Source organism: Gorilla gorilla, chromosome 2 (assembly GCF_029281585.2).
Source record: "Gorilla gorilla gorilla isolate KB3781 chromosome 2, NHGRI_mGorGor1-v2.1_pri, whole genome shotgun sequence".
Classification (NCBI taxonomy): domain Eukaryota; kingdom Metazoa; phylum Chordata; class Mammalia; order Primates; family Hominidae; genus Gorilla; species Gorilla gorilla.
Window position 1 is genome coordinate 116,208,886 of NC_086017.1, and position 288,358 is coordinate 116,497,243.

General features: G+C 36.4%; 1 protein-coding gene across 2 annotated transcripts; it reads left to right on the top strand.

Annotated features, from left to right (window-relative positions):
- Positions 1 to 14,522: 14,522 nt before the first annotated feature.
- On the top strand, positions 14,523 to 224,142 carry ALCAM (activated leukocyte cell adhesion molecule). 2 transcript variants are annotated; one of them, XM_055383240.2, is made up of 16 exons: positions 14,523 to 15,273; positions 167,887 to 167,987; positions 171,806 to 172,025; positions 179,526 to 179,590; positions 181,123 to 181,210; positions 182,174 to 182,356; positions 187,505 to 187,632; positions 189,166 to 189,298; positions 192,751 to 192,863; positions 194,660 to 194,795; positions 194,901 to 195,038; positions 197,641 to 197,769; positions 199,656 to 199,694; positions 199,983 to 200,100; positions 219,070 to 219,182; positions 221,715 to 224,142. In XM_055383240.2, exons 1-15 carry the CDS (start codon positions 15,201 to 15,203, stop codon positions 219,155 to 219,157), a joined length of 1,752 nt encoding a protein of 583 aa, XP_055239215.1. In that variant the 5' UTR covers positions 14,523 to 15,200; the 3' UTR covers positions 219,158 to 219,182; positions 221,715 to 224,142. The 2 variants fall into 2 exon arrangements, with proteins under 2 accessions (XP_055239215.1, XP_055239216.1); XM_055383241.2 differs by lacking the exon at positions 199,656 to 199,694.
- The last annotated feature ends 64,216 nt before the right edge of the window (positions 224,143 to 288,358 follow it).

Sequence of the window (288,358 nt, forward strand, 5' to 3'; positions counted from 1 at the left end):
ATGTAGCTTCATCTTATCACAAAAAATAATTTATATTTTCGATCCCCTCTTCTTCTCTGGGTCTCTGAATATATATGTGTGTGTGTGTGCATGTGTGTGTGTGTGTGTGTATACACACACATATATTTATACATATATACGTATATAGTCACAGATGTGTGTGTATATATATATATACACATATGTAAAAATACAAATAAAGACAAAAAGAAAGAAGGAAGAAGGGAAGGGAGAAATTTTCTATTGAAAGAAAGAAAGGTACACACATATGTTGGTCCAGTCCATCTTACAAGTCATACAATGTATCTAGTACAAACATTCTGATAAGGAATAAGCATATCTGTGGTGGAAACCCAATAGTAGGGTTCTTCGAGTCTCTAAACAGACTAGGGGCAACAGAATTCTTCTGTATTTGGGTCTCCCTGGATTACTGAAGACTTTGCAGGGCTCTTTTAATCACCTCCTGAAATGCTGGTTTCCTTCCTCCATCCAAGAGACTCGACAAAATGGAACTTGTCAACTGTGCTTACGGCAATAAATCTCCTTTCCAGCATTTCTCCTGACATTCTAATGCCTTCCTGAACATAATCAAAAGGTCATTTTCCACCTGAATTCATCTTCTCCAAGCTGCCTTATATTTCTACAAATCCAAGTTTCAACAAGTTTGATTTCATTCCTTCTACAGTATTTTATTTGCTTTAACCAAGCTAAAAATCCCACTGTCACCCTATGTTGTACTCTAATAGCTTGAATGGGGATTATACTTTATTGGCTGACTGTATAATGTGGATACATTTTGAAAGCTGAACTGCTCCTTTTTCTTGAATGACAGAGAATTAAATCCTACCTTTCAGATATTGCCAAAGGATTTCTTATAATTTTGTTTCCCACATCAATTCAATAACTTTCTATGTATCAATTGTGCAGAGATCAGCGTTCTCACCTACATACAAAACAATCCCCCAGAAGCCCTCAGACTTGAACAGGCCTTTCGCTGTGCAATCCACTCAGCTGTAGTCCTGCATTTCACAACCCTGTCCACAGTTTCTAGAGGAGCAATTCAATTATTAGAATTTGCGAACGTATGCATTCTTGATTGCTGTGAATTTCTTTTTAACTAGAAACAGTTGTATTTAATTTTGGTAGGTTCATATTATTGATTTAAGTGCAATCATCGTTTCTAAACAGCACTATCAATAATACAGTGCCATTTATAATATACGTTTATTGGGGTGGAGGGTACCAGGAATATCCCCAGAAAAATATATGGAAAAACCTTGGACTTCGTCTTGCCAGTGATAATGGCAAGAGACCGGCCTGTATTTGCTAATTTTGTTTAACATATTTGTGACACTCATTTACCTAAGTCAGTCTGTCCACTTCCCTGAAATGAGTCAGCGGCTTATTATTTATTAACAAGGCAGGGCTTTGGCCTTTCACTTGGAGGAACAGAATCCCAGGAGGATCTGCGGGAACCGCAACCTGACCAAGATCTCCTCTACACAAAGGCAGGAGCCATAGTTTACCCGGGGGCCGGTGTCGCCTCAGCCTCCTCCGGGAAGGCTCCGAGACAGCGCATCCAGAGCTAGAGCGCCGCCCACCCAGCGGTCCTGGGTCAGCTCCGCGGGATGCAGGACAAGGGTCCTCGGCCATCGAAATCACTCTCCGCTCATAAAGACACGTTTCCTTGTAGAGGAAGGATTGGTGTACCATTTGGGACCCTCCCAATCCCCCAGAAGTATCAATGGCCCTTGCTCCGAACCGCTGGGTGCGGAGACGCACGAGAGAGCAAGCGCCCGCTGAGAAGAGCAGCGGAGAGAAGAGGAGAGAGAAAACCAGGAGGGAGAGACTGAGCCAGCTTCCCCGCCTGTCCGGTCTCGGGACCAAACGCAACTCGGGCTGCTGGGCCCCGGAAGGACGCAAACCTCGGGCAGCAAAGGAAAAAGACCTCCCCCTCGCGGGCCCTGGGGCTGAAGGAAGAACTCGGTTGGAGGAAGGGAGGAGGAAAAGGAAACGCTCATCTTTTCCCGTTTTGTTTTTTGTTTTGGTTTGGTTTGATTTTTCCTCCTCTGAGCGCAGAACAGAATCAGCCGCGACTCTGGCTGGCCTGGAAAGCATCCATTATTTAATGAAAAACAAGAGATCATTTTTTTTCTTCTTCTTCTTTGAAATAAGTTCAGCAGCACTTCCCTCTCCCTCTCCTCCGTTCTTCTCCCTTGCCCAATTTACTCTCTCCACCATTTTTACCGTTCCCATGAAATAATTTTCCTCAGGTTTTATGTCCCGTGTATCAGGTTTTCATCTGCTCAAATGCCTTCAGAACATACTATTCCGCTAATGTGGACTTGCACTCCCAATGTTCCAGTCCTTTCCAGTCCAGGGATTTCTTTAATAGGTGAGGTTTGTCCTTCCCTTCCTTGGCCCTGTAACAGGAACACACATTTTCATTCCATGCCACTTGCATTCCAACCCCTTGCTGAGTTGCTATTTTGCCTGCAGGCTCTCAGAGAACATCAAAGGAATTTGGCTTTGACTGTCTTTAGAACCTGGGTTGGTCCCTATGGTGGAGCTGCTCTCTAGATTTGGAATCCGCACATCTTCACTCTTTTCTTTAAAGCCTATTTCAGTCCCCAGCAATAAAACCATCTAAAATGCTGAGGCAAAGCTGTGAAGGAGGTTAGTTTGACTTATATTCTGCACCTCCAACCCAGCTCTTGCCATTTTCTCTCCCCCATCTTCTTTTTTCCTCCTCTAATTTCTCCTCTTTGTTAGAACTTGAGTTTCTGGCATCCCAAAAGTTAATTCAACTTCCTTGAATCAGATATGAGAAAAGAGCTGGAATTTGACATTTCGGCTGTGTTGTAAAGTTGTATCACACAAGCATTCATTCAGCAAACATGCATTGAGCACTTACTATGGGCTAGACATTTAGAAGAGGCCAAGGTGCTAAAAACATAAATGAGGTTTCTATTGCATCACCTTCTCTCCTCCCCCTGCCTTACTATCTCTTCCATTATAGCCATCTTTATCATCACCATTTTTTGTAATATTAACTAAGTCCTTAATATATGCCGGACATTGACGTAGGAGCTTTACATGTGTTTTGTCATTTCAATAATATAAGGATTATCTGAGATCAGCAGCATATTAGCTCCATTTTGTAGGTGAGAAAACTGAGGATTAAAGAAGCGAAGAAGCTTCCTCAAACGCACACATCTAACATGTGTTGATGCAGGGGGTTGTAAATCAGACAGTCTGACTCCAGACCTGTGGTACATCCCTTCTAAGGAGTCACTGCTTTAGTGGAGGTGTCAGACTTGTAAACAGATAAATATATCAAAGAGGTAAGTGCTAAAGCTGTAGAAATACAGTGGCAGCAGTGACTAACACTGCCTAGGGGAATCAGGAAAGGCTTAACAGACAATTTGACATGTGAGCTGGGTCTTGAAATATGAGTGGGAGTAACCCAGTCAAAGGGATGGGAGTGGGAGGTACATTCAGGCTGAGGGAACCACATATGTAATTAAACAGTTGAGAAAGGCTGCCATGGTATGTTTAGAAAACAGTGAGTGAAGCGTAGAGTTCATGACAGAGTGTTGTGATATGTTTTGTGAAACCAAAAAGGGGCAAATATACAACTAGGGGCAAGAATGTCAAGGACTTTATAGATCTTGCTATTAAGTGTAGCTTTCATTGTGAAGATTAAATGACTCCAGCAGAGATTTTAAAGAAAGGAAGTGACATAATCAAATTTGTCTGTGTCTGTCTGTCTGTTTGTGTTAAGATGAGCAGGGGAAGTCTGGAGAATAAAGAGAAGAGCCAGATGGCAGGGACACTGGTTTTAAACTTGCTATATAGATATGAGAGGTGATGAGGGCCTGGGCTGGGAGTAGTGAAACTGGAAAAAAGGGATTTTTGCTTTCCAAAGAATATTGGCAATAAGACTTCTGTTTCTGGAATAAAAGGCTTTAGGTACAAAGAATTTCATTCAGAACGAGGAGGCCTCTTAAGAGAGCACCAAACCAGCCCTCTTCCTTTTATAGGTATAGTTAAAGTCTATGAAGCTTAGGAAGATGAAACCATGCAATCAACTAGTGGAAGAATAACAGCCACCTTTTATTCAGAGACTACTATTCACACATTTAACATTCTTTAATACATTTGACCCACATAACGACTTTTCAGGGTAAGTACAAAGCTACTCTTAACTGTGCTCAACAGAAGAGGAAGCTAAAGTCAAAAAGTTGATGAAGGCTACACAGATAGAGACAGAACAGGGATTTAAAATTATAGTTATCTAATCTCGCAATTTGTGTAGTTTTTATATGCCATGTGCTGAGATTGAAATTTAGGCATCCTTACTCTTAAACTCTGGTTCTCTTCACTAGTCATTGATGCCTTTATACTCTATTAAATGCATTTCAAGCATCACTGGGCACACATCCCTGACTGTCTGCCTACTCTACCAATATGCCCTAAAGCAGAATTTATTATGGATTCATTGCCTACCAAACACATTAAACAAAATATGATGATGATCTTTTTTAAAACTTGAGGGGTTTTAATGGTGAAAGACAGAGCAAATGTAAATGATATTAACATGCAACTACAGACATAGATAGTCGAAACTTCCTATGGCTTAGACATGAAGGATTAGGGGCTATTGAGAAACAGCTAAGGTTTATCAGCACTTTCCTGTCCCAGTGACTTTGCATGTATTATTTTATTTGAGAAAACTGACTTGGAGAGGTGAAATAACTTTCTCAGTGTCACACAAATTCTAAATAAGTAAGCCAGAACTCAAACTCCAGTTTATCTGACACCAAACTCAGGCCGTTATGCACTGTGTTGCTGCTGTTACAGTGGCCAGTGAAGACAAAAGTCAGCTCCATGGACCGTATTGTACTAATAAATGTTTAACAACCAGCAATCAGAGAAAAGGCCTTTATTTGTAGTATTTGGCAATTTCCAATTTCTGCAGGGCATAAATAATGCCACAGTGGCAGATTTCAAGCTGCCAACATGACATCACTGGAGGCTGCATTGAGAAGAGATGTGCACAATCAGCTCTGGAGAGCCTCCAGCATGCAATTGTACCATGGAGGAAGAGATGCTGGAGCAATATTTTAGAGGCAAAGTGGGAGAGTGGGTAATTTTTGGAGAAAGCTGGGATAATGAATAAAGGCTGGAGTGGGGATTGAATTATTCTTCAAATAATTCTATTTGAAGAAGGTAGACAGATTAAACTAAGTGTGGTTAGACCAAATGAAAAGAATGATTTAGGATTGGCTGAGGGCAGCTCCTTCCTTAAAATGACCATTCCTAAGAGTTGGCAATTTTCTTGAAGAAGAAGACCAAAATATTGATTTATTCCATCTGAAAATGTTTGTAGGCACTTGTTTTGATGACTGCAAAACCTGAAAACATACCTCAAAGATTGAAATCAGGAATAGTTGAATACAAAAGATTAACTGATATGAATTTCTGGCTATTAATCTACTTTTCTGTTTCTTTATAGCAAGGATGACAGCAAACTGATGAAGTTGGTATATTGATGGAAAAATTTATAATAAAATTTAAAAGAGTAACTCACCTTCAAAACCTGCTTGTATTGTCAAACTGTTTGAGTGTACCTTATATTGACCTTGTATCCAGGGGAAATAAATGTATTTGCAAATACTTCAGATATCTATTTTGTCACTTTATTTCACATCTTTCTAAGTATAAAACAACACCAGTGCTTCCGTTATTCCCCACATAATTAGATAGTGCATAGGATAGTAAGGAGAAAAAAACATTATCTGGTACCTGCAAATAATGCGCTCTTTCCCTCTGAGCTGATAATCTAGCCCTTTAAAATAGGAAAGGATGAAAATAAAATTAGGTTTCCCATGTTGCAGTATATTTCTATTTTCCCCCATGCTAATCAAAAGGTCCCTGTTGTGCACAATATGGATGGAAAAGCCTATTAGTCCTAAGAATCAATTAAAAATAATATAAGGAAAATGAAGTGGATGTCTGTCATTTTTGTGTGCTCACTGGGGAATGACTTTCTGTCCCTGTGATTTTGAGGTGCTGTCAAACATGATGCCCTCCTGCTCCCTGGCTACAGGGGTGGACACAGGATCATGGTACTGGATCTTCTTGTTCACAGTAAATTGCTCAAAAAATGGACCAAGCCAATCAAACCTCTTCCATGAAGTTTTCTCTGTCTTAAGGATTTCAGTTTCTGTGGCTATAAGCTCAGATCCTCAGGTAACCATGTTTTCAGTAAAGAGGAAGGCGGGCTGTAGCAAAGGAAATTGAGAAAATAAAGACAACCAGAGGCACGTGGAGCTAAAACGTGGAAAGAAGGACAAAGACCCTTGAAAACTTTGCTCAAATGCCTGGCTCCTGCTATGCTTCAACAAATACACACTTCTGGAATTCCTGGTGATTTAAATCAGTAAGTCCCCTCCTCATCTTTTTGTTTTTTTTTATTTGGAGTTTCGCCCTTTTTGCCCAGGCTGGAGTGCAATGGTGCGATCTTGGCTCACTGCAACCTCCGCCTCCTGGGTTCAAGCAATTCTCCTGCCTCAGCCTCCCATGTAGCTGAGATTACAGGCGCGCACCATCATGCCTGGCTAATTTTGTATTTTTAGTAGAAATGGGGTTTCACCATGTTGGTCAGGCTGGTCTTGAACTCCTGGCCTCAGGTGATCTGCCCTCCTCGGCCTCCCAAAGTGTTGGGATTACAGGTGTGAGCCACCGTGTCTGGCCCCCATCTTTGTTTCTTTTGCTTAGGCTGTGTAGAGTTGGGTTTTGTTGCTTTCATTACAAAAACCACAGAAAAAAAAAAATCCTTACCTGAGGACAAACTCCTGCAGGCTGGCTGGGATTATACAAATAATGTCTCCTTAACTTTTAAAATAATGTCTCCTTAACTTTTAAGAAAAGGGGGAAGGAGGTGGTAATGGGAAATTACTAAGAGCTAAATTTCTTTCTTGGCCTATATTCTAAGATAAGCTAATTTATTCTATTTTTGTTTCTCTGACCTATGACTCATCTCTCTTTGGACATCTCTTTCTTTCATTGGCACACAGACCACAATACACTCACTGCTCATTCTTTCATTCATAAATTATCATGGCTTTATTATTTAGCTCAACATGGTAAGTCTTAACAAAACGGGCCAAAGATAAGGCATTAAGCTGGGAAGAAAAGAAAGGAGAGAAGAGATGTTGATCATTTTCAAACTGGAGGGACAAATCATCACTAGGAAAAGTTACTTCAACTTAAATTTCACAGCGGGGATTTATGCAGATGGGGTAGAGCTACCTCAGGATAGAGTAATTTGGGAGTTTTTCTGAGTCCTGGGAAGATCTCAGGAGCTGGAGGCAGTAGGAGGGAAGGCTTGAGAATAGAAGATGACTCAGCTTCTGGTGTGGGACAAAGCTACTGATGTGAGTAACTAAGGCCCACCTTCTCAGTCTGGCTAAATGATGTGATTCCCACCCTGTATGTGCATCTCAAGCTTCCCCTTGGCGTTCCTTTAGCTTCAGAGGCTACATCTAGTGTTCATTTAATCCCGGCCTCGATATTTGCCTCAGTCCTGAAAAATCCAAGGAATAAACTTGGACTATGCACTTTTTGAAATGTCTTTGATTCTAGAAAAATTATTTGAGAAGTACACCATTTGTAGATTGTGTGTGTGTGTGTGTGTGTGTGTGACAGGGACTGGCTCTGTTGCCTAGGCACTATCACAGTTCATGATTCACTGCAGCCTCCACTTCCTGGGCTCAATCAATCTTCTCACCTCAGCCTCCCAAGTAGCTGAGACTATAGGTGCACACCAACATACCCTGCTAATTTTTTGTTTGTTTGGTTGGTTTTGTAGGAACGAGGTTTCCTTATGTTGCCCAGGCTGGTCTCAAACTCGTGGGCTCAAGAGAGCCTCCCAAAGGGTTGGGATTATAGGTATGAGACACTGCAACTGCACCAGTTGGAAATTCTTTTCTAATTGTATACATTAACCACTCTTGCACAGGATGTTTCACTCTGTAACTTGGATGCCATTCTCCATAGTAAGACAAATAATTTTCCTTATGAGGTATATCAGTTAACTAGTTTTAACAGCATTTTAAAACCAGAAGCCAAGGTCTGAAATAATTTCATCTACCTCCTTACCATCTAGAACACATCACAGAATTCTGGTGATTTCAATGAAAGCATATACATGTTTATAAATCTTTTTATGCATTGGCTTATATAACTGTTTTATATGTATTGCATTTTCTCACAAGCTTTTCACCTTGAGGTACAATTATTAAGTGAATTTCTTTCCCTTACAAAGAAAAGTAAACACATTAAACACCTCCACGTAGTGTTAAATGCTGGACATTAAATTAAATTAAATATTTGTCCTATAGCACTGTTAGCTGAATAGGTTATGAATCATCTATGTTTGTGGAATACATTGCTTAGAATTATAATTTTGCCAAATTCACCCTGTAAAGAACAAAGTATAAAGAACACTGAGGCTTAAATTCTTTAATACTTAACTAAGTCTGTAGACTTTGCAATATTGGTACTGCATCCATAATCATGCCTTATTGAAATGTTATACAGAACACCATTCAGAATGTTTGCTCTGAAAAGAGTTTGGATAAATGTTCCATATTTGAAATTGATTAATGGTGTCTGATATGCATCCAGTCTTCTTATTATCCCAAGAATTTGACTTAAGTTACAGGGTATCTTGTATATTTACCCTACTTGAAAGACATAATTTGCATTTAAACAAAAGTGGTACCCATAGCTGTGTTAATTTTGGTTAAGTGTTCTTCCTCCCGGGACCTCAATTACCTATATACTCATATAACATATGAGGTAGTTACAATATTCCAGTGGTTTATCTAAATGTCCTGGAAACCCTTAGAGTGTCTACAGGAGGAGGTGAAACCTCAGGCTGCTTATCAAGATTCAGCCCAAACAGCCCCACCTCTAACAGCTTAATAATTACCTTGCACAATAATTCATGTATTCATGAACCTGACTTTTTGAATCCAATAGTGTCTACTATGTGACTATTTTAAACATATGGAAGAATGTAAAACAGACACAAACTTCTGTGCTCATTGAGATTTCATTCTAGTAGAGAGACAGACAATCAAACTACATGAGTTAAATGGATATTATGCTATATGGTGATAAACTCTATGGAGAAAAATGAAGCAGGAAAAGGAATTTGGGGGCTGGGACTGACAGTTTAAATACTTGTTTATGGAAGGCTTCAATGAGGAGGTAAGCTACCGTAATAACTTGGGGAAAAGGGTTCCAAGGAGTGGAAAGAGCAAGTGCAAAGGCACCGATGTGGGAGTACACAAAGTACATTTAGGAGCAGTGAGGAGACTACCATGATTTGAATAAATTGAACAAGGGGCAAATATAAAACTGGACTTCAGAGTATGCATGTATTAGAAGAAAAAGGGTTGCTTTTAAGCATTGAAAACAGTTCACTTAAGATACTTCTAAGGCCCTGAAAAGCATTAAAATTCTAAAGTTCTTGCTTATAATATATGATTAGTGATCCTTGACTCCATGTTATTAATACTTCTTTTTTTGTTAATCAATAATAGAGTTTTTGCTCTTTAGGGAGCAAAAACATACATTTGTCCAACCATCGTTTGTTAATACTTTCCTGTGAACTTAACTATCTTACTTAAGAGGAAAATAGTATGGAAAATTGGGGCCTAGTAATTAATTAATTAATTAGACTTTCTAGAAATCCATTAGGTCCAAGGTGACTTTTTTGCTTTAGAAAATCAAATATATATTATTTTCATATTTTTACAGTCATTATATATTCACCTCATATTCCTGAATAGAACTATTGCAGATCATAATGGGTAATAAATATATATCAAAGAAATTAGAGATAACTCTGGTAAACTTCTTGAAAATATATAATTCAAGTTGGAATTTCTTTTAAGGCATCAAACCCTTAAATAACCATACCTTGAGTCATTTTCTACTTACTCAAAATGAAAAGACCTGCTTATTTCAGTTGAAAGTGGGAAAACTTTGAAGAGAAATCCTCAAGTTAAGGGGTAAACCCAGACTCTTACACTTTTTGTATGTAAATTTATACACTTACTGAAATCACCCACAAATTATGAGTTTTTAATACACTGAGAGTTTTTGAAATTCATTTAATATAGTGTAAGTTTCATAGTCAAATAGCGTAGCTAAATTCTTTCTTCATTCCTCATGTCTGAGACAGGAAGGAAAATGACTAAGTGGATTTCTTGTTCAACTGAAATAGCTATGTATTTCTTTTTGTACCCAGACTGAACATTCTGTGAAATAAGAACATAATGTTTATCATAGACTTTGAAAGTTTTTACTCTCCTGAGCTTCAGTGATATGTCTTTATTAGCTAGCATTATTGAAAAGGTGAGTTGCAGAATTGTATTAATTCATTGACAGATGATACTGTTAACAACTGAAATTAAACAATAAAATTCAATGGACTTGGGAAGAGATATACCCAGAGGTCCTCCATGTGTATTTAATACAATAACTTTAGAAATCATTTACTTAAAAACAACTTGGAGTCTAGAATAAAACAGAATTTTATATTATACAGATGTAATCTCTGTGCCCCTTTAGGATTGTGTTTCTTCCTAGACTTAATATAAATCCCACTTAGGCCTTATTTCAATCTTTGTCATCAGTATATTAGCCTAAGCCCTAGCTTGATCACCTAGAACCTTTACTAATCAGGTTTCTGTGCTCAGCATGGGCCACTTTGTTTTATTCTAATTGATGGCATATAATTTTAGTACAGCCTTTCTTCTGTAGATTGTTTCCTCACTTTATACTTCATAGTTATCACCTTGTTGACTAGGATTTGACTCATTCTTTTTGCCTTTCCTAAACCTTAGTCTGCCTAGACCAATCATTGAAGACCCAATGGAAACCTCTTTCATCTTCTCATATCATGAACCCTTGTAAGATTGTTTGAAGGCTTATATTCTATTAGGTATTTTTTCTCACCACTTATCATTCATTCACAAAAATTTATCAAGTGTCCAATCTATTTTTAAGTATGGCTGAACATGCATTCACCGTAGGTGACGGTTGAAGGAGAGAAGAGTGAATCAGATTTGTTGCATGCTCTGGAATTGCATACAATTTTGTTCAAGGAGTAGGAAGGCAAACAAAACACAATGGTATACAGTGGTAGGAACAAATGTTCTCAGCTTCCAAAACTATCTTTGTTGAAATTTCATCTCCAGTGGAAATTTTGGCAGTGCTGATCAGGGGAGAAAAACTACTTCCATTCTTCAAAGGCACACACAATTGACTCGGCTATGTTGTCACATACTGATGGGATTAATATTTTAGTACAGGGAAGGGGTCCTGGCCTGAGCCTTGGGAATCCTGAGTCCTGATCTCAACAGACCGTAAGTAGGAAACTTGCCTCCGGTACCATGTCACTGCTTTTGAGCATATCATCCTGATTGATGATGAATTCCTTTATACTTAAAATACAAAGCTCTTCTCATGTCCCAGGTAACGTGAAATTTTTTCCCCCTGGATAAATGTTATTCATTTTTCCCTTTCAGCAAGATGTACCCTTATGATGCTCTGATGCATGACTAAACTATACAATAAATATTATTGGAATACTATGTATTCTCAATTGTAACAAAAGTGACTGTGATCTACATGTAGCTGGAAACACTCTTCCTCTCAAGAATTAGGTAAGATGGATCCAATCCCACATTGACTAGATTTTGAAAGATTAATTTGATTACATTACTTTGTGGAGCTTATATTTTTATGTTTATTTCTAACTCTGAGCTCTTGCTTATGCTATATTATTTCAGTTTAGAAGTGGTCTTGTCATCTGGTATGCACTGTATCTGGCCTATGCAGATAGGGTGCGCTGCTTTATTAATAAATTTCCTTAATGAAAATGTGTGTGAAAGGATGAGAGAACTTATGTTTAAATCAATCGCCCCACCAAAAAAGCCATACATTTATTGCTATGCATTCTTGATAAGCAAAGTGGATAGTGATGAGCAAAGTAGATAGGAATTCAGTTCAAGAATCAGAATGCCTGGGTAGAACCCTGGCTTTACCATTGCTATGAATCATTGTGTGACCTTGGAAAAGTTGCTTCGAGTCTCTGGGTTTCAGTTTCTTCATGAGTAAAATGAGGATGAAAATAGCAACTCCTTCAATAAATTTTTATGAGGGGAATACATCTATTAATTCATATAAATTGCTTAGAATATTCTAACATGTAAGTGTTGCTAATAGATCTAAAGACCTTTGAACATTTCTAAACTCATGCTTTGTATTGTTGCCTTCGTCCCCACTCCCAGGCCAAATTTCTATTTTCATGGTTATTATTTTGTTTAATATAGAGCCGTTTCACCATTTTTTTTAATGACCAATAGCCTTTGGAGTTACTAGTCCAAGTGGCTTATCAAGGCATTTTCCTAAACTAGGACACATTCCTTTCTAAAAACAATTCTGGAAGCAGTGGACTACACATTCAAATATATATTATACATATGCACATATATATATGCAGGTGTTTGTGTATAAGTATAATATGTACATATTTGTATAGTCAGTTGCTCCCAGAATTCCACGTGTGTGTTTGTGTGTTTGATCTCATTTGATCTTCACAGCACTCCCATGAGGCTAGCACTATTATCACTTTTTACAAGAAAGGAGACTGAAGCTTAAAGAGGTTAAGTGAGTTGACCAAGATCATACAGTTAGTGTCAGAGCCCAAATCAGTCTTCCTTTTGCAAATCTACCTTTAAGCAATTATGCTGTATTAACTCCCATCGTAAAATAGAGGAGATCAGATAGAGGGTTCGCGGACCTAGGTTAAATATATTGTCAGGTCGATTTATTCTAATACGCCCCACTTACAACCACAGTGAAAAAAAACAATTCCCTAAAGCAATTCTACAGGAGTCCATGGAAATGCTAGCATTTCAGCCAAGCTTAGCTCAAGGAATATAGAGTTAAAAGGCATTTGCCTCCTAGCGATAGCCTTCCTGTTGATTCATAAGATGCAAATGAAATGTTAATGTTTAAACCAAGTGGGAGAAACTACTTATTTTGAGAGGAAAAAAATATAGTATAAAAGCTCTACTCTAGAATATTGTTAATGTAAGGAGAACTGGAAGAACAGGACAAGCAGGCTTTTGAGAAAAATCACAGCTGAAGATAGGGCTTAATAGTTTAGAGCACGAAAAGATAAATAATTTTAAAAATCAGTGTGTGAGTGTGTGTGTGTGTGTGTGTGTGTGTGTGTGTGTGTGTTGCGAGTCTCCAATCTCGCTGGTAACTCGCAGTTTTCTGATGAAAGTGCAGTATGTAACGATTACTAGTTGGCATCCTCTGCTGGAGACCAGTCTCACAAAAGGGTGACCCTGTGATGCACGAAAGGCTATTTAATGCCCCAGCGAAGTGCTTCAGGGACCAAGATTTTATTATTCTTTGGTGATGAGAGTTGTGATCCTGCATCCCTGATTTAGAGCCACTTAGGGCTCCGACAGCTCCACCCCGGTGTTCTAGAGGAAAATCTTCCTTCATGCTCTCTGCCTGATTTGAAAGCAACACAGCTTCCCGATGTTCCGCCTGGGAGGTGGTTCAATCTTTAGAAATTGCGTAAGAAGCCTGTCCATCTGCTGGAGTGCCTGGCTTTCGGGAACGGACCAAGACGGACTTGGCTTTTAATCTGAAATAATTTGAGGATTTTCTGTCTATAACTTAAAATCACCGCTTAACTCAAAGTAAAAAAGTGGCACTCTCTCTAGAGGGCTTTTGTAGACATTGGGAAAATCCGTATGACGAAGTACGGTTTAGAAATTCCGGATTTAATTTCCCCCGGGAAAAGCAAGTATCTTCTGTTGGTACCGGGCAGTCGACTCATGTAGTCTTCCTTTAAAACCAAGTCTATGCCAGCCCGGTGTGAGGGGAGTGGTGGGGGTGAGCAGGGGGAGAAGAGAGATTCGAAAAGTACAGGAGGAATCAGTCCAGTACAGGGGTTGCCCCTGCCAACCAGTAGCTATTCCTGTTAACTCCCAAGAAGCAAGTTTCCACCTTTGCCACTTCCTCCTGCCCTTTCCTTTTCCCTTCACTCCCGCTCTTGGACCCAAGGTTCGCTCCCCGCCGCCACCGCCCTGCCCCACTATTCTCTTTACAGGACAGAAGGCTGCAGCAGCACGGCGGAGAAAAATCTCTGAGGAATGAGTCAGTGGGATGGGCGTATGGGTGGAGGGAGAGGGCAGTCGATTTTTAAACCTCAGCGAGGGTGGGTGGGCAGTTGGAAGCCAGAGGCCTTATCACTGGGGCGCTGCTACATCACAGAAAGTGTTAGTCGCAGGGCTCTCCCTGGCGCGCGCGGCTCCTGTGCTTGCTTCTTATTGGCGGACCTGGCCCTGGGGGCGGAGCCGCGGTGAAGCCCCGCCCACCCGGGCGCCAGGACCGGGGCACGCGGTTCTCACTGATCCCGGAGCTGGGCTCAGGGCTCGGACTCAGTCCTGCAGCGCCTCTAGGCTGCGGATCCGCGCTTCAACCACCTGCTTTGCGCTGCGTCCGGGGAAGTGGGGAGGAGACGGGAGGGAGGGAGGAGGCGGGGAGAGGAGGAAAGAGGCAGCTTACACACGCCTTCCAGTCCCTCTACTCAGAGCAGCCCGGAGACCGCTGCCGCCGCTGCCGCTGCTACCACCGCTGCCACCTGAGGAGACCCGCCGCCCCCCCGTCGCCGCCTCCTGCGAGTCCTTCTTAGCACCCGGCGTTTCATGCACATTGCCACTGCCATTATTATTATCATTCCAAGACAAGGAAAATAAAAGAAGATACCAGCGAAAAGAACCGCTTACACCTTTCCGAATTACTAAAGTGTCTCCTGGAAAGAGAGGGTCGTTGTCCGCGGAGGAGCAGCCGAAGGGCCCGTGGGCTGGTGTTGACCGGGAGGGAGGAGGAGTTGGGGGCATTGCGTGGTGGAAAGTTGCGTGCGGCAGAGACCCGAAGGTGCAGCGCCACAGCCCAGGGGACGGTGTGTCTGGGAGAAGACGCTGCCCCTGCGTCGGGACCCGCCAGCGCGCGGGCACCGCGGGGCCCGGGACGACGCCCCCTCCTGCGGCGTGGACTCCGTCAGTGGCCCACCAAGAAGGAGGAGGAATATGGAATCCAAGGGGGCCAGTTCCTGCCGTCTGCTCTTCTGCCTCTTGATCTCCGCCACTGTCTTCAGGCCAGGTGAGCAAGGGCCTGGGAGCAGCCCCAGACAGACGTTGGCCTGGAGCAGTTTCCTAGGTCCCCGTCCCAGCCTCGCACCCCCGAGGCAGTGCGCCCAGGCGCGTGGGGGAGGTAAGGGGACCGCTGTCCCGGCACAGAGCTGTCCCCGGGCTCGGTCACCTGTGCCGCACGTTTGGGCTTGGCTGGTTAGCTCAAGTTTGGGCATCAAGCTGGGGAAACTGGGTGAATCTCCAGGAACTTGGTGCTCCGGGGTGGGCAGGATTCGCCTGACGCTCTCCCCTTGCCCCTGCGGCTCCCAGCTAGGCGGCGGACTCTTGCCCTCTGACAGTTCCTCCTGTCTCTGGGTATCCAAGTCCACGTCACTGCGCCCCGAGCAGTTTTTCTTTCGCTTAGCTCTCGGATGAAATAACTGCCGGCACTTTTTCGTGATAAATCCCCTAGTAACTTCCCCTTGGTGAGCTGAGGAAGGGATGGGAGGGGTAGAGAAGGAGAGGACTTTAATCACCTCCCCCCGCCCCCCTTGAGAAACCTGCTAAAGCTTAAAATCGTGGTTTCAACGTTCCCCCCTGCGGTCCCCGTCCATTGTCTGGGCGGGTGGTGAGTGAAAGGGTGACCGCAGGCAGATAACACAGCCTGAACAGGAATTAGTAGGTACGTCTGGGAGACACCTCAGTGAGAGGCTTGTGAATTTCCAGGACCTGCTCATAGAGCCTCAGTTCTCAGTTCTGTACTGAGTCTTGGAAGAGAGAGAGAGAGAGAAAAAAAAAAAGGCAAAATTCCCAACAACTAAAATATCTCGCGGGAAATCCCTTTCCACACCCTCGGGGACGTCCCCTGGCCCTGGTATCCTCAGGCCCGCCTGGCGGCTGACACAAGTTGTTCTAACAGGGTATTCCGTGCGCTCACAGTTGCCTGACAGAGCAGCAGGTTCCTTTGCTCCCCTAAACTGAAAATTTAGGGGATTTTTTTTTCTTTGAAGTTTTTTTTTCTATCCCTGCGTAGACAGTTGCCAGTTAAACTCCTACTTCCTGGTATTTTGGCCTGTTTGTTCTTAGTTTTTTCTTTAGCTTTTATCAAAGAAAAATCTCACTTCCTTTTATCCGTGCACATCCCTTCAGCTGTCGGCAAGCTCAGGTCACAGAAGAGGTTTGAAAGCCTCTGAATCTCTCCCAGGAACTGGCGGGGAGAGGGGTTTGGGGGCCAGAGCCTGAGGAAGAGATTACAAGTGTTTGCGAGCTGCTGCTGCTGCTGCCGTTGCTGTGTGTGTGGGCGGGAGGAGTGCCCTCTCCAGATCTCTTTATTAAAGTTACATTTCTGGGTGAGGTAATGAGCTCACCTGATCTTTCTGAGGCTGAGGAAAAAAAAGGTGTCTGCGTTCTCTGACAAATCTCGGGCTCTGGGGCGGGGACTGTGAAACCATAGTTCAACCGGATTTAAAGCAGGTGTCCTAGTGTAACAACGCTGGGGAGGTAGGTGGAAAGGCGAGACCCCCTTGGGCCTGGCACAGTGTGGATTTCACTTTTTCGAGATTCCACTGTCCGATGGAGGAAAGGACACTTTGGAGCCAGGGAATGAGTCAACAAGGGAGGACAAGGGTGATGTCGGTTTGTAACATGCAAACGTCCACACGCCCACAGTTGGTTTTCCGATTAACCCCCTCGAGACTTGGAGAATGTAATCTCACCCTCGTCCACACCCCTGACACAGGCACATAACCAGTTTCCTTTTCTGTGCCGTCACAGGCGGGTCACGTCGCAGGATAGGTTTTTCTACACATTTAACTGCTAAAATGGGGAAAGTTCCGCTTTCAGACCTCCTTCACGGTGGTTCTTTTGGCGCCACAGGCTCGTGTGTCCAGGGGGCACCGAGCTGCGCGCTTTCGGCGAGCGGCTAGCCCCGGCTCACCGCAGCCAGCCACCGTGAATCTGAGGATCCGATATCGGCCCTGGACCCTCAGATCCGTGGTTTCGGTGAATTACCGAGCTGGCATTGCCGAAATTCTCATTGCAGTATCAGTGTGTTTTAAAAGGAAAGGTTACAGCACTAAAGGCGCCGTGTCTACACTGAGGAAGCAAGTCTTGGACAGTAAGTGCGCCTTCTTCGGAGCCCTCTGCATAGCAGAGCCCGGTGGGGGTGCGGTGCCAAAGGCCGGCTTCATTTGAGGGGGGTAACTGACTTCCCTGCCGGCCACTCTTCATTTCCGGAGCAGTTTTAATAGTGTATGTCCAGTTGTAGAGGTCAAAAACTCGAGTTTGTGAAACTGCTTCCCCGGGTCTTTCGGCTTGTAGTCGCTACAAAGTCACTGATATATTTTAGGCGTGCCACGTTACCTGTTGAAAGGAGGAGAAAAATATATGAACCACGAAAACTGAATTCAGAGATAAAGGCAATGAAGTGTGTGTTCATCATCCGAGGTAGCAATATTCTCATTATTCTTGTAGAAAGAGCGTCAGCCTGTGGTGACATTTTGTATTGCTTTAAAAAAAAAAAAGGCTTTTCTGGATTATTTACAAGGAGGTGGGGCGCTGCAGTTAACTCTTTCTTCACTTGGGTCATCTGTGTGAACCCGTCTATGGGATTTTTCATAACTACTCACTGATCTCACAGATATAAGATTCATTCTAAGACATAAGCACACATAAAGCTTTCTTCAGTGGGATATTATGTTTGAAACATATCAATTGATCTCAACAGGACTTGGGAAAGCATCAACTCAAATAATGTCCTTTCAAAGACTATTGATGTAGGACTATTGAAATTGATTAATTTAAAAACTAAAAACTGTTTAACAGCCAATATATATATATTTTTTCCTTAAGGATTTATTTAATCCAATAGTAATTTACAATTTAATGGAGCATTATTTGCAGTAAATTGCTTTTCTAGGCTTTCTTCAGGACATCTACCTTCAGGCACTTGAGCAAGTCATTTAACCTTTTTGAGCTTCAGTTTTCTCATACAAAATAAAAAGACAGACTAGAGGCCTACTCTCTGAAATGTGTCCCAGCTCAAAAACTCTTTGTTTCTGAAGTCTTAAGGTAAAAAACCAATTTAGGCAGGCAAAGTCATTTTTCAACACTATTTTTCTAAGGATCTCAGTCTAGACAAAATTCATATAAATTGTATTATTAGAAAAGTATCAGTAGACCCCAATTTCTAATTTCCTTTTTTTTTCTACCTTTAAAAATTCATGATAACATCTATGCTTACTCTTTCCAGCCTTAGTAGGGAAAAAAAAAAAACATGAAGGAGAGAAATTAGCCTTCCACTCTCCTGGGAAAAGAGGACCCAAAAGTAGGAAAGGATAGTAGGCCTCAGAAAGCCCTGCTAGAGTAACCCATCTCTCCTGCAAACCTGTTCCTATATAAACTGCATACATAGTACCTAGAATGAGATGTAAATGATGGTTTATGCTTAAATATTCATATGACAAAGCCTCATATTGTACATCCTAAAGTTGCTCAAAAAGTTGATTTGCAACATGTTTGTAAATGCAAGACAGAAGGAAATAGAAAATACTAATATTTTTCTATTGTTTTAAAACTTGTAGAAATCCAAAATATCTTGTCTTACCAGATTCCAAACCTTTTCTGACTTTGTAAAAAATTCAAACTAGCTTATCTTTTTTAATAGACATTCGGATGAAAATGCATGTCTACCATTGACTTATCAAAAAGGAGAAAATTAATTAAATAGTCTTGTGTTATTAGTAAAATTGTATATTGTAGTCAGTATTCATGTGTTCAGTTTCTAACTATGTCATGTAAGAATGTTGTGACCTTGGGAAAATTATTTTTCTGCTCTTACTTATTTCCCATCTGTGAATTTCTTTCTGTGCAATGTGTGGTTCTGATTGTGTTGAGATTAGTAATTCCCTTGCTCAGCATTTCAAATTTTTTAAGTAAAACGTGCTATATTAATTAAGGCTTTTATTATATTGTTAATAGAATAACACTCTTTAATTTGTTCCACTTAATTATCACTTTTATCATTTTATTAAAATAATGGACAGATGTTTCTTTTTTTTTTTTCTCTTTTTTCTTTTTCTCCGTCAAATTTTCATGCCACTAACCATGGGCCTTTGTAAAACTTAATACCACCTAAGTTGTCAGTATTACTTGGTGTAAGATGGCAGCAGTTTGTCAGATAGTATTTTAAATGCTTTATAATCACCATGTTTTACATTTCCAAACACACTTCTTTCTGTTCTGGCCATTTATTTAGCATAAAACACCATCAAAGAGTTCTAGCTCCCTGAAGGTATTCACTCAAGTAGACACATGCAATTTATAGCCCAGATATGCAGAAGATCCACTTAGGTATAGCTATGATAGAAGAATATGTCTCTGTCTCAATGTATACATAGAAACTTAAATGCAATTTCTCACAATGTGTAAATTTTATTCTTCATTGTTAAGTTTTCACAGAGGCTCATCTCATTTCTTACACATTATGTGTGTGACACATGTATGTGACATATGAAGAATGAACTAACTTACTGGAATACTAAAGAATGGTTTCTTGGGAGTGGTGGGTGATAACATTTATTTGGTTATTACTTTTGGATTTCAACTCAGTTTATTTTCAATAAGAAATGGAAAAAAATCCATTTATACTTTTGATTACTTTTTTTATTAGGGTAGAATTTTCCTTTCCTTGTGGAGAGTAAATTCAAGACTAAAACAGATATTCTATATTCAGGAAGAGGATATTGCAGGCTATTTGGTAAGGTTAAATCTAAATCCTACAATTATTATAGTGTCCCTACAGTACGTAAGTCATTACCATATTTTTGGAGTTACTGATATTTTCATGCAGCTGATTTCTCTGCTTAAATAATAAATTTTACATTCTCTTTTCTCCCTTATTATTGAATAGAATACCTTATATATTTCAGATAGGCCTAGTTCCAAATGTGCTATGGTATTCAGTAATTGTTTTATGCTAACCTATTATCATAGCCCATTACTGTAGTCTATGTTCCAAGAATGAAATTAGCTTTTAATGCTTCCTCTCTTATTTATCCAGTCAGTTCTCAATTATCCATTCCATTGAAGGGGAATTCAGAGTTGCGCACAATCCAAAACATCTTCTAACCAAAGGATTACTTAATTTGACTTTGAGTTGAGGTACTTCAATGAACATGTCTATACTTGTCTGGTCTAAGAATTCATAGTACTTCAACACAATGAAACTAAACTGCTGGGGAATAGGTTAATCAGAAATTAGACAGCTGTCCAGCTTCTCCGATTTGCTTCTCTATTACTGTTTTTATTATTGTTTTAGCTCTTTTCTGTATCACTTAAGGAACTGATGCAAAATCTTGGCCCATGTAAGACTAAAAACATCTATGAGATGAAACTAAACCTTTGCAATCTTCTCAAATCCTATAAATATTATAGACCCTTGATGTTCATTCACAGGAAAACATACTATGACCATGGCAATTGCTGTAGTCTTCTGGCCTTTGCTCAATGACACTTCCAATATGAATAATTTGTTTAGCTCTGCAAAATCACATTTCAAGTTTTAGAAAAATTTTACCCTCACCTGGCCCTTTTTCTTAAGCAAGTTTTTTATTACATCATATGAGTTTCCATGAATAAATGAATAATAAAGAAATACCTTTTTCATGTTATGAGTTGGGTTAGCAGCCAGGTAGGTTGACTCTCCAGTAGGATTTTCACACACCTGCTTTTAGAAAAAAAAATTACTACTTATAATGGATTATCGGGTTACAGTAAACAGTGAAAACCAGTAATATCAAATCCATAAATGTTAGGAAGATTGGAACTTGTAATTAAAAAAGACTTTATTTTTGATTATTTTAACTTATTATGATGATTTCACTAGAGAAGTTAACTGAATTTGTAGATTAAGATATCAACCAGCACTCCAACCCAATGTTTTCTTGAGGGAGATAAACCTCAAAGATACCTTCACCTTAGAAATTGATATAAGTAGGTTTTTATCCTCTCCATCTGTATAGTTTTAGAGAGAGTCTAGGTTACCTTATTTGAACAGTGAAAGAAAAAAAAAAAAACTTTCCTGTACTTACTTGCCTTTGGTGCAAAATCAACATTGGAATGTTGATAATGACTAAAGTGAGTCTTAACTTTTCCCTTTTCCTTTTCCCTGTACTTGTCTTTGCTGTAGTTTTTACCACATTGTATTATGATATTGGTGACTTTTTTCAGTTGAACATAAATTTTTTGAATACCAAATATCATCTTTGTTTATGTATCCTTAAGTCTAGTTAAGAGCTTGACACCTAGAAGCTGCTTCACATTTTTTCTTTGCATTAAATACAGTAGAAGCAATGCATATGTAGAGAATTAAACTCCATATGGCAGCACCTGACATTCATGGATTACTAAGAAATTTTCTCAAGGAGTTTGGGAGTTGAGGATATAATATTCCTCACTGAGAATTGAACTGGAAAATAAAACCATCATGAAAGAACAGAGTGGGACAGGCCATCAAGACCTGATGGTACTTTAGAAGTATTAATGAAAAACAAAAAGAAAAGAACATGTATATTCGTAGAGGACCTGTGATTAAGGATGAAAAAGACTCTGGTCATTGGAGAAACACAGAAAAAGTAGAGGAGTTGGGCCAAATGTGGTTATTGAAGCTATTATACTTAATGAATCCAAACACTTTCTTTTATGGTGAAAGTAAGTGGCCCCTCTAACTGGCAGACATGACTTGGCCAGTCTCCTTAGCAAGTATACCTTTTTGTTGACATAGATAAAACTCATTATAAGAACCTAATTCTGGGGCCAGGCTCAGTGGCTCATACCTATAATCCTAGCACTTTGGGAGGCCAAGGCGGGCAGATCACCTGAGGCCAAGAGTTCGAGACCAGCCTGGCCAATATTGTGTAACTCCGTCTCTATTTTTTTTTTTTTCTTAAAAAAGAACGTAATGCTCTGAATATTCAAGTCATATAGTAAACTTTCCCATGCTGGAATTTCATGGTCACTAAGAAATCTTCTAATTATAATGTGATGTTTGTTTTTTGTTTTTGTTTTTGTTTTTGTTTTTGAGACGGTGTCTCGCTCTTGTTACCCAGGCTGGAGTGCAATGGTGTGATCTCTGCTCACTGCAACCTCTGCCTCCCGAGTTCAAGCGATTCTCCTACCTCAGCCTTCCAAGTAGCTGGAATTACAGGTGCCCACCAGCTCGCCCAGCTAATTTTGTGTATTTTTAGTAGAGACTGGGTTTCGCCATGTTGGCCAGGCTGGTCTGGAACTCCTGGCCTCAGGTGATCTACCTGCCGCCGCCTCCCAAAGTGCTGGGATTACAGGCATGAGCCACCGCACCGAGCCCAATGTGACTTCTTATATAGCCAGTTTACAGTCAGAGGATGCACTAGCTGGAAGAGAAGCATTGTATTCCCTTGGCAATAATTGCTCTTATGTATACCAATAAGCTGGTTTATGAGTTTGGCTAGTGAGAATTCATCCCTAAAAGATGGGAAAACGTTTGGTAAGCAGCCAAAAGAAGCTTCTAAGTTTTCAGGGTTGAAACCTGCACATTGAACCCTTCCAAATTCAGCTTGTTTGTGGTACAATCAGCTAACCATTCCCCAGGTGACACCTATGGTGTCATTTGTTGTCAACTTCTGTGTTACCTATTATAGACATTTATTTTCTTTCTTTTATATCTTTTGGTGCTATCTTGCTTAATATGCATATTATTAGTAGGTTGACCATTCATTCATCTTGGTATACCTAAGACTGTCCTGGTTTATGCCTCATGAGCTGGTACAATTATTAATGGCATCCTTTTTCATTTTCAGAAGTGCATTTTGCATAACATATCATACAGGCTCCGCAATAATTTGTAACTTGTCTTTATGTCTTGGAGTACTTCACTGTGATAAATGCACTCTTCATCCTAACCAAGTGCATATTTTTAACCCATTTAAATTTAATTATCAGCTACAGTGAAATATCATTAATGGGTTATATGCCCCTTTCATGTCAGGTATAAGAAAGAAAGATGTGAGGTTGTAGCCTCTGAAATTCCAGAATGTTGTGGATATGAAACGTTAAGGATCCCATGGTTTGGAATGGAAACTAAATTGACCTCAGATGCCAAGGGAATAATTTTGTTTGAAATTCACCTGGGAGCTACACTTAGCTACGGAGTTATTTAGGGAAGAACTATTTCAGTATGAGCTTGAATTCCTTTTGCAGCAAATTGTACAACTCCCATTCTGTTCTTCTATGAGATTTCTCAGTAATCACACTACCAATTTTGATCTTAAAAAAATCAGGGATGTTGAAGGAAGCCCCAGCATTCTTCTGTACATGCAAACTAAGTTGTATCAGTCAGAAAAGGCGACCTGATGTGGCCACCAACAGTATGGCTAGGACACGGTTGTAGTCAAGGGTGTGACAACAGCAAAGATGCTTATCGCGGAAACTTTGACCCTGTATTAACAATTTTCACCTTCTAGATCCTTGGGCAAAACATACGGCCTTTTGAGAGGCTCAAGCAGTGTTGAATAAGAATACTTTCACTTAGAGCTAAAACCTTAACTCTCTCCAGAGTTAAATTATGGAAAGTTCAGTGTGTGTGAGTTTGTGTGTGTTGGGGGCTGGAGAGGAGAGAGAAAGACAGAGAGACAGAGAGAGCGAGAGAATGAATTCTGAAGGATTAGAGGCATGCAATTTATTGTCACAAGTTAAAATATGGTAAAAGAAGGGTTGTTGGAAAAATGAGAATGTTCTTTTGATGTTCTTTTTGTTTAGCCCCCCATTTGAGAGCTGAAATAAATGAAACCACAGGTTAAGAGATTACCTAAAATCCAGTAGCAAATTAACCACAATTCCTAGTGACATGTTTTCAGTTTCATTTGCACCTAAACTCATAGATTAAAGGTTTTGACCTGTAAAGAACCTAAAAATTACTTAACTACTTGACTAAGGTCACATTGTTGGCCAATCCAGAATTAAAACTCATGTCAATTGATCATTCAGCATATATAACAGCTTTCAACAAACATTAATGGAGTGCTCAATACGTACTACACATTGTGCTTGAGGATATGGAAATAAACTAATTACTATACATTCAAGATCCTATCACTCAAAGATGTTATGTTCTCTCAGGGAAACAGATATCAATTAATTAACTATATAACTATTTGCTAGAAATTTTGGTAAATGTCACAAGAACAATGAACAGCATTCTACAACAAAGGGGCCAGATCTAGTCTGGGGTTTAAGAGAAACTCAGAAAACGTCTAGCAGGAAGTGATATCTGAGCTATGTGCTGAGGAATAATCTAGCAAAGGATGTGGGCTGAGGAAATAACATGACTGAGGATGCTAAGGTGGTAAGAAACATGGTTTCTAACTCCTGGAGGTGAAAATGTGCCTATCCCTTTTCAGGAAAACTAAAGAAGTTTTGAAGGTTGAGGCAAAAACCAAGGATTCCTTGAAGTTGTTCAAATACTTTCCTGCAATCTCCCTAATTGACTTGCCAGTTGTGGGATCTACAAGAGGATGTCTTTGTCTTACTGAAATATTCACATATTAGTAAATATTTGTATGTATACCTCCCTACTTAAAAAATAAAGTGGAAACATATCATATACATCATTTTGTACCTTTCCTTTTTCACTTAGCAGTACATTTTGGAGATTAAAAAATTGTCTCATAGCAGCACCTATAGCTCTACCTCATTTTTAAAAAGCGTGCATTGGATTTTACTGTACTATCATCATTAATTTAACCATTTCACAAGTTCCTGGAAGTTTAGGTTGTTTCCAATCTTTCATTATTACAAACTAGAGCAGTGAACATCCTAATACATGTTATTGTCCATATAAGCAATTGGTGGCAGTTGTTGGTAAAATGTCTTGAAGTGAAATTACTGAGTCAAAGAAGATGTGTTTTTCATTTAGAAAGAAATTCTAAAATTACTGCGCAAAGAGTACACATCTTTAAAAAACATCCCAACAAAAGTGAGATAATGCCTCTTTCTTAAACTCTCTTCATAAATCTGTACTATTACATTCCTCTTTTTAACCAGTATCATAAGTTGGTTTTCATTTATTTAAAGCTTATTGGAAAAGTTAGAATTATAGGAGTAGTAGGCATATACACTCACATACAAGGCAAAACCTATATTGGTGCCTAACTTTATTATACATGAGATTGGGCCAGAAATGGGAAAAGACAAGTATTTACCATGAATTTTTATTATTGTTCTTTCTACATAAGATTGCTCACTTTTAGAACATAAACTGTATAATTATAAGCCATCACTTCTTCCATTTTGTAAAATTAATACTCTGTACAATCAGGATTAAGAGACAGCCACATTTGAGCCATAAGTGAATTTAATACTGCTTTTCAACACAAAGAAATGGTTTCCAAATATTTGTATTAGTTCGTTGTAGGTACAGTATACATTGTATGGGTGGTCTGACTAATGCCACTTTGTAAACCCTGTATAATAGTCATTACTAAACAAACTTCAGTTATTTTTAAGTAAATCATATTTCGAACAATTATTCCAACAAGTTTAAGGCTTAAGTAAATCATCTTTTGAACAATTCTTCCAACAAAGCTTGTCAGAATTTTGTATAAGCTGATAAAAAGTACAATATTTTACAAATATTTTTTAAAAATCAGTGCCACCAAATATTTTTCACCTGTAATTTTTTAACCCATTAAGGAAAGTAGGAATAAAATCTATTTTAGTCACTTTTACATAGAAAATAGCAGGATATATATATATATGGTTTTGAAAAATTATATGCCGAAAGTAATATTTTTAAACAAATGATAAATATTCATAATGGAGGTAATGTTTGTATGCACATACTGTAATTTCATGAGTAAAGCAGTTTCTGCCTGGTATTTAGTTTAGATGTTCAAATCTGGGGCACTTATACTTTATTCTGCAAGCATTTTCCCTACCTGGTGATAGGTACGACACTTTCTAAGAAGAATGTTTATGGTGATTTTAAGGTATAGGTTTTATATTTTTGCAGAGATGGGCATGGATCTAAGTATGAATAACAGTTTTGATATCAGATCTAAGAGTAAAATGTAATTTATATTTGGATTTACTCCATTACATAAATCCCCTGTTCCACCCAGCCTCAATGGATACTGGCTAGTTCTCAAATAGTTTTTTTTTTTTTTTTTTTTGAGAAATGCTTGTTTAGTATAAGATTAAATAGCTTCTCTTATCATACTAGAATGGCAAATACATATCTGTTTATTAAAACAAAACCTTTATCCACTCAGCTGTTTTCCTCTTTGCTGTTAGAAAATGCCACCTTTCTAAAAGAGATTATAAAATAGTAAAAAAGGAGTAGGGTTTCAGGGTATGGTTTGGAGGTTATCATTTTCTAGAATCCATCCAAAGTGTTTGGTTAGAAATGATTTGAACTGCTTGAGTAGTGATTTGATGGTAGACAGTATGGCCGTATCTCCATGGTATTAGAAGACCTATTCTCTGCTTGATCTTCATGAACTGTCTATGCTCAGACTCCAGACTGTCAATGCATAGCATAGATTTCTTTATATAAGAGCTCAAGAGCTTGGGCTATGGATCAGAGCATGAGTTTGCTTTCTAGCTTTTGTCTGTTTTTTCATTTGTTAATTGAGGATAGCAGTATTACCAAGTTCATTTGGTAGGAATATTCAAGAAGGTAATGAATTTATATTATGTTTGTCAGTGCCTGGCACATTGTAGACACTCAATCAAATAATAATCATTATGAATCAGATTTTTCAGTAACCTAATAATATCAGTTATTCACATCAGAAAAACTTGTGAAATACTTCATTTTACTGATTGAGAAACATTTCAGTTCCATCTGAATACATTTTGGGCTTCCATAACTAAACTGAAAAGTATATTTTATTAGAATGTTTCATAATCTCAATGAATGTCAAGTAACCTTTCAGTTTTATCATCTCAGGAAAAACAAAAGAACATAATTGAAAATTATAGCTTTAAAATGTAATTTTCCACAAAAAAAGAGAAAAAAACACGTTAAAATTATAAAGACATATGTAATGCACTATATTATTCTCAGAAATTGACATTATTATATGTGTTTCTGTAATTTGAAAATATTAGAACTTAGAAAAATTTCCAATTGTTACAATGCTGTCATTTTGATAATAAAATTATGATTTTAAATACATTATTTCTCAAGTATAATTCAATAGAGGGAGCTCCACTGCTTTCCTTTTATGAGCACTGTAGGATGCTTCCATTTATTATGATTTTCCAATGACCTCCAATTTAATAGTGAACATTATTAAAAACCTATAATTTTAATATTAAGGATATTTTGGAAAGTGAATAGTATCCTCTTTCTATTCATATAATTCAAAAAATGCTTCCACAAATAATATGTGTTTTAAAGCCCCAGTTCTTAGTTCTTTGTACCTTTTGCATAATAACTCACTAGACATGATTAAAGTAGGTATACTCTTGAGAAGCATACTTTAATACACCAAGGCATCAAAAGAGAACAAAGTTCATTTCTAGTGATAAAATAATGCATGTTTTCATATTAATTTTGTGGTAGCTATTAAGTTAAAACTGTTATATATTTGAATAGTAGACGAAATCTTTTAAAATTACTCTGCCTAGATTTTTAACCAAATGGTTACAGATTTCCACATGGAAATGGTCTTCTTCCTTTTTTATTTTCTCATATATTCCCTTGATTTAGGTAATCCCAAATTGTATTTTCAAGCTAAATTGATATTCATCATCTTATCTATTATTACTTTACCTTTTAATTTTGTTATGATGAAAGAAGTTGTTGGGTTGATTTTGTTCAAAAATTTATAATTTTGTCACAAATCCACTAACATGGTTAAAAAATTTAAATAGTTTCAATTTTATAAGACATCTCCTAAGATGTTTCTACATAAGGGAGTTATCCACTCTGTGTGTGACCCTGACAATTCATTTACCTTTTATGAGGTTCATTTTTCTCATGGAAGTATTGTACCATGTGATTTCTCCACAGCTCAAAAATTCTAAGATTCAAAACTATATTTTGATTTAGAAGAAGAGTATGCATGCACACTTGTATGTTTGAGTCAGTGTTGAGCAATAATTTTACCTGAAGTCTAATTAAGGAAAAAAAATTCAATGATGGGCCTCATTTTTAAATTTGAAATGAAAATGATTTTATTACATTCTATAGAAAATTGTATAATATCACACATTAGACCTCCTAATTTATTACTAAAATTATATCAGTAAATGAAATGGTCCAATTCTCTGGTATATTTAAGAATTGTCAACACAGAAACAGATTTAAAAATCTCATATTGAAATTAGATTATCTGTCACGATGGCCATACTGGGAAGGGAGCTTTGTGATAAAGGCCTGTGGGTTCTTCATCACAGTTTTAACAAATCACAATTTAAAATACCTTTTAAAGTAAGTGCCCATTTTATTGTGCTTACTTTCCATTATAGATCAGAGTTTGAGAATATGGTGTCTGTAGCCAAATTGTTTAGTTTTGAAACCTGTGTCTCCATTCTCCAATTTCCCAGTTGGGTGGCATTGGGGAAGTTGCTTAAACCCTCTTCTGTCCTAATCTATGCAATGGGAATAATAGCACCTATCTTGTAGGATAGCTGTGAAAGTTAAATGAATTAATACACATAAAGTTCATTAAACAGTGTGGTTGTCAGTAGCAAGCTCTTAAGAGGTGTTAGTATTATTCAAGTATTTAAATAAATTAAATCTCAGTTAATCTTTCCCACTTCCCCAAAATATGATTATACACCCAACTGATTCACATAGATATTATACATAAAGAAGAGAGGCCACAGGTTCAGAATTATAAAATTGCCAGCTGTAGCTCCTCTCCACTCTACCTTTCTTTCCACTCAAAAAAGAGAATCTGAATGAGAGTGATGTCATGTTTTTTATTGGGCGTAACCTTGAATCTACTCACTCTGTAAAACAAGCCATTCACAAACTCCCAAGACTTTATCCATTAATTGTTAGTATCATATTCATTATGTCATAGTTCCCATCTGATAATGAAACATCATTGCATTGCAATCTTGAGGATGAAATATAAATTTAAAAGTGAATTTGAAGCTAAAAGTGAGATGCTTTGCAGCCTATAGTTTACAGTGTCTAAAAGCAATTGTTTTAGGTCATTAGTGTAAGTAGGCCATAGGTAACAGGAGTATACAAGTGACTGTGCTCGAAAGACATTTATGTAGACTCTGTAGATTCAGAGTCTACACAAGAATAAAATAGGGCCCAGTGATCGTATTTTAAGAAACCAAAAGAAGTAAACATTTTCTAACATATTTCTCAAACTTGTTTAGTCCCTTCTAATCTTTTCTCCCCTCTGCCATCAGAGTGACATAAGATCTAAATCAACCCTTTTTTTAATTGTCACATTTTCTTTTATTTTACTTTTTTTATTTTTTCTTTTTTATTATTATTATTATACTTTAAGTTTTAGGGTACATGTGCACAATGTACAGGTTAGTTACATATGCGTACATGTGCACAATGTACAGGTTAGTTACATATGCATACATGTGCCATGCTGGTGTGCTGCACCCATTAACTCATCATTTAGCATTAGGTATATCTCCTAATGCTATCCCTCCCCCCTCCCCCCACCCCACAACAGTCCCCAGAGTGTGATGTTCCCCTTCCTGTGTCCATGTGTTCTCATTGTTCAATTCCCATCTATGAGTGAGAACGTGTGGTGTTTGGTTTTTTGTCCTTGCCATAGTTTACTGAGAATGATGATTTCCAATTTCATCCATGTCCCTACAAAGGACATAAATTCATCATTTTTTATGGCTGCATAGTAGTCCATGGTATATATGTGCCACATTTTCTTAATCCAGTCTATCATTGTTGGACATTTGGGTTGGTTCCAAGTCTTTGCTATTGTGAATAGTGCCACAATAAACATACATGTGCATGTGTCTTTATAGCCTCATGATTTATAGTCCTTTGGGTATATACCCAGTAATGGGATGGCTGGGTCAAATGGGATTTCTAGTTCTAGATCCCTGAGGACTCGCCACACTGACTTCCACAATGGTTGAACTAGTTTAGAGTCGCACCAACAGTGTAAAAGTGTTCCTATTTCTCCACATCCTCTCCAGCACCTGTTGTTTCCTGACTTTTTAATGATTTCCATTCTAACTGGTGTGAGATGGTATCTCATTGTGGTTTTGATTTGCATTTCTCTGATGGCCAGTGATGATGAGCATTTTTTCATGTGTCTGTTGGCTGCATAAATATCTTCTTTTGAGAACTGTCTGTTGATATCCTTTGCCCACTTTTTGATGGGGTTGTTTTTTTCTTGTAAATTTGTTTGAGTTCATTGTAGATTCTGGATATTAGCCCTTTGTCAGATGAATCAACTGTATAACTGCTCTGCTTATACACACCCTCTCAATCACCCTTTCTTTGCCTGAATAACGTGTATCCCTATCCTTCAGAACACAGTTTATATGCCATCACCTCCAGAAATTCTTCCCTGATCTCTCTAAGTTGCCTGTCCTCTGTAGTTCCAGAGTCCATTTCATGTATTGCCTATTTATTCTTCTCTCTCTCCCTTAGTGAATTTTTATGTTCCTGGAGGCAGGAGCTGTGTCTACTTAATCTTTTTTCTACCCAGCATCTACTGATACATGGTACATTTTCGGTACATACCCATGATGATTGAATAAATGCATTAGTCAAAATTAGATTTCTTAGTCTACTGATACATAGTACATTCTCAGTGCATACATGACAATTGAATAAAGGCATTAGTCAAAATTACATTTCATAATTATCAATGAAGCCTATTTTAAACAACAACATATAATATTGTATGAATAAGAAATATCTACATTGAGAAAATTGTTCAATTTCTTTTAAAAATTGAGGGAATGACAACTCTCCTAAAACATGGTCCTAAAAAGAATTTGCCTTATTCTACCCATGCTATGCAAATTGAGTGTTAAAACAAATGGAATAAAGTTAGATTTCTTCCGAGTGCCAATCCAAGTTAACATAAGTACTCTTCTTGAGTTTCCATAGATATTGAACATAGTCTGTTCATTAAATGTGAGATCATCCTGAGAATTATAGAAATTTATTTAAACTAATTTATTCTAAAAAGTGTAGTTTTGTGAAGATACTAAAACTACTTTTTCTCCCACAGGATAATTGTAGACGTACATTCAAAATAGAAGTAAATGAATGGTAATATTAGTTCTTCTATTTTTAATTAATAGATTAAACCTTTGGATCAGGGCATTTCTCATAATCTAGCAGAAATAATATAGGAAAGACTTCATAAGCAGATTGATCAGTCATGCAGGCAGTATTTAATATATTTGTACCACTGAAAATATATCTGTACTGTGGACCATGTCTTGAATGCTCTTAAGAGTAAAATATCAGAGAAAATTTGGAGAAAATCTGGTTTTATTTTTACAAAACTATTGACTATTGAAAGAGAACTTTAAAATTCAGTCACTAATTTAACAAAATTATATAAATTTGAATGATGTTTCATTTTTACTGAAAAATAAACCTTGTGCTCTTGAAACCAACATATCATTTTAAGAAATAGATCTTTACTGATAAAAACAGTGCAGAATTGTATTTATCACAGATCTCATTATTCAATGGTACTTAATAGCTGAAAACTTAATAGTTTTAAGTCTGGTGTCACTTCTCTGGACAAAATAATCTTAATTTCTTATGATCTTTCAACTTAAGTCCTTTTTTATAAGCTTTGTTTTATTTCCTTACTTTACTTTTGATCCTTCCCAGTCCTTCAGAATTTTAACTTCTATATCATGGTTTTACTCTGCCAATTCCCGTATTACCTTCCCAATTTACCTTGTTAGTAAATTTTTACTTCTTTGGTCTCTGAGGCAAGCTGTCTTCTGAATTCTTGCCCAGAAATTGTAAGACTTTTCTAATATATTATTAAAAATACTTGTCCAGATAAACCAATATAAATACAACACATTATCAGTGATAACTCTCGTTTATTAAATACCTGCTGTACTCCATGTAAAATAGTACTTTACGAAAGAATGGCTAATATATTTGTATAACCAATTTTAAGTTTAAAAACTGTGACTCTTTTTTAATTTTTTAAATTATAAATTGTAATCTCACTTTCAGCCTTTTAAATATAGGACTTTGAATGCAGTATAGTTTATGTATCAAGAAGTAGCCAGAGCAAAGACATTATCAAATAAAGCCAAGTAAACAAGACTTTCTCTTTGTTGAAATATATAAACCTAATTGGACCATGTCAGTGATCAGTTAAGATTCTGGATTAATCAAAGAGGCTACATGACAATTTTTTAAAAAATCTTTTCTATTACTTGAAAAAATGTCACCCATTTCTAAGACAAATACTGTCTAGTTCCTGGATTCTTGGCATGTAATCTAGGCTTCACATTCATGATGTTGTCACCCAACAAAATAATCTTTCTACAAACATATAAAAATATATGGAGTTCTCAATTTTCCATGGAAATAGAATCTAGGGTTAATGTGGTGAAATAATTTTCATCATTAACAAGCCTTATTTTAGTATATGTAAATAGGATTAGATTGAAAAGCCAAGTTTTATAGTAAAAGATGTGATTTCTGTAAAAGAGAGTATTCTGTAAAAGCTGGAGGACAAGTGAAGCTTAAAGGAGCAGCTTGTACTGATGAGAAAGGGGAGAGGAATGAGTGGACCTCTCTTCAGAGAGAAAAGAAAGATAAGATGAAAAGCCAGCATGAAAAGGAACTTGCTATTTAAAATTACAACAAACTGTTTATGTGGACCAGTAGCATCATGATGTAAAATAAATTTTCTTTACTGCTTTGCCATGATGCTTAATTGATAATACATTCTAGTAAGCCCAAATTTGAATCTCTTCTCAATAACTAACATTCAGTTTATTTCTTATTTCGAAGTGGGAAGAGCAATGGCTGGAAAGAAACTTCCTACAGAGAAATTCTGATGCAAGTATGTCTTGAAATCCAGAGCATTTTGGTCCAAATTTAACAATGTGTGTCAAATTTTACAACAGCAGATGTGAATTTATGGTTCTTTATTAAGTTTTAGGAATTCTGAATTGTATTTGTCTGCTTAATTCTATAGCGAAACTAAAGCTCAGTTAAATAGTCTAAAGAATGTTACTTAATAGTAAAATTACATAAATATGCCATGCACATGTTGGCTTTCAACAGAGTGCATTTGAATATATTCAGATCTGTGGTGGGTGCTGAAGACTTGTCTATATAGGTTCAGTTCCATAACTGAACCAGTGAGAAGCTAGAAAACCAGTGTTTTCAAAACTACTCCCTCATGGGTGAATGGAGCACATACTATTGAATGATCTGCTCTAAACTTAGGCATTGGTGGGTCTGAAATAAGACTTGGGCAGTGAGCATCTGCTTCTCTTCACTCGAAGAGTTGACCTTCCAAGACTATAGAGGAAGTTAAAATTAAGAAATGAGTATAAGAGAGACACAAGTAGGTGACTTCTCAAATTCTGAAAAGGGAAGTTCGGGTAAACAAATCTGAAGGAAGAAGAAATTAATATTAGAAAAGCAGAGTTAGGAAGACAGAAGTGAATCAGTAAAATGTCTTTTGTTAGAACAGGTGCTTCTACATCTGTTTTGAATCAACTGCACAATGGTTTATGCATGGGCCAACTGAATAGAAATACTCAAGGCCAGCATAAATGGATTTGGTTCCAGTTACAGATTTCTTTGTTTTGTTTTGTTTTCAAAAATAGAGCCCAATTAAATCCATCCTCATTGGTTGTAGACATTACCCTAAATGTCTAGTGTGTGCAAATGTTTCTCTGTACCCTACCTTCCTATCCCTATTCCCCATGGGTCCCTAGCATTAGACCCTGCTTCCTGACAGTCTAGACTTGGGCTTGTCATTATACCACCATATATATATATATATTTATTTATTTATATATATGCAGATATATATATATCTGTAATTGTTTCCTTAGTGAATTGAAGGTTTTTTCATTTAAAATTAAATTTGTGTGGAAAGTATATTCTTTCCCATCAAGTTAGGAATATTTAAAAGAAGCATACATGTTAGATGCAAAGCGCTAATTCAGGAAAGACCAGATAACTAGTATCATTATATTCTTTTTCCAAGCATATTCCCCAATGTTTGGAATGCTGTTCTTTTGATCTTAACTCTGTCATCTGAAAGCACCCATCAAAGGTTACATGAGCAAATTACCCAATAAACATTATTTTTCCAATAGTTTCAGTCTCACCCTACTTAAAATTATATTGAATGTTCGTGACAGTTCAAATTGACAAATTTTCAGTTTGCCTCTTCTTTTTACCCCACGTTATTCTCCAAATAGAAATCTTGAGATTTTTTCCACAAGATAAATCTTTAGAATAACTGAGGACTAATTTATATGTTCCACAGCAGTCTGTAGTAGTCTCACAGGCTGAGCGTCCAAATGAGGTTGCTGCTACAGGGAAGGGCAGGCGGAAATAGAAATAAAATAAATAATCCTTCCCACCCTCACACACACACACACTCACACACACAATCAAGAAACCATCAAACAAAGCTCAGAAACATTTCAAACATAAGATCATCTTTTACTTTACTTTTTTGTTGCATGTTTACTTTGCCTTCTGGAAATATTGCACAATCTATTAGCTTTTTCTCTTTAGATGTTTGAAGGATACAGAAGGTACTACTAACTTAAAAAAAAAACATTGATTCTCACAGCAGAACCTGTGTGTACTTGTTCACTACATACCTACATTGTTAAATATAGTTGCTTCACAAACAATACAATAAGAAAGAATTTAAGAAAACAGATTCTATGTAAATAGTCTGCTTCACTAACTCTATTATTTAGTGATTAAACGGAAAAATATTTAGTATTGAGTGTTGGTTCATCATTGTTGAATCAGTAACGGTTACCAGGATCATTGTCAAGTTAATAATTGAGACCAGGAACTTCCTTCTTGCTGAGGGCTTTTAGTAGTGATCAGTGGCAGAGGGATATGAAAGGCTGGAGAAGAAAACAGGAGACCCAGTCCTGCCTTTACCAGCAGCCCTGAGATTTTGGTTAATCACTTCATATTTCTGTTCTGCTTCTTTGCTTATACAATGACATTAGGCTACAACTGAGTGGGCTCCCTTCCGTGTGATTGTGAGACTTTATTCTACTGCCAAATAAAAATAATATTTGCATTATCTCTTTTTTTAATATTTGCACTTTTTTGTTCTCATCAGTATCCATAATGAAGCACTAAGCATGTAACATTTTGCAGATTGAGATTTCCCAGTCACCGTGCACCATAAATAAAATAATTGAGACATAGGAATAAAAATGCATTACAGTATAAACAAGCAGTAACAGAGTGTGGAAAATAAAAAGACAAGGAAGTACAACCTCTCCTCTGTTTAACACTGAACAAAATTTTCGGGAGAGTATAATGTTATATTTATAATATAGAGCAATTAGATTTGGTTCAGAGAAAAGAAAATGATTAAACCTATAGAATACAGTTGTTGTAAAGAAGGGAAAAGACCTGGAGAAGGAAGAAGTAAAAGGTGAATTAATAGCTGTGATGAGAACACTGATCCATGATTCTTCATCTCCACAGACAACCGTCCCACAACAAAAACAAAACAGCATGCAATTGCTGAATGAAAAAGCTAGTTCCTCAAATTTGAAATGCTACTTTTGAGGAAGACTCAGGGACTTCTACCTCTTAGAGTATTACAAAATGTTATACATATACCATACTCCAAGCAGAGATGTTCTGCTGTCACTTTAAACTTAGTTTAGTATAAAAGGATGGTAAATTTGGTAATAAATTTAGTAATAAATGCAACATTTTTCTTATCTGTAACTTAATAGGAATAAACTAACTTAAGATTCCTTCTGGTTCAAATTCTTTATGATTTTTTATTTTGGGGATGTTGGACTTGAAGATTCACTAAATATTCGGTTATAGAAATACTTTTCTAGGAAAACTTATTAGGGTTAAGAAACCAGATATTTTTCTTTTAAAAAAATACGTAATTCGTATATTTTGAACTTAATAATTAGATTCCAAATGGTCCTAATCACACCCTGTGGATCTTTAGCTCTTGAGGATTCAAAACTATGAGATTTTACAATCACGTTTTAGATAGTAAAGATTGAATGAGTATGTTAAGGCTTTCATGAAAGAAAAATGGAAGAAAGAATAATTGAAACAAGTAACTTAAGTGGTGGGCAAGTAAAATCTGTAAGCCAATTTCTTTGTCTGTAAAATGAGGAGAATAATAGTATTTATATGAATTCTTTGTTGAATGAACAAAGTGAGATAATTTTTGGAAAATGATGAGCAAAGTGAATGGCAAGTAGAACAGACTTCAGAAATGTTAGCTATTTATTATTTACACAAGAAAAGTGGAAGGTGTGGTGTACTAAATATGACAAATATGACACATTCAAACAGAAAAGAGGAAAAAATTTCTGTTATGTAGAAAATTATCCCACTACAATTTTCTTTATCCTTATTTATTAAAAATACAGGGATGAAAGTAAGAAAAAAAGATACGCAAAACAGTGTGTGGTATGTTTGCTTAAAACGGAATGTGTTTTGAAACACACAAAAGCATATACCTACTTGTATGCTCATATATGCATAGTTTTGTTTTTTTTTTCTAAAAAACACACAGGAACCTTAATAATGGGCATCTCTGAAAGGGAGGCCTGCGAATATGAGATAGGAGGGAAGCCTTCTTATTTTTTAAGTATATGCTTTATCTGATTTGAATATTTATAATGTGTACATTATTTTAAAATAAACTACTAGTGCAAAATTAGTATTATTTTTTATTTTTTACATTTAATTTTATTTTAAGTTCCAGGATACATGTGCAGGATGTGCAGATTTGTTAAATAGGTAAATGTGTGGCATGGTGATTTGCTGCACCTATCAACCCATCATCTAGGTATTAAGTCCCGCATGCATTAGCTGTTTATCCTGATTCTGTCCCTCCCCCCTACCCCCTCAACAGGTCTCATTGTGTGTTGTCCCCCTCCCTGTGTCCATGTGTTCTCATTGTTCAGCTCCCACTTTTAAGTAAGAACATGTGATGTTTGGCTTTCTGTTCCTGCATTACTTTCCTAAGGATAATGGCTTCCCACTTCATCCATGTCCCTGCAAAAGACATTATCTCATTCCTTTTTATGGCTGCATAGTATTCCATTGTATATATGTACCACATTTTCTTTATCCAGCCTATCGTTGATAGGCATTTAGGTTGATTCCATGTCTTTGCTACTGTGAATAGTGCTGCAATGATCATACCTGTGCATGTATCTTTATAAACAGAATGATATCTATTCCCATGGGTGTATACCCAGTAATGGGATGGCTGGGTCAAATGGTATTTATGGTTCTAGGTCTGAGAGGAATCACCACACTGTCTTCCACAATGATTGAACTAATTTACATTACCACCAACAGTGTAAAAGCATTCCTATTTCTCCATAGCCTTGCCAGCATCTGCAGCATCTGTTGTTTCTTGATTTTTTAATAATCGCCATTCTGACTGGGATGAAATGGGATCTCATTGTGGTTTTGATTTGCATTTCTCTAATGATTAGTGACGTTGAGCTTTGTTTATATATGTTTGTTGGCTGCATAAGTGTCTTCTTTTGAGAACTATCTCTTCATATCCTTTGCCCACTTTTTAATGGGGTTGTTGGGTTTTTTTCTTGTAAATTTCTTTAAGTTCCTTGCAGACCCTGGATATTAGACATTTGTCAGATGGATAGATTGCAAAACTTTTCTCCCATTCTGTAGGTTGCCTGTTCACTCTGATAATAGTTTCTTTGCTGTGCAGAAGCTGTTTAGTTTACTTAGATCCCATTTGTCAATTTTTGCCTTTGTTGCAACTGCTTTTGATGTTTTGTCATGAAATCTTTGCCCATGCCTATGTCCTGAATGGTATTGCCTAGATTTTCTTCTAGGGTTTTTGTAGTTTTGGGTTTTACATTTAATGCTTAATCATCTTGAGTTAATTTTATCTGATGTATAAGGAAGGGGTCCAGTTTTAATTTTCTGCGTATGGCTAGCCAGTTTTCCCAGCACCATTTATTAAATAAGGAATCCTTTCCTCGTTGTTTGTTTTTGTCAGGTTTGTCGAAGAGCAGATGGTTGTAGATGTGTGGTGTTATTTCTGAGGCTTCTGTTCTGTTCCATTGGTCTATGTATCTATTTTGGTACCTGTACCATGCTGTTTTGCTTACTGTAGCCTTGTAGTGTAGTTTGAAGTCAAGCAGCATGATGCCTCCAGCTTTGTTCTTTTTGCTTAGGATTATCTTGGCTATATGGGCACTTTTTTGGTTCCATATGAAATTTAAAGTAGTTTTTTTCTAATTCTATGAAGAAAGTCAGTGGTAGCTTGATGGGAATAGCATTGAATCTATAAATTACTTTGAGCAGTATGGCCATTTTCACTATACTGATTCTTCCTATCCATGAGCATGGAATGTTTTTCCATTTGTTTGTGTCCTTTCTTATTTCCTTGAGAAGTGGTTTGTAGTTGTCCTTGAAGAGGTCCTTCACATCCCTTGTGTGTTGTATTCCTAGGTATTTTACTCTCTTTGTAGAAATTGTGAATGGGAGTTCATTCATGATTTGGCTCTCTGCTTGTCTATTGTTGGTGTATAGGAATGCTTCTTATTTTTGCACATTGATTTTGTATCCTGAGACTTTGCTGAGGTTGCTTATCAGCTTTGGGGCTAAGATGATGGAGTTTTCTAGATATAGGATCATGTCATCTGCAAAGAGAGACAGTTTTACTTCCTCTTTTCTTTTTTTGAATATCTTTTATTTCTTTCTCTTGCCTGATTTCCCTGGCCAGAACTTCCAATACTATGTTGAATAGGAGTGGTGAGAGAGGGCATCCTTATATTGTGTCGGTTTTCAAGGGGAATGCTTCCAGCTCTTGCCCATTCAGTGGGATATTGGCTATGGGTTTGTCATAAATGGCTCTTATTATTTTGAAGTATGTTCCTTCAATACCTGATTTATTGAAGGGATGCTGAATTTTATCAAAGGCTTTCTCTGCATCTATTGAGATAATTATTGTGTTTTTTTTCCTTTAGTTCTGTTTATGTGATGAATTACATTGATTGGTTTATGTATGTTGAACCAGCCTTGCATCTGGGGATGAAGCCAACTTGATTGTGGTGGATAAGCTTTTTGATGTGCTGCTGGATCAGTTTGTCAGTGTTTTATTGATGATTTTTACATCAATGTTCTTCAGGGATATTGGCCTGAAGTTTTCCTCTTTTGTATTTCTGCCAGGTTTTGGTATCATGATAATGCTGGCCTCACAAAACGAGTTAGGAAGAAGTCCCTGTCTTTCAGTTTTTGGAATAGTTTCAGAAGAAATGGTATCAGCTCCTCTTTGTACCTTCGGTAGAATTCAGCTGTAAATCCTTCTGGTCCTGGTCTCTTTTTTTGTTTGGTAGGCTATTTATTGCTGCCTCAATTTCAGAACTTACTATTGGTCTATTCAGGGATTCCACTTCTTCCTGGTTTAGTCTTCGGATGGTGTATGTATCCAAGAATTTTTCCATTTCTTCTAGATTTTCTAGTTTATTTGCATAACGGTGTTTATTGTATTCTCTGATCGTTGTTTGTATTTCTGTGGGTTCAGTGGTGATATCTCCTTTATCATTTTTTATTATGTCTGTTTGATTGTTCTCTTTTTTTTTCTTTATTAGTCTAGCTAGCAGGCTATTTTATTATTATAATTATTATTTTAAAAAACAGCTCGTAGATTCATTGATTTTTTGAAGGGTTTTTTTATGCCTCTATCTCCTTTAATTCTGCTCTGATCTTGGTTATTTCTTGCCTTCTGCTAGCTTCTGGGTTTGTTTGCTTTGGGTTCTCCAATTCTTTCAGTTGTGATGTTAGGTTTATGATTTGAGATCTTTCTAACTTTTTGATTGTGGGCATTTAGTGCTATAAATTTACCTCTTAACACTGCTTTAGCTGTGTCCCAGAGATTCTGGTACACTGTCTCTTTGTTCTCATTGGTTTCAAAGATCATCTTGATTTGTGCCTTAATTTCATTATTTACCCAGGAATCATTCAGGAGCAGGTTGTTCAATTTCCATGTAGTTGTGTGATTTTGAGTGAGTTTCTTGATCTTGAGTTCTAGTTTGATTGTAGTGCGAAATTATTGTAACAACAGTATTACTACCAAAATTGTAGACAAGATACATCTTCTCACATAGTAATTTATTTATTATGAATTGAGAAATTAGGAGTTTTGGTCATAGTTCCTATGAAACTTTAGGATAACAGTTGTGCTCATTTTTATGTGTTGCTTGTTTCTTTTCCCCTTCGTTAGGCTTGCAAATTTTTTTCTTATTTGTTACAATAAACCTACAAACATATTGAAATTAAAATGATCTTTCATTTTTATTGCCATTCTTATATTAGTCTATGTTTAAGTTAAATCACATTTAAGATGAAGTTGCATAGTTTGCTTCTTGATTGATGTTTTGAAGTGATTTGCAAATGTAACAATGTAAGCCTAGAGGATATCTACTAAAAAAAAATCACTCAAACATACAGTTAACAGAAGTGCAAATATTCTTCAGTAGAAATAAATTTATACATGTTATGGCAAGCAAGTATGAGAAGAAAACATACCATAAGAGGAATTTAAATTTTGTACCAATAATTTTTTGACACTCAAGATTGTTGAACCACACTTAATAGAATGGATTATTTTAAAAGCTGTGGCATAGTATTTCTGGAGAAGTATTTCCTAAATTCTTGTGATCCAGATAATTAGACCACAACCAAATTAATTTTATAATGGCATATACTTATACTCACTCTTAGAATTCACAATAGAAATGAGCTTTGCTAACTCCTGGTATAAAGAAATTGTTTACATTGTTTAACCTTATGTCTGACTTGAGACATTTGGAAAACCAGCATTTGGAAAGCAGTGTTTAGAAGTAAAATATACTACATGAATGAAATACAGTGTCTAGATTTAGGACTATTTGATGTCTGGTACCTTCTATAACCATAATTCTTCATTATAAGTCAAAATACAACAGAAGAACAAAACAAATAAATACAAAAAGCCCTATTATTTATTTCCATGAAGATACATGTAAGATTTCCACATGATTTGGAATTTATATTATCTAAATTTTTATTTTAAGCTCACTCAAATATAGATAATTGCAAATTTGGAAAAGCAGTCAGTAATATCAAAATACTGTTATTTTGTGCCTGTGTATTTTTACAAAATATTTCGAGTCCATTCTTTCAAGAGGTTCACATCAGTATTCAAGTACTATGGTACTTTCACTAGTAGCCAAGTACTATAGTACTTTGACTAAGTATGATAACAGCCTGTAAGCCTCCTAAAGCTGAAAATATTAAAATTTTATTCTTAGACAGTTGAATCCACTAATACAAAATAATTTAAAGTAATTGGTTAATTTTGTTTACTTCGCATTTTACTTTGCTATGTGTTTCCCTGACATATGACTCACTACCTATGTGTGTCTGTGTCTGAGAAGGACATACATAGCTACGCGGAAGGGACATGCGAGGGATGAGGGAAGCATAGGCATGTTGAGGTACTTATCTCCTGCAGAGCAAACACGTCATGATCTGGAAATGACTGCATTTCCTCCCACGTGCCTAGGCTTTTCTGAATCCCTGGTTCTCTTTTCAACAGGCCCATAGAAATGTCTCTGCTTATTTGTTGTTATTTACATTTACCAAAACTGTAGGGATTTCCTTAGATGCCTTCCAGCTAGTCTGGCTTTATAAATCAGACCTATGTCCCAATGGAATTTTAATAAGTTTTCACTATTTTTGGGAAAACACAGGACATGTAATATATTCCATAAACTACTCCTGAAAATATTTTTTTAATTTCAGAGTTACATTGTGTTTAGTACTACACAACTCCAATTTTCTCCTGCAATCTATAGATTTATTGACATCTGCAAAATTGTTTAGGCAGAAAGGTGGTTTCTTTTTCCATTTTAATATTAACTGCAGCCATAAAACAAGCATGGCAAGCCAATGACTATATTTTGGGAAATTTTTTAGATAATTCAGTAGCTTACACAAATTGCCTTTGTTTTTTCTGAGCCTATTATAGCAGACCTGTAAGGTTTGGTTCTATGTATTCATTTTTTCTACTAATGTGGAAAGTAGTTGTAGTTTTATAATTGGTGAAATAAAATGCAAGCAAGGTAATAATGACTGTATTTCACGGAGTAATTTCTAACTTTATAACTGTAAGCACAGTAAATAAAGCATGTACCTCATGCCATAAACTTATTCTCAAAGTTTATCTTAAGTTAATCAACATGTATGATTTGACTTTTCATCAAATGACCGCCCTGCCAACTTATTAACAAAGGATTTCCGGTATTAAAATTTTTTGGCAGTTATTTTGGGCCTTTCAAGATCTTTCCATTAAAATATATATTTAGTGACCACAATGGAATATGTTTTTACTCTTCAGGTTGTACAATCTTCAATGCAACTTTTTCAGGAGGATGTTTCATACAGTGTCACTGTAATCCTATAAAGTATAATATGAAGATTCCAGAGTTTTTTGTCCTTGGAGAGTACACAGAAATAGAGAAATTCACAGCAACAAATGAGCTCTTATTTCTTATATCCAGAGATGTTTTCTTACTAAATTGTTATGTATGTATACTCATGTGACATATTTTTTCTGTTTGATGTCAAGTGATTCTTTTACATCAGCTCTCCATTTTAGATTATTCCCATGAAAATATGCTTTTCTTTTACTATTAAGTTAAAAGCAATTAATTCAATATGACTTATGACACCATGTTATTTAGGATATCTTATTGCAATGACAGGAATCAACAGGATCTAGCTTAAGCAAACATGGGGGATATATAATGAGGGAACAAGAAGTCTCTGTAACAGAGCTATAGTAAGATATGCATCTCTATAATGAAGCTAGGACTTAGATCTCAAGAACGAATTTAAATTAAGGGCATGAAGGCTGTCAGTTCTGTCTGTCTCAATTCCTCAGCTCTTCTTTCTTTTCATTTGCCTTCTCTCTTTCTGAGACTATCCCATTTTGATTCTAAGGCCGTATGGCAGCCCATGTCTCCTGGATTGAGTTCTCCTCCATTTAATAAACATAGTTTGCCTAGTTCTGAATTCACAGGGAAAGGTTTCTGATTGGCTTAGCTTGGGTCAGGTATCCATTTAGGACCAGTCAACTAAGATTGGAGGAGGGGAATTTGATAGGTTTCTGTGCAATTTCAAGAAGCCTTGGGATGTGCTAATAAAGTAGACTGGGCAAGCAAAATAATAACTGCCTACTATAGCATTTTTTGCTTAATTAAATTAATATTTATTAGACACTCATCATAAGCAAGTTATAACTGTGGTGCTGAATAAATGAGTAAAATACTGTATCTATATTCAACAATTCAAGCATGTGGCAGCTGTGCAAATCATTGGAGTACAGTGAAGACAGAGAATGGAGCTTAGTGATGATCATAAGGAGAGAAATAGGAGGTTTAGGAGCTAGGAGGTATGATCTTCCTGAGAACCTTTGAAATAGAAGAGACCTGAATATCTGTGGAAGCCAAAAGGAAAGAAGGATCAGACTCAAAGGGCAAAACTGAACTTGGAAAAGCACAGGGATTGATTGGGCAATGTCTCAAACCTGGAGAGACAAAACTGAGAAACGGGACAAGATTACTAGAAACTTACTGGACTTCTTCCTAAAAGGTAGAAACAAAAGATGAACAAAAGCATTAGTACAAATTGAGTTTTTAAGTAGAATTAATTTCTAGTGGATTTAATGAAGTTTTGGACATTGTTCAGCAATATCTACTATCTAACAGTAAAAATATTGTGGAACCATAGCTTCCCTACTGCCCAGTCCTCTGTCTGTCCTTGATGTTCATGGTGTCAGCGATAATTGGGATGGTTAACTCTGCAAGAAATATTTAGGAAAAAGTGATTGCCCTCTTGAAGGTTACCATACCTTTCCAAAGACCATAGCCTCTGGATTCGTTTCTTAGCAGTTTTATAGTTCCTTTGTTAAATGTTAGCATGTGAGATAGTAATTTTTCATAAAAAGCATATGTATACCTTTAGGTGGCATGAAAGTGTTAACTATCTGTGGACTTTTATCCAATTTCAGCTTATGGTGACAGGTTTCCTATTGTAGATGAATTGAATTAATTTTTCAAAATAACCTTTTTTTGCGAGGCTGTATCAATTGGTGTGCTACAGTTAAAATGTATTACTTTGCCTATTTCCCATTTTCTACTAAAGTTTATAATTCACACAAAGAAATACAATAAAGTGTGTCTCCTGAAATTGTGCTTTGTGAAATGATGAGGCCATTACTCTGCCTTTTGAGATTAATAAATTTTTCTCTTGGCATTTGTTCCCTTATCTAACTGGCAATGTGAGTTTAAGCTTTACAGATAAATATTATACTATTGTTTTAAGTTTTGATTTTTGTTTATTCCTTATAAACATTACTTTTGAAAAATAAAGTGTATCTTCTGCAAGTTGTACACATGTATATATGAAGTAAACCTAGTCAAAGTGCTTGAGTTGCTTTGTAATTCAAAATTATGTAAGTACATTATGTTATGTTGAATAACAAAAAAGTGATAACTGTAAGTTTAAATGGGTGACTAAATTTAAAAAATAATTTATACCAAGTATAGAGATAATAGATTTAAACATATCAATTTAAACTTATAGCTATCACTTCTTGTTATTTAACATAACATAATATATTCATGAATAGGTAGTAGATTCCATTTTTCATGATCAATCTTTCCTCAAATAACCCTCCCTCCAATTTTCAATAACAACGAAACACAACAAATTAACCACTCATCCAGAAATTCTAAACTATTTACGTATAATGATTGTCACATACCTTTTTAAAGAACACTTTGTTTTCCAAATATAATTTGACTAAATGCAAATAAGAACTGAACCAATAAAATGAAGCTTTTAAAAAAATTGAACTTCTGTTTGATAAATGGAATTATTTATTTGACAACACTAAAAATATGTAAAATAATGGTTTAGAATATCATTTTAAATCCACTTTTTAATAAAAGCTTTCTTAACTAATTAATTCAACAAATATTTGTTGAGTGACTACCATGGGTTAGCTACTGTGTTAAGTTGGATGCTAGGGATGCAGTGATAAAGAAAACATGGTCCTATGAAGCTTTGGTTTTGGTGGAATGGTGGTTCTTAAACTTGCACGTGCCTCTCAATCACCTGGAGAGTTTGTTAAAACATAGGTTGTTGGGCTTGACATCTACAGTTTCAGATTCAGTATTTCTGAAGTGGGGTTCCAAATCTGCATTTCTAACAAGGTCCCATATGTTGCTGATGTTGCCAGTCCTGGGACCACACTTTGAGAACAGCTGTCCTAGAGGAGGCAGTGCTGTCTATATACCAAAACTTCAATTAGCCTATGCTGTGCTGACCCATGCATGCCCACTGCAGCTCCCCCTCTTTCATTTTTTTTCAGAAGAAAAAATGCTTTCTGTAAATACAATCTGGTATGTGGATAGTGCACAAATTATATACTTGCTTATCAAATTACTGAGAAATTTACAAGGTCAAGTAAATATAATTTTCAAAGACAATGCTACCTTATTTAGCCTAGTGAAAATGTATCATCAGTATTATGGCCTGATTTTCAATTTAATCATCACTTTATTTTAACATAAAGCTTTTCTTTCTGATCTTTTGGTAGCCATCCAGTTTTCCATAGTCTTTTAAATGTGATGGCCAGTGGTTCATTTATTGCAATAATTAAGATGGATAGCAGCATGCCAGCTGGAATGACTACACTTGTGTTTATTGTATAAATTATTTCCTTAGTATAAAAGCCTCTTTTATGGCTTTTGCTTTGGTCATATCTTTTGTACCCTAAACCATTAACCATAGCATGTTTAGGAGAGCCATTTATAAAGAAGCTGGTAATATTTACCAATTTCTAATCACCATTAATTCATGTCTACATTTTTCTTAGCACTGGAGATTGCTTGTTGCTTTGTTCCTCCTGCCAAGAGCAAGAAAAAAAAAGTGTTCTAACCCTTCTAGGACTCATAAGCCTTTTTTTTTCCTTCCTTTTCTTTGATTTTTTTTTTTACTACATTCACACTTCTTTTATTTTGTTCTACTCTCATCTCTTTTCCTTGTGAATCTTAAGTTACTTTGGTTAGTTTACTCAAAATACATAGAAATGCATCCCCTAATGTGAATTTCTTATAAGGCATATTTGAAATTCCTTTAAAACACAGACTGCAACTGATTTTTGTCATTTTTTTAAAATGCTACTTGAGTTTGGTGGTCTTTTGCATTTCAAAAATAATTGAATTTCAGTTTTAACAGAAATTATTCAGATATAGTTCAGACACTGATCATTTCTGTATGCATCATAGTACCCAGCAAATTTCAGTAAATATTTGCTGACCTGACTTTTTTCTTTACACTTTAGCTTCAAGGAAATTGCATGCCTGTTACCTTTCTAAAAGCTAGTGCAGTGATTGTTGGTATATTTACAATACTCATCTTTCCTTTTAAACTTTGTAAGTTTGAAAGTATAAATCAAAATGTCATATTATATCAGAATATAAATTTTATTATTACCCATATATCAAATAACTAGTTAAAGCAATTCAGAGTAGTTAAGAGGGAACATTTAGTGGCAATAAATGTATATTGTTGCATATAAATATACATATTAGGCCTAGATTTATTGTCTACAATTCTTTTAATTTCTTATCAGATTTCAGTATGAAAAAAAGTGAATGAAATAAGCAAAAGACTATATCCAGTTACTGTAACTAATGCTAATTTTTAATCTCTTAATGGTTTAATGTTATATCCTGATGGTTTTATGTTTTTTGACCAATCTTTCAGGCTATCCTTTTCTGACCACTCAAACCATGAAAACCTGCCCTCCCTGGAAAATCCAAGAGCCAGTCAGTTCCCACAAAGACAACAAGAGCCACTCTGTTTGGAAAACTTTGGCTCTTTTTCAGCAGTCACCATTGGACTCAGAATACAGAGCATTCTTACCCACTGGCTAAGATTAACTTGGTTAGCAGACAGCCTACATCCCTTCGTATAAAAACTGTTCTTAAAAAGTAGCAAACATTGTCCTAAATTTCCTTACCCCATCCCTGACTATCATCACCTACTTTCTGTCACTGACTTGTTAATACCTTTATTGTTATATACAGATTGTATAAGTTGTCCCTACCTGTTTTTAAATAATTGAGGTTATAAGCATAATAGTTGGAAGGGTTAACTACGTTGTCCTGTTAAGGCTGATAAAAGGGCATAGATGCTTTTAAACATACACAGAAAGAATGAGAAAAGCAGATAGCCCTTGTATGGGTCATTAAGAAGATGATAAAGTATTTTTCTTATAGCATGTTTGTGGGTAAAGTATTTGAAAGCTTCTAATCTGCCATTGATAAAACAGATACTTTACTATTAGGTTTTGAAAAATGCCTTAAAAAATCTGCTGCAAACATCATTTAATATGTTATTTAACTTATAAATAACAAGCAGAAACCTAATATCTTCATTTTTGCAGGTATGAAATATTTTAAAAGAAATGTAAAATAAATTTTAATTTTATTCATTGATACTGTGAAGGAGAACTTTAATAGACTGAGCATAATGCATCATTTGCATTTATATAATGATTTTACCACTGTCATTTTAGAATACTATAAATTTAGAAGAGTAATACAGTAATAATAAGAATTTTTAACATTTTTTAGTCTCAGGTTCAGAGATGAGTAAAAGACCCTCAGGACATACGTAAAGAGAAGAACTCTTTCTAGACAGAAGTGAAGAAATATGAAACACTCAAGTGTAAGATTCCCTGAAGATGGAATGATGGTAGTTGTGTTGGAAGTGGTGGTGGGATTTGTTGGTTGAGGGAAGAGAAGAGAAACTAATCTATTGTTCAGAGATGGGGTTAAGTAGACCAGGGATTAAATTTCTACTCAGTTACCAGCTAGTCATTTGCCGTTGAGAAAGTTACATCAGTCTTTGGATACTTTAATTTCCATCTGTAAAATGGGGAAGGTAATACCTGTTTTATAAAGTTAGTGGCATAATTAAATTTTAAAAATGTGTGTTAAAGCATTTTGTACACAAAGTAGGCACTCAAGAATCGAACTATTACTAAAGACTCTTACTATTAAAGAAAAGCAAAACTGTATTATAAAGGAAAAGCAAACAAACTCTGGACAATCAGAATTATACCAGAAGTGTATTTTCCATGGAAGTTGAACCTAGATTAGTGCATAACAAGGAACTGCTACAGGCATTGATCGTTTCTTAGAAATTGGCTACTGATTCCATAAGGAACACCCACACCTTAGTAGCTGATGATCCCCTTTTGTGTGGAATAGAAATAACTGTAAGTAGACAATACATAAAAACTGAAATTATGTGCTGTCTCTGTAATTTACATCTAGTATTTGAAAGATCACCACTGAATCTTACGAATTTTTCTGACTCCTATACACAACTACTTGGGAAGTTTCCTTAGGGGCTGAGACACAGGAACAACACAGTAGAGGAGCAGTACAAAATGTTCAGGAGAAGATAATAGTCAGATAGCATTGTCATAAGAAATACGCTGTATTTTCCACTAAGCTCATGGTTGCTCTCAGTGCGGTTGTTTATTCATTCATTCATCCAGTAAATTTTTATCAAGTGTTTATATGTTATCAGCATGGAACTACCAACACCTGAAAATACAATAATCACTAAGATAGATAGAGTCCTTGCCTTTGTAGAACTTGTAGTGTGTCTAAATTTTTTTTTTAATCATTCTGACTCTTTTAGAAAGACTACTTCATATTAAGTTGAAGAAGTTGAGTAAAGTTGCCACCCCCATAGTATAGCCCTTTTAATGACCCCGTCTTTCTCATTATTAAGGAATGTCCATGTGACTTAGGTGTTCTGAAGCAAAGTAAACTCCTCTAGACTAGTGGTTTTCAGCCCTGACTGCACTTAGGATCATCTTGGAAGTTTTGAAAATATGAATAATTGAGTCTAACCACAGACAATGAAATAAGAATTTCTAGACTTGGGGCTCAGGCATTAGTATTGTTTAAAAGCTTTAGAAGTGATTCTAATGTGTAGCCATGATTGCAAACGACTGCTTGAAAAAAACAGAGAAGAAAAATAGCAACCTGGGATAGTGCATGATGACAAACAGGAAGCAAAGTGAGTGATAGAAATAACAATCATGAAGCTTTACCAAACATCCCCATCATAGATGTCAAGATAAGGCTTATACAGAAAGTAAATAAAACAGCTTACTCTTAGATAATATAGTGATTTCATTTATACTCAATGGAAATATTCCATCAAGAAATGTCCCAAATCTAGATACTTTGTCATATTATTAGAAATGTCGATATTGCAACTAGAAGATGGTGGATAGGAGGCAGGACTAGCTTGCGGCTCCCACTCAGACAGACAGAGCAGTGTGTGGAGATTCATTGTGAACCATTGCTCCAAGAACTACAGCAGGAACATACCAGGAAAGCAGAGAGAATCCACAGACCCTTTGAAGGAACTGTATCACTGCTGCAGGCTCCATGAGATGCTGAAAAACTGTGAGTCAGCTTACTTTCTCAATGGGGAGTCTCGCGGTTTGGGGCAAATTCTCAGCCCTGGTCACCTGCTGCATAGAAATAGACTCGGTGCTGTTGGTGGGGCATGGTGGGAGTGAGACCGGCCTTTAGGTCTGCAGGCTGCATGGGAGTGGGGTGAGGCTCGTGACTGCTGGCTTTCTCCCACTTCCTTGGAGACCTGTATGACTCAGCAGAGGCAGCCATAATCCCCCTTGGAATGTAACTCCATTGGAGTTATAACTGCACCCCCATCCCCCATGGTAGCCACAGCAAGCTCTGCCCAGGAGAGGCTGAGTTCAGACACGTCTATCCCTGCCCCTACCTAGTGGTCATCCTCTACCTGCCCAGGTAGCCAAAGACAAAGATCATAATCTCCTGGGAGCCCTATAGCCCTGCCCACCATCTGAGAAACCTGAATACTTAACCAGGTGTCCCTAGGGCAAGTTTGCATCTTCTCTATAGGATTGCAGCTGATGCGCTTCTTTTTTTTTTTTTTTTTTTCTTAAACGGAGTTTTGCTCTTGTTGCCCCAGGCTGGAGTGCAATTGTGCAATCTCAGCTCATTGCAACCTCTTCTTCCTGGGTTCAAGTGATACCCCTGCCTCAGCCTCCCAAGTAGCTGGGATTGCAGATGCCCGCCACCACGCCCAGCCAATTTTTGTATTTTCAGTAGAGACGGGGTTTCCCCATGTTGGCCAGGCTGGTCTCGAATTCCTGACCTTAGGTGATCCACCCACCTCAGCCTCCCACAGTGCTGGGATTACAGGTGTGAACTGCCACACCCAGCTCTGATGTGCTCTTGAAAGCATCACCTTCTGGCTGGAGGCCAACAAACACAAAATCAGTGCACTAAATAAAAACACAACCAGGGACCCTTATGGTGTCCACTTCACTCCCCTGATACCTTCACCAGAGCAGGCTGCAAGACCTGAAAACGGATCACATCACAAGACTCATTGCAGACACTCCCCAGTACCAGCCTAAGCTGGTAGCTCCACTGGGTTGCCAGACCTAGAAGAGCAAAAACAATCATGACGGTTTGGCTCTCAGGAAGCCCCACTCCTAGGAGAAGGGGGAGAACACCACATCAAGGGAGCACCCTGTGGGACAAAAGAATCTGAACAACAGCCCTTGAATCCCAGATCTGCCGTCTGACATAGTCTACATCAACGAAAAGGAATCAGAAAAACAATTCTGGTAATACGACAAAAGAGGTTTCTTCAACACCCCAAAAAGATCATATCAGCTCACCAGCAATGGATCCAAACCAAGACAAAATTATCTGAATTGCCAGAAAAAGAATTTAGAAGATTGATTATTAAGCTAATCCAGGGGCCACCAGAGAAAAGTGAAGTCCAACTTAATGATATAAAAAACATGATACAGGATATGAAAGGAAAATTCTTCAGTGAAATAGATAGCATAAATAAAAAACAATCACAACTTCTAGAAATCAAGGACACACTTAGAGAAATGAAAAATGCACTAGAAAGTATCAGCAATAGAATTGAACAAGCAGAAGATGGAACTTCAGAGCTCAAAGATAAGTCTTTTGAATTAACCCAATCTGTCAAAAACAAAGAAAAAGAATGGAAAAAAAATGAACAAAGCCTCGAAGAAGTTTGGGACTATGTTCAACATCCAAACCTAAGAATAATTGGTGATCCTGAGGAAGAAGAGAAATCTAAAAGTATTGAAAACATATTTGAGGAAATAATTAAGGAAAACTTCCCTGGAATTGCTAGAGATCTAGACATCCAAAGACGAGAAGCTCAAAGAACACCTGGGAAATTCATTGCAAAAAGATCATTGACTAGGCATGTAGTCATCATTATCTAGTCAAGACAAAAGAAAGAATCTTAAGAGCTGTGAGGCAAAAGCATCAGGTAACCTACAAAGGAAAACCTATCAGATTAACAGCACATTTCTCAGCAGAAACCCTACAAGGTAGAAGGGATTGGGGTCCTATTTTTAGCCTCCTAAACAAAACAATTATCAGCCAAGAATTTTGTATCCAGTGAAACTAAGCTTCATAAATGAAGGAAAGATACAGTTGTTTCCAGACAAACAAATGCTAAGAGAATTTGCCACTACCAAGCCAGCACTACAAAAACTGCTAAAAGGAGCTCTAAATCCTGAAACAAATCCTCAATATACACAAAATAGAACCTCCCTAAAGCATAAATCTCACAGGACCTATATAACAATAACACAATGAAAAAAAAACAAGGTATTTAGGAAAAAAATAGCACGATGAATAGAATGGTACCTCATATCTCAATACTAACGTTGAATGTAAATGACCTAAATGCTCCACTTAAAAGATGCAGAATGACAGAATGGATAAGAATTCACCAACCAAGTTTCTGCTATCTTCAGAAGACTCACCTAACACATAATGACTCACATAAACTTATGATAAAGGGGTGGAAAAAGATATTCCATGCAAATGGACGCTAAAAGCAAGCAGGATTAGCTGTTCTTACGTCAGACGAAACAAACTTTAAAGCAACAGGAGTTAAAAAAGACAAAGAGGGGGCCCAGTGGGGTGGCTCATACCTGTAATCCCAACACTTTGGGAGACCGAGGCAGGCAGACCACTTGAGGTCTGGAATTCGAGACCAGCCTGACCAACATGGAGAAACCTTGTCTCTACTAAAAATACAAAATTAGCTGGGCGTGGTGGCACATGCCTGTAATCCCAGCTACTTGGCAGGCTAAGGCAGGAGAATCGCTTGAACCTGGGAGGTGGAGGTTGCAGTGAGCCAAGATCATACTATTGCACTCCACCCTGGACAACAAGAGCAAAACTTTGTCTCAAAAAAAAAAAAAAAAAAAAAAAAAGACAAAGAGGGACATTATATAATGATAAAAGGACTAGACCAACAGGAAAATACCCCAATTCTAAATACATATGCACCTAACACTGGAGTTCTCAAATTTATAAAACAATTACTACCAGACCTAAGAAATGAGATCGATGACAACACAATAATAGTGACGGACTTTAATACTCCACTGACAGCACCAGACAGGTCATCAAGACAGAAAGTCAACAAAGACACAATGGACTTAAACTATACTTTATGACAAATGGACTTAACAGATATTTACAGAACATTTTACCAACAACTGCAGAATATACATTCTATTCATCAGCACATGGAACATTCTCCAAGATAGACCATATGATAGGCCACAAAACAAGTCTCAGTAAATTTAAGAAAATCAAAATTGTATCATGTACTCTCTCAGACCACAGTGGAGTAAAATTGGAAATCAATTCCAAAGGGAACCCTCAAAGCCATGCAAATACATGGAAATTAAATAATCTGCTCCTCCATGATCATTGCGTCAACAATAAAATCAAGATGGAAATTTAAAAATTCTTTTAATTGAATAGTAATAGTGACACTGTTCCCGGACCAAACTGAGAGTTGGGCTGTTATTTCTCACAGCCCCATAATGAGATGCAGATAAACTGGGGAGGAAGAGAGTTTTTATTTCTGTAACCAGTTACAGGGAGAAGACCTGGAAATTATCACTAGACCAATTCAAAATTATAAAGTTTTCCAGAGCTTATATACTTTCTAGGCTATATGTCTATGTGTAAGTGTGCATTCGCCTAAAGACACAGTGATCAACTTGTTTTAATCTGTAACTAAGGTCTGAGTCCCGAAGACCTTGCTCTGGAGCCTCAGTAAATGTCTTACTTAATCTACGTGGGTCCAGATACTGGGGTAATTACCCTTATCTTGTCTCCTGCTAAATCATGGAGGTTTGAGGAGTTTTTCAGACCCCCAATAAACTTGTTTGTGGAGGTCTGGGAAGTTTCTTCAGACCCGCAATAAAACTTTAGTCCTAAATGGGTCCTATTAAGAATTCCTTCGTTATTTTGTCATGCTTTAAGGCCCAGGAAAGGCCTAGGCAAAACACTTGATGGCTTTTTGTTACATCCCAGCCATTGTATAAGGGCACTGGCTTTTAATATTTAACTTAACCACTCAGTCAGTACTGAAACAGCTGTTAGTGAGACCTGACCTACCACAACACAACCTATCAAAACCTCCGGGAAACAGCAAAAGTGGTGCTAAGAGGAAAGTTCATAGCATAGAATGCCTACATTGGAAAGTTTGAAAAAGCACAAATAGACAATCTAAAGTCACATCTTATGGAACTGGAGGAACAAAAACAATCCAAATTCAAACTCAGCCGAAGAAAAGAAATAACTAAGATCAGAACACAACTAAATGAAATTTAAACGACAACAACAACAAAAAACAATAAAAAGATAAATGAAAAAAAAAACTGGTTCTTTGAAAAAGTAAATAAAACTGATAGATCATTAGCAAGACTAACCAAGAAAAGGAGACAGAAAATCCAAATAAGCTCAATTACAAATGAAACGGGAGATATTGCAACTGACACCACAGAAATACAAAAGGTCATTCAAGACGACTATGAACACCTATACGCACATAAACTAGAAAATGTAGAGGAGATGAATAAATTCCTGGAAACATACAACCCTCCTGTGTTAAACCAGGAGGATACAGAATCTCTGAACAGACCAATAACAAGCGACAAGATTGAAATGGTAATAAAAAGAAAATGCCAACAAAAAAAAGTCCAGGACCAGATGGATTCACGGCTGAATTCTATTAGACATTCAAAGAATTGGCACCAATCCTAATGACACTATTCCAAAAGATAGAGAAAGAGGGAATCCTCCCTAAATCCCTCTGTGAAGTCAATATCACCCTAATACCAAAACCAGAGAAGGACATAACAACAACAGCAACAACAACAAAAAAACAACAGATCAGTATCCTTAATGAACATAGATGCAAAAATTCTAAACAAAATGCTAGCAAACCAATTCCAACAGCATATCAAAAAGATAGTCAACCAAGATTAAGTGGGTTTCATACCAGGGATGCAGGGATTGTTTAACATACATAAGTCAATAGATGTGATACACCACATAAACAAAATTAACAACAAAAAATCACATGATCATCTCAATAGATGCAGAAAAAGCATTTGACAAAATTCAGTATCCCTTTATTATTAAAGCCCTCAGCAAAATTGGCAGAGAAGGGATATACCTTAAGGTAATAAAAGCCATCTATGACAAACCCACAGCCAACATCATACTGAATGGGAAAAATTGAAAGCATTCCCCCAGATAACTGGAACAAGACAAGGATGCCCACTTTCACCACTTCTTTTCAACACGGTACTGGAAGTCCTATTCAGAGCAATCAGATAAGAGAAAGAAATAAAGGGCATCCAAAGAGGAAGTCAAACTGTCACTGTGTGCTGATGATATGGTTATATATCTAGAAAATCCTAAAGACTTATTAAGATCCTAGAACTGGTAAATGAATTCAGCAAAGTTTCAGGATACAAAATTAATGTACACAAATCAGTAGCTCTGCTATATACTAACGGTGACTAGGCTGAGAATCAAATCAAGAACTCAACCTGATTTACAATAGCTGCAAAAAATAAAATAAAATACTTAAGAATATACCTAACTAAGGATGTGAAAGACCTTACAAAGAAAACTACAAAACACTGCTGAAAGAAATAATAGATGACACAAACAGATGAAAACACATCCCATGCTCATGGTTGGGTAGAAACAATATGGTGAAAATGACCATGCTGCCAAAAGCAATTTACAAATTCAATGCAATTCCCATCAAAAATACCACCATTATTCTTCACAGAACTAGAAAAAAAAACTTAAAATTCATATGAAACAAAAGAGAGCCCACATAGCCAAAGCAAAAAGAACAAATCTGGAGGCATCACATTACCCTACTTCAAACTGTACTATAAGGCCATAGTCACCAAAACAGCATGATACAGGTATGAAAATAGGCACATGGAACAATGGAACAGAATAGAAAACCCAGAAATAAACCCAAATATTTACATCCAACTGATCTTTGACAGAGCAAACAAAAACATAAGGTGGGGAAAGGACACCCTATTCAACAAATGGTGCTGGGATAATTGGCAAGCCACATGTAGAAGAATGAAACTGGATTCTCATCTTACCTTATACAAAAATCAACTCAAGATGGATCAAAGACTTAAATCTAAGACCTGAATCTATACAGATTCTACAAGGTAACATAAGAAAAACCTCTCTAGACATTGAGTTAGGCAAAGACATCAAGACCAAGAATCCAAAAGCAAATGCAACAAAAACAAAGGTAAATAGTTGGTACTTAATTAAACTAAAAAGCTTTTGCACAGCAAAAGGAACAGTCAGCAGAGTAAACAGACAACCCACTGAGTAGGAGAAACTCTTCACAATCTGTACATCTGACAAAGGACTAATATCCAGAATCTACAAAGAATTCAAATAAATCATCAAGAGAAAAAACAATTCCATCAAAAAGCGGGCTAAGGAGATGAATAGATAATTCTCAAAAGAAGATGTACAATTGACCAATGAGCATAAGGAAAAAAGCTCAACATCACTAATTATCAGGGAAATGCAAATCAAAACCACAGTGCAGTACCACCTCACTCCTGAAGAATGACCATAATCAAAAAATTAACAAATAATTGATGTTGGAATGGATGCAGTGAAAAGGGAACAGTTTTATGCTGTTGGAGGGAATGTAAACTAGTACAACCACTATGGAAAAACAATGTGGAGATTCCTTAAAAACTAAAAGTAGATCTACTATTTGATCCAGCAATCCCGCTACTAGGTATCTACCCAGAGGAAAAGAAGTCATTATATGAAAAAGATACTTGCACATGCATGTTTATAGCAGCACAATTTCCAATTGCAAAAATATGGGACCAGTTCAAATGTCCATCAGTCAATGAGTGGATAAAGAAAATGTGACATATATATATACACACACACCATGGAATGCTACTCAGCCATAAAAAGGAAGGAAATAATGACATTCACAGCAACCTGTATAGAATTGGAGACTATCATTCGAAGTTAAGTAACTCAAGAATGGAAAACCAAGCATCATATATTTTCACTCATATGTGGGAGCTAAGCTATGAGGGTGCAAAGGCATAAGAATGACGCATTGGACTTTGGTGACTCAGGAGAAAGGCTGGGGAATGGCAAGGGATAAAGGATGACACATTAGGTACAGTGTACACTGCTCAGGTGATGGGCACAGCAAACTCTCAGACATCACCACTGAACAACTTACTTGTGTAACCAAACACCACCTGTTCCCCAAAACCTATAGAAATTAAAAAAAATTTAAAAAGAAAAGAAATTTCCTGTCCTAACAATCAATGAATTATTGTATCATATATTGCCAATAGGAGCTAAACAACGAGTTTGGGCCAGATTGATCTGTATTTTCTAATAGACTTTATTTTTTAGAGATGTTTTATGTTCACACCAAAATTCAACAAAAGGTGCAAAGATTTCCTATATATCCCCTTTTGCAACATGTGCATAGCCTTCTCCATTATCAACATGCTCCATGAGAGAGGTACTTTGTTACAACTGATGACCCCAGCATTGACACATTATTATCACCCATGATCCATAGCTTACATTAGGGTTCACGCTTGCTGTTGTACATTATGTGAGTTTGGGAAAATGTATCATGACATTTATTCCTATCTTTAAAAATAGGAGTACCAACCGGAACTTGAATTTGGCCCTTGTATCTTTACAATGCTTGTTTTATTTTACTCTCATAGTCATCTTTTGATGCTGTAACAGAACCACCTGACTACCCATACTATTTGCAGGTTGTCTCCAAGATTGCCAATATGGTTCACCCAGAATTAGCACAATGGGAAAGGCAGGTTGGCTAGGCCACCTTAATAACCACAAAGACAAATTGTCTTAAATTAGAGGAAAAAAGGTAGTGTCTACGAAGACATCTACCATAAAATCTATCTGAAAATTAGAATTGGTTTAAGGTGAAGTAAGTCAGAAGAGTTAATGTCCATTTCTTGTTCATGTATGTGTGTATGTTTGAGTCTTTATGTAGTACCACTCTGAGTGTTTATGTAGTTATGTGGTACTACATAAATACTCAAACGTATACACATACATGAACCACCATGCAATACCACCATATTGTCTGTATCTCTGGGGATATAGGCTTTGCTAACTTGTTTTATGATCCACTGTTGATACATTTGTAAATCTAAATGCTAACTCATTTATTCTGTTTACCTTTCTGAGGCAGGCAGGTTCAATTGACTTAACAGCAGGCTAGCAACTCAGAGACTGTGAAATCTAATCACATTTTGACCCATTCTTAAATTGCTTCATCTGTGAAAAAATGTTTGATGAATGCAGTACTCTCTTGTGAGGGTTTGTATGAAGAATAAATATTAGAAATGATTGTGGGGCACTTTGAAAATAAAAATTGTTATGAAATGTTAATTATATTCAAAACACCCTTTGACATCAACTTACAGAGGAAAAAGTGTAATTTTTCCCATTGTAGACCTTTTTAAGGAATTCCATATTTGGTTTATCCCTAGAATTTTCTATACTTGTGTGTACCATACTTCTCCTAACCCATTAATGGAGTTGGTAAACATCATATAATATTGAAAGATATTTCTATTAGATGAGCTTTCAATTATTAATGGTAATGGGAGAACATTAATGCAGCTCTTACAAAATGACAGACTGTCAGAAAGATCTCAAGAAGAGTGAAGGGCCAGAGAACCTAGAGTCCCTGATCTGTATAAATTTGCTGCAGTATCTTTATAAAGTGGATAATAATTGTGTTAGAGATCATTTAATCAGGGAGAACCCAGCTTAACTGTGCAATTAAGAAGAGCTGGGAGTTAGGAGGAGGTGATCCTCAATATATTAAGGCATTCCAGTTCACTTCTGGATGTCCCACTTGGTAAAAGAAAGTACGTTTTTCATTGCCTAATAGCAGCATCCACAGCAGCAGAAGTAGCAGTAGAAATAGCAGTAGCAGTGATAGTAGCAGTGGAAGTGGTAGTAGTAGCAGCAGCAGCAGCTGGGATAATAGGAATAGTAACAATGGCATCAGGAGCATTAGCTAACATTTTATTAACTGTTACTATGTGGCAGGCACTGTTCTAACCTCTTTACACGTTTCCATTCATTTAATTTTCATAACGCTCTTTGTAACATGGGTAATTCCCATCTTAGGGAATACTGTCTATGAGAATATTATTCATCAAAAATGAGCAAAGGGACAAAGGGAGAATAGATATGCAGTGCTCAAAGTTTAGAGATGCTGTGTAGTCATTTGAAGAGAGCTGAACAGGACTTCTTCCAGCCTAAAAGACAACAGAAATCCTCAGGTGACTAGGCACCTGCTGCCATAGATAGCTTCTGATGTTGGAGAGAACACAGAGAAAGCTCTACAGTCCTCTGTGTTTAGGATCCTATAACCTAGAAAAGAAGTATAACCTAAAATTTAGGAGGAGAATATTTTTATTCTAAAGATGAAAAGTATAAGAAATGATTTAATCACATATAAAAAATTTATGTTGTAAACAGGAGCAAAGGGGGAAAAAAATCTCATACTGATAAGGGCATTTTTGTGAACTGAAACAGGTTGCTGAAGGAGGAAATGGAATCTTTTCCCCTAGAGGCATTCAATGTCAGGACTAGTAGCATCAGGATAAAATGCTATAAGTAAAACCCTGAGAAAGAAGGGATAAACCTCTAGAGTCATTTTCAGGTCTATGGTTTTATAAAGTAATTCTTAAATGTTTAATATATTAGAATGGGAGGAATAGATCTATGTGTCCAAATAATTAGGACATTGGTTTCCTTCAGGATTCTGTCTTAATAACCTTGAAGACTGTGGTGAAACAAAGAACATCAAGGTCAAAAAGAATTAGAAACAAATGTGCTTTATTCTCATTGTGAACTGATATGATAGATAATACTTGAGCTATATAATTATAATTAATTTGAAATGCAGTACTTGAAATTTAAGCAGATGTATTCCTCTCACTGTAACACTGTTAGAGGTAAAATAAAGAAGAATAATTTTATACTCAAATCTAGTAAAATTAGCGATCCATATGGACTTCATTTTATGCAAATCATTAATCTTGTATTTGCACTTTTGCGTTTGGGAAGTAGAAGAATTGTAATTCAGAGTCGGAATGTTGAAAGTGTAATATTGTTTCTTTTGCACGTGAGATGATTTACAATTTTAAGTGTTATGCTCTTCAGAAGAAAAACGACTTACATTGAGCCCCAGAAGTCAACATGAGCAGAAAGCAAATGACGTTTTGTTTAACTTAAGAAAAAGTTTTCCTAGCCACCTAATTTTGGAAAATACTTGGAATATGTGTGAATAAAAATATAAAATACATAATGTTCATCCAAAGGGCTTAACATTTTATATTAGATACAAAATAAGAACTGATGGGTGTGTTAATAGGAATATTAAACAGAATTTCTCTCAAGGAAAGATTTTAAAGTAAATGATCATAAATATTGTGCCGATAAATCACTCATCATATAATAAACAAAACATGATTAAATATTTATCTAAATTTAACAGCTTTAGATGCTTAAGTTTTGCTTGGGTTCTATTAATTTGTGCATGTAGTTAAGAAATATACCTTGCCATTCAAGTAGACCCAGTTCTAAACAAAAGTTCTACCACCAACTAGCATAGTGAGACGTGACCTTGTACAGGTTAGTAACATCTCTAAGTTCTCCATTTCTTCGACTGTAAAATGTGAATAATGATGTTATTTATCTCAGTGTCCTTGTGAGGATTAAATTAATTAGTGAATTGAGTGATTCATACAGTGACTGATGTTTGATAGGTGTCAGTGGAGATAACATTTTGTAATTATTATATATGATTTAAAATGCATGTGATAACACCATATAGTTTAGGTTATATGTATATATTTGTACAGTATTTCTTCTGATGTTAAATTTCTGTATACATTTGCTTGTAAATAAGAATAGAAAATAGTGTCTCCATCTTCTTTCTACACATTTGCACATCTTTCCAATCTTACAGACCTGGGTGATTGTGCTGTAGGCTAGAATATGCGCAGACTCTAGTCAAACATACTTGATATCTACTTCCTCCTCTGGTGCATAGTAGATGGATGTGGGATAAGTCACCTAGCCCATTTCTGAACTTCAGTTGTAATCTGTAAAATGAGATCATTGATAGCTAACTAATAGGTTGCTTGGAAGTACAGATATAACAAAGTCAAGAATCTCCATAGTTGACATAGAACAGACTTAATACTGAATAAGTAAAGTGTCCACAGCTGCTGTTATTGCAATGTGTGTTTGTCCATTAGAGGCCTCCTTTTAATTACACTTTCTTTCAATTAAATAATGCAAAATAAGGTAATTAGAAAATAGTATGTTTAATGTTTTTGACTAAAGTTTTGCACTCACTAAATGGAAGAATAATTAGTTAGGCCTAATATGGTCATGTGCCATGATGTTATTTATCAAACATTATTTAGTTCCATTTAGCAAATTTAATGCCTACTATATGCAAAACATCATGTTCAATGCTGGCAAAGGGGAATGATGAATGTTAATAAATTAGATATAGTTCTGCTACTTAGTGACTTAAAATCCAGTGATTGACAGAAACACTGAGGTTAATTTACGGTTGTCAGTAAAAGTATATGAAGAAATGCATAAATGGTCGAGTGCAGTGGCTCATACCTGTATTCCCAGCACTTTGGGAGGCTGAGGCTGGCGGATATCCTGAGCCCAGTAGTTTGCCACCAGCCTGGGCAAAACAGATGGAATGATGAAATTCCATCTTACAAAAAAAAAAAAATGCAAAAGTTAGCCAGGTGTGGTGCTGCGCACCTATGGTCCTAGGGAGGCAAAAATTAGCCAGGTGAGGTGGGAGGATTGTATGAGCCCAGAAGATGGAGGTTCAGTGAGCCAAGATCATGCCACTGCACTTCAGCCTGGGTAACAGAGCAAGACCCTGCCTCAAAAACAAACAAACAAAAATAAAGTACTGTGAGATAGAATAGGAATACAGATTTGTCTGAATGGAGTGAATTGGAAAGCCTCCTTATGCAAGTGACCTAGAAAGGAAGAGGAGGCTGCTATGAAGTTTAAATGCTCTCTAGAAAACAGCATGAACAAAGAAAGACTTGGATTTGAGAAAGCTCAGAGCATGTTCAGGGTACTGAAATGTAGGGTGCTGGTGTGCTTATATGTATGTGCGGTTATGTTTATTTGTGAAAAATGAGCTAAGGGTCAGAATATAGGTGGAAATAAATTTTAAAAGCATAAGTTATAATTATATTGAAGAAGGACTTGAATTCTAGGCCACGGTGTGTGATCTTATTTTGTATATACTGGGAATACATCAAAGACTTTTGACCAAGGAAATGAAAAAACCCAATTTTTATTTGAGAAAGATAACCCTGATGCCATTGTTTAAGATATGTCTGCAGAGAGTGAGTTTAAAGCTGGGAGAGCATTTAGGAAGCTAATGTGAAGATAAGGGGAAAAAGCAGGTATCGTCTGACCTAGAGCCTCAGCTGTGAAAATAGAGCTGACTCAAGAGATCTATGCCAGCGTGGATAGTTTGGCCTCCTCTGTTAAACAGTGTTTCGAATGACTTGTACGTCTAGCAGCCTGAACATGCAGCGTAGTCCTTTTTAGAGCACATGTTGGAAGAGTTGATAGATGTCCATTTTCCCGTGCTTATTTACTGAAAGACTCCAGGAAAGGTACCTCAATTTGCTTTCTCTGTAAACATAATTACTTGCTTTCATCCCTTTGGTCTCAGAGAGTTTTAAGGATTAATTAGTTGAGATGAAGTGCCTCAAAAAGAACAACTATGGAACATATGGTTTTCCTGATACAAATAAATCTTATAGATGCCTCCATGCTGTCTTTGGAAGCCCAGCAAATAAAACACATGCAAAAATTGTGTAAAGTAGAAGATAAGCTGAGATCAACAAATAATAAATCCCCAGCATTAGCTTTTGCATAGGAAATAAACATTTCTGTCCACTGACAACAGCTTTCTTTTAAAGGAAAACAACCTGATGATCAGCCGCAAGGCCACATTAATATCAGCCAAAGAAACATTTATTGGTTCTCTTCTGGAAACCATAACAATGAGCATGTTGCATCAAATTGGTCACATATAAATTAGTTTTTTTGAATCGATAACCTTTTATTTATTGCTGTTAAAGTGATATATTTTTCCTAAAATATTTTTTTTCTTTCTGTGCCCTCTTTCTTTTCAAGTTACCTCCACAGATTTATGTCAAAATATTATGTTCATTATACTTTTGCCAGTGGCTTGCTTTGATGCAACCATAAATGAATATCATTACACTTTACAAAAATAATTTATTTTCTAGGCTTTGCTGTCATGCTATATGTAGCTTGTATAGTTAAAACATAGAGAAACTAAAATATTTTGGGGCCTAAAGAAAGTTTATTGTTTTGTTTTTGGCTTTTTCAAATTGACATTCTCCATTGTATCTCTATAATTTAAGGCCACCAGGTATGACATGCGCAATTTATTTGCTAAGACAAACCAGATATGCTGGATAAAGCTCTTTGGGGCAGTCTTCCAACTATCCCCTTGTCCCCAAATTCAGCCCATTTTTATTAGCTTCTATCTGGCTCCTGATTCTTTGCTGCATCTGTCATTCTCAACTTGACTTTGTTCTTTCTCTTAAGGATAAGGATAAGTCTTAAGGATAAGACTCTCCTTATCACTGTTTACATTGAAGAATACTTAGTCATTAGGATGTTTCTGTAAGACTTTATACCCTTAAGGGAAGACTTTAATGTGCCTGAAGCTGTGTTTTTCCAAATGTAACATTTAATATCTCCTTAACACTCTTTTAATACACCCTATATAGTTGGCATTGCTACATTCCACCTATGTGATATTGGTCAATTTACTAAACTTTTCAGTTCTTAATTTTTCTACTTATAAAATTGTGATAATAAGAATAATTGCTTCAGAGCATTGTTGTGAGAAAATTATATATAAAATCACACCATAAATAATACATATAATATACTTAGCTCAGTTTATGGATCACAGTAATAGTCCAGCAATTGCATATTATTATTATTGATAATAGTAACCGTTATTATGCAATTGCTCCATATTGCTCCTCATCTTGTGTTCCCATTCTTGATAAATGTTACCACCATTTGACCAATTTTTAGACCAATGTCCTGAATTATCATTGACACATCTTCACTCATCTTATTTCTATGCATTGCCGTATTCTTAAGTTCAAGCCACCATCATTTCTTCCTTGAATTACTGATAAATTCTTCCTTGAATTACTGATAAATGTTAATAAATTAGATATAATTCGTTTTCATAATTCCTTGAATTACTGCAATAGCTAACTCATCTCCCTACATTTCCCTTGCATACTGTGCAATTCATACTCATAATAGAGCTGGAGAGAATTTTGGAATATTTAAGTCTGATCATGTTACCTCTTGCTTAAAATGTCTCAGTAGCCTCTCATAACTTCTAATATGAAGTCTAAAATCCTTGATATAAGTTATAATAAAAGCCCAGCATGACATGTCCTTTGCCTAATTCCCCTGTGCCATTCATCTCCTCTTTATCACCTTTGTACTCAAGCTTTGGCTTTTCTGAACTTTTCTTATTTTCAAAAATGTCCCCCAGCCCCACCTCCACCCAAGACATTCACACACCCCATTTCCTCTTCCAGGAAGGCTCTTGTGTCCCCTGGGTAACTTACTCTTCAGGTCTAGTGACTTTTTTCCAGAAGCTTTCCTGATATCTTTCCATTTCACCCCACAGCTGACTTATTAAAATTTCTAGAATTTTATACTTTTACATTACATTCTCTGTGTTGTATTCTCTTATTCAGGGTCTGCTATTTAATTTTTAAGGTCCTTGAAAACAGAGACAATTTCATTGTTTTCATCAGTTTGGTCCAAGTATATATAACATAGATGAAAAATAGATATTTTGTATTATATATATTATATAAATAATTGTTGAATGAGATGAATAAACTATAGTAAGAAGATGCTAGGCTTTGTTAACCATTCAAACCTAAGCTCAAATCCCAGCACGGCCACTTGCTACCTCTGGTACTTTGAACAAATTCTTTAGCCTTGTTTCTTTGATTTTGTTTTGTTTCAGTCAGGAAATTGTAAGATAATTATAGTCTCCTCATTATTCTTGTAAGAGTAAAATAAGGAAACATGGGTAAAGCACTTAACATAGAATATATTTTCCATAAATTTTACTTCCTCTTTTTTTTCATTTATAAAGTTGTTCTTCCAAAGCAGTAGTATTAACATTGAATAGTGTAAAGCATTCATGCCATTTTATTGTATCTTCTCTTAGGACATACAGAAGATAATTTGGTCCCTCTTGTCAATATTCTTGGAGTGATTGATGACAAACCATTTTAGTGTCCCTAGAAATGGAGGACTTACTGCCCCTTTTTTTCAAAAATGAATATTCTTTTTTTTTTGGCTATAATCTGAGGAGGAGATGCAGTGATCTAAAGGTAAAAGTATCAGAAAAAAAAATTGTCCTTTTGCTGACTGATTTGAGGGATGTGATTATGTAGTACATTGATGCTGACTCACCCTGAGTAAAAAATTCGTTACATTCTCATTTCCTCCTACTAATATATGGCTGTGGTCTTTCTTACAGAGGCCTTTAAATTCACCAAGTATAAGCTCTAATGAAAATCTTGTGTATTTTTAAAATGTCTCTTACTTGATATGTAAAGGAAAACAGAACAAAGGCATTGAAGAGGTAACTCTTGGTTTTAGGAATATTAAAATGCAATCTTCACCAGCTGTCCATTTTTAAATTAGATTTCAGTTTTTCACATGGGGCACTGTGTGTGTTGGTTAGCATTGGAGTAAGAATTTAAATTCTTAAAAGCTTTGAAGTTAATTCTGTATTAAGAAACAACTGAGAGGTTGAGTATAGCACTATTTCTTCCTGAATCTGAGATCAAGCAGATGTGCCTCTTTCAATCAGTTTTTACTACCAAGAGATTTAAAGCAAAGAAAAAAAAAACAGTTAATGACAGTTCAAATTCAATTAGTAGAGTAACGTGTTCTAAAATGGAGGATTGTAATGGTTGAAGAATTAGGTTATGTATTTCTCCTGGTGTGTGTCATTTTGTATTGTTTTGTCTTGCCACTAAGTTAATTTGATGCATTTCCCTCAGAATTTGGGGTAGTGGGGTGTTTACATTAGAAGGCTGTGACCAAAGTAAAATGAGGGGTGAAATATGCTTTTAAAAATATAGAACAAAAGCAGTGATTGATACTATAGATCTTCAATTTTACCTTCAGGTTCTATAGTTTTCCAGATATTCACTGTAGGAAAAAAAAAAAGACTTCTGGTCACAAATGGAACTTTCCTGAGTTCTGTTACTTTCACACCAAACCTCAAAACATTTCACCGAATTTCTTATCTTCCTACTCTTTCATTTCTACCATTTTCTTTCTTTCTTACAAATAAACCTTCCTTACCCAATCCCATTTTCTGTGCTTTATTTGAGCAATTGATACATCCTACTTTCTTTTGATATCATTTTCCTTTGCCTCCAAATACCACTGCATCTATGGGGTCTCTGATTTTTATAGCTTGTTAGAAGAAGATGCTGTATTATATAGAATAAAAATTATTATATAATACCTATGTATACAAAATAATAAATTCCCCCATAATTTAAAAATAATGTAGTATTATAGTTTAAAGTAGGTGCTCTTCATCTACTTCCTGAAACTCTACAGTGAGGCCAAAGGAATTGAATTTAAAGATAATTCTGGAATGTCTATAAGTTAAATAGACTTGATTTCTGAGTCACATTCAGATTGACGCCACTTCTTTTCATTGCTGCATTTGAGAAAATAGTGTAGAAACAGGTAGATTCTGACTACATAAGACATAACTAATAAAAGTGAAAACAAAGAACAAAAGTCAGGGAAACACTACTGGTTCTAGAGCACGAATGGGAAAATGAGGAAGTACATCAAGAAAGGGCTAAACTGCATTCACCTTGACAGCTGGTAGAGGTGATACGCCAAACTGCATTGCAGAGAACATAACAACTGCACGATGTTTCAACAGTCATTTTGACAGGGAAAGTCCAGGGACAAAGAAGGAAAATGAATATAAAGAGCAAAATTTTGTTAAGCCTTGAAATAGAAAAAATTCCCATAGGGAATTTTTAAAAAATATGGCAGACTAGAAAGTATTAGTTGTCCCAAAGGAGTCTTATTTTTCCAATTGAAGTAGCTGCTGCTTATCTGAAACTTAACAGTATGTCGTGGCCAAAATAAGCAGGTGGTTATAAGAAATTAAATTTCCCTGGAGAATGAATGAATAATAGTGACATACAAGTAATTATAGTATCACATGATTCACATTCTGAAGAAGGTCAAATAATAAACATAAAATTCAGTTCCATCTGCCAACATGAATACTTGTTGAGTGCCTACTGTGTGCCTGGCACAGCTAGCTTCACGGTTCTATCTAGATATATAGATGGAAGACGGGTGGGTCAGAGAAAGAGATAAAGCCTTTATATATATACAAGCACAAATAAAAAAACTGTTTTGGAATTTTTGCAGAATTGCAAATGTTACTTCATATTTTAAAGTCAAAAAATAGCAAATATAAAACACTTAAAATTTTTTTCTAAAAGATAGTATTTCAATTTTACCATAGAGAGATGGTTGCCTTATCTAACGTCTTGAAAACAGCCACCCTTTGATGTTCCTCTTCCTCTCTCTCTTCCTTTCTCTCTTTATCCCTTTCTTCTACGCCTTTATTAAAAAAATGGTCTTCTCAGTATTTTTTAACATAGAATTCTGCAAATGAAATAAAGAACATTACTTATGTAGGCACTGAACACATTTCAACGTTTTTCTTTTTAAAGAAAATGACAGGTTCTGCACACTGGTATCTACTAAAAATGAACCCAACTTTGCCTCTGAGAATGTTACTGTGAAGACATGCTGCATCTAAACTTCAGCCAAAATATGCTAATTAGAAAATGAAGCTGAATGAATTGCTTTGCTAGATGAGGTTATTTGGAATTATATTACTGAATTTTGGAAATTGTGTGTCCTATCAAAGAATAACTTCTGTCATAATGTCTTCCTTAGCTCACAGGACATTTATTAATGCCACTCCTGGTCCAGTCAGTTCAGCCACCGTTTAGAGAAAGTCTACCATGTTCCAGGCAGCTACCAGCTTCTAAAGATCTAGAGACAAATAAGAACCAACTTTTCTTTATGTTTCACAGAGTAGCAGAGATGACAAGCATATTTACACCTAATTATAATGCACAGAGATTGAGGGTTATAATGGAGATATTGCTATGAGAACAAAAATGAGTGAACAATATATCTTGGTGGAGGTGCAGAAGGTATATTTACTGAAGAGAGGGAAGTAAAAAGAGGGAGATTTGTAATCTCTGAGGAAGAGTATTCAAGGGCTTAGACACAGTTTGGTTGTATTTTAAGCAAGGAAATCAATGATGGATTGGTAAAAAGTTAACTCCGGGGCAACTTTTTTTAAGCATTGGTAACCTGTGAGAAAATGATCTATAGTAAATATTTCTTTTTATTCCTCAGGCAGTACTTAAAGCACTGTTTTTAGGAGTTAGATGTTTTCCTTATACTATTTTTTTAATAGTAGTGATAACCCTCTCAGGTAAGAGTTGTTAACTTTTTTGTAGAGATGAACAAATAGATTCAGAGAGAATGAGCAAGTGGTTCCATTTACACAGTTAATAATCACCACCAATTGTCTGTCTGATTGAATTAAATATAAGAGGGAAACATATAGAAATGAGGAGATAAATTGCAGCCTTGATAGAAAAGGAGAATTGTGTTTGTGCTATGGTTCTTTTGTGGTCCATAGCAAATTAATTCTTTGTGATGAACATAACACTGATAATACCAAATTTCAATGACCACATATTCAATTCATAATAAACATTTATTATAAATGCCAACAAAATTGGTAATTTAAAGAATTCTCTATTTTTAAAAAAAGAAGACAAATAGATTACTTTTAATTATATCTAGTCTTTTCCTCAGCCTGTTCTATTCTGAAAAAGGCTTAAGAAGGAAATGGTTCTGATAGAAAAGAACTACCCTGAAATGTGGATTAAGACTTGTCACCCATAGAAATCCTAGGTTCCACAGCTGTGACCAATCCATGGCATTCAAAGTGGATCTCTCAAGAAGAAGCACTGTAGTTAAGAAAATTTCTAAAAGAATTTTGTTCATTCTTGAGTCAAAACTTTGATGAGATTAAAACATTTTGTTCCACTTCTGGGGTCTCAGTGTTGAACAATTTTAGCCTCTTTAAGATGAAAATACTTTTCTTGAGGTTTTTAATTTTTTTTTAACTTCAATAGCTTTTGGGGTACAAGTTTTCTTTTTTTTACATGGGTGAGTTACATAGGTGAATTCTGAGATTTTAGTGAACCAGTCAGCCAAGTAGTGTTTATTGTACCCAATATGTAGTTTTTTATCCCACAACCCACTCCCAATTTTCCCACTTGGAGTCTTCAGGGTCCATTATATCACTCTGTATGCTTTTGCATACTCACAGCTTAGCTCCCACTTATAAGTAAGAACATACAGTATTTGAGTTTCCATTCCTGAGTGACTTCATTTAGAATAATGGCCTCTGGCTTCTTCCAAGTTGCTAGTAAAAACATTTTTATGTTCCTTTCTGTGGGTGAGTAATATTCCATGGTATATATATACCACATTTCCTTTATCCATTCATGGGTCGATAGGCACTTAGGGTGGTTCCATATCCTTGTAATTGTGAATTGTGCTGCTATAAACATACCTGTGCACATGTCTTTTTCATATAATGACTGGATAAAAGTACTTTAAAACAACCAATGATTCCAACATTACTTCCAGTGGTACTGGTAATGCATTCAGGCAGAAATTTTTTTTTACTCCTGGATTTTTATCTGAACTAATGCACTTTTTGTATGCCAATTGCCAATTAAAGTTTCTGATTTTTTGCATTGCCCCTGAGATATTTTATAGCCTTGGGCAAAAAAGTGTACTCTTCCAGACCACAAAGATAAATGGAGAAAATAGTGCCTTTGCTTAATTTATGGCGCTGTTGTAATCATTTAATGTGTGCAACATGCTAAATGTTGTCATTATGGTACAGTATTGGATTTCTTTGTTGTATTATGGAGCAGAACATTCAATAATAATAAGATAGAACAGCTTTCTCTAACAACCTGTGTTCAAGCCACTGATAATAATGAAATTATGCCAGACAAACTTATTCTCCAACCTCTTCCTGAAGAGTCAGTGGGATACAAAATGTTTGAGTGAGGAAAAGCATTAATGGACAGAAAGAAAGTGTAGTCATTACTCTGGGGAATGACATAGTTGAACAACTGAACATGCTTTTCAGAAATGATTACACTCATAACTATCAGTTGTACTAGTTCGGCTTTGAAAATACAGTAGCTATCCCATTTTACAACATAATGTATAGTTATGTCATATAATTTTACTGGAATCTTCTAATGTAAGTTCCTACTGTTAGCAGTGAAAGAAACAGCTGGTCACAAGTACATTGTTTGAAAGAGCAAGATGAAATAGAAATTTTGTATAAGAGATGCACTCCTGTAATGTAGATGGTGAATCAAAGTCTTTAGAGTAAGTTTTATTGCAATAATTTATTATAAACATTATATTATAATGTCTTTAGTTCACTACTATGATATCCTTGGTTCTTTGAGAAATCCTCTCCCTCCCACTATTCAATAAAAATATCTGATGCACTTTTTCAGGGCTTATGAAAACAATAAATATTGTGACAAATGACTGTTATCATGTCTATGGCGTCTCATTTGAGTACAGATTCTTTTGGTGCAGAACAAACAGGGCCAATGACTTAACATTAGGCTTAATCAGTTATCCTAGAAATTTAATATTGAATAATTCTTTAATTTTGGGTAATAGTTAATCATAGTTACTAGGCATTTTTTTAACATCTGTTCTTTCAGGGAAAAAAAAAAGAAAACATCATATAATCAGGTCTTCCTGAAATTCTGTTCAATGTGTTTCTGCCTAATTCTCCTCCAGGACTCTGTTTCTTTAATGACCAAGATTTCTTTTAGATGAGTATTAAATTCTTTGAGTTTGTAACGCAACACTTGCAAATATTTCGCTAGAAATTTATACACACACATCTGTCATTTTATTCTACAAATTGATGTTTTCTCATTCTATAACATAAGGAACTCAGTATTTAAAGTTCAAAGCAATCACCACTTTAATAAACTCTTGAGCTTGTAGTTGAAAGTTCACACACATTTTACAGAAGAGAAACACAGCTAGAGAAAAGAGCCTAATCATATAGTCAGTAACTTAGATTCATGATGACTATTCTCTCTTGAATTAAATAAGCTACCCTTATTTGAATAGTTTGGGGGACATCTAACTAGTATGTTTTTAATGTATATTTTCATTAACATTTCAGATTACTCATTCATTCACTAACATTTTTGGTACATGTGCCATGTACACTATTCTAGATATGTGGGGTTTTTTAGTGGTTAAAAGTGTCAGGTTAGAAGCCAGATATTATTTATTAGGAATTTACTTCAGCTCTCCGTTTTGTAATTTCCTTGTGTCTGAGAAATTGTATCTACTTTGTAGGGTTTTTGTGGGTATCAAATACATAAAAACATGTGTAAAGAATAAAATGAAGCCTGAGCCATGTTATGGTATCAAATCCTAGATATTATTAATTACTGTATTCTCATTTGATCCTCACAATAAGCCTGTTGGGTAATTATTATTATTCTCATTTTGCAAGGAGCCATGCTATCCTAAATTATACGTCTAAGAAATTCCAGAATTCAGATGAACTCTTAGAATAGTCCGAATTTCAAAATCATGTTCTTTCCATTACATTGATGACAGGACATTTCAGGCAAAATAAATATTGTGAGCATAAGCATATTGGTGTTGGAATCAGAATGTTTCATGGTGGTCTACTGAGAATTTACCCCTCTTGATTTTAGAGTTGTGGGTAGGTAATGTTGAATAGTTGGATGGCCAGTTTAGAGACAGTCTGAAAAGACAGGCATTATAATAGGAATTTGCTGAGGTTGACATTTGAAGACATTGATTATATTTAGGTATGTCTTAAGATGGCAGGAAAAGATAAATCTGTTTGGAAGGGGACAAGATTAGCAAGACAAGTGAGGATGATTTTGTAGGAATCTAGGTGTGAGGTCACACAGCCAGACTAAAATGGTGTCAGATAATAAAACCATGTCCAGAAAACCATAGATATTTATAAGAAACAAATGATATGTTGATAGACTATAATAGGTGAATAAGAGGAAAGAGTACCTTACTTTCTGACTTGAGAGATTGGCCTCCTTCACCTTGTAAATAAATCAAAATGGAATACATGCTATGTGTCTGCCCTTGTGTTTAGCACCATGCAGTAAGTGGTAGAACTAGAACTTAAACTCTGTAGTGTTTTGCATGAAGGTCCTTACTCTCAATTTCACTATACTGCCTCCAACCTATGAGTGCCATTTAGCTATTTTGATTCTCATTCTACAGATGAGAATAGGGCTCAAAGATGCCTCAGGTTGTCTTAACAATAGAGTTATCAGTTGTAAAATTCAGAACCTTTGAAATCTTGTTTTGTACTTCATTATTATTGAGTTCTTTTATAGTTCTTTTAGCATAAGTGTGAGTCTCTATGAAAAATTATTTTATTTACTTGAGGTTATGCTGTGCCATATGTTTGATGACACATTGGTTCTATTTGCTCTGTGTGTGTGCCTGAGTGTATGTTATATACCTAGGCTTGAGCAGGGCAGGGGAGGCAAAATTTCATCATTGTCCAGAGTGGAACCTCTCAGTCTTTCAAAGGAGACTCCTGCACTGGAGATGTCTTATGCTTTTTGCCTTTGCTACACACTTCTGATCCCGGAGAAATGATTTTCATTCTCCAGCAATGATTTAAAAAATAATTTGTCACAAAAATTAAATAGATTGCACTGTAAAAATCATATAATTACTCCTGTAAAACTACAGATGAAAGCATGCACAGAAAATTATAGTGGAAAGTTTTTAATTAGCTTCTGATTAACTGTAAGCTTATGTTTTAAATGTACCATGCAGAACTTTATAACAAGTGGGCATAAATTAAATAGCCACTAATATGTATGTAGCAAAAACATTAATACCGCTGCTACTAGGGATTTTCACTGGCATATTTTTAATTTTTTTTTTTTTTTAGTTTAAAGTGGAGTCGATTCTGTAGAGTTGGGTTATCAATCACATGATCATTGAAAGGGCAAAATATTTTTTTCACAACTTGTGCAATAATCTTTACCTAACTGGCTATGTGGTTGGTGATTTGTTCCTCTCTTAAAGAGCGAACAGGCGCTCTTTCACATGGAGATGCTTACATGATTTCATGTATATTCTTAGTTTTCATGGGAGACCTATCCCTTCAGTAGAAGGAAATGCTAGCTTTAGGTCACAGCAAAACTAAGCTTTATTTTTCCCATTTTGTCTAGTCTATGTGTCACATGTTAAAGTTGTGAATTGGACACTTAATTTGGGTGAGAGTCAGGGTATTTTTCAAACTATATTTAGTGACTTTAACTTGCTGAGTGACCTAGGACAAGTCATCTAAGCTCTCTGGGCCTTAGTGTTCTAACTGGTAAAATTAGAAGGTTAAATTAAATGATCTTTTTACCTAGTGTCAAATCAAAAGAATCACATTTCTATATTAATTATATTTTTAAGGTTGTTGGTACCTAGGTTATTTTAATAGTATCTTGGAAATAAAACATTCTTATATTCTTTAAAATGTACATATAACAATTGTACATATTTATGGTATGTACCGTATTTATGGCAAAATGTGATGTTTTGATAAATGTATAAATTTTGTAATGATCAAATCAGGGTAATTAACATAGCCATGACTTTAACATTTATAGTTTCTTTATGATGAGAATATTAAAAAAGTCTCTTCTAGCTATTTTAAAATATAGAATACATTATTGTATTATATATCATAATAGTCATCCTGCTGTGCAATAGACTACCAGACCCTATCCCTCCTATCTTACTGTAGATTTGTACTTGTTGACAAGTATCTCTACAAGTGTTTTTCACAAAGAAGCCCCTCAGTATTCTGACATGAGGAAAAGCAACGAACTTGCTTTCCATTTATGCAAATTAGATTGTTAACTTCCTATGCAACTAGGATACTTCTGAATTAGACTTTGCATTTCTGAGCAAAATACCATAAAATTCTTAAGCCCAACCAGAAATCAATAAGATTTAGATCCAATCCCTAGCCACCACAGCTTGGCAATGATTATTATTTATAGCTTTTCGTTTATTTTAGAATTAACAGAAAATGGAGGAAAGAACCTAACAGTTGGCAAACAGAGTTCAAGAATGTATGTTATTATATGTTTTGAAAGGGGCTTTCCTCCAAAATGTAACTACCTTGAATATGTTAAAGGAAGTCTGGCCAATGTAAAACAACCACTTGCTTCAAATGTGAAATGTAAATTGGCATATACTTATATTGTTCCTTTGGACATAAATATGGCTATGATTGCCCCCACCCCCCAAAAAAACAACAAAAAGGAATCATAGGAAACAATTTTTAAACTTATTTTCAAATTTTTTTTATTATTGATTAAATAAAAGCACAACTTAACAAAATATAGGCAGTCTTGTACTTTATATACGATGATCCTTCTGGGGAGACATGGAAATTCATCTGTCTTCCTCAAGCCAAGTGGGACTGTTCTGTCCTAGGAGAAGGGATTTTTAAGGAGTGGGGAAGGAAGGGGAAAAAAAAGGAAATCCTTTCCTTGTTGTCACCACTGCTTACCCTTTTCAAAGAACTATCTTCGGTTCTTAGAAATCCCATGCCCAGGGTGAAAATGGAGAGAAAGGAAACACAGGAAGAAGAGAGTATATATAGAGAGGGAGGCCAGGGAACTAGGAGAACAGAATGAGAGGCAAGGTAATCTCTCTCACCCTTTTAGGAAAGGACTCTCATTGCCTGTGCTCCTTCTTTACCTGACAAGCTGCAGTTGCCCCTACCTCTACTGTTGCTTTTGTTCCTCTGTAATAAAGAGGTAGAGAAGAAGGGAAGAAGAACAGCTGAAAAGCAGAGAAAGGAAAGAAGAGTTGGCAGTGAAAGGCAAACTCACAGATTGCTTTAAAACTTCCATGGCTGCCACTTCTGGCCCCCTGTCCCCACTGCTTCATCACCATGGGCTGAAGCTAGCATTTAAAGGAGGAGGAAAAGAGAGAGGAATCTGAAGACAGGAAGCTCTAGTCTCTTTCAGTATCCACTGTGTTCTTCATCTACCCACCCCCTCCCCTCATCTGACACCTTGCCTAGGACAAGGGCTCTTAACCCCTGAGCTTCCAGTAGTCCGTAAATGAGCTGCACAATGTTTTTTACTCTGTGAAATTGTAGGTAGAGTTTGGGTGTATTTGGGGCGGGGAGGGTTCATAGAGTTTCTCCGATTTTTAGATATACTCTGGACTTCATTTGGGCTCAGCGTAACCTAACTCACCTGTGCTTTTTAATATTCTTCTTTGGCTTCCATAGGCTCTTCTGAAAACCTAACCACTATATGCACAAAGTTCTTACCATTGGAAAACACCTTTAAATGATACACAGAGAAAGTTTCCAGAAAAATCATTTCAAGTTTGGAGAAAACCTATTACACTTTTTAAAATAAAATAGGAAATAATAAGCTGGATTAAGGTAATATATATTTGGCTCCTACTCACATAAAAATTTTGAAAAAGAAAAAACATGTTTAATTTATTTTTTAATTCTTCATTTGTAATCACGAAATATCTGAACTAAATATTTGAATCTCTACAAAGGCTGGGAGTTGCTATGTGTTGTTGGGACCACACTACTCTCATATCCTGTGTAAATACCTCATGACTGAGTAAATATTATCATGCAATTTTAGAATTAGAAGTTTAGATGTTTTGACCTAAAGGTTTTCCAGGGTTAAAATATCCTTCTTACAGAACAGTGATCCTCTTGAAGTTTAAACAGACTGGAAACAATAAAGTCTAAAAAGAAAATCATGCACATCAACAATTTTCTTTCTATCTTTCAACTTTAATTTTCACCCTTATAGCCCTAAACCACTAATTTGAAAAGATTTTTCTAAAAGTTCATCTTTCTAATATATCATAATATTTCTTTTTTTCTGGCCCTGGAAGAGATTGAGTACTCTGTATTTTTTAAATACTATATATAATGGATATATTATAAATACTAGAAATGAGTACAATACTATTATTTAATTTTTTGCCAATTTCATGAATGAGGAAACTAGATATTGAGCAAAGTGCAAAGAATAGACATTACAGTCCTGACCTCTGGTAAGTATTTCAGAACTGTCACTTTCAAAAGGTAATTCAAGAACACTGTATTTACATATCTCTCAATAAGTTCACTATTTGCCTCTCCTATAGAAACATGGTAGTTGTTGTGTGAACCATTATCCAAAGCAAAGTTAGATCAATACTACTGAAGTAAATAAATTGAAAACTATATTAAAACTGAAAAATGTGGTTGTGAGGACATGCAAGAAAAACAATGTGGTGCTACTAGACTGGAATTGGTATGAATAAGCCCTTTAAAAAAGAAGAAATGAATCCTTAATCTTTATGCCTTAGTATCTTACATTTCTCCATTAACCTTTGATAAAACCATCATATTGGGCACAAAAGAAACACAGTCAATGAATTTTTCTTGATATTCTTTTTTACAGGAAAAAAATCAAACAATGTGATTCATTATAAAACCCACGGTCAGAATCAATAATCTATGCCTTTATATCATGCCTGTTTAGATAATAATTATTAAGCCACCATTTAAAATTTTTTAAACTCGAATTCCATCTGCAAAAAATCTATTTTGCTTTTAAAACTTAATATTAGGTTTCAACTTTACTTTCTGTCATCCTTCTTTTGGTTGCCACATCAGTAGACTCAGAATAAAAGCATCTGCCCAAAGCAAATACACTGGAGTTCACTGTCAAACAGAGATTCCCAAGAAACCAAACAGAAAAGGAATAAAAATGAGAAGCATGTTTTATTAACTGTCTTCTACACCTGCTTCCTTTATCTTTTAGACCTGCTTACCAAAGCCCATTGGATATTTTGATTTTTTTAAGCCACAGGCATATGAACTAGCTTGAACATTTATAGTATCAAATTATTAAAGGTAATGACCTGGTATTTAAAAAATGATGTTCCACATCTAGGGGATCTCCATGAAAGCTTTTCAGCTGAATAAAGGTTATAATTGTTAAACAAATTGGTTATTTATTAAGCTAGCACTATAAACAAAGAGTATTTAAACAGCTGGTATCCCTGTGACCCTACCTTTAATCTTCTCCAGAGAAAATGTGACAAGAAGTAATATTTAACAATAATTTTAGAAAATGTAATGAACACCAATTGATTATGTAACTTGCATTTTATTTTCAAAATTACATTAAAATAGTATGCAACTATTCATTTAAATGCATTTTAGAATTAAAATGAATTATTTTCACCTACAAAACTTATGTTTAAAAATGAGATAGTACTGGTTTATTATTGATCTACATTAAATTAGTAATATGTTAAAATTCATTTCTATATCGTAATGCTTGGAAAATTATACATTTTTGAACTTTTTAAAGCTATGCTTGAAAGTTCAAGAGAGCCTTACTCAGTAATGAAAGTTAAACCAACAAATTAATAATACATAAACCAAAAGGTTGTTTATAACCAGTCCTGCACAATTTTGAATCTATGCAGTAGAGCAATGTATGATAATTTTAATAAACACACATTATATCAACACATTTTCATGGACACTATATTTTTAAATAGAAATTTAATTTTGGAATATTTTTAAATGTATAGAAAAGTTGTAAAACTAGTACAGAGTTTCCTTATACTTTATACCCACTTTCTTCTATATTAATATCATATTTATAGTACATTTATCACAATTGAGATAATATTGATACATTATTATCGACTAAAATTCATACTTTATTCAGTTTTCTTTTTTAGTTTTTACCTAATGTCCTTTTTCTGTGACATTTACATACCATTTATGTTTAGTCATTGTGTCTCTAAGTTCTTGGCTGTCACAGTTGTTGAAACTTTACATTTTTAAAAATAATTTTGACAGTTTTGAGGGGTATTGGTCAGGTATTTACTAGAATGTCTTTTTATTTGAAATTGTCTGACATTTTTCTTATGATAATATTGGGATAACAGTCATTGGTTTTTGGGAGGAAAACAACAGAGGCAAAATGGCATTCTCATCACATTAAATCAAGGGTACTTACTGTTAACATGATTTACTACTGTCCTTGATCCCCTGGCTAAGTTGGTGTTGCCGTATTTCTCCACTATGAAGTTACGCTTCTTCCCTTTTTTCACTTTGTGGTCTTTAGAAGGAAGTCACTATGCAAAGCTCACACCTCATGTTCCAGAAGCTGCTTTTCCAAGGAGTGAATATTTATCCTCCACCCTTTTGAGTGTGGAGCATTTACTTAAATTGTTTGGATTTATGCTCTGCATGAGAGACTTATCTATTATCTTCCATTTTAAAATATATTTAATCATCCTATCAGTATGGACTCATGAATATGGATATTATTTTATACTATGAATTATAGTCCATTACTACTCTATTTTGTTGCTCAAATAGTTTCAGACATTATCTTTTGAACTACTTATGGTTGGAAGTTCCTAGCACAATGCCAGAAACATAGTAGATGTTAATGGTAATTTAGTGTGAACCTAAACTTAGAAATATGCTCATGGGCCATTTTTTAATTTAAAAATAGAAAGTATACTCTATTAAGAGGTACTCGATCCCTAATTGCAAATCCCCACTTATATCCTTCGAGAAAAAAAAAAAAGAGACATGGTATATAATTTAGATATTGCCACAGTAATGTGGCATTGTATACAACCATGAAACTCAGCAGCAGACAACAATGAAAATGTATTTAGCTCATGAATCTGTCAGGGTAGGCTGATCTGGGTTAAGTTTGGATGACTTGGACAGGGCTCACTCATATGTGTATATGGCAGAGGTGGAGTGGTCACAGGGGGAGTCATCTGGAGCTAGTAATGCCTCAGATGACATAAGTGGAGCAACTCAGCTCTGGTCCATGGTTGCCTCTCATCATGAAGCAGGACAGCCTGAGCTTGTTCTCATGGCGATGAGCAAAGGCAAGTAAGCAAAATGTGTAAGTGCTTTCTGCTTGTATCCCATTTGCTATCCTTACAGTGGCCAAAGGACAGCATAAGGTGAGCCCAAGTTCAAGAAGTGGGGAAATAGACTGTGACTCCGTGGTGCCAGAAACTGCAAAGTCACATGGCAAATATAGTGTCTACAGGAAAGGATAAAGAATAGAGACCATTAAACCAATCAATCTACCATGCATTAACTATACAAAGGAACGTGTCTAAGCTCTCATGGGTGTGTGTTTATTATTTTTGAAATCAGTTTTCACCCTGTTTTTTGTTATGAATTATGACAGTGAGTGGAAGTGCAGCATTATCATTAACTATGTCATATTTCAGAAGCTGTTCTTCCCAAACTGACGACCAAATCATTTAAAAGTATGATAGTAATTTACTTTTCAATTCTGCACTCATTTTAGATTATAATGAAATCTTACTGAACAAATGCTTTTTAACAGTATGTTTCCAATATGAATGAAGATTTCATGCAGCAAAACTTGAGCTGTAATAATGAACAGGTCTGAGAAAACGAAAGAATAAGCTAAGCCTATAAATCTCTTCCATATACATTTATGACAGAATTAGACATGTGAATACTCTATTCTTAGAAAATATTCTGTAAAGCATAAACTCTTACTTATAATGAGGTCTCCATGGAAATACTCTTTCAAATAGAGTTATTGACAATTGCAAAATATACAACTTGCAAATTTTTCGTTTTAGGGTTTGTTTAAATTAAGCTTTAAGAATTCATGCATATCAAATCCTATTTTTTTCTGTAGAAAAATTCAAATAAAATCATCTGAAATAAGTCCCCTTTTTCTTAAAACATTTGAAAATAATGTATGAAATGTAATTAAACATGAACTTCAATGTTCATATCTCAAGTTCTAAATACAATCCTGGAAGAAGCAGTTTCTATTACACTTCCCATAGAAAGCTGCTTATGTTTGAGGTAGCATTTTGTTTTGAAAAAGATGTGAGCTTCAGATCCAGGAAGCTCTAGGTGGATATTCCGATTTTCTCTTTTGTAAAATTGGTTTAAAAGGTTTTTGTTTTTTTAATCTCTCTGATCCTCAGTTTCCTCATCTGTAAAAAGGAAGTAATCTGCCTGCCTCATATGGGTTTTAATGAGAATTAAGTGTTACATAAAATGTCAAACTTAGCACAGCGCTTCACACATAACAAACTCCTTACTAACTCCTTACTCCTGCCTTCCAAGATGTACACTTTTACATTTACTTACTTAGTACTCCACTCCAATAGTTTTCTATTGCATAATAGAATGCAAAATGCATACTAGAAAGGAAATTGTCCTGCAGAGTTTCAGCAAAACAAATGACTGGCACAAACCAGTATGTTATTACAAGGATTTATATACACTCTTGTTCTAATCATATTCTGTGAAACGTAACAGGAGCATATATTAACCAGCTTAATATAACCAATTTTCCAAACTAATATCAACAGTAAAAAGATTTTTAGGTATATTAAGCTGGAGAACTTTGTTCAGAAGACTTTAAGAAGTGGCCATATAGGAAAGCAATCAGGATTGCAAACATTAAACTTTAGCATAAATACCACTTGTTCCTCCTTTCAGAGACAATGAAAACTCTTGCTTATGGCTATAATAATCAGGCTACAAGGATTTCTAAGAACTGTTCTTAGTTTAATTTTTCTGCTATTGCCAGATGCTTTTCACCATTCTAGGTGCCAAAATCCTGAAGCCAAATTTAATAAAGGAGAAACAGGCCTAACTGATAAATGGATGTTCAGTGTGCGTTTTCCAGTCAGAACTTGCCTTGGCTTAGTGGAACATTCTGGTAGTTCAGGCAAAAAGTGTTTCACTACAAGATCCTGAACATTATATTGCATAGAATATTTGAAAACCAGTGATGTCCAAGTCACTAAATTCTTCCTTTACTTCTTTCGGATGGGACTAAAGAGAAGGCATAGCTTGACCTTGCTTCTATCACCTTAAGAAATATATGCACACTCTCAAGCTGATACACTGAACACTGGATTATAGACAGTGCATTTAAATTTTGTAATGGATATCTGAAGAACTAGTCAGAGGGATTGAATCTACCAATTAAAGTCTGTCCCACTGCAAAAATAGTCCTCCTGGGTCTGTTGCCAGGAAGAAGACTGAGTAATTAAGATCAATGCAGTTTTTTTTTTTGTATTCTGATGTCCATCCCCCAAAACATCACTTATTTCATTGTCCCACCAAGGGGGATATAGGAAAGGGCTTTCTATCACCTTAAGAAATATATGCACACTCTCAGACAAGCTGATATACTGAACACTGGATTATAGACAGTGCATTTAAATTTTGTACTGGATATCTGATGAACTAGTCAGAGGGATTGAATCTACCAGTTAAAGTCTATTCCATTGCAAAAACAGTCCTCCTGGGTCTGTTGCCAGGAAGAAAACTGAGTAATTAAGATCAATGCAGTTTTTTTTTGTATTCTGATGTCCATCCCCCAAAACATCACTTATTTCATTGTCCCACTAAGGGGGATATAGGAAAGGGCTTAATTATAAGACTGGTCAGAAAATATAAGACAAAGGTATCCTTGACATTAAGAATTTCATGATTCATAACAACTTTAAAATATTGTCTATCCTCCATATGAAGTGACTTTCCCTTTTAAATTATTTGGTATTTATGGAACTAATAATGTGTTGTGCTAACACAGAGCTTTTCATCCAAGAACTTCAAAGCACTCTTTGTCACATTCTGTGATCATTTAGTTTGACTATAAAATATTTTATGATTAATATTGGAGTGAGAAAACATGCAGGAAAACAAAGTATAATATTGGGGGAAATTTCAAATACATAAGATTTCATCCTAACTATTTTTCTCAGTTTTCTGTAGCCCATGGTAAATTAGGATGAAATATGCTTGCACTTAAAACTTAGCTTTGCTAACATCTGTTTCTTTTAAATTAGATTTTAATTTAAAATGGCTTGTCCTTACTTCAAAAATATGAGATTATTTTTCCTCAGATTTTGAGTTTTTCACTAAAAATCTTATATATTAATATATGTAAATGTATTCTACATTGGCCTTTTTATCCTCTTGGGCAATTACTAAAGTAATTCATAGACCTGTTCTTACTGGTAAGTAGGGATAAATTAAATTTGTCGGGACACTAAAGTAACATTAGATAAATTATGTTTCACTGACTTAAAGACAGTTAATTCTCTAGAAGTGAAGCCGTTTATTTCTTAACTCATGGGTAAGTTTATATTGGAATTTTGAAGGTGCTCGTGAAATCATTGTTTAAATGAGGTCTTATTTAGTTGAGCACCTAGTGAAATTTCTTGCCATTTCTCCCAGTGATTATACATGTATATGTAAACTGTCAACCAGTTTCTTCACGTAAAACGCATCCTAAACTTAATATTTTAAAATCCTTATATATGTGATTTAAGAGCAAGCCTCTGGAGAGAAACTGTTGTATGAAAATAAGTGAAATCATTGTTTGGCTTGCTATATTATAGTCTTTGCCTATGCTACTGATCAATGATATGGCATCAGGCAATTCCTTAACTTTCTTCAACTGTAAAACAAGGGCATACAGGTTAATGACTCCTCAGGTCATTTTAGGCTTCTATATGATTTAATACATGATCACTTTCTAAAATATGTACTTTTTTATCTGTTTCTAAACCATGCTTATGGTTGTTTACTACTGACAAAAATATAAGATTAATTATAACTGACTTCATACCTATAGTCAGCAGTGCTGAAGCAACCAGTGACAAGTCATACAACAAAAAACGTGTCGCCTAGAGCTATTAACAGTAAAATAAAATCCACTCTTACTGCTTCTGAATTTAAATCCGAGTACGTTCCTGAGTAAATAAAAGGAGGACACAAACCCTGCTGGACGTTTCTGAGAGCACATTATGACTGTCACTATTTTCTTTCCATTGCTATCATATGACTCAATGTCAGCACAGTGCTATTCATTTTTACTCTTTACAGGGCCATAAGTAATTGATAAAATGGTATTGGAAGATTCATTTGTTATGATTCTTTTAGTAGCAAGTAATAAGACACTATCTCAAACTAGATTACATAAAAATGAAATTTATTGGGTCACATAAAACTTAGAAATAATGGGGTAGGACTGGCTGCAGGCCTAGAATCCAGAGCCTATATGATGCCAAAATGCACATCTTACCATTGCTTCACTTGTGTATTAGTCCATTTTTATGCTGTTGATAAAGACATACCCAAACCTGGGAAGAAAAAGAGGTTTAATGGACTTAACAGTTCTACATAGCTGGGGAAGTCTCACAATCATGGTGGAAGGCAAGAAGGAGCAAGTCACATCTTACATGGATGGCGGCAGGCAAAGAGAGAGCTTGTGCCGAGAAACTCCCATTTTTAAAACCATCAGATCTCATGAGACCCATTCACTGTCACAAGAACCAGCACAGGAAAGACCTGTCCCCATGATTCAATCATCTCCCACCAGGTCCCTCCCACAACATATGGGAATTATGGAAGCTACAAGATGAGATTTGGATGGGGACACAGAGCCAAACCATATTAGTTTGGTTTTCCCTTGTCTTGACTTCATTTGGACAACTTGTTGCCGGTGTATTTTAGGATGGCAGGGATTAAAATCCATCCGTTCAACAACTTCAGTGTAAACAGTTTATTTTATTTTATTTATTTATTTATTTTTGAGATGGAGTCTCACTGTGTCGCCCAGGCTGGAGTACAGTGGTGCGATCTTGGCTCACAGCAAGCTCTGCCATTCTCCTTCCTCAGCCTCCTGAGTAGCTGGGACTATAGGTGCCTGCCACCACACCCGGCTAATTTTTTGTATTTTTAGTAGAGATGGGGTTTCACCATATTAACCAGGATGGTCTTGATCTCCTGACCTCGTGATCTACCTGCCTCGGCCTCTCAAAGTGCTGGGATTACAGGCGTGAGCCTGTATTTAATTTTTTTTTAATTAATAGTTCTAGCAAAAGTTCTTCAACTGAGTCTTCTTAGTTTAGTGTAGCTCACATGTCCATCTAAATCAATCTTATGATTCAATAAGATGGACTCTTTCTTCTGGCCAAATTAAGCATGTGCACATCTCTTGAGCTGGTCAGGGTTGGAGTGGGGAACGAAGTCAACTTTCCTGAACTGCATAAACTGAGTACTGGGGAGGAATGATGATGCAATGACAGTCAGGGTGCTATTCCCAGAAGGGTGAATGACTGCTAGGTTATCACAAGCAATAGATATCCACTACAAACAAAAGTCAAAGAGGAAGAAAAAGAGAGTCAGAAAGGGAAGGACCATTCTTTCAACAACTGTATTTGAAGTGTTACCATGTGTCCTGTACACTGAGAATACAGATGTGAACAAAACAGACAAAAAATTCTTGTGTCCTTACGTGGTGGGAGACCACCACGTAATCTGGTGGGAGAGACAGCGTATATGTTGACCTCTGGCAAAAATATTGGTGTAAAATACTTCATCATGTGGAAATTATTTGGATTCAAATATTAGGTCTAAGACTGGATTTGCTTGGTTAATTTCTCACTTTCATCCTCTATAATTTTGAGGAGCTCAAAGTTGCTAAAGTTTTTTTATTTTACTTACAACTGATTGTTGCCTATAACAGAAATATCTAAAAATGTAATTATATATTTTTAAACCTATATCATCTATTATAAGTAATTATTTGCTTTGATTATTTTTCCTATACCTTTTGGAGAAATCTTTAGCTGTTTTTTTATAAGCCTTTCCCAATTTCTGAAATACTACATGTTTCTATGACAATAATAGGACTTCATGGCAAAAATGAGATTAAAACATTAGGACATTTCATCCACAATAATTAATAAGGAAGAAAAGCTTAATGCATAAAGATATTCTGATTAATTCAACTATATTACACGAACCCTTTGGTACATAGATGGTAGGGAAATCCAATTAGCTATAATATTTAAGAGACTGCTGTCCTAATACATATATCATCTTTCTAGGATAATAGCTTCTTCCTCTCATTGTACATTTTTTTTCCTCCAAAGGAAGAAAAAGAAAATAATCTAATGTGGAAAAGTTTTTCTTTTGAAATCTACCCCAAAATTTATTACAATGGTGTAAAACTCCTTTTAAAATTTTAAATGTGTTCAAAATACCATACTTAAACTATTCTATACAAATTAGAAGCAATTTATTTTATAGCTATAAATAAGAAGAGATTCCTAAAATCTCATACTTTATAGTGGGAAAATGTATATTTTTATCAATCTTAAATTTAGGCCACATTTATATTTTAAAGGAAATGGTGTAGCCTAAACTCAAAGTTTATTTGTAAATAAATAAGTCTCTTAACAATCACTCCTATGATGTAAAATCAACTTGAAAGCAAGAATTTGCCCTCTGCTGCCCACTAATAGCCTTTGCTTTCTAAACATTTAGTCATATCTGTCATGTCCTTTAAAAAGAATGTGATCTTCCTTAAAGTATGAGCTTGATAGTCCAATTATTGATCTTCTGCTACTGGGTATGATGGAGAATCCTTAATTTTTCACAGACTATATACTGATCTAGTATATAGTCTACACTATATGTTTGTACTATATTATACAACTTTATACTATACTTAACATGTTTGCTTTTTACATAATTCCCCCATATTGCTGACATAATCTATTATTCATAATTCGGACTCCTTGGCATTTTACTTACTTATCTTTATACATGAGGGACACAAATAATTTTATTTTTAAAATGTTAGTTAAGCTTTTAAAACATCTCAGAAAAACATGAAAAATCTCTATAATTCAATAACGTATTTATTCAGTATCTACTAGGGAGGATTTAATTGATAAATGTTAAAAAGAAAATATTTCACCATAGAATAGATACCAAAATTATATGATAATGAATTATCTAATTATTATGCAAACATTTTATTAGGTATATAGGTTTTATTATTTTCTTGAAATTCTCAATACTTGAATTTTACAAGTGTCACTGGCAAATGTAGACTAATGACAAAAATGTCAAATACTTGTCTCTGTGATGAAGCAATCATGTTGCTACAGATATTGTATAGAGACATAGCCCAGATGTGGTGGCTCACACCTGTAATCCCTGCACTTTGGGAAGCTGAGGATCTCTTGAGCCCAGGAGTTTGAGACTGCAGTGAGTTAGGATTGTGCACTGCACTCTACCCTGGGCCACAGAGTGAGATCTTGTTTAAAATAAATAAATGAAGGAAGGAAGGAGGAAGGAAGGAGGGAGAGAGGGAAGGAAGAAAGAAGGGAGGAAGGAAGAAGCAGAAATAATGTTATAATACTACAGACGAAGGTATATGAAATCAGGGTGGTAATGACAGTTGCAAAATAGGTGAAAGCATTTGCTCTTCCTGCCAGAGCAAGATGGTTGGGGGGCCTTAGACAGTGAGTAGTCAAAATTGGAAGCAGAAACTATGGCTTCCTAGTTGCTAGTAGCTAGGGTAATGAGTTAGAGAGTTAGGATTAATGATACAGGATTTGTATTTCTCACTAGTCAGGATCCAAAGAACTTTAGAATCATTAATTTAGAGTGGGAAGTGTAACCAGGTCTCAGAAGAAATTCTATTTAATTGTTTAAGTTATAGACCTATACTGAGTGCAAAGTTCCATAGTGGTGATGACACAGAGTGGACTAGAATCCCAGAGCAGTCATTATTTGAATGGTTTGTGCAATTGACATATGCCTCAGTTTTTGTTTTGTTTTTTTAACCAATAAGCATGGAAAAAAAAAACCTCCTATGTTTGTTTCTTATTTTTCATATATAGAAAGTCATATGGAATACTCTTGCTATATGGTAAGTACTCCACAAATTACAGTTACTAGGCTACAGATAAAGAAATGGTCTAATTTTGAAATAAGCTTATGATCTTTTGGAAAGTAAGTACCTTATATTATGGGAATTGGGTATGTGAATAATCGGGGCTCAATATGAAATTTTGAAGTTCTAGCATTCTAAATTGGAAAATTGAAGCAAGTGTTGATCTGAAATCTAAAATGTCATGTGCACTGAGATCAGGATACACGTATTCAGAGAGCAGAATGAATTCAATCTCAAGGCAGAAGGAGTTAACTTCTGTGGCCTATTTATATTTCTGAAGGAGTCTTCCAGGCTGAAGGTCAGGGCAAAAAGTATAGTCATTTCTTGGAGTGCAAAATCCCTGTGATGCAGACACTGTTCTATTTGTTGTTGTCATTGTTGTTACTGTTGTTGATATTTGGCTATAACGTAAGAGGAAAAGTGTGCTTATAGAGATATTTTCTGTTCTATTCTGTGAATATCATAAAAAGTAAGGTTAATAAATGTTATAAATGAATTCTGTCAGAAAACACTTTATAAAAGGAAAAATCTCACTTACACGCCATCCATTCAACAATATTTAAAGCCCACTTAGTATTTACAAGGAACTCTACTAATCAATGAAAATTAGCGTGATCAGGCTAAAGCTTTTGAGGGGACCAGGAAAAAACCAAGTCAGAACTAGAGAAAGCACCTTGGGGAAGTTTGGCTATAGAAATACAAAGGCATAGCATCTAAGTCAAATGAGGCGCAAAGAAGTCAAGAGAACATGAACCAGGAAGGGAACTCTCCTCCTAGGAGGTGGCACTTGAGAAGAGAAAACAAAGAAAGCATTGGTTGCACAATTCTAATGTCGATAAGCAAAATATTCATTGATTATCTACTGCCCGTCTTAGAATAGCACAAAGGGCCTTTTCAGGCTTGTCTTATTTTGCTTAAATTTTGAGGTTGTGATGAAGTTGAAGAAGGGAGGATGGACTTGGAGAAAAACCTCCAAGTTATAACTTCTCAAAGGCAGTAATTGGAGAGTATCTCCTCTTTGTCCCTGATTCAGGACTCAGCTAAGGCCCAGCAAATGGGAAACTTTCTTTTTAAAAAAAGCCAGTGTAGTGCTGGCAGTCATTAAAGATTTGCTGAATTACTGACCTCTTATCGCCCACATGCCCTGGGGAATCTGTTAGCAGTCCACCACCTCTTGTCACTAATCAAGATCCCTTTATGTTAACACCTCCCTTTTAAAAGCAAGTCAGTCAGGAAACTTAAGTAGATTAACACTTAATCATTAATTACCTCATGGGATAACCAAACAAATTTCTTTTCTGTTTAGGCTATCTCTGATCTTCTGCCCCAGGATATATTTTTCAGGCATTGAAGGACTGATGTGAGTTACTCTGGTAGTCCTGGCACTTAGGGTCTTGGTGAATCTGCTTGGGGAAAGGAATGAGGGCATGGAAACAGGACAGAAAGGTGAAGCTAGAGCAGAGAAAAAGCACGGAAAAGAAACTTCAACTGATTTTTAGTTTCACCTAGGATATTTCTAGGACTTAGAACCTCCATCCAAGAATGCCTGAGCTAATGTAAATTAAGATCTGACTTTATGTCTTGGTTCTACACATCAACCATAATCACTCCATTAACAGAGTATTTGCCAAAGGCCAATGGCACTTCGTGACCAAACAAGAAGAAAAGGAAATATGAAAGTTCTTAATATATAACTTTTCTTGTGGGTTTACATTTTCTTTTTTTTTTTTTAGTTCTGAATCAGGTAATTGATTCAGTTTTTCATGTTTGCACAGTTTATTTAACTATGTTAACTAAATGGTCTGAACAGAATAGTTGCTTCCATGGCTTAAGTTACTGGTTCAGTGTCTATGGCAATGCATTAAATCAAGTTTCTGCTCCCAGTTTTATAAAAAGGAAAATTGACTAGATGAGAACATTGCCACCTTATTCATTATGTATAGCTCATTAGTTCCCTTGTCAACTTTCCTTTGCTTTTAAGCAATTGAAAGAAAAAGTCTTCATGGATTTTTAGTAGGAAACATATGGAGCTGTAGCTCATCAGTAATGTGTGAACTTATATTTACAGGTGCAACTGACCTTGACTGTGCATCCTTCCCAACTTAATTCTTATAAATCCTGTAATCAATAAGTGAAATAGTATTCCATACCCTTCATAATTCACCTTCCAATGTCTGTTTTTCCACACATCATCTAAGCTTCTATAAAACACTCTTTTCCCCTGTAATGGACTCCAATCCTGTTTATAAGTTTTATAAATAAGAGCTTAACGTTTCTTCTCAATACTTAGAAATGACGATAAAAGAATTAGTTGACAAGATTGGTATTTTAAGAATTTCAGCTCCACTTAAATATCTAAGTGGATGCTGCATTTTTTCAAGGAGTTACCCTGAGTGGCAATATATTCATTCCAAGAGTGTTGCCTTTGCACATAGATCATTGCAGCTATCCCTTTCAAATAGCATTTAGAATCTATTTTCAGATTTAAAAAAATAGTCTAACATTAGTTTTAAAAAATAACCAAAGGTGTTTAATGCACACCACTACATATTATTTCTTTCTATATACATTTGTGAATTTATTGGGAAGAGTAAACAACTGGAGATGTGTCAATGCTGGGTTTGAGATTTTATATTATTAAGTAGAGATTATTACATTAGAATGAGACTAGAACCAATCTATCTTGGGCCTTTATACTTCTTTTTTCTCCCTCAGGTTTGAGGTATCAGGACACACTTAGGGCCCTGTTACCTTTTAAACATAATATGGGCTCAAGTAAAATAAACTATTATTTTCAAAACATATTAACGCATTATAGGATGTTAGCCAAGTAAATTTTTATACATATTTATTTTACTTTAAGTGAATATTTAAAATACTTTTTCAGTTTGTTTCTTAGGATAAGTGAGAAAAATATCAAATATTTGAGAGAAAAAAAGATTTTTAAAAAGAGCGAGAGTTACTCATAAAAAATGAGTAAATTCGGCCAGGCGGGGTGGCTCACGCCTGTAATCCCAGCACTTTGGGAGGCCGAGGCGGGTGGATCACGAGGTCAGGAGATTGATACCATCCTGGCTAACATGGTGAAACCCCATCTCTACTAAAAACACAAAAAATTAGCCGGGCGTGGTGGCGGGCACCTGTAGTCCCAGCTACTCGGGAGGCTGAGACAGGAGAATGATGTGAACCTGGGAGGCGGAGCTTGCAGTGAGCCGAGATCGCGCCACTGCACTCCAGTTTGGGCGACAGAGCGAGATTTCGTCTCAAAAAAAAAAAAAAGAAAAAGAAAGAAATTACATTTAATAAAACTGATTCCTTCAACTTTAAATACATATACTTTTTAAGATAAGGTCTCTTTTTGTTGCGCATGGTGAAGTATAGTGAGTGTAGCTCACTGCAGCCTTGAACTCCTGGGCTCAAGGGATCCTCCCACTTGAGCCCCCTGAGTAGCTTGGACTACAGGTCACCATGCCTGGCTAATTTAATTTTTTGCGTATAGAGATGGGGATCTTGCTATATTGTCCAGGCTAGTCTCAAACTGCTACCCTCAAATGATCCACCTATCTTGGCCTCCCAAAGCCCGGGGATTACAGCGATGAGCTACCTCGCCCAGCCAAGATTTTGTTTCTATTTTGGGTGCACCCTTTATAAGAGATCAAGTATACCATTAACATGTTATGTGTATTACTTGGAAAATGAAATGGAAACATTATCCGTTCAATCACTAATTCTCTCAAGAAGACATGCCTATATTCCCAGGGGCTAAATTATGTATTTTTTCTAACTGCATTCCTAACTCCCCAGCTTTCTCCAGATCCTGATATGTCTCCTCCCTGTTCTATTCATTTCCATTGTGTTGAAAACCATACTCTGTAAGGCGCAGTGTGTCTAACTGAAGTATATTATGCATGCGAGCTTTCCAAAAGCTGAAAAAAATATTGAGAACCAATGAATAAAACCATAGGTATCTAAAAGACATTGAATAATAATAAGAGATATACAATAGAATTTAAGAATTCATTAATAAAAAGTATAACTGGAGTTTTTCTAAAATAATGGACTCTTAAACCAGTAAAATATTTATCTAATTTAAAATGGTTTCTTTTAAATTATAATAAAACATATACATGTAGGCACATCTTATTAAACAATGGACAAATGTAGAACTAAATTTCATTTCCACTTAAAAAGGCACAGGCAGGTTTCAAATGGTTCTGCATATAAACTTGCTGACATGAATAATTTTAAATCAGGCCAGTTATAACTTTCATTCTTTGAACTGAATTCAAAACTCTCTTACTTTTACAGTATTAGAGAGATGAATCAAATGTTTCTATAATGCCTACTTTCATTCAATCCACACCCAATTTTAGAGGACTGCTGTCACAATGCCAAAAAACATAGACTGAAGTTTTAATAATGTTTCTTATATGATAAAGAAATTCTAGGGTAATTTTATAGCACAGTATAAGTGCTGAACTTGTGTTATACCTTTCAAATAAAAGTAACCACCTCTAGTTTCTTAAAGGGCCCTTTAAAAAAATGCATGGTATGTCCATCATAGAGCAAGAAATGCCACTTTTTATAATATATTCAAAATGGAGGTGGTTATGATTCCTTTTACACTGGTATTGCAATTCATTTTCTGTTAGTAAGCAAGAATATTGACCAACTGTATTACACTCCGTTCTCACACTGCTATAAAGAAATACCCAAGACTGGGTAATTTATCAAGGGAAGAGGTTTAATGGACTCACAGTTCCACATGGCTGGGGAGGCCTCAGGAAACTTACATCCATGGTGGAAAGGGAAGACGCACATCTTACATGGTGGCAGGAGAGAGATAACAAGCAAGAGCAAGGAAAACTGCCTTATAAAACTACCAGATCTCATGGCAATTCTCTCATTATCACAAGAACAGCATGGGAGAAACCACCACCATGATACAATCACCGCCCACTTGGTCCCTCCCTCTACACATGGGGATTATGGGGATTACAATTTGCAATGAGATTTGGCTGGGGACACAGAGCCAAACCATATCACCAACATAATACAAAATCAATTTGAAAGGACCTCAAAATACATCCTAAAATTTGTTTCAAAGATGAAAAAAAACCTTAAAATACCATGACTTCTGAATCAGGGTAGTTTGCAAGGTGATTATCTTCACAATTAGAACCAAAATGCTTAATAATACTATTTTAGTTTGTGTAAAACTTTAAAGAGTATTCATGCTCTTCATCTCCCTATTTCTATCTTTTTTAAAGAAAAGCAGTCAATTAGTTAAATAATCACTAATGCAGTTTTATATGATAATAAATAATGACACCAATTTGGATTGTCTTAACAAATCTGAACAGTGACTTTTCTTTTGAGAATTGAAAGCATCCCTAGAAACAAATTTGCCTGTATGTTTAATGACTCATACATTCCAAATACATCCAGGAGACAATCAACAGTTTATCTGATGTATGATATATAAAACAAATTATTTAAGTGAACTTCATTTATCTTAGTCTATATGATATAATCATAATGCTATTTATAATGAGCTCAAATAGCAACAGGAAAATATTGGAGAAGTTAATATTGAAGAAATAAAATTAATCAAGCTGTCCTACTATTCAGTTTCTGAATATATGTTATTGTTATGTAAATGTTATATGTAAATGTTAGTTAATACATGAACAAGTAATTATCAAGAAAATAATCCGATTTATAATAACTAACAAAAAAATCTTATGGATAAATTTAACCAAGGAGGTGAAAGATTACTACACTGAGAGATCAATACACTAAAACACTGAAAAACATTGATAAAAAAATTGAAGAAGACACAAATAAATGGAAAGATATTTTGTGCTCATGAATTAGAACCCTTAATATTGTTAAAATGTCCATACTATTCAAAACAATCTACAGATTCCATTCAATCCCTATCAAAATATCAATGAAATTCTTCACAGAAATAGAAAAAAATACTCTAAAATTCATATGGAACCACAAAACACCCCAAATAGCAAAGCAATCTTGAGCAAAAAGAACAGATCTGGAGGCATCACACCACCTGATTTCAAAATACACTACAAAGCTAATAGTAACTAAAACAGCATGGTACTGGCATTAAAACAGACACAAAGGCCAACAGAACAGCATAGAGAAGATATAAATAAATTCATGCACTTATAGCCAACTTATTTTCAACAAAGGTGCCAAGTATACATGTGAAGAAAGGACAGTCTTTCAATAATTGGTGCTGGGAAAACTAGATAGTCACCTGTAGAAGAATGAAGCTAGATGTCTATCTCTCACCATGTACAAAATCAATTCAAAATTGATTAAAGACTGAAATGTAAGATCTGAAATTATAAAACTACTGGAAGGAAACCTAGGAGAAATGCTTTGTGACAGTGGTCTGGGCAAGGATTTTTTTGGATAAGACCACGAAAGCACAAGCAAGAAGAGCAAAAATAGCAAAATGGAATTACATCTAACTTAAATGCTCCTGTACACCAAAGGAAACACTCTACAGAGTGAAAATAGAACTTACAGAATGGGAGAAAATATTTGAAAACTATGCATCTGACAAGAGGTAGTATACAGAATATATCAGGAACTCAGCTCAATAGCAAAAACCCAATTAATCCAATTTAAAAATATGAAAAACACCTGAGTAGATATTTCTCAAAAGAAGATAAACAAATGGCAATGGGTATATGAAAAAATGCTCATTATCACTAATAATCAGGGAAAAGCAAATCAAAACCACAACGAGATATCACCTCACTCTGATTAGAATGACTGTTATCACAAAGACAAAAAATAACAAATGCTGGCAGATGTGGGGAAAGGGAATTCTTATACACTGGTGGAAATGTAATTAGTATTAGCTATTATGGAAAACAGTATGTAGGTTCCTCAAAAAATTAAAAATGGAACAACCATAAAATCCAGCAGTTGCACTATGGAGTATAAATCCAAAGAAAATTAGGTTGGTATGTTGAAGAGATAGCTGCACTCTCATGTTTATTGAAGCTCTATTCATAATAGCCATGATATGGATTCAACCTAAGTATCTACCAATGGATGAATGGATAAAGGAAATTTGGTGTATACACACACATACACACACACACACACACACACACACACACAGACACACACACACACATAATGGAGTACTACTGAGCCCTAAAAAAGAATGAAATATTGTCATTTGTGGCAACATGGATGACACTTGAGGACATTATGATAGGTGAAATAAGCAAGACAAAGAAAGACAAAGGCCTTCCTTATTATCTCACTTACATGTAGAATCTACAGGAGTTGATCTCATAGAACTAAAGAGCAGAAAAGTGGCTCCCAGAGCTGGAACGTGTACAAGAGGAAGGATGGGGAGAAACTGAGTCAGCAGGTACAAAGTCACAGTTAGATAGGAAGAATAGGTTCTGGTGTTCTATTGCACAGTAGAATGACAATGGTTAACAGTATTGTATATTTCAAATAGGAAAAGAGGATTTTGAATGTTCTCGCCACAAAAAAAACGATAAATGTGCGAAGTTATGGATATGCTAAATGCCCTGATTTGATTTTCACACAATGTATACATGTATCACAACATCACACTATATACCCCATAAATATATTTATTATTATGTGTCTCTTAAAAACAAAATTTCAAAAATGGTAATCTTGTTATACTAAGGTTTCTGAAAATGTAAAGAGAAATGTGATATATATATATATGTTACTCCTTTAAACTTAAAGAGTAAAAAATTAAAATCAATGTATCCTAAATACTAAAAAAAAATTAGAATGTTTAGCTAAGACGACAAGACGAAAAAGAGTAGTACTTTTAGTGCAGGAGTAAATTTCAGAATTTTAGAGATTGTATTTTTAAAGGTAAATCGCTACCTGTCCTGTTAAGAGGAAGCTAAGACAGATACTGTGGTTCTCACCTGTAATCTCAGCACTTTGAGAGGCCAAGGCAAGTGGATGGCTTGAGCCCAGGAGCTTGAGACCAGCCTAGGCAACATAGGGACATGCCATCTCTACCAAGAAATACAAATTAAAAATTTAGCCAGGCCTGGTGGCATGCATTTGGGGTGCTACCACCCAGCTACTGCGGAGACTGAGGCAGGAGGATTGCTTAAGCCTGGGAGATCGAGCTGCAGTGAGCCATAATCATGCCACTGCGCTCCAGCCTGGGTGACAGAGCAAGAACCTGTCTCAAATTAAAAAGGTGGGGGAAGATAAGTTTGTGTTTATAGCTTTGTAAATATAATTCTGAAACTGTAGCGTATTTTTGACAAGTGCTTTGCTTTTGTTATCAAATAATGCTGGCAGTGGAATGAGGCTCATGACATTATTATCAATAAACACATAAAGAAAATAAAAGGCTATACCTATTTTTCTTTCTAATGTTCTCAAGAGTAGGCCAAAAATATAAAAAGCAAGATAGTAGAGGTTTAGTAAATCTGATTGTATTGTTTTCATATAGATCTCTAGATTTCTGCAATTGGATGTGTTTAACATGAAACCTTGATATATGATTTCACTACCAACAACAACAAAAAAGCAGTTGGGATTATGATTTCTAATGGTGTGGAAACCCTGTTTTATAAAAATAAGACACATTAGTTACTTAAAGTTCATCTGAACCTGAACTGTAATTATTTCAAAGAAGTCCTGAAATCATTTTGGTCCTGATTTAGAGGTCTTCTTTGTCTTTTCAATTTAAAGCAATTTTCATGTATAGATTTTTACCACATTTCCACCTTTTATAAAACCCTAAAGAATATCAGTCACTAACCCTACTGTAGTAACTGATCTGATATTCATTTAAGCTAAAACTTTAAGCTAAAAGAAAATAATTAAATTTGTTTGAGCTAAAAAGAATGTCCTTGCATTTTTTAGTCTCCATTAAAAAAAAAAAAACACTCCAGTAATCTTTTGAATCTTTTTTCAGCCAACAGCTCTGTAACATCTTGCCTCTATACATGATACTGCCTTTTTAGCCAATTCCAACCTAGAGCAATGAGTAACCATGGCTCCATCCAATTTTCCACATGACATCTGTGGCAGTAGAAGTATTAACAGGACTTCTCTCCTGGAGAGCTTTGCCTTAGGAAGAGCTTAAATTTCTGTAAGAAAGTCACTGACACAGGAATTCAGTCAGGACTCTGCATTAGGACTAGAAGCTGCCAGGGTTCAGATGCTGACAAGGCAATGTTTCTTATCTCTGAGATTTCGTGCCCTTCCCCCATGAAGCTATGCTCCTCCAGTCTGGCAGGGAACTCGCCTATGGACAAGAGGGTGACAGACATCTTTTGATGATGAGCATCCACAGGCACAGGGAACAGACTCTTGCTATTCATTGAGCTGCACAGCTGTGGCAACTGGATTCTGCCCGGGTGTCAACAATGGGGGCAGGGCTTCAGTTTAGGCAAAAGGGAAACAGCTTGAGTATAAATGAACTGCTTTTAGGCTCTTTGAATTTATCTTCCCCAGATGCCCTGAGATTTCAGATCCACTCTTTATTTTACTAAAACTTCATAGCTGTGAAGTGACCATCTTCTCTGTAGGCTCACATGGAAAAAAAAAACAAACATGTTTCTACATGGTAAAAGACATATTTGCATATTTACATATGAATATATTGATGGATCCTTGGCATTAATGATTCTACAACTGTATGTTCTTATTAAACTCTGGGTTCAGCATAAAATAGTTTCTTGCTGATTTATCTTCAGTGCTATTGTATGGTCTGCTTGGCTGCAGGTTGTATAAGATGACAAAGCATTGATTTAGTGAATTTTTTCACAGTTTTGTGAGCAAAAAGCTTGCATATTTAATAAGTAAGTTATTCAAATCTTGAAGAAATACAGGCACATTCTCCAGGCATTTTTAGAAAGAAGAGAAAGAGAATCTATAGTAGGTGGCTATTTCCAACTAGGCAAAACGAAAAGCACACAAACAGTTAACTCAACTGTATAAATGAATATGCTAATGAATGCATAATTTATCTCTGAAGAAACATATTTATTGTTTCACTATTTGATTAGATGGCTTCAATGTTCAATTAATCAGTTACCCTTCAATATCATTCCTGAGAGCTGCTTAATTAATCTGTTGCACTGCCACCCTATTCATCCTATTAGCAATCCCTCGTCCCATTTCAAATGACAAAATCCAGGAACTGTGCCACGTAAAGACTTTATGTCAATGTCAAGTGAAGGTTGATAAGTGGCTGGCTTTTTTTCTTTATTAGGTTAATCAAACCAATCAGCTTTATAGGATTTACATTTGTCAGAAAATGTTAATGAGTTGAAACTAATGAGAAATAGAGGGGGAAAACCACCAAGAGAATGGTGGCACAGTTTATACACTTCAACAGCAGTATACTACTTTCATTAAATAGATTGTTTTATCCTCGTTTTCTAAATGATGGATTTAAAATGTCCTGCTAATTAAACTCAAACTCGTCTATTATGTTCTATATCGCATCTCTTACTAACAAAGGAAGCACAATAGATACACATTCATATGTGTCTTTGAATCAAAAAGTGTGCTGTATGTTTACTACTTTCTGGGCACTATTTCTTCCATAATGTTATTAATAATAGTTCTAATAATAGTTCCATGAAAGCTTACCAGTTTGAAGGTGCTATGTACATAGTAGAGTAGATTTCAAGAAATGGTTGAGATACCCCAAGACTTAAATCATGGGTTGAGTTCTTTCCTCATCTGTTTCATTTAAGCTTGAAATATCTCTCTTCTACTTCTCTTTTCTTCCTTTTCTCTTACTATTGTCTGATACTCTGGATAATTCCTCAGCATTACTCCCTTTGCTCTCCAGAGCAGGGACATTTTGATAGGAGTTGCAGCACAAATCTCATACCACCTCCTTTACCTTCTCAATGTCCTAGGCCAACTTTCATTTTCACCCACTACCTCACATACACACACTCCTTAGCATTCTCAGAGGGATTTAATACACTTTGAATCAATCATCTGTTACCTTAAATAACTTCCAAAGCAAACAATAAGGTGTTGTTTCTTTAATTGTATGGGTGCCATAAGTCTCTTTGAGAAAACTAATGATAATAATAGTAATATTTGTCGTATACTTGAGTACTTTTAATTTGCCATGCACAACTTTAAATTCTTTTTTTCTATATGTCTCAGACAGAATAGGTGGAGTGTGCAAGGATAGATGGTGAATATGTATTTTGGTAAATTTGTAGAGAAAACGAAGAAAACATATAATTCACTAAATAATGATAATATCCAATGTCTGTTGGGGGCAAAGAGCCTAGAATGGACAAAAGTAGTATGTAAATTTAGAAGAGTGGGAGATCAGATTTAAGGCATCCTGAGGTCAAGGTATATTTGGAGAAAAAAAATACTATTTAAACTTCGTTCAAAAGAATGACGTAGAGTTTTAATTAATCAATTCCAAACATGTAGAGGGAGAATTAGGATGGGGAAGAGAAAAAGTACACCCAAAGGAGGTAGGAAGGGTGAGTGTAAAACAGGAAAGACAGAATGAATAGAAAGGATAAATAGAAATAAGAGAGTGGAAATAAATCCAAACAAGTAAGTAAACAAAATAAAGGAAAAAAAAATCTGGGCATGGTGGTGCAACCCTGTAATTTCAGCTACTTGGCAGGCTAAGGTGGGAGGATTGCTGTAGCTAAGGAGTTCAAGACCAGCCTGGACAATATAGCAAGACCCCATCTTGAAAGAAAAAGAAAGCAAGGAAGCAAGAAGAAAGGAAGGAAGGAAAGGAAGGAAAGGAAGGAAGGGAGAGAGGGAGGAAAGGAGGGAGGGATAAAGATGAAGAGATAAGAAAAAAAGAAAAGAAAGCAAGAAAGAGAAAGAAGGAAAATGGAATAAGCTGTCCTGTTAAAGCACAAAGACCCTCAGACCGCACAGAAACAAACTCCAGCTATGTCATTTCTACAAGAGACTAATTAAATAAAACACAAGAACATGAAAAGTTTGAATGCCAAGCCTAGAAAGAATATGTCAGGAAAATATTAACAAAAAGAAAGCAGGTCTACAAAACAAAACAGACTTTGAGGGGAAAAAAAAAGCATTAAAAAAGATAAAGAGAGTCACTAAATAATGCTAAGAGGTTCAATTTGTTAGGACCATAACAATTGAAAACTTTATTTACTGAATAGTACAGCTTCAAAATATATAAACAAAACTGGTTTGATCTATGAAGAGGCATTAATAAATCCTTCACTATTTTAATACAGCTTTCTTGATTATTGGCAGATCAAGTATAAAACAATATTGGCAAGGATATTTGAGATTTGAACAGCATAATTTAAAAGCTTTTAGGACACTGCGTTGGTTTGCCACCTTCCCCAAGTCCCAACTTCACCCTATATACACTCCCATCACTCTTGTCCTGACTTTTTCATTGGCTTATCTCAGGGTAGTCCTTGATTTGGGTCTGCACCACAAGTTGTATTATCTGCCTCTGGTTTGTGGCTTTACTCATATTCTCAATTTTACCTTCATAGTTTCTTAAGCAAGATTTCTCCCTTCCAGTATCTTAGTGAAATAATTTTTTTTCATTTTTTGATTTTTTTCTTCCAAAAAAAAAAGGATACATGTGCAGAATGTGCAGGTTTGTTACATAGGTATACATGTGCCATGGTGGTTTGCTGCACCTATTGACCCGTCCTCTAAGTTCCCTCCCCTCACTCCCACCTCCCAACAGGCCCTAGTATGTGTTTTTCCCCTCTCTGTTTCCATGTGTTCTCATTGTTCAACTCCCACTTATGAGTGACAGTTGAACATGCAGTATTTGGTTTTCTGTTCCTGTGTTACTTTCCTGAGGATGATGGCTTCCAGCTTCATCTATGTCCCTGCAAAGGACATAATCTCATTCCTTTTTATGGCTGGATAGTCTTCCATGATGTATATGTGCCATATTTTCATTATCCAGTCTATCTATTGATGGGCATTTGTGTTGGTTTTGTGTCTTTATGATTGTAAATAGTGCTGCAGTAAACATACTTGTGCATGTGTCTTTATAAGAGAATGATTTATATTCCTTTGGGTATATACCCAGTAATGGGTTTGCTGGGTCAAATGAGATTTCTGGTTCTAGATCCTTGAGGAATTGCCATACTGTCTTCCACAATGGCTGAACTAGTTTACATTCCCACCAACAGTATAAAAGCATTCCTCTTTCTCCACAGCCTCACCAATATCCACTGTTTCCTGACTTTCATAATTGCCATTCTGACTGGTGTAAGATGGTATCTCATTGTGGTTTTGATTTGCATTTCTCTAATGACAAGTGATGATGAGCTTTTTTTCATATGTTTGTTGGCTGCATAAATGTCTTCTTTTGAGAAGTGTCTGTTCATATCCTTTGCCCGCTTTTTGATGGGGTTGTTTGTTTTTTTCTTGTAAATTTGTTTAAGTTCCTTGCAGATTCTGGACATTAGACCTTTGCCAGGTGGGTAGATTGCAAAAATGTTCTCCCATTCTGTAGGTTGCCTGTTCACTCTGATGATAGTTTCTTTTGCTGTGCAGAAGCTCTTTAGTTTAATTAGATCCGATTTGTCAATTTTGGCTTTTGTTGCAATTACTTTTAGCATTTTTGTCATGAAGTCTTTGCCCATGCCTACATCCTGAATGGTATTGCCTAGGTTTTCTTCCAGGGTTATTATAATTTGGGATTTTACATTTAAGTCTTTAATCCATCTTGAGTTGATTTCTGTATAAGGTATAAGGAAGGGGTCCAGTTTCAGTTTTCTGCATATGGCTAGCCAGTTTTCCCAGCACCATTTATCCAATAGGAGATCCTTTCCCCATTGCTTGTGTTTGTCAGGCTTGTTGAAGATTAGATGGTTGTACACGTGTGGTGTTATTTCTAAGGTCTCCATTCTGCTCCATTGATCCCAATGTCTGTGGTGTTACCACTACCATCCTGTTTTGGTTACTGGAGCCTTGTAGTATAGTTTGAAGTCAGGTAGAGTGATGCCTCCAGCTTTGTTCTTTTTGTTTAGGATTGTCTTGGCTATATGGGGTCTTTTTTGATTCCATATGAAATTTAAAATAGTTTTTTCTAATTCTGTGAAGAATGTCAATGGTAGTTTGATGGGAATAGCACTGAATCTATAAATTACTTTGGGCAGTGGCCATTTTCATGATACTGATTATTCCTGTCCATGAGGATGGAAGGATTTTCTGTTTGTTTGCATCCTCTCTTATTTCCTTGAGCAGTGGTTTGTAGTTCTCCTTGAAGAGGTCCTTCACATCCCATATTAGCTGTATTCCTAGGTATTTTGTTCTCTTTGTAGAGATTGTGAATGGAAGTTCATTCATGATTTGGCTCTCCGCTCGTCTCTTGTTGGTGTAAATGAATCCTTATGATTTTTGCAGAGTGATTTTGTATCTTGAGAGATACACAAACTAAAATTGTGTCCTCAGGATACAGCTTTAAATTCTATATGTTTATTATTTTATTCAATTTTGTGTTCAAATCATCCTATGTGCTATCATTTTTCCCATTACACAGATGAGAAAATTGAGGCCCTGGGAGATTAAATTACTTGCTCAAGAGAGCACACCTATTCTATTAAAAGGGAGATAAAATTATATTTATAATTTTTAAAAATATAATTCTGAAAACTCTAGCAGCTTTTTGACAAGTGTTTTGCTTTTGTTGTCAATTAATACTGTTACCAAATGATACTCTTCTTAATTTATTCATATCCACAGTGACGAATTGCACAAAATTATCCAAAAGATTATTAGGTAGGTCTCATTTAGTGGCAACCAAGAGTAAACAAACTATTTTAAGCAAAAAGATAATTTCTTGGCATGAAGTACTAGGAAGTACAAGTGTACAGATGGCCTTAGACATGGCTGGATCTGGGTACTGAATATGTAATCAGAATATTATCTCTCCCCATCTCCCCGCATGCTTTCCTCTGTATTAACTTCATTTTTAGACAGGGGAGACTGAGTAGATCACAGTTTTAGGAAGTCGACCCTGAATCGGTCTGCCTGTGTGTTCCAGTCCTATCTAATTAGAAACAGAGGTTACAAATAAGTTCTTCAACATTGTTTATTTCTCAATAGCACCTAGAACAGTATTGGCACATAGTAGATGCTCATTAATTTTTTTTTTTTTTTTTTCTGAGATGGAGTCTCGCTCTGTCCCCAGGCTGGAGTGCAGTGGCGCGATCTCCCATCACTGCAACCTCTACCTTCCGGTTTCAAGTGATTGTCGTGCCTCAGCCTCCCGAGTAGCTGGGACTACAAGCACCACACCACAGCGCCCAGCTGATTTTTGTGTGTGTGTGTATTTTTAGTAGAGACGGAGTTTCACCAGGTTGACCAGGCTGGTCTCAAACTCTTGACCTCAAGTGATACGCTGGCCTCGGCCTCCCAAAGTGCTGGGATTACAGGCGTGAGCCACTGCACCCGGCCTAAATGCTCACTAAAATTTATTAACTGAATGGCTTATGTGAAGAAACTCTTGTTGAATTACTGGAAGAGGTTAAGGCAAACACCTGTCTTTGATAATACTTATTCTAAAATGTTATTTATAAGCTTGGTTATATGTATAGTGAGATTTTACCAAGTTATGATTTGTATAAGAAAACATTTGGCCGGGCGCGGTGGCTCAAGCCTGTAATCCCAGCTCTTTGGGAGGCCGAGGCAGGCGGATCACGAGGTCAAGAGATCCAGACCATCCTGGCTAACACGGTGAAACCCCGTCTCTACTAAAAATACAAAAAATTAGCGGGGCGTGGTGGCGGGCGCCTGTGGTTCCAGCTACTCAGGAGGCTGAGGCAGGAGAATGGCGTGAACCCGGGAGGCGGAGCTTGCAGTGAGCCGAGAGCGCGCCACTGCACTCCAGCCTGGGCGACAGAGTGAGACTCAGTCTCAAAAAAAAAAAAAAAAAAAAGAGAAAATAAAACTTTTATTAGAGATAATAAGTTCAAAATATAAACAGGTAAGGTAGAAATGGTACACACGAATAACAAACATAAAAGTACAGATGGAACTGTGTTAGGAGGCAGGACTCAACTCTGGAGGTGGAGCTCAGATACCAGACAAAATTGAGGACTAAGACAAGGACTGGGCGGAAGTAGCTTTCCTGAAGACATGCTCACCAGTGTGCCATGTCAGTTTACCATTGCAATGGCAGCACCTGCGAGCGACCACCGCCTTTCCAGGCAATAGCCCGATGACCCAGAAGTTACTACCCTTTTCCGGGAAATTTCTACCTAAACCACCCCTTGATCTGTATTAAAGTAAGTAGGCCAGGCTTCACACCTGTAATCCTAGCACTTTGGAAGGCCAAGGCAGGCAGATCACTTGAGGCCAGGAGTTGGAGAACAGGCTGGCAAACATGGGGAAACCCGTCTCTACTAAAAACACAAAATTAGCCAGCCCAGGCCTGTAATCCCAGCTACTCGGGAGGCTGAAGCATGAGAATCGCTCGAGCCTGGGAGGCGAAGGTTGCAGTGAGCCGAGATCGCGCCAATGGACTCTAGCCTGGGCGACAGAGCGAACTCCATCTGAAACAAAACAAAACAAAACAAACAAACAAAAAAGTAGGTGTAAATGTGATTGCAGACCTGCCCTGAACTGCTACTCTCAGCACACTGCCTGTGGGGTAGTCCTGCTCTCTGCAGGAGCAGTCACAAGAGTTGTAACACTGCCAGAGCTGTTAACACTGCTGCCTCGATACAACTGTTTTCTTCTACCCTACCACCAGCTTGTCCTTGAATTCTAAGGCTGGACAAAGCCAAGAACAGTTGCGGACTAAGCTCCCCTGTCCTGCATCAGAATGGCTTCAAAAGTTACAAATTGTCAATGACAAAATGTAAATTGACACTAATAAGTTAATCACAAATTTGAGCCCTTAAAAATGATTTCAATGTTATATTAGGAACAAAGCTTCCTTTCCTGCTGTTTTTCTATGTATTCCCAGAAAAAAATTCATAGTTTGTGTGATAATTCTTTATTCAAGCTTGGCTAAAACTTATAAGCAACTACATAGAGTTACCTTGGACTCTTTATCGTTTAACATGTGGATGTAACATTCAACCCAAACTCATTCAAGTACAGAAGGGTAATGTTTTCTTAATATTAGTACAGTAGAGTTCATAGATAGATGTTTTTGGCTATGTTATATTTTGTAAAATGGCTGTTTCTAAGACAAATGCCTAAGAGCTTCTGCGTATAATGAAGCCATAGTCTTCAGGTAAAAAAGAAAAAAAAAAAACCCTCGTTAGGCAAGTTTTCTCTTTATCTGAAGGTTTGTAAGTTCAAAATTAACCATTTGAAAATGATCAGAAGATTTTAAATTAATGTACGTTTTTATGTAGCACATGCAAAGCTTAAACTGTTTCTTAGTGACTTAGGAGTGATCATCATGACTATTAACTACACAGAGATGCTGTCCTAGGCTCTTTTCAGGCATTTATGTTGTAATTCATGGTACTGCTACTGTGAGTCCTCCACCCTCCATTAGAGTTATTTATTTATGCTCTGCCTTATGCTAAAGGACTTAATATTCCTTAAAATACATCTTAAAAGATTTTTTTCTGTGTCAGTTTGCTAAGAATAATGGCCTCCAGCTCCATTCATGTCCCTGCAAAGGATATGATCTTGTTCTTTTCTGTGGCTGCATGGTATTCCATGGTGTATATGTACTACATTTTCTTTACCCAGTCTGTCATTGATGAGCATTTAACCAAATACTGCATGTTCTCACTTATAAGTGGGAGCTAAATGTTGAGAACACATGGACATATAGAGGGGAGCACTCTGGGCCTATTAGAAGGAGGAGGGTGGGAGGAGGGAGAGCAGGGAAAATAACTAATGGGTACTAGGCTTAATCCCTGGGGGATGAAATAATCTGTATAACACACCTCCAGGACACAAGTTTACCTGTGTAACAAACCTGCACTTGTACCCCTGAACCTAAAAGTTAAAAAAAAAAATTTTTTTTTAAATGTTAAGAAAATGAAGAAATCAGGACACTGATGAATTAAGTAGAATGAATAAGACGAAGCTGGGGACGATATTAGTACACAAAGTACATGTTGTGAACTGCTGCCCATATGCTGGAAGAAGGCACACATGACTAGCAAGCCCCAAAACAGGGAGATGTCAAATGGGCTGCAGTTGTTTGTGTTCAAAGGTGCAGAAGAATCAGAACCATTTCTGACACTGAACAAAACTTCCCAGGGTCTCCACAGCTTCCCACATGTTCTCTGTTTTACCTGGAATGTCCTTCCACCACTCTCCACCTGGCTAACTCTTTTTGAAAACACTGTTCAAAAATCCCTCATCCGTATCCTGAATGTTTAGTTATCTTTCTCCTCCATAGTGTTGAAAGCTCCTCAATGGAGCTTTCCACTGGAGCTCCTCCTAATAAACATGCTCATTATAAATCTAAAAAACTAGTTTCTTAGAGCTATTTTTATAGCTTTTCCTACTGTACACACACTTCAGGGGGAAAAAAAACCCCAGCTTTATAGTTGAACTAACACAGTGCAACTTAACACCTGCAACTAGGGGCCTCACTTCATTCAGAGATATATTTTAGCAGGATAGATATATTGCAAATCATTATACAACTGTAGGAAATTATTATTTCAACCAAATACTTGATATGTGTTAAGCAATGATGAATTTGAAGTTACTTTAATGTATCTTGAGAACAGTGATTCTATGTTGCTTCTTTAAATATGGAGCAGTTTACTTTCCTGTCAATGGAACTGGGTATGACATTGACTTTTGTAAGGTACGCAGGCATGCACCTGTACCTGGGCCAAGGGAGATCCTACTCCAGCATGCAGAGAAATGTAAAATGGCTTTAATCATGCCGGAAATAAAGGCTGCTCTAATTGGATGTTTTGTCTTTGATATTGTCTCTTTCCTTGATTAAGCTATTAGCTATCACTTCTTACAACTCTCCAAATACTTACATACTCAAAAATTTCCATGTGTAGTGTAAGTTAGATTAGTAAACTAGATATTTAAGCTTATTTTAAAATTATCTAAGTAAAAATATGGTGTACCTCATATAGACCTAACTGAATACATTCTGATGAGTATGAGATGGTTAAGGTGGATATTAAACCTGCTTTTCTGCCTTGAGAGCTCTTCTACCACTCCACATCCAGTTACTCAACAAGCTACACCATTTCACTTCTGAAATAGCTCTGCTCCTGTTTTTTAGCTGTCTCTTTATTTGGGGGCTTATATCATCTTACATGGCATATTGCAGAAATACCCTATTTGGTCTCTCTGACATTACCCTTCTAATCCAACCTTTACACTCATCTTTTGGATACCTTTCATAAATGCAAATCTTTCTATAAATACCTAACAACCTTGGAATAAAAGCCAAATTCTTTTCTCACTCAGTTATTCACACAAATTTTTGTTACGTGTCATGCATTGTGTTGGATGCTTAACAACACATGCAAAATCTTTCCAGGATTGTCTCCCTTGCTTCAACTCCCAGCTTTCCCCCACTCGTAGTCTATGAGTACGTTTATTATCCAGAAGTATGAACTCCTCCAGAATGCAGAATATTCTCTCATATTTCCAATTGTTTGCATATTCTGGTTCTTCAGCATGAAATATTCTTCCCTCCTTGTCCTTTTAAGGCTCATCTCCTCTGTAAAGACTTCTTGTCACTTCTTCCCATCCTTAGGCAGAGATAGAGACTTTGTTTTGGTGCTCAAATAGCCATGTTTTCAATACTTGCATGATAAGTTTAATCATGGTGTTTGTAACTGTTTGTGTCCTTGCATTATTTTTTCTAATACATTGGGAAGACAGGGGTATTATCTTGTTCATCTTGTGTCCATGACAAATACTACATGTTCAGTTAATGTCTACTGAAGAAATTACTGAGTTGTCACCTGCCTGCTTTCGGTGGGCAATAAATTGATGGCACTACCATGGTCCAAGCCCTATTGTATGTCACGTTTATTTGCAAAATTGCCTTCTACCTTCCCTTCTGATTAGATTGTAATCCCTTGAAGATCAGGGAGTTATTACTCATGTGATACCTAGAAAAATGCTTAGCATGTAGTACGAACTCAATCCATAATTACTGAATTGAATTGAAAGTACTCCAACAAATTTCCATGTAGTTTGTTTGAACTTCTAAAATGATGACATCATTGCTGTGTGATTAATAAAGACATTTAAAGAAGGAATTACAGAACTTCCTAGGGAAATCATTTCTCCTCTTAGTTCCCGCTCTCTTCTGGTTTCTTACCCACTCTAATAGACTAATTAGACTTGCATAGAGATGAGACAGCAGGCTGTGGAAGGGAAAGCTGTATAATGCAGTAGAAGTACCATAGAAATAAAAAAATAAATTGGATTTTTTGATGACAAAAAACGTATAGAAAAAATTGCTGGAAACATTAATTCAAGAAGCATCTAGGTGAGAGGAAGCAGAATCAGAACTGTGTTTGGGGAAGGAAGCAGTCAAAGTGAGGCAGTTTTGACAGTATGTGGTGGATAGTCTCTCTGGTATGACTAATTGAGAATTGATTGTGCATGCAGAAAGGTTATGTTTTATTAAGGGAAACCTTTTTTCCCTTTTGTCGTTATGAAATCCACTCTTCTGCAGATGTTATTCCCTTCCCATACTAAACCCTCATTAATTTATAATTCACCGCATTGCTTTAAAAGTGCTGCACAGATTTCCTGTTTCTCTCACATGCAGTGCTTCTAATAGAGAAAGTCAACTCAGGATATAGGTTGAAATGCTGCTTGTCTTGAGGGCTGCATGCCAGACTTGATGGTGCCAAAACATTTCACCAATTGTCTCTCAGATCATTGTAAAGGTTTCAAAGTGCTATTTCATAGGCTTTAAGAAAGTGAATTTACACTCTAAAACAACTCTTTCACTATTGACTGTAAATTGACTCTGGTGTTTGGAATCTGGAGTCAAAGTCAAATGGTTTCCTGGTGGGATTCTGTTAATTTCAAGGACAAGAACTCACAGAGAGAAGGGTACACTTTCTTCAAGTGAAGATTCTGAGGGCAGAGGCAAAAGAAACACAGAGAAGGAAATGAATACCCCTTCTCCCATCATAACTCTTCTCTCTGCCAGTAAATTTGACAGAACTTGGGAAATATTTGGGTACAGAGATGTAGAAAAATAAGTGAAAATGGCTTTTCAATTTTTAATTACCGAACATGCCATTGGTGAAGATAAGAATTAAAGGAGGATTAGTTTTCACATTTCGTTTAATTGATTACTACTTTACTGATATATAGGAAATAAAATGATAAATTGACAATTTAGATATATGTTTTCAATTTAAACATCTTGAATATGAAATGCTTAAGAGATATATAGATAGACGCTTCAGGACTTTTTAGAGATTTCAAGTAAATGTGTGTGTGTGTGTGTGTGTGTGTGTGTGTGTGTGTCTGCATGTGTGTGGTGTGCAATGGGGTGAATGTATTACTATGAAGTATAATACAGGGATTAAAATCTCACATATCTCACATGTTCCAGACAGAGAACATACATACATAAAGCAAAACCAGGGTGGGGGCTGATAGGAATATGTGGCTGGACAAAAGGGGCAGTAGCTATTAAGCTCTGGTTGATTACTGACAAAGAAGAATGCAGGCCAGTGTGACCAAATTTGGTGTTTTTCCAAGAGAAACTGGAAAACTATATTTTTGTTCGTTCAATGTCACATGAATATCTGCAACTAAAAATTGAAATTTTATGATGTCCAAATAAAACACATATATAAGGCAAATTCAGCCCCACAGGATACTAGTTTGAGACCTCTGAATTAAAGTCTTATTGGGAGTAAAAGACACGTAACATGTTAAGAAATTGAAGAGTGGTCTAAGCCATTGCATAACTGGAAGTCAAATTAAATAAAATTAAGTGTCAATGGATAAACTTGTAAGTATTCTGGAAAGGGAGAGATCAATGTTGGTTTAGGTTTAACCAAAATTATGTGAAGAAGTGGGGCTTTGCCTGAAACTTGAGGAATGATTGGCTATCATTGGCAATAAACAAGGGAGAAATAGAGATGATGCTTAGGGAAGACAGTGAGTAGCTTATTCTTAGTGGAAACAAAGAAAGAACTAGAACCATTTCTCCTAACTCCTGGTTTATTGTTTTATCTTCCATGTTCTACCACCTCCTATTTGATCTTGGATAAAACAGGGATACATAGAAATATTAATTAATTAAGCAAATATTTATTGAGCACCTACTGTGTGCCAAACACTTGTCTAGGGTGTAAGGTACAGTATATGTTAATGCTGTATACATGCTTTCCCACATAGGGAAACAGGTCAGCTCCAGCTTTTTTACATAAACATTCACACTAGATACACTTTAATTATTCTAGAAGGCAGGGAAATTATTTGAGAATTTTCATAATCCTGAGGAAATATAGTAAAAAATAAAATTTTGAATATGGACATACTATATCAAGAGCAAATAGTTGTGCCAATATTTCTAGAAGCAAATGAGTGTTAAACAATATCTTGTTTATCTAAAGCTAATAAAAATTTAGAAATGGGTAGCCAAACTAAAATAGCAATTTGATCAGCTAATGAACACATTTCATTCAACAGCCATTGAATGAGTACTTATCATAGGGACAAGTATTAAAATCAATGTAAGTAATATTATTATACTTTGTTCCTTGGCTCTTATGCCCTTTGATAAGGTGGCATGTGGATTTGGAGAGAATAGAAAAGAGAAAAAGAACAAATATTTTGAGGAGGGTGAAACTGATGTGTGCCACCCCAAATCTTTGATTATATATTTTATGTAGCATTTCATTGTATAAAGAAATAATATACATGTATAAATAATTTTTTAAAAATTGGATTTCTAGTTTCAGCAAATGCCTTTATGCTCTTTTTAAAATATGACAGTCTGGTTTACAATTGAAGTACATTATGTATCAAAGGACCCATATTTGACAGTGTACAAAGTTATGCGTTTAAAAATAATTACACTGTTAACCAATGAATATGAGTTAGTACTGGGAAGAAAAACTTTATTCAAGTGTTCATTGCCCATAGCAAAGTAAATTATAGAACAGAAAGTTAATAAAACATCTAAGTTGATGTTTCAAACTCAATATTACTTTTAAAACATCATCAAGCAGTTGAAAGCCATGCCAAAGGGATTAGTTAAAGGCTAGGTGACTGAATACAATATATGTACTTACAAAGCTTTCATTGCATAGTGAAATTCTGTTCAAAAAATACTATGTTGCTGGCCTAACCTTTCCATCTGTTTCTCACAGTCTTCTTATCCAGGCAGTTTTCCAAGACATACAGAATATTAGCTATGCACTCTCTAAATTTACCTTGAGAGAGATCAGATCCATATCATACGAAAAATAAAGTGTCAGCATGACCATCTTAAATCTGTATCTTGGATATTATTTTTAAAAGCTAGTCTTTCATAGCTAATGTACTACATAACAAATACAATACATTTTAACCTTATTTTCCTGTGCACCTTTCACAAATCCATACTGCAATCACGAAAAGGGATACAAATCAATATTCACTTAATAATTTTGATTAGAAAAGGTATAACCCAAAGGACCATTCCAGTATTGAAATTTCAGTAATATTTCACCTCTCTCAGTCCTATTTATACTGCATCAGCACAACATTATCTCAGCTAGCAGCCATTAAGATGGTTTTCTCTTTCATGTTGATGCTCTTGCATACATTTTACAGACTGCTCTGATGGAATTTTTATCTTTGCAAATGTATTTCCTAATTTGTCTATTTCTGTGTCCAGTAAACTTTAGTCTATAGACTAAGAAGTCAAAAGTTATAGCTACCTTTAAGTTATATAACTTTAGAGACAGAATTTTCTACAGTGAGAAATTTAACATACTTTCTTAAGGCATTTTGGTGAACAATAAAACTTTCTTGTTAAATTTTTGCTTTGCAATTTACAAGAATTGCGAATTTGGGGTGATTAGAGAAAAAGAGGATTATTCAATGGATACCACCTGCATCATAAGGCTAGACTAATTCTTTTGAAAGGTTAAAATTGACAATTACTGTCAATGATCTTTTGTCGACTTTTGGAGGTAACACAGATGTCTAGTACATTTTTCCCAGTGAATGTGTTATAAAATTTAACTGTAGGGTAGTGAGGCTGTGGATTCAGAGACATAATAAAGCTATTTGGAAATCTGGGAGATTTTGTTTTGTTACAGAAGTATTTTCCCTGAAGTCCCTTAGTCAATAGAAGGAATGCAATTTCCTAGGAACTGCAGATTACTTTATATGGGTGATTGACAATTTATAAAACTTGCATCTTTCATAAAGAAGGTTTTTATATTGCACAGATATTTTGTTCACCACAAGCAAGATTAAAATAAGCTAATGAAATATGAAACTTGTTATTTCACATTTAGTGACTATGAAATAACTGCTGCTCTCAAAGAACCAATCTGTCAACCTCCAGAGGACTAAATAGTGCATGGGACAGGGGACAGTCATAACTTAGCTAGTCAAATGCATTTTTTGTCTTGTCCGACTATATTATTAGATAGTATTGGTAAAATTAAGATTTTTTTAATTAAAACTTTTACTAAAAGCTTCTATTTCAAGGAATTTTTGACTATGAAATGGAATATAATGGATCAAATTTTTGAAATAGTAATAGGTTAATATTTTTATATTGTGCATAATCCTGGTTCCCAAACAGATAAAATTTCTATATACAAAGAGTTTAGTTATGGGGGGCAAAATGAAAACTTTAAAAAGAAATATTTTCTATTTAACAAAGACGTACAGGTGACTCTTAGTTACTCAAGGCAGGACAATCTCAATCCACAAAGAGATTGTAAGTGTGTCTGAGTCAGGAACCTAGTTTTTCCTTTATATTTTCTCCTTCATAACTATAAGCATATTAGGACAAATAACAACTTTTTATTGCATTGGGGGCTCTTGAAATAATGTAGTATATTTTCTACCGTATAGAAAACTATATTTTATCATAAAAACAGAAAAGTTTTAGCAAGGAGTAATCCTTCCCAGAAGACTGGATCTGTTGATTAACAGCATTTTAATGTGAGGACTCTATCTTTGCAAAGTTAACTGCAGATAATATTATGGTGGAATTAGCTGACAAGAGATGAAAGTATAAGACAACAGTTTGGTAGAGGAAATATTAGTATGCATGCCATCCTTGAAGAATATTTTAAAAATGTAATTTGCATAAAGATCTTAGTGGTAGGATTTAACAGATTTTGACAGATGCATTCAACGGTGTAACCAACAAGCTAGTCAACAGATAGAACATCTTCATCACCCAGTCTCTTTCCAGTCAATCTCCCCTGTACCCAGCGCATAGAAAACCAGTGCTTCCGTTTTTATCATCATAAATTGGCTTTGTCTGAATTTCATATAAATGAAATAATATGGTATATACTTAGATATTGTGATAATGAAATAAATGAGAAAAAATAGTATCACTTAGAAGTTAGAAGAGGCAAGGAAAGTGTTGTCAAAATAGAAAAGGCTTGTGTATATTGTTCATGAGCTCAAGGAAAAAGATCTGTGGAGAGAAAGAGCTAAAAGATTCAAAAGCAGGCATAGCAATGATGTGATTTTGAAAGAGTAAAAACATCTTTTCTGAATTGAAGGTAACAAGGTGTGCAAATATAAATTCATAGTGGTGTCAGTCAACACTGTTACATGACCTTTTTCAGAAAATTCTGAGCTGTTAAGGAGTAGGTTCAGAAGAATCAGAAGACATGATTTAGTCAATGTTAGTCATAGGCAAGATGGGTTCAGCAGAAGATCAGCTGTGGAATGATAATTAGAGCCATAGTAAAAATACGTAGAGAAAAAGAGATAATAGTAAGGATTGAAGGAATGGCATTTACTATGCATAAGACATTTCTGCTCACTGATTATATGTTGATTGGACTAGTTTGTTACCAGTTTTAGCACAAAATCTGAAAGTAGCCCTCTCTAGCTCATACTTCAGTTCTCTTTCCAGCTTTAAATAATTAACTTGTTTACTTGAATCTATCAAGGTTGATAATCCTCAGCAAGTTTAGGAAATGTTTTACTTCTCCTCCTACTGGTTTTTTTAAGTTTCTACTCCTACTGGTATTGTAGATAAACATTAGTATGTATTTGTTAATAAAATCTTCTTTCAAAAAATTTGAAATTTTTACAGTTTTTAATCCTTCACAAAAGTATCTATATTTCAGATTAAATCTGACCAGAAGTCTAGACCGCTGTGCATTGCCAGAGGTAAATAGATTCTGACTTTAAACACGAGGAATGGTACAGCAAGAAAAAGACAGTTGTTGCCGTAGAAGCAGCTCTACAATGACTTCACTAACAGTGATGCTAGTTTCTAAATTGTCATCTACTCCATAAAACATTAATTTTGCATTCATCTTTTATTGAAAGCAGTCCTTATACACAGTTTCTATTTTAAAAATATCTATTTTTTAAAATGTATTGTACCATTTATTTTTTGGCCCTTAAGTTCTAGCTCAAAGATCATGATGACTTATTATCCCTGCTCCATGATTATGTCTTCTTAACTGCTCAACAATTTGGAGGAGCTCCTGTCCTTGTGGGTCTAGATTCCCCCGATTTTCAGTGCTTGCTCCACATAGTAAGTGTCTTTCTGTGCATCTTGAATGTTCTCCAAGAAAGCGTGGATGAATAGGCCAGTGTCACTACATGCTTAAGTGCAAATAGCAGCCATTTCAGCAATCAGGGACAAGAGATCAGGCAAAAGCATTCTTTAACATTGTGCGATCTTCACATTTTTATTTAACGATTACTGATTTATTAAAGCTGCATATGTTCAGAAGATTCTGTTCCTTTTACAAGAAGTGTTTAAGTGCTTTTCTTATATCAATTTGTTCTTTCTGGAATTTTTTTTAAATCTTCTCTTCCCAGCTTCATTAGTTATCAAAATCATTCTTTTTCATGTGCCAGGATGTGGCCCAAAGGTTAACTTGTCCATCTAACTTAATCAAGAGGTGACTGTACTCTGGTATCCCTGAGACATGCAGAATTAAAAGGTTATAAACCCTGAATGTTTAGAACATTGTTTCAGCACATATTAATTAGTGACAAATGACCTGAATTGATTCTGTCTATATCCAGTTCAAATGAGCAAGCAGATATTTGACTTTTAGCTTCTAATGCTAGAAGCCTGGATGTTGGATTTTTTTTTCACAAGGAGACTCAGTGTCTAGTTTCAACAGCTTGAACAAGTTAGGCTTTTGATTTTATCAGTCTCACACAGGGTGAGCAGGCTCTGCAGAAATGACTTACATTAAGTAAGGCTGTCAGAAACTGATTTATAGAGCAAAATGGCATTTTATCAATTTGCAGGTAGAAGAGAAAGAGAAGGGACTTTGCAACTGTGTAGAATGGAGTTTAATTCTCAACTTTACCACTTAATAGCTGTGTAACTTTGGAGATGTAATTTAATCTCTTTAAATTTATTTTTCCCATTTCTAAAATGAGTATAATACATGTTCAGGACTCTGGTGAGAATTACATAGGCTAGTATGAAAAGTGCCTAGAAACCTCTCTGGAATATACTATGTGCTAAGTAAATATTAGTTTCTTTTTCATCATTTCTATTGAGAACAGAAATGTTTATCTAGTAAGAGCTTGGTGCACTTGTGGGTGGATTCCTTCAGAATGTCAGCCTACAAATTAAATAGTTATTTCGTGAACATGGAATTACACAAAGGATGATATTTTCATCTAGTACAGGATTAATGGATTGATCTTCTTTAACCTAGAAATGTCTCTGCGTGGATTGCTGGTATTGAACATTATCAGCCTTAAAGAGCCTCACTCATGGAGAATGTGAGAGGCACACAGGGAAATTTTGACTATACGGCGCTCCTTTTTAAATACTCCTAATGAGATGTTAACTTCTCATATTATAATCTTACTTAGAAGATGACATTCTTAGTTTATTTGACTCCTAAACTTTTGGGACGAGTACTTAATTAGAAAAATATTATAGGATCTTCAATGAGGTTTGGAGATACCTTAAAATTATCAGAAGTGATTAGGGTGTGGTTTCTATATTTTCATGTTGGTTCTTACTGACTTTAATTTCTGATGATTTTCAAACCCTGAAACTTATTTTGTATCTTCAGTGTACATAGTCAAAATTACACTTAAAAACAATTAAAATGAGGTATCTCATTTTGCAAAATAGCACTGTGGCTCATGTAATACTATACATTTTTACCACTACTGCCTTCAAGCACTTATAAAACTTCTTTCCTCATTTTTCATTTCTCATGTTCAGTATTTCAGTTTTGTTGACAACTGAAAATGGGAATCAGATTTGAGGAATCCCTTCAATGTGTTTGATTTTTGCCCCATGAAAAAGAAGTGGTAATATATCAACTCTCAAGAAGTTTAGGCAAGTTGTGGGATGAAGGCAATAAAATCATAATTATAATATCATGTGCTAACGTGGAAGAACAAATTTTGAGTGTAGCAATAGGGGAACATCTGATTCAGACTAAACATGTACCTGCAAATTAGTCAAGAAATAATGAGACAATCTGTTACCAAACTCTCGGCTTTGCCGTTCTCTTTCTCTGGCACTACTATGAACCAAGATAAATAATTATACAATATGTAATAAAGCCACCTTGTTAATTGCCACTTAATAAAAATAAATTAGTAAAAAGTTTGGTTAATCAATCATTGGTTCATTGGTTGCTTGAATAGTAAGGCTGAGATCTGATGGCACGGCTTTGATGGTCCACATTCTTCCCAAGTGATAAATGGTAAACTCTTCTTTTAATCATCAGACTGTATTTATAGTCTTGACTAGCATCCATTCAATAATATTAATTTGTCATAAAAGAATACAGAATATGCATCATTTTGTTCAGGCTGTCAGCACTGCAGGAAAATCAGCTCACACATATGTCATGAATAAGATGGTGGTTTCATGTCCCTGGTTGGCAGTACACGTAAGGTTTCTGGTATAATGTACTTTGCCATTTCTATTCCCTTTTTGAAAAAGAATTCCTTACTACCAAGGCTGCGCAGGTCCATATGCAATGACCAAGAGTACATAAAGATAATGTCCAGTTCAGTTCAGTTTTGTGGTGTGTTTGTATTTAAAATGTGAAGTAGCGTGTCTATATGCATTCATGTTTATTTGAACAAATGCTGTAAGTCCCCTGCAACCTTTTAGTTAAGTATTGTATTTTTCTGCACTAGAACTTTATTTGATTTTTATTTTTCTGATTTCATGTGCTATTTATTTATTAATCTTGATCATGAATGCTTATGTTTGAGCATAGTTAGATGCTTTAAAATCCATGCATAATAATTCAAGCATTTGGGTTTCAAAAGAACCAGTTCCTTTTGGTTGGTCATTACCTGTTTACAGTTTCTTTTGATTGGTCATTATATGTGAGCATTGTCCTGCTTCTTCATATGTGTATCAATTCTGTATCATACACTGGATATTGTGAATTATTATAGAGACTTTAGATTCTGTTATATTCCCCCAACGAGTATTGCAGGTTTTTTGTTGTTGATACTTGTCTGTTTAATAAGGCAATCAATTCAATACTTTGTGACCACTGCGGTAGGCAGCAGTTGAAATTTCTAGTCAGATGTTTTAGCCTTAGTATTTTAAGAGTCTGTACTGCACAGTTCAGAGTTCTGCTAGATATTAGGTAGAGTTTACACACAGCACTTGTCCTTCTTCTCCCTCCAATTCTCTCTTTTTCAGTATTTCTTCTCCTCGCTTTCCAGGTGCTATGGTGGTTCCAAACTCTATTTCTTTTAAACCAGTGACACCATGAACATTATTTATATAAATTGAAGGCAATGGAGACAGACTAAAAGTAAACAGAAAGTAGAAAAAAATTAAAAGTCAAAACCTAGAAAATGAATGGCCCTAGGTGAGTTTGGGTGAGTTTCTTGTTTTTACAGGATTTTGTCTGAGGACCAAATAAATAACTAAATGTTTGTACAAAATGTACTATATATACATATTCATTCCACAATTTGTAGCTTAGAATTTGTATCTGTAGGGAAGTTGGTCTATTTGGAACTCTGAAAGCAGAACTCCACTCCAAACTTTTTAACTGCTGTTATCACCTTCTGGAATATGTCCTTTTAATATCCCTCAAATTTATTTCATATTATCCCAGTTTATCAAACATTTAGGACCCAATTGTAGTTGTAAAGGAATCTTTTTCTTACCGTTCTAGCTGACAGTGCGATCATCATCTCATATTGGAGCTTAAATTCCCTGGCGTACTTCACCTCTCAGAGCCCCAGTTTTCATATCTATAAACACAGAAATAATCATTCTTACCTCATAGGGGCATTATCAATATTAATAATACAATATTATGCATGTATGTATGGTATATTGTATATTAATATAATATACAACATTAACATAACATACCATACCATACACACACATTTATATACACACATATACATATATGTGTGTGTATGGTATGTTATATTATGTGTGTGTATATACACACACACACACACACACACACACACACATTAGCATGGTTGATACCTGGTAACTATTCAGCAAATTATGGGTGTAATTATGGGTTTAACGTCTGTCTACAATTTTTACTTAAATTGAAAGGCATGCATTTTTCAGTTGCTACCTAAAGTCTCAGAAGGCTGCAATCAAGTATGAAGGCCAAGACGAGAAAGAGTTTATGCATTTACTTGATAACTCAAAAAAAACACATATGGTAAATTATTCTTTTGTGCCACAGTAAATACTGAATATATTGGTGTCAAGCAATGGCTTAATTAATAGGATAAGCAACCATGTTCATAGAAGTTAGGAAACAAGTGTTTAGGGGTTAAATTATAATTAAAATAATTGACCTCTTAATAACTGAAAATGGTCTGTACCTAAAAAGTTGGTATAAAGTTATTATAAGTACGATTAACTATCATTCATCAGCATTTTGTAACACTCAGATTTGAAAGAAAGAGAAAAAGAGAGCGATAAACAGGATTTATTCACAAGAGAACCTTCTGTGGCATTTTTTGAAGATTAGAAATAATCAGTTCTAACTCCTAATACAACCTATAAGTGTAAAATAAGGATTGATATTTAGAATGATGATTCTGAGTTGCACAATTTAACTCATCAAATATGTTCATTCTCTTCCATAGATTATACTTAATAAGCCAAGAAGGGGATTCAATCATTTTCAAAAGATTTTTAATAAGGAATGAAATTTTAAAAATGTTTTCCTCCCTGGTTTACTTTAAATTCATGAGGAAATTTAATGAGTCAGATCATCCCATTTCCAGAGCATTGCACTATTTGTTAGGGTATACTTTTTTAAACCTCCAAGCTGCTCTGTGAAAGGTTACATTTATTTTTATGCTAATTTCCTGTCCTTACACTCAACTTCAACTGCCAAAAAGGAATGAGACTGAGGAAAGGAGAAAGAAAACAATAGGAGAGCCATTTATTCTTATACATGTAGGTCAACTTATTGGTTTATCGTCATTTAATTTGAATATCGCTTGGAAGATTTTATAGTGTGGAACAGATCAAAGTTGAAAGTGTGGGGAATAAATTTTTTTATTATTCAGTGACTAAATAGTTCTTTTTTGGAAGCCGGAATTTAAATCCAGTCTGGTCAAACTGTTAAAAGAAAAAGAAAAAGTAAACATAGGAAAAGGAAATTTATGGGATGGAAAAATGTCATTTTCTAAGAACTTCTTGGTTGTAAAAATCCTGATTATTATCCCACAAAAAAGTGCACAAATGGAAAATGGGTCCAGATAAAAGGGGTCAAGTTTAGCAAGACAAATTTGATGGTGTGGAGAGCTTCCACGTAAATACGACTTCATTTTAGATTAGTTATGTTCTGGGGTGATGTTTTTTATGGTGAGATAGCTCACAAAATTGGTGCTGGAGCTGATCAGCTGAGAAGTTATAAGAAAATAATTCATTTTGTGTTTTTTAATGATATTTTTGGATTAATCATGAAAAACAACTTTTTGGTTTTTTTCAAATTTATTTATTTTAAATTGACATAAAATCATATGTATTTATCATGTACATGATGTTTTGAAGTATATATGCATTGTGAAATGGTTAAATCTAGCTAATTAACAAATGTGCTACCTCACATAGTTATCATTTTTATGGCCCAAACCCTTATACATCCACTCTCTTAGCATTTTTCAAGAATACAGTATGTCATTATTAACGCTAGTCCCCATGCTGTACAACAGATCTCTTGAAGTCATTCCTCCTAACTATAAGTATGTATTCTTTGACCAGCATCTTCCCAACCTTCTCTCCCACTGACTACCCCAGCCTCTGGTAACCACCATTCTACCGTCTACTTCTGTAAGATCAACTTTTCTAGATTCTACATATCAGTGACATTGTGCAGTATTTGTTTTTCTGTGCCTGGCTTATTTCACTGAACACAGTCTCTTCCAGGTTCATCCATGTGGCTGCAAATGACAGGATTTCCTTCTTTCTTGTGGCTGAATAGATTATCACCCTCATGTAGGCCTAGTTTTTTTGTTTTTGTTTTTTTTAGGCAGTGCTACTGATGCTCATTCCTTTATGAATTAATTTCTTTATTTGAACTTTTCTGGTTGGGAAAGGCAATATACATAGGAATATACTAATACACTTCTCAGGTATTAGTGATTTCCCTAATTGCTTCCTTTTATGGAAGAAGACAGACTGGGAAAGCTTTAAATTCTAAAGTTTAAGTCTTTTAGGCTTGACATGACATCACATACCCCTTTGGAATTAATAGGAAGACAAGTTGCCTTGATAATCCTAAGGTTATCATTTCTGCTGTGAAGCAGGACACCAGCAGCTAGCACCCTCTTAATTGTTGTATCAGCTTAAGTGTATGTAACTCATTTCCTCTTATTCTGTCTAGAACAAAGAAAAACAATGTGACAATATACCTGTTTTATGGGTCTAGAAACTGAGGAGCAAATAGGATTGTAAACATGAAAAGATCATTTTCAGGCACTTTCTTGTTCCAGGCAAGGAACATTCTTGTACGGATTGAGATGTCTGAAAATCAAAACACTGAGTAATTTACCAAAGGTTATATTTCAAGTAGTGAGAGCTAGAACACACATTCTCAAGTACAGTGGTATTTTATTGCCACCAACTACTGTCTGATCTTCTCAAGATTCCTTAACTTTCTTATCTGCAAAATAAGGACAAAGATAAACATATTTAACTCAAAATATAATTAGCATGATTAAATGGAATAATGTATAAAAATGATTAGTGGTGCTGTGTGTATATAAGATAATAATGCTAATAAGGTGGGCCCATAGTAATTTTTTTAATAACTATTCTCTTTTAATACAAAAATATGTACTGCAAGACTCACATGTTGGTTGGAAATTTCCCTCAAATCACCTACCGATTACCCTTGATTTCCCATTGTTTTTAGTTTCTCAAAACTAATGAAATGAAATATAGCAGAATGTTAACCCATATAAAAATAAAGGGTACCCAAATATTGTAATGTAAAAAATATATATATATTCATATAGTAGAGCCAGAAGTGGAGTTCAAGCATGTTTAACCAAATAATAGTTTTAATTTGCAGTTCAATCATGGGTTCAAACAGCCCATTTTTGGACCACAACAACATATATGTCTAGCTTACTTTAACTACCTTACTTCAAAAAGTCTTGATGTTACAAGAAAATACCTGCTTTTTAACATCCAGCTCCCTTCTACCAGCATGTTCTTACTTCCTCCTTCTCCAGCCTGTATCCCATGGTCTTTTACTATAGTTAGATCCTTACAAACTATAACTCTCTTGTCCCTTTTATCTTCCACTTTTCTTACTTAGCAAACCCAAACCTCTATAAATCCAGCTATCTGCCTACCCTAGGCTTAAATACAAACTGGTAAACATAGCTGGATAAGAATTACTCAAGTATTATGACAGGTTTCATACAATGTGCATGACCATAAATCTCAGATTAACACACACCACAGCTCAGAAACCCTGCAGTCTGGCTCTAGTGAATTCCTTTGTTATATGCTTAGAGTTTCTCTCAAAGCACATTATGACTAAGGAGTGTGTGTATAGGGCTCCCATCCACAGGATTTCATGGCACATTCCATCTTCTACACCACTCTAACCCACTGAAGTCCTAGAAAGGTATTTAGGTCAATTAAGCCACTAGACAATGTGAGCTGCTGATAATAAGGCGGAGCCAGACAGTTTGTTTGTTTTTTTTTTAAAGTTAAGGTGGCTGCCTTCTTGTGTCTGTCACATCTAATTATTCAAAAGATTACTGCCAAGGTCGAGCCATGCTTTTAAGGGTCAACCACTACATAATTACCAACTCCATCATTATGAATATGTACCTGTGGTTCCATCAGTGCCTGTGGGTCTATCACTACCACAGGTAGTAGCTAAATTTTGTAGCATTTGGTTTCATTCTCAGTAACTGGGAAAGTATCCTTTGAGGTTTTAGCAATTACCCAAAGCATATGCTGTTTTTCCAACAACATCAAATAGATTATGTAGACTTTGTTACAAGAATTTTGATGCTGTTCTGTTACTTGCCCTCCCATAATTTTGAATTAAAGATGTAATCAGGCACTGAATAGAACTGTTGATATGCACTGTGCATGTCAATCCTCTCTGTGTTATGCATGAAGCAACTTTGTGTGTTTGTGTATGTGGTCTGACTTCTTCCATAAAGTTATTCTTAGACTAGATTGAGGTTTTATATGAAAAATTTTATGAGAATATATTTTTTCTGGTTGCATGAGAGGATGTTCAGTCTGATTAAATTGTCCCCAGAACATGAGGTTACTACTTAAGAGATTTACCGTAACCTTATGTAACTTCATTCATTATTGGTCTAATTTGCTAAAAAGCTCTGCCTTTACTGACAAATGGAAATATTCAGGCTTAAGCCTTTTCTTGCGAAAAAAAAAAAGAGAGAGAGAGAGCGAGAAAGAAAAGAAGCTTTATTATCATTTTACATTCAAGGGCAATCTCTTTTTTTTACGTAAGAAAGTAAGTGAGATCCATCTACTACTTTGAAAATGAAGAAAGTTGAGATCATTGACAATGAACATACTATAATTTTAAATTAAAAATTTTAATAGTTTACTTATTATAATTTATTTATAAGAATTACTGTCTTTAAACTACTATTGGCTTACTAGTTGTTGTTTTTTTGTCACATATAAAATGCTTTACTGGTTCCAGTTAGTATATTTATTCAACTGCCAATTAAAGATTATCCCTGTGTAAAAAAAAAAATGAATAAAACAAACAAAAAAAATCTTCCTGTAGCAGCTCAATTTGAGCAAAAAAAAATTTAATTATCTAACAACTATGTGGTTGAGATGTGGCTGGTGGGTTCATCTCATCATACAGTTCGAATATATAGCCAGCGTCACCCATTTAGTCCCTGCAGTGGCTGAAAACCTGGCAAGGCTTTTTCTAACCTGCTTTTCTCCTTGAAGATATTTGCTTACATTGTCAATGGGCTAAGGGTGTTGTTTTGAAGACTGGATTTTGAATTTCAACTGTCAAGCATAGTCTATTAATGCAGAAGGTTTTAAGTTTATAGTTTCCTCAATGAATGCATTTTAAAATGGTACAGATTACTCTATATAATATCCTCCATATGAATTTAGTTTATATGCTAGCAAAATTTAAATGAGATTTAAAAAATATTCTGGTTGCTCTGAGGAGAAATCACTCAGGTAAATCTAGGAAAATAAAACAGTAAATTGCAATATGCGTTCTGTTCATCTGCTTCAGTTGTGTACTTGCTTGAAACTAATTTGCTGGCTATGTTATCACTTCCCTTTAAAATGGTCTTTACTGAGTAGAGAAAATATATCCGTAACTTTTCGTTAATTGGCGCATAAGTTTTAAACACAGAAGACTTCATCACGAACATATAATTTGGTAGTAAAATTTTTTTTAGCATCAAATGTAACTACTTTATAAATTTCATGCTCAGAAAAACATTTGATTATTTGAATAAGTTTAAGGAAAAACACTTTTTTAATGTTGTTTCTGACTATTTGACTAGTTTTTAAAACTGGTAGCTCATATCTGTCATCGCTTCTGCCAGTTTCTCAGGAACTTTACACGCTTGTGTACACCCTTTCCCTCTGAACTGGATCCTGGCTCCCATCATGCTCTTAAATGTCCCATTTAAGATAAAAAATAGATTTCCATAACTTTACCTTCCCCAACTCTTCTATCACCTTCTTCTTTCTTCCTCTTTTACACCCAAACTTTTTGTAAATAGCTATCTATAACTGCTCTTATGTCCCCACATCCTCATTTTCTATGCGTACCTTTCTCCTGAGGGTCTAATTCTATTTCAAGTTTCAGCCCTCCACGAAAATGATTCCTCCTAAGACCAACAATGGCCTGTATTTCTAATCCAATGGGATTTTTGAGTTTTCATTTTCATGCCTTCTCTGGTGCATTCCAAGCTATTGATGATTTCTTCTTTGAAACACCTTGTTCCTGTCATCCAACACAGGGCACAATACTGGTTTCTTTCCTAATCCTGGGTTTCCTTTGCTGCTCACTCATCTACCTACACTTCCAATGCTGGAATTCCTTGAGCCTCCGGCATATGTTTCTGTACCAGCTCTCTTCTTCCTCTAAATGTTTTCATTCACAACCATGACTACCATTGTTATGTCTGTGTTAATAAGGCTCAAATATATACCTCTAAACCTAAACACTTCACTCATGTCCAAATCTAAATTTTTCCTCAGAATGTCTCATAGTTTTTGCCTAAATTTATTATATCCCAATAAGTACCCCATCTTCTTTCACAGACTTCTGTCTTTTCCATCTTCGCCATCTCTTTACTGGTTCCAGTTAGTATACTTTACTGGTTCCAGTTAGTATATTTATTCAACTGCCAGTTAAGGATTATCCCTGTACGAAAATAAATACAATGAATAAAACAAACAACAAAAAAAAACATCCTGTAGCAGCTCAATTTGAACAAAAATTGTGCCATCTCAGTAAGTGGCATATCCACCTTTGGTTGCTCAAGCCAGAAACCTAGAAAACATTTGTTCACTTTGTTCTTTCGTTTAGTCTCCACAGACATATACAATTTCTTCCCATTTTAAGTACCATGTCTAAAATGTTTCAAATGTTGATATGGTTCGGCTGTGTCCCCACCCAAATCTCAACTCCAGTTGTATCTCCCAGAATTTCCATGTGTTGTGGGAGGGAGTCAGGGGGAGGTAATTGAATCATGGGGGCCAGTCTTTACCATGCTATCGTGGTGATAGTTAATAAGTCTCACAAGATCTGATGGGTTTATCAGGGGTTTCCGCTTTTGCTTCTTCCTCATTTTTCCTCTTGCCACCACCATGTAAGAAGTGCCTTTTTCCTCCCACCATGATTCTGAGGCCTCCCCAGCCATGTGGAACTGTAAGTCCAATTAAACCTCTTTTTCTTCCCAGTTTCAGGTATGTCTTTATCAGCAGCATGAAAATGAACTAATACAAATGTATATGTATTTTAGAAAAATTGAAAAGGAAAATTCCCTTTTATATTTACCCACATATTTACCTTTTCTAATGCTCTTCATTTTTTTCAGAAGTTTTGAGCTCATTTGGTATTAATTGCCTTCAGTTTGAAGAACTAACTTTAGCATTTCTAGTAATATAGGTATATCTATATATATCTTTATTTTGCTTTCATTCTGTGAAATATTTTTTGTTGAATACATAATTCTAGCTGGATTGATATTTTTCTTTCAGTGCTTTAAAGATGTTGATTTATTGTCTTCTTGCCTCAATTGTTTCTGATTATTCTCTTCTATGTAATAGGTCAATTTTCTCTTGCCCATTTTAATATTTTCTGTCTTTGTTTTTTAGAAGTTTGACTATGCTGTGCCTAAGTTTGGCTTTGTTCTACTTAAACTGCTTGGGATTTACTGAACTTCTTAAATCTGTAAATTTGTGTCTTTCACCACATTGGGGGAAATGTTGGCCATTATTTCTTCTGCCCCATTCTCTCTCTACTCTCATTCTTGCATTGAAGACATTTATGTTACAACTTTTGATATCAATGCTCAGCTTCCTGAAGCACTGATTTTTTTAATGTTTTTTCCATTTTTTATATATAATATGTTTTATCTCTTTTGAAGTTTACTGATTCTTCAGTCATTTTATTCTGCTATTAAGTTGAAATATACAGTATTAGATATTTTAAATTTTACTCATAGACTTCCATTTGGTTCCTTTATTATAATTTCCATTTCTCAGTAATATATCTTCTGCATGAATTCATTATAAGCCATTTTTTCCCTTGACATCATGAGACTAGTATGGTAAATATTTTAAAATAGTGTGAGCTAATTCTAACATCTGTGTCATCTTTGGATCATTCTCCCTTGATTTTTTCCCCTGAAAATTGCTCATATTTTTCTGTTTCTGCTACTATCTAGTAATTTTTTATCGTATCCTTGACATTTTCAATGTTATGTTACCACTTCTTGGGATTCTGTTAAATTCATCTCAAGAGCGTTGAATTTTGTGTATTTGTTGTAACAGCCAATTAAGTTAGATTCAAGGCTGCTGTTCTTGTGCAGCAGCTTAAATTTTTGTTATGTTCTTTTAATCTTCTACAGGCTTCTTGGAGTCTGTTCATGCATATATGATTTGAGGTTCAGACAGAAATTTGGGGAGAGTTTATTTACAGAATTTTATGCATTGCCTCTATAGTTCTCTCCTCTCCAGGATTCCCCCTTACAAAATCTCTAGTAGCTGAGGCAGCCCCTCTTCAAGTCAGAAAGTCAAGATTTTTTAACAGAGATTTTAGTTATCTCCATGACTCCCAGTGCAGTCCATACACATACACAAACACACACAGAAACTCACCAGTGCCATTCTCTTCTTCCAAGAATTGACAACCCTATAATAGAATCTTCCACTGGTTATATTTCAGTGCTTTTGAGCAGTTGTTTCTTAAATTTTTTCATGTGTTATAGTTATCTGTGAGAGGATCAGTACAATAAGAGCTTTTCTAGTCATTACTAAAGGTAAAAACTAAACTCTGCAAATATATTTTAGCCACTTTGTATCCATTTATAATACTTAAAGAGATAATAAAAAGAAAGGGTTTTGGAGAAGAAATCTCAAGATTGTGATTTTTTGGAAATAAATATTTTATGGGAGGCATGAATGATGATTTAGATTTCTCTGAGCTTATAATAAATAACCTCAGATTGGTTTGGTTTTTAAGTTCTAGAATTAACATGTATAACTTTCCTAGTGCCACTTATCACCCTTCTATTTTATTGGTGTATCATCAAGCCAGTCACTGAACATTTACAGGTTTTTAAAAAGAATATATTGTGTCTAGTCTATAACAGATTGAGGAAACAAGATAGTAGAGCTTGATAGAAGTATATCTAAAATGATAAGTATTTTCACAGTAAGATCACAGGAAACTCTTCTTTAAATAAAATTCATATTCTATCTGACTTCAAAATTTTCATTATGTTTGGTAAAAACAAAACTAGAAAACATTTCTTGTAGTTTGTGTGTATGCAATATTTATGACTTATGGTAATTTTCTCTTCTAGTCATTCATGTTATTAATAGAAAAACCTTACTTACAAAATGAGGCAAATATATACTACAGGATAAGGTCAGAAAGTATAACTATCTAAAACTGGTACTAACAAAAGTCAGCATGGTGAATGGAGATAGTTTATTTTTTAGTTGATGAGTTTAAGAAACCTTCCTAAATATCATCAAAATAACTACTAAAATATCATACATAAAATACAATATTTAAATTGCTAATATTTTAATGACATGAAAGTGCTTGGAGCACAGCAGAAAGCAAATGGAACATATGAATTTCTGGCTTTTTGCATTATTTTCTAGAAAGAGAGACAATGAGCTTCAGACATGCTTTTAGACCACTTGACAAAAATTATATGTATACAAACATTGCATATGAAGTCTGCTTCAGCTTGTTAACATTCTTTATAATGACCATCATATACTATGTATTCTGCCTGCATGCCTTCATGCAACTTGCCAGTTCATTCACATCTGTTTGTCAGTTTCATGATTTTTTGGAAAATTAGCTGTTGAGATTTTGAATTAAATAGCCATTCCCTATGAACTTACATGGTGTTTATCAGTCCCTTAAAATCCAATTACACATACTGTTTATGTCTGCAAAGCTTTGAACCATACGTTATACTGTGGGAATTCAATTTATTTGTGACCAGTCTACCACTCCCTACACACAAAGCACAAATCAAAATAGGTTAGCCTTTATTTATAGCATCTTTACATTCCTTAGTTTCCATCCAAACAATCTGAATATACACATTTTGGCATAATCTGTTAACAAACAAATTAATGATGCCCCCCAAAAAACACACAGTTGAAATAAGAATAATTTAAAAGTTTATTCATTCATTGTCCTCAAATTTATGTGGATTACCTGAGGTCTGAAGTTTGAGACCAACCTGGCCAACATGGTGAAACCCAGTCTGTACTAAAAATACAAAAATTAGCCATGCGTGGTGGCACGTGCCTGTAATCCCAGCTACTCGGGAGGCTAAGGCAGGAGAATTGCTTGACCCTGGGAGGCAGAGGGTGTAGTAAGCCGAGATCACGCCATTGCACTCCAGAGCCTGGGCAACAGAGCAAGATGTTGTCTCAATAAATAAATAAATAAATAAATAAATAAATAAATAAATAGATAGATAGATAAATTTCTGCTCTAGCTGGTGTTTTTTAAAGCTCTTGATGCTGGAGTGTTTGTGTGTCAGGTGTGTATGTTTCTGAGTGTGGGGTGTTAATACTGTGAAGTCTGAAATATTTTCTAAGTGGTGGTTTGAGAATGAAACAGAATTCTGCACCTTTGACTCAACAGAAAATCATAGTGCTCAGATGCAAGTCCCTCCAAAGCATGGCTTCACCATGGCAGTCATCTGGAATTGTTGTAGGGACATGCTAGGCTACCATGTAGCAAAACAGATCTTGGGGTGAGAACTTTTCTCTTCCCCATCCATAGCAGAAAGCTAGACTTTAGTTTTTTTAAGCTTTTATTTGCTATTACTTTGAACTCTGTGTAAAATCTATGTAAAATTTCACATAAAAAGTATTTTCTGAGAACAATTTATCCATGTTGGGAAATGCTTAGTAGAGATATAAGTACTATTGTTTGTTTTCCTGATCTTATAAAGTAATTCAGCAGAATTGCTTTCTAGGGGATTCTTTCCTTTGTTTCCACTGTAGTGGAAAGAAGGCACCAGAGAGTGAAATCCTGTTGTCTGATTGATGAGATTCTGTTCAGGCTGTGACAGTGCATAACTCCTCTCATTGCCCTATCTGTTGACCCCCAGAGAGGCTAAAAGTAGCACAACCTTGGGATATAAGAAGTTTTTTGTTTGGTTTTGTTTTTTTACTAGCACTGTTTACAAAAATAGGAACCTTCAGCAGCCTTAGGGTGAAAAGTGAAATGTATCTTTTACCCAGAAAGTTAAGGAAAAAATTGGTGGGGTGAGATTGCTTAATGGGGCTAATAAAGCAAATGCCACTAGATTTAGCTCCTATAGAAGACACATAAAAATATTTTGTTTCCCCAAACCAAAAACTGAGTCCATAACTATAGACTATAATCAACTTTTAAATCTTACTCACTGATTGCAAGCAGAACCAGGGGAGACTTTGATTATTCACAGCTTAATGTTATTTGTCTTCCTATACTGGAAAACAACTGCAATTTCATTTTTCACTGATGGAATTGATGGCTTATTTTTTAAACTTCTGTTTTGAAGCATAGAACATATGTAGTGCTGATTATAGGTCACCAAGTTAAAAATGTAACATTCGGTATTGAACGACTTAAAAATAAGTAAAATGAAGATTAAAGATGGTATGTCATTTTAAATTAGTAAGTTTTTCTTATCTTTTATAAGAAGACTAATTCTACAAGAAGTCCATAAATACAATTTTAAATGATGTCCTTACAAAAAGGAACCAAACCGAGGAGATTTTGTTGGTTGAATTTCTCCACATATTACATTATGTGAATTAAGACAGAGTTAGGAATCAGAGGTTTTCTTTTTTGGAGGAAAACAAATAAGTCGAATTTTTTTTAAAGTTATGTTTTTCCTTATCTGTTACTTAGGTATTTCCTAATTTTTTCCTTATAAAATCATAAAGGTGTTATTTGAGCTATTTGGCCAATTCATTAAAGATAAATAGTCTATATGTTTAATTTCAAAATGAGAATTACATTTATTCGCTTTTTCACTATTTACTGAATTATATCAGGTAATTTGAGAGTCAACAAAAGTATTATTTAACATATTTCATAGCTGTAGACTACTTAACCCTAAAAAGAAAGTTTAATGGAAAACAAATTAACAAAAGAGCCAAGAAATATTACTTGAAACCTGATCATTTTCCACTAATATTAATTCGTATTTTATTTTATGTTTTTTGAGACAGAGTCTCCCTGTCGCCCACGCTAGAGTGCAGTGGCACGATCTTTCGTCACTGCAACCTCTGTCTCCTGGGTTCAAGCTATCCTCCTGCCTCAGTCTCTCAAGTAGCTGGGACTACAGGTGTGTGCCATCACGCTGGCTAATTTTGGTATTTTTTGTAGATATAGTGTTTCACCATGTTGCCCAGGCTGGTCTCACATTTTTGGCCTCATGTGATCTGCATAACTTGGACTCCGACTGCTGAGATAACAGGTGTGAACCACCATTCCTGGCCCTTAATTCATATTTTAAAAGAAAAATTTCAAAAATCTCAAGTAAGAGCTTTTTTTGTTTCCAGATAATATATTAGGAAAATTTGAATTATTATTTTTACTATCATTATTTTAGTGTGGTTTGTCCATTTCAGAACAAATAAATTATATAAAAACCACCAGACAATTCTGTTCATTTTGAATGATACCACATGTCTGAGACCAGGCCAGAACTGGAACACACCACACAAGAAGGGTAAGACTGAAGCTTATCCTATAGCTTTTTATAAAGTGTATTTATTCAGCCTATACTTTATATTAAAATACAACATCCATTAGAATTATGTTGTTCTATAAATTTTATATTAAAAAGCAATGTAATTTGCTAGCTAATCATTTCAGGATTGTGATTGAAATCACAAATTTCAGAATTTGTGGAGTCGTCTTTCTCTGTGAGTCACTAATTTTACAAGACAGCGATCTGAGGTGCTTTAGAAAAAAATCATACCCAAGAACATGTAAGTAGTCATGGCTACCTGAGGAGAAGGGAAGCCAGACTGGTTTTCATAGAAACAACTAAATTTCCCTTTGTCCCCAGCCAATTTCCCCCCTGATTCTCAATCTAAGGGGATTAGTAGAAAACCAACTAGATTATAAATGAGTAAATGAATTTAGATTTTACCTAGGCTTTCATTTTTCAGAAAGATTTCTTTGACCTCCAACTTGGGGAAATTTACCTCTCATATATGCCCACTGCTGGAAGATAGCAGGCATCATGTATTATTTCTTTGTCTCTCTTCATTTGTTACAATAAAGTAAATGAGGGGAGAAGCTATATCTTAGTCATCATTTACTCATTTCTGTCCTATTTATTCATCAATAAATATTTGCAGAGTGCCTACTATGTGTTAGGCATTAAAGTGAGCTGTGGTAAAGAGAGGAAAGGGTGGGAGGACAGATACCAGACATCAGTAAAAGAAAGATATTAGGAGAACTTTGTGATTGATTAGATGTGGGTGGCTGAGAGTAGTAGCGAAACCCAGGGTGACTCCCAAGTGCCCAATTTTGTTGCTTGTATAGATGGTCAAATTAGTGACCAAATAGAAAATGTACGGAGAAGCTTATGGATGATAGGGTAAGAAAAATAAGAAAACAATTAGTTCTGTTTGTGCCTGTGAAATGTCTGTGAAACATCCAGGTGAAAAGGATTTGTGAGCAATTGCAAATGTGGGGCTAGATCATAGGAGTGTTGCCAAAGCTGGATATGCAGTCTTTAAAAGATCCCTCTAAAAAAGGATGTGGTTGGTATAATCTAAACAACTGCAGTCAGAGAAAGAGAAGGATCATGCAGGAGATCAAGATACCATGGAGATCAAACAAGGAATGTGTGTTATTGAACACATGTAAACAGAAGTTGCATTGGGGTGAAAAGGGATGAGATAAACTACACCTAATAATGAACAATTTTTATCAGATTTATAGTTTGCTATGTATAGAATACCAGAGCTTAACCTGCCTGGGATTATACAAAACCCAATTAAGTGACAAGTACTTTTTAACAACTTATGTGTTCTTAGACAAGTCTTTTATTGTCTCCTTATCATGCTTTTTCTTTATTTGTAAAAATGAAGATATTTGATAAAATGATCAGAAAGCTGTCGCCTAACAACATATTACATACAGTATTAGAGGTATAAAGGAAAGCGTTCTTGGTCAGAAGCAATTTCCTAACAAAAGTAGACAAATATAGCCATTGTATGTCAAATACATATTATATATAAGAAAATCAGCCATGTAAGGAAATACTGAAATAGTACAACTAGGAAAGTTACAAAGTAACTACTGCCATTTTTGCTCTACTGGATGAATTACTTTTGTTACATATACTTTTTATATATAATTTTTGTTATATATATTATATATATATATAAAAACTGGGAAATCAAATCAAGAATATCTATGATCTGGATATCTGTGATATTCCCTTTCACCAGCTACATCTAAATGGCATGCTGCCATACCCAGGATTTTAAAGAAAAAAATGTTTAAATCTCAATAATTTAATTTCAGATGACTGAAAGGTCAGTGAATCAAATTATTACTAGTCAATATTAATACATATGGTCATGGGAGGAAATAGTCTATTGATTGATTTCTACACTCCTAATTGAAAAATATTTACCAAAACTCAAGCTTTCTGAGCCAAAGTCAATGTGGATGACTTTCGGAATGTCCTTGTTACCATGAAGATCTAAGGATATTAATACATAGTAATACGAGGGTCAGGCCAATCAAAGGAGAGGACAGGAGAGGACAGAAGAAGAATCATTAACATCCAAAGGCATTTTTACACTGTGATAATTATCCCCATTTGCTCAGGTTAATATGCTTTCAATGGAAACATGTGGAATAAACAGCTGTCATGGACATGTGCCACCAGAATAAAAGTTCTTCTCAGCCAGAAAAACAATTGGGAAGTTAGTGAACCAGTACATGCTCATACCTTAGGAAAGCAAATACTTTTCACTGAGCCCATAGACAAAATTAAAGTCTGGAAGAATTCTTTTTTTTTTTTTTTTTTGGTGGGGGATAGGAAATAATACAAATCTTGAAAACCTTCTAAAATATTCAGATAAGTTCCATAAATATTTGTTCAAAAATTAAAATAGAATAACCTTTTATTCATTGTTCAATTTTTATCTATCAAATCTCGAATTATGAAAACAAACTACACTATGCTTTACATAAGGGAATAGAAATAAAAGTAGGCATAGTCTGGTAATACCAAATCTTGCATCCTTAATGCATCATGAAAAGATGCTGTGGATGTTTCGTCCAAATGGCTGGCATCAACACCCACATACAAACTGCTCCTGCTCAAAAAAATGCCCTTGTTTTTCTCTGAGTACTGCATTGATATGCATTTGGAAGAAATCTTATTATAGTCCTGAAAGAAAGCTAGTAGATAATCTAGTTTATTTTTGAGATTCCAGACAGAACTACATTGTGTGTGTGTGTGTGTGTGTATGTGTGCGCACATCCACATGTGTGTGACAGAAAGAGTCCACTGCATAACCAAAAAATATGAATTTGGTTCCTAGAATGCAAAAAAAATATCTAACCAGTACATTTTAACCCAGAAATGTTAAATTTAAGCATTAGGTCTATAATAATAAGTGGAAACGTTTGATCAACTGTCATTTATTCATTTATTTAATAAATATACACATAGTAAATATTTATTACTATTATCATCTGTGTTATTGTATGAAAATCATTATGTTAATGAAATTATATATTTACATACTTCGGTTTTAGATTAAGCAATATGATATTGCCTGTAAGTGATCATTTTTACCTCAAAAATGACTGCTTCATATTTTTCTGCCTAGTATTTGATTTAATCACTGAATAATGATATATGTTAATTCAGCAGCTTGTAAGGTCAATTTAGTAAAAGCACAAATTTATATGAATGAAAATAATGGCCTGCAAAGTTAAGATTTGACTCTGCTGTAGAAATGGACACAAATTACATCAATTTACCAAAAAGAATAGTTCTTACAATCAGAGTTAAGCCAGTACTTGCTCCTCTTGGTGGTTTACCAACTGCCAAAATAACAGCAAGATCAGATTTCTTCATAGAAAGTTATTGGTATGAAACTTTTTGGATTAAGCAGTTGTTTCTGTAACTATTAACTAAATCATTAAAAGGGTTAGCCTATTTATAGTAACCTTGAACCTTTTTAAATTTAATGTTTTCAGATGAAAGCATTGATCCTTCCATGCTTCATAAAACGGCATCCCACTGGGCAGTGTCATTAGTGATAGTCCTACTGGGAGAGACACCAGTCCAAATTATTGAACGAAGAGCCTAATATAGTGAAAGATACTTCTAAAGTTCAGCTTGATGTTTTAAAAATGCTTTCATACATAATGGATGCCTACTGTACTCAGCTATTTGAGGTGTTGTAGCACTTACTGAATTTTCACATAAATTGCTGCTCTCTGAATAAGACCATTGTACCAGTTTATAAGGCTTGATATATTTTCTACCTTCCAAATGGGCATTCAACAAACTTAAATTTTATCTTTATATTGTACTTAACTGTAACTCAGTAATTTTTCTTAAAGGAGGAGAACAAATTGTACAATACAGTCCATATTAGAAGGAATTAGCTTTTGTTTTTAAAAAGAAGAGAATGTGTTTTATATCATTTGACATTTTCAACTTATACATTTTAGCAAGCATGCATCCATTATCATTACACTGGTTTTTTACTATGTAATTTACTACAGAACAGAATACATATACAGACAGTTAAATTAATTCACTAGATAGGGGGCATATAGGAAAGTCAGCTTCTTATAGTTAACCAATCCAAATATATTCATAAAAATATAGATGGAAAACTTGATTCAAGAAATAGCTTCCATTTATCTTTCAACAGTAATTTTCAAATTGGTTAGCATAAGGTCCAACTTTAAATGGATGAATTATGTTTTGAAAATAAATACTTGCATTTAAATGATTATTTTCAGCAGTGAGTTATTCTTCGGCTATCTCTCTGCACAGAGCATAAGACATTTATTTATTTATTTATTTATTTATTTATTTAGATGCTTTGCTAGGCTAAGATTCAAAATGGGTTACTAGTGAAGGAAGAGGAGTTTTGCCTAGTTTGGCAAGAGATTTATCTACAAGCTCTATAAAAAGACAAGTTTTTATTTGGTGAAACCATTTAAGATGCAAGAGTTGGAAATTTTTGAGTTGGAGTAACTATTTTTTAAAAAAACTAACCATGAAAAAAATTCTGGGGTCTGTTGTCATTTTGGATAACAAGGATCCCTCCCATTCTATTCTCCCATCTACATCCATCTCCCAGATCCTTATAGAGAGTTATGCCCAAGGGAGATTCCAGGTAAATTAATAATTTTATTACCAATTATAGTCTACTCTTAAATCTTTCTGTGATTCCTGCCCTTGGCTAGCTGCACAGAACTTCCATCTAATAGATGGAGTGTACATCTAACATAAGGCCAAGACTAAAATCAAATTTGTGGAGCCAACTCCATGTTTCCTTTTCCCTAGCTTATGTCACAGGTTTATAAGAAGAAAATGAAGTGTTTCTGCCCCCAAGTTCTATCAGCTACACTGGAGGAATAGAGAAAAAAAATGAAAACGGACAAGTAATCTAAGAGTTGTAGGAGATGTCAAAATAGGAGGACTAGAAACAGAAGAGTTATCAAGTTCTTTTTCTTTCACCAGAAATTATATTCTCCTAGCAATTATGACTTTGTCATGGCTAACATTAGTACCTCTTAAGAGTAAGTATAGGGTCAGAGAGGGTAGAAGGTAAAACTGAGTTTTTTTGTTCTAACCCCAGAAGTGAGACTACAAAGACTTTCAGTGAGAAAAAGAAACCAGCTCAGGAGAGCTAATTATTTACTAGAGAAAGGCTAGGTTGCTGGTTTAAGAAGAGTTCCCAGATTGAGCCAACAATGACCAAGGGGCTTGCATGAGAGTTCCTAGATTGAGCTACTGTTACAGTTTGGATTTTTCAGTCCTCCAAATCTCATTTTGAAATATGATCTCCAATGTCGGAAGTGGGACCCAATAGGAGGTGTTTGGGTCATGGGGGTAGATTTTTCATCAATAGATTAATACCCTTTCTGGGGATTGGGGGCTGTGAGTGACTTTTTACTTTTGTTAGGTCCTGGAAGAACTGCTTGTTTAAAAGAGCCTGGCACTTTTCCCAACCCTTGTTTTCCTGTCTCGCCATGTGATCTCTGCACACACTGGCTCCCCTTCCCTTTCTGCTGTGAATGGAAGCAGCTTGAGGCCCTCACCAGATGCAGATGCTGGGGCCATGTTTCTTATACAGCCTGCAGAACTGTGAGCCAAATAAACCTCTTTTCTTTATAAATTACCCAGCCTCACAAATAGACGAAGACAGCCATCAGTGGTCAAAGAGCTTGAACAGGATGCCACCAGCCTGAATATAAAGGCCAATCCAGGCAGAAATGGAGACCAGGAGAGCTCCATTAAAAACTAATAAAGCTTTAATTTAGATACAGGTACAGTAGCAAAGGTGGAACTGTGAGGTACAAATAAATGGGAACATTACTACAAATTTGGATAAAGGCATTTTAGATGAATCTAAAGAAGAATAAATCTATTAAACAGCTTTTACACTAATGTGTGGGAAAAGAGTGAATTCATGAATTTCAACAGAAAACAAAGTAAAAGAGAGGAAGGAAGGTAGGAAGGAAGGAAGGAAGAAAGGAAGGAAGGAAGGAAGGGGAAGGGAAGGGGAAGAGAAGGGGAAGGAAAGGAAAGAAGGGAAGGAAAGAAGGGAAGGGAGGGAGAAGGAGGGAGGGGAGGAAGGAGGGAAGGAAGGAGGGAATGAATGAATATGTAGACCTGTGATTAAGATAGAGTACAGGATGTTAATACTTGATTAATATAGTAAACGGGTGGTTTCACCTTGTTGGACTCCCGCATTCTCTTCTGCAAAATGCAAGATTAGATTGAACCTGGATGATTTATACTGTTCCTTAAGGATTTAGGAACCTACGATTCATGATACTAAACCAAGTTGAATAATGGATCCATTTATCTGTTACAAACTTGTTTAAAGCATGAGAGTTTATCACAAAGATAAAATTTTGGTTAAGAGTATGTTATACAACGAAGGCATCCATGAAGGTGGACTGAAGAGTATTAAAGGGAAAAGTTGAGATCCAAGAACACAAAACCCTGATTTCACAGATGGTAGTAATGGAAGTTCATCCCTGAAGAATTTTCTGTTGGAGAGTGTTATGCTCAAAATCAATGCATCTCAAATTTAATGTGGATACAAATCATGTGCAAATATTATCAAAATTCAGATTCAGTAGGTCTTAGAGGGTGCGGTGCTGAGATTTTTTATTTCTAACAAGCTCCCATTTTATATCAATAAGTACCACTTTGCTTTCATATCCAAGTATATATTATATTCCAATGGCTTACAGTGAAAAAAGCAAATTTATGTATACAATAATTGTTCAGTCAAAAGTCAGACTTTTGGCCATGTTGACAATGATAGTTATCCAGAACTAGTTTTGTATGAGCTGATTCATTCTCTTAAATACAGGACAATAGTTATGATCACATATCATCAAAAATAGGATAGATTATATTCAACATATTACCAAGTTTGATGGATAAATCAGTGGAGTGTTCAATGCCTTTTAGAAAAATTGTCATCTAAAATGTCAAAGCATGTTTTGTTAATATAATTATATAATTAAATGGGTATATTTTAGGTATTTTGAAATCTTTTTCATCCAGGACATTATATCATCCAGGGAAAATACATAGCAGAGGTACCAGTGTAAATACACATTTTTATGCTGCCTTTAGGCATAATTCAATATATTTTATTGTACTAAATGGAAGCTACATTCTCTGAATACTGTCCTGACATAGAGAAAAAAATATATTCCTGTTAAAAATATAAAATTGATCTGGATATTCTTTTTTACACATTACTTGAACCTGTTCATCTCTATCACCATTTACTGATTTTCACCTGTGTTATTTTTCACATTCCAGTCATGCCACTAACACTGTAGAAAGTAGAATTAGTGCTGCTGCTGTTAGTTCCTACCATTCAGATCTGATTCCAATGTACGTTTTAAGATATTTTGTTTACCTAGCAAAGTAACTAAGAAGTTTGGAGAAGTGAGGCTAAAAAAATGTATTGTGTCTTAGGCTGCAAGTGGCCTCTCTTGCAGAAGTTTTTCTTTGTTGAGAGTTTCTAGGTTGCAAGTGTCTTCCTTATTGAGGCATTGCAGACAAGTTTTTATTATCTCACATTTTCTAAATACCAACTGTTTCAAGTCTCTTCCATTCCTACCCTTTCACAAGCATTCAGTTGATGCCTTGTACTAGAAGAGTGACGTCAAGTGACTGTGCTGAATAAAATAGCTTTAACCGTTAAGGAAAGAAACTGGTGTATAAATAAAGATATCTGTTCAGATTTCCTTTGTACCACTGAATCCTCTTAGCCTGTAGTACTTTTGAAAATAGAAGTAAAAGTATTGTTCTTTCTTTCTTAAGTACACACTTGTGTTCTATGATTCTTTATTTTTTGTATATTTTCTGTTCACATTTGAAGCACTGTGTATGTATGTGTGTGTGTCTGTGCATGTGTGTTGTTTGTGTGCTGTTTGGGAGGAATAGTTGGGAAGAAAGCAGGTTATAGATTAGGATTTAGGATATGGTTTCTGAACATTCTCTTGCCCCATGCAAGTACAAACTCCAGCAAGGTAGTCAAATCTTAAAGCTCCAAAATTATCTCCTTTGACTCCATGTCTCACATCTAGGTCATGCTGATCCAAAAGGTAGGTTCCCATAACCGTGGGCAACCCTTCCCCTGTGGCTTTGCAGGGTATGGCCCCCTCCTAACTGCTTTCATGGGCTGGCATTGAGCAGCTTTTCTCGGCACACAGTGCAAGCTGTGGGTGGATCTACAATTCTGAGGACTGCAAGATGGTGGCCCTCTTCTCACAGTGCCCCAATGGGAACTCTGTGTGGAGTTCCAACTCCACATTTCCCTTCTGCACTGCCCTCGCAGAAGTTCTCCATGAAGGCCCCATCCTTGCAGTGAACTTCTGCCTGGACATCCAGGCATTTCCATATATCCTCTGAAATCTAGGCAGAGGTTCCCAAACCTCACTTCTTGACTTCTGTGCACCTGCAGGCTGAACACCACATGTAAGCTTCCAAGGCTTGCACCTTGCACCCTCTAAAGCCACAGCCTGAGCTGTACCTTGGCTCCGTTTAGCCATGGCTGGAGTGGATGAGATTCAGGACACCAAGTCCAAAGGCTGCACAAAACAGCAAGACCCTGGGACCAACCCATGAAACCATTTTTTCCTCCTAGGTCTCTGGGCCTATGATGAGATTGGCTGACGCGAAGGTCTCTGACATGTCATGGAGACATTTTTCCCATTGTCTTGGCAATTAACATTTGGCTCTTCATTACTTAGGCAAATTTCTACAGCTGGCATGAATTTCTCCTCAGAAAATGGGTTTTCCTTTTCTATCGCATCATCAGGCTGCAAATTTTTCAAACTTTTATGCTTTGCTTCCGTTTTAAACATAAGTTCCATTTCCAAATCATATCTTTGTGAATACATAAAACAATGCTTTTCACAACACCCAAGTCACCTCTTGAATGCTTTGCTGGTTAGAAATTTCTCCTGCCAGATACCCTAAATCATCTCTCTCAAGTTCAAATTTCCACAGATCTCTAGGGCAGGGGCAAAATGCCACCAGTCTCTTTGCTAAAGCATAACAAGAGTCACCTTAGCTCCAGTTCCCAACAAGTTCCTCATCTCTATTTGAGACCACTAGGCCTGGACTTCATTGTCCATATCACTATCATCATTTTGGTCAAAGCTATTCAACAAGTCTCTAGTAAGTTCCAAACTTTCCCACATCTTCCTGTCTTCTTCTGAACCCCCCAAATGGTTCCAGCTTCTGCCTGTTATCCAGTTCCAAAGTCACTTTCACATGTTTCAGCATCTTTACAGCAGCGCCCCACTACCTGGTACCAATTTTCTGTATTAGTCCATTTTCACTCTTCTATGAAGACATACCCAAGACTGGATAATTTATAAAGGAAAGAGGTTTAATGGACTCACAGTTCAGTAGGGCTGGGGAGGCCTCAGGGAACTTACGATCATGGCAGAAGGGGAAGCAAACATGTGCTTCTTAATATGGTGTCAGCGAGAAGAATAAGAGCTGAGAAAAGGGGGAAGCTCCTTATAAAAGCATCGGACCTCATGAGAACTCACTCACTATCACAAGAACAGCAGTATGGAGGTAACCGCCCCCATGATTCAATTACTTCCCACCGGGTCCCTCCCATAACACATGGGGATTATGGTAACTACAATTCAAGATGAGAACTGGTTGGGGATACAGTGAAACCATATCACATCTAAACCAGTGATATCACCTATGTAAATTTCAAATAGCTAAATTAATTTCTTAACAGATTTTTGGTCAGATACTACCAATTCCTTTGTTAATGAAGAAACCTCTTCCCATGGGGTGCCAAAGTAAAAAGACAGAATGCATAATTGCCAAAAAATGTAATGATTAGGAGTGATTTCTTTGACTATTTAAATTATATTTGCAAGATATCATTAGTCTGTGCTTATTTCCATCTAGCAGGGTATATGGATAGACATTTTCAAACTATAACCCAACATATGTCAAATAATTTTGGTGGGTAGCTCATTTGAACTAATATGGAAACTCCTCGAAGATAAAAATGTAATAATACATTAGCAATGTAATGCTATCATAAATTAGAAATGAAAAATGTTGTTCTATTTTTGGGGTATTAATTTTTCCTACTGAACATGTACATTCATTCAGAACTGTAGAAACAAAAAAGGGGAAAGAAAAGAAAAAGAAACATAGAAATATGACATTTGTCCTCTAAATTTCACTTTTTCAAAACTTAATTCCAACTTGACTTTAATATAGTTTAGCCATTATAAGCATTCTACCTAATGAATTTTTAAGAGCATTTATATGTAAAGTAGAAAAATTATTGTTTTGATTTTTTCATTTTCTCAGTTATGCAAATTAAGTACTTTAGATATTTTTTAGGTTTGATACAAATTAAATTTCAACTTATATGTAAATATTAGGTGTACATTTTATAGTTCTGTTCTCAGCACTGTAGTATGAGGAAAGCACTGTGTTGTATCAGAAGCTATGAATTATACAAAATCAGAATTAACTGCTTGGATAGCCTTTTGCAAATCATTTCACATAATTTGGTCTCTCAGTCCTCATCAAAGAAATTTTCAGAGGCTCGGTCCCTAAATAATAACTAAGTTATAAGAATCTATAGGGGTATGACCATGCTTATGTCAATAAAATAGTAATGATGGTGATAATAATAATAATCACATTTATTGAGCACATTCTGATGTGCCAGGCTCTGGTAAGCAGAATAATGATCTCCCCAAAGATGTCCGGATTCTGTTCCCCAGAACCTGAAATATGTTAATTTACATGGCAAAATGACTTTATGATGTGATTAAGGTTAAGGGCATTGAGATGAGGAGATTATCATGGATTATCCAGTCGGGCTCAACCTAATTACATGAGGCCTTAAAACAGAGCCACTTCCTGGCGGCAGTGAGGAAGAGGTAGATACAGTGTGGCTGGTTTTGAAAAAAAAAAGGCAGAAAGCAGGACAAGGAACACATGTAGCTTCTGGAAAATGGAAAAGGTAAGAAATTGGATTCTCCCGTAGAGCCTCCAGAAAGTAACAATCTGCTGACACCTTGATTTTAGCCCAGTGAGCCCTATGTCAGACTTCTGATCTCCAGGAACTATATGACAATAAATTTGTATTGTGTAAACCACTGTGTTTGTGGTAATTTGTTACAACAGCAATGAAAATTTCTGATGTACCAGGCTCTCTGCTAAGTACTTTATATTAGCTTATTTTTGGCCTCACAACAACTCTAAGAAATAAGGGCCATTATTATCCCCATTATTATTAAGGTTTAGGATATTTTAAGTAGCTTTTCAAGCTCATCACTTGTAAATAGTAAAGCCAGCATACGACCCCAGGACTGCTTTGGTTGGATAAAGATGATGTCCTTAAAATTATTAGAAAACATATATCTCAAAACAATTTAAGAGTTTCTTGTTTTCATTTCCTCTACCGTAGAATGAAATTAATTTTTCTTTACTAACTGCATGCTGAAAAGAAGGATCAATGAGGAAATCTCTGTGAGACATATGGGCCCAATGGGGAAAAAAAAAAGCTATTATATACTTTGTGTAAAATTAGTCCTCCTTTTCTTTCTAAAGTCATCAATTTTCTTTTTTTCTTTAATCCAATATGTTCAGTATAAAGTCATCAGTTTTCAACCTTCTTTTAATCAGAGGTATTTCCTGGTATTTTATAAGGGAAAAATAAAATGTGACATCACTAGCCTGTTATATTGTAGAATGTAACAATGAATCTTTTGTTTTATAAAGGGCCTCCCTTCCTTCTTTCCTTCCTTCCTTCCTTCCTTCTTCTTTTCCCTTTCTTCCTTTCTTCTCTTTTTTCGGCCTAAGCAGGAACTCATTCACCTAAGAAGGAAAACAAGGTTTGCTCCCTCTTAAGAAAGACATCCTGCTGATTTTGTCAGACAACAATTCTTTCTTTCTCTCTCATTTTGTTTCTCTCTCTCTTTCCCTCCTTCCCTCCCTCCCTTCTTTCCTTCCTTCCTTCCTTCTTTTTTTTCTAGGGAATGGGTCTTGTTCTGTTGCCCAGGCTGGAATGTAACGTCACGATCATAGCCTACGACAGCTTTGAACTCCTGGGCTCAAGTGATCCCCCCACCTCAGCCTCCTGACTAACTGGGAACACAGGCACCCACCACCACACCTGGCTAATCTTTTCATTTTTTGTAGAGATGGAATCTTGCCATGTTGCCTAGGCTGGTCTTGAATTCCTGGCCTCAAGTGACCTTTCTGCCTCAGCTTTCCAAAGTGCTGGGATTATAGGCGTGAACCACTGCACCTGGACCAGTGTTTTCTCTTTAGTCTTATGATGCCCCCATTTATCTTAATCTTATTCTTATCGAAACTCCCAGACACCTCCTCTCCTCTTGGTGCACTAAAGCCTAACTTTCTCTTTACTCATACAGACTGAGAGAGATCTTTTTGCCTGGAAGCTTTGAACATTTTATAAACTCCTTACCAAAATAACACCACTTAATCTGTGTCATCTGTGGTGACGAGCTTGTGAAAGCTATGTGGACTCTTTGGCACTGCATATGATACCACATTCCACATCAGAAATCTGGAGCATCCAGAAAGTAATTTAGCTCCTTGTTTTCCTCTTTGGTGCTGAAAGCCCTTGAAACCACTTGAGGGCTGCTGGTATCTCAGATTCTCTATAAGTAGGAAACTTTTTGATAAAAACTGCAGTACAAGCAGGACCTTTTAGTGTGATGAGCACTAGAAGAATGAACAGGGTGAAATTTGTTTTGTTCCACAAAGGGACAAAAAAAAAAAAAAACATGAAGATGGGTATAGACAGAAAGAGAATCTGTGGAAGATAGAGTCCTGGTTCAAAAAAATGACATATTTAAACTCAGGCGATGAGACAGTGAGACAACAAGTTTTAAAATAGATAACAGCAACATAAATAAGAACTTATTTTTATATGAAGAACCTGAGGTTGTACTTAAAGTATGCAAAGCAGGGTGGAATAATACGTTTTACACAGCACGCACTCAGAATCCGTTTATGTCTAAAATTAGCAAACAAGATCAAAGTGCCATTTACTACCTATGGCTGCAAATTAATGATTAAAGAAGAACAGGTTGATGGTTCTACCTAAAAAGTAAAAGAAAAGAGAATTGAAAATCACAGTATTGTAGAATAGGTCTCAGTTAAATAATGCACATGGATGTTTTACAAAAGAAAACTAAACTAGTTCTGCTTTCTCTCTCTTGTTTTTTCTTAACTTTCAACAATTGGCTGTTCTCAAAGCCCAAATAGTTCCATTCATTATAAGTTTCAAGTGCTTAGCAAAAATGCTGATAGCTTCAGTTTAGCTGTTTATGGAAGTATGTGGATTTTTAAAATACTCACTTTTTTCTGCTATCAGAAAACTTAAGGGACGTATGAGAAAATAAATATGAGCCGAAAAGGCCTTCTTCATATGTGAAACATTGAGGAGCATAACAAATCTCAAGTTCCCCAATACATTGTATTTTCCTATAATTAAATACTTATTTTCACATAGAGGAATATATCTTACATTTTCAAATTAGGCGAATAATTTTATAGCCAAATCTTTTAGTTTATATAGAACCAAAATGCTTAATATATCTTTGTTATATAACAATATTTTATATTGTGGTCTTAAAACCATTCGGAAAGGACTAAGAGTCATTTCCCCAGAAAAGTCAACTCTGTTACAAGAAGTTACAGAGAGCTTTGCGTCTTATTTTGTACTGTGCAAAGAAAAGGAGAAAAATGGGATAAGGATGGAGGGAAAGAGGAAGGAAAGTTAATACTTTGAATGCTAACACTAAACAGGCTGTTACAAAAGCTTTCTGTCCTCCTCAGTCACTGAAGAGGAAATGCCTATTTTGTATCTCCCTCATTGTCTTCGCTTTTGCTGGACTTGTCGTACCAGGCACCCCAGAAGTCACTCAGCACGCCCCTTTCATTCACTGGTTCTCTGCAAGGTCTTTTGACATTCTTGGTGTTAGGCACATTAACAGAACAGAGTGACTGAGGTAGATAAGATTATCTTAAAGTAAATTGTGAGGTCATTTTTTATTAATAGAAGAGTTCCATCCTGAAGAAATTACTTCTTATTCTGCTTGGTGCATTGGTGCAGTTAGATATTCTAATAGTCCAATTGAGGTGTGTGTGTGTGTGTGTGTGTGTATGTGTGTGTGTGTGCATGCGTGTGTGTGTGTGTGTGTGTGGTGGAACGTACAGAAAAGAGACGAAAAAGAGCAATGAAGAAGTGTAATAAAATCAGTCCTCAAATATGGAAAGAATTAAATTGACATTTCCATCTCTTCTTTCACCCTAATACCTCATTCTAACTATTCTTAGCAGGTAAAGAAAAAACGTCTTTACTCTATTTTTGAATCTAATCAATGCAGAATAGAAAGTTTATGGTACCCTTAAGGAAAAGAATTCATATAAAGTGTATTCTCACCTAAACCCCCAAAACCATAAGAATGTTTTCTTCTTAGTTTCTTTAAAAAGCTATGAATCATTTTACTAGGAAAATAGGATTTTTAAAAGGTCACAGAATATACTGAAGACAAGAAATAATTTTTCTTTAAATACTATATAGGAAGAGGAAATAGAGAAGAAAGAGAAGACTTCCCCAGCCATTTATGATGATAAGGAACTTTAAGTTCTTTTGCCTTCATATTTGTATAAATTTCCTAATTGGCCAACACTACAATTCACAATAACATGAATTGTATAATGCATGTAATTACTTCAGAGAAAATGCCTTACTGGATGTGTATTGTGCACTAGTTAGCCTTGCTTAGTATTTTTTTAAGTGAAACGGCATGGGTTGTTAGCAAATCAAATTTCTTTAAAAATAAATGAGCTTGGATACTCTCCTGATGTCTACATTCCTCATGGTATAATAAACGCCCATCATGGTTTTGTGGTGACATTCATAGTTTCAAATATTTTGTCCTGCTGTCATGGTAAGTGCATTCATACGTGGAAGATTATATCCCAAGTTTGCATTTAGAAGATATAGTCACTGAACCCATATGTTGCCCATCAAAACTTTTTGGCTCTTACTGTTTGAAAGGGGAAATTGGGGGACTGGGTGAGGTCACTCACGCCTGTAATCCTAGCACTTTGGGAGGCCGAGGCAGGCGGATCATGAGGTCGGGAGATTGAGACCATCCTGGCTAACACGGTGAAACCATGTCTCTACTAAAAATACAAAAAATTAGCTGGGCGTGGTGGCAGGCACCTGTAGTCCCAGCTACTCGGGAGGCTGAGGCAGGATAATGGTGTGAACCTGGGAGGCGGAGCTTGCAGTGAGCCAAGATCACACCACTGCACTCAAGCCTGGGCGACAGCGAGACTCCACCTCAAAAAAAAAAAAAAAAGAAAGGGGAAATTGGACTATCCTTTGTGAAGCACCCACCATGTTCCAGGTTACTGATATCGTACATTCATTATCTACTTAATGCTGAAAGATAAGTATGATTGTCCCTGCTTTACAGTTTGTGAAGTAGTGAGGTGTAGTGGTTAAATATATTCAAAGTCATATGGCTAGGAAGTCTGGTGTCAGGGTTCAAAACCAGGACGTTTGAGTTTCAAATTGCTGGGTTTTTTCCTCCACTCTTTATAGTATTCTGCTTCTGTATTCTGTAGTTTCTGGTCACACAAAACACAATGTAAAATGTCAGCATAAGTGGGAAGTTTTCTAAAAAGTAAACGTGTGAATAACGTGCTAAGAAATTCAGGACCCAGGTCTCAACACTACATAGAGAAGAATAATGACATTTGTCTTGAGTTTGGTATCCTTGACACCACCATGTTTTGTCTGTTAGCCTGCCAAATGTGTGTGTGTGTGTGTGTGTGTGTGTGTGTGTGTGTGTGTGTGTTTTAATTATCTTTCTCTTTATTAGTATAATTTTACCTGCCTTGATATCATGTAGGCATAAGGTATTAGTCTTGTTCCATTTGTAAAGATTCCAGGAGTGTTCTGCTTTTTATAACACTTCAAAGTTTTGTGCTTGGAGCTCTGCTATCCAAGAGAGGCAAATGGCTGTTAAGGAATCTAGTAAAACATTCCAATATAAAAACCTTCAGGGGCACATGGTGATCCATTAGTAAAACAGAAATTCAAATGAAAACTTTAACAATTAAGATGATCCTGACTTCTTGCTAAATTCCCATTGTCTTATGGGATACAAGAATGCAAGATGAGATATTGTACAATGCCTTTAGTATTTTTTCTAATAGATTTAGTTCCATCACGAACTGCTAAAACAGTGTGAGAAAATTCTTGAAGAAGTTATATAAATATTAATGTATTTCAGAGTTTTGCTTATTGTATTGATATATGTTCAAAATGATGTATTTTTTCAGCAATACAAAGGATATAACTTATCTCACCTTTCTTTAGGCAAATGAATGACAACAAATTACAATAGTACAATATCACTAGATATCTTCTAAGTTCAGTGATTAAAATGTACCTACTAAAGAGAAATGATATTTTAATCACTGTAAAAACCCAAGCAAAGTAGAATTTTTCAAAGCCCTGTGGAGTGGCAACCCTATATCTTTAATATCTAAGAACTAGAAAGTAATTTTAAATATACATATGTTTTATATTCCTTAAGAGCAAGTGACTTTAGGTGAGAGGAGACCAAAACTTAAGTGAATTACCATTTAAAGCAAAATATCAAACTAGAATGTTAAATTGTAGCAAAAAAGGAGGAAATTATGTGACTCTTTCATACTATAATATTACCAGTTTGGAAAATAGGCCTAGTAATAAAGTTTGTTTTACTAATTCTTCCCAAATTCCAGGCCAAAAATATCATGTAACTTTAACATGGCTTTCATTTCCAGTCATGTACAGAAGAGTCTTTTAATCTTATCTTGCTAAAGAAAAGAAATATTTTTTGCCTTAAAACTGTATTCTATAAATCAGTTCATGTCTGTCTTTCTACATACAAATTAATTTCTGTTTGTTGATTAAAATCTGCTGGGGCGGAGAGGTAGTTGTTTGATGTAATTGGTCTATCAAGTTTAAATGCAAATGATTAAGTAGGGTAAACATTAGCAGGGATGGCAAACAGAACCAAAAGCATTTTCTCATGGTACTCTGCTGGAAAGCTGATGTGATTTCTAGACAGAACAGACAGCTTACCCGAAACTATTTAAGTACAAATATGGCTACCTCTTTCTTCTACATTCTCTCTCACCTGTTCCAATTAGCTGTAGGAATCCTCAGGGAGAACTGCATTTCACAATTAGATTTTAGAATTGCCGTACCCTTAATAAATACGGGAGCCTTTAATGTAATATCTGCTATCTTTTCTTATTTCAATTTACCTCACCTAACAACCACTTTGTTTTCAGAGCCTCTTTGTAGAAGGTCAGTGTGCAGTAGATTGGCTTCGTTCACAGACTACACAGGGTCCTCACTGGAGGTTTTGTTTAGAGCTCATATCAGTTAATGTCTCCCAAATTATTTCTTAAGTGTTACACTTGATTTACCACCACTGTTTCCACATTATTTCACAATACAAAAATTCACAAAAAATTACCATACTTTCTTCATATTAATACACAAAGAATGATGAACTTTTCCTGTAAGCCTGCCTGCCTTCTTCTTCCTTCCTCTTTTCTCATCTCCTTTCTAGCTTCTTTCACTCACCATCTCTCTTCTTTTTTCCCTTTTCTTTCTTTTTTTCTTAGGATTCTGTATTTTTACGATGCAAGCTCTGTTTGTGGTGGGTGTTTAGATGACATTAAAAGATCTCTCTTTTAAAATATTTCCTCTCCAACTTCAGCAACTATGGAGAAAATACTGATACAATATGTAAAATTTAATATATGAAAGTTAATTTTCTATTACATGCTCCATTGCATGTTATAGTAATGCACTTGAAATATATTATCTCCATTTCATATCACCATGCCAAACTTACAAAAATTCAGTATCTTTAAAATACCAAGACTATTTAGAACAAATACATGACGGAGTGTTCATAAAAACAATATTGGATTAAGAGTCACAAGAGTCATTTCCTTAACTCATTTCTATCTTCAACACTTTAAATTCTCTGGTCCTTAGCTTCTTTAGTTACAGGATGAGTGACTGCAATAAATTATCTCTAAGGTCATTTATCATTTCAAATGTACATCTTGGAATCACTAAACATTTCCTTATAAAAGGGCAATAACAGAAATATTTCCTACAGCTAGAGTCTTCTTATCTGCCAACCTCAACCATTCAGAGCCCAGCTCTGCGGGAAACACCCAGGTTTTGAGCAGTCAAAATAAATGCTGATGTCCATGAACCAAACTTTATTCACAAGGAAACTCCTTGGGCCCCTCTCAAAGAGACTGTTTACTCTTTACATTGAATCTCCTTTAAAGTTTGATTATGTTGTTTTCAAAGGCCTGGCATGTTAGTGGCAAACTGGAAAGGGACTATGAGACAATCACAGAAGGGAGCAATAAATGGGCGAGTGCTTCGAAGGCTCTGAGGTGCTGCACAAATGCGGGCTGTTATCGTTAGCGAGAATGACCGACAACAGACAGGAATAGTGAGAGAAAAGATAAATCACTGTAAACAAAGCACAGGAATTTCAAAATACTGTTTGGGGTGGGGCTGTTTAGTATATTGGCAAGTAGGTTGAAACAGTTCAGTAATTCCTGAAAGTCTCACTGAATTATAGCATAGTATGTGCTTATAGAAATAACAGTTATCAAGGAGATGTTTATTTACATTCTGAATAATATTTGGTTTAACAGATAGTGTAACTGGAAAGTGAAATCTTAAGCACTATATAATGGTATTTTCACATGTAATTTTATTTGACATCAGAAGAGTATGCAAGATGCTCCAGATGTTCCAAATGTTCTCCGTCTAAAATAATTTAAAAATAAAAATCTATAAGGTATAAGAATCTAGATTTCAAATACCCAGAAAATCATATCTGAGTGATCTTGAATACATAAAATATTACTTTAATTTTGAAATGTAGTTAATTTTTCTTATCCATAATGGTAGTAATTAAGATGAATAATATTAATTCATTTTGCTCCCTATTTAAATGAAACAGTACTATGCCTGGACCAGAATTTCCTGCATGCAGCATGGCTTCTAAGCTCACAAGCTTATTATGATAGTAGTATTGGAAAGATATAAAGCATAATGCATGCCAATACTTAAAACATATTACATGCTGAGGCAATGCAATAAAAATGTTTAATAATTCTTAAGTGATAGTGGCAACCAATCTAAAGCAAACTCAAGTTACAGTTAAAAACACTTATCAATTGATATAGAGTTAGAAACCAAAATCAAAGTTTGTTCAATGTCAAGTTACTAAAATATTCATTGAAAACTCCAACAGCAAATTAAATTATAAGATGAAAATAAGAAATCTGACATATTATCTTTTTGCCAGTCCAGGCATAAAAGTAATAGGGCTAGAAATTCCAACTGAAAATTAACTGTATGCTTTTTCTTATATTGGAGAATCTGAATCCTAGAATATTTAAACCTTGTCTTATATCATATTATGCATGAATAAACTGAAGCCCAAGAAAGCAAGGTCACAATGAGGTTAAGATGAAACAAACTTGTTTTCTCTAGTCTCTTTACACTAGTGTTCTTTCAAGTATGAGTTATAAAACAGATATTTTATGTTGAATTTTTAAAAAAAAAATCTTATCATCTACTACCTAACATTAGTGGCAGACAGCATTGTAAGAATGAAGACCTGGGTGGTTATCAGAGTCCATGTTCTTCAGGGCTTGAGGCCATGCTTTTGGAAATGATTTTCCAGAGCCGGGGCATTTGAGGAGAGTACAGAAAAGCAAATGAATGGTGAATAGGAGAAAGGCCATCAGCCAGGCAGCTGCAGGTTAGTCGGATGGATTGACTTCCCAGCAGACCAGGGCACAGTTTGCTCAATTACCCTTTTGTACAGCTGGGAAAGAAAGACAGGAACATCAGAGACTGCTATCTCTCAGTTACCAATAACTTTTGAAAGAGGTATTTGAAAGACATATAAATGATATTTTCCACTGCCTCCCTGTGCAGGGAAAGCATTGTATGTCAAGTCAAAACTGAAATTCACTAGTAACCAAAATTAACAGCCACAGTCTTTGGCAACTATCTTTGGTCACACTATCACCTAGAATTGGCTTTGTACTTTGTATCAGAGCTTTACATGAGGTCCTTGATCTACTCATCAGTGTTTCCAGAAAGACTTCTGGATTCCCAAATAAATTCAGAAACTTCTCTTAAAAAGAAAAATTAGTACTGATTAAAAAGCACAGTATTACAGAACTTGTTATTAACATTTTATTTTTGCATTTACTTTTTCCAGTCTCAAATTGGTAAGCACAAAGCTTAAGAAAACAAACAACAGTATTTCTTTAGGAGAGTTTATGTTCCAGCTTTGGGTTTTTCTCTTTCTGTAGTTTGTAGTGTGTGGCAAAAAGGGCTCGCATGTGTTAAAGCCAAAATGCATTTTGCATTAACAATTTGCGTTTAGAAATCCAAGCACCTAACACCACCAGAGTTAATGTTTGCTTTGGACTCTTCTACTTATTTAGTTTCAAGCTTTTCCAAAGAGCTAACACAAAAAGACAGCTTTCCTATTTGCCTAGTGAGTGTGTGATTTCACACATAGTGTATGATATGCTTCTACAGAGACTTGGTATTAGCTGTTTTTCATGTGAGCTGTGTACTTAGTTATGTTGGGAAATGTGAACTTTGTAGTTGAAAAATGCAGCAAACTGACTGAGGCTCATATCGATTCTACTTTAGAAATGTCTCCTGTCTCCTTTTCACTGTGCCTTTTTTTCATTCCCACTGCCCTATTTCACTATGAGTACATAACCTAAACACTTTAACACGATTACCTTCCCCGAGTCCCTTCTCCAGCTAGTTTGCCTTCATACTGCTGCCATAGATAATTTTCAATAGCAAAAATCTGACCACTTCACTGCCATCCTTAAAATGAACCAAAAATCCTTTTTTTGACTCCACATTCTTTACAGAATAAAGTCCAAATTCTTTAAGCTATTATTTAAGGCTTTCAAAGTAACACCCCCATTGCTTTTTTCCCAGGTGCCTTTCCTTCCATCACCTCCTACAGCCCCTAAACCTCAGCCACACTGGCCGAACATGATTATACCCTTGCCCCAGCCTTTCTCTTGCAAGGAGTTTCCTTCATCCTTCTTTCCACTTGAAGAAATTCTTATCTGTGATGATTCAGTATAAATGTCCATTCCAGGCAAAGCCTTCTCCAGCCTATTCATCAATCCCTCCTCTGCTCCTGCAACATTTGGCATATAATCTCCATTATTCCAATAAATAAAAGCCAAAGAGACATAATAACTTTCAGCACTCATTGTATGAAAAGCACTTTTTTAAAGCAACTTATACTTATTAATTTAGTATATTCATGATAACACTATGAGCATGATACTATTGAAAGGGGAAAAGTTCCCTTGTCCCCCTCACAGGGCATGCGACAGGGGGAGTGGCTCGCTTCTTCAGTGCCCCACTGCTCAAACCTCTAGGGAGCACACAGACGGGCAGGTTATGGAGCTCCGACACTATCGCAGTGTCTTGTGCTCTTTTAGTTTTGCCGTCTATAGGCGGCTTGTGTTAACCAGCTTAATTAGACCTTCTACCTTGTCACAAGGACAGAGGGCTTTCTGTATCTCGGGTTCTTGCCTTGGTGTACCCGAAGAATCAGATCACGTATGGGCTTGGAGAATGAGTGCAAGCTTTTATTTAGTGGAGGTAGCTCTCAGCAGATGGGGGAAGCCAGAAGGAGGATGATGTGGGAAGGTTTTCTCCTGGAGTCTGGCCGCTCAGCGGCCTAGCCTCTCCTTCAGCTGCCCCCGCCAACTCCGCGTCTTTCTGTTTCTGCAAGTCCACGGCCTGCCGGCCTGCTGGTGCCTGTCAATACATACCTCTTGACGTCCAGCTGCTCGTGTGTTCCCCCCACCTTCCCCCCGCCGATGTGCTGCTCCTCCGGACGACCACCTGTGTGTCTCTGCCTGCTAGGGTCTCAGGGTTTTTGTAGGCACAGGATGGGGGCATGGTAGGCCAGGGTGGTCTTGGGAAATGCAACATTTGGGCAGGAAAACAAAAATGCCTGTCTTCACCTAGGTCTGGGGACACAGGCCTAGGGGTGGAGCCCTAGCCAGGGACCACGTCCCCCTCTACCCAGCTCTTCCCTTCCCCCTTCTGTATCATTTAAAGGGACCACGCTCTTCCCTTCCCAGCACTTCCCTTCCATGTCACTATCATTGTCCTCAATTTTACAGTTGGGAAACATTAGTGCATATTGGCTAAGTAACTCACTAGAAGTCACCTAGCTTATTAGTAGCAGAGCTGGATTCATCCTTACCAGGTCTGAGGCCAGAAACAATGCCTTAATTGCTACGCTCTGCTGCTAATTATGTTTCATTTCTGTCTTCTAGATTTTTATCTCCTTGGAAGAGGTAGCTTATTTATATGTATATGTTGTATTAGACCGTCCTCTCATTGCTATAAAGAACTACCCGAGACTGAGTAATTTATAAAGAAAAGAGGTTTAATTGACTCAGTTCCACCAGCTGTACAGGGAACACAGCTGAGGAGGCCTCAGGAAACTTGCAATCATGGCGGAAGGTGAAGAGGAAGCAGGGACATCTTACATGGCCAGAGAAGGAGGAAGAGAGTGAGGAGGAAGCTGCCACAGGCTTTTAAACCACCAGCTCTTATGAGATGGCACTATCTTGAGAACAACAAGGGGAAATCCACCCCCATAATCCAGTCACCTCCTACCAGGCCCCCTTCCAACATTGGGGATTATAATTAGACATGAGATTTGAGTGGGAACACAAATCCAAACCATATCATACGCCCAGCAGGAGTATAGTATCTGGACATTTTAGCCAATCAATAGCTTTATGTCCAATTTATCTGAATTAAGACGAATCAGAGCCTTTTAGATTAAGGAAATTTTATTTTTAAAAATAAAAATATTTTCACAGAAAAACATTCTTAGAAAAAATATTGAGGACTGTTTGGCACAGATCAATAATAAATAACATTAAATTCTAATCAGATGTTTAGCATATATCTTTTACAGTCTTTGGATTATATCAACAATATTAGATAAAGATTTAACCTACACTATTCTTCAGATATATTTAATTTTTTTCATTTTCAAAAGATTTTATTGGCTTTCCCACATAAATCATTATAAATATTCTCATAGCTACAAAGGCTTTAGAACAAATAGAAAATTTCCATAACTTTGTCTTTCTGAAGTATAATTGTGTCGAAGTATGATCAGCGATTTTTATTGATCTTATGTGTTTGCCTTGGTGACTGTTAAATAAGATTTTGTATTGGAAATTTTCTTTGTTGAACAGCTCCCTGTTTTTAAAATTAGAAACACAAATTTATGGATTTCTACATAACAAACTCTCTAAAATGATACTCTTTACCTAAGAAGTATGTAATATATGCCTGTTAATTAAACATGTACTAATAGTTATATTTGCATGTTGAGGCTTCCTGCAATTCACAAAACATAAAGAAAATGTTTTAAATTGATTCCAGGGGTGGTGTTCTTATTACCTGTTGTAAATACACAGAGAGGTAGAATTGTAGCTGAAGAACACACACTTATAGCATATTTTTGTAGGACTCAGGTGGGAATGAACTTGAAAATTACCATTGGATTTTCAGACAGTAACACAAAGTATTTCAGTCTTTTCCATGTGGTTTGTTTGTTTGGTTTCCAATTAATTACTTCCTGGGGGAAGCATTGGGAGTTGTTTCAGTTATAGATTCATAACAAAATGAGATTCATAAACTAAATACATGATATAATCTGAAGCCCTGCTAGGACTCTTACAGCTCGTCTTTATAACCTAGTATTCCTTTAATGAGTAGGAACAGTGAACTTTTTTTAAAACCCAAATGACACTATTGTCTTTAAAAGCTGTTAAAAATAGCAGAGCCAAAGACGTAATATTATAATATTCAGTTAGGGGAATTTTGAGTGTCATTATCTCCCTAAGCAGTAACCATGAACAAATTATCAAAGCCGTTGTCTCTTTTAAAATGGAAAGATGAACCAAATGTATTAGCACCTCAGTGGGATTGGGAGTATGTGAAAAACATAATCATAAAACAGCAATTGCTAAGCCTCTACTCAAGACACTCTTGTTCATCAGAGGTTTTGGTGCTGTTGGAAAGTCAGCACCTGCTGAAATCTGCCTGGGGATTCAGCTGCCTAGACTGGAATCACCTCTGCTAATGGATGCCAAAGCTTTGACCTTGAAGATGTTTGTGTCCTTCCCTCTCCCTATACCAGTGGAATTTAGATGAGACTGTCTAAATGTAGAATATATTGCATAGGCTGAAGAAAGTGTGTGTATCACTTGTTTTTAATTAATAGACTATTTTTATCTGTTCTTAGTTTATGGAAAAATTTGAGTGGAAAGTAAAGAGCTCCTATATAGGCCCGCAATTCCCTGCCTCCCCACCCCGTTGCCCCTAGTTTCCCCTATTATTAACATCTTTGCATTAGTGTGGTACATTTGTTGCAATTGGTGAGCCGATGTTGATACATTATTATTAACTATAGTCCCTAGCTTACATTAGATTTTCCTGTTGTGTTGTACATTTTACGGGTTTCGACAAACACTTAGTAATGTTTATTCATTATCATATCAGAACAATTTCACTGCCCTAAAAATGTCCTGTTCTCCGTCTATTCATTCTTTCCTCCCTCCCTTGAGACCCTGGCAACCACTGGTCTCTTTGCTATCTCCATAGTTTTGCCTTTTCCAGAATGGCATATAGTTGGAATCATACAGTATTTAGCCTTTTCAGACTGGCTTCTTTTACTTCGCAGTATGCATTTCAGGTTCCTTCATGTTTTTTTCATGGCTTGCTGGCTCATTTCTTTTTATTGCTAAATAATATTCCATTGTCTGGATTACCACAATTTTTTCATTCATCTATTGAAGGACATCTTGTCCAAGTTTTAGAAGTTATAAGTAAAGCTTGTATAAACATTCTTGTTCAGGTTTTTGTGTGGACATAAATTTGCAACTCATTTGAAAAGTTGTTAATTGTGAAAAGTGTTTTTGACAGAGAGGAAAGACACAGGTCTTTAAGTTAGAAAGACTTTAATCTCAACCTTGCCATTTTAGTCATTCAGTACGTTTTTATTGGAGGTCTACTGTGCTACCCCTGCTGTTTTTGGTGTTAGAAATGCATATAGGGCTCCTCTGCCTGTAACCTGAGTGCCCCACCTACATTAAAAAGCCTCATTAGACTTCTGGTTCCTGATCTGAAAGATGCCTATCTTCTTGAATATTCATGATTTTCTATTTTATTTTGAAAATTAGAACAGCTGCCATGGACAAGACTTGCTCCTGGGAGCAAGTGCCAAATTGCTACATAGCATCCCATTGAGAAAGAAGTGATAAAATGTGTTAGTTCATTTTCTTTCTAGTCCTTCTAACCTATATGTTTTTTAAAATATTTGTCTAAATATGAAAAGCATTTTAATACTTTCCAAAACAATATTCTTGAATTATCCACAATATAAAATGAAATAAGGACATGGAATCATTTTTTATGTATCTAATAGTGATGAGAATTGGACTTGAGCTGAGAATTCATTTTGAGCTCTATCTCCATCACATACTGGCTTCGTGATATTGGCTTATTCTCTTGACTTTGCAGGGAGAACAGTTTCTTATTGGTAAAATGAAGGATAATAATATTTGTTCATCATACAGGTTTCTTTGCTTATCATACAGGACTTTTGTGAAGCCCAAATGCAAAAATGTACAATGTATATAAAAGAATGTTGCAAACTATAAAACACCATAAAAACATTCAGTATCATTACCAATTGCTTTAATGTATTTCTAGGTCTATTTAATCTTTTATTGTATATATTTAATCTATACAACATGAGGTTTTGATATACATATGCCTTGTGAAATGATGACTACAGTTAAGCAAATCAACATATCACTCTCCTCACATAGTTATCATTTTTTGTGTGTGATGAGAGTACCTGAAATCCACTCTCTTAGAAAATTTCTAGTATACAGTACACTATTATTAACCACAGTCATCATGCTGTACTTTACATTTCTAGACTTGTGTGTCCTATACAATTGTAACTTTGTAGACTTTGACCAACATCTCCCCACTTCTGAGATCTTCCCACCCCTGGTAATCACCATCCACTCTCTGTTTCTGTGCGTTTGCCTTTTCTAGATTCCACATATAAGTATGATTATGTAGCATTTGTCTTTCTTTGGCTTATTTCAATTAGCATAATGTTCTCCAGGTTCCTCTGTGTTGTCACAAATGGCAGGGTCTCCTTTGTTGAGGCTGAGTAATATTTTATAGTGTTTGTATCTATATAGACAATTTATTTATCCTTTCATCCATAAATAGACACTTTGGTTGTGTCCATATCTTGGCTATTGTGAATAATGCTGCAGTGAACAGGGGAGTACAGGTATCTCAGTATTGATTCCTTTCTTTTAGGCATATACCCAGAAGTGGGATTGCTGCATTATCTGGTAGTTCTATTTTAACTTTTTGAGGAATCTTCACACAGTTTTTCATAATTGCTGTACCAATTTACATTGCCACCAAGAGCGTACAAGGATTTCCTTTTCTCTACACCCTCACCAATACTTGGTATCTCTTGTTTTTTCAATAAGAACCATCTTAACAGGCATGAGATGATATGTCATTGTGATTTTGATTTAATTTCCCTAATGATGAGTGATGTTGAGCACCTTTTCATATACCTATTGGCTAATTATATGTCTTCTTTGGAAAAATGCCTATTCAGGTCATGTGCCTGTTTTTTTATCTGCTTCTCTGTGGGTTTTGTTTTGTTTACTACTAAGTTTTATGAATTCCTTACATATTTTGGATATCAACCCTTTATCAGGTATATGGTTTGCAAATATTTTCTCCCTATTCATAGGCTGACTTTTTATTTTGCTGGTTGTTTCCTCTGCAGTGTAGAAGCTTTTTAGTTTAATATAGTCCTACCTGCGTATTTTAATTTTGTTGCCTGTGCTTTTGGTGTCTTATCCAGAAAAATTATTGCCAAGTCCAATGTCAAAGAGCTTTTCCCCTATGCATTCTTCTAAAAGCTTTAAGGTTTGTCTTACATTTAAGTCTTTAATCAATGTTAAGCTCATTTTTGGTATATTTTTTATTTTTAATTTAACTAACCCCTTACTAAATTAAGGTGGGATTTTTTCATCACATCGGTACTGAAATCTTTATTTTCTGGAATTTCATAGTCTACTAATGTCAATGGGTCAATATGGTTATGATCTGCCTAATTTCCTCCAGATGTTAGGATCCTCAGAAAAGCAGATGTCAAAATGGATTTAACATACAAAGAATGTATTAGGAAAAACACCTATGTGAGAAAAAATGAGGAAGAAGATGGGGGTGGTCGGTGTGGAGAATAAGCATACCACAGAGTAGAGATGGTCCCAAGTGAAAGGGAGAGGATATGAAGGTTGGGTGGAAGCGTTCTAGACTGGCATGCAGTCTAAGGAAGGTTCATCAGGGAATCGGGGTATCCGTGAGCTATAATCAGCCCTCATAGGAGTCTCTTCTAACCAAGAAACTTGCCTGTCTTAGTATACTTGTTGCATTCAATTATTAGCTGGGAACAGCTGGTAAAAGTGTAACCTTAGCACAAATCTGGTAATAGAATGTGGCAGTTGGGTAAGTTATGTTCCCAGCAGTTGGAGATCTATGAGGAACATTTTCATGTCCACTCGACTTCACAGAGACTTTTTTTCCCTAAATAATAAACAAAAGTGATGAACCACTTATTTAATAATGTTTAACTAAGGATCTGAAGAGGAGAAGCAGAGACAAGTGAGACAGAATGCAAATATTACCAAGTGTGGGAAACCATCTGAGAGCAGGCACATTCTCAGAAGAGGGGTTCATGTCAGGGTTTAGTAACACTGTCCTCTTGTTCGAGTTCCTGTGTAATCAGTCTACAGGTGCCATTGACCTGCTGTAAGAACTTGTTTTCCTTATCCAGAGTTTTTGTTTATGTTTTACCACCTTGTTTGTGATAGCTAGTCTTCCAGAAATTCTTCTGGGGGGTGCATTTAACCATTTCCTAAATTGCAGAATAAATATAAGACATTAAAAAACTACATTTGGCCTCTGGGATATAAAATGAAGTTTTCAAAGAGTTAAAATCTTTGGGAGTACTGGAAAATTTCAAAACTGGAGGCACCTTCAGATGCAGATTTCATACCCTTAGAAATGATAAAACTACCTTTCAATACAGCTTCCTATATTTCTCATCTCTACTCATTGCCTTCCTAAATTATCTTGTTCTTTTTCCCATCTTTCCTCCCACTCTTCAATTAAGAAGAATGACTGTCAGGAAAAATGGAACACATGAAAAGTTATTGTTAAAATATTAATAGATGTCAGTATGACTCTCTAAGTTCATGCATTCCAGAGTTACCCCACTGGGCTACCATTGTGGGCAAGCTACAATGAGCGTGACTCTCCATTCTCACTCAGTCCTTGAGGTGACACACCATCTCTTAAGGCAGAAAGATGATTTTATCTTCAGATAGCAGATTATACTGATTTCCCAAGTGTGTGTGACTATTTGTTTTATTTTTAATTTCCTCTTTCCTGTGCTTTTAGTCTCCTTCAAAAATTTATCTTGGACAAACATTCCATCTCTCCTTTCTCCTCAAAGCTAGAAAACTAGATCTTATAGTAAGCTGACTTCAGTTCTTAAAGAAAGGACAAAATGCCATAGAAAGCCGTAATATTCTTCCTATGACCTTAACTTATATTGCAACCCCTCCAGGGAGCTGTCAATTAAAAGCATGGAATTTACACAAATCTAAGTCTCGGAAATCAGCCAGCAAGCTGCACCAAATATGTGGAAAAACCTATTAAATAGCTTTTTAACCTTTATTACTTACCATGTTTGATTGTACAAATCTATATCCTCAGGAGACATAGGCGATGCTAATTGTGATTCGTGTGAAGAAAAGAGCAAAAAGGTGTTTCAACTGATATAAACATTTTTCAGTATGAGGTTAGATACTTAATGTGGAATATACCAGAAGCTAGCATACTGGACTAGATCACTCAACCAATTCAGAAGCAGAAATCTACTACTCTGTTCATTTAGTAGCCCTAATAATCCACTTTTTTATCCCTGGTAATTCACTGCCTCAATTATAACACAACATTTTCTAAGTCTGTAATTCTAATACTGTTGAATATTACTTTAAAAGCTAAAGCAATACAGTTCATGTAAGCTATTATTAACAGATGCTTTCTGTGAAAACAATGATGATCTTATTGGCTAAAAGTCTTTGTGATATATTTTTTCTAAAGCATTTTGAGGGATATTAAGGCATTAGAAACTTTTGGTTTTGGAGTTTGGTAGTGTTATCAAAGATAGCTTTGGTTTTCTCAAATCAAGAGATCTTTTTGTTGTCATGACATTAAACTATTTGCTGAAAACAAATTTAATAATGTCACAATAACTGTGAGTTCTTTCTGAAGACAGACTTCATTCTAAACTCCAAAAGTTTCCATTACTTCAGATGATTCAATTAAGATCCTTTGGGAAGCATTATGCCTGCCTTTCTGTTGATAATGTTTTTACGAATGCAGTACACTCTTCTTCTTGCTAAAATAGGTGAATTGTATTCGTAATTTCAATACAACTTATGTGGTAAAATGCACAGGAAAGTGTAATTTTTCTCCATTTAAGTAGAACTGATACTCTGAAATAGTTAAACTTAGATTTTCATGCTCAGAAAATGTACAGAGCAATAGAATCTAAATATATTCATCTGTCCTTTGCATTACTTAGCCTGAATTAATATAACTAATATTTCAAATATAAGTTTCTACATCTCCAGTTAAGCTAGTTCCCAAATGAAGTCAACAGGATCAGAATCTAGACTAAATTGAAGAAAATTTAGTTCTTTAGCAAGAATTAAATTGAGAAAATGAATCGGGGGAGAGGGGAGCAGAAGGAAAATCATACTTTGCTGGTTATTTTTATTGTATTGACTAATTATCTGAGTGAAGGACTCTACTTATATGAGCACCTTAAGGACTCAGCCTCAAATCCTAATTAGAAGTATAATAGTAGGAAATAGTCAACTTTTGGAACTTCAGTTAACACAAATTATTAATTACATACATGTTTTTGAGCAAAATATATAGTATAAAGAAAAACATACTTAAACATTTCTCCTGTTTAGTCCTCCTTACTATGAAAATCTACTTTAAAACAGAATAGAGACGATTGCTCTTTTTACACACAAAATCTAGATTTTTTGGTTCATTGTATTCTTTCTGCCTATCCCCCCCAAAGCACCCCCTTCCCACGCATACAGAGCATGAAGTATTTTTAAATGTTTTTTATTTAAGTTCATCACCACTTAAAGGCCTGTGCCTTAGCATGTTGGCATAGACCCCATAGCCTGGCCAAAAATACTCATCATTTAGGAATGATGACTTGGTAACACAGGGGTTTCATTGTGGACAAGTATGTGGAATCTCAGTCTCCTGCTCAGAAAAAAGAATGTGAGGATCATTGCCAAGGAAACCCTAAAGCCCAGTGCTTTTAGTGACATTTCAAATGTAAGTCTAGATCTGTGTGCTTTTTTCCATCTATATTATATTCCATTAAAATGTTTTTAAAGCAAAAATAGCTTTTGGGGGGACAATTTTAAGAGGGGACAATTTTGGGGGAACACTAATCTCAAATCACCACAGTGCTCCCCTCTCACTACCCTGTAGCTGTATTCCCTAAAATTTCAAAGAATAATATAGTAGATGGCTTAAAGTTCATTCCTGGATCTCAAGTTAAGAAATGCTAATGAGTGCAGTAGAATCTGCATATATTCTGATTTAAAATTCATGAGGCAACTCAAAAAATAAAAATAAGGTTTCACAACTTCAATCAATTCTGTTGCTTTTTGATCATTTCTAAATAAGATTTTTGCTTATAATTTAAAAATGGCCCCAAAAGGAATCCAAATGCTAGTGTTGATGCTGAAAGTAAAGAGAAAATAGAGATCTAACATTTTATTGCATTTTATTAGAGAAATTTTATGTGCGCTTATGAATTTGGGAAAACTGCCAGTCTTAGGACATATTCCTTATGAAGATCAAAGATCTACTCTGTAGAAATTGTTATGATAAAAATTGAGTTTGCCCAAAGAGAGAAAACCAAGCGTCACTCAGTGCCTCTCATGCACTGTGCTATTGAGGTAGTTCCTATCTTCCCATCTATAGAAACCTCAATTCAGTGATGAGGTCAAATGAAATTTCCTCCAAGAAGCTTTTACCAATATCCTCAGTCTCATTGCTGGGATTCCTTTCTATACAGTCCCACAGCATTTGGTTTACCAACCCAAAACCTCACACTGATTTCATCTTGTTTCTTAAGGAAAAGGCCTCGGTATTTTACTTATACATTTTCTTCACAAAGCACACCTAAAACTTGCCCTGTAGCAGGTGTCCAATAAATACTTGATGCATGATTGAATGATTCGATGATTTTTGAGATAGGCCTTAAAGGAAACATAGGAATCTGAACAGAGTAGATGGGGCCAAGGAACCGTAAAATTAGGTAGAGATGGGGTAAAGCCTAAACTAATTGGGAGAAACTGACTTATCCAGCCTCATAGATTATTTCATGCTTGTAGAATAACAAACTATCAGGCTAAGGTAAATTAAGAAGGTAATTTTCTGCACAGCAATGTAAATATTGATAGTGTATTTTTAAAACTTTATTGTTTGTGTAATTCTTTCTATGACATAATATGGATTATTATATTGACTTATTGTTTAATAAAAAGATAAATATTTAGAGCATTAAATTATATCAAACTTGGAAGTAAAATAAAGAGTACCTATCTTAAAACATGATCCTGGGTACTACTAGTAGTTTATAATTTAGTAACATGGGCATTTTCCCTCTGAAGATTATTCCACAGTGGCAAGTGGTGGGGGGAGGAGGAAGGAATAATTACTATTTATCTTATTTGTAGGCCTCACTCAATTATATCTACATTATAATGTATAACACTTGAGAAAGGCAATGCAGAAAATGAATTTTGAATAAACATCTCCCTACTTCAGATGCAGCAGACCCAAATTGGCCTCTAACTACCCCCGTTTGTTGAAGGAAAATTAACAAAGAAAAAGAAACGAGAAAAAGCCCTTCTTTCTATTTCACAAAATGACATTAGATTTCATCAGGTAACTTCTCTAACTCAGCATCCCTTCCAAATTACTTGGCAGTTACAGCCCTTTGTATCTCTCACACACACATGCACAAATGCACACACAGAGAACTTACTTTATATACCTCATGACCTTGATGATAATCTTAAACTCTTGTTTATACAATAAAGTATGGGAGAAGCTGAGAGATAAGATAACTCTATGTGATTGAATCATAAAATCTCAGGTTTGAAAAAAATACCTTTTTCACTCTATCAGTAGAACTATGATATTTTATCAGATTAAATACAATATATGTGAAATGTATGGTTTAGAAAGTACAGTATATATATGTATATAGTATGTATAATTTGTCCGTGATTGTGATACAGGAAATAGACTTGCTAAAACAAGATATCTTTGTCATTTTTGTAAAGAGATTGGGAATCCACTTCCTGAAGTCAGGAGTTAATCCCTCATTGTGGTTTAATATGTTTCTGTGCGGCAAACAAATTTGATTATAACAAGATACTATCATGTATCATTCTGCCTCTATCCCTTAGCTTGTGTTCAGTGATTATTTAGTCCTATGCTAAGATTCTATTTTTCCGAAATTTCTTTTATTGGAAACCCAGTTTAATCACATGTGAGAAACCAATGGCTGAAGGTTTAAACCAGTGATTCTGAATTGCATAAGGTTTGGTGGGCAATTTTGCCTCCCAATGGATATTTGTCATGCCTGGAGACTTTTTGGCTGTCATAACTGGGGGAAGAGTGGTGCTGTCATCTAATGGGTAGAGGCAAGGCTACTGCTAAACATCCTGTAATATACACAGCACAGCACTCTCACGATAAAGACTTATTTGGTCCAATAGTGACCAGGTTGAGAAACACCGCTATAAACTAGTGTTACAAAATATTTACATTTTCTTTAGAGTTGTACATATCCTAATTCATTAGTGAAACAAATAGGAGCATTAGCATGTCTATCTGTCAAAATTAGTAAAAAAATATGAAAGTAATTTCTAAGGATAAACTTCTCATTTCTATCTGCCTCCTCAGGGACAGTTCATTTGTTCAAATAAGTCTCTGTAAAATTTTTGTGAAACTGGCATTTAGTTCTTATAAGTTCTGAGTCCATTGTAATTGCAGTTAACCCTTTTATGACACTTAGAGCTAGAGCTCAAAACTTCTTTTAAGGATGATGATGCTATTAATGTATTGGTTCAATAAATAATAATTAACCAGGCTAAATTACAGCATGTGAAAACAGACTGTCTAATTCTCATTCTATTTTCTGTATTATTTGATGTTCTTCTGCTTGAAATGTGGTAGCAGATTCTGAATTTTAATCTACCCCAATTGAAATGTCTATATGTCAGGAATGCAAAGAGAATGAGTCCTCTGAATTTGGCAGTTAGTTTTATGGAAAAAAGCATTTGTCACCAAAATGGCCAAAATTATATTTTTATTATTTCAATTAGAAATAAAATGTTTACCTAACTTCAAAACATTACCAGAGTGAGTCTGTTTTCAGTGCCTCTTTTAAATCATTTTCTATACAAAACATATTACTGTAACTAGCTTATATTTTATGGTCACTTGCCTGAGATTCTATATATCAGAATTACTTCTTTAAGAGATTTTTCTTTTCCTGTGCTCACCGCATTGAATTTCCATTAATACTTCTATGTAACCTTTGTAATTCTATTGTTCTTTACCTTTGGCTAATAACCTTTTATTTAAAAATGCTTAAATAATTACACACTGCTTCTCAAGTATGACACATTTTATGTCTTATTGTATGTTAAGACATTTTAATAGCAACAGTAATAATAAGTCATAAAATGTCTTAAATTTATAGAACACATTTAATACAGAAGGTTCTAGTCCAATTTAAAGTTTCTTTTGACCTGTGCTTATACACACAGCCATAACACATACAGAACACACTTATGCGTTCCCACATTGGTTTACACTTGACATTTAACCTCTTTCAGGAAGGATGTCACAGGCATTCTCTATGTCCAGTAGTGCCCGATAATCTCTAGGCTACAAAACCATGAATAATTTAACTAACAAATATCACAGGGAGAAAATTGCAAGGGAATTCTAGTAAGCTAAACTCAATTTTTAGACTTGGCAGTGCAAAGATAAAAAGCTCTTTCTTCTATGAAAAGTGTAAACAGAATCATTCGAGTTGACAGGTACTTTGGGTCTTACTGACACTTCGTCTCAAAGATTAAGATATCACTAGAAATTAGGACGTAATTTATCACCAAATCACAATGGTCTTTGTAGCGACTTTATCCCTAGGGGGCACGAGATGTTAGCTCTCCCACAGATGCAAGCCTTCAGTCCTTCTATCAGACGAACTTGGGAGTCAGTATACTCTTACAAGAAGAGAGAAGTTGATTATTATAGCAAACTTGAAAATTGATTCTAAAATAAGCACAATTATGGCTTCTAACATGCCATCCAACTTACTGCCACTCATTCTGCCCTAGGCCTGTGGAAGGTGCTTATGTCTATAATTGTTGGCTTTTTACCTACTGCCCTCTGTCTAGTGTGGTATCTTATTTCTTTGTGTTCGTCCTGCTCTTCAAAGTTCTTTCCTGGCTGAGGATTTGGATTTGGATTTGGAGCTGTCATTAAAAGACACCATTCATGAATTTCCAATACTTGAATAAACAACTTTTACTTTACGGTCATCACAGGTGAAGGAAGGGACATTTCATGATATCATTTGCAAATTAGGGAGCACAAGTAATCAATCTTTAATTTCTCTTTAAAGGGAAGGGAGAATGCTCTCTCTTGTCATTCCATCCATGAATTCCTATAAAAGGTGTTTGCTGTTTGTTTCTCCTCAAGACAGAGATTGCCACCCAAAATCAAAATCCAAGTTCTCTACACATCCAAGATAAGATATGAATGGCTTTAGAGTATGTGGCAGAAATGAGAATTCTCAAAATTCCAGTGTTGTCAACTGCTCTCTGATTTTCCAAAATGTTAATTTGATAACCAAAATGGAAGGAGCTCCAGAGTCATTTTAGTAGGTGCCCATTAGATGCTAGGCGTTGTTTCTGGAGATACAAAGCTTAAAAATACATGATCTCTTCCCTGTTCTGATTGTGCTTTCATCATGCCAATACACTATGTATTTGAAATTCATACAGCTTTAAAACTCATTATAAAATATTATGTATATGTAGCACATTAAAGTTCTATAGAGAAGAGAAAAGAAAAATGGTCTGTGAGAAAGGGCAAAGCATTAAATTCTTGGAAAAGGAATTTTCTTATTTCCCTTTACCTGGCAAAGTATTCACTTCATTGGTACCTAAGCTCTGTAAACTGTTTTCACTCCTTGGCCAATCATGAAAACACTGTTAGTTGCCAAAGGAAGGTATGATTTCAAATAATAGGAGACAATTACAGGTGCATGCCCTGACATAAATTAAGGTATAGAGATGGATCCTCTCAAAATTATTACATATTCAAGTGCCTTGTTATAAGCTGATGAAAAAACAAAATATGAAATTACAAAATGGTTTCCTTGGCTTTGCAGACCTCTACCTGTGAAGTGTATGAACAAGTCTTAATACACACAGCAGAAATTCCACATTTAGGAGCCAAATATCACAGAGAACAAGTAATGTAATGTGCAATAAAGCAATTTCCTAAATGTTATTAGTCTGCATGTCTGCAGCCACATGTCTAAACCTCCTTTATTTTTATTTTAACAAAGTTGAATAAAAAATTTCTTCATTTACAGTCTTATGCTTGGTTTGATGTTAAAAGGGATTATAATTGCAGTATAGAGAACACAAAACAATTTTAAAATTATAGAGATAAATTTTTATTATGAGACTGAACATATGATAAGCAATTTGAAGTAAACCTCATGTCTCAAGTAGTAAATGAAAATGCATTCTCACTTTGCATATTTGGTATTCTGTCTTAACAATGTTAAAAATGCTGAAAACTAGTTGTTATGTTGCATATTTACCTGAAGTGTGTGTTCTTTGTTATGTTTCTGTTCACTGGGGCAAAATTCTTAACCTTAAATGAAATTTTGGTATACATGGTGATTGATAGATAACAATCGAAAGATGGTATCCTCCCAGTCCTGTTTCTTCAGAAAGTCAGAAGATGGTTTTATTTATGTGTTGCAGATTGCCGTCGCTTTGCATTTTAGCACCACCTGGTGGACAAAATATCATTTTTTTCTCTACTGTTTAAAATAGCCCCTTCACACTCTATACCCGATTATGATACACCTTAATAGATATTCAGCTGTGTAAGTTCTAAATTTTAAAGATTGTTGTAAATAAACTAAGGTTAAAAAATTGAAATGTTTCCCAAGTACTATAACCAATTTAAATGCCTGAGTTTTTTTAACCTTCATAAATATTTCCAGATTTGAATAGTGCTTTTCATTCATATTGCAAAAATTGCTTCTTTCCACATTTTAATTATTTATTGTTTATATTTTTTCTTAATATAGAATTAAATAAGATGAGGCAGTTTTCTGTATGTACAAAATTGTGGTTTAAATTATACTGTCTTCCAAAAATTCACATAATCACTTTGTAAATAGCACTTTATGAAGCATGTTCATACTATAAATTCTTACTATGCTAATATTTTATACAAAATTAAATTAGTATTTTAATTTATACTACTACAAAATAAGCCACTTTCCTCTTATAAATAAAATTCAGTTGTGGTCTTATGTGTATTAATTCTCAGTTTTTAATAGTTTTTTGAATTTTACAGAAGAAAAATTTGATAATTTTTCAAATGAAAAACAAATATAGTTAAAGCTAGTTTGGAGAATTTTAATCATGTTAGTCTTTGTGTAGTCCCACATTTCTATAAAATATGGTGGAAATTATTTCTATGAAATACAGTAAAGAAGATAATTCATCTGCAGATTCCACTATGTTCCTTTGGAATATACCACTTACCTGTTCTCTAGTAAAATTGGAGATCTACAAATTTTGATTGTGTGATAGTCAAGGATTCAAACATTCAGTAGCTAAATAGAAAGGTGGTAATTTTTAAATGGAAAATATATTCTAGTCTCATACGTTTTGTATACCATTTAAAATAAAACTATAGCAGATGACAACCTTCATCGACATGCATCTTGAAGTTATTTGTCATTTCAAGAAAACATTTAAAATTTTGTTCTCTCTCTCTTTCTCTCTTCTTTTTTGTTTTCCCCCCAAAGGCCTTGGATGGTATACTGTAAATTCAGCATATGGAGATACCATTATCATGCCTTGCCGACTTGACGTACCTCAGAATCTCATGTTTGGCAAATGGAAATATGTAAGTGTGACCTACCTGGGACTTGGTTAATTGCCCTTGTTCTTTTAAATAAAATTCTTTCTGTGAGTAACTGTGACTTTCAAATTAACCTAAATGCAATATTAAACTGTGAGTACAAATGTAGAAAGGTAAAATTGTGTGGAATATGGCAAAAAATAATTCCTATCTTACATAACAAATGATATTTTAAAATAAAGCCAATAAACACATAGTTCTTAAAATGTATTAGTCTGAAAGATTCCACCTTAAGTGTTAGAGGCAAAGAAAAAGGCAGAGTTCCAGAATAAAATCAGTGGATTATAGGACTGACCTCAGTGGAGGATGGCAACCTTTCTTCATTTGTTCATGTTCGACTTGATGTGGTTGTTGCAAAGACAAGATATATCAGTACATAGAGCCTTAGACAGTCTTTCGGAATTAATCATCAGTACTACAAGCTTGATTCTGGCATTTGGCCTTAAAAATGTGTTGATGCTATAGGTCTTTTTTATATTTAATGGTGTTGATTTTTTCCCATATTTCTTGCAGATAGTAAAATCAAATTTTCTCAGGTATGAAGGTACAAGTGGGTCTGAAAATGGAGGGTAGAGATCCTGGTAGGGAGATGTGGAATCGCTATGTAACTTTGAGTAATAAAATGTCTCAATTTAATTAATCAATATTAATGCAAAGTGTTTGTGTGGTACAATTTCCCAATGCTGGACCACAGGAGACTCATGACAGTCTGCAAGCTTCAAGTAGATATGTTTCCCTGGACACAATATCAAAATTTCCCTAGCTCCTTGAAATGTTAAAAGGTATTTGCAAAGGAAAAGAATTTGATGGTCAAATACTTTACAAAAAGTTTATTGCATCACTTCTCGGAGTCTTTCATATGTAAAATGCATTAACAATTGTCTGAGGGTCATAGTTTGATTCATTGCTTAGATTTATTTGACCACACAACTTTTTTCCTCAGATATCTCCAAAAACAAACATTCTGCAGAACACACTGTAAGAAATGTGCTTAAGCTTGCACTCAAGGGGTGGTTTAACACAGTCTTTTAAAATATAGGTTCTGAAATCAACAGGTTCCACAATGTGCTCACTGTGAGATTCTGGGCAGAGGAATTAATCCCTATTTTTTCATCCATAAAATGAGATAAAAATATCTTCCTCATAGTGTTGTTGTCAGAGTACCCGAAGAAATTGATATCAAAATACTTACCTAGTACTTGTCGTGTAGTAATCATTCAACAAAGTGAACTCGTGTCTGTGATGCTGCAGAATCCTAACCATACTATGCTCGTGTGAGTGGGAAATGAAAGGAAAGGAAAGGAAGGTGGTAAGGCAGCACAGCATTTCTCTGTAGCCTCCTTCTATTTAGTATCCAGTTCACTCGAGGTAACTTTGAACTATTTCTGGTTTCCTATAAATGTGGAAATTTGAAGTTAAGGCCTCTGAGGACAGAGTCTATTAGTGCCATTAAAATTCCAAGTGCCTGGGAGACTACCACATAATGCACTTGTTCAATCAAATTTGCTGCCAAAACAAATGGAGTCAGGTGATGGCAAACTTTTCTGATCACAGAAAATTCTAACTATAACCCAGGGAGTAGCATTCACCCAGGGAGTAGCACAGTTAGTAAAATGTGGGAGTTAGTAAACCCAGGGAGTAGCACAGTTCAGTAAACTGAACTGGCACAGTGGCACTGGAAATCAAACAATAATGGCAATTTTCAAATTTTTAGCTAAGCAAAAGGCTTCAGCAATTAAACTGAGATATATTTGAGGCACTATATGCTCTAAAGTCAATCTTGATTTGCAGAAATCAAACAATAATGGCAATTTTCAAATTTTTAGTTAAGCAAAAGACTTCAGCAATAAATTGAGATACATTTGAGGCACTATATGCTCTAAAGTCAATCTTGATTGCAGAAATGCTAAAATAGAGCATTTGCAATGCTCTAATTTAGTGTAACCACCTAAAAGACAAAGGAAAGTTTTGGAAAAATGAGCCAAAGTAAACATAGAGAAGAAACGGCCTGATTTCTCCTGGATCATATTGTAAACTCCCTATGAATGGAGATTACAGCTCCCTATTCACTCCTCCCAACCCTACTCCTGACACCTCCTCACCATTATCTGCCATAGTGCCTGGTGCAGAAGAGGGATTGAAGGCTATCAAGAGTGGTACAGTATAACCATAATGAGGCCAAGCTCTAAGCTCAAATTTTTGCTCTGCTAAGATTTCCCAGCCAAGACCTTGGAAAGTTACTTAACCAAACTCAACCTCCATGGTCTAGTCTGTAGATGAGGCTAATATTTAAGTTTAACTTATAAGGCTGTTATGAATATTAAACCAATTACTGCATAGAAAGCCCAAAGACGGCCGGGAACGGTGGCTCACGCCTGTAATCCCAGCACTTTGGGAGGCCGAGGCGGGCGGATCACGAGGTCAGGAGATCGAGACTATCCTGGCTAACAGGGTGAAACCCCGTCTCTACTAAAAATACAAAAAAATTAGCCGGGCGCGGTGGCGGGTGCCTGTAGTCCCAGCTACTCCGGAGCCTGAGGCGGGAGAATGGCGTGAACCCGGGAGGCGGAGCTTGCAGTGAGCCGAAGTTGTGCCACTGCACTCCAGCCTGGGCGACAGAGCGAGACTCCGTCTCAAAAAAAAAAAAAAAAAAAAAAAAGAAAGCCCAAAGAAAACACCTGCCATAAAGTTAAGTGCTCAAAAATTAGTAACTATTATTTATTGAATAAGGGGATGAATAAGGTAGTGGTCTAACATACTTTGCATAATGAAGGAATGACTTAAGAAGAGGATTTGTGTTGTAAACCTGTGATTAAAACAGTTAAGAAGAATATTATTGATGTATTCAGATATTTAAGCAAATAAAACTTTTGGACTCCAATATTAACTTAGTAATTGATATTATTAATTCTTAAAACTGAATCCTCCATGGAATCCTAAAATTTGTCATGGACTATAACATATATCACATTTAATTTTCTCAAAGGTCTTGTAGGGTACATAAAGGAGGGACTGCCCCTGATTTTACATTAAATTGCTTATTAGGTGAGAGAATTTTTGTGGGACCAGAGGAAGAAATTCGTTATATGTCTCAGTGCTCTTGGCATAATTGTGTATGCAGAGTACATCTTATTTTGGTGATGTTTTTGTATGAAAGACTTTTGAGCTCATTGTTATGACTCAGCAAAACTATGGGTTGTATTAGTTAATCTGACTCATTCCTTAATGGACATAATTATTTTACAAGGGTAAATACTGTTTCTCCATCAAGACTGGTTAAACTATTCCATGTATAAAGGTCAGCTACGTCAGTTTTGGTTAGAGGTGTGGACATTTAAAATAGGTGGATTAAAGTAAAGAATATTCCAAAGATAATTGCCCAAAATATCCAAACCAGTATTTGCAGCTCAAATGTATACCTGCCGTGATGGTTATCTGAACATCATTTTGTACCTTTGTTTGCATTTATTTATGTTTTATTTTATATTAAACATATACAGCCCATGTAAGTTTCAAAACAGTTAATAATTCTATCTTCTCAATGAAAAAAAAATCTGATTCCTAGAGCTCTACCCTTTCATTTTTACTCATTTAAATTGATATCTGTAAAAGATCTTATAGCTTCTCTCTTATGAAGGATTTTCTGTAATCAAATATTTACGTGAGACTTGTATGAAAATTATCCTTCGTAGACAAAAAATATAGATATTGGTAGAATATGGCCAAGGAAATGTTATTTTGAATGTAATCCTGAAACATCTGAATATGCTTGTGTTTAAATGTATTATTATTTTAATTTTTAGGAAAAGCCCGATGGCTCCCCAGTATTTATTGCCTTCAGATCCTCTACAAAGAAAAGTGTGCAGTACGACGATGTACCAGAATACAAAGACAGATTGAGCCTCTCAGAAAACTACACTTTGTCTATCAGTAATGCAAGGATCAGTGACGAAAAGAGATTTGTGTGCATGCTAGTAACTGAGGACAACGTGTTTGAGGCACCTACAATAGTCAAGGTGTTCAGTAAGTAGTCTGCAGCAGTGTCACTGCTAAGTGGGATTGATGGTTAGTACCAGACCATGTTCTTTAGAAAGAAGACTGAACTCTCTGTAGTGTCTCTATAGCAGGTATCTATATAAGGGGACTTAAAGAGATCTTCATTCTGCTCATATATACCATCAGCAAAGAAAACGAAGAGTATGAAATTCAAATAGGAGATTTGCAGTGAGGAACTAAAATAATATTCTCTGTTACTTTGTCATGTAAAAATGTCGTGAACTATGAAGTACTACTACTGACAACTAGCAGGTGGTCTTAATTTTTACTGACATGTACAAGTAAGTGTTGTGTGACACATACATAGATATATGATATATATGTAATCATGTATATCATGCATGCATATACATGTATTTGGCTGAACCAAATGAAATTGCCATTTTGCTGCATAATAATAAAATATAAGCAAATTCAAACTATATTTTAAAAGAGGTATAAATTTTCCATTTATGTATATCCACATATATAAATATCCCATATATATCCACATACAAACATTTTATATATTATATATATTAGAGATATAGATACATTTCCATCCTGACCTTTATTGATTGGTTATTGATTTAGATTTCAAAAAGTATTCACTTGCTTTAGAAAATTGTCCTAAAGTTAAAAAAACTCACCACACCCTGAATGCTTATGTGGGATACACCAAGGGGAGAAAGTAGAGTAGTGATGGAAGAAGAGAAAATTGTAGAAGAAACTTGGAATAATTATAGTCACTATGACAAAATTACTTTGCCTAATGATAGCATATAGTTAATGTTACTGTGCAAATAACTGTGCAAATGAATGACTTGAGAAGTTATAATTAAAGTATTTCATCTTTTAAAACTCAAATAAAAAGTCCCACATCTGTTACTTCACAATATTTTAGACACTACAGGGAACGAAACAGGTCTCAAAAGTTTCAGAATGCCAGTCTTTCAGTCTTTTTTAATTAGGGAGGAAGGTTTCACTTTACAACTTTTTCCCCTCTGCTTTCTGATAACTTGACAGCGCTTAGAAATTATTAAAATAAATAGGGAAGAAGGAAACCCAGAGGGCCTTCCAACTACAGCAAGTAACTATGGATTTTTCCTGTTTCTCTTATAATAGCCTATGCAACTAAGTAGGTCTGTCCCTCAAGTATTTATACGGACTTCAAAGCTCCTATGGGCTCATGATGCAGATTCAAAGCATGCTTATACTATCAAAGGAAACCTTTGTTCCCTAGAAGAACCTTGTAAAAGCATATTACATGTTTCAGTTGATTACCTTTCAGCTTAGAAGGCACTTTCCAGAAACCACCCACACTACTCGATCGTTGTATGAATCAAACCAACTACCAAGTGTTTGCAGTCATGCCTGTTTCCATAAAACATCCCAAATAGTCTGCATCCTGCATTTGCCAGTGGCCCATGTATTTTTTTTCTTTTCTTCTATTTCACTTTCATGTTATTAGAAAGATGAATAGTGCACTGCTTAGGACACTTTTCTAAAGCGAGTAATCAAAAAGTTTTTTGGTGATAGTTATAATGTCATAATAAAACCAGACATAAAAATGGACCACAGTAGCTACAGAGGTTAAGTCACAGCACTCTAATGGTTATATGTATTAATTTGTCATTGTCAGGTTTCATTTTTAAGGTGTTAAAATTTTCCTACACTGAGATGGTAATATACAAGGGAGTTGAGAAAATTCAGTTTGTTTCATTTGGAAGAATTATTTGTGACAGTTTTCAAAACATTTTTTGTAAAACAAAAACAAAAAAAAAATTAAGCTATTCCTCATATGCAAGAAATCATACCTGTAAATCAGCCCAAATCTGATTTTTTCAGAAATCTGAAAAAAATTCAGTTGGCCTAATTCAATAAAATTTATCAGCCGATTTGGAATACAGGGAATTTCTATTATTGTGAAAACAAACTCACACCCCACCTACCGCCAACACCCCCCTACTCCCTTCTCTTTTTGATGTTGTTGAAAACAAAGTGATTCTCAGAAACAGAATTTGCATTCCAGGCTGTGGGCCAGGGAGAATTTACATAGACAAGTTACATACTCTTGAAAATGGTGTTTTATGCTAGAAATCGTGAGACCCTCCAAATCCAGTAAAATGAACAGCAAAGCTTATGATAAAGACAATGTTTACAAAAAACATATAGGGGCTTTTGGTTTGTTTTTTTTGTTTTGTTTTGTTTTCAATGAATTTACTTTGGGTCACTTTCTGTGAAGCAAAAAGCAGCTGTGACAGGGAGACTTTCATTCTCTGCATGTGTATATTGCAGTCACTTAAGAGTTACCAAGCCCATCAATCAGTCCTCTGTTTCCCTCTGTTGAATCACTTAGCAACGTGCACCGTGTACCATAGAATCAAGTGTGGTTAATGGGAGCCAGTCTCAGATCAGGCTGCTGCTGATTGCCATCCTCATGAGCTAAGTCAAATTGTTTTTATTCAAACTACAGCCCCTGGCAAATGACCTTGCTATCTTTAATGCAGGTTTGCTTGTTTAATTTTAAGCTATTCCTCATATGCAAGAAATCATACCTATGAATCAGCCCAAATCCAAATAAGTGGCATTCTTAGTCACCACTAATCAGCTTTTTTCTTTTAGTGGAATGGCATCAAAATCAAACTGTGTTTTTATTTAGTGCACATTTGAGGTTAATAAAACCATTCAGAAGCAAGTGTCAACCTTTAAAGGTGCCCAAAGATTCGTTCTAGTGATTGTGAAAAAGGTCTAGAAGTCAAATGGGTACCCAGAGAGCCAGAAGGCTGTTGGTGGTGAGATGGAGCAGTCACTGAGTGGGTCACCAGGAGACCTTACTTTGTGAGATCTGCTGCTAATTTCTGACTTTGGGCAAGTCACCTCACCAGTCTGGGGCTAAGATTCACTCCTCATCAGTAAAATCAATACTTTGGATGAGACGGGAGGTTTTCCCATTCTGATGCTAGGATCTTGTTCAGGAGTTAATGAAGACAGTTGAGGAAGGTGAGGAGCTATTTCTACTTGATTAGTGAGGCTTCAGTCTATTTCAACATTTCAAAGTTTTTCATGATAATTTGTTCATGAAAAAAAAAAAGGAAAACGGAGGAGTGGCTCCAGCTCTAAAAGAAATTTGAAAACCACACCCTGTGCTAATTGCAAGTCTAGTCTACTCTGGTGCTGCTCTGTGGTATTGCTGACATAGAGTCTGCTCTGTGGTACATATGGGCCAGGTCTTATGATGATGATGGGCCGTGTTTAGTGGCTTCACACAGAGGTACTTCAGAGCTTTTATTTGGATTCCTCCCATTTGGATACTGTTCTGACTGCTTTATCAAAATTAAGTGTCTTTGCTTTCACCCTCCTCCTAAAAGACATTCAACCTAAAAGTAAAATTCTGGGGGGCATTGAGGGGGGAAGAAGCAGAAAATGATCTGTTTAACAATAAGATCTACACCAGATATTTCATTTTGATTATTTAAATATAAAAGATACCTTTTGCTCACAGTAGTTGGCTTAAAGTACTTCATGATTTATGAGGGGTGATTGCTGACAAAGTACCGGGAGGAGCCATTTTGAGTCAACATGACCATTTGCATCTGCCTTCACTTGCTCTCCTCTCTTATTAAATTGAGCTATCCTATGTGTGGGTTTTTATAGTAATACTAGAACACTGTGGGTCATACAGAGCAGTTGTGCCGTCTTCACTACATTCTCACCTTGCTGTGAGCTGGCTAGATGCCAAAAAATATACATTTTAGTAGGTTGCTGATTTTTAGATTCTTTGAAGGCTAATGTTCATAGCTCTTACTAGCAATAGTCTGGGTATTAGAACAAAAGGAGCTGTCTATTTCAGTATATTTCTTTCTGACCACTCCCCAGCCCCTTACCACAATTTCTTCTCCAGCTATAAAATCTCCTGTACAACTGCAGATGATATAAAACAAAAAGAAAAGTAGAGGGAAAAGTAAGGGCACTATTTATGAAATGTTTTAATCGACACTAAATATTACATGTAGCTTAACTTTTCACTATATATGATCAGCCCTTAATGGGTATTAGTGAAAGCCCTACAATTTACTTGGTTGAAAGCCACTATCCATAGTAAGCTAACACAGGAACAGAAACCAAATACTGCATGTTCTCACTTATAAGTGGGAGCTAAATGATGAGAACACATGGGCACATAGAGGAGAACAACACACACTGGGGCCTTTCAGAGGGAGGAGGGTAGGAAGAGGGAGAGAATCAGGAAAAATAACTAATAGGTACTAGGCTTAATGCCTAGGTGATGAAATAATCTGTACAAAAACCCCCATGACATAACTTTACCTATGTAACAAACCTGCATTTGTACCCCTGAGCTTAAAACAAAAGTATTAAAAACCGAAACCATTTGAGTCTTAGCATTATATATCATTGTTCAAGATACTGGCACATACTACATGTTGCCATGAATATCAGCTGCCCCTGTCTCCAACACACACATGCGTGCACACGCACACACACACACACCTTGTAAAATACTATCAGATTTAGAATAAACAGTGTAAGATATTTTTAATCTCCCTATTCTATAATTGTAAGCTACCATAATGTGGCCCTATTATAATATAGCTTCTAACTACTTAAGATAGCCAGATCAGCAAAAAAAGAAAATAAACAAAGGCATGATTTTTCCATTTGATAAATATTCAGTTGAATGATTTAGAGAAACTTAGCCAAGAAGACTCAGAAGCAAAATTTGGCTTAAATCATTGCCCTTGACTAAATTACTTTAATGATGCAAGTCAATTTGTAGCATTGCTTTTCCCTTCAATTCTATACTTGGTTATGAATCTTTGAATCATGTTAAGATATAATTCACATAGACTATTTTTTAACACTTTGGAATCAATATGCAGTTTTGCTAAAATAGTACATGTCCTCTTTTATGGTCCTCCAACTAATACTCATCAATTGTTACAACCTAATATAAAAGAAAATTACATTCAAGATACATAGTTAATATAGAGGGCTCAAAACAAACATTTAAGGAGAAAATAACTCAGGAAAATGAAATAAGTATTACCATTACATTCACAATACTCACTGTGAGCCTCTTTTCCAAATAGAAAGACGAATCATAATGTAAACAGGATTAAGCTTTAAACATCCTTTCATCAGGTTTCCTTAGGTTTGCAACAGTTTCATTTCATTGAAAAAATAAGGAATTTTAAAGCATTTATGGCAACAAAACACACATGACCATGAGTAAAGGACCAAACACTGAAATACAAAGTATTTATGATTATGGGTGCATTGACAAAACATTACAGGGTTTACAAAGCAAAGTAAAGTTATACATTTTCTATTAGAGAAAGAGTATGTGCACAACAGTCTTGATATTTTACTTTGGTGAACTGGAAAGTAGTGAAACTTGGCAAAGCGACCCACCAAATCTGTCTATTTAGAACCTAAATTTATGAGAAGAATTGTCAAATATCGTCACATATTCCAGGCATAATACTCTTGAAGGAGAAACTAAGAATGTTTTGACCTTTTTTTCCTGTTCATTTTGACTCTTCATTGGCCACATAAATTAACTGCATGTATTACATCTATTGAGCTCTCAGAGAGGGTGTCACTAAATAACTGATTTCAGTTTCCAGAAAACTTTGACTTCCTTACACCCCAAGAATTTTCTTTTTGTTTAAATATTTCAGATGCATTCTTCTCTCAAATGTATTAGATATTTGCCTTTTTAAAACATGGATTCCAAATAAGATTCAGTGTTTCATCAATAACTCAAGAGTTCCAATTATGAACATTAATAACATTCTATTAAAATAGTGATAATGTCAAGGTTTACTCTTATGTGAAAGGTTTTAACCTCCACACAATATGTTTCCCAGAAACTGGTGTCTATTTTGAGAAGCTTTTTTTTCTTGGTCAACTTTTTATCATTTTATGGTCACTATCCTACCAATCAGGTAGTCAAGTGTCACTTCTAGTTTGTGTTAATGTTAATTTTCTCTGTTGTGTCTTCCTATTTTTCTATATTTATTTTTTCTATTGTTCTATCTTGCTTATGTTTTGTTCCCAATCAGTGTATTTGGAAACTAGAAATCATCATTGTGAAAATTGTATTTGTGGAATTATGTTTCTAGAATTAATAGTTAAGTAGGCCCTCTTATAATTAAAGAGCATGAGTTCAACACATGGAAGGATTTATTGTTTTTGTTCATTATTCTAATATCTCATGTAAAACATATTTATGAGGGGAAATTAACTCTAGATATTAACCTAAAGAAGGTTACATTTGTTTCTCATATAGTCTAAAGATATCCATTTTGCTACCCCAGAGACATTTTGTCGTTTTCCTTGTTTTCTATAATGATCTAGGGAGGTAACATGTCTAATAACTGAATTCCAAATTGAGTAACAATTATACAAAAGCCAATTTAGTTTAGTTTGGTAATCAAAATTAAAAGTATTAGGTGGTAAACAATAAGACTATAAAAGAAAAAGTAGCTGATTGTTTAAATACATTTGCTTATAAGAAAATAGAATAATTTTGGTCCATGAGACTCACAAACATCAGTGACAATGAGGCAATATACTTTTTGTGTAAACTAATTGTTGGAGCTATTTAAAAAGCGCAAAATCCATCATTGATAGAAAATAGCAGCTAAGAATAAAATAACTTAAAATCAGTTTAAATAATAAATTGTTGCTGCAACTTTTAATCAATTACTCCTGAAGTCTTTATTAAAATTTATGTTTCTTAGAACTACCTATATTTAAAATGTTTTTGTCCATCATCTCAGGTTCCACATTTGAAAGATTTTCTCACATTTACAGTTTCATATTGTGACTTGGCTTAAGAGGTAAAGTTAGAGATATTTCAGAAATTTGGGTTTATAAATTCCTTAACTTGCTTTCTATTTCCCATGATTTTAGAACAGTGTTTCTCAAACTTTATGGTGACTGAGAATCCCCTAGAAACTTGTTTAAAATGTGGAGTTATGGGATTTTTTTTTTTCAGGAATTCTGATTCAGTAGGCCAAATAGGGCTCGGAAATCTGAATTTTAAACAAGTATCTTTGTGATTCTGGTTCATGTAAATTATTGTCTTCAGTTAATGAGCTGTAAGTTACTGATAAGTAAGAAGTGCTCATGGTAATCAATTAGAGACAATATATCCTATATAGGACATTAGCCCATGTTTCACTATCAAATCCATATTCACTATTTATAAAGCATTCAGAAAGCATTATTGATATTTTATTCAAAGGAATTACAAGCACTGAAAATAATATTTAAGATAATAAATATTTGAAGGGGTAGACCTATAGATTCCCTAAATCCAGACTGTATAACGAAATCTATTTTTATTCTGTTGCTTGTTCTTCTGTATTGAGTAAAAGAATTGTTTTTGCTGTGAATCAAATCACAGAAGTCCCGTTTTTCTTACATATGTACTTAAAATCTTTCTCTGCTTAACTTTAGAGCAACCATCTAAACCTGAAATTGTAAGCAAAGCACTGTTTCTCGAAACAGAGCAGCTAAAAAAGGTAAGAATTGTTTTTGATTAATACCTTTATTTAGCCAGTGTTGTAAGTGCCTTCTTCTGACCTTACATTCCAAGACAAGTAAGAAAGGCTTTTCTCTTGTGGAGATGACAGTGTTGCAGCTACCAATCAGAAATTATGCTCAAGGCACAGAGGGTACAACATGCTCACAGTCTCAGGTGACCATGGGGACATCAAGGAAGGTGGGGTCATTTCTGAAAAGAGGAGTCTTTCTTATTTGAATTAGTGGATTGTTTAATAGAAGGATGAAGCCAATTAGCATGATTCGTGCCTGTAAGCCCAGCAGTTTGGGAGGTTAAGGTGGGAGGATCACTTGAGCCCAGGAATGTACAGCATGGCAAGACCTTGTTTATAAAAAATATTTAAAAGTTAGCTGGGCATAGCGGTACATGCCTGTGGTCCCAGCTGCTTGGTAGGCTGATGCTTGGTAGGGAGGATTGCTTAAGCCTAGGAGGTCAAAGCTGCAGTGAGCCATGTTTGCACCATTGCATTCCATTGTGGACGACAGAGTCAGACCCTGTGTAGAAGAAATATATAGAGAGAATGATGAAAGATGAATAGATTTTCACAAAGCCAAAGGTAGAAATGGCTTTCCAACAATATGAAATAATAGGATGAGAAACAGAACGGTGTGTTTGGGAAACAGCAAATTTTGGCATTGATGAAACTGGGTGCCAAGACAGAAAACAAGAAAGGATAGAGATGAATCTGGAGAGGCAAAGAAAAGTTAGATCATGACAAATCTTATATACTAAATAGGGAGTTTGGACTTTATTCTGTTGGCAAATTACGCTACTGAAAGATTGAAGTAAAGAGGTGAGATCAGATTCGAACAACACATTAGCAGATATGTGAAGGGAAGCTGTATTAAAGTGGGGGACAAAGTTGGAGTTCCATATTGAATAATAATGTAACTAAAATACCAAAGTTTTCCTTTGTTGGGAGATGGAAAAGCAAGTCCTACATTCTTTGTGTCATATTAAATTTTACTGCATAAAATTATATGATGAATACCAAATATTAAAGTTAAAATACATTTAAAGAAAGTGAGGGGAATTATAGAGCATGATAATATATATCCTCTTGAAATATATGTAGTATGAAACTGGAGACACAGCCCCATTTTAACACCAAATTATTCTTCCGTATGAAGATCTATGATTCATGGTAATAGTCAGTGTTAATAGAGTAATGTTATTTGGTTAATGTTAAAAATGAATAGTGTCAAAATGAATTTGGCAATGCTTTCAAATGAATGTGATTTTATAATAGTGACACCATCTATTGCACATTTAAAAATCGTCAAAAGTATATTTTCAAATAAATTGTTAAAAAGGTCTTAAAAAGACATTGTTTTTATACCAGAGAGCATGTATTCAGTCTTTTGTCAGTGTTGGAAAATAAACGGGTCAAGAAACCCTTGGAATAACTCTGCATTGCCTGAGTTTCTGGAGTTTCCAAATTGACAGCCCCTGATTGAACCAAGGTAATAACATTGCCTTTTTATTTTGCAGTTGGGTGACTGCATTTCAGAAGACAGTTATCCAGATGGCAATATCACATGGTACAGGAATGGAAAAGTGCTACATCCCCTTGAAGGAGGTGGGTGTGAGGGCAGGGGGACAGGGAGTACATTCAGAGGACCTGTTCTGACTTTCTTTGTTCTAGGTATTCTTTAAACCAGTGGTCTCCAACCTTTTTGGCACCAGGAACTGGTTTCATGGAAGACAATTTTTCTTTGGATCAGGGTCGGGGGATGGTTTCAGGGTGATTTACAGGCATTAGGTTTATTGTGTACTTTATTTCTATTATTATTACATAGTGATATATAACAAAATAATTATGCAACTCACCATAATGTAGAATCAGTGAGAGCCCAGAGCTTGTTTTTCTGGAACTAGACAGTCCCATCTAGGGGTGATGGGACACAGTGACAGATCATCAGGCATCAGATTCTCATAACAACCTAGATCCCTCATATGTGCAGTTCACAGCAGGATTTGCATTCCTATAAGAACCTAATTCCACAACTGATCTGACAGGAGGAGGAGCTCAGTCAGTAATGTGAGCCATGGGGAGTGGCTGTAAATACAAAAGAAGCTTCTTGTGGTTGCCCACCGCTCACCTCCTGCTGTTTGGACCCATACCAGTCCTGGAGGTTGGAGACCCCCGCTTTAAACTATTCAAGATCTAAATATGTTGCCCTCTTTTGAGCTATGACTCTTATGCTCTGTTACTTTAAGTATGTACTAAATTAATACGTGATTTTTTAAACATAATTTTCAGCCCTTGTACAGAAGAATCAAGAGCAGAGAAAATAATTTCTGTATATGGCATGATCTAGAAGTTAATTAAGTGAGTGGGAAAAGGGATTCCAGGATTCTATTTCTGTGTCTCTGATTCACGGTTTTGAAACGACATCTAACCTCACTACATGTCAATTTTCTCTCCTGCTGAATACAGTTAGAAGGAAAAAAACACTTCTCAAAGGTGTGGTGCTGTTTTGTTAAGGATTGTGATTGTCAGATGAAAGACCCTATCATCAGTGTTCTTTATTTTCTTCAGCGGTGGTCATAATTTTTAAAAAGGAAATGGACCCAGTGACTCAGCTCTATACCATGACTTCCACCCTGGAGTACAAGACAACCAAGGCTGACATACAAATGCCATTCACCTGCTCGGTGACATATTATGGACCATCTGGCCAGAAAACAATTCATTCTGAACAGGCAGTATTTGATATTTACTGTAAGTAATTCAGTATATAATTATGCTATTTAATGTGTTCGATATAATATTCAAATGCTATTAATCTTTGAGGTCCCAATCCAATTACTCTTTGAATTCTGCTTCCAATCTGCACCCCAAATTGATGGCACCCAAATAATCTCTTCCTCTTTAGGAGACCATAGCATGAATAAACATTTATCCATCCTATAATATCTTTCACTCTCTACATTTTCTCTATGAGTGTCTCTTCTGAATTCCACTACACACTAAGTTCTTTAAAGATAAGATCTATAACTTATCATTTTCTGGATGAATGACAGACAAATATAGACTTTAACTGGCTTTCTAAATAAGAGATTACCATTTTAATGAAGAAATTTATTTTAATAATGAGATCAATTGCATAAGTTTGATAGGATGTTGTATTACAAGACATTTTACTTAACTAAATTGTGTATTTGAAACAGAGTATTTGTCTACAAAGGAATCTTCATGGTCATCTGTTCTAACTTCATTATTTTAGTTAGTAAAGTGAGGCACAGAGTCTTGCCCTAAATTAGCTGTAGATATTAGAATAGAGTCTTTTTCTCCATTGCTGTGCTTTCCTTGTAAGACAGGTGCCAAGATAATCTAATGATTAGGAGCAAAAATTCTGGAATTCTAGTCCCAGCATTATCAATTACCATTTCTTGAAAAGTAGCTTAATTACTCTACATCTCAGTTTTCTTACTTTGAAATGGGAAAAATATAATACCTAACTGATAGTGTTGTTATAGAGAGTAAGTGAAATCACAAATCAAAAATAGCATGCTACATCACACATTAAATTGTCATTATTAAGTACTTTATTATTATTATTATATGGTCATTATCACAATATAAACATAGAGCTGAAGATATTTGGGGGAAAATGCAATAAAGGATTTTCTTCTTATTATTAATTTATCTAAAATTTTTGTGATACTGGCATGTGTTCTACAGTGACCTAGCACTTCTACATCTATTTTAGAGAAAAGCTAGGAATGCCTGCTGAGCCTTTTGAAAGAATCACCTCACCTACATTTCTTTTTTTGGTTCCCTAGGGCACAATATCTTATATGAGAACAAAAGTGAAATTCTTCCAAAGTTGCCCTAATATTAAAAGGTAGTTTTGCCTTAAACTTGGGAAATAAGTTTCAACTTGATTTAAACCCAAGAAATTAGTATTTCATTATGTATAGCTTATCTAAAATCAAACTTTTTTAGGTGAAGGCAGAATTCTTTCTTTCTTTTTTTTTTTTTTTTTTTTTGTGTGTGTGTGCGAGACATAGTCTCACTCTGTTGCCCAGGCCAGAGTGCAGTGGCGTAATCTCAGCTTACTGCAACCTCCACCTCTTGAATTCAAGTGCTTCTCCTGCCTCAGCCTCCCAAGTAGCTGGGATTAGAAGCGCATGCCACCACACCCTGCTGATTTTTGTATTTTTAGTAGAGGTGGGGTTCCACCATGTTGGCCAGGTTGGTCTCGAACTCCTGACCTCAGGTGATCTGCCCACCTCAGCCTCCCAAAGTACTGGGATTACAGGTGGGTGTGAGCCACCAAGCCCGGCCCAGAATTCTTTCTGTTAGAAATATTCAACTGGAAATAAACCATATTAGTGTAAGTGTAGGTGTACAACACAGGAGAGAACATCAAGATAAGTAATAAGAATTGGGAAATTGGCTTCAGAAAGAACAGAAATATCTGTGAGTGTGAGGTATGCAGAGTTGGGTAGACAGAGAAGTTCTTGGATGGATGCGAAGAAAATGATTTTATCATGCTGGCTGTGTAAGGTGCACTTGGCATGGCTTTGAAGAAGCCACTGTGGGCTTCATGGTGAAAACACGAAGCACGAAGAAGCAGTTTAAGACAGCCCTCACATTCAAGGAGTGTACTACTCCAGTAGAGAAACAAGACACCTACATCAGAAGGAAATTGCCAATGCAAGGTTGTAAGGGTAAAAGTCTTAGGAACTCAGTATTAAGAGTCTTGAGGGCTCAGGTGCCCAAGGACAGTGGTTCTCAAACTGTAGTGTAAATCAGAAGAACATGAAGGACTTGTTAGAGCACAGATTACTGCACCCTGGCCTTGAGTGTCTGATTTAGTGGGTATAGGACGGTGATTGACACTCTGCATTTGTAACAAATTCCCTGATGGTGCTAATGCTGCTGATCTGAGGACTACGAGTGGAAAACCACTGCTCTAGGCAGACTTCAGAGAACAGAAGAAGAGCGCTAAATGGAAAGGAGAGACGAGTCCATTTCAAGAAAAAAAAAAATTGGCCAATTCATCTTGAGAAAGCTTGAGAAAAATGCACCAGTCCACTCCTTTCTTACCCTATTCAATCAGTAACGAGGTTTTAGAGAATCTAGCTCTTTAATCTTTGTTTTGATCTGATTTCTGCCTTCTGACACTGCCTATGTTTATGCCACCATTCCTCATTGCCTCTATTCCTGCGATGGATTTCAAAGTAGTATTTTTCCAATGAATTGCAAAATAGTATTTCTCTTGTCTGCCCACCATTCTCTGTTCACCCCCAAATAAACTGCCCTCCAAACTGCTGCCAGAAATATTTTTCTAAAACACAAATGTGATAAAAACTTCTCAGTGACTCCCCAGAGCTCTCAGATTAATATCCTTCCCCCTCCCCCAATTGCAGTATGCCTTGAGTTCGTTTTAGCCATGGTCCTACAGTATGTCTCAACCCTCATCACTGCTGTATCCACTGTGGTCTGTTCTACTTTCCAGATTCCTTCTGTAGAGTAATACTTACATGCCTATGCATATGCTGTCATTTTCCCACCTTCATCATTTAGCAAACACCCATTTATGTGTCAAAACCCAGCTCCAGGATCAGTTCCTCCAGGAAGCTTCCTAGTCTCATGTAATGATAGCTACCAGGATCCCTATGCTTGTGTCATATGCAGGTTTTATGTGGTCATACTCTTAATTATTAAGTTTGGTGTCTTTACAAATAGAGGAAACGTTCATTGAGGCAGGGTTTTCAACTTCATAATTCCAGCACTTAAGGCTTGCACAATATAGATGCCAAACAAATGAATAAATGAAGAAGGACTGTAGGATAAATAAATACATGAAAAGAAAATTTCAGCAGACAGTTTTGGTTATTTTGTAGGGGTTTATGTAGCAGAGTAAGAGAGAAGACTCTCACTTGAGCTGGGTTCAAGCCAAATTGTGGATACCAGGCTAAGGAATTTTTATTTTTAATCTTCATATGTTGGGAATGTGTAGCAGATTTTGGGTATCATTGTAATATTCAAAGCGCTACTTCAGAAAACTGATTCAGAGGAAATATATATGAAAGGATCAAAAGGAAGGAGACTCAAGGTGAGGAACCAAGTGAAATTTGATGGCATTGCTTCAAGTGTAGGTTAATTAGGACATGGACTAGGGAAGTGTTAGTGAGAATAGAAGGGGAGAATCAGACCCAAAATATATTGTAAAGTATTAATCATCAAGACATGGTGACTGAATGGATAAGAGAGGGCAAAGGAGAAAGCCAGGGTAATGGGCAAAATGATGATTTACTAATGGGCAGAGTAAAATTCAAAGTCAGGGGCAAACGCAGAGCAAGGGATCATTAATTCTGAGGTAAACACGTTAGTGGACATGCAGAGAGTTACTGTCAAAACACAAATGTGTTACATTAACCCTTTGATGACCCTCTAATACAAAGCGGAGCCTATTGAAAAGGGAACACAGAGAAGCGGAGTTTTAAAATAGAGAATGAAGTCAGAGATTGCCATCCCTGGCTGTTCTGTTGTGTCAGCCTTGATCAGAGATGTGCCACAGTGACATGCCACAGGCCAAACATGAGCCCTAGTCAGAGAAGGGCCAAGTAAGAAAAGCAAGAGAGGCCCGGAAACGGAAGGTCAGCAGGGCACCAAAACCAGATTTTATTTACTTTTCAACCTCACCGGAAACTGCTGGTTAGGAAACTACTTCAGGCAAATCCAGAAAAACAAATAAGAAATGTATTAAATCAATCACCGTTTAACCTCAGAATATACTGGACAAGTATTCAGAGATGCCCAAGCATAGAGAAAAGGCAAAGAAACAATCTATAACAAACTTCTAAGTTTTTTTATCTGCACTTTATCTATAGAAAGGTAAATGACCGCAAGAGATAGAACAAAGCCTCCAAAAGTATAACTTACTCATTTCACTTGTTAGCTAATAAAAAAAATAGGTTTTCATAGATAATTTTTAGTGCCACCAGTTTGGAAATATATACACATGCCTCAATAATTATTAAGTCTTGTGGAAAACATTCTATGAAACATACCTTTGCATTATATGATTTCAAAATTTATTATTCATTGTATTATCCAGCAACATAACAAATGGATAGGTTAGTGGATCATTTCTAACTACCAGCACCACTTCATTTTATTTCCTGTTTGCTAGATATGGTTCACCGTATCCAGCATTTAATTTCATTAGCATTCTACTATTGAGTGCTGAAGCATACCCTTTAGCCCTATTTTCTCCATAAATTTGACCAAAATGGAATGAAAGTTGCATCTTGGCTCCAATGAACAGGACAAAATTACAATACATTTACAGTCCTGTTGATTGTGTCAAGGGTGTCCCTCAGTTCATAGGATTCATCTTTTTTTAAGCAGATCTTCTCTCCTGCATGCCGAAATCCTCACTGGTGTTGTTTAGCTCATGTCTCCTCTTTTTATTTCATATGAAGTATTATTATGCAATATGAGTACAGTGGTATCTAATAGCTTTAGCTATTTGCTAGCTGATTTTTGTCCTTCCAAACTATAAGATTCATATAATATATAATTAAATTTCCCTATAATAAAGCCATGCAGTTTGATTGTTCCTATGGTCTTTTATACATAAAATAATTACCACCATTCCTACCTCAGTTAAAGACATTTTGCTAAGAAGAAATTGATTTTTATGTAACAGGGTTTCTTTGTAGTTGGCCCTAAGATTAGTACTTGTATAGCAAGTAGCTATTAGCTTCAATCCTTCTATAAAAAGGTATATTTAAGCAATTACCATTACTAGCTTCTTGAGAAAATTATGTATAATTTAGTCATTTACATTGTATGCACAGAGTAATTCGGTACTTGACAAAAATGGTTAACTTGTGTCTGTAACTCTTACAGATCCTACAGAGCAGGTGACAATACAAGTGCTGCCACCAAAAAATGCCATCAAAGAAGGGGATAACATCACTCTTAAATGCTTAGGGAATGGCAACCCTCCCCCAGAGGAATTTTTGTTTTACTTACCAGTAAGTGCTTAAGTATTACTTCAGTTGGATGACTATCATTTTTCCTGTTGTTTGACTTCTACGTGGATAGATTAAGTGAGAAAAAATGTTATTGCTGGAGACAAGAGACGCCACCTATAAAATGTCACGTGGAAGCTTTTTCTGCACCTGCCACTGTTCTTGCCTTTTTTCTCAATGCTGAGAGATTTCAAGGACAAAGAGAAAAAAAAGCCAACCACGGGAAACCATAATTGCAAAAACTTAAAGTTTAATTATCCAAATAAACTTTAAGAATCTGCTCCTCAGAAGCAGATAACTACAAAATGAAAACTGATGACAGTGAATGAACTGATGTGGATTCTAAATCTGCCCACAACATTGCCCCGAACACACCTCTAACCCTCTGAAGTAGGGATAGTTCTGTTGCACGTTATATTTAGGATAATGCTATGGCTCTTTTTTGGTCATTATGTATAATCTTGAAATGCCATTTCCTCAACTTTTCTCCATATCATAGCTGAAGGAAATGATATGCATAGAGGATACTTTGGAAAATTCCTCTCGGATGTGCTCTGCATGTCATAAAGATCTGGAAGCAGACAAGGAGAGAGCTCTCTCTGAGGATGCCTGTTTGCTCTCCCATATCTTTGTGTTTGACATCACTTTCACATTGAGGGAAGCCATAATGCAACTCAATACTGCATTTACTGCAGGGTTGTGCTTACAAATTTCATCTACCACAGTACTCAATAGTATTTAAGAATGTCATTCACTACATTATTCAGAAGACTAGTATAAGTAATTTCTTTATGCTGACAGAAAACTTTGTTTCTCCTAATGAATTAATTGCTGTTTTTGTTTCCTTTGCAAAGGAAAATTTAAAACTAATTAGGTTTCTGCTTTGGCTATCGGGGATGACAGAGTCAAATTTGTGTCTCAGTTTTAGCAATAATACCTGCTGAATATCTTTCTTTGTTAACTTATATTATTCCTACATCATCTATATTTTTCCTAGTCTTAATTTCTTAATTTCTTTTTTCTTTCGTCATTTTCTTTTTTTTCTTCTCCTCTCTCTCTTCCTTTCCCCTTTCATTCTTTCTTATTCTTCTCATTTCATCCTTTCTTCCTTTTTACTTTCCTTCCTTCCTTCTTTCTTTCCTTCCTTTTATGTTTTTTCTTTTAATCTGGATATATAGCGTATTTCCTTTTAAGCTGCCTCAAATATTTTTGTCAAATTACATAAGGCATAAATATAAAAATAAAACATTGGACTTTTTAAAAATGCCCTTGAAACTTGAGCAAAAGCCATGCTGTCAATAAAATAAAAGTCATCAATAGAAAATAAATCAGCTCTCAAATTCCTTAGATCCAAAATATTAATTATTTGCCCGGGAATCAGATGTTGGTAACACAAACTGTACTCTTTTTGTGTGATCAGTGAAACACATTCCCTTTTTTATCTTACTTGATAAAATGCTATCTTCATCAAGAAATACAACTGTTCTCATTGTAGCGACCAAGTATAATCATCTGACATTTTGCCTCTATCAAAAGGGACAGCCCGAAGGAATAAGAAGCTCAAATACTTACACACTGACAGATGTGAGGCGCAATGCAACAGGAGACTACAAGTGTTCCCTGATAGACAAAAAAAGCATGATTGCTTCAACAGCCATCACAGTTCACTGTAAGTCACCTATTTCTTCATCAGCAGCTTCACCTCAAAGGCTTCTAATAGCTTAATGTAGCTATCTTTTCAAATAAACTGCACGTATATCTTTCTTAAATAACTCGGTTGCATTAGATGCAGTAGAGAGAGAGAGCATCAGGATAAGCTCAACTTTGTCCAGATTTGTACTGCAATATTGAAACCTTGCATGGCTCTGATAACCGCAACTTTTGGCAGTGGTACATCTCCATCTTCTTTCTAAGTGTCTTCAATTTGTGGTGTCAATGAACAATATTCATATAGGTCTTAAAGAAACAACTCTGTATATTTTAAGAAAACATTTCCATGTTCTTGAAGTGCACCAGCTTTGCAGTTGACCCAGCATTATCATTTGTGTTACAGAATAAATTTAACACCCAAACTCAGGCAATACAAAGTTACTACAGACTCAGTTTTGGGAACAGGAAGTAGAGATCATTAGAAGTTACTTATTGGCTGAATGTACTCTGTATAGAGGGGTAGGAAATTTCTGGAAACAGAACCTCTTGAAAATCACTGTGGACATAACTTTTTAACTTTTAATTTGCTTTTGATCTCCAAATGCTCCAAAAGTTATATTTGCCTCGGTGTAACAGAAAAAGACACATGTAAATACCAGACATTTAACTTGAGTTCTTCATGACAGTCCATATTATTGATGTACCTGATGAATCATGGAAACGGTAAACTAATTCATACCACACCCTGGTGACACTAGAATTCAGAGTGCTTTAAGCAAATGTCAGTCTTGCTTAGAGGTATAGTACAAACTTCCTAATAAGTCCTTTGCACTCAACAGTACCATTAATAAGGTTTCCTCTAGACATCATCCACTACAATCCCACTGAGTATAAAGAGACTTTAGAAATTGTCTTGAGTACATAGTTCTAACTCTTTCATTTGACTCATAATACTTTAAAAACATGTGGGATATGAGCTAAATTTTTGAGAGAGATACAGGGGGGTGCATTGGGGAATAAAGCAACCACATGGTTGCTTCTGATTGTCTGATGTTGGGAGTGCTCCCTTGAGAGCCCTGTAAAAATAGTGGACTGTTATGTTCACAGCTGGGCCATTTCTCCATTTACTCCTTGCTTATGTTGCTTGGGTTTGAATGTGTCTACCATCAGGGGCTAGTTACAGAGAAAGCAGTAGCTTCCAGTATAACAATATTATCCAGTCCTGTTTCATGAAAATAAAATAATGAAGAAAGAGAATATAGCCAGCAGGTAGAACCATATGTGGAATAGCTCTCTATTATCATTGCTCATGATGTCTTTGGGCCAATAATCAATAATCTAGTGCCTTAGAGATGGTGTGATGTGCTTATTTTTAAGAGATGCAAGGTACACAGGTCTCTAAAAGAAGAGGGCTCTTATTTACTTTACTTGTAGATAAGGCAGGGGAGGATAGATGGCAGACTGACAAAGCAAAAGACTTGGTTGCAGCCATATAGTGCCTACGTGTTTGGCTGTGATGGGGGAAAATTAAACAAAAGTGTGTAAAAGCTTAATTGGATTTTAGTGCATTTAATTAGATTTAAATGCATCTTGGTTTTGACAGGTAGACTCTAACACTGGGTTTTAACTCTATTGCTGACTCTGTTCCTCCTCAAAAGCTGAAAAAAAGTATTTCAAGTAAATCAACATCTGATTCTAAATTATATGGAAACATAAAAATCCTATTTTTACCCACTTATCTTTGATTGCTTGCTTATTTTCCAAAAACAAGATTTGTTTCCTTTTCAAACATGTCTAAAGGAAGTGTGGGTAGAGAAGCGCCAACCCATTCTTGCACATGTTTGCAGAATAGGCTGCTCATCAAGTCTCACAGCCTACAAATTCCTAGTTGCTGATGAAAGTCACTGTTTCCCTGCCAATATATGCACACATAGAGTCTTCATCAGAGCTTTCAAAGTCCATCATTGTCCTGTAAAGTTGTTTATCTCCTCTCTGGAAAATTAGCTATCCAGCTAACAAAAACTTCTAACTCATCCAGAATAAAATTTTCATCTAAATACAATTCACCCAAATATTCCAAGGAAACTCCACTTTTCTACATGTTGGTACATGGTTTAATATTAATGAGAAATTGAGAAAGCATGCTCCTTCCCTTCATTCATTCAATAGTAATGTTTGAGAGTCTACCATGTGTCAGCCACTGTGGATATATCAGTGACAAACCAAGTCACAATCACTACCCTCATGGTGCTTTCAGTCTGATAGGAGAGACGAACTTTAAAAATGATGTTGCAGTCAACAAGTTGCAATTATGACATGTTAAACCAAGGAGAAACTTGGAGTGTAATGGCAAGTCTTCATACTGTAGAACAAAGACACAACTCCTAGTGTGGCAAGCATGGTCCTCTTCAGTCTGGTCTCAATGAATTGTATGAGTTTAACTTCCATGAGTTGTCACCACTTATACCCAATTACTCACCATTACAAAATCTGCCAAGCTTTCTCATCTCTTTGCCTTTGCTTATGTGACCAAAGTTTTCCTTACATCTTCCCCTATCAAAGTCCTTCTCAACCATCAGAGGCCACGAACATATAGTGTTCCCTTTACAAAGCCTTTATTACTGCTTTGAAACCCAGTTTGGCTCTGTTCTCCCTACTTCCATTAAGTCTTCATTTGCACCTCTGTTTCTAGCCTGCCTTTCGTCTTTCAACAAATATTTATTGAACTCCAAATCAGTGTCAGGTTTGCTACTAGGTGCTGATTTTATGGGCTGTGTGTTATAGTCAGCATAGTACCTCTACCTCATTGACTTATAAGGTCATTATTTATCTCTGCATCTCTCATCAGTGCTTGGGACATAGTAGCTGTACAATAAATACTTGTTCAATTGAGTTGGAATTTTCTCGTACACATCAGACTATGACAGTAAGATTTTTATAAAAATTGTTTTCCATCAACTGGATGAGAAATGGAATAGCACTTTTTAAAAATATCTGCTGCTATAGTAAATTCTCTCTGAAGAAACACAACTACTATCTCATGGTTTTTCAGTTTATCACCTGCTGTCTAAAGATGCTTGATTTTCCAAAATTTATGCCTTACTGTCTCTTTATATAATATTTACCTAGTCATCATCTTTATTTTCTTCCAGAAGTGACTTAAGATTTTTTTTCTTAAGGTGATAGGCCCTAAGGGAATATTTATATCCCCTCAAAATATCAATCATGTTAACTGCAAATAAATGGATAATCAATTAGATTGACCATTCTCTTGTCTAAACTAGTCTCAAGGCTGGCTTGAAAAACTAGGCTAATCATGCTGTAGTCCAATTATTTTAGTCATATAAATCAGTTCTGAATGTTCAAATGCAGTTAGAAGAAATTTATTTTCTTTCATCTTTTCTTCTCCAAAATATTTTGGCTATCTTACATTTCAGAGTTAGCACTTTGAACAGATTTTCTGCTTCACAGATTTGGATTTGTCCTTAAACCCAAGTGGAGAAGTGACCAGACAGATTGGTGATGCCCTACCCGTGTCATGCACAATATCCGCTAGCAGAAATGCAACTGTGGTATGGATGAAAGTAAGTAATATTTTTGGTACTACCCCGCTGTTTGGTTTGATTTCTTTTTAGGTTTCTTATGCACTTTATATTGTATTCAAGTAGATATATTCATGGATGTATTTATATACCAGCTCTCTCTCTCTCTCTGTTTCTGATAAGAGAAATAAAATAACAATAAAATTTTAGAGGTGCTCAACACGGTGACATCCATAATTGGTGTTCTGAAACTTAGTTTGAGGTGTTATGTCAGTTATGTGTATATACTAACTATACACACACCACACGCATGTGTGCACATACAAACATAGTTATATACCACAGGGCTTAATAATTTGCAGTGTGTTTTTGCCCACATTATCCTTACATGATATTTACAACAACCTTATTATTTTCCCCACATTCTTCATATAAAGAAATTGAAGGGAAATAAATCAGAAAGCTCATAACTGACAGAGTAGAGACTCAAGGCCAGACCTTACTGAGTATAAATACTATGCTTTGATAAGACACCTTTTGTCTCTCTGCTGCTGAGACCACTCTTAAGTTTCTGAAAACAGGTTCCACTGGATCAAGAGCTCCTAGAAAGCAATCCCTTTTATCCCTGAGCTATAGTAGAATACCTGGAACATAGTAGGAGTTAATTCAGTATTCCCTGAACAAGTGCTTATACTCTTGTAATTGTCTGAAATGTAGGCCATTGGCTATCCTTTTAGAGTAAGGAAGTGTGACTGATAATTGGTGATTTGAGATAAGGTTATCACCAAAGGAAAAGGTTGTGACTGTGATCCCTCCACTTAAACCCTTGGCTAGTATATCCAAACTCCCAGTGCATTTGTTACCAGAGCATAACATGTGACAAGAACCCTTAACCCATGATGGGTTCAGAAAACACAAATACCATTTGAAATAGGAGTTGACAAGAATTACCTTTATAAGAAACTGTGGAGAAATATTTTTCTAGAGTTTCTTTTTGATGGAAATATATTGATGAAATTATTTTGTATTGCTTTACTGCCTGCCTTTTGATCCTTTTTAACACTCGATCCTCTGTTACTTGTTGTCTTACTCTGTGAGCTCAGTTTCTTATTGTACTCTCTTTCAGCCACAGCCTCATCACAACTTGTTCATTAAAATAAAGTGCCACTTCCTATGCTGCAATCTAGCATGATATGTTTGTAGTAATCAGTGATCACAAGGCTAGACAAGTTCTAGGCAACTAGACTAATTCATAATCATTTGAACACTCATTGCATGTTTTACTATAGGACTAGAGAAACTAAGTTTACTGTGGTTTAAACTGTTTGTACAATCAACTGCAATCACTGTTATGAATTAACTGTCATGAACAGCTCATGTATTCAAAATAGTGATGATCAGTATTCCCTGATTATTGGTTAGTTAATGGGGAGTGGGAAAAAATATCCTAATGGACAAAGACCACATAATCTTAGGATTGTGTCTAGTTGCCTGCTTAGGAGCATTTCAATTCCTGACATAATAGGATTATTTTCTGTATATCGAGCGATTTTTTAAAATTAAATGATACATTTCCTTTGTTCATAGAAATTGGAATAGAACGCTTTCCAAATTATAAATTCAGTAAATGAAAGAGCGTGAAATAAAAATCTGACATGTCTGACTCTAAAACAACAAAAGAAAAAGGAAATCTATTTTGAAAGCATCTGAAGTTAAGAAAAAGAAGTTTGCATTTATATTATTCCCAGAAGAATCATTTTAGGCTTAATTATTATCTAATAAATACACTGAGAATTTTAATTCTGCCACATGAGGTAATTTACTTTTTATTTAATCAGGATAACATCAGGCTTCGATCTAGCCCGTCATTTTCTAGTCTTCATTATCAGGATGCTGGAAACTATGTCTGCGAAACTGCTCTGCAGGAGGTTGAAGGACTAAAGAAAAGAGAGTCATTGACTCTCATTGTAGAAGGTAATAAAATTCTTGGGCACTAATTCAAATTGTTCTTTGAGAATTTTATACCTGGTTTCTTTTATGATCTCAGTTCAACGTCTTATTTTAATTGTAATATTTCAGGCAAACCTCAAATAAAAATGACAAAGAAAACTGATCCCAGTGGACTATCTAAAACAATAATCTGCCATGTGGAAGGTTTTCCAAAGCCAGCCATTCAATGGACAATTACTGGCAGTGGAAGCGTCATAAACCAAGCAAGTATTTGTCTTCTTGTTATATGCTGCACTTTGTCCAATGCATTTTTTTTTCTTCACGAACCTACCCTATAGGTTGGTTTGTTACCACATAAAATTTGCAGTGTGTAGGTTGGTTTGTTATCACATAGAATTTGCAGTACATGCTCAGAGGAAGCTTTTGCTAACTTCTTAATTTTCCCAGAGGAAGAACATGGCTCAAAGAGAAATTTTATCCCAGGGCCATGGAGAAGGGAAGAACCATTGTGTCATGATCAGTATCTGTTTTTAAAAGAATATAAATTAGGTATTACTTCATGATCATTCATTCCTAAAATTTGAGTGATTAAAACATTAAGATATACACTTTTCTGCAAAATAAGCTCATGCATCTCAGTATAAGTGAACTCTAATACTGTGCTCAACTTATGCACATTAAGGGGTGTTTCTTCTTAACACTATGTCCTCGTGTAGGAATGGTGGAGAGGAACACAGTTACTGCTTATGAATGTGTGTTCTGACATGCCTATGCAGTGCTAGGGCCAGAATAAGGCAAGCTACATATATAATGCCTAGGATGTGCCCTTCTGAACAAAAGGGTCATAAACCAGACCTTAATATTTGTACCTTTTTATTTTAGTAATAGTAAAGGGTTAAGGATTTGTTAACACTACCTGTTATTTTCTCTTACTATTAAGTCTTTGACCCTCCCCATAAAGGAAAAATGAGAATCTGGCCTACCACTAGGGATTCAGAACTGTAATCCCAGTAATTTGCCAATCTGCTTGGGTTGCTGACATACTTGCTAATTCCATTGTTCTCTACAACAGTCTTCATGTCTCCCTCTTCTCAGTATAATCTGTAAAGGCTTCTCAGAAGCACCCAGAGGTACCACTGGATTATTTAAATCTTCTGTGCTTCTCAGATTTTGACCCAGTTGAAATTTGAGAAGACATATATAAAGCAAAGAGCTGTAAATTAATTTTAAGTTAAAATCTCCACTCTTCCTCTGTCTAGGGAAGTTGGGCCACTGTCCCAGCTTACGCCATGCAGTTTTGCAGTGCAAAGTGGATGTTGGCTCTTTCAACTATAGGTGATGCATATATAGCTGCATAACTCTAGATATGGAAAGCCCTCAAAAGAGTAGGCACACTTGAAGTGAATGACTCCTGATTTGGTTAAGTGTGATGGGGACACACAGTAAGAAAGCGTATAAGAGGAGGCAAAGAAGCTCTGGGGTCCTCAAACCTAGGAAAATGCAGTTTTCTTGATTTGGAATAAAGACTTGAACCATCTAAATTGCTGACAATGTGCAGATCTATTTTTAGCATCAAAAATGGTGGTTTCTTTTCTACTCTATTGTTTTTGCTCTCTAGTTCAATTAAGTGATAAGTGCAGCAAAAAAGAACCTTTAGGTACTGGTAATACAGACATAGAAAACATAAACATAAGCAGACAGTAAATTTTTGAGTAATGAAAAGATATGAAGATTTAAAAGACCATCCTAGAAATGAGAAAATATATTTTGTAGAGTTTAAAGTAACAAAAACAAAGATTCAGTGAGAAAGTCAGATGAAAAATCCTAGTACGAAGTGAAAAAATAACAGGTGAATTTACTATGAGGATAAAAATAATAATGCCATCTTTCATTGTCAAGGAGAAAGATTGATTCTGGCCCACTGGGTGATATGTTATTTTTCTTGTTCTGGGTTTGTGCTGATGCATCCATAATCACAATTTTATTTGTTCCCTTCTCAGATACATGGTGAATCTGTTATTTTACAACTAGAAGATGTCTCTGCCCCTCCTCCACCCCAGCAACTAGAAGATAACCAAAACAGGAGAATAGCTCTTGTCCTCAAGGCACTTACCGTGTAGTTGAGGAGAAAGCAAACAATATAGAAAGAGAAAAATGTAGGGAATGAGTTCATAAGATGACCGAGAAAAGAGTGCAAGTACATTATTTGCCTCAACCTTGTTGGGTTTAGGAGTCAAATCCTAGGGATGAGATTAAAGTAAATTGTATTTTATATTTGAAGGAATTAAATGCAGTGATTAAACTCATTAACACCTCACAAACATCAGAGGGACAGCAATCACTGAAAAATCATCCATCCTCTGTATTTACAACAGAAAACTTTAGAAAAAAATGGTTTCATGTACCCATGAGCAAATTATACATACATACGTACTTTGATATAATGGTTTAAGATAAAGGAATTAATTCCCACAGTGAAGAACAGTGACTAAATTTATAAATAATTAAATCCATATATTTATTGGTGGAAACTTGGTGTTTAAATAGTCACCAATTAATTATTTTGAAACAAGTATCATCAGGCCAAAATGTTGACTAAACCTGAGATTCTATTTAAAAAGAAGAGTTTAATTAACTTAATTATTAGAATTCACAAAAGAAACATAAACAGAAATTTCATTATGGATTTACTAATCTTTGTAGATATTGGCATACATGGGTCTTGATCTATGATCTTACATAGCTTTTGAACACCAGAATGCTCTATAGAGCACCACGCCTATCCTATTACAGTCATCATTACTCTTTCCTATGCTTTTTAATCCATTTTGATTTCTAAACCTACCTTTTTTCTTCTTTTTCCAGACAGAGGAATCTCCTTATATCAATGGCAGGTATTATAGTAAAATTATCATTTCCCCTGAAGAGAATGTTACATTAACTTGCACAGCAGAAAACCAACTGGAGAGAACAGTAAACTCCTTGAATGTCTCTGCTAGTGAGTATTTTATTTCTGGCATTACAAAAGTAAGAAAATTTGAAGTTATTCTTCATTAGTTTAAAATCTTCAATTCCATCTTCCTGTACTGCATTATGGTAAGTTTTATTTATTTATTTTGCATTTGGTATCATCATCATAAGGTTATTTTTTCTTTTTTCCTGTCCATTCTTGTACTATCCTTGTCTTGACAGTTAAATCATTTCATGTTTTATGGGTCAGAGGCCTTATCCTGTACAGGAATAGTTCCCAAAAGCAACAGAGAACAAAAAATAAGTTTCTCTTATTTAATTCGTGTTTTATGTTCAGAGTGGAGATAATTCAAAGATCATCTTAAAACATTTTTGTAACAGTTTTAAATTTGGTAAATTTTTAATTCCCTTTGATCTATTATTTTGCCTTCTAATTCTTTGTGGTATTTATCCTACCCTTATGTTGTACTAGAATGCCACAAGCTTAAAGTCATTTAGCAAACTAGCAAGAGTGATTTTAGAATTCATGAATCTAGTTTACAAAATTGTTCCTTTTGTCATATCATATTTAAACGATAGCCAAAAATCAGATAAGTGAAACTATCTCAGAGAATGTGGAAAAATCTGTCGATGTTGAAATCAGGGTAATACATACATACCAACAACAGCTTCTTCAGAAAACAATTGTCATTTAATGTGAAATTAATTGTCCATAATCTTCAATTCTATAGTTGTTCCTATTGCTTTGTCAACCTTAAATCAGGACGGGCCTAGAATGAGGCTCAGTTCTGGACAGGATGCTAACTGACCTGCCAAACTTTTATTCTTCATTCAGTTGGAAACCTGTATATGACATTAGCAGGCTAGGACTACACCAGCTGGGAATTAGCAAGAGCTAGGAGAAAATAATCATCAAAAAATAATGGTCCCTCACAGATTATGACTGGAATATAAAGGCCTAATGGATTGACGGGAGAAAAGAACCAAACAAATTTAACTCTAAGATAGGAGCATTGACTTCTCAGAATGCAATTCAGTGAGTATTGATTTGTCCCACCTAGGAAGAGAACCTACCCTTTCTTCCTGAACACAAGTTTCTCTTTTTATGTTAACCCATTGAATGGTATGCTTCAGTTTTCTAGGCCTTGCAGTGACTTTATCAACATTTAATACAGTCGTTTTCAAATTCAGTGAGCACCTCCTGAGATGCCAATTTAGCATGTATGAGGAGAGGTCCGGGAATCTGCATTTTATCAAATGTCACTGGCAGTTCCGATGCATGCCCATGCACTTTGAAGTTTATTTATAGAGTTTAATATTAGATAATAATTCAACACAGTGGTAATTCTTAAAATGGACAAAGAGCATGGCATTATCAGAGTCATTTGGAGAGCTTTGCAAACATCATATATGTTGCTTCTTAATCTCAGAGGTATCCCCAGTTTTAACCTCTACTCCTACTACTTTGAGAACATCTCTAGTGGTAAGTCCTTGACACTGGAGGATGACAATGAATTCTCCTATATCGGGCAGGAAAGTTGAGAAAAGTTGATAAACATCACACTGTAGACTTCCTAGGTGCCGACTTGTTTCCCTAAAAAAAGAATGACTATTAAAAGGTGGTGGATAGTGGGAAAATCAATATGGATTTCAGATTAATTCTATAGGTCATCAGTTATGAAATTTTCTATGGTAGATTAATATCTTTGCAGTTGTAGCTCCTCTCCTTAAAACAAGATTAATTTCTTTGTAGGCAAGGTCATACTTTATTAAGTGTGATTTTTTTTTTTACTCTTAGCTATAGAATAGACATTTTATCTTTGAGTATTATTACATCATACTATAATGGTAAAGGTGACTTTCATATATCAACAAATTTTGTTTTTAATTTCATATTAACATTTTTCATTTCAGTAAGTATTCCAGAACACGATGAGGCAGACGAGATAAGTGGTAGGTACTATGCTGCCGACTCTTCTTCCTTGACTATCAGCTCAAGATTTATGAAGTGTCATGGTATAAGTAATTTTCTTAGCTGTCCACAATTTTGACTTGAATTAAAATAGCAAATCAGACAAGATAGTAAGAATGCTAAAATTTTACCCTTTAAAAATCACAAGTTTGCATGTTAATTACTGTAGTGAGCTTTAGTCATTTTTAATACAAAGTAATAACTAGATTGATTTTCTGAAAATCCTTGGCATTGTCTGTAATTGCATGGACTTTTCTTCTTTGTTGCAGATGAAAACAGAGAAAAGGTGAATGACCAGGCAAAACTAATTGTGGGAATCGTTGTTGGTCTCCTCCTTGCTGCCCTTGTTGCTGGTGTCGTCTACTGGCTGTACATGAAGAAGTCAAAGTGAGTTGTGGAAAAAAGATCTTCATCGTTCATTGACTTTCACTGGGAGAAAATACAATGTGCTAACTTTGCTCACTCCAGTCGTGCATATAATTTATACAATAAGGAAGATGTATCCCCATATCAGGTTGATTATATATTTTGTTTCAACTAATTTTGACTACACTGCCTTTGTCAGGGACGTGGCTTGGGATACTGTTTCACATGTGTCCCTTTATTTGTCTCAATCAATAGCCTGAATTCAATTATTTGATTTTTTCAGTGCTTGAGTGAATTTTTTAAAGCGTATACTTCCTAAAGGTCAACCACCATAGACCTTTTGGTTGAGGTTGGAGAAGATTCATTAAAAGTACCTAGTACATCTTGTAGGGACTGCCAGGTGTCTTTGCAGTGACACATCTGGCCAGCAATGAAACTGCTGCTGAGGTAGGAATATCTTATTGTTATTACTCCCATATTCTAGTTAGTTGACTTTGATCCATATAAGAGTCTATATCAGAGAAAAACATGTCATTATGTCAACTTGAGTTTTTAAAAATGGATTAGTCAAAGTACCAAGACTACTTTAAAAATGCTTTAGAGATGTTAAACATTATTAGTTACATGATATTACAGATAGTATGAACCTTACAAATTATCTAACAGTGGTTTATAAGGAAAATCCGATGAACCAACGAAGATTCTTAACATACACACATGTCTGATACTTATCATCATCTCACTCCCAACCCTAGATTCAGATACCATTGATAGGGGTGGGGTTCCAGCATTTGCACTTTTAAAAAGTTTCACTGGTGATTCTGTGGCATGCTGCCAGTTTCAAACATGGGTTTTAAACCACCTTATCTTATAAATGTGTAAATTAAGTTTTGCAATGGGATGTCTATAGCTAGTGGAACTTTGGACTTAATTTTATATTATGTCTGATATGTCCCCTTTAAAAAACTAAGAAAGTTGACTTAAAAGAGAATCAAAAGAAAAATCAGATTTAAATCAGGACCCATGATCTCACCTTGTAAAGATGCCAGTTCCAATGAAGCAATATTCAAATGGAGCTGCCATCCAAGGGAGGCAGAAGCTCTGAAATTTTGAAGTCACATAGCAGCATGAGCATGTATTGAGCTCATGTTCTCACAACACATCTATAAAGTACACACCATTATTATTCATATTTTACATTTGAAAAATCTGAGGCAGAGAATGGTTAAATGACTTGCCTAAGGTTACATAGTTTGTAGGGCACAGAATTGTTATTTGATTTAAGGCAGTGATGTTTTAGAATCTTTGTGTTGAAGGAATAGACCATACTTTCTCTCACTTGCTTTATTTTGTGCCACATTAGGCAGAAACATTTCTCCTGTTGTGTGTTGTCACTGATGCACACGATGTCCACTCTCACATGATGGCACAACACAACTGCTCCTCATCTTGGCCTTTCTCTCCTTAGTCTTAAGCAGCACACACCAATACTTGGTATACGAGTCAGGATTCTCCTGAGAATCAAACCAGTAGAGGGTGTGTGTGTGTGTGTACAAAGAAAGTTTTATTATAAGAAATTGACTGACATGATTACGGAGGCTGAGAAGTACCAAAATCTGCAGTCAGGAAGCTGGAGACACAGTAGAGTTAATGTGTAGTTCCAGTCTATGTCCAAAAGCCTGAGAACCAGGAAGGTGTAAGTTCCAGTCTGAAACCCACATGGGCTAAAACCCAGGAAGAACTAATGTTTCAGTCCCAGACTGGAAGCAAGAAAAAATGTTCCAGCTCAAGTGGTCAGGTAAGAAGTTCCCTCTTACTAAGCCTTTTTTGTTCCATTCATATCTTCATTGATTAAATGAGGCCCACCCACATAGACGAGGGCAATCTGCTTTACTTAGCCTACTGATTCGGTTCAAATGTGAATCTCACCCAGAGATACCCTCACAGACACAGCCAGAATAATGTTTGACCAAATGTCTGTGTACCACATGACCCAGTCAACTTGACACATAAAATTAACCACCACAGCTTGGTAACAAATATGTTCTTTTTCTCAATGAACATTTTACCTATAAACACTTCACATGGGTTTGTGTCCATGGCATCTGTAGAAAATTCGGAAAACCTGTGCTATATAAGTGAAAGGAAAAGCAAACAGTTGCCCAGAGGCAACATCCATTTTATAGAAGTTCTCCTTCTGTGTGTACAGGTTTCTTGATATTCAAATCTTATTCTCCCTTTATAATCCATGATAATTTACTCACAAATCCAACAGCTTGCGTTCTAGGGTATTTTCATTTTATTATGACTTCTGAATACTCCACAGTAATTTTACTTCTTAAAATAATGAAAATAAAATTTCCCTGTACCTTGAAAATTAGCTGGAAAAAAAAACTATAATTCTTTACATTAGGGTCAAATAAATGTTAAATTCTTGGAGCACCCCCAACATCAGTATCTCATCAGACACCATTTGTCCCTCTATGAATAAAATAAATTTGTGTGTGTGTATGTGTTCTTTCCTTTGTTTCTTCATGTGGTAACCCCAAATTAAAATGATGGATAAATATATGCTGGACACTGACTTCATGGTGTCTTTAGGTGAAAGCCTCAAGCATTTCCTTTAAAGTATTTCATTAAATTAAGCTCAACTTCTACCACCTGATCTGAACATTCATCTAAATAACTGTTACCTAATCGAAAAGTTCACCAACTCTGACAGAGTTGATATTATTGGTAATCAAAGTAATAAATTGCAATTCTCATCTGAAGCATCAAGGCTTTTTATTAAGAATTTGTGGAATACTTCAGATTTGCTGAGAGCTTTGCATTCCTGATTAGTTATTCCTTGCTTGTGCCTTCTGAAATAAGCCAGCATTTTTGGAATATGAATTAGTCTTCTTAACCCTTCAAGCTGCTCATGCAGAGTAAGTTCAGATTCATAATAAGATCTTTCAAGTTAAGAATGTCTAACGCCATTTTTGTGATACAGCTAGCAAAGCAGTGAAATTTTAGCAACATTTAGCTAAGTTCTTTGCATTGATAATTTTAAAAGTCATTGGAGAAAGATAAGAGAAACAATCTTTTATTTCTAGTAAAATTTAAGAGTACATTTGCTAATATACCTGGTGGCTATTTAGGCAGCATTCACTCCTTATTCCACTAATAGAAGCTAAATATTTTTATTATAATTTTCAAAAATGGAAAACTGGAGCAAGAAAGACTTGGCAATTGTGTTCTTTTCCCATTGTGAAATGACATATTCATTTAGGAGTAAGGACTCATGACTTTTTTGCTGCTTTAATCCATATAACTTCCCAATGGAAGTTTTTTGTTAAAAAAAACTGAAGGTGCTTTGATGACGAGAATAGATGACTCTGATTTTTTTCCATGTATTTAGGGTATTAACTATCAGAGTCAGGAAAAGGCATTAATTAGTCCACCCTATGTCTAGTTGTTTAACAGGTAGAAAAGCATTGAAGAACTAGAGATATTTCAGTGGTTACCTTCTACTATGTTTTCCATTTCTCTCATCCCTGTCCTCCAAACATGGTTTTTAGTTCTACAGGTAGTTAAATGTTACTATTTAAGATTCATTCCTATCTTGCATATCTCATAGTACAAGAACTAATGAAAAATTAAAAGAGCTGAAGTTAGAGGAAAAATGTAAAGGCAGAGTGATGTAGCCACAAACTTCTTCACAAGTATATTAGGACCATAATTTCAAGGTTGGTTGTATTTAAGAGACTCTGACCTCCATAATTCCTATAACTAAACTGGAAGCAAGTGTTAACCAAACATTTGTAATCCCAAAATAGTCATTGTGTAAATCTTGGAAACTTACTGAGAGATTTACCTTTTGCAGCTATGGAACTCAAGACTATTTTCATGAAACTTAGTGTGTAATATATAAATAATCCGAAAATCTAAAAGTCAGAAATACCTTTTGTTAGTTCTGCCTTATACGATAGTTTATTATTCCAGTACTTCCTTGGAAGAAAACAGAGACAATCCTAAATTGGCTGAAGGGCTAAAGAGGACTTGCCTACAACACTGAAACCTCAATAAATAATGTTATGTTAACATTGTTAAAATTAACAATGTTAATTAAGCCTTTCTAGAATCCTTCCTGTTGGTGTCTCTTAATATATGGAACACGATCTTGCAAAAAAGTTGATTTTAACTGACTTCTATTTCCCAGTCAATACTCAGCTAAAAGCAAATATATGTTCTCATAAGAGAAGAGGGACTCCTCACTGAATAAATTGAAAAGATAGTGCTGGAGGACCACTTAAAGCACATTTTAAGTGACTTTTCTCATTTATCACTGCATGAGAACCTACCGTTTTTCTCTTTTTTTGGTAATTTTTTACTGAAATCCTCAACAATTTAATGAGGTACATACAATTAACCCCATTTGGTAGTATCTAAGTCTCAGTGGGAGTAACCTGCTCAAGATGTCATAAGTAGTATCTTGTTCCAAATTCCATATAGTATTTTCAAATCTATTTTGCTGCCTTACCAGGACTTTTTTGGAATTAAAATTTTAGCTCTGACTTTGATTGGCTACTGGCATTTAATTGGTACTATGGAGGAAAGGGCAGGCTGACACAGCCTCTCTCTCCACTTGTATGAGAAGTCAGACTAATTCAAACGTTGACTTCTCTCTTTTCTCTACCCATGACCTAGCAGGCTGCCAGAAGGAAGAAAAGAAAATACCTCACTATCTTATCAAACCATAAATAATAGAGGGGACTTGATGGGAAATAAAACAATGTGGAAATGCCGGAGTCTCCATCTAGTCAATCACAGGGTCACCGGCCACTCACAGGGCAGCACCATCCATGGCCCTCTCCTCTTCTGCTGCATGTGACCTGAAAGTTTCCACAAGGAAGAAAGGGCTTGCATCAAAATATAATGTGTTCATATTTCAAAATTCCCTCTCTATATATTCGTTTCATTTTTTTTTTAAAAAGATCACACTTGTTTTAAATATATTTTCCAAAGGCGAAGGAACAAAAAAGTCCCATTCTCTGGCATGAGCCAGGCTGTATGTGTCCCATCATCTACCCTAAAGAAACATTTTGAGCTGTGATGCTGAGTGCATGCAGGTGGCTTCCTGTTTTCATGCACATTCAGTATAGTTGTGTTTTTTCTGATCCCTCAGCCTTTTACCTAATGGTTGTCATATTCACTATTGACCAAGATGAAAAAGCCATTTTCTGTTTTCACTGAGGACACACGCATTCCCTATTTCTTTGTAGAGTCTTAGAAATTCTAAAGACATAAAATTTTCGTGAGGAATTTCTCTGTAGAGTCTTAGAAATTCTAAGGTTATAAAATTGTAAGTTGTAGTAATAAGACCAACTATTTATTCTTCTCTATTTCCTTCTTCAATCAAGAAATTGCTCACAACTCTCAGTGGGGATTAGTGTCCTGCTGTCCTCCTCTAGTTTTTCATTAAACTTGACCCAAGGGGAGACTCCTTCTACTGAGCTGTGACCAAAGAAGGGGAAAAAATAACCATACTCCTGGGCATGACCCTAACTACCTGCACAGGTGTCAATGGCCGGTTTGCTGGAAGTGGTAACTCTACACTGCCAAGATGCCAGTCCTAAATACCAACAGCTGTGGTACCTTCTGTGGTGTGAGGCAGGGATGCTCACGGAAAACACTCCTCTAACTAGCAAGAAATAAGGATGCCTCACACCCCTTCTAAGAGAGTTTTCAATTTGTTATACAAACTGAAAGCCTGCTTGGAAAACCTAAAATCTCATGTACTCCTTTATGTGTGAAATATTTTAAGTGAGTATTGCTTTGGTTTTCTAAATATAAAATTCTATTATAGTATTTTATTGGACTTTTCCAAATGATACCAGCCAGATTGTAATTTACTGGTTGCACCTACCACTGTCATCCCCTTCACTTGTCCTGCCTCCTCCATCCTCTCACTACGCTATTGTTCAGTTAAAGGCATACTTAGGGGATACCCCCAAAGCAGTCCCCTACCCCTTTTGAGATCTCAAAACAAGTATAGAATATTGGGAAAATCTCACCAAAAAAGGTTTTAAATCTTCTGAAAAGTTATTTGAAAGTAACTTTAGCCCTTTAAACACACTGCGCTTAAGGGAATTACACAGAATGAGGAGTTGAGATTTAGATTTAAACTCTCTTCTGCTGCTCAGTAGCTTTACGGCCTTGGCCATTAAGCTCCCTGACTCACCTTCAATTTGGTGAGTCCCTGCATGTAACCTGCCAGCTGCTTTCACATACACTATCACATTTATCCTTACACCAGCTCTACTAGGAAATCCTGTTGTTTCCCCTATTTATAGATGAACAAGCATGCTTAAGAGGACGGGTTGTCTAAGATCTTGGAGCTCAGACTTAACACATGAAGATAAAAACCCAGGCTTGCAGACCCCAAGGCCAAGACCTCTCTCTGCCTTGCAGCTTAGACTAGAGGGTCACTTTTAGCACTTCTTCCCACGGTAACTTACTATGATCCTGTAATTTAAATTTTCTCTCATATTTAAGGTTATTAAAAAGAGGCACCGATGAGGAAAATTTAAAATAAATAATCATCATAATTTATATTTTATAAATTATAAAATAAATGTATATATATTATATATACATATATACTTATATAATATATACATATATTACTTATATACATGTATACATGTGTACTTATAACATATAATATATACATATTTATATATACATATACAAATATATAATATATACATATATTATATATACACACATATATGTAATATATATGCTATTATAACAAAATACCATAAACTGGGTGGCTTTAAAAAAAAACAAAACAGAAATTTATTTTCCACCGTTCTGGAGACTGGGAATTTCAAGATCAAGGCACTAACAGATCTAGTGTCTGGTAAGGACCCACTTTCTAGCTTGTAGAGGTGCCTTCTTGCTTTAACTTCACATGATGGCAGGAGGCAAGAGAGCTCTCCAAAGTCCTTTTTATGAGGGCACTAATCTCATTCATAAGGGCTCCACCTTTACAATTTAATCATGTGATGGTCATATCATCTATTTCAGGGGGACACAAACATTCAGTATATAGCAGTGACTACTGCACCCTTCAAGATAAAGAGCATTACATCACCCCCAGAAAGCTCCCTTAGACTTCTTTTTTGTCCAGCCCCATCATCCCTGTCTCCTTAGGAAACCACTGACTAATTGTTATGACCAGAAATTGTTTGCCTAATCTTGAACTTCATACAAATAGAATTATAGAAGATGTACCCTTTTATAATGGGCTTCTTCCCCTTAACATGTTTTTGAGATTTATTCATGTTGTTACATCTAGGAGTGGCTTCTTTTTTTATATTGCTGATAGTGTTTAATCATTAGAATATGCCATATCTTTAAAACCCATTCTCTTCTTGGACATTTGGATACTTTCCAGTTTGGGCTACTTCAAATAGTATGGCTAAAGTAAACATTTTTATACAAGTGGTTTTTGCAGCCATATGTTTCTATTCTCTTGGGTAGAAACCTAGGAGTGGAATTGCTTGATCTTCCAGCAGACATTTGTTTATGGGAAACTGCCATGCAGATTTCCAAAATTGTCATCCTGCTTACAACTCCCACCAGTCGCATATGAGAATTTTAGTTCTTTCGCATCCTTGCCTAAATCTGGTGTTATTCTGCTGAATTTTAGCCATTCTAGGAGGTGTGAATTAATAACTAGTTTAGGTTTTAACTTGCATTTCCTCGAGATCTAATAATTTTAAGCTCCATAAATGTATAGGCTATCTTATATCTTCCTTTGTGAAGCAACTATTCAAATCTTGTGCTTATGATTTTTATTGGTATTTGTCTTTCTGTAATTGATTTGTAAGAGTTCTTAACGTATTTTGCATTAAAATCCTTTGACATATATAGATATATTTGAACATTTTTTCCCAGTCTGTAGCCTGGTTTTCCTGTTCTTAATGCTGTCTTTTGATAAGCAGAAATTATTCCTTTCGATGAAGAACAGCTATCAATTTTTCCTATTATGTTCGTGCTTTTTGTGTCTACTGTATGAAATCTTTGCTTATCCCAAAGTGGCAAAGGTATTTTCCTATGTTATCTCCTAGAAACTTTAAAACTTTGACATTGAAGGGTATGATCTATCTAAAATTTGGTGTCTAGTGTGAGATAAAGGTGGGATTTTGTTTGGTTTTTGGGTTTGCTGTATCTATTTATCAAGCCATTCCAGCACTTGTTCAAAGGACTTTCTTTCAGCCTTAACATATTTGTCAAAACTTAATTTACCATAATAGTATGAGACTTTCAATGGTGATAATCTTCTGGTTGTTTCAGAGGTCTTATTTCTTTGCATGTTCATATAAATTTTAGCAACTTGCTAATTTCTATGCCACAAAAAGTTTTGTGGAATTAGCGTTGCTTTTAATGTACAAATGAATTTGGCTAGATTTGACAACTTACTAATATTTGGTCTTCAAATCCATGATCATATATCTCCTCATTTACTTGGCTCTTTTCAATTTTTTTCTGAGTAATATTTCAAATTTTAAATGTAGACATTTGATATGTCCTTAAAAGTTTATTCCTGTATGTTTATACATTTTGCAGCTATTATAAATACAATTAATTTTGTAATGTTTCCAATTGTTCCTAGTAGTATGTGAAAGTGTGATTAATTTTTCATGTTGAAATGTATACTGCCATCTTACTAAATTACCTTGTTAGTAGTTATATTCGTTGTTTTGTGGATTCCTGTGTAAACAATCATTGCATCTGCAAATGGAGATAATTTTACTCCTTCCTTTCTACTCTATATGCCATATATTTCTTTTGCTTGCTTTTTTGGCACTCATAGGCACCTCCAATACAAGGCTGAATAGAAATGTTCAGAATGGACGCCTTTGCGTGTTTCCAGTCTTAGAGGGGAAATTGCTCAATAGTTACCATTATGTATGATGTTAGCTGTATATCCCTACGCAGAGTTAGTCAAACTGCAGAGTTAAGGGTATAGTCCTCCAGATTACCTAGTCTGCCCAAGAATTCTGACTCCACCTGCAAGGAGCTAGGGTCCAACCACAAAGTGAGACGGAAGAGTGCACACAAGATCACCCTTACTTCTGACACCAAATGCAAGTTTTGGTGTTTCCCAAAACAATTCTCAGGTTTGATAATTCACTAGAAAGATTCACAGAACTTACTAAAATGTTTATATTCCTGCTTATATTTATTACAAGAAAATGTTGCATTAAAAATCAGCCAAGGGAAAAACAAATAGGGCAGAGTCTAAGAGGATTCCAAATGTGAAGTTTCCATTTTCCTCAGGGATATATTATTCTACCAGCATCGATGTGTGACAGAAGCATGGAGTATGACCAACCTGAAAGGCTCACCCAAACTTTAGTGTCCAGAGTTTTCACTAGGCGTTATTACATAGGCATGATTAATTGATTGAACTTAACCTCCAGCCTGTCTCCTCCTTAGGTCAGGCTGATATCACATAGCTGAAAGTTCCCTCCTTAAACTATGATTGGTCTTTCTAGTGTCATTATACCCCACTCTAAGGCTGATTAATGTAGAAGGCCCTGCCCTGAGACATCTCATTAGCATAAGCTATCAGGTGTAATTTAAGGGAGCAACATAGATAAGAAAGCCTGTATAACTCATAAAATTGCAACTGTTTAGATGTTGCCTCCCAGAAACTGAAAACAAAGGTCAGATATCTCTTTGGATGAAGCAAATTCTTTACTACAAAGTATCCTTTATCAGGTTGAATAACTTTTTTACTATTCCTAGATTACCAGTAGTTTTTATCACAAATTGTTGAATTTTCTCGAATGTTCTTCTATATCTATTAAAATAATCATATTGTTTACTCTGTTAATATGGTAAATTACATTCTTTGATTGTTGAATGGTAAGCCAGTCTTGCATTCTTGAAATACATCTCAGTCTATTATGATGTATCATAATTTTTATATATTGATGGATACTATTTACTAACATTTTATTAACAATTCTTTTGTCTATGTTCATGAGGAATATTGGTCTGTAATTTTCTTTTCTTATAACATTCCCATCAAGTTTTGGTACTAGAATAATGTGGATCTTATAAAATGGATCGATAAAAGGGCCCCATCCTCTTCTTTTTCCGAGTTTGTTAATTCATTAAATATTTGATAGAATTCAATAATGAAACTAACTGGACCTTGAGTTTTCTTCATGAGAACTTGCTTCAAAACAAAATGTAAATTTATTTATTTATTTATTTATTTATTTATTTATTTATTTATTTTCTGTTTAAGACAGAGTTTCACTCTTGTTGCCCAGGCTGGAGCGCAATGTCACGATCTCAGCTCACTGCAACCTCCACCTCCCAGGTTCAAATGATTTTCCTGCCTCAGCCTCCTGAGTAGCTGGGATTACAGGCATGCACCACCATGCCTGGCTAATTTTTGTATTTTTAGTAGAGACAGGGTTTCTCCATGTTGGTCAGGCTGGTCTCGAACTCCCGACCTCAGGTGATCCGCCCTCCTCGGCCTCCTAAAGTGCTGGGATTACAGGCATGAGTCACAGCACTCGGCCAAATTTCAATTTACAGATATAGGGTTGATTCTTTTTGAATAAATTTTGGCAGGTTCCTCAATAATTTATCCATTTCATTTAAATTATTGACATTTTTGCAAAAAAAAAAGTCAGTAGAATTTTTTATCCCTTTTACGCCTATGGGTTCTATAGTGATAACCCTTTTTTGTTATCTGATATTGCTAATTTATTTTTTCTTTTATCTTTCTTAGTCTTTATAGGGTGTTATCGATTTTCAAAATGACCTCAAATAACTTTTTTGCTTTTTTTATCTCTATTGCTTATTTTTTATGATTTTGCTCTTATCGTTACTACTTTTTTCTTTAGATTTCCACTTTTTCTCCTTTCTCTGATTTCTTGAAATAGAAATTTTGATTCTTAGTATTAGACTTTCTTCTTTTATAAGACAAGCATTGAAATTATAAATTCCTCTCAGCACTGTTACCTGTGTTCCACAAACATCGGTATGTTGTGTTTTCTTATTCATTCAGTGAATGTTTCCCTGTGGTTTCTTCCTTGAAGTCAAGTGACTAGACTTGTATTAAATTCCAAGCATTTCTCATTTAATTCTTTTTTGTCAACACAACCTACTACATAATCTTTTAGTCTTTGAAGTACATTGAGATTTATTTTTTGGCCTAGCATGCAGTTTTTCCTTGTGAATACTCCATGGACACTTGAAAAAAAAACTTGTTGGGGGCTTATGGGTGTAGTGTTGTAGAATTGTCATTTAGGATTAGGTTAAGGTGAATAATAAGTTTGTTTAAATCTTCTTACCCTTACTTACTTTTTTTAAATTATACAAAATCACTGCACATGTAAGAAGGTAACAAGCATACACTTCTATTTCCCCTTCATGTATTTTGTGCCATTGTTGTTATTTATCTTACTTCTAAGTACTAAGCCTCACAACACACTGTCATTATTTTATGCTCTGCAGTCTATTATCTGTTTTAAAAATTAAAAATTATGAGAAAACTTTCTTTTATATCTACTTATTTACTCCTTCCAGCACTCTTCTTATTTTTAGTGGATCTGAGCCTTTGTCTATCACTTTCATTCTGAAAAACCTCCTTTGACATTACTGGGAGTGCATTGCTACCGCCAGTAAATTCTGAGTTTTCATTTTTATGATAATGTTCTTATTTCATTTTTAATTTTGTTTGCTAATTTCATGGGTACAGATTTCTAGGTTGATACTTCTTAGAATATTGAGTACCTTAAAGATGTGCCATTACTTTCTGGCTTGTATTGTTTTTAGTGAGGAGTAGTTGGATTTTGGCCAGGTGTGGTAAGGCACACCTGTAGTCCTAGCTACACAAGGAGATCAGCCAGGTGGGTGGCTCACACTTGTAATCCCACCACTTTGGGAGGCCGAGGCAGGCAGATTGCTTGATGCCAGGAGTTTGAAATCAGCCTGGGCAACATAGCAAAACCCTGTCCCTACTAAAAATACAAAAATTACCCAGGCATAGTGCCATACGCTTGTGATCCCAGCTATGCAGGAGGCTGAGACATAGGAATCACTTGAACCTGGGAGACAGAGGTTGCAGTGAGCCAAGATTACACCACTGCACTCCAGCCTGGGCAACAGAGCAAGACTCTGTCTGGAAAGAAAAAAAAAATAGAGGCTAAGGTGGGATGATCACTTGAGTCCAGGAGTCCAAGGCTGCAATGAGCTATAATTGTACCACTGAACTCCAGCCTGGGCAACAGAGCAAGACCCCATCTCTGGAGAAAAAAGAAGTAATTGGATATTATTTTTCACTGCTTTTGAAAATTTGGAAAAAATTTCAGCAATTTTTTTACATATATGTTTACCCTCCTTTCTTCATAAGACTCCTGGTATACATATATTAGACTGCTTGAAATTGTCCCACAGATCCTGTCTCAATTTTTATTGCCTTTACTGTTTTGAAAAGATTCATATTGCATAATTTCTATGTCTATAACTTAATTGTCACTGATTTTATTTCAGTTGCAATATCTGATCTTCCAGTAACCCCATACATGAAATTATCATTTCTGATCTGTGTTTCTCAGTTCTAAATATTCAACTTTATTTTCAGTCTTCTCTTTCTCTTATTATTATACTAATGTTTTCCTCTAAATTCTTATAAACTTCTGTAATTCCTATTTTACAATCCTTGCCTACTAATTTAATTATTTGTAGGGTTTTATTAATTCATTTTTTCTCCCAGTTATAGGTCACATTGCTCTATTTCTTTGTATGTTTAGTAATTTTTGTTTGGATGTTGGAAATTTGGATGTTATATTGTTTTGAATTTTGTTTGGCAGGTAGCCAAGTTACTTATGGATCAGCTTCACTTTTTTTGGAGCTTGGTTTTAAACTAGATTATGATGGATGTATCCAAATTAGTACTTGAAGAAGGAATCAAAGGAATGCTTATGTAAATTTCTCATGCTCTTTTCTTTGCATAACTCTACCTCTTTCCTGCAATTTTTATCATCTCCTTCCAGCCAAGTATGATTTCTGCCTTCTCAACTCAGTGAAAACTCTGTTTTCTGCTTAGGTCCTTATTTCTGGCACCACCAGAAAATACTTCCAGGCACAAAGCCTGGATTGTCATCAAGTGCAACTAGTGGCTTTTCCCTTAGAAATCACACAGATCAGAGTACTTTGCTACCTGTTGTCCAATGACAGAAAATACTTGTTCTTTTATTCTTTTTCTTAAAAATACATGTTTATGGCAAGAGAGCTAGCCCAGTGAAGCAACTGGAACATATGTGGATTTTGGTATTCAAGAGAGGTCCTGGAACCAGTCCACTGCTGATACCAAGGGACAACTGTGCTATTTGCTTCATCAGGGTCATACATATTAAATGTTGGTACAATTGTCTTACCAATTATTGAGAAAGTGATATCGAATCATTCAATAAAGATTGTATATTTATTTATTTCTCCCTTAAGTTCTGTCAGTTGTTACTTTATACTTTTATTAGGTACATATACTTACAATTGTTATAACTTCCTTATATATGAAACCTTTGTAATTACAAAATATCTCTCATTATCTCTGATAATTATCACTTATATGTAAGACCACCTCCCTATCTGTTTTCTAGGAATCTTCTGTCCTTCCATCCTGCCTTCTTTTGAATTACTTAATTTTTAGTATTACATTTTAATACCTCTACTGGCCTTTTAACTATACCTCTTTGTGTTCGTTTATTGTGGTTGCTATAAGGATTACAATAAGAACTCAAAACAATCTACTCATATTAAAAATCTAAGATTTTTGAAGCATAATCCCATTTAACTTCCTCTATCTTTGTTGCTATTATTGTCATATCTATTTTATCTGCATATATTATAAAGATCAACTATGTTTTACATATATATGCATATAAAGCATATATATTAAACTGTTAGTTGTCTTTTAAAATATTTTACATATCTACAATCTGTATTTTTTTATTCTTTCTTACATATCTGAATTCCCATCTGGTGTTACTTCCCTTCGAAGAACTTCCTTTAGCGCTTCCTTTAGGAAAGGTCTGCTGGTGATACTTTTTTCTACTTTCTTTTGATCTAATTTAATATGTCTTTCTTTTGCCTTTAAGTGAAGGATCTTTTCACTGATATAAAATTTTGGGTTTAAAACTTTTCCTTTCAGCATTTTAAAGATGTTTAATTATCTCTGGTGTGCACTTTTTTTCTGATGAGACATCACCTGTTATTTATGTTATTGTTCTCCTGAACAAATTTTCTGTGGCACTTTCAAACATTTCTTTTTATATTTGCTTTTGGTTAGTATGTCTATGATTAACTTGAGTGTGTTTTTCCTTTTGCATTTCCTCCTTCTGGACTTCTGAGCATTTTGGATCTTCAAGTTAATGGGCTTCATCAAATCTGGGAAATTTTCTCATTGTTTCTTTAAATATAGTTTTGCCTCATTCTCTTTCTCTTCTGTTTGACTTCAAATACATGTATGTCAGCATATGTTAGCCTGCTCACTATCATCTCACAGGCCACTGAAGATCTGCTCACTTTTTTTTTTTTTCCACTGCCCTGGACTCCACCATCTCCTCACTTTTTTACTGTTTTCTTTCTCTCTGTTTTCCAGATTCTGTAACTTACAATTTTGTTCCTACGTTCACTAATGCTTTCTTGTGCCACCTCTAAGCTGATGTTAAGAGCATTTAGTGAATTGTTCAATATCAATATTCTAGTTTTCAGTCATAGAATTATTTTTGTTCACATTTTTTGCTGCAGATATTTCCATCTGCTCTCTCATTGTTACCAAATTTTCCTTTAAGCCATTAAGTGAGTATTATATAATTGACTTAAAATTCTTGCCTGCTGATTCCAAAATCTGTAAATCTGCATCACCTAAGGACATTCCCTGGACTTTGTGTTACATTTTTCTATTCTGTGTATGTATTGTAACTTTTTTACTATATAATGGATTTTGTGGGTGATATGTTTTAGATTATAATTTCTGTTATATTTTTCTAAAGGATATGAGTTGTTTTTCCTAGCAGACAATTAGATTACTGGCTAATTACTCTACTGTCACCTTGCACTTGTGATGGTTAATTTTACGGTTTGTATTCCATGTCTGTCTTAGGATGAATGTCTAGTTCTTTTATTTTTTTTTTATTATTTTATTTTATTTTATTTTTTTTGAGATGGAGTCTTGCTCTGTCACCTAGGCTGGAGTGCAATGGTACAATATCTCGGCTCACTGCAACCTCCGCCTCCTGGGTTCAAGCGATTCTCCTGCTTCAGCCTCCCAAGTAGCTGGGATTAGAGGCACACGCTACCATGCCCAGCTAATTTTTGTATTTTTAGTAGGGACAAAAATTTTAGACAAAAAACTTTTAGTAGGGGTTTTACCATGTTGGCCAGGCTGGTCTCGAACTCCTGACCTCAAGTGATCCACCCACCTTTGCCTCCCAAAATGTTGGGATTACAGGTGTGAGCCACTGAGCCTAGCCTGTGTCTAGTTCTGACACATAGTCTTTCTTGTTTTTTCTGGGGTTTCAATACAAAGACTGATGTGTTTGCTAAGCACTTCTGGCTTGGTGAAGTTCAACTCTAAACTGTGTGGGTAGTACCTAAAAATCTATCAGGCTTCTAAGCCTTCTGGTATTGCTTTCCACTAAGCTCTTTGAAATTTCTCCCACATATGCTATTCAGGGGGTCATCCAAGGAGCTTATCATAGTGTATACGCAAATTTGGAATTCTTGCCACCCTGTGGCTGTCTCCTTTCTAAGATTTTTCTTCCTTGATTTCCAGCTTTTGGTCTACTTAGTCCATGCCTCCCAAGCTGAGAAGTGCCCTCAGAGGAAAAGCCATGTAAAATTTTATTTCAATTTCTACTTTATTTTTGTCACTCTCAAATACATTCACATACTTCATTCTGTACTTTTCTGAGGGTTTATAATTGTTATAAATATAAGAGTTAACAAAGTACACTTGTTTTTTTTTTCAGTATTACTCAAAACAGAACTCCTTGTAGTCCATGCTTTATTTTAAGGTTGTGAAATCATTTGCACACTCAATGAGAATATGGCTTTATTCTTACCATACAGGTCAAGGCAGATTAAAAAAATTAAAATTGCAATTTATATTATAGTAGTCACAACATTACATTGTTGATTTTTTTTAATTTTATTTTTTAGGATTTACCAACTGAATGTTGACTTCTTTATGTATCACTCTCTAGTTGCTCCAAACAAGTTATGATTCTTACTTTAGATGAAAGGAGTGACAGTTAATGAAGTGAGTTTAAAAGAAAACAGACAAAAAGAGAAAGCAAAAGGAGAGTAGAAAGAAAAAGAAAGGAGGAATGGAATGGAGAAAAAATTAGAGGAGTGAGAGAAGACAAGGGGAAGAAAAAAGAGAGGAGAGAAGAGATTTTGGGGATTATGTGGCTTTTTTAAATTGCCACAATATCTTACTGATTTATAGAAATTATAGTTATTAGGATAGTTAGTAGCTATTAGAATAATCAAAACCTGTTTATGAATATAATTTTGTGCAGAACTCTCTGGAAAGGTTGGATTAGGAATCACTGAAGTTCTGTCATTTCAATGTAGTATTTTGTCAACTTGCTTATTAAAAAAGCAGTTGGGTATGTATGGACTTCATATTGGTGAACACTAATATATTAAGGAACAGTGGAAGGAAATAGACATAAAGGATCATGTCAGTTCAACTTAGTAGAATAATGGTCTTTTGAATGCCTACCATGTTCTAGTCACTGTATTATGTGCTATGGATAAAATATAAATAACACATGGCTGTTATTCTCAAAGAGTTTGTGGTCAAGTCAAGGAAACTGAAGAGATTTCTCACATCTCAGTGTTTCCTTGGGGCAGATGGATGGAGAACTGAGCTAAGAGCTTGAAGGGAAAAGCTGGATTTCTTTGCATTTTTTGAGCTAAAGAAAGGGATACTTTCTAGGATGTCAATTAGAAGCCTGAAAGAACCATGCCTTAGGAATAGGATCAAGCCAAAGGTAGACCAAATTTTACTAAAATTGCAGTGGGGCTCCAACAAAGGTCAATAACCTGATAGAATTGTGTAATCAGCCCCTTAGCCTAACAAAGGAAAGGGGGAGCCATAGCTGATAGAAAATAACATTCTGTAGGGTCTCTACAGTTCTTTTGTTCATAGGGTCAGCAAAATTTAAAAGGACAAGATATGCAAAGAGTCAAGAAAATACAATCAATAATCTAGAGAAAAAGTAGGTAAGATAAGCAAACAATAACTGAATTATTTGAATATTGTAGTTAATAGATAAGGCAATGAAAATAACTATAAATATGTTAGAAAATGTGTAAGAAAAGATACTCAAAAGAGATAAAAGGAGTAGAGAATTCAAATGCAATAATCGAAAAGAGAAAAAGAATTATATCTTTCAGTTCCAAAATGTCAATTTGATTTTAAAGGATCAAATTGACATTTGGGAACTGAAAGACATAATATTAAACACTATGTTTTCAGTGGATGAATTTAACACAGATGGGCCACAGCAGAGCACAGGAGAAGGAAATTGGAATACACATCGATAGAAGACACCCAGACTGAAGCACAGAGAGGAAAAAGAACAGCCAAGACCAACAAGAGCATAAGAAACATGTGGACACACACATGTCTAAGCTATGTATAAAATTGAAATTCCAGAAGAATGAAAGAGCAAGAATAGCAATCACCGGTAAAATAAATAAATACGTTGTGGTTTATTCACCCTATGACATCCTATAGACCAATGAGAATGAACAATCTATAATCATATGCACCATTATACATGAATGTCACAAACTTAAGGTTGAGTTTAAATAAAAGGCAAACACAAATGAATAAATCTGAGATGATTCCATTTATGTACAAATTACAATAGCAGGTAAAACTATTATGTGAGAATTCAGGTTGTAGTAGCCTTTGGGCAGGAAGTAGACTGCAAGGTCATATAATGGTCTGCAGTTGTCTCTTATTCTGGATGCTGGGAGGAAAGGAAGGAAGGGAGGGAGGGAAGGTGGAAGGGGTGCACTCTTGGACATACAGCTACCATTTGTTCTGCTTTCTCCTAGTTAGCCACAAAACCTTAATTGTGTAATTAAGAAAATCTGATTTCATGTCTTAAAGAATAAGAGCCTAGGCATGGGTAATCAAAGTAGCCGCTAAGGCATTGGTTTTCAAACTATGGCAGGCAGTGGAATCACCTGAGGAGTTGTTTAGCAGAGATCGCAGGTCCCATCCCCACAGTTTCTGTTTCTGTTTCTGTAGTTCTGGTGTAGGGCCCGAGAATTTGCATTTCTTGCAAGTTCACAGGGGATGCTGATACTGCTGGTCTGGGGACCATAATTTGAGAACCAGCCACGTTAGAGTTGCTATAGCTTCTGTTGTCGATGTTCTATCATAAACTTGGTCTCAATAATCTGGTTGTTGTTGTATTCAGTAAAACAGAATTCATAAAGATAGACATAGGGCATTAGCTCAACTGGGATACATGATAGGGAACACCAGAAGGGAAAGCGCCTTCATGAAATGTCCTTAAGAAAATTTTTTTGGAGAAAATTCGCTTAGAACAAAAATTTACACTATCAAATGAGTTACTTCCCAGAAAGTGGAGAGAAAAATAACCTAGCTAAAAACATGATGCACAAAGTGTTGTATAGTCTGTTTTCAAAATAATTGATTTTTTTTTTCTCTTAGCATACATTTACTGGAACCCCATCACCAAGCTAATTTCAGTAGAATGTGCTCCATTATCAGTCAAGGCTCACAGATGTGGAAATTTTTGCCTAGCGGTTTGCTGTAAAACATTTGCTTTTCAAAGACACATTAATTCAAATCTTAAAATTAAATATAAAAGTTGAACATGTATGTGTCAGTATGATGAAGTTTATTTAATTCTCTTACAGGACTGCATCAAAACATGTAAACAAGGACCTCGGTAATATGGAAGAAAACAAAAAGTTAGAAGAAAACAATCACAAAACTGAAGCCTAAGAGAGAAACTGTCCTAGTTGTCCAGGTGAGTAGTCTGTATGAAGTTCATAGAAATAATTCCCTAGCAAGTAGGAAACATCCTTAAAGATGAAGTCCTTTATGTTAAGATGCTCCATAATTACAGCTTTCAAAACAGGAAGAGAGGGTTTTTTTTTCTTTTTATTATGCTTTAAGTTCTCAGATACATGTGCAGAACGTGAAGGTATGTTACGCTGGTATAAACGTGCCATGGTAGTTTGCACGCATCAACCCATCATCTACATTAGGTATTTCTCCTAATGCTGTCCCTCCCCTAGCCCCCCACCCCCTGACAGGCCCCATTGTGTGGTGGTCCTTTCCCTGTGTCCATGTGTTCTCACTGCTCAACTCCCACTTATGAGTGAAAACATGCAATGTTGAGTTTTCTGTTCTTGCGTTAGTTTGCTGAGAATGATGGTTTCCAGCTTCATCCATGTCCCTACAAAGGACATGAACTCATCCTTTTTTTATGGCTGCATAGTATTCCATGGTGTATGTGTGCCACATTTTCTTAATCCAGTCCATCACTGATGGGCCTTTGGGTTGGTTGGTTCCAAGTCTTTGCTATTGTGAACAGTGCTGCAATAAACATACATGTGGATGTGTGTTTATAGTAGAATGATTTATAATTCTTTGGCTATATACCCAGTAATGGGATTGCTGGGTCAAATGGTATTTCTGGTTCTATATCCTTCAGGAATCGCCACACTGCCTTCCACAATGGTTGAACTAATTTACACTCCCACCAACAGTGTAAAAGCATTCCTATTTTTCCACATTCTCTCAAAACAGGAAGAGAGTTTTTCGAAAGGAAACTTTCGTGACTCAGAAAGTGTTTTCGGAAGAATGGAAACTTACCAGTTTCCCCCACTCCCTCCTCAAAATAATCATTATTTTCTGAATAATAAAAACCAACTATGAGATGTTAACATTCAATTAGCATTTTATATTTTAATGAAAAAACTTTAAGTGCAAAGAAGCTTTATTTTTTGAATTGGTGTTTGGGTTCAGTAAGAACAGATTCTAATACCTTAGATTTGTTTTAAATAAATGATTATGAAACTAATTTTAAAATATGAAAATTTTAGGCCAGGTGCAATGGCTCACGCCTGTAATCCCAGCATTTTGGGAGGCTGAGGCGGGTGGATCACTGGAGACTAGGAGCTCCAGACCAGCCTGGCCAATGTGGTGAAACCCTGCGTCTCTACTAAAAATACAAAAATTAGCCAGTCCTGGTGGCAAGCACCGATAATCCCAGCTACTCCAGTGGCTGAGGCAGGGGAATCACTTGAACCCAAGAGGTGGGGGGTTGCAGTGAGCCAAGATGGTGCCACTGCACTCCAATCTGGGTGACAGAATGAGATTCTGTCTCAAAATATAAAAATAAAAAAATAAAAAATTTTAATCTAGGGATTTAATAAAAGCGTGAGTGTATACAGCCAATATCCCAAATCATTTTAATGAAAAGCGTAACAAACTTGTGCATGTGTGTATACATATACGCATATGCTTTTATAGGTAGTATATGTATGTGTATGTGTATATATGTATCCATGTATCTATATGCACATATGTAGAGGCATATGTCTGTTACATATGTTATATATATTTAACATATAAAATAGCTGTGTGTGATTTTTAAGACAATCTCAAAAGAGGTATGTTTCCATGGCATTGCCACCTGCAATTTGAGGTTTTTCTTTTTATTTGTGTTCCCTTAAACCAAGCATATAGAAGAGCCATTTGGACTATTAATGTGTCCTTTAGAATAACTGTTACTATAGCTTACCAATATGATATGACAAGCCCCAACCACCACAGTAAACCTTGGGTTCATTATAAATAAACCACAAGTCACAATTTGAGTGGGTCATCCAAGTTAATCCCATAGTAAGGATGGAGCGTGAGAAAGTACTGAATTTAAAAGGATGCACACAGGGGAGAACAATAGAATAATTGAAACAAGACTTGGGTTTTAAAATCTGAAAGCCAGGATTTTAAACTGATGGGGTGAAAGGAATCAGAACTGGATTGCTTCTCTATCTCGCCTTTCATTGGAGGTCAGATATGCAGCATTCCCACATGACTTTTTTTGTTTGTTTTTTCCACTTCTCTAGGGTTCTTTTCCCCACTCCTTTGTAAACATAGATTTTAACTACTGTTTTCTTCAAAATCGTATAGAGTAACTTCTCAATGAAAAACTGTACTTGAAGACAAATCCCACGAAATAGTGTGATTTGAAGAAATGAGTGTACTTTTAACCTAAAGAGAAATGCAATGAAATATTTTCTTGAAAAAAAACTTGTAATATTAGTATTAATTTTACAAAAAGAGAAAACTCTGAATAATTCCAAAAATTATTTGTAGAATGGATGCAGCAATGCCTGAGATTATAGATGGGCTCGGGGACAATGGAGTTTTATAAAAGGCCCTCCTGTAAAGTAATTTACTAAATTACTTTTAGTACAAAGTATCTGTTGATGTTAAAAAATTATTGCTTTGGAAGCTTATCTAAATTATGTTTTTTTTTTCATTTCAGAGATAAAAATCATATAGACCAATTGAAGCATGACGTGGATTGTATTTAAGACATAAACAAAGACATTGACAGCAATTCATGGTTCAAGTATTAAGCAGTTCATTCTACCAAGCTGTCACAGGTTTTTAGAGAATTATCTCAAGTAAAACAAATGAAATTTAATTACGAACAATAAGAACAAGTTTTGGCAGCCATGATAATAGGTCATATGTTGTGTTTGGTTCAATTTTTTTTCCGTAAATGTCTGCACTGAGGATTTCTTTTTGGTTTGCCTTTTATGTAAATTTTTTACGTAGCTATTTTTATACACTGTAAGCTTTGTTCTGGGAGTTGCTGTTAATCTGATGTATAATGTAATGTTTTTATTTCAATTGTTTATATGGATAATCTGAGCAGGTACATTTCTGATTCTGATTGCTATCAGTAATGCCCCAAACTTTCTCACAAGCACCTAAAACCCAAAGGTGGCAGCTTGTGATGATTGGGGATACTCATATTGCCCTAATCAAAAACTGTGATTCTTATCACAAGGGAGGGGAGGCCGAGAGTCAGACTGATAGACACCATAGGAGCCGACTCTTTGATATGCCACCAGCGAACTCTCAGAAGTAAATCACAGATGCATATAGACACACATACATAACGGTACTCCCAAACTGACAATTTTACCTATTCTGAAAAAGACATAAAACAGAATTTGGTAGCACTTACCTCTACAGACACCTGCTAATAAATTATTTTCTATCAAAAGAAAAAACACAAGCATGTGTGAGAGACAGTTTGGAAAAATCATGGTCAACATTCCCATTTTCATAGATCACAATGTAAATCACTATAATTACAAATTGGTGTTAAATCCTTTGGGTTATCCACTGCCTTAAAATTATACCTATTTCATGTTTAAAAAGATATCAATCAGAATTGGAGTTTTTAACAGTGGTCATTAGCAAAGCTGTGTTATTTTCCACAGAATATAGAATATATATTTTTTTCGTGTGTGTTTTTGTTAACTACCCTACAGATATTGAATGCACCTTGAGATAATTTAGTGTTTTTAACTGATACATAATTTATCAAGCAGTACATGAAAGTGTAATAATAAAATGTCTATGTATCTTTAGTTACATTCAAATTTGTAACTTTATAAACATGTTTTATGCTTGAGGAAATTTTTAGGGTGGTAGTATAAATGGAAACTTTTTGAAGTAGACTGGATATGGGCTACTTGTGACTAGACTTTTAAACTTTGCTCTTTCAAGCAGAAGCCTGGTTTCTGGGAGAACACTGCACAGCGATTTCTTTCCCACGATTTACACAACTTTAAAGGGAAGATAAATGAACATCAGATTTCTAGGTATAGAACTATGTTATTGAAAGGAAAAGGAAAACTGGTGTTTGTTTCTCAGACTCATGAAATAAAAAATTATGAAGGCAATGAAAAATAAATTGAAAATTAAAGTCAGATGAGAATAGGAATAATATTTTGCCACTTCTGCATTATTTAGAAACATACGTTATTGTACATTTGTAAACCATTTACTGTCTGGGCAATAGTGACTCCGTTTAATAAAAGCTTCCGTAGTGCATTGGTATGGATTAAATGCATAAAATATTCTTAGACTCGATGCTGTATAAAATATTATGGGAAAAAAAAGAAAATACGTTATTTTGCCTCTAAACTTTTATTGAAGTTTTATTTGGCAGGAAAAAAAATTGAATCTTGGTCAACATTTAAACCAAAGTAAAAGGGGAAAAACCAAAGTTATTTGTTTTGCATGGCTAAGCCATTCTGTTATCTCTGTAAATACTGTGATTTCTTTTTTATTTTCTCTTTAGAATTTTGTTAAAGAAATTCTAAAATTTTTAAACACCTGCTCTCCACAATAAATCACAAACACTAAAATAAAATTACTTCCATATAAATATTATTTTCTCTTTTGGTGTGGGAGATCAAAGGTTTAAAGTCTAACTTCTAAGATATATTTGCAGAAAGAAGCAACATGACAATAGAAAGAGAGAGTTATGCTACAATTATTTCTTGGTTTCCACTTGCAATGGTTAATTAAGTCCAAAAACAGCTGTCAGAACCTCGAGAGCAGAACATGAGAAACTCAGAGCTCTGGACCGAAAGCAGAAAGTTTGCCGGGAAAAAAAAAGACAACATTATTACCATCGATTCAGTGCCTGGATAAAGAGGAAAGCTTACTTGTTTAATGGCAGCCACATGCACGAAGATGCTAAGAAGAAAAAGAATTCCAAATCCTCAACTTTTGAGGTTTCGGCTCTCCAATTTAACTCTTTGGCAACAGGAAACAGGTTTTGCAGGTTCAAGTTTCACTCCCTATATGTGATTATAGGAATTGTTTGTGGAAATGGATTAACATACCCGTCTATGCCTAAAAGATAATAAAACTGAAATATGTCTTCACAGGTCTCCCACAGCTGTCTGACTCTTGTCTAAAGTAGAATGTTCATGTGTGGAAAGTGATTGTCTTTATCAAATAGTGGAAAACTCACTGTGACTCTCCATCTTTCCGGAGAAGGAGTGCAGAAAAATAAAATTCCCCATGCCTTCCTACTAGGTCAGGTGGGCTACCTTAGCTAGTCCCTAGATTTCACCAGTGATAGATTCTATAATGCATCTGTCTTCAAAGATAGGATCATACTTACTCTTGGGTGTCCCATGTAACTGTCCTAGGACCTTAATTACGAGAACATTTTCATATTTGTTCACTTCTGCCAATAACATTCTATTCAGATTGTCATTTGGAATTACCCAGGCCTGAACTTTCAGAAAATATATTCCCTCCAAAATAAGGTAAAGCCAGCTGTGTACATAAGAGAAGGAAATTAACATTTCTTGAGCCCATACTATGTGCTAGGGTCATTCATACATTAACGCTTAACAGTTAAGAGTTGTAAATAGTACTAAATATCCCCCTCATTTAACAGCTGAAAACCTGAGGTTTAGAGAAACTTCATAATTCCCAAATGCCCTTAGCTTCAAAGTAGATAAGTTGGGTATCAAACTAGATCTGAATCCTTGCCCCAACCTACGTACTTCCCTAAGTTCCTCTAAAGAATGCTCCTTTTCATAATATGTAAAATTGGAAAACATTAATTGACACATGGGTGGGTTATACCATTGATAAAAGGATTATTCTGAGATATTTAAATCATTCAGAAGGGCAAAATTGCATAATTTTTCTACAGTACTTAGATTAAACATATTAGACATGTTATTAGAATGTATAATATATTCCACATCATATTTTTAAACTTCACATATGTCATTACATACTAAGTGCCTATTACGAGACAGATACTGTATTGGTGCGTGTTTTAAATAATGTTTCATTGAATTTCTCTGATAGGAGAGGTGTGATGCCTATTTTAAAGATGAAGACTCAACGCATATAACTTTGTCACAATTCCAGATACAGAGTGGTTGAGCCAGGACCCATGCTCAAGTTGCGGAAGTTCAGGTTCGATTCATTATATTGTTTATCATCCCATTATAAGAATATACATCCGTCTACACTTGGAGAGACTAACAAAAAGATATATTAGCATTAAATAACCTATTTGTTTTTCTAGTAACTAGTGCCATTGATATTCAAGGTAATATGATTAAAATAAGACATTAAAACTGCTTTAAAAACAATAAATGACAGTGTAAATGTTAGCTGCATTTTAATCTTATATCTAAGGAATTAAATGGAACTAACTACTATTTGAAAAGTCAGTGCAGTATATTTGGCTGTATAAACATTATACTTTCACAGTGGGAAATATTTCAGTTAAACACTGAATATATATTTCTTATGTAGGCTTCTTCACTAAAACTTTCTTAAAAATACTCTGTATTTTTACATGAAGCCAGAAAACTGGGGTTCATTTTTTTCTTAGCACTCTGTCATCACCTGTTCATCCTCATTCTAATCCAATTTCTTTTTATCCTAATTCTGCTTCTCATATTTTTTCCTGATAAATGATTTTCACATGCACAAATATTCATTGGAAAATTAATACCTAGGCACATGACTCCAAAAGCAGATCTCATTCTCAAGTTATTTGTCTTATCCATTTTTATTGACTATCTCTGGGAAAGGTTTTACCCTGTGATGATCAAACCTCTAAATGAGAGAAAAGATCTTCAATTGGGTATATAGATGCATGCACATGCACACAAATACACAGAGGCAGACAACACACACACACACACACACAGGCACACACACTATGGGCTATTTTATCCCTTTTTTTTCTGAAGAGAGAACACAGGATTTGCTTATCAGAAAAGAAATCGAAGGACTACAAAATATTTGTCAAAAATAGAAAGCAGCTAAGAGGTGGAAGTATTCATGATGCTTTGATGGGAGGCATTCATAAGTCAAAGGTCCAATAGTGTATTAGACCCAATAGTTGCAACAAAATTTGTTTGAGTAAACCTAATCATATAATCTCTATACTACCAAGAAACAAGTGAGAGCATTAATATCACAGAGGCTCAAAACAATGTTTTTACATTCTTTGAAAGACCACGTATTATCAGAGAGCAAAAGCTGTAGTAGCCAGAAAGTACAGTATTTGATTAAAAAAAGAAAAATCTGGGGCTAGGCACAGTGGCTCATGCCTGTATCTCCAACACTTTGGGAGGCCAAGGTGGGAGGACTGCTTGAGCCCAGCCTGGGCAACATGGTGAAACCCAATCTCTCCATCTCTACAAAAGACACAAACAATTAGCCAGATGTTGTGGCACAAGCCTGTAGTTCCAGCTACTTGGGAGGCTGAAGTGGGTAGATCACTTGAACCCAGAAAGTGGACGCTGCAGTGATTGCTCCACTGCACTCCAGCTTAGGCAACTGAGCAAGACCATGTCTCAGGGAGAAAAAAAAGTACCTTTGGATGCTGTCAGCAACTCAATTTGGACTATTTTGGAGTTAATAATCAAAATAAAATTTTAAGATTTCCCAAAAATATCTTTCTTTTGATTCTACTTTCTCAGGTAGGCCATAATAATTTTAGCTTCAATTAGCAGTTTAAATTCACAGCTGGATTCACATAACATCTGAGAGGCTCACTTGCACAGAGATAGCAGTTTTGGACAGCTCTGGGTAATTCTTTGAATTCTCATCAGTAAGGAAGCCACATTTTTTAGTTAAATAAGATGTGGTTACTGCTTGAAAACTGATTCACAACCCTCCCTGGAATGACTTATTAAGGAAACGGAATATTTCTGTTACAAAAAGGTTTATATCTAAGCCTTAGAGTCATTCCTTGTATGCTAAACCTTTTCTAAAAACCAAGTTTGCTCTGAAATTTTGGGCTTCTACATTGTTGGTAATCACTAAATTTCTTTTTCTTAGCTTGATTATAATTGTCTACGAATATCCTTAAAATAGTCTTTAATTGAAAGCAAATAGTCATAACCTATTGTTGAATCTGATTCCAAGAAGAAGGACTATTTGAAATATTTGTAGGTTTATTTACCACAAATATTTTAAATTAGTACAAAAAGTAGTAATCTTTTTATAATATTTCTTAATTTAGAGAGCTTTTTTTTTAATCTAATAGCAGCATACAAGCTGTGTAAAAGATGATGGGTTTTTGGTCACAATGGAAACACCACCACATAAACAACAGATCCATCTGCCCCCATGTTCCTAACTGATGAATCTGTTTACAGAGAAATGTCATTAAAAGATTGCCTGTAGTGGCTTTGTTACTCTTCTGTTAATTTGAGTTTAACCTTTCTTGAATGTAATAAAATAAACTCATTAAAATATCAAATATGTACTTCACAGTTATCACCACAGCACTTAACTATATGTTTTGTTGTCCTGATAATAATAGTAATGTATGTAATCAGTGTTCATTTCAAACGTTTACATTGATTCAGGAATATAGTTGATTTCATGAAGTTTCTATAACGTTGATGGAGTGAACTTTACATTGGTCTCTTCAGCATCGTTGCCCAGTAGTACCTGGCATTGCACCAAAGAAAACCCAGTGCAGGGGCGGGGCAGCTTTTGTTGGTTCAGCTTCATCATTCCTCACTCTTATTATTGGATATCGCATATGCATGCTTGTATAAGTTGTGAATGGGAAATCTGCTTCTCAGTTTCTCCTTCAAAAGATTTTTCCAAGCTTTTGATCCAATGGGGAAATCCTGTGGTTGGGAGCAAAATCAAGTGGGCTTTACCAAAATAATTTGCATTCCATTTTAAAAATTAAAGTCCAGAATGGAGCAGCTGAGGTTTGGAAACTTGGATGAGTATGGGGAGCGGTTCAGTTATGATTTGGGTCTCCAAATCAGCTTGAATTTCCAGATTTAAATCACATGTATTTATAATAGCAATTAACTGAGCATTTGCTGAAAGATGCCTTTGTGTAATGACGCATGTGACTAACTATAAGCACCAATCAAAACAGTTGGTTTTATCCCTGGTTCACATTTTCTTCTTAGAGAAGAACATTTTCTTCTCTCTGTTTCCCTCCCAGGGCTTCTACAAAAGTGGGAAGATTGTGTTCAGTTTTAAGGTGCGTCCCATGTGGGCAGGGATGGCTCTCTGGACTTTGGAGGCAGCAGCTTCTTAGAGGAAGCTACCACAGTGTAAGTCTTTTCCCTCCATCCCTGTTTGTGCAGGTACCAGAAGATGCCTCCTTAAGTTAAAAGCTTTGCAAAAAGCATCCTGTTGTTTCTTTGATGATCCATTTGTTGCATTAGTTGCCCTAATTCTTTACCCTTACTTATATCCATATCCTTTGCCATGTGACTTTGCAGCTCCTCCCACAAAAGTGCCAGAGCATCATTTCCCATCTCTTGATCCTACATTGGGCCATATGATTTTCTTTGGCCAAGAAAATCATATGGAAGTGACAGTCCACTAGTTCTGAGCCTCAGCCTGAAACTGCCTACTGTGTTTCCTCTTGCCCTTTTGTATTTGTCACTGCCATGAGAAAAACAGAAGCAAATAACCCTGCTAATGCCAAGAGGAGGTTGAGAGACACAGAGAGCAGATCTGTACCACATAAGGTGCCTCATTCAAGGCCAGCCTGGAGCAGAGCTCCTAGCCAATCCACAGGTACATGAGCAAGTCCAGCCAATGTCACTAAAGCCCAATCTGTACCAGCTGTCTCTCAGACAATCCGCAGACATGTGGGCCACAATAATAAATAATTGTCGTTTTTAAGCCATTGCACTTTTACATTGTTATCATGCAACAATAACTAACTAGTACACCTTTTCACAGGCAACTGAGTTCCTTATTGACTTATTGGTTATGGTAATATCAAGAACAGTCATTCCATAAAAATTCAGAGACATTTTATTAAAACTCCACTGGTAAGTCTTTTGTGCTATCAAAATGCTTCCTTCCTCCTTGAGATTTCTGGGACCAACATTCATGACCCAAAACCCTCAACGTATAGAAATATGCTATTGAATATACTTTAGTATCAATAAATAAAAATCTATTGTAGTAATGCCAGGTAGCAATTTAGAGATCATTGTTAAGTATACAAATCACACACAAGTCTCTTGACAGACCGGGCATGTGATGTGTTTTGCCTTGGCTGGGCCACATTTGCCCTTTTTCATTGTTCCAAAAGTTCATTGTTCAAGATAGGTTCGTACAATTGCTCTTTCTTTGTGCCCACATAATTACATGCCAATACTTTTCCTCAAATTAGAAATTATATTCAGGCAAGAGATTCTGCTGACACCACATTCCTCACCAAATGTCAGAGTCTCTTAAAAAATCCTGTAAGCTCAAAAGGCCTAATTAGGTTTTCAGTAATTCATGTCATTGGTCATTAGGACAATCATACAAATCAGCAAGCACTCAGGTGTCCAGACACTAAATGGAGACATGAATCTAAAAGATCACCAGCAACAGCCCTAAAAGAAATCAAAAAAGTTTTCTCACTGCTTTCATTAACCTTTTCCTTACGTTTTCACATTTCAGGCACTTATTCTCTAGACCTATAAAACTGCTCAGCAACAAGGTTCGGGGAAAGGAGGTGGAAATAATATGGATGGTCTATTTAAATGACATGTACTTGGGAAGTAGTTATTAAACATACTTACAGATGCATACATCCTCACCCATTTTCCTGCAAGCTTTCGGATTCTGACTGTCCACCATATCCTGAATGAAGCAACAGTAACAACGATGAGAGGGGAGACAGGCGTACTTTGTTCTTATGTTCCCAAAGGGCACAGGGCATTCTTGAGGGACAGATGAACTTAATGATTTAATAGAAATACCATGACCTTTAGAAATAAGCAGACTCTGATTGGACTTCTAAAGGAATACTATGGATCTACAATTTATTAGAAGTGAGGCCTTGAGCATAACACCTAAACCCCTGAGCCTCAATTACATCATCTGTAGGATGGCAGCAATACTAATTGTATCAGAGCTTGTTGCTCTTTAAAGGATAAAATGCACACATTAAAGAGAAAATGGGGGCTGGGCATGGTGGCTCATACCTGCAATCCCAGTATTTTGGGAGGCCGAGGTGGCAGGATTTCTTGATGCCAGGTGTTGAAGACCAGCCTGAGAAACACAGCTAGACACTGTATCTACCCAAAAAAAAAAAAAAAACAAAAACAAAAAACAGGTATCATGGTGTATATCTGTAATCCCAGCAACTCAGAAGGCTGAGGCAGGGGGATCACTTGAGCCTAGGAGTTTGAGGCTGCAGTGAACTATGATCACACCAATGTACTCCAACCTGGGCAACAGAGCAAAACCCTATTATATAGTTCGGCTGTGTTGCTACCTAAATCTCACCTTGAATTGTAACAATTAATCCTCAATGTGTCAAGGGCAGGGCCACGTGGAGATAATTGAATCATGAGGGCAGTTTTCCCCATACACTTCCATGGTAGTAAATAAGCCTCACGAGATCTGATGGTTTTACAGATGTGAGTTCCCCTGCGCAAGCTCTCTTGCCTGCTGCCATGTAAGACATGGCTTTGCTTCTCCTTTGCCTTCTGCCATGATTGTGAGGCCTCCCCAGCCATGTGGAACTGGAAGCCCGTTCAGCCTATTTCCTTTATAAATTACCCAGTCTCAGGTATGTCTTCATGAGCAGCATGAGAAGAGACTAATACACACTGTTAAAATTATAAAAAAGGGAAATGACTGTGGGACCCACTATTAAGTACAGATTAGATTACTGCATAGCAGAGAAACCCAATTCAACAGAAAGGATAATGTTCCAAATTAGAGACAGTAAACAAAAAAAATTGTTTTCTGTTTGTTTGTTTGTTTTTTAATGACAGTCATAAGCAGTATCTTTTCCCATCTTGGGAAAGCAGTTTCTGAGAGCTGCTTACTTGCTGGTGGTATTTGGTCTAATAGATTAATCTTTATACAAATACTGGCCTAGCTGTTTGTAGTCACTCCTGGAAATTATCTCCACATATATGAAGCATTTCTCATTTTAGCTAAAGTCAAATCTGTGCTTCTGTCAGCAGGGTAGATTGCAATGTCAAAATGTATCATAGGCTAAAGATCACAGTGATACAGAATGGTTGGACTCCTGGCTAAGCACTACCCTTAATCCTGGAACTGCAGGCCTACGTGAAAAGAGCTGACCTCATTTTTCCACCCGAATGTTGCTTTTTTGGCCTGCCACACCCCTAGCCTGTGCCCATAAAAAGACTTCAGCTAGCAGAGCAATACAAGCAGCTTACAGGCAGGGATACAAGCTGCTGAGCATCGGGGATACAAGCTGCAGAGTGGTGAGCAGAGAAGCAGCAACTGAGCATCAGAGACTATGGATAGACATGGCTACCTTCAGACAGTGAGGCTTCAGGGAAAGATCACCTTCTTCCCACACCATCCCCTTTCCAACTCCCCATTCCACTGAGAGCCACATCCATTGCCCAATAAATTCCTCTGCATACCCTACGCTTCATTCCATTCACATGACCTGATTCTTCCTGGATGAACAAGAACTCAGGTGCCAAGAGGGTGGGAGCTTGGCCACTGCTGCAGGGCTCACACAGAGCCTGCTCCCACCGAGCCTGCTCCCACCAGAGAGGAGCGACCAGCAGGTTCCTGCATACATTCCCTCTGGTTCCCACACTTGCTGTGCAATTGCATGCTCCCTCTCTCAAGGACTGGCAAGTGGCAGGCTGAGTAAAACAAGCCATCCAAGTTCCCACCCACAAAGGGTGTCAAGGGAACTATCCTGTCTCAACAGTTACCTCCTACACAGTAGGCACTCAATGTATATGAGTACATCTTACTTATCCTTGTCTACAGCAGTTAAAGACAATGTGGACACAGGTGGCTCAGTACAGCTAAGATTGACAGTGTGATATTTAGGTGACATCACCTCTTTCAATTTTCAATTCAGTTTAGTTACTTGCTTTCTTTGTATCCTAGTCTATTTTGACTATATAACCTGGCATGCTATGTTGGGAGAAAAAAATTAAATAATTTAATGAAAGAGCTTTAAAGATCCTCACTGATCAGAGATTTAGAGGGCATCATCAAACAAGAATCTTCATACCTCCCACTATTTTCCCTTCTCCCTCCTTATGCTTCAAGTTGAGAGAATCAAAGCTGCAGATGCAAACCAAGCACTGGGCGGGAATGGAGAAAAAGAGCAGTCAGATCTCACTTCTGTCTCCAAGCCTTAGTTATAAGAAAGAAAAAAAAGAAAAGCCACACCTTACAATGAAGATTGAATTGTTGATTAATAGATCAGACACCCTTATTGAGTTGAGTCCATGTTCTGTGATTTTAAGTGACTGTAGAACTGTTTATTATCTATGAGTGGGCTAGAAACTTATGAATTCTGCCCCAGTTCCCATCCAGGGGCAGGGAACTTAAAAATAAGGCCCTTTTTGCTTAGGGATCTGGTTCTTTAGATTGAAAGTCGTTGAGTGAACAATACAGCAACAAATTTAACAATTGCTAATTTTTGCCACATTATTACTTTTATGCCTACGCTTAACAAAGGAAAAATCACCTGATATATGGAGCCATAAGTAACATCCATTAGAATACCAAAAGAAATTAGGCAATTGTGGAGAAGAACTGTTAGTGGTAATTTCTTTCTTACCTTTCCTCCTGTTTTTCTTCTCTTATGCAAGTCTTACACACAAACCAAGTAGTGGATGGCACAAATTATCCAATGGCCATTACAACTAATGAGATGAGCTTTCTATCAGCTTTCTATTGTATTCAATTACTATTTTGTAAACAAATCCATCTTCCATTGTGTCCTGGTACAAAACTTAGTAAACGGCCTTATAGAGTCCTTTTAATTATTGCCAGTGATAGTGGATTTAAAGGATTTGAGGTCATCTATCTAAATTAATGCATGGGCTGATTACAAAGTACATCGCAATGCAATTTGTTTCTTAAAGGATCTTTTCTGAAATTAAAATAACACATGGTTAGACTATCATTTCCTTGAAATTCCTCTGCATCCCAGCCAGCTTATAATTAATATGCAAGGATAATCATTCCAAATGCAACTTTTAATACCACTGACATGTTCCTCCCTTAGAAGCTAGCAATTTCTAATCCCTTTATTATTAATTTGATTAATGCAAACTACTATATGTGGCTGTGAAGGAACAGAGGCAAATCAAAGTTAGCACACTAACTCATTTAAATTTAAATTGCTGAGAAACGATATGCTCTTTAGCCTGTGATCTCAAGCAAAAGAAAAAAAATATCTCTCGTACCAAATAATAGATTTTTTTCATATATGAAGAATCCAAAGAAATACTTCAAGTTCAAAATGACTCTGAATTCTGGAATGATATATTCATATTCTCTGTGGAGGAAAAAGAAAATTCCTCAGATTTTGACTGAAGCACAGATTTGACTTTAGCTAAAATGAGAAATGCTTCATATATGTGGAGATAATTTCCAGGAGTGACTACAAACAGCTAGGCCAGTATTCCTCTAAGGAGGAAAAAGAAAATTCAGAACACACCTGAATGACAGTAAAGTAACTCCAAAAGCAACTTGGTTAAACAAGAACTCATGTGCTAAATGAGAGTGTCATCCAGGCTACAAACCACACCTTAGAGAAATATAACCAAGATAATTTTATAAACCTCATCTAAATTTCATTTTCCATGCTAGTGTCCTTTTTGCATTTCACTGATCATCATTTTAGGCAGTTTTTCTTGTTCACCTTGAAGAATACATGATATTCTATAGACGGCAGCTTCATCTGCATTTAGGTTTTTTGTGTGTGTGGGGGGGGGGTGTGTGTGTGTGTGTGTGTGTTGTTGTTGTTGTTGTTGTCGTTTTTCTTTTTTTTTTTTTTTTTTGAGATGGAGTCTCATTTTGTCACCCAGGCTGGAGTGCAGTCGCACCATCTCGGCTCACAGCATCCTCTGCCTCCTGGGTTCAAGAGATTCTTCTGCCTCAGCCTCCCAAGTAGCTGGGATTACAGGCATGCACCAGGACACCCGCACCGGGCTAATTTTTTTGTTTGTTTGTTTGTATTTTTAATAGCGACAGGGCTTCACATGTTGGCCAGGCTGGTCTCGAACTCCTTACCTCAGGTAATCCACCTGCCTCAGCCTCCCAAAGTGCTGGGATTACAGGCGTGAGCCACCATGCTCAGCCTGTATTTAGATTTTAAAGTGTAATGCACACCTATAAACACACACACAATCTATTCATGTAAATAAGGAATGTGAAGCTCAGAGAAGTACTTTCTGAAGAGTCTGTATTCCATAGTATGAAAAAATATTTTTTATTTCAACATTGTTGACTTACTTGCAATAGCCCATTCACCTAAAATGCCTTTGTTTTTCCCTGTAATTATCCAAATACTTCTCTTTAAGACTAAAATTCAGCTGAATAAAGTTGTGATCTTTATTTTATTTTCTAATGACTTCCATGCACCTATACTTAGAAATATCTGGTTCATGGCTGGGTGCGGTGGCTCACGCCTGTAATCCCAGAACTTTAGGGGGCCGAAGTGGGTGGATCACGAGGTCAGGAAATCGAGACCATCCTGGCTAACACGGTGAAACCCTGTCTTTACTAAAAATACAAAAAATTAGCCGGGCGTGGTGGCGGGCACCTGTGGTCCCAGCTACTGGGGAGGCTGAGGCAGGAGAATGGTGTCAACCTGGGAGGCGGAGCTTGCGGTGAGCCGAGATCATGCCACTGGACTCCAGCCTGGGCGACAGAGCAAGACTCCGTCTCAGAAAAAAAAGAAAAAAGAAATGTCTGGTCGTGACAGACCCTCAGTAAATAAGTATAGGAAAGAAGTAAGGCAAAAAGGGGAGAAGGCAGGGGAAGAGAGGAAGAGATATCACAGAACACATAGTAATTGAGAAGACCATGTAACTCAACAATCTACTCATTACGCTAATGAGTTTTTTCCACATGCTTATGATGTTTAAGCAAATTGTTTTTTTAACTATCATATTTCAGCAATGCTAAGGTCTGCCTTTTTCTTTCTCATATTTTACCTTCTCTACAACTGAGACGCAAGTTATGCTGATGAACCCTTACTTTGCCTGGCAGCAATCATAATATAGTTATCATTTTGTTAAAAAAAAAAAAAAAAAAAGTTCCAGCATCGAAACTTGCAAAATTAAGTTTCAGAATGTTGGAGGAAAATTAAGGACACTCTTTTAATCTGTAAGATACAAATGTTGTGGGTGGAGATGAGAAGGGCATGGATCAAGCTGGTTGAGCAAGTTCCAAATGAAATTCTAAGGTAGAATCTCTCGAAATCATCGTAAAATTGACTTAAGAGCCCAGCACCCATGGTCTTTAGTTATAGGTTGGCCCTTAATTGGACAAAGAAAAATGTGTGGAGAAGCATAGACCTTGGTGACTGTCAACTGAAAAGCAATGTGGAAGAGTCATATTCAGAATTGTGAGAAATTCTAGGAATTGTTAATCAACATAGTTTACTAACATTGTTGATTATTTGTATGGCAAGAGTAATATATATAATTAAAAACTAGTGTCTAAATAATACTTAAATGGGAGAGTTCCCTGATTCTCCTAGCAGGACTTGCGACAGGGGTGTGGCTCGCCTGTTCAGTCGCCCAGCAGCTCAAACCCCTAGGGAGAGCATGCAGACTGGCAGGTGCAGAGGCCTGGCCAGGATTTCGGCTGCAGCTCCGCGGTAGTGTCTAGGGGTGGGTGCCTGCAACCCCAGTGTTACAAAGCTCTTTCAGCTTTGCTGTCCACAGGTGGCTTGAGCGTTAACCAGCTCAATGGTCCCTCTGCCTTTTCGCGAGAGCAGAGGGCCAGTGTGACAGTTTTCTGTATCCTGTGCTCTGGTCCAGTGTCCCAGAAAAATCGGGTCACACACAGACTCGAAGGATGAATGTGAGGTTTTATTGAATGGTGGAGGTGGCTTTCAGCAGGATGGACGGGGAGCCAGAAGGGGTGGATGGAGTGGGAAGGTGACCCTCTCCTGGATTTGGGCTGCCCAGCGGCCGGATTCCTCTCTGACCACCCCTAGCTGAAATCCTTTCAGTATTCAGATGTTCCTCCTCTTCTCCCTTTCTCTGCCTCATCGTTCTGCTGTCCATCTGCTGGTCGGCTGGCTTGCTGGTCTGCTTCTGGAGCTTAGAGTTTGGGGTTTATATGGATGCAGGAAAGGGGGCATGGTGGACCAAAAGGCAACTTTTTGGCATGAAAACAAGAATGCCAGTCCTCATTTAGGGCCACAGGTCTTCAGGCTTGAGGGTGGAGCCTTTGCTGGGAACTGCCCTCTTCTCCCCAGAATTTCCATCTCCTGTCCGTATCAATACCATCAGAGCTCTTTCAATAGGTAGAAAACAAAAATTCTAAGTGATAAATAAAAGAATGTGTTATAGCTTGATTTACAACATTTTTCTTTCCTACTGCATAAAACAATTGTGTCTTACAATTGGCATTCTGAGTCAGTGAAATATAGTATATAATAAATAAGCCAAGGATAAATCACAAAGAATAATTCACATTAGCTAGAAAAGTATAAGCAATACAGTTGACTCATGAACAGTGGGGTGGATTAAGGGCACCAATCCCCACCATTGATGGAAAAAGTGAAACTCTGTAAAATATTTGAAGAGATGTATTCTGAACCAAATGTGAGGACTGTGACCTGTGACACAGCCCCAGGAGGTTCTGAGAACATGTGACCAAAGTGGTGAGGTTACAGCTTGGTTTCATTTGGTTTTATAGTTTTAGGGAGACATAAGACATCAGTTGATACATGTAAGGTGTGCATTGGTTTGGTCCAGGAAGGTGGGACAACTTGAAACAAGGGAGGCTTATAGGTCATGAATGGATTCACAGATTTTCTGATTGGCAGTTGGTTGAAAGAGTTAAGTTATTATCTAAAGACCTGGAATCAATAGAAAGGAATGTCTGGGATAAGATGAGGGACTATGGAGGCCAAGGTTCTTATTAAGTAAATGAAGTCTCATTAGGGACTGCCTTTAGAGGCAATAGATGGCGAATGTTTCCTATTCCGACTTTCAATAGGTACTAGATTTTCAGCTAACCTCTTCAGGATCAGTAAAAGACCTGAAAAGGGAAGGGGATTCTCTTCAGAATGTAAATTTCTCCCACAAGAGACAGCTTTGCAGGGCCATTTCAAAATATATAAAAGAAATATATTTTGGGTTCAAATGTTTTATTTCTTTCAGGGCCTGCTATCTGTCCTGTGATGCTATACTAGAGTCAGTTTGGAATTTGGTATCTTATTGCTACAGTTTGTTTTGTCAGTCTAAAGATCTCTGTTTTAATGTTACTGTTGGTCAGCTGTGCCTGAATTCCAAAGGGAGGAGAGTATGAGGCATGTCCAACCCCACCTTCCCATAATGGCCTGAACTAGCTTTTCAGGTTTCTTTCGGACTCCCTTGGCTGACAAAAGGGGTCCATTCCATCAGCTGGGGGGCTTAGAATTTTATTTTTAGTTTACACCGCACAGTCCAAAATCCACAAACAACTTTTGATTCCCCAAACACTTAACTACTAATGGCCTACTGTTGACTGCAAGCCTTACTGATAACATAAAGAGTTGATTAACACAGATTTTGTACACTATGTTTATTGTATACAGTATTCTGACAATAAATAAGATACAGAAAAGAAAGTATTATTATGAAAATAGTAAGAAAGAGAAAATATACTTACTATTTATTGAGTAGAAGTGGATCATGATATAAAGGTCCTCATCCTCGTCATCTTCAGGTTGAGTAGGCAGAGAGTGATGAGGGTCTTGCTGTCTCAGGGGAGGCAGAGGCAGAGAAAGTCAGGGTGTAAGTGGACCCATGCAGTTCAAACTTGTATTGCTTGAGAGTCAACTGTTCTCTCTTCAGTGAATTTGCAATTCTACAGTAGAGAAAGCAATGACATTGAACCTTTGAAACCATCTCTGTGTTTAAGTGTTGGGTACCCAAGGCTAAGCTATTTTACTTTTCTGAGGCCTCAGGTTGTCCATTTATAAAACAATTAAAATAATGCCTCCCACAAAGGATCGTTGTAAGTAAATCAGTACAACAAACCCAACTCCTGGTTCACAGAAAGCATTTAAAAGTGGTTACTGTTAATTTCATTTATTTATGTTACACATTTCTCAGCCAGGCATTCAAGGACTTCCAGAGCACAGCCTCAATGTCTATTACTTGCCACAGAAACTATTTGCTGCTTCTTTGCCTCTGTGGTTTGGTTCCTACCTCTAATGCCTTCCCCATCAACCCTCCCTCCTCATGTCAAACTTCAAATCCTGCTTCTCATTCCATATTCAACTCATTTGTTACCCTGTATTCCCTGTTAACTTATAGTTTTGGATGCTTAAGTTGATTTAGTTTCAATTATTTAGGTAAAGACCCTCGATAGGTGGTAATACCTAGTTTCCTTTGTATCATATCAGAAGGCATATGATGTTTGATTGTCCCACTTTTAGTGACAACTAGATTTGGGGTTTGAGATGCTGTCAGACCGATCATTCCATCATGAAGATTTCCATTAACCTTTTAACTAACAGTTTAGCATACACTGATGACTTCCATTGATAATTCAGTGATTGAAATATGCCATTTTCTAATTCCATCATTCTTTCTGCACGTATTAAAGGAGATTCTTCCATAAAGAAGAGCATGCACAAGTTAATTACTTGGTTACCTGAAACACAGCTTGCATAGGAACAGGAAATGGATGTTTGGTTCTTCCTCTATTAATTTTTAGAGTAAAGAGATTGGATCTAGAGAGCCCCAAATGGAGACCAAGGAGTATTTTTTTCTTGAGATTGTTACTAAACAAATGGAATCTTATATATTTTGTGTTATATGATTTGTAGTAATTATTATTGTTGATGCTCAGTTGTCCTATTGTAGGCCAATGGGAGGGACCTCTTCCCATTTGGTTTCTGTTTTTTTGTTCTATGAGATCACTGGTCTAGATAAATTCCTTATTTCCTATTACAATAAGATGTCCCAGGTTTATCTTCCCATTTTTTGCCCTAGGCCTAGTTAAGATCAGCTACTTCACCAAAATTGCTAGAATATTTTAGTGGAAATCATATTTAGAAAACGTAAGAATTCTCCTTGCTACTGGGCACTTTCTGTCAATAGAGTCAGGAAACAAAAGTTTTTTTAAGAGAAAAAAATGAATTTGTCATTCAAATTCAAGCCTGAAGATTTTTATTTAATCTAGTTTACTTTATATAGGTATCTGTTTTCAATTTTCTCATGCTGAAAATCTCCTTCCTTAAATACATCAATGTAATTACTTATTCATTTTATCTTAAACATACCTATAATAGTTTTAAAGTAACAATATATGTACTACTAAAACTTGACACTTGAAATTTTTTAACCTGATGTGACTTTTTTCTGTGTTATTATCCAATGGTTGAGTTTATATTTGTTTTTAATTTTTTCTTTCCATTTATTTTTCTTTCTATTCATTTCTATTTTTTAAATAAATTTTTTTAATTTATTAAACGTTTTCTATTTATTTTTTATTATATAAAACATTTACATGGTTTCAATGTCAAAATTGCAACACAAGTTTATACTGCAATCTGTCTCCTGCTTCCTTCCCTGATATGTAACCATTATATTGGATGTTTTTAGTTACTCTGCAATTGTTTCTATTTGAAAATATAACAAATAACATGTTTACCTATATAACAAACCTTCACATGTACCCTCAAACATAAAATAAAAGTTTCAAAAGAAGAAAATATAACAAATACATGTGAGATATGTGTATGTATGCATGTATCTGCATGTGATTATGTATGTATACACATGTGTAGACATATATATGTATGTATACACATGTGTAGACATATATATGTATATATACACACATGCAGATACATACATACATATACACGTATTTTTGTATGTTCTTGTTTCCATATTTCCTCCTCTTTTATATAAAGGATAGCATATTCTTAATACTATTCTGCCCCTTGTCTTTTTTCACCTAATAGTATATCCCAGCAATCACTTCATATAAGTATGTAGAGATCAGCCTCCTTCATTTTTACAGCTGCATGGTACCCCGTTCTGCGATCATGTTACAGCCCAGTGGGTTCTTCTTGCTCACTTTCCAGAAAAGCCAATGCAATGACACTAGCAAGAGTGTTGCAGCAGAGAAAAGGGTTCATTTATTGCAGGGCTAGCCAAGCAGAAGGGTGGAAAATGTTTCTGAAATCTGCCTCTCTAAGAATTCAGAGGCTAGGGTTTTTCAAGGATAGTTTGGCAGGCAAAGAGCCAGGGAATGAGGACTACTGTGATTGGTTGGGCCGGGGAATAAAATCACAGGGGGTCAACGTTGTCTTCTTCTCTGAGTCAGTTCCTGGGTGGGGAAAACAGGACTGGTTGACTCAGTTTCTTGGTATGTGTTACTTGTCAGGGTGGTACCAGCTGGTCCATCAGAATGCAAGGTCTGAAAAATACCTCAAACATGAGTCCTAGATTTTACCATAATGATGTTATCTGTAGGAACATCTGGGGAGGTTACAAATCTTGTGACCTCCGGCTACATGACTGCTTAACTGTAATTCTAACCTTGTAGCCAATTTGTTAGTTTCACAAACGTGGTGTTGGTCCCCAAGCAAGGCAAGGGTTATTTTCAGAAAGGACTATTATCATATTTTAAGGTTAAAATATAAACTAAATTCTTCTAATTGTTAGCTTGGCCTATGCCCAGGAATGAGTAAAGACAGCTTGTGAGATTAGAAGCAAGATGGAGTCAGCTATGTCAGATTTCTCACATTGTCATAATTTTTGCAAAGGTAGTTTCAATTACACCATGACTGAGTTAATCAGTTCCCTATTGGTTGTTTTGGTTGTTTCTAAAAAAAGAAAATAACTTTTATCTGAGAAATGCAGGTCCTTTTAAATTATCAGGCCCAGAGAGACATGAAAATGAGTCAGCAATCATGTCCTATTACCTTATTGAACCATGTATCCATCTCTTGAAACAGCTTGCTATTGCCACAACTTAATAATGCCATACCAGAGACTATACCACACACCCTATAACCTAATAATATATGTAGTTAATCACTAAGCGATGTTATTTCTCTAAACCAATAAGAATTCCTAACAAACAACTTTGTATCAACCCACTTTCTCTCTCTTTGTTTTTAACTTTTAAAAGCTTGGTTGTAACAAAGGAGAAATAAAGTTCATATCCAAGATTATCGGCTCTGAGTTTTCTGGGCAGCTGTCTTTGCTTTGGCTTAAGTAAACTTTTTGAATTATATTTTGTGCCTCAGCCTTTTTCTTTTAGGTCAATGTGGGGCCCATAGGCTCTGGCTCTCCTAAAGGTTTGCTGAAAAATCATTGAAGCAAGGCAGATTGATTAACAGGAAAAAAGCCATACATATTTATTTAATGTTCATACATGGGAGGCTTTATTCTGAAGACCCAACTTCCCAATGAGGCACAGAATCCTCTATACAATCTTGAGTTTATAGAAAGAATGGGGACCTGGATCCTGATAAAGTGTGTTGTGGGACAGGAAGGAGAAGAATTCTATGGAAGGGTAATAAATTGCTAGGGAGAAAGATTGGATGCAGGAACAGACATGAACTTGTAAGTAGTTTTCTTTAGAATTTAAATAACCCTCGGAGACAGTCAGATGCTCATAAAAGAATCTGCTCAGGCGTGGTCACATCTTGCTTTTTTCTGCAATAGACAATGAGATAATAGGGAGGGGAAGAAAAAACAGTTGTTCTCCTTGGTGAGTCTGAATTTTACACAGATAAAGGAACTCCAGCTTCTTTCAGAGAAATGGTGGGGGACTGGAGGAAGGTTATAGAGACTTTGGGGTTTCTTCAGTTCAGCATGTCAAAATGTTACTGGTGACAGGTATCTGAGTTACCAGCTGTGGATCTGCATGTGTCTGCAGCAACCTCAGTTCTTGTCTCCTGAGAAGAAAGAATTCGACTGAAGAAAAAGAGACCACGGCAAGTTTCAGATGAGGAGTGGAGATGTATTTTAAAAGGCTTTAGAACAGGAAAGAAAGGAAAAGAACATACTCTTGGAAGAGACCCAAGGGGGCAACTTGAAGAACAAGTGCAATGTTTAACCTTGATCCTAGCACTTTATAGGCTGGCCCCTTTCCCATGATTCTTCCCTTAGGGTGGGCTGCCAGCATGCACAGTGCCCTCTTACACCTGGGAAGTGAGTACCTGCAGCATGTCTAGGAAATGGTACACCTGCCCATCTGAGGCTTTCTTCCCTTTTCCAGTGGGGTGTCCCCAGAAGGTCATACTCCACCATTTTGTCTCTTAATGCACATGGTCAGGAAGTTGCTTCTCCCTGGCATCTGCAATTGATTAACATTTTAGTGCAGCAGGCGTGGACCATCAGGAAATGGCCTCTCCCTGGTGCTGGCTGCCAATTTATCACTTTTAGAAAGGCAATGTGATCACTGCTAAATCATCACCTGACATTGCTAGTGAGTTGGGGAGATGCCTCTCCTGCCCTGTTCATGCCTGCCTACCTGAAAAAAAACCACCATATTGTGGAGTATTGGTTTCTGAGCCCCAACCTGACATGTCCAATTTTTTGATATTACAAATAGAGCTTCAATGAATAGTCTTGTGCACACTTCAAGTCTTTTTTTTAACCAGTGTATATTTGAGATATATACCTAAAGTGAAATTGTTGTGTCAAAGGGTAAATATGGCTCACGCCTGTAATCCCAGCACTTTGGGGGCCAAGGCAGGCGGATTACGAGGTCAGGAGTTTGAGACCAGCCTGGTCAACATAGTGAAACCCTGTCTCTACTAAAAATACAAAAAATTAGTTGGGCATTGTGGCAGGCACCTGTAATCTCAGCTACTTGGGAGGCTGAAGCAGAACTGCTTGAGCCTGGGAGGCAGAGGTTGCAGTGAGCGGAGATCACACCACTGTACTCCAGCCCCGGGTAACAGCGTCTCAAAAAAAAAAAGGGGGTAAATGCGTAAGCAATTTGGCTGGATATTACCAAGCACTACATCACAGAGTTGTATCACTTTTTATTCTCAACAGTGTAGGGGAAGAAAAATTAATTTTTTCCCTGCCTTTTCTGCAATCTTGTTTGGAAGTTATCCCTGTAGCAAAAGTCAGATTAACAAGAGAAAAACAAACAGAAATGTATTAACATGCTTACCTCATGAGTGCATGAAAGGTACCCAAGTGTATTAGCTAGGGTTCTCTAGAAGGACAGAACTATAGGATATATATATATACATACACACACACACACACACACACACGCTTATAAAGGTGGGTTTATTGAGTATGAACTCACACTATCACAAGGCCCCACAATAGGCCATCTGAAAGCTAAGGAGCAAAGAAAGACAGTCCAAGTCCCAAAACTGAAGAACTTGGAGTCCGATGTTCGAGGGCAGGAAGGGTCCAGCACGGGAGAAAGATGTAGGCTGGGAGGCTAGGCCAGTCTATTCTTTTCACATTTTTTCTGCCTGCTTTATATTCTAGCCACGCTGGCAGCTGATGAGATGGTGCACACCCAGATTAAGGGTGGGTCTGCCTTTCCCAGCCCACTGACTCAAATGTTAAAAAATGTTAATCTCCTTTGGCAACACCCTCACAGACACACCCAGCATCAGTACTTTGCATCCTTCTATCCATTCAAGCTGACACTCAGTATTAACTGTCACAAGTCCACCCCTTGTCAGCTTGAACCCATACACATCTCCTGAGATCATGCATAATCTTCAAATAAAGACAATAATAAGGTCATAATTATGACCATAATACAACTATCCTTCATACAACTGGAAATCCACCCAATCCCCAACCCAAATGCTATTACATAAAGTTACCAATACTTAAATGCTGATATGAAGTCGATAAATCATGTCATACGATAAAGGAAAAAGGAAATAAAATGAAGATATTTTCTTAGTACAAGTGTATACATGCACAGACATGTTTTTAACAAAAGAAGGAGCAAATACTCATGACAATTACAGTCCTCATTTCTGCAGCTGGTCCTGTGGTCGTAGCTGGTATTGATGACAACTTTCTTCTATCACCCATTCTGTATTCCCTTTGCCTTCAGCAAGCACCTCAGCAGGTTGTGGTTTTTTTCCCTGGTGGAGTGACACAAACCTTCATTCCTGAAGGGTCTGGGCCATTTGTAGTCCTGCCTGGATTGGGCTGTTGTGGTTTTCCATTGACCTTAATCACAGGGCATGATAATACTAAGAGACGCCCTAATGTGTCTCCTGGTGGCAGCATTCCTCCCTCTGGAACTGAGACCTCTAGGCCAGCAGAATGTAATGTTGTGGGAACAGGAAGCAAAAATTTTGCAAGTGGATCACTGTGGGTGATGGTGAGTGGGGTCACTCCCACTTCCACCCCTTGATTCCTGGACCCGTGAATCCTGGCTATGGGAGAAACTGTACCATATGTTGGATGCTGATTGAGAGCATACACAGCCTTCTGGAGAACTTTGCCCCATCCCTGCAAAGTACTTGTCACCTAGTTGGCATCGTAATTGTGACTTCAAAGGGCCATTCCATGGTTCTATGAATCCAGCTGCTTCTGGATAATGAGGAACATGGTAAGACCAGTGAATTCCATGAGCACGAGCCCACTGCTGCACTTCTTTAGCTTTAAAGTGATTGCCTTGGTCAGAAGCAAGGCTGTACGGAATATCATGATGGTGGATAAGGCATTCCATGAGCCCACGGATGGTAGTCTTGGCAGAAGCACTGCATGCAGGATAGGCAAACCCATATCCAGAGTAAGTGTCTAGTCCAGTGAGGACAAACCTCTGCCTTTTCCATGATGGAAGAGGTCCAATATAATCAACCTGCCACCAGGTAGCTGGCTGATCACCCCAAGGAATGGTGCCATATCGAGGGCTCAGTGATGGTCTCTGCTGCTAGTGAATTGAGCCCTCAGCAGTGGCTGTAGCCAGGCCAGCCTTGGTAAGCGGAAGTCACCCTGTTGCTGAGCCCATGTGTAACCTCCATCCCTGCCACCATGGCCACTTTTTTCATGGGCCCATTGGGTGATGACAGGGGTGGCTGGGGATAGAGGCTGAGTGGTGTCCACAGAACAGGTCATCCTATGCACTTGATTATTAAAATCCTCCTCTGCTGAGGTCACCCACTGGTGAGCACTCACATGGGATACAAATATCCTCACAGTTTTTGAGCACTCAGAGAGGTCCATCCACATACCTCCTCCCCAAATTTCTTTGTCACCAATTTTCCAATCGTGTTTCTTCCAAATCCCTGACCATCCAGCCAAACCATTGGCTATAGCCCATGAATCAGTACATAATCGCACATATGGCCATTTCTCCTTCCATGCAAAGTGCACAACCAGGTGCACTTCTCAAAGTTCTGCCCACTGGGAAGATTTCCCTTCACCACTGTCCTTCAGGGATGTCCTAGAAAGGGGCTATAGGGCTGCAGTTGTCCACTTTTGGGTGGTGCCTGTATATCATACAGAATCATCTGTGAATCAGTCCCTAGTCTTCTCTCTCTCTGTCAATTGATCATAGGGAACTCCCCATGAGGCTATTGGTACAGGCTAGGGGAGAGAAGGCAGGGTGGCAGAAGTGGAGACCGTGGGCATTTGAGCCACTTCCTCATGTAACTCACTTGTGCCTTCAGGGCCTGCTCAAGCCCAGTCACATATATACCACTTCCGTTTGATGATGGAATGCTGCTGTGCACAACCCATTTTATGGCTAGATGGGTCAGAAAGCACCCAGTTCATGACAGGCAGTTCAGGTCACATGATGGCTTGATGACCCATAGTCAAATGTTCAATTTCTACCAAAGCCCAATAACAGGCCAAGAGCTGTCTTTCAAAAGGAGAGTAGTTATCTGTGGAAGATGGCAGGGCCTTGCTCCAAAATACTAGAGGCCTCCACTGTGATTCACCTATGGGGGCCTGCCAGAGGCTGCAAACAGCATCCCTCTCTGCCACTGACACCTCAAGCAACATTGGATCTGCTAGGTCATATGACCCAAGTGGCAGAGCAGCTGTGAATAAGATTATGACACAAAGCCAGAGATTTGATATAACCCAAGGCAGGACAGTAAAGGTGTATTGCTGGCCTTGCCAGCTGAAGGAAAATTGCTTCTGGTGTGCCTTATGGACAGGAATGGAGAAAAAGGCATTTTCCAAGGCAGTGGCTGCACACCAGGTACAGGAGAATGTGTTAATTTGCTCAAGCAATGAAACCACATCTGTTACAGCAGCTGCAAGTGAAGTCACCACTTGGTTAAGCTTTCCATAATCCACTGTCATTCTCCAAGATCCACCTGTCTTCTGCACAGCCCAAATGGGAAAGTTGAACAGGGATGTGGTGGGAATCACCACCCCTGTGTCTTTTAAGTCTCTGATGGTGGCACTAATCTCTGCAATCCCTCCAGGGATGCAATATTGTTTTTGATTTCCTATTTTTCTAGGTAGAGGCAGCTCTAATGGCTTCCATTTGGCCTTTCCCACCATACTAGCTCTCACCCTACAAGTCAGGGAGCCAATGTGGGGGTTCTGCCAGCTGCTAAATATGTCTGTGCCAATTATGCATTCTGGCATTGAGGAAACGACCACAGGATGCGTCCAGGGACCAACTGGACCTACGGAAGTCGGACCTGAGTGAAAACTCCATTAATTACCTGACCTCCATAAGCCCCTCCTTTAACTGGAGGACCACAATGACATTTTGGGTCCTCTGAAATCAACATCAGTTCAGAGGCAGTGTCCAGTGGTCCCCAAGATATCTGATCATTTCCCTTTCCTCAGTGCAGTTACACTAGTAAAAGGCCAGAGATCTCCTTGGGGAAGGATGGGAGAAAGAGTAACAGCATCAATTGCCAGTAGTGTAGTGGGTCCTTCCTCAAGGTGACCTGGCCTCCCCTTCATTCAAGGGGTTCTGGGTTTGTAAACTGGGTCAAGTCTGGAAATTGATTGAGGGGTTGTTATTCTGTTTTTTTGCTGTTGTTGTTTGTTTTTTGTTTTTTTTTTTTTGAGACGGACTCTCCCTCTGTCGCCCAGGCTAGAGTGCAGTGGTGTGATCTCGGCTCACTGCAAGCTCCGCCTCCCGGGTTCACGCCATTCTCCTGCCCCAGCTTCCCGAGTAGCTGGGACTACAGGTGCCCGCCACTATGCCTGGCTCATTTTTTTGTATTTTTAGTAGAGACAGGGTTTCATCATGTTAGCCAGGATTGTCTCGATCTCCTGACCTTGTGATCCACCCGCCTTGGCCTCCCAAAGTGCTGGGATTACAGGCGTGAGCCACTGCACCCAGCCATTCTGTTTTTATTTATTTATTCTGTTTCAAATTATTATTCTATCCATTTGCCCTATAAGTTTTCTGCTTATATAAATTAAGTAGGAATGCAGTAGGCTTCCTAGGAACACCTTGATTAATTAGCCAATGCCAGAGCTCTACATGAGTCAGACTACTCTGATTGCTGCTTTGCCTGTGCTGTCCATTATGGTAGCTACGCTCACCTTGCCTTTGATGGTTGAGTGCTGCCACTTGGCCGCTGCCACCTCAGGATCCAACTATTCCCATTGTATTTAAATTTTTTAGTTGAGCCACTATGGTTCCCACTGTTAGATCTGACATTCAGAGAAGAGCAATTACAAGGCTCTTCAAAGATGCAGGTGCTGCCCTCACAAATCTATTTTGCAAGGCATTGGTCAAGGGTATAGCTTCTGCACCCTCCCAGCTGGGATGAGTAGGTCTACAGTGACTAATCCAGTTCACCATCCCAATATCCCTAAGGCTTTGGATCCCTTCCTATACATTAAATCAAGGGAAATCAGGCATTTCCAGCTTGCTCATAGTGGGCCATTTTTTAATCCATATTTCAGCTAACCAAACAAATGAACTGTTAGAACCTTTTTTAACTCCCTGAGCTGCAACATTAAATGCAGAGTCCCTACTTAGTGGTCCCAAATCAATAAATTCAGCCTGATTCAACTCTATGTTCCTTCCACCATTATCCCACACCCTTAATATCCATTCCCATGCTGGTTCTCCATATTTCTGTTTATATAAATTAGAAAACTCAAGCAGTTATTTTTGAGTGTAGCACACCTCCTCATGGATCACACTCTCAACCTCACCTCTAGGGCCCACGGGGACTTCAATCTAGTTATAGGTTTAGAAGCAAACAGGGGTGTTGGGGGTGGCTCCTGAGGAGAGTCAACATTATTTTGGCTGGCAGCTGCCTCAGGGGAGGCCATCACTGTTGCCTTAGGCAGCGCAGGGTTTATCTCCTCAGACAAAGGTGGAAAGGCTGATGGCAGCATGAGTCAGGTTGTAGAGGGGATGTTGCCACTACTGGGGATGGGGAAGCTGTTACTCCTGGCAAAAAAGTTTCACCAGAATTTACAAACTCAGTGTCCCCAGCTTCATCAGTGTCCTCCCATACATCCCCATTCCACGTTGCAGGGTCCCGTTCTTTTCCAACTGATGCCCTCACTTTAACAGTAGACACCTGGCGAGGCTGTGCATGTACCTTTGTCATTGCAAGTCAGCCACTTGCATGATAAAAGCTTGTGTCTGTTTTTCCACAATTTCAGCTGTTTCTCTACAGGAGATAAGACTGTCATTCAGGACAATCTTAGCAGATTTGAGGTTTAGTATCTGCTTCTGAAGCCAAGAGTTAGAATCCCTGAGCTCACCATTTTCTTCCATCACTTTTTCCACTGAACTGAGAAGCAACCAACCAGCTTAATTATGTTCCTTGGTTCTCTATATATGGACAAAGGTATTACGGATAGAGTCACTAAACTCCTTGCCTCTCAAGAGTGGTGAGTCAGGAGTGTCAAATGCATTTATTTGGCATAACTCTCTAAACAGCTAACACCAAGGACTCTCAGTGTTCTCCATACTATTAGAAGTGGAGTCTTCAGCATTTTTTAGTCTAATCACATTAAACAGCCAACTGCAGAAACCTCAAAATCAACAAAAGAACTCCATCCTTAATATTGTATTCTTCTAGAACCACTCCTGGTACCAAAATCTGTTTTAGTTAGGGTTCTCTAGAGGGACAGAACAAATAGTACACACACACACACACACACACACACACACACACACACACACATATATATATACTCTGTAAAGAAGGTTAATATCTGTAAATAGATGTCAATATTAAATAGCAATAAATATTTAAATACTGTATACAAATTTTTGTTTGTTTGTTTTTTGTTTTTTGAGACAGGGTCTCGCTCTGTTGCCCAGGCTGGAGTGCAGTGGCATGATCTCAGCTCACTGCAACCTCTGCCTCCCAGGTTCAAGTGATTCTCCTGCCTCAGCCCCCTAAGTAGCTGAGATTACAGACATGTGCCATCACACCTGGATAATTTTTCTATTTTTGGTAGAGATGGGGTTTCTGATGTTGGCCAGGCTGGTCTCAAATTCCTGACCTCAGGTAATCCACCCGCCTGGGCCACCCAAAGTGCTGGGATTGCAAGCATGAGCCACTGCACCTGACCACCATATACAAATTTGAGCTAGACACTGTCAGAAAAACAGTTGACAGCTTGCTGAAAACGTCCTTGTAATTTGGGATGGTTAATTTTGTGTGTCAATTTGTCTAGGCTATGGTGCCCTGCTGTTTGGATATATATATGTATATATATACATATGTATGTATGTGTATGTATATACGTGTGTGTGTATATATATACACACACACATGTATGTGTAGATATGTATATACACCCACACATACAGGGGAGTTTATAAAGTATTAACTCACACTATCACAAGGTCCCACAATAAGCCATCTGCAAGCTGAGGAGCAAAGAAAGATAGTCCAAGTCCCAAAACTGAAGAACTTGGCAGTTCCATGTTCAAGGACAGGAAGGGTCCAGCATGGGAGAAAGATGTAGGCTGGGAGGCTAGGCCAGCCTAGTCTTTTTCACATTTTTCTGCCTGCTTTATATTCTAGCCATGCTGGCAGTTGATGAGATGGTGCCCACCCAGATTAAGGATGGGTCTGCCTTTCCCAGCCCACTGACTCAAATGTTAAAAATGTTAGTCTCCTTTGGCAACACCCTCACAGACACACCCAGGGTCAGTACTTTGCATCCTTCAATCCATTCAAGTTGACACTGAGTATTAACCATTACACTGGGGAAAATGAGTAAATCTCAAGGAGACAGTTTTTGAGTTCAGACTAAAATATAATCATCCCCTTAAACTAATTAAAGAGGAAAGGGGAGGCTGTTTATGGGGAGGTGACCAGGAAAAGTACAGTAAGCAAGGATAAGTTTGTTATGCAGATTTAATTCTGTGCCTTCTTTATTGATAAGAAACTCTAGTGAATTTTAAATCATCCTTCTCTTACTGATACAGACAAGGAGACACCCTTCCAAATGGAGATTTGTCTTATAAATCTAAATTTCCCTTACAAAAGGGTAACCTCAATTTTCAGAGCATTTCCGTCTTTGGTGTCTTTATATAATCTGCTCAAAATAATCCTTATGCCTAAAAGGCATATTTTGGAGTGTCGTATTCTGGTCTCCTATACCAGCAATGTATGAGAGTCCTGTTTTCCCACAACCAATTAGTATGATTAGGCAGTTCTTTCTTTTTTTTTTTTTTTTTTTGCCATTCTGATGTGTGAGAAACACATCTTAATTTTGTTTTAATGTGATTTCTCTTATCTTAAGCAAAATTAAATATATTTTGCATTTCTTTTTATGTTAATCAATTTAATAACTTTTGCTCATTTCTTCTTGAGTTATTGGCTTTTTTCTTCTTAATTTTATATACTTTTTATATTTTATGTATTTTGCATTAGGGTTCTCCAGAGAAACAGAAACAGAACCAATAGGACATATATATGCACATATATACGCATATATGTATATATATGCGCATATATATACACATATGTATATATATGGATACATAAATATGGATACATATGTATATATATGTCCTATTTGTTTTCCCATATATTATATATGTGTATGTCTGATACAGAACAGCTGGGTTCCCAGCTTAACCGCGCACCCTTACGCCTGGAATCACAGCCCTAAGTGAAAACAGCTGACCCCATTTTTCTACCCAAATGTTACCTTTTTGGCCTGCCACACCCCTAACCTGTGTCCATAAAATATTCCAGCTGGCAGAGCAACAGAAGCTGCTGAACAGCGGGAATACAAGTTGCTAAATGTTGGGAATACAAGCGGCTGAGCGTCGGAGACTAGGGATGGAGCTAACTTCAGACGGTGCGACTTCAGGGAAAATCACCTTTTCCCCCGCACCATCCCCTTTCTTACTCCCATCCCGCGGAGAACTATCACCCAGTAAAATCCTCCGCATACACTCCCTTCAATCCGTTCCTGTGACCCGATTCTTCCTGGACGCCAGACAAGAATCTGGGTATTGAAAGAGCAGGGGCCTGGACATTGCTGCGGGGCCTGCACAGAGGCAGCTCTTGCCAGAGAGGAGCAACCAGCTGGTTCCAGCGCTCATTCGCTCTGGTTCCCGCACTCACCTGCTCGCACGCTCCCTCTCACGTGGAGTTGCCAGTGGCAGACTGAGTAAAATGAGCCACTCCAGTTGCTTGCCCATGAAGAGGATCAAGGTCAAGGGAATAACCCTGTATCATGTTCACCAGAAAAGCATGTGTGTGTTTGTGTGTGTGTGTGTGTGTGTGCATGTGTACATATCTCATGTGTACATGAAAGATACTCAGGGAAAATGAGTATACATTTACAATTATGACAATTATGGTAGCTTGTAAGTTATAGGTCTAAAATTTGTAGAGCAGGTTAGCATCCTGAAGATTCAGGAAGGAATTGATGTTACAGTCTCAAGTCTAAAATTCACAGGTTGGAAACTCGGTCAGTGTTTCTATGCTGCAGTCTTGAGACAGAATTGCTTCTTGTTCAGGAAACCTCAATCTTTACTCTTAGGACTTTCAAATAGTTAGATGGGCCCCAGTCACTTTATGGAAGCTAATCTGCTGCTTTACTCAGTCTATTGATTTTTAAAAAGTTAATCACATCTAAAAATTTCCTTCAAGGAAACGTAGAGACTGGTATATGACCAAACAGCAGGGCACCATAGCCTAGACAAATTGACACACAAAATTAACCATCCCAAATTACAAGGATGTTTCCAGCAAGCTGTCAACTGTTTTTCTGACAGTGTCTAGCTCAAATTTGTACATGGTGGTCAGGTGCAGTGGCTCACACTTGTAATCCCAGCACCTTGGATGGCCCAGGTGGGTGGATTACCTGAGGTCAGGAATTCGAGATCAGCCTGGCCAACATGAGAAACCCCGTCTCTACTAAAAATACAAAAATTATCCGGGCATGGTGGCACGTGTCTGTAATCCCAACTACTCAGGGGGCTAAGGCAGGAGAATCACTTGAACCTGGGAGGCAGAGGTTGCAGTGAGCCGATATCACGCCACTGCACTCCAGCCTGGGTGACAGAGCAAGACCCTGTCTCAAATAATAATAAATAATAAATAAATTTGTATACAGTAAATATTTATTACTATTTAATACTGACATCTATTTATAGATATTAAACTTCTTTACAGAGCCTAGGATGCCCACTAAGAGCTGTTAAAGCTTTATTAGAGTTTTATACAATTCAATTACAATATTATTTGTTAAATATTAATAATTTGTTTAATGATTGTATGAAGGTTATTAATAAATAATACTTTGCGTGAATTTTATAATCATAGGACTGAGATAAATGAATACTTTTTACATAATCACAGAAACATTGCATTTCTCTAACAAATATCTGCCACAATGGAACAGGGAACACTCTTTTAATTCTCAGATCAGTAAATATGTGGTCCTTCTATGATAAGTCAAAACATTTGAAAATCAAAGAAAGAATTCCCACAAAATAATTTTTCACCTCAGGACCAGACCCAGGCACCTTTTTCTTTCTGAGAATCTTTTTTTTTCTTATTTAATTATATCTTGCATCTGATCACCACTATCATCTTAAATACCTTGCCTCCTGGTCACAGTGATTGGTTCTGATCAAGACATGACAAGTGGTGTCTTATCCTGGAACTTTTAACTTGGGAAATGAGAAAATCAGTTTCAGTCTCTCACTCCTGTGAGTGATGTGATCATCTAAATTTATGTTTCCTAGCATATGTTAGTTGTTCAGCTGTGAATAATGCCTACTGAAGGAGGAAAGCAAGCCACTAGGCTGAAGTGGAAACCTGGCTATATTCCAGGCCCTGGTTCCACCTGTTCTCAATACCCAGGCTTCCCATTATACTTTTGTTAAGCTCCTGTTTGTTTTGTTTTGTTTTGTTTGAGACAGAGTCTCGCTCTGTCACCCAGGCTGGAGGGCAGTGACACAATCTCGGCTCACCGCAACCTCCATCTCCTGGGTTCCAGTGATTCTCGTGCCTCAGCCTCCTGAGTAGCGGAGATTACAGGCACCCGGAACTTCTATTTTTAGTAGAAACAGGGTTTCACCATGTTGGCCAGGCTGGTCTCGAACTCCTGACCTCAAGTGATCCACCCACCTCAGCTTCCCAATGTGCTGGGATTACAGGCGTGAACCATTGTGCCTGGCCTAAGCTCTCTTTTGGATAAGTTACTAAGATTTCAGTTTCTGTCACTTGCAGTACAGAGAGTCAACATACACTTGTGCACAGTTTTACACATCATTTTAGGGAACTCATGGACTTCCTGAAGAAGTTCATGTTTGAATTCTTATCCATAGATCTCAAATATGAACCTCTGTTTGAAGCTATCCTGTGAACATTACTTTCCATATGTTCTTTATCCAGGAAAAAAAATTATTATAAACTCTTTAACTTGGTAGTTTTCATGCACTTGATCACTTTCAATCCTTATAACCACAATTAAGTCAAGTATATGTCATCCTTGTTTTATATTTAAAGACACAGGGCTGTGAAAGGTAAATAATATTTTATTAGCCAGCACATCTAAACTAAACCTGATATTTTTGTATAAAATCTGGATTTCTTCCTGCTACACTAAGTAATCACCCAGCTGGATTCTTCTTGCCTGCTGCACAGATAAATTCAATTCACTAAGACAGTGGCGTTGGAGCAGAGAAAGAGTTTAATAACTGCAGGACCAGACAAGCAATAGGACAGGATACATTTCTCAAATCCACCTCCCTGAAAACTCAGAGACTAGGGTTTTTAAGGATAATTCAGTGGGCAGAAGGCTAGGGAATAGGTGCTGTTAGTTGGTTGGGGATGAAATTACAGGAATGTTCATATTATTTTGGCATGCTGAGTCTATTTCTAGATAAGGGTTACAGGACTGGTTGAACCAGTTCCTTGGTATGAGTTACTGGTCTGAGTAGAGTCAGTCGGTTGCCAGAATGCAAAAGTCTGAAAAATATCTCAAAGACCAATCTTAGGTTGTGACAATAGTGATGTTATCTATCTGAACAATAGGGGAAGTTGCAAATCATATGACCTCTGATGTAGCAAACAATTATAGAAAGGCAAGCTAGGGAACAATGGCTGGTTATCATTGAACTATGCATACATCTTAGCAGAATTCAGGCCCCTCCCATAACCCTAACCTCATGGCCTTTTATAAGTCTTACAAAGTTGGTTTTGGTCCCCAAGCAAGGAGGGGGTTAGTTTTGGGAAGGGACTGTTATCCTCTTTGTTTTAAAGTTAACAAATGCAGTTAGCTTGTGAGGTTAGAAGCAAGAATCTAAATCAGTTTGGATTTGCCTCACTGTTATAATTTTGCAAAGACAGTTTCAACTAAAGTTGCTTCTAAGCATTACTGAATTTGTTGATTGTCTTTAATTACTATTTTAAGTTACAACTTTGAAATTTGCTTTTGAAAGAATAAATATAATTCAACTGTAAAAGAAAATATTCGGTATTGGCAAATAAAAATGTAATAATAGAAACATATAAAATATAATTTTAAAAGAAGTTTCAGCTTGCTTATTTGCATATCATCTCACTCCAATTTTTAAATAAATATGCTGTGATGAATAGCAATAACCTTCTAAAGTACTCTGAAATCAGAAAATTCTTAGGAGAAAAGAGCCATAGTAATAAAAGTGTCATTATAACTAATTAGATATGCTTGTCACACATCCACCTTCAAAGGTTTCTACAAAGTGATTGACATGTAAGCCACCTGGATTAATCTTCCAGCTTCAATTTAGTTTCTACAAGAATCTAGTTATCCTTTGGAGAGTGAAACTCTCAGAAGAAAACCAGGAGAACAAAGCCCGTGACTGTTTGGGAGGGCTCAGGTTTTCCTAAACACAAGCACATGAATTGGTCTTTGCAAGTTTGCATTTCAGAAATAATTGAGACAGCAGGGGAAATCATGCTCCACATTATCTCCAAGTGGAACAGCCTGCTATTCAGAGTTCTTCTCTGGCCAGGCAGAGGAATAATTCTACAACAGAGGTACCCAAGAACATGCTCAGCCTCCACAGGCTACATGCTTCCCCTATCTATTCCCAGCCCCATCTCTGGAGAAACAGATTTTCCTTTTGATCAGGCAATATTCACAAATGACAGTGACAAATCAGGAAATTTTAAAGGAAGGGCTGAGTAAATAAAGACAACAGGGGAACTTTAGCTGTGGCTTTATAGTAACCGCTGTCCTAGATTTTGTCCTCTCTGTGGACCGATTGCACAGCATCTACCTTCACTTGGCTTACAAAAGGCTTCTGTGCTCCTTAGTGGCTGGAATACATGCTCTCGCTGTTCTCAATGGAGTTTCCAGGTTACTCAGCAGCTCTGTGATTTACAAGGCCCCCTGGGTGCCCTGGATCAGGTTAACTCCCAATTCCTTTACTCCAGGAATGAATATTTTCTGTGCTAACACATAGAACAACTTGCCAGCTTAAAATCAGCTCCTCTTGAATATAATGCATTGTGGTGTGACAACATCCAGCCAGCCCTGACTCCCCTGCTTCTCTCAGGCTTCTAAGCAGCTGGTTGGCTGAGCAGCCAGGCAGAAGGCCCGTCTTCTCATCCCTTTGTAATCTCTCACCAGGCCTAATCAGGTGCTTTGAGCCCAGTGGGTGCCAGGAAATGTTCTTGTTTGTCAAGCTGCCTATGTTCTTACACAAGGTGGGAACATAGTGTGGCCCCTTCCTCCCCAGGGAGGCTCCATTCTTCCCATGTCCCACTACCACACATAGAGACACAACTGGAGAAGTGTCCACTGTCGCTTGCTCACCATTTGCCTTTCTCTATTTATGACAGAGCTAGTTGAGGATAGAATCTAGCAATTAAAAAAAAAGGTAGCAATTTAAAAAAATAGGAAAATGTGCAAAAAGTTCAGAGTAAGAGTTTTTAATAGAAGGTGTATCCAGAAGACAGATGAAGCAAGTCTGTATGTGTAAAAGTTTTCTGAGTATTGCAAAGTATTGAGCATCAAGCATGTGCTAGCCATTTTCTATTATGCATTCAATTAAGCTTCAATAATTCTTTCTACCAGTGTGCTTTACTATCTCCATTTCACAGTTGAGACAACTGAGGCTAAACTGATGTAGGTCCCATGCAGATAGACAATAAGGACCATAATGTACTGTAAAACCAATGCCCATGATCCCAAGATTATTCTGCCTCTTTGAAGGACTAGTAAAGGGCTCACATTAGTATTCACTTACAGTCTCATGAAACACCTGGGTGGGAGATAGAATATGAAGGAATTGTGGGAAGAGATTAAAAGACATGCAATAGCTTAAATCCGGAATGACTGGAAAACATCCTGGAAGAAATTCTGCAAAACAAATTTAAGAATATAATTGGCTTTAAAGATAAACATAAAAATTAGGACATTTTGGGTATGCAGTGATAATGACTCGACTTTGCGGGGCTGTGTAAGCATATAAAATTGCTGGAAATGGTGTAGTCAGGGAGTGATTACATTTGTATCCATCTAGGACCATATTCTGAATTGGCTGACAGCATTGGTTCACCCACTTTATTTGGGTTTCCTCATTCCTCCAGAGAAATGGTCAGCTGACTGTAGGCAATAAAGCATCACTATCTGCTAACAGCACATTCCAGGGAACACTTGTGTGGCAGTCAACAGCAACTGCTGCTTGGAAAGAGATAACATGTTTCCATCAATCACTCAGAGGAGGAAATGATGTCTGGGGCTACAGCCCACTTATTCAAGTGTGGCATCCTCTTGTCTAGAGTGAAGACTCTCATAGTGGAGGTTTAGAAGGAAATGGCAAAAGTATTGACATTTGTTAATCACCTATTACTTCCTAGACACGTTGCATTAATTACTTACAGCAATCCTATGAGGTAAATATTACTGTCCCATTTTACAGATAAAGAAATGGACATTCAGGGAGGTTAAGTAAGTTAGCCAAACTCTTGTTGTGGTCAGTAAGTGGCTTTCAAACCCATGCTGGTCTAATTCCAAGATCAGCTCCTTTCAGTATACTATAGCTGACTCATTAGGCATAATTGTTAATATCTAATTATATAATACTTTGGAGCCAGACACAGTAGTATTAGTAGTAAAAAGAGAAGGACAAGAAGGATGAGGAGGATAATAAGGACTAGGATGAGGAGGAGCAGCAGCAGCAGGCATTTTTGTGAGATTTCCATGTGCTAGGCACTTTATAAAGATTGGCTCATTTAATAATCAATACAACAAAATGAGGTAAATATTTTTACTCTGATTCAAGATGTGAAAAACTTTGTCCTTCTTTTCCTTGGGACTAGAGAGAGAGAGACAGAGAAAGAGAGAGAGTGTGTGTGCTTCAGGTGGGAGGAATACTGATGACTGCTTGGACAGTCGTATGGTGTTGATAGTGACGAAATAAATCTTATGAGCTCTGGTCTCCATCTTTGAAACTAAACAACAGGAGGGCATATTTTTAACGAAAATTTGGGGTGACAGTGAAGCCATGGATCTTTCTCAACTTGGCATATCTTGCTTGAGCATTTTTCTGCTCCATTGGGTAGAGCCATCATATGGGACATTGATAGCCAGTTGAGTCTACACGCATCATGGTCTTGATCATTTTCTCCTACATAGTGAGCTACATCCGTTAATCTAAGAATATTATTTATTACTACAGACTATTTCTTATTTATTACTATAGATTATTATTTCGTTATATTAGTCTTATGTATACACTTTAAAGTGCATATATTCTTGAGGGCCATTTTGCAAATAAACAGTACTCATGCAGGATATCCCTATAAGTATTGGTATGGATAAGTATATATTACAAAACCCAGGGAAATATGTGAAGCTATTACCTAGTTTTGAAGAGGAAAGAGAGTCCCGTCAATGGAGATTCTCTCTCCTCCGTTCCTATCACAGCTCAGCTCATCCCCCATAGTGACAGTGTTACATCCTGTATGTATTAAAGTTAGGGTCCTGGCTTTCTTTCTCTTTCAGGTGTGTAACACTAATTAGATATCACTCTCCTTAGGTCACTGTGTATTTCTCAACTAATTTAGCATTAGATTTGCATTCAGTTATGTCCATTGTTACCAGTTGAAAACTCTACCACAGGTCCTATACTGAACTTACACATATCTGTCACTTTTGCCCTAACTCTGGCAGTTGCCTTGTGCTCAGAGATGGGAACGTTCCTGAAGGGAAAAACCCAGTGCCCCTCTGAGACTCATCCAGGAGATTGATTTTTACTTTCATTCTCAATTTGCCCTCAAAACACAGATGCTGTGCTTAAAAGACTAATTGATCATTTTATTTCAATTGCACAGAAATGATGTTGAAAAAGTGAGCAGACCTTGGGCCATTAGAGCTCAATACTGGGGGAAAGGCCATTGAGTTATTAATTAAAATTAGAAACTGAAATCCCCACTGTTTTCAATTGTCATGGTAATAAAGAAAAATGTACACCCAGGTGGTACTGTATTGATCACTAAATTCATTCATATGAAACTATGCCTAGTGCAATGTTTATAATATTAGCAATGTCAATTGCAGTGAAATCTGCTGGTTCTAATAGCTAATAATTTATATGTATTTTTCCTTTACCACAAGCCATAAGTGAAATATGATAGTCTTTACAGGCAATAGATCTGATTCCCTTTTCTACCACGTACTTTACATGAAACCATATACTGTTGTTATCATTTGTGTAAGTTAACAACTTCTTCCACAATGTTCTTTATAGTTTACAAATAAAATGCCATTTGGGTCATTAGCAGTGAAGAAAGATAAGAAAATCCAAACTACTTAGACTTTTTGTCTAAGGCAAAATTCAAGACTTCCATGGTTGTTACCACGTCGTTTCTAAATTTAATTGCTAATTCCAATCAACATTCAGTCAGTTCCAATTATGTGTCTTGCACTGTGCTCAGCATTATAGTTGAATCAAAATTAAGACAAGGGACTGGCCCTCAAGGAGAATAGATAGAAACAGATGTGAAAACTGAGTATAATAAAAGGCCAGCCAGGATAAATAATACAGCACTGGTAGGACGTTGTCAGAATGCAGAGGGAGAAGGAATTATTTTAGACTACAGGGTGCCGACAGGATTCATGGAAAAAGTAATGGAGTCTGGAGAAGAAATGAAAAGAACTTTAATATATGAAAAAGAAGATGTTGAAGTCTCCCAGCTAAGGGAATAAGACACAACAGGGCATAGAAATTCAACTGTATTCAGGGAATGGGTTGGGGTTTCTAGGTCTCTGGACCAAGTGGCAAGGAAAGGTGACTAGGAGATGAATCTGGAGAATTAGGTTTGGTAAACTTCAAATGATTTTAGGTGCTGTGATAGAATGCAAAAGTAGTCAGAAATTATTCTCATCCCTTTATACACGCAACGTCCCCATCCCCTTTTCAAATAGACTTTATTTTTTCTAAAAGCATTTTAGATTTATAAAAAATTGTGCAGAAAGTACAGAGATTTATCAGGTACTCCTTCTCCTCCCCCTACACTCTGAAAACACATGGTTTCTCCTATTATGATTTTGTATTAGTGTCATACAATTATCACAACTCATGAACCAATATTGGCACATTATTACTAACTAAACTCCATAGTTTGCATTAAGGCTCATGCTGTGTCGTACATCCTATGGGTGTTGATAAATGTATAGTATCATGTGTCCAACATCAAAGTATCATAAGGAAGAGTTTCACTGCCCTAAAAATTCCCTGTGTTTCACCTATTCATCCCTCCCTCCTTCCCTCAAACCACTGGCCTTCGTTCATCTTTTACTGTCTTATAGTTTTGTCTTTTCAAGAATGTGACATAATCGGCCTGGTGCAGTGGTTCATGCCTGTAATTCCAGCACTTTGGGAGGCCAAGGCGGGCGGATCATGAGGTCAGGAGATCAAGACCATCCTGGCCAACATGGTGAAACCCCGTCTCTACTAAATATGCAAAAAAATTAACTGGGTGTGGTGGTGCGCCTGTAATCCCAGCTATCTGGGAGGCTGAGGCAGGAGAATCGCTTGAACCTGGGAGGCAGAGATTGCAGTGAGCCGAGATTGCGCCATTGCACTCAAGCCTGGCAACGGAGCGAGACTCTGTCTCAAAAAAAAAAAAAAAAAGAATGTGATATAATCGAAATCACACAACATATGAGGCCTTTTCAGATTGGCTTATTTTACTTAGTGAAATGCATTTAAGAGTCTTCCATGTCGGCCGGGTGCAGTGGCTCACGCCTAAAATCCCAGCACTTTGGGAGGCCGAGGCAGTGGGATTACTTGAGGCCAGGCATTCGAGATCAGCCTTGCCAGAATGGTAAAACCCTGTCTCTACTAAAAATACAAAAATTAGCCAGGCGTGGTGGCATACGCCTGTAATCCCAGCTACTCGGGAGGCTGAGGCACAAGAATCTCTTGAACCCCAGACGAGGCAGTTGCAGTAAGCCAAGATTGCGCCACTACACTCCAGCCTGGGTGACAGAGTAAGACTCCATCTCAAAAAAAAAAAAAAAAAAAAGTCCTCCATGTCTTTTCATGGTGTGATAGCTCATTTCTTTTTATTGTTAAATACTATTCCATTGCCTGGATGTATCAGTTTGTTTATATATCCATCTATTGAGGAATATCTTGGTTGCTTCAAATTTTTGGTAATTATGAATAAAACTTCTATCAGTGTTCATGCACACCTCTTTTTAATGTGACTTTGCAGCTCTCCTCAGCAACATAAGATATCTCTTTCTCCACCCCTTGAAGCCACGCTTCACCATTTGATTAGTTTGGGCCTGTGGCTCACTAGGAAGCACGAAGAATGGACACTGGGTCTTTGCCTGCCTGCTGCTCTTGGAACCCTGCCACTACTGTGCAAAGAAGCCTGGGCTAATATGCTGGTTGATGAGGCACAAGACCGAACTATTCCTGGTAGTCCTGGCTGACTGCCAATGAGACCACCCTGAGTTATTCAGCCACAGACTGATCTGCCAGTCGACTTTAAACACATGAAAGACTGATAGAAATCAGCAAAGCAGGCTCAGACCAGAAGAACCACCCAGCTGACCCAAGATTCTCTCATCTAAACAAATGATTGTTATTTTAAATCACTAAGTTTTGGGGTAGTTGGTTATCCAGTGAAAGCTAACATACCAATGCTGTACTAAATATGAAGTGGTCTGTATTTTATGATGAGACGTCAGAAACTGGAAACAAGAAGTTTAGAAGGCTATTGCCCTTAATCTATGGAACAGATCATGAGGATAAAAACTTTTGGATGATTATTAGATAAATTGGGTTTTGCATGTATTGTAGCAGAGAAAACTGTAAAAAAGAATATCAATTTCTTCATGGAGTTTAAAATAATACATCATTCTTAAATTTAAAAATCAATAAATATCAATGAACTATATAAATATCAATCTCATTTTATTCAAGACTAAACATAGACCTATGATAAGAATATTTCCACGGTATTTCTGTAATCATACTGAACAATTTTTTGAATACTGTGGACTCCCTGCAATAGAGGATTTCTGCCTCTGGAAATAAATGCTTCAAGGCAAGCACAAGCCATTATCTATCAAAGTGCAGACACAAAAAGCTTGAAATGCCTACTATCCTTTATCCTAGATGCCAACCTTGGACTGGAATCAGGAGATCAGAGTTGGAAAAGTAGTATAAAGAGGTTTGTATTTCAATTTTTTTTTTTTTTTTTTGAGACAGGGCCTCACTGTGTTGGCCAGGCTGGAATGCAGTGGCAACCATTATAGCTCACTGCAGCCTTGAACTCTTGGGCTCAAGTGATCCTTCGGCCTCAGACTTCTGAGTAACTGGAGATACAGGCATGCACCACCAAACCTAGCTAATGTTTACATTTTTTGTAGAGATGAGGTCTCACTATTTTCCTGAGGCTGATTCAGAAATTCTGGCCTCACGAGATTCTCCCACTTTGGCCTCCCTAAGTGCTGGGATAACAGGTGTGAGCCACCATGCCCAGCTGTAAAAAGAGATGTATTATTAGAAACTCAGCAGACACTTTGGGCAGGGACAGACCCTTGGGGGCACAATCAGTCACAGGAAGAGGGAGACTAATAAGGCAAGTGGAACATGTAGCAGGAGAGTATAGTGAAAGACAGCAGATGACAAATTCATGTTCTAGAAATGTGGCTTTTGAATGCCCAGTAAGAGCAATTGTATTTTGGCGAGTGGACTGAGCCTGGCTACAGAGAAATTTGTAGACATCTAAGAGGCAGATAAATAAAATCGTGTTGGTAATAAGGTGACCTAATTAAAGAAAACTCACTCACTGGCCACTGGATTAGATCTTGGAAATAAGAGAGTAGCTTAATACTAATTTCCATGCTATCAGGAATGTCCTTCCTCCATGTAGGTACAGGGGTCACTCTCAATTAAGTAGCTACTCAAATGTCACCTATCACAAAGACCTTCTTTGACTCTAGATTCTAAAAGGCCCCCCACCTCACATGGACATGCTTCTTGTCTCATAACTTGCTATAGTTTTCCTAACACTTATCGCTTCTGGTATTTTTTTTATATAATTTGTTTATTTTCTGTGGTGCATTGTCCCCACAAGAATGCAAGATCCATGACAACAGTGGCATGATTCTCTGGTGCCTCTCAGGGCCCAGTAAAGGCCCCGGCCTTAGGCCCTTAGTAAATATTTTAGAAGTGTCAAGCAAACTGAAGAATGGTAAGTTAATGAATAAATATCAGAGCAGGACAAGGTGTAGGACCCTGTCCTACCTCAGTCTGGAGTGGCTCAGGTCCTAGGGTTCTTGCAAGCCCACATATAGGCAGCACCTATAGACTTATCTATAAAATCTAAGGCACAGAGAATCAGGGGCTGGTAAGGCAATTGACAGATGGTGATAATAAAAATTTTATTCACTAATTTTGTTGATTCTGTTGATAGTAAGACATATCATTAAGAGGTGTGTGTGAAGAGGTATACATCTGGACTGATGAAATGTAGTATATCAATTTCATAACAATTCTCTTGTTTAATTATTATTGACCTGAAGCTGAAGATGGAGTAAAATAATTCAGATTAAAGTCAGGTACTCAACTGTGGCTGAGATTGCCGTTTTCCTATGCAATATCCATTTTCTCTTCCTTCTTAATGACAAATCCCTGAGTTTTACCTTGAGCACACGTCCTCTCAGAATTAAAGACTGTTGTTTCCCAGATTTTCCAGCAGCCGTTATAGTGAGGTGTGGAGGTGCGGTCATGTGACTAAGTTGTGACCAAATGAGACATAGATGGAAGTGCCATGGCATCTTCAGAGAACGTTGCTTAAAAAGAGCTGACTCAATTGGGGAGGACTTATTTTTACCAGTGTTCTGCAATTCTTCATGTAACCCTCAACTTGGAGATGATGGTGGGAGACCCTGGAATTGCAGCAGCTCTCTTGGGACATAAAATGATATTGAGAATGGCAGCCATGCACTAAGATGGTGAGGCACAAAGGTAGGAGCTTGGTCCCTGATAGCGCCATAGTGTCACCAGAGCAGCTCAATGCTGCCCAGCTCAGAATACGGGCGTAAGTAAAAGGCGACTTCTATCCTGTTGCTATTGTTGTTACATGCAGTTGAACGTAATTCTAACTAATATACATGGCTTCCAGAATTACAACAATAGGTTATTAATTTTAAAAATACTGGATTTATGTTCAGAAAATATGAGTTCCTCTTGCCAGTTTCCCTGAAAACTGTTATCACTTACAATGGGAAAAGTGATTTTAATCTTTCTGGGAATCTGTTTCCTCATTTTTAAATTTGAGAAAATAATGTGTATGTATAATGTTGCTCTGAGAAGGAAATGTAAAGCTACATATGAAAAGTATGTTATATACTTTAAAGTACTAATAATTGTAAATTTGGGGGTGGGTGGGGCCTTTACAAAAAATAGTTTAATCCTTGTTTCCGCTGGTCTGCTTAGAAATTCTGACAAAGAAATCAACCTGTGTCTCATCATACAACTTAATTGATAATTACGGACCAGTTACTATGTGCAGGTCTGTATTGGGTGCTCTGGTATAAATAAATAAATAAATGATGATACCAGCTACCAATCACCTCTAAACTAAATAGAAGGGAAAAATTTTTTGTTTTGTAATCAACTATAATCCAGTTGTAAATTACTTCTACTCTCCTTACAAATAAACTAAATATTGCAAGTAACAAAAATTAATTTTGGTTTCTCTCCACCACAAATCAATATCTGGCTAGACAGTAGCATTTCTTAGAATAATTGAGTGGAAGAGACTGAGATTCTGCTGATTATTTTCTGACAATTTCTATGCAGAAAACTTCTAAGTCACATTTTAGAATCAATTTGGAAAAGTTTCACATTTCAACTTTGGGCTCCTCTATAGCACAGATAAAATATTTGGGGGATAATTTTTAGAAAAAGGAAACTGGAGATTAAAGGGAAGTAATATAGAAGGCAGAGTAAAAAGAGCTGTTTGTGCAACACATGCTTTCAAAAAATAAAATTAGTAAACAAGGGGCAAATAGTGCCAAAACCTTAGACTGGCACTTCTGCATTTAGTGGGGAAAAGAGATAAGAAGTAGATGTAAAGGTTATCAACACAGTGTAGTGATTGCTAGTAATGTTTATGTTTCTGGCTTTCTACCTTCTGAGCACTTTGGAGTCCCTTTATGGATGGGTGATAAGGTATGAATAGAATATATATGTCACTTTTACTTTTTCTTTTTTTTAATTAAAAATAAACAGAGGGATCTCCTTTTCTTGCTCAGGCAGGAGTGCAGTGATGTGATCGTAGCTCACTGCAGCCTTGACCTCCAGGGCTCAAGCCATCCTCCTGCCTCAGCCTCCTGAGTAGCTAAGACTACAGGCGTGTGCCACCACGCTGGGCTTATATATGTCATTTTTGAGCCTAAACATTCAGTTACTACTTCCAGCTCTCTAGAGCTTTTTCCTCTGCCATTGTGACCAGCACTGTTTGAAATGGTGTTTACCTCATCAGATAGGTTCTAGAGGTGGTAAAAAAAAAAAGCACAAAATTCCAGCTGACCAATTATAGACACATAGAAGGAACAAGAAATAAATTTTGATTTTTTTGTCACTGAGATCTTTGATTTTTTTATTACTGCAACATAATCTAGCTTTTCCCAACTAGTCTATACAATATTAGAAAGTTTGCCATATTCTGTCATGAAAAGGCCATATGTAGAGGTAGGGCTATAAACTATATACTTATAATGAAGACGCTTAAAAAAATAACTGGATGTCAATGGAGATTTGCTCCACCAGTCATGTGAAGCTAAGTTAAAAATATGGTAGAAAAAATGACAGTAGGGAAATATAATCAGTTATTTACTGATTTCTTACAGGAATGGCATATACAGAAGCTGTATTCTTTGCTGAGCATGTGGTGAGGCTGGGAATGAGTGCTAAATTGCTCTGGACCTAGGGAGAAGTGAAAAGGGAGAGACATAGCAAAAGCTGATGGTCAAATAATGAAAAATACCAAAGCCAAGAGAGCTGGAAGAGTTGGATGCTGGAAGAGTGGAAGGGAAATGATGTGACTGTAGATCAATTAGAACTTTGGGGGTAAAATTGAAGTGTCTAATTGGAAATTATATATATACACACACACATATATATATACATATATACACACACATATATATACATATATACACACATATATACATATATATACCCATATATACACATATATACATATATATACCCATATATACACATATATACCCATATATACATATATACACATGTATACACACACATATATACATATATACACACATGTATACATATATACCCATATATACATATGTACACATATATATACACATATATACATATATACACATATATACATATGTATACACATATATACATATATACACACATATACATATGTATACACATATATACATATATACACACATATACATATGTATACACATATATACATATATACACACATATACATATGTATACACATATATACATATATACACACATATACATATGTATACACATATATACATATATACACACATATACATATGTATACACATATATACATATATACACATATATACATATATACACATATATGCATACGTACACATATATACATATGTACACACATGTATACATATATACCCATATATACATATGTACACATATATATGCACATATATACACATATATACATATGCGCATACATATATACATACTTACACATATATACATACATACACATATATACATATATACACATATATACATATATACACATATATACATATAAACACATATATACATATATACATATATACATATATACATATAAACACATATATACATATATACATATATACACACATATATACACATATATACATATATACACATACATACACATATATATGCACACGTATATACATATATACACATATATACACACATATATACATGTATACACACATATACATATATACACACATATATATATACATATATACACATATATATACACATATATATACACACATATATACACATATATATACACACACATATATATACATATATATATACACATATATATGAGACTGAATCTCTCTCTGTCTCCTAGGCTGGAGTGCAGTAGTGCAATCATGGCTCATTGCAGCCTTGACTTCATGAACTCAAGTGATCCTCTTGCCTTGGCCACCTAAAGTGCTGAGATTACAGGAGGGAACCACCCGTGCCTGGCTATGTTAAGTAATTTTGTGTAGCATGCAGATGCAACCTTCTCTTTTTTTCCTACAAAATCTTCACAGCATCTTTCAAATCAAATCACATTCCCACAAAGCCTTAGAAACTACTATAGGTTTAACCAAAATGTTGAGTCCTGATACAAGGTAGGTGTTGGATAAAACTATTAGATCCCCATGGAACCCAAATACAATTGGTAAATAAACATGTTTTTCCCTATTTCAAGCAATCATACTACTCTGTGCTTCTAGAGTCACAATGAGATTGCAAAAAATGAGTGAGGAGACTTATAACTAAGAAAGTAGTCAAAGCTATAGGAGAGTAATTTATAACTACCATTTTTACAGCTTTCAAATGCATTTTGGGGAAAAGTTAGGTTGTCCTTTATTTGAAAGCAATATTTTAAAAAAATAGTAGGAATTATCTTGTTCTTAATAAAATCTTGGCTAAACAGTGATGGTTTTCAAACCAGTAACAGCTTCAAGGTAGGGAGGAGGCCAAGACAAGGAAGGTCTCAGCTTCCACCATCTCTTCTATTTAATTAGAATGTCTCTGCTTTTATATATTTTAAATATTGGAATTCCAGAAAATATTTGATTTAAAAAAATGTTTAAAGGTTCCTTTGGGAAAGTTTGAACACTTCTGGATATAATGTCTTTATCAGTGAAAGCATAATCAATAACATCCAACCTAATCTGAAATTTCAAATACTAGTCTGCCTGGAAAACCTAGGCAATACCATTCAGGACATAGGCATGGGCAAGGACTTCATGTCTAAAACACCAAAAGCAATGGCAACAAAAGCCAAAATTGACAAATGGGATCTAATTAAACTAAAGAGCTTCTGCACAGCAAAAGAAACTACCATCAGAGTGAACAGGCAACCTACAGAATGGGAGAAAATTTTTGCAATCTACTCATCTGATAAAGGGCTAATATCCAGAATCTACAATGAACTCAAACAAATTTACAAGAAAAATACAAAAACCCCATCAAAAAGTGGGCAAAGGATATGAACAGACACTTCTCAAAAGAAGACATTTATGCAGCCAAAAAACACATGAAAAAATGCTCATCATCACTGGCCATCAGAGAAATGCAAATCAAAACCACAATGAGATACCATCTCACACCAGTTAGAATGGCGATCATTAAAAAGGCAGGAAACAACAGGTACTGGAGAGGATGTGGAGAAATAGGAACACTTTTACACTGTTGGTGGGACTGCAAACTAGTTCAACCATTGTGGAAGTCAGTGTGGCGATTCCTCAGGGATCCAGAACTAGAAATACTATTTGACCCAACCATCCCATTACTGGGTATATACCCAAAGGATCATAAATCATGCTGCTATAAAGACACACGCACATGTATGTTTATTGCGGCACTATTCACAATAGCAAAGACTTGGAACCAACCCAAATGTCCAACAATGATAGACTGGATTAAGAAAATGTGGCACATATACACCATGGAATACTATGCAGCCATAAAAAAGGATGAGTTCATGTCCTTTGTAGGGACATGGATGAAGCTGGAAACCATCATTCTCAGCAAACTATCGCAAGGACTAAAAACCAGACACTGCATGTTCTCACTCATAGGTGGGAATTGAACAATGAGAACATATGGACACAGGAAGGGGAACATCACACACTGGGGCCTGTTGTGGGGTAGGGGGAGGGGGGAGGGATAGCATTAGGAGATATAACTAATGTTAAATGATGTGTTACTGGGTGCAGCACACCAACATGGCACATGTATACATATGTCACTAACCTGCACGTTGTGCACATGTACCCTAAAACTTAAGGTATAATAAAAAAAAAAGAGAAAAATCTCCCTGAAAGTTCTGTTTATACTTTTTTTTTTTTAATCAACACTACCTCACCTGCCATGAAGCTCCCTTTATTGTACTCTCAAGACAACTGCAAATCTGCCACTCTGATCTTATGTGCTTAGAACATCTGTGGCATTTACCTTCACTTGTGCATGTCTCTCTATTTTCCACTAATGGGTTCATTTCACACTGTGTTTGTTTTTAAAGTTTCACTCCAAGCTTTTTTTTTTTTTTTTTTTTTTTTTGGGACAGAGTCTCACTCTGCCTGTCAGGCTGGAGTGCAGTGGTGCGATCTCCACTCACTGCACTCTGCCTCCTGGGTTCAATGATTCTCCCGCCTCGGCCTCCCAAGGAGCTGGGATTACAGGCATGTGCCACCATGCCTGGCTAATTTTTGTATTTTTAGTAGAGATGGGGTTTCACCATGTTGGCCAGGATGTCCTCAAACTCCTGGCCTCAGGTGATCCCCCGCCTCAGCCTCCCTAAGTTCTGAGATTACAGGCGTGAGCCACTGCGCCCGGCCTTATTGCAAGCTTTGTATTCTCCCCTGTGTCTCTGACTCCTTCAGCCTTGTGACTGATTGGTGAATTTGTCAGAGTCAAGCACCAGGACTTCAGCTACCCATCTTTAATTACAGAAACAAATCAAACCAAAATAATATCGGTAAAGCAGAAATTAATTAGGAGATAATTTATATGTGTGTTTTATGATCCAAAATAGAGTCATGAGAAGGGATTCTGCCATATTTCAAATATAAACAATTTCTATCTTTAAGACAGCTCTGCCAGGAGAAATACTGATTTATTTCTAGAAAGGGGCAAATCTTCCAAACAGCCTAGGAAGGCATTGGTAAATCAGGCTCCCAAGTTTTATTCTTCAGTCAACTTGTCATAGGAAACTTTCTTATGAAACCAAAAGTGTGGGATGCGAGCAAGAAGGGCAGTGCATCTGGTTTAAGTGTGTGTGTCAATCACTTGGTTATGCAAATTTCATGTGCCTTTAGGAGCTGCTCAAGCCTTATTTCCAATATACCACTTCCATTGCATAATGACCTGCTGCTGCACATGCCCAGATATGGCTTAGTGGAATAGAGAACACTCCACGTAAGATGAGTATTTTCAGTTCCTGGTCACTTGTCCTAGGTTGACCAACATGTTTAGTCTCCACCAGGACCAGGAACAATCCAGAGCTGTATCTCAAATGGAAAGTAACTACTGAAGAGTGCATTTTATTGCTGAAAACTCTGAAATACTCACATAAAGGTTTTGGCAGGCCTCACTCAACATTCTAATATCTCACAAAAAAAACTGAAGCACCATTGGATAAGCTGGTGTTAAGGTTCAAGTGATACAGTATTTGGAATGCAACCTGGGAAAGCTAAGGAGCTTTCTCCAGGCCGTATATAAAGTTGTACAGGTTACTTGGTAACTAGTCAGAGCAGCATACACAAATATGATTTATGTTACATCCCAAATCAATGATGCTCACTAAATGTTTAACCATTCTCTGTGGTTGGTAGTACAAGATGCAGGAATTGTCATTCCTTGGAGACTACAACTGGGACATGCCCCAGAAAACTGAGCATCCAGAAATTTCAATGAACTGGCATGCTCTAGAATTTTCTTGGGGTTTATCCGTCATTAACTTGCATGTGTTTTTCTTCCCAAGATATTCTGTGTATTATACTCACCAGGTACAATAAGTCTGATGTTTCAATGTTGTAGGCAAATGTAATGTGCTGTGGAAATATACCATGATCAACATCCCTGTTGACTAATTCATTATAGAGAATCAGAAAGTTAACATAGACATGAATAAGATTGTGAAAAAATACTGTTGACTCTTTCACGTAAAAGAAAATTGATTCTGATAATCCTGGCTTATTGGTACTTAAAAATCATTTTTCATCTCAATAGTTTCATATCAGTTTGCTAAAAAGCTTTGCTGATTTACTCCAGTAAAGTGTCCGTGTTTGGCAAAGCAGTTCCAATTCAGGTGACTACCTGACCTGTTAAGATATTCCAATATCATTCTCCAAGAACTATCTATTGTTTTCAGTGGTAAAACAGAAAAGTTAAGTGAAGATGTGAAAGAATAGCAGCTGTCTTTGTTTCCTAGGGCTGCTGTAACCAAATACCCCCAAACTTGTCTAAAACTGGAAATTTATTGTCTTAGAGTTTTTGAGGCTAGAAGTCCAAAATAAATGTGTTGGCAGGACAATTCTTTCTCTAAAACCTGTAGGAGAGAGGATTCCATGCCTCTTCCTAGCTTCTGGTGGTGGCCGTGAATTCTTGGCTTTCCTTGGTTGCAGGTGCACCACCTCAATCTCTGCTTATCACATCACATGGCATTCTTCCTCTGTGCACACCTCTGTGTCTTAACATTCTTCTCTCTTTGTCTCTCTCCTCTTCTTATAGGAACACTAATCATATTGAATTAAGAGCCCGCTGTACCCTAGTATGACCTCATCATAATTTAACTAATTACACCGGCAATGACCCTATTTCCAAATAAAGTCCCATACTGAGGCTTAGGACATCAGCACATGTCTTTTGGAAGACACAATTTAAACCATAACATCACCCCTGTATCTTTTCAAAACTTTGACATTGGTACTCATTTCTGCAATTTCCCCAAAAATTCAGTATTGGATCTGAGAAGAACAATTGTTTTAGGGGCTTCAAATATGCCCCGTTTCTTTTAATAAACTTTACTTCATTGGTCAGGGAGCATTTATTAGGATTCTGCTGATTATAGTTTATGTGTACACCAACTATGCATTCAGAAACAAGGAAAATAATCTCAGGGTGTACTTGCAAACTCATGAGGCCTATTCTGACATGGACTTAGGCTGTTCCATTTATCTCCTGACCCTATGCCCTAAGCCCCTGGTTTGACTTGTCTAGTGATGGTGTTCTGGCTTCCCAGGGCCTGACTATTGCCCTTTCCTAGTTGACAGTAACTTTGGCAAATAGCTGCAGGACAATTTGGGAAAGACCACAAAGAAACTTCACATTACATACGTGTGGCAATGTCAAAGGGACACATTATCTCTTCATTCAAATGTCTGTAGAAATAGTGGTCTGGAATTGCTACAGGTCTGGAAAGTGGGAAGAAGTGCTAATCATTATAGTGATAGCAATTCAAGTGAGGTGTACACAAGCCAAACCTATAGTTTTTTGTTTTTGTTTTTGTCTTAATTTTACATAAATCTGTAGGGCAACAATCTTCTGCCCAGTTATTTTAATCCATTGCCAGTGATTTCTAATTATAAAAGCATTTTGATTATCACTCTGGACTTGATTTCTACTACAGCAGAAAGAGGGGGCAGGAGAGACAGAGAGATTTCAAAGAATTGACTTATGTGATAGTGGTTGCTGGCCAGTCTGAAATCTGTAGGGCAGGACTGCTGGCTGGAAATTCTCAGGCAGGAGCCAACTTTGCCCTCCACAGGTGGAATTTCTTCTTCCTCAGGGACATCTTAATTATGTTTTTTAGGCTTTGGATGAAGCTCACCCAGATTTCAAAGGATAATCTCCTTCCCTTAAAGTCAAATAATATTGGATGTTAACCCGTCTACAAAATACCTTCACAGCAACACCAAGATCAGTGTTTAATTAAATAACAGGGTACTAAACCCTAGCTGACTTGACACATGGAACTATTACAGTCATATTTCTAAGATACATTAACTCAACGAAATAAGTCAGACCATTTATATGGCAGCATTTCTCACCTTAATGCTGGCCTGCAGGGAACAGTGTCTACAGAGCTTTATGATAATCTAGAGTATCTCTCACTTTGCATTTCTGAGTGATTTGGTGAAGAATGTGTTCTCTAGGTCCCATAACAGACATAATTACAGGCTGAATGGGTAATATAGAAAATAAATCAATTCCATCATTCCTACCTTCCTAAATCTTTGTATTCCTCTTACTACAGTATACTAAAACCTTCCTTGAATGCTTACATCACTCCATATGAGACAACCTTGAGTCAGAAGCACTCTCAAATGCTTGAGCTCACCCACTGATTTACAAATCTCTGGAAAATGCAGGCACATTATAAATTTCACCTAATCTAATATTTTTGGTTCTTTTTCCCTAATTTAGAACCTCAGGGATCCATTGTGACACATATTCCTCATGTTGTTGCAAGGAAATTGGCAAAATCTTGAAAATTTTTGCTGTAAAGCTATACCATACCATTGAAGACTTTCTTTGGGGCTCCCTGGGCATGCTGGGGTCTGATTGTTAAGTCAAAAAGCAATAACGTTGAGGGTGGAGTCACAAGAAAAGTTTTGTTTTTTTTTTTTTCAAGGAAACTACCCCAAGTGAGGACTTACAGGATCTACAAACAGAGTAGAATCAGCCTCATAAGACAAGGAAGAGGAGTTGCTACTGCTAACATGGGAGGACCATAGATTTGGAGGGCCAGATAACTAAGATTCTTTAGAATCCGTCTATGGATTCCCACCTGTATCTAAAAAAATGCCCTGAATTACATAGGAGAGCTGCTTCAGCAGCCTACACGATCAGACTTTGCCTTTGATTTTTAGCTACATCATCCTGATAAGACATCATTTTAGGGTAGTCACAAAGTCTCCTGGTCCTTATCAATTCCTGAAGCTAAGAATTTAAAACCTTGATTTAATTATTTTCTTCCTCTTTTTCTCCCTCCATCTTTCCCTCCCTTCTTCATTCCCTCTCTCCCCTCCTTCCTATCACTCATTCCTTCCTTCCCTCCCTTCCTTCTTTTCTTTCTTCCTTACTTCCTTTTCCATTCCTTCCTTCTTTCCTTCCTCTCTTCCTCCGATATAGATTGCAATCACAAGTTTTCAGACCAATTTACACTTTGTATTCCTCTTTGTCCTCAAACAAGCCTGCTTTAGCAACCTGCTGTTCTAACAAAGCCTAGCATTTATTCCAGGTGACAGTGGACAATAATTTAAGTAACTTTATTTGGTCATGTGTACCTCATCTATTTTGTGTATCCCATTTTTTTAATGGTACTACACCCTTACTTCCTTTAATCCAAACCAGGTAAGATAATCCCAGATGCTTACTCTTAAGTGTTAACTTCTTGCTCCAAATATCTTATCAGTGTTGAAAACAGAAACCACTCTAGTTATATTCAGAAGAAAAATCTTGACACACATAATTAAACAATTAAAAAAAATCATCAGAAGGGCTTAGCCAGAATGCTCTAGGCTTAGTCTGTAGGAATGATTTCCAGATATATATAGGACTGACTCACAAGAGTCTATTTCACTAGAGGCCATTACTAGAGCTGAGTTTAAGAACAACCCTGAGGTTCTGATACAAGCTTTGAATCTTAATACAAAAAAAAAAAAAAGAGAGAGAAAGAGAGATTGGACATTGGAGCATTGCTTCAGGAAAATCTCACTTTTCCACAAACTCTGCCTGTCTTAAAACTTCCAAAACTGAAACTAGTCCATTTCATGGGCAGAATCTAATTAACGTAAATAGTCTAAGTTGCAAGGAAGTCTGGGATATAGAGATTTCAGCTTTCCAATCTCACAAATAGGGGGTGAATTGATGGTTGAGCAAGCCCTTCCACAATTTTTATCAAAAGTAGAAATTGAGCTGGGTGTGGTGATATGCACCTATGGTCCCAGCTGCTGGAGAAGCTGAGGCAGGAGGATAGTTTAAGCTCAAGAGTTTGAGTTTGAAGTGCAGGGTGATCATGCCTGTGACCAGCTACTGCACTCCAGCCTGGGCAACATAGTGAGACATCATCTGCAAGAAAGAAATTTAAAAAGTCTATGAGATGGAGACCTGCCCTTATAAGGTTGTTTTGCTAAGGACTTATCCTGCTTGTTTTGACATGTATGTGGGAGTTTTGTGTTTCCAGTGTCCTATAATTTCCATTATAGATGACAGAATCCATTGCCATCTCATAGTCTTCCTAATTCAGTCTTCACCCAGGAAGTATGAGGTCAGAAGACTTGGAAAGGACTGCTTTGAAGGGCACTGAGTTCATTTTCAAACACTGTGTTGGTATATCTAGCACTCAAAATTGGTTGGCCAGGACAGGCTTCCCTATTCCATAAGTAGAAATGCTACCTATAGACCTGTTGTATTAATCAACCTGTCTACACCCCATAGATGACATTCCTTCTTGTAGAACCCTAAGACACTTATAAGATTTTGGGAACCCTGTGGTGGTGGGTGGTAAAACAGCTCTCTGGGGGACAAAACTATTTTTCAATGGTATAACATCAATTACTTCCTTTAATCCAAACCAGGTCAGACAATCCCAGATGCAGTGTTTATTGTTTGATTTGTAGTGCTTATTGTTTTTGGAGTTTAAATTCTCCCTGCATGTCTGATTTCAGGGTACCAACATGATGCCATTGAACATGGGACATGATGTGCATAATCAGCTCTTGGGAACCTTCAGGAGTGGGCTCCAACACCTCACTGGACCTCTGGGTTCCTAGTAGAGTGGAGGAAGTGTTCACTTAGCCACAACTTTGCCTCACCCTAGAGGCTGACTGAGGCATGTTAGTATACCCTCTCCCTGTAGTTCTGGAGTGAGGACATTGGAAAGCTAAACAGTGGTGCTTGATTCAAGTTGCTTGATCCAATTTCTGTGGCCTTTGTCTGAAGAGGGAGGAATAAGAATGTGTCGACCTGGAATTCCCAGACTGGCTGATTGGGTCACATTTGGAAAGTCACTGTGTGCACATCTGATTATCCTGAACCTAGGACTATGATTCATTCTTTCTTTCTCAGAACGTGTATCAGTTTGTTATATTGATTATCATGATTGTCTGAATAGTGTCTTTCTGTGTCAAATCTGTGAAAGTTTGAACCTTATATGCTTTTGCTCAAAACTGTACTTCCTATACCTAGTAATTGTACCCAGACTGACACATAGTGAGAATTGTAAAATAAATATTTTTTGAGTTAGTGAATGAACAAAGGAAACTGCATCCCAACTTCTTGACTCACCTATATGCCCATGAATGGCCCCTAGATCTTCTGGGCCTTAACTAATAACAATTGGGTCTATAACTAATAACAATTAGTTATAATGAAATAACTAATTTATCCTTCTTTCTTCTTTGTGAGCAATATTCAAATGCAGATGTACTTTTCATTTACTTTGCTAAATAGACCTATATGTGCCTTTTAAACCTTCCTTATAAGTCAGGTGCCTTTATTTCACTCTACTTTAGATATTGTGCAGTCAAATACTAAATACAAAGAAATCCATCCTGGGTCTCAATAAAGTGATGTTTCTATCTTTTATTTATGATAAAGACCTTCATATTATTCACATCTAAGAACACAGTCAAACCCCCAAAGAATGGGGCAGATGAATTATACTGGGTCTATTATTAAGATAAATGAGAAGTATTTTGGATAATTCTTCAATTTTGGAAAGAATTAGGGATGCCTCCCAGTGAGACACTGCACTTGGGAAGATGAAATCCTCTACCTTAATGATTTTCTGCCCACATTTCTAAGTTAACCTGCCAATTTCATGTCTACAACTGAGATCATTCATTCATTCAAAAATGTATTATACAACTATATTCTCTGATGTCCCCTTTGCCCGCTTTTAAATTGCTGTTATGTATAGAAGGGCTGTTAATTTCTTCAAGGGAGATCGAAAATAAATCTAATAAATGATACCTGAACATTAATTTCAAAAATATTTAGTGCAAAGAGCCAAAGGTAATAGAAAACACAGGAAGAGCTGGTGACAATACCATTTCAATTTTCAATTTCATCAGTTCATTACAATTTAAGGATTCTAGGTAAAATTTAAAGCACTTTTAGAAAAAGAAATTACCCTTAAAAATGAAATCCAAGGAACTCATTTTGTGGCTCCACAATCTCTCTCTTGTGCTGATGTCGCCTACCAAGGACAACAGTGATTGATTGAGAAACTTTCAGATTATGGAAAACCTATGTCAAAAACAGGGAAAATTTAAGAAAAGGGCTGGCCTAAAATGGAAGGCCAAGCTAAACTAGGTTGGATCTCCATCGGCTGGGGTTACTGGGGAGAATGTTTCAGCATTAGATGAGGGGTTGAAAGATATATAAAGCCCTCTTTAACCCTAAAATCTGTGCACACATATGCACAAACACACACATAAATGAGGAATGTTTCAGTCAATGAACTGTATAATAGTATCCATCTAAGTGCATCGTAGCATTACCTGATTGCCTACAAATCTTAATGTCAGTTTATAAGCTTCATAAAGTCATGAAATGTCCAACACTCTCATTGTACATATGAGAAAACTGTGCTTGCTCCTGCCTTATTTCACGATATTGATGGTGTCTCAGAATACTGACGTGATTTGCTCAGGACTATAAAACTGTATGCAGTTACAGGAGTAGAGCTATAGACCAGATCTCCCGATGCTAACATGATAGGCGCAATTTTTCTACTACCCTGCCTTGCATCTTAAGTTGCAGTCCCCTACGGGAAAGAGACCAGATTTATTTCTTTCCATGCTTTCAGAAAATAAATACATTCACAATATATTTTTGCCACTCTTCTCACTGAAGAAAACATTAGCGTTTTTAAATTGTGGAATTAGGAATTTAGAATGAGGCCCTCTACCTTACATTGAGCTGAAAGGTTGTTTCACAGCATAGCAATTGGGAGGAGAGAGGGATGGCTAAGAAGTTTAAAGCACTGAGCACAAATAAGGCCAGAGATAAGAAATAGATATTTGTGAAATTTTCTGTAGAAATTACCTTTTGTTTTGGAAACTTCTGAAAGAGCAATTTAGAAAGTCTTCCACTGGTAAAAGATGCTTTTAAATATACTTTTAAAAATACAGTGCAGTGAGAATTAAATCACCAGGCAGCTGTAAACTGCAGGACAAATAAAACTACAAATTACATTTATGGGATACATTTCATCCAGAGGAATCCCAGAGCACTTTATAAATGGATTAGAAAGCATACATCTAGGAATCAGCTCACCCACAACTGAAATACTTCTACCTCCGGGGCCTGTCCAGGCAGCTTGTTAGCAAAAGACAGCCATGCTGCACTCCAACACGGGCAAAGAGAGCCGGGTCCTAACCGACCCACATGTCAGCTCCTGATCCAATGCCACGGAGCTGTGCATTACAAAGCATGGTCCTGAAATGAAAATTTTTAAGAAATTTCATTAGGACCAGTCATCCAGGAAATTATGATGTTTCTCTCTCATAGCACAGTGAATAGGACATGGGCTTTGAAATCAGACAATCCTGGGAGAAAAATCAATTTGGCCATTTATTAGTTGTGTGATCAGGGGCAAGTTATTTAACTGCTCAAAGTCTTAGTTTCCTTCTAGGCATTTGTTTCTATAGTAAATGAGATGATATAAGACCTTAGCCCTCTGCTTGGGAAATAGCAAACATTCAATAAATGTTTGTTTTATTTTGCTATGGAGTAGAGAAATTATCCCTTCTTTTTAAACATTACTAAAAACCAATTTAAATTTGCTTTCTTATTCATGTTTGTGTCTTCTTCACCACTATTATATAGGCACATACATATATACATGTAATATATATGACATATATCAATACAACTATTTTACTGTATGTGAATACATACATATATATCATATGATGTACACATATATACTTGGTCAGGGGGAATATTACATTTGCACCCTTTTCCTACACCCCACCATTGTTAAGAAAAGGCCTGGAAAGAGAATGAAATCTAGCACACATGTAGAAGGAGTAACTTACACCGGAAGAGCTCTTTTGTGGTGTCAGGTGGGGAAGCTGAGTCTATGAGAGCAGAGGCTCATAGGTGGGCAGATACGGTAGTGCCAGTCGTAGGAAGGTTTTACTGATTGCTTCAATGTTCTCATATCCTCAGTGCCGTGGAAGTAAAACAATCAGCTAGAGTGAAGGTGGGGCAGGAGATTAGGGATATAATTAAGGAAAGAGAAAGGGTATAAAATTCTCATCGAAGAAACAGTGAGAATAAATAGCCTGGGTAGATAGGCACAATTTCTGGCCAGCGTTAAAGCCCTTCTTGAAGTCTGGGATCATATTTTTAAAGTAAGACTAGTCAGCATGTTGAAATCTTTCTTTTGCCATGTGTAGCTTCACAGCTGTAAACACGGAGTAGGCAGAGAATTTGATTTAACCAGTGTTTAAATGTGATTTAATGAGGACTTAGTTATGCCAAGAAAATCTAATGACAAGAGAGGGGCAAGAGAATGGAGAGTGTATGCAATGAGGGGATTATAATGGTTGGCCTAGAATTTAAGCTGTGAAAGGAGAGAAAGAGAACATCAAGGATGTGAGGGAGAATGACAAGGTGGTAGAATTAATAAATTGGAGTTACTGAGAAGATTGGGGAATCAGGACCCAGTATATTTGAGGAGGTGAATTAGAAAGATAGGAGCTAGTGATCAGATAACTTGCTGCATGAAATTGAGACTATAGAGGGTTGTTGTTATTAGCATTGACAAGGTCTAGAGTGTGACCCTAGGTGTGAGTGGCCAAGGTAGAATGGAAGACAAGATAATTGGAGTAGAGAGGGTCAAAGAGCTAGGAGGCCACAGTGTTGGAAGAATCATCTACTTATATATGAAAATCACTAATTTTTATAACAGCAATAGTGTGAGAGATACCTTTATTCATCCAAGTTTTAGCACAGCAAGGGTGAAGCCAAATGCCCCAGGAGTTGGTTAAGGCCTGTAACAATAAAAGGTAATTAATAATTTAATCTAATTCCATGAGACTCAGAGCCAGTGGGAACTGAGGGTCTTTGTGACCTGTGATGATAGAAATAAAGAGATTTAGGGGGAAATTAAGAATAAACCATTATCCTACCACTATACCATGATAGTATTTTGGAATGCATTCTTGCAGAGTTTTAGGTACTTATCCATACTGAATAGAAAGAGTGTAGTCAGTAATACTAGAGATCAGTAAGTCAGCTGCTCTCTTTACCTCCCTGGAGAAATCAAAGCACCTACCAGTGATCGAGGAAAACTATTTTCATTGGATGATGAAAGAGAAATTGGGAAGAAAGCATAGATTACTGTCTCACTCAAGGAGTCAGTCAAGCAAGGAACAACCAGAAAATCTCAGCCACATGCTTACTCCAGGTACGAGAAATATAAAATCCAAAATCACTTACAGCCCACATGTTGTGGGAATTTAGGAGTAGTATCACTAGTCATAGTCATTGAAGGCATTTTTCCCTGTCTGTGGTTGTTTATCTTTATTCTAGGTAATAAGATGTATGAACTTTATCTGTTGGGGAGATCTTCTATTCCTCTTGGCCCAAGTTTTCCCCGCAGGTACATCCAGACCAATATATCACATGGCGAAAACAAACTCACAGCGGAACAAAGTCACTTTCTCCAGTTAACTCAATCAGTAATGAAAGTGTTCTGATCTACAGCTCATGAGCCTTATTTCTAAAATTGTTCTGAAAGTGGGGAGAGAAAATAGGGGAGTTATGTATTTGTCCATCTATCCCACCCATATATACACTTTACCCTTCATGTTTTCTGGCTTTTTAATGTCCTGTTTCAAAAGGTCTTGGCCAGAACAAGATAATGTGTTTTTTCCATATTGTATTCTAGCACATTTATGGTATCATCTTTTATGTTTAAGTTTCTGCTCCAGCTCAGATTTGCTTTGTATGAAATAGTGATTTAATTTCATTTTTTCAAAATAATGTTAGTTGTTCTAAAACCATGTGTTAAATAGCCCAGGTTTCCCCCACTGATTTGAAATGATAATGTGTATAGCCAAGATATGAGATAACATGATCTTGTCTTTTGTGCATCAAATGAAATGGTCTCCAACCATAAATCTACAATTTCTTACACTCTCTGGGTATTCTTGTGAAGTGTCATCTTGGGCTTAAATTGAATTACCTCAGCCTTCGTTTGTCTGAAAGACTTTGTTTAGTCATCTCTCTCTCTTTTTTTTAGATATACATTTTCTGGATTGAAGTTTTGCTTATTTCATCGCTTAAAAAATGTCCTGTATATGTTGTTTCTTTTTCTTGGTGTGGTGGCAGGAAGCTGCCTGTAAGATATTCTCTTAATATTTGTTTTTCAGAATTAAAAACTGCATGCCTTTGTGTGGTTTTTCCTAGCATTTATCTTACATAAATTTGTTGAGCATCTTAGATCAGGGTCTATAGTTGTTATCAAATTTCAAATTTTTGCAAAGACTATTTCTTTTTTTAATTAATTAATTAATTAATTTATTTATTTATTATTATACTTTAAGTTTTAGGGTACATGTGCACAATGTGCAGGTTAGTTACATATGTATACATGTGCCATGCTGGTGTGCTGCACCCAGTAACTTGTCATTTAGTATTAACACTCAGGGGACTGTTGTGGGGTGGGGGGAGGGGGGAGGGATAGCATTAGGAGATATACCTAATGCAAAGACTATTTCTGCAATATTTTGTTTTGTTTGTTTTTAGAGACAGAGTCTCACTTTGTCACCCAGGCTGGAGTGCAGTGGTGCGATCTCGGCTCACTGCAACCTCCACCTCCTGGGTTCTTGCAATTCTCCTTCCTCAGCCTTCCAAGTACCTGGGACTACTAGAGGTCCACGCTGCCAGGCCCGGCCAATATATATATATATATTTTTGTATTTTAGTAGAAACGGGGTTTCACTGTGTTGCTCAGGATGGTCTCCAGCTCCTGAGCTCAGGCAATCCACCCGTCTTGGCCTCCCAAAGTGTTAGGATTACGGGTGCGAGCCACTGCACTCGGCCTATTTCTGCAATATTTTTTATGTTCCTTCCTCCTCTTCCCTTACGTCTCTAATTATGTGCATATATATATATTCATATTATATGTACATATATAACTTTATCCTCAGGGTAGGCTTTGTCCTTATCCTAGGCTATATACATATATATAATATATATACATAATCATAGAATATATATTGAATCATACATATGTATATGATTATGTATATTATACATAATATGTATCCTACGATATACACATATATAAATAGCTTAATTATGTACATAATTATATGTAATTATGTGTATATATAAATATATCACATATATATTAGAACACTTGATATTAAACTAAGGTCACTAATATTTCTTTTTCAGTTTATCTCTCTGCTTCATTTGGATGCATGTTATTAATATATCTTCAAATACGGTGTTTAATTTGCTCTTAAACTAATCCAGTGAAATTTTTGCTTTCATTTGATTTTTTTTTAAATGTCTAACATTTATCTAATTTTATTCATATTTTTCTTTCTATATAGTTATGATAGCTATTATAATATACTTATATGCTTGTTCCATTATCTCTGGCATTTCTGTATCTGTTTCCATTAATTGAATTTTCCCCTGGCTATGAGTTGCATTTTTTTGCTTCTGGCATATCTAGTAATTATGACAGGATGCTGGACGTTATGATGATTACTTGATTGAAGGTCTGGATTTTATTGTCTAATTTTAAAGAGTGCTGAGCTTTCTTTTATCAGGGAATCAAGCACTTATGGATGAGTTTGATCACTTTGAATCCTGCTTTAATTTTGTTCTAGTGGGCCTAGATAGTTCAGGCCTACTACTGAGGCATGATGCCTCTGGGTTCCACTGAATGACGTGATGACCACCGGGGACATTCCACTGTGCCTGACTGGAGCTCAGTAACCCAGTACCCACGGTGAGCTCTGGAAATTGCTCTTTATACAATTGCCTGGTCATCCTTCATTCTGCTTTGTGGAGTTTTACTCTATGCATGTGTGGCATAGTCCTTAGCAAACACTCAAGGAGAAGCGAATGCAGGTATCTGGGATATATTTTCTGCATATCTCTTTCCTTTTCTGGAACTCTGCCCACAGATTTCACCTGCATTGGTCTCCTTTAGCACTGATTGCCAACTTAACTTCATAAGACTGCCACACTCTCTTCAGTTTTCACCTTGTTTGCCTATAGTCTGGAAACTGTTGCCTAATAACGGAACATGGTTATTTTTCAAACATTTTTCAATATTTTTCAAACATTTTTCAATATTTTTTCTGCACTCAGGCCTAGTTTTCTGGTTATTTATATCAGGAGGCTAAGTGTTGCTTTTGTTGTCTTCATCACTGGAAGCAGAAGTCAAATCTTCAGAAATTTTCTATCAATCTACTTATCTGTTTGCATGTGATTTTTTTGGTACATATTATTTCAACCCCTTTTTCATGTTTTTTTTTTGTGAATTTTACTATAATGTATCCAGATATGAGCTTACTTTTATTTATCCTGATTTGGCATTTTCGTGCTTCTCAAATGTAGGATTTCACTTAGTTCACTATTTCTATCACATTCTCACACACTTAATGTTTTCAGCAGTGGCTTTCCACAAATCTCTCCATTTTCTCCGTCTGGAATTCTTTTCAGCTTATGTTGGGCCTTTTAATTATGTCTTCCAGGTCTCTTATTCTATCAATTTTGTTGTATTCTGGTTACTTTCCTATAATCTGTCTTCCCATTATTAAATCTCTATTTCTAGATATTCTATTTTATCTTTATTCAAATCTTTTTTATTGTTCCTTTTCCCATTGATAGAATTCATTTTTCTTTGCCTCAGTAATTATATATCCACATTTATTCTGTGTTATTTCCAGACTATATTCTATCAATTAAATTCTTGCTTACATAACCCTCATGGTTGCTGGGACTCTGACTCCTCTTCTTGGTGTTTTCTCATTGTGTATTGTATTAGTCCATTTTCACACTGCTGATAAAGACATACCTGAGACTGGGCAATTTCGAAAAAAAGAGCTTTATTGGACTTACAATTCCACATGCCTGGGGAGCCATCACAATCATGGAGGAAGACAAGGAGGAGCAAGTCACATCTTATGTAGATGCAGCAGGCAAAGAGAGACAGAACTTGTGCAGGGGAACGCCTCTTTTTAAAACCACCAAATCTCATGAGATTTCTTCACTGTCATGAGAACAGCATGGGAAAGACTTGCCCCGGTGATTCAGTTACCTCCCACCAGGTCCTTCCCACAACACGTGGGAATTCAAGATGAGATTTTGGTGGGGACACAACCAAACCATATCATTCTGTCCCTAGCCGCTCACAAATCTCATGTCCTCACATTTCAAAACCAATCATGCCTTCCCAACAGTCCCCCAAAGTCTTAACTCATTTTAGCATTAACTCAAATGTCCACAGTCCAAAGTCTCATCCTAGACAAGGCAAGTCCCTTCCACCCTTGAGCCTGTAAAATCAAAAGCAAGTTAGCTACTTCCTAGACACAATGAGGGTACAGGCATTAGGTAAATGCAGCCATTCTAAATGGGAGAAATTGGTCAAAATGACGGGGCTACAGGCCCTGTGCAAGTCTAAAATCCAGCAGGCCAGTCAAATCTTAAAGCTCAAAAATTATCTCCTTTAACTCCATGTTTCACATCCAGGCCATGCTGATGCAAGAGATGAGTTCACATGGTCTTGGGTAGCTCTGCTCCTGTTGCAGGATACAGCCTCCTTCCTGGCTGCTTTCATGGGCTGGTATTGAGTGTCTGCAGCTTTTCCAGGCACACGGTGCAAGCTGTCAGTGGATCTACCATTCTGGGGTCTGGAGGACAGTGGCCCTCTTCTCACAGCTCCACTAAGCAGTGCCCCAGTAGGGACTCTACGTGGGGGCTCCAATCCCACATTTCCTTTCTGCAATGCCCTAGCAGAGGTTCTCCATGAGAGCCCCACTCATGCAGCAAACATCTGCCTGGACAACCAGGTGTTCCCATACATCCTCTGAAATCTAGGTTGAGGTTCCCAAACCCCAATTCTTGACTTCCGTGCACTCGCAGACTCAACACCATATGGAAGCTGCTGAGGCTTGGGAGCTTGCACCCTGTACAGTCACAGTCCGAGCTGTACCTTGACTCCTTTTAGCCATGGCTGGAGTGGCTGGGATGCAGGGCACCAAGTCCTTAGGCTGCACACAGCAGGGAGGCCCTGGGCCCAGCCTATGAAATCATCTTTTCTTCCTAGGCCTCTGGCCTGTGATGGGAGGGGCTGCTGTGAAGACCTCTGGCATGCCTGGAGACATTTTCCCCATTGTCTTGGGGATTAACATTCTGCTTCTCATTACTTATGCAAAATTCTGCAGCCAGCTTGAATTTCTCCTCAGAAAATGAAATTTTCTGGAATTGTCAGGCTTCAAATTTTCCAAACTTATATGCTCTGCTTCCCTTATACAACTGAATTCCTTTAGCAGCACCCAAGTCACCTCTCAAATGCTTTCCTGCTTACAAATTTCTTCCACCAGATACCCTATATCATCTCTCTCAAGTTCAAAGTTCCACAAATCTCTAGGGCAGGGGCAAAATGCCACCAGTCTCTTTGCTAAAACATAACAAGAGTCACCTTTGCTCCAGTTCCCAACAAGTTTCTTATCTCCATCTCAAGCCACTTCAGCCTGGATTTCATTGTTCATGTCATTATCAGCATTTTTGTCCAAGCCATTCAACAAGCCTCTAGGGAGTTCCAAACTTTCTCACCTTTTCTTGTCTTCTTCTGAGCCCTCCAAACTGTTCCAGCCTCTGCCTGTTTCCCAGTTCCAAAGTTGCTTCCACATTTTTGGGTATCTTTTCAGCAGCACCCCACTACTAGTACCCATTTACTGTATTAGTCCATTTATATGCTGTTGATAAAGACACACCTGAGACTGGGAAATTTTCAAAAAAAGAGGTTTATTGGACTTACAGGTCCACATGGCTAGGGAGGCCTCACAATCATAGTGCAAGGCAAGGAGGAGCAAGTTACATCTTACATAGATGGCAGCAGGCAAAGAGAGAGAGAACTTGTGCAGGGGAATCCCTTTTTAAAACCATCACATCTCATGAGAATTATTCACTATCATGAGAACAGCATGGGGAAATACTTGCCCACATGACTCAATAATCTCCCACCAGGTCCCTCCCATAATACATGAGAATTCAAGATGAGATTTGGGTGGGGACACAGGCAAACCACATCGTGTGTTTTGTAGCATTTTTATACAAAGTGGGGCTTTGTTTTCTGTACAAAGAGTGGATGATCTGGATTGTGGAATTCAATGTTTCTCTCAGGAATTTTAGGGGTATTACTGGTCATGAACCATTTTTGAATAATTGATTGACTTACAGGTCCTGGAACTCTAGGGTGTTATAATTTCAATATCTAAATAGGCAAAATTTTCATAACTTGGCTTTTCAAGGGATACTTATTGTCTCTCTAGAGTCTAGGTAGAGACAGGTATGCTCCCCTTCAACTCCCGGTGTTTACGCACAGGCTTTTCCCTAATTTGCCTTTTGCTGAAATTTTAGTGCTTTGAGATTCTAGTTTTATGTAGGAATCTCTATTTTAACTTTTACTTGGCATGGTCCCATGGCCTACCTACTGTCCATGTAGGGCATGAGCTTTATGAAACAAGCTCTTCCATGATTCAGAACAATAATGGACCCTTGGGCAGCCACAACATATATTCTCATGTTTTTTATTCTAGTTTTTAGTTCACTATTTGTTTCCTGCATCTTGAGATTTCCTTTTCTTTCTTGAAAAGTTCCATTATAAACTCAAAATTACTTTTGTTTTATTGTATTCAGCGTCTCTACTTACTTTTAAGAGGAAATGTTTCAGTTTCATAGACAATAATCTGACCAGAAATTGTATATTTTTAAAAGAATCAAAAATGAAAATTGCTTCTCATATGAACATAATATAGATATGAGATTCAAAATGGTCACAGTTTCCTAACCCTTTCCTATCTTTAGAGTTATCTATTTAATTTAATTTTTGGCAGAATATATTTACTACATATTTTGGTGAATAAAATATCTTACTGATGATGTCAATCAGGCAGAGGTGTTTTGTATTCAGTCCTTGAATGTCACTGTGTAAATTAAGGAGTTATAATTTAATTCCTGTATAAAATGGTGGATTGTAAACCTGGCTCTATATCAGAAACATTTTTAGAGCTTGGTGAACATGATTTGAGGTTGTGATTGAGTATATCTTCGGTGCAGCCATGTATAAATGGAATTAAACCTTAATCCTACTTCAAATAACATGTCCTGAAGCCTTCAAGCCCTAAAAATCTTGTGTTCCACCAAGTCTAAAACACTGCTAACCAATATCCTGTTAGCCATAGAATTTGAAATTTACAAAAAGAGAAAGACAGAAAACTCTCATTTGAACAATACACCTTTATTTAGGGTGTGCAAACTAGTGTTTTCTTTCCTAGTACCCTATGTGGTAAAGTGCCAGTTGACCCCATGTCGTTTTCAGAATGTGCAGAAATTTAAAATTTTTATCCTTCTGATAATTAGAATTAAACATCCTGCTTATTTGTTTTATTAACTTTGCTTTGTTTTAAATGTAGATAGGATTAAGCTCAATATATATTTGCTGAGCTCTACTTTGTATCTCTTTCAGAAATCTTTTTATTGCCACTCTAAACTGCTATATAGCACCTGAAATTTTATTCTCAATTTTCCATTTAATCTTTTTTCTGAATAGTATTATAAATTTCTTGGGGTCAACCATCCCCAAATAAGTACCCTTATCATTTTATACCACTGTGCCTAGTATAGGCATTTAATATAGGGGTACTCCATAAATGTCTAATTGATCTCATGGCCTTTATTTGACATGCATTTTCCACATAATTACCCACTCTCTACTCTTTTCCCAGTTTATTTATTCATCCTTTCTCTCACTGTACACGCTCTCGAAACCACAGATATGTGATCATCAAGAGGCTATTTCATGAATGTATCACCTGAATACTATAATTATGGTCATGTCTATCTATAATATTCCTAGAAGCACTACAAATTTCCCTGAGGACTGCCTTAATACCAGAAATCTGCACTCATGAACACTATTGCACCTGGGCAGTAAAGCCTAGTATTTTACTACCTACTATTATACTTCAAATCTATTCTTGGGGGAAACACATTAATATATTAAAAACCTTAACCCAGAGTACTTGCTCTGTTCATGATAGAGTAGCTGGTATTTGATCAACCCACTGGCCAATAGAAAACAACTAAGAGAAGGGGTGGGGGTAGGAGAGAGAGACAGTGTGTGTGTGTAATGATACTGCAGAGCAACTAGGCAGGGGACTAGAGCTCAAACAACAACAAAACACATCAATTTAACTGGACTGA

Excerpts from the sequence above, each read along its gene's own strand:
- ALCAM (XM_055383240.2), top strand. The coding sequence starts at position 15,201 with ATGGAATCCAAGGGGGCCAGTTCCTGCCGTCTGCTCTTCTGCCTCTTG. Across the intron at positions 189,299-192,750 it reads AACAGCCATCACAGTTCACT|ATTTGGATTTGTCCTTAAAC; the intron begins GTAAGTCACCTA and ends TCTGCTTCACAG. Across the intron at positions 192,864-194,659 it reads CAACTGTGGTATGGATGAAA|GATAACATCAGGCTTCGATC; the intron begins GTAAGTAATATT and ends TTATTTAATCAG.